At 39.3% G+C, this 288,358-nt stretch overlaps 3 protein-coding genes, 1 long non-coding RNA gene and 1 pseudogene across 9 annotated transcripts; 2 read left to right on the top strand and 3 right to left on the bottom strand.

Annotated features, from left to right (window-relative positions):
* Nucleotides 1–20,245: 20,245 nt before the first annotated feature.
* LOC117091013 lies at nt 20,246–47,925 on the bottom strand. Its single transcript, XR_004440209.1, has 4 exons — nt 47,676–47,925; nt 24,019–24,027; nt 22,724–22,732; nt 20,246–20,260 (listed from the first exon to the last, which is right to left on the bottom strand). It is a non-coding gene; the product is annotated as an uncharacterized LOC117091013 (long non-coding RNA).
* An 84-nt stretch (nt 47,926–48,009) lies between these two features.
* Nucleotides 48,010–49,624, bottom strand: LOC117089706 (tropomyosin alpha-3 chain-like). Its single transcript, XM_033221203.1, has one exon. It carries the CDS (start codon nt 49,541–49,543, stop codon nt 48,800–48,802), a length of 744 nt encoding a protein of 247 aa, XP_033077094.1. The 5' UTR covers nt 49,544–49,624; the 3' UTR covers nt 48,010–48,799.
* Nucleotides 49,625–84,371: 34,747 nt separating this feature from the next.
* On the top strand, nt 84,372–85,076 carry LOC117091012 (annotated as a pseudogene).
* Nucleotides 85,077–90,846: 5,770 nt separating this feature from the next.
* On the top strand, nt 90,847–181,181 carry ZDHHC17 (zinc finger DHHC-type palmitoyltransferase 17). Of its 4 annotated transcripts, none has more exons than XM_033221196.1 (17): nt 90,847–91,580; nt 124,197–124,300; nt 131,747–131,869; nt 135,811–135,888; nt 136,479–136,623; nt 141,905–141,969; nt 142,625–142,787; nt 148,873–148,998; nt 153,346–153,488; nt 155,005–155,105; nt 169,131–169,255; nt 170,065–170,127; nt 173,171–173,264; nt 174,070–174,153; nt 175,700–175,857; nt 176,863–176,957; nt 178,322–181,181. In XM_033221196.1, the coding sequence occupies exons 1-17, from the start codon at nt 91,488–91,490 to the stop codon at nt 178,458–178,460; spliced, it is 1,899 nt and encodes a 632-aa protein (XP_033077087.1). In that variant the 5' UTR covers nt 90,847–91,487; the 3' UTR covers nt 178,461–181,181. The 4 variants fall into 4 exon arrangements, with proteins under 4 accessions (XP_033077087.1, XP_033077086.1, XP_033077089.1 ...); XM_033221195.1 differs by having other exon boundaries at nt 91,334–91,580; nt 136,479–136,638; nt 178,322–181,176; XM_033221198.1 differs by lacking the exon at nt 174,070–174,153 and having other exon boundaries at nt 91,334–91,580; nt 136,479–136,638; nt 178,322–178,765.
* Nucleotides 181,182–185,796: 4,615 nt separating this feature from the next.
* Nucleotides 185,797–206,241, bottom strand: CSRP2 (cysteine and glycine rich protein 2). 3 transcript variants are annotated; one of them, XM_033221201.1, is made up of 6 exons: nt 206,139–206,241; nt 194,065–194,177; nt 190,725–190,893; nt 187,386–187,515; nt 186,649–186,742; nt 185,797–186,110 (listed from the first exon to the last, which is right to left on the bottom strand). In XM_033221201.1, the coding sequence occupies exons 2-6, from the start codon at nt 194,174–194,176 to the stop codon at nt 186,034–186,036; spliced, it is 582 nt and encodes a 193-aa protein (XP_033077092.1). In that variant the 5' UTR covers nt 194,177; nt 206,139–206,241; the 3' UTR covers nt 185,797–186,033. The 3 variants fall into 3 exon arrangements, with proteins under 3 accessions (XP_033077092.1, XP_033077093.1, XP_033077091.1); XM_033221202.1 differs by having other exon boundaries at nt 206,164–206,240; XM_033221200.1 differs by lacking the exon at nt 206,139–206,241 and adding an exon at nt 198,093–198,115.
* Between the last annotated feature and the right edge of the window lie 82,117 nt (nt 206,242–288,358).

Raw genomic sequence — 288,358 nt, 5'->3', positions numbered from 1 at the left:
GAAAAAGGTCCACTTGAATGAGCTTGGAGGTGAGTCCTCCCCCTGTTGAGCCTTCAGATGAGACTGCAGTCATGGCCAACACCTGGTCTGCAGCCTTGTGAGAGACTTCTAGCCAGAGGCACTACCTAAACTGGGCCTGGATTCCTGGCCTATAGAAACTGTGAGAGAATAAGTGTTGCTTTTAGCCTATAAGTTGAGGAGTAATTCATTATGCAGCAATAGGTAACTAATACAACCACAGGGCTAGAATATAGGGGGTAAAGATAGTGTGATAGGTGGTGGGCACAGAGTGGTAGACAGGGCCCAGATCATATACGGCCTTGGAGTTTATGGTAAGGATTTGGATTTTATTCCATTGAAGGATTTGGAATAGGGAAATCTGGTTAGCACCTTGTCTTCTTTAGACCACAGGTTTTCAACCCTGGCTGCATTTTAGAATCACTTAGCAAGCTTTTTAAAAATACCCATGCAAGGCCCCACCCTCAGAGATTCTGGCTTAGTTGGCCCTGAGAGAGGCTCCAGTGTTATTATCTTTTAAAAGCTCCCCAGGTAATTCTGAGGGACAGCTCCAGCTGAGAATGAGATGTGCTTTAGGGTAGCAAACCTATGTGGAAAACCAGAGAAGGTTGCTCAGAACAGAGGGAAACAGTCACATATTTTCAATACTGAATTATTATATTAAATTAAGCAGGCCTGGTATATCTAGGATGGCATGCTCTCCAGTGTTCAGTGCTGGAGAAATAGTCACAATTACTAACCCTTGGATTTTCCCTTTCTGCGATAACTGTCATCCATCCGTTCTTTTCACACAAGGTACAAGACTGTGGATTAGGCTTTAGTTTTAAAGATACCAACACAGGCATACAAATATAAGTCTTTGGCCTTCAACTCTTTCAACTCTTTTGATAAATTCCAACCAGTGGCAACATAGTCTTTTGTCCTACATTTCCCCACAAAAGGGGAACAAAATTAACTTTTTTTTGAGAGAGAGAGAGTGTCTTGCTGTGTTGCCCAAGCTGGAGTGCAGTGGCGTGATCTTGGCTCACTGCAACCTCCACCTACTGGACTAAAGCGATCCTTCTGCCTCAGCCCCCCGAGGAGCTGGGACCACAGATGCACACCACTATGCATGGCTAATTTTTTTGTATTTTTGGTAGAAATGAGGTTTTACCATGTTGTTCAGGGTAGTCTTGAACCCCTGAGCTCAAACAATTCGCCCCCCTCGGCCTCCTGAAGTGCTGGGATTACAGGTGTGAGTCGCTGTGCCTGGCCAGCTCTTTAGCCTACTTAGCTCTCTTCTAAAATGACCAGATCTAATAATCTATATTACGTTAATCTATAATCAATATATGCATACAAGCACAAATTAAAAGACATGCAAATGCTTCAAAGAATCTTGGTTTCTTGAAACTTCAAAATTACAAAATTAATTAATACTTACCCATAGTCAGAAGTGTAAGTATTAACATACCAAAACAGAACAAAACAAACATTTTCATGAAACAACAATTCGGACTTTTATGTGTATTATATTTGTAATTAGTTATCTTTTATATTTTTAGCTAAAGAAATGTGTCTGGGCCGGACTTGTTGTCTCACACCTGTAATCCCAGCACTTTGGGAGGTAGAGGCAAGAGAATCACTTGAGCTCAGGAGGTTGAGGCTGCAGTGAGGTGTGTTCATGCCACTGCACTCCAGCCTAGGTGATAGAGTGAGCAAGACCTTGTCTCAAAATAAAAAAAAAGAAAAAGAAATTCATCTGAATCTTAGATTTTGATCAACACACTAACATTCTTGACTGAAATATAATTTAAAATGTTAATGACATTTAATTCAGTTGAAATGTAAATGTAAACATCTTGATTTGTAAGGTTTAATATTAAAAACTTTGTAGCTTTTTGAGGTGGAGAAGAAGATAATTATGTTTGCTTCTCCTTCCCTGTCAGTTTGGGGCCTGACTGGAAAGGAGATTCACTTGGGAAAAGTGCTGACCATGGTCTTGGGACTGGAGGAGTGAGGGAGTAACCTTACGCTCATATTGAAAAGAAACAAAAATGGCATGTTCAAAAGCATTAAAGCCCAATCACTCATTCATTCACAAACATATTGAGTGCATTGTATGTCAGGTTCCCTTCTAGGTGCTAGGGATATCGCAGCTTGCAATTTACACAAGCTCCCTATTTATGAAATTTCTTCATAGTGGGAGGTGGGGAACTGTCAGATAATAAATGTCAGGTAGTAATAGGTGCTATTATTATAATAAAACAACTTGATGTGATTGGAAAATGGGACAGGATAGAGGATGCCACTTTTGTTCAGTTGAACAGTCTGTTAGATATCAAATTTACTTTAGAAGAAAACTGACCCACAGTGTTCCAAGTATTTTTTAATTGCCTATTTTTCTTATTTGGGAGATTTCACATAACAATCTGGATTTTTGTCTTCTCTTGAAAAATCAGATGATTATGCCAAACAGGCATTTCTGCATGACAACAGTGTTCTTTCAATAGGACATGTCGTCTCCTCTTCTTCATAATACCTCCTTTCCTAACAGAGCAGCTTCCCTCATTTACAAGATCTGCCTGGCTTCTGAATTCTGAAGAAATCTCAACTTCTGGGCTAGTGAAAGAACAAGGGCCAAGATAGAGTGTGCAATAGGATTCAAGGCATGCAGAAAGCCATGAGCCAAGGAACCGTGGGGAGCAGGCATAGATACCTGTGTAGACATCCGAGATCACGTTTTGCTTGGTACCAATATGGCAATATGGGCTTGTAATGGCATACAGAGTTGTTTCTATTTTGAGACAAGATCTCGCTTTGTCACCCAGGCTGGAGCTCATTGGCCAGAACACAGCTCACTGCAGCCACCACTTCTTGGGCTCCAGTGATTCTCCTGCCTCAGCCCCTCAGGTAACTGAGACTATGGGCACACACCACCATGCCTGGCTAATTTTTGTATTTTTTGTAGTGACAGGATTTTATCATGCTGCCCAGGCTGATCTCCAAGCCCTGAGCTCAAGCAGTCCACCAACTTGGCCTCCCAAAGTGCTGGATTACAGGCATGAGCCACCACGTCCAGCCCAGAGTCTAGTTTTTGAAAGTGTCCAGAGTGGACTAGAAACTTTAGTATGATGGAATAAAGCAAAGAACCAGTGGTCAGGGTCTGAGCTAAATAGCTATATACTTTTACATGGTCATATGTTTTTACATGACCATATGTTTTCCTAAAATTTGCAAAAGTAGGATATTTTCAGATTTCCCATCTATTAGACATTCTGCAATGTCAGATGGCATTGAAATGGCAACAGGCATTTTAAGAATCCAGCTGAGGAAAGCTGAGTTGGGAATATGCCACATTTACTGCAATTTGGAAAGCCATTTTGGAATGTTCCAGTACAACTAACCAGAAATTATCGACTGCTAGTTTGGAAACGTGTGAAGGGTGCATTCTTTTATGAACTTTAAATTTAGTTACTAAAGAATTGAGAAAAAGTTCTGATTAAAAACAGTAATGGAATATGAAACAAAAGACACACAGGAGAACAGTACAGTCCATGGAGATTATGCTGACATTGAGAGGCAAATGGCAGCATTTTTTTTTTCAGAGTATAACAAAAGCAGTAACTCAAAAAGAGGAAGAGACAAGGTTATTGGATTGTTTGATACTCCAACCTGTGAAGAAGAGTTGATCACATGGAAAACGATGTAAATTTCTCACTGATTTGACATATGTGTGGTTACTATGTATTGCCTTTTTGACTGCTTTTCGAAAAATGGATGAAGGCCCTTTAAATAATTTTTCCTTGCCAGCTGGCACTGACGCTTTGCGAATAGAGGGTGCTGGAGAGACATTGCAGGAGGAAACTGGTTTGCTTCCTGGTTGCGATGTGCTTGGGTAGGTTCCTGCAGCACACAAGATTTCAGCTTACGCCTTCTCCAGCATCAGACTCCTGTAGTGTATAAGGTTTCTCCAGCACGGGCGCCTGCAGTGCTTGCAGCTTCTCCAGGGCCCATTCTCTGCAGCGCATAGGAGCCTGCAGCTTCCCCCGGCAGCCCCTTAGGCAGTTGTGTGAGAGACCTCTCCATCATCAGCTTTCACAGGCACTCCATAGGGCAGTTTCCTGGCAAGTTCCACCCACTGAGCACCACGCCAGCCTCTCTGCCTATCAGCAAGTCAATGTCTGTTCTCAGTCCTGGTTCCTGTGGAGAAGGAGGTCTTGGTGGCTCTATCTTAGCCTTGGGGAGAGTAGCCGCTCCTATTATCTGTGATTTCTGTATTCTCTTGAGTTTGTTCTCTTTATTTCTTTTCATTAAACTTTATCTATTATCTATCAAATTACTGTGTGATTTTTCTCTCCCATTTGGATCCAGACTGTTACAGCATGAAATACCAATATCTATGAATATAACACAAATTTACTGTATATAAATACGAGAATATTGATGACAAACTGGTTAATGGCTGTCGTTAATTTAAAGAGTATTTTAAATTAGCCAAAGAAACACAAATACCCCCAAGAAGTTTACAGCTCATACATGAAAGAAACTTGATAGAGGTTTTTCCAAATTTGATCATTTTTAGGATTTGACAATCCTAAAAATTTATACAGCCTTACAAATAAGAATTATAAAACTAAAAGAAATTTTTCTAAACTATAATAAAAAACAAACTTTGGTTCACTATGCTGGAGGAAAGACCAAATTGCCTTTCAGTTCTCTTCAATTAGAAAATATTATGAAATTATCACATGAAGATGTGATAATTTGACTCTCATTAGAGTGCAGTCAAAAAAGGCAGAGAAGAATAACAGAGGTGTGTCAAGCAGTAGATTAATAATAGTATCATTATATTTTCTAGATTTTGTAATGTTTATGGTGTTTGTCAGCTTTTTAAAATGTGTAATGTGACTGGGTGTGTTACAGGAAAGCAGTCCCGATCCAGACCCCAAGCAAGAGAAGGTTCTTGGATCTCACGCAAGAAAGAATTCAGGGCAAATCCACAGTGCAAAGCAAAAGCAAGTTTATTAAGAGAGTAAAGTGGTCAAAGTACAGCTGCTCCATAGACAGAGTAGGGCATTCCCAAAAGAGGAGGAACGTGGCCACCCTTTGTACAATACTTGTTTATGTATAGGATTAAAAAAGGTCAGGGGGAGATGTGTTCTGCTACAAGGGTTTGTGATAAAGGGTTAATTTTCTTAATTACTGTATTTTGCAAGAATTGATATTATTATTATCTTTAAAGCAAAATTAAGAATGTATCTCTTCTCAAGCTACCAGGATATTGGGCACCTCCCAAGTCTGTTTAGTAAACATTATCAATTTGTTCCCTAATGGTAAACATTTAGAGGCTAGGAATACCCAACTTTCTGGGAATGTAGTCCAGCAAGTCCTAAGCTTCATTTTCCTAGCCCTCACTCAAGATGGAGTCGCTCTGGTTTGAACACCTCTGACAGGTGTGGTGGCTCACACCTGTAATCCCAGTACTTTGGGAGGCTGAGGTGGGAAGATCACTTGAATCCAGGCTAGGCAACATAGCAAGACCCCAGTCTCTACAAAAGAAAAAATGTTTAAATTAATTTGGCATGATGACATGCACCTGTAGTATCAGCGACTCGGGAGGCTGAGGTGGTAGAATCACGTGAGCCCGGGAATTCGAGACTGCTACAGTGAGCCATGATTACACCACTGCACTCCAGCCTAGGTTACAGAGCGAGGCTGTATCTCAAAAATAAATAAGTAAACAAATAATAAGATTTGCAATGTGTGGTGATTTCTTTTCTCATTATAAATAGACACTCCTTTGCATATCTAATATTTTATTAATAATTATGTATTCTTTTCCTTGAAGATCTGCCAGTTGTATAAGGTTGCCCTCAAATCTGGATCGGGCCCAGATTTGGATGGTGGCCAGCTAGCTCTCTGGCCCCCATCTTGTACTGAGTGGGTTAGTCTGGATCAGAGAATCTCCACCAGGCGACTCCCTCCCTAGAGAGGTGTTACTGATAAGGCAGCCTGTGCCTGTGGATGGCACGGAACAGGAGCAAAATATCAACTCCTGGTTCTGATGAATTCAGTTTCCAAATTCTAAGAACCCAGTGACATAGTCTCTGCAGAAATGACCTCACTCCATGTGCAGGAGGAAAAAAAAGTAACCCCCAACCCCCAGATGTTGGGGCAATTCAGCTTCTGCTGGTGTTAAACATAGAAAGGGCAGGGCTGTGCTGGCTCTGTGTGCCCGCTGATACCATTTTGGGATGACCGCCATTCCCCTACCCAGAGGTCTAAACATTTAAAAAGTCTCATCCTACACATTGTTCTGATGCCTGGAATTCAAGACATCAGAAGATGTCATCGTCAAAGAGACAAAGCCTTTCTTTCTTTTTCTGTTTCTTTTTTTATTTTTGAGACGGAGTCTCGCTCTGTCGCCCAGGCTGGAGTGCAGGGGCGCGATCTCCGCTCACTGCAACCTCCGCCTCCCGGGTTCACGCCATTCTCCTGCGTCAGTCTCCGGAGTAACTGGGACTACAGGCGCCTGCCACCACGCCAGGCTAATTTTTTGTATTTTTAATAGATACAGAGTTTCACCGTGTTAGTCAGAATGGTCTCGATCTCCTGACCTCGTGATCCTCCCGCCTCGGCCTCCCAAAGTGCTGGGATTACAGGTATGAGCCACTGAGCCCGGCTGACAAAGCCTTTGTTTCTGCAATAAAAAACAAAGCTGAAGATATAGATACCCTCAGGACATGTAATCCTGAAGTTCACTCCAAAATGACTGCAATTACCTCTTTTTCTTCACAGTTTTGTGTGAGGAAAGGAAAAGGAGGGAGTGATTGGAGAGCAATTTCAGAGAGGGGAGAGTTCCTTTTCCATGTAAAAAGGAGCAGTAAGGGGACAAACCGTTTCCACATTCAAGTTCTGCCTGAAGCCTGGTAGGACAAGCTGGCTAAAAAACAGGGGAACATTTTTAATAAGAAAAATATACATGAATGTATTCATAGCGGATAGAAATAGCCTTAAATATGTAAAGGAAGAAGGAAAACCATCAGGAAATACTTACTGCCAGCCCTCCAAGAAATATGAGATGGAAAATTACAATGAGCTTACCACAAAGCTGCTCCAACTGGAGGGCGTGACTTTTCTGAGTCCTTTTTCATATTTAACAGCATGTCTGGTAATGTTTCAGGGAATCTCATTACTCTTTATTCCTTGTTTCTCCTCATGGAGAGATACATTTGGCTGCATTTTCTTTTTTGGAAATGCACTGTTTTAGTTTTGCTTTAGTCATTTTTGAGGAAATACATATATTGTAACATTTGCCCCCTTTATATTTGACAAACATTTTTACATGGATGATAGATCTCTATGAGAAAATGTCTAATGCTGGGATAGCCATTAAATATCTTTCATTTCTATAATTATAGGAAGTCCAAGTTATGATATGTGTCTCTCCTGTTCCAACTGTCCTTTTTGGGAGGAAGTTGCACATACGTGATAAAGACAGAAGGTCAATACTTTCATAGTAAAGTTTGTCTGTGGGCATCATTTTACAACTAGAAAGCACTGTGGTGATCATCTACTTTAAGCTTAAGGAAATACAGGCCCACAAAAGTTAAAATATTTAATATTTGACCATTGGTACCAAAGATGAAACTAGAATTTAAATTATTTTTTCTTCACGCTGGAAAGTCTCATGCCATGAGTACTTCAACAGGGGGCCCTCTCAAGTAAAGTGGCCTATAGATATTGGCTGATTGCAGGAAGATCAGGAGGCTGAGTTTTTTGTCTTAGGTCACTGCAACATAGTCCAGAAAATAATATTGACTATCTGGTGTCACATTTTCTTTCTTTGTTTTCTTTCTTTCTTTATTTTTGTTGTTGTTGTTGTTGTAGCCGAGACAGCATCTTGCTCTGCCACCTAGGCTGGAGTGTAGTGGCGTGATCATGGCACACTACAGCCTCAACCACCTGGACTCAGGTGACCCTCCTACCTCAGCCTCCCAGGTAGCTGGGACTACAGGCATGCACTACCATGCCTGGCTAATTTTTTGTGTTTTTTGTAGAGACATGGTTTTGTCATGTTGCACAGGTTGGTCTCAGGCTCTTGGGTTCAAGCAATTCACCTGCCTCATCCTCCCAAAATGCTGGGATAACAGGCATGGGCTACCACATCTGGCCTTTTCTTCTTTTTAAAAACAATTTTTTTTTAACTTTTATTTTGATACAAGGGGAACATGTGCAGGTTTGTTATATGGGTATATTGCGTGATGGTGAGATTTGGAGTGTGGATCCCATTACCCAGATAGAGAGCATAGTACCCAATAGGTAGTTTTTTCAACCCCTTCCCTTCCTTCCTCTGTCCCCACCTAGTAGTTTGCAGTGTCTGCTGTTCCTTTCCTTGTGTGCATGTGTGCTCAGTGTTTAGCTCCCACTTATTAGTGAGAACATGTGGTATTTGGTTTTGTTTCTGTGTTCATCCACTAAAGATTATGGCCTCCAGCGGCATCCATGAAAAGAATGAAATTGTGTCCAGCTGCAAAGGACACAATTTCATTCTTTTTCTGGCTATGTAGTATTCCACGGTGTATATGTACCACAGTTTATTTATCCAATCCACTGTTGATGGGTACCTAAGTTGATTTCATGGTTTATTGTGAATAGTGCTGCAATGAACATACAAGTGCACATGTCTTTTTGGTGGAACAATTTGTTTTCTTTTGGGTATATACTTATTAATAGGATTACCGGGTTGAATGGTAGCTGTGTTTTAAGTCTTTTGTGAAATCTCCAAACTGCTTTCCTGATGTCACATTTTCTTCTATTACTAAGCGACCTAATGTGCCCAATTATTTTTGAGGTCTTCATTTTATCTTCAATGAACTCTTGAATGTCTTTTTTTTTTTTTTTTTTTTTAAAGTTCTATACCCTGGAATCTAGAAAGTGGGATTAGCATGGAAAACCATATTACAGGAACAGTAGAATTAGTGGGCTGAAAGCACACTTATATTAGAATGTCTCTGGATTGTAGTTTCTGTCTGTATTGCATCAGCAATGATGATGTTTTGATTAACTTGGGAAAGGTTGAGTTTTTCAAAGTTCTTTCTCAGGAGCATGATTTGGTCAGCTACAGTCAGTAGTTGTGAGTGATGCTCAAAGGTCTTCTTCTCCATATACTCTCTAGGCCCAGGTGGGTAGATGTACAGTTTGTGGCCTACACAAGGGCACCAGGCCTGGCAGGATGGAAGTGGAGGCTGAGGTAGAGCCCACGCTCTGGTCCTCAAGCTCTATACCCTGAAAGGGGTTACAACAGCTAAAAGAAAGGGACACCAAAGCCTCTCCACAGTCCTGCATTTGACTTCACTTCAGTACCAGCATGACTTGTGTAGACTCTTGTGTAGGATTAACTCGTTTAAGAAGTAGACCACCACAGTGAAGAAAAAGACATCAAGGGAACTAAGAAACATATTGAATCACAGTATGTACGCCCTAGCAAACATAACTCCCTCCAAATGCCTCTTTGTATATTTATTCTTTATTGGTTCAAATCAGACATCAAAGAGTTCATTTAGGGCAGTGACCACATTCACATAATGAGAGTGGAAAAATATTTCAGTCAAAAATCAGGTCTTGATTGTGGAAATCATACAGGAGTGAAATATTATGAATGTAGTGAATATTGGAAGACTTTCAATTCTAAGTTTACATGACACCAGAGAATTCGTGCTGGAAAGAAGAGAGAAGGAATTCTCTAGATGTGGTAAGTCCTTCGGTTGCTGGTCAAATACCTTTCATCACCAGAGAGCTCATACCCAGTTAAATATGTGGTGCAATCAATGTAGAAATATGAGGATTTAATCGAATGGAAGATCCCCATTTGATTCAAGATCCTTAGTAGATTTTTAACCTATTAAGAATAAATTCCATGTTTTTCTAATTCCATTTTGATTTTACTCGGCAAAATGTCACTCAACAAGGGTTATTAGTTGAAGTGTTGAAGACATATGAGAGGCCTCCTGCCACTCAGAGATTTCTGTTTTTCCTAAATGTCTGTTGCCCAAGGCACAGTCCCTTGCCTTTTTTATGTTGTTTTCTATGCCAAGAAATCTTTCTCCATCTCTTCAACTTAACACTCTAAAATGTCAGTTTCTTTGTCCAGCTGTCTTTGACTTTTCTAAGATGAGTTAGTCACCGCCTCCAGCCCTACCTTCATACGTCATTCATAAATGCACTACAATTCCTGGCGTTATAATGGTTTGTTTATGGCTTGCTATGCCAGTGGATTGTGAATTTTCATTGTTGTTTTAGTTGTTGGTTGAATGAGTATCTTGGCAGCGCTAAGAGAAAATGCTTTTATGTAGTTTGATGTTCTCAGAAACATCTGTAGCCAGAAGTAAAAAACAGAAGAGAGTTTAAATCAGTATTTTTTAAAATTTTGCTCATATTATAATAAAAAGCACTACTGAGAAAGAATTAGACATGGTCCTTTTCCCTAAAAGTAGTAAAAACATGCTGGGTGTGGTGGTTCACACCTGTAATCCCAGCGACAGGAGAGGCTGAGGTAGGAGGATCGCTTGAACCCAGGAGTCGGAGGCTGCAGGGAACCAGGACTGCATCACTGCTCTCCAGCCTAGGTAACACAACAAAACCCCCATTCTAAAACTATAAAAGTAGTAACAACAGTCTAGTAGGGGAGATAAGGCATGTAAATAAACGACCACCGGGTGAGGCAGAAAAAGTGTACTGAGTGTGTAACGCCAAAGGTTCTTGCCTTAGCCGTGCCAAAGAATTGGTGTGGCGGCTGCCCATGGAGAGTGATGGAGACATGGACCGAGAGAGAAAAAGCTGTAGGCTTTATTGAGCAGAGTGACAGTACAAAGCTTCCACAGCATGGAAGGGGTCCCGAGCGGGTAGCCAGAGTTAGTTTATGCAGTTGCCTTTTAAATTCTTTAAGGCGGGAAAAATGTGCAGAGAGAAGATGTTAGCAGGGCGAGAAACAAAGGCACTAAATTATTTTGTGTGTCTTAGATTTTGAGGAAAACCAGAATTGTAACTTAGGTTTTATCTACTTTATGACCTTGCAGCGGCATGGCAAAGGAGACAGGATTTTACGGACCTTACAAAATATGTTTACAAGGAATTGGAATTGGGAGCACAGATAAGGTCCACTGGTCACAGAAAAACGGGCATTAACTTTCATTTTATTAGTTTCAGGGGAGGGGGAAGGGAGACAGGGAGAAAGGACACAGGGAAGCTTACAGCAAAATTTTCGCTGTTTATAGCTTTCTTGGGGTAGAAAACACATGCACAAATCTTGGTGTTAGGAATATTTTAAGCATATATTTTCAATATTATTCATCCAGGACCGAAGCAAGTCCTGATGCAGGAAATGAGTGAGTTTCACAACTTTCTGATCCTCTACTCAACCCAGGAAGCCCGGCTGGCCTCTCCTCTCAGTCCTCCCTCTAGACAGGACACCCCAACTGCTGTTGGGAACCGGGCATCGGCCGGTCTGGCTACTTTTTGCTGGTTAGGGGCGAAGAAGGGGCCCTGCAGCTGTGGTGTCCTCCAGAGGGAAACTTTTTAGGCCAGTTGAGGGACCAGCGTGTTGATCCAGGTGTCCTCGATAGCAGCCATGAGTTGAGCTTATTTGAGGTTCCATTTGTAAGACCATCTGTAGCTTGATGGCCTCAATCCTGGAGGAAACAAATTTGACAAGGAGGTTAAAAATGCAAGGCCCAAAGGTGAATAATAGTAGGATGGCTGTCACAGGGCCTAGAAAGGGGAGGAGCCAAGTATCCGTTGGTTAAACATATTCCAGGGTCCTGAGTGTTCAAGCTCTTTTTTCTTACTTTTTATCCTTTTTTTTTTTTTTGACCTTTTTAGTAATGATTTCTGACTGGTTAGCGAAATAGCAACGTTCTTTTCCTAAGAAGAGGCCGGTGCTTCCTCTTTCAGCTGTTGATAGGTTTAGGGCTCTTCAGTTTTGAAGGACTATTGCAGCTACAGAAGTAAGCTGGTTTTGTTGGGTCACTAGGAGTCAGAATGCCGGGGAATGCAGAAGAAGGCATCTTTGAGGTCTAGAACAGAACCATTCTGCTTTCTCTGGTATTTGAGAGAGCAGTGTATAGGGGTTGGGTACAGCAGGATATGAAGGAATTATTGCCTTATTGACGATTCTGAGGTCTTGCGCTAGTCTCCACTGACCATTTGGTTTGACTGCTGTATTTTCTTACTAAACCTTGAGCTTTTAAATGTCTAACAATATCCCGTAATCCTTGTGAGCTTTAGGCCTTAAGGGATATTGCCTTTGATAAGGAAAAGTGGTGGGGTCTTTTAGCCTGATTTGAACTGGATGGGCATTCTTTGCATTTCCAAATTGTCATTCCAAGGCCTAGACTTTAGAGTTGATTCCTTTTTCAAGTTGGGGAAAACAAATGGGTAATTTCTTCCCTATATTCATGTAGATAATAGCCCCAGCTTTGGCTAATATGTCCCTCCCTAATAAGGGTGTGGGACTTCTGGGCATAACAAGAAAGGCATGCGAAAAGAGCAAATTCTCCCAATTGCAGCGGAGGAGGTGGGAGAAATACCTGGTTACAGGCTTTCCTAAGATTCCTCAGATAGTAACGGACTTTGAGGACAGTTGTTCGAGGCAGGAGATTAAAATTGAGAAGTTCATGCCAGTGTCCAGGAGGAAGTCCACTTTCTGGCCCTTAATGGTCAAACTTACCTGGGACTCTGTAAGGGTGATGTATGAGCTGGCACTTGCCCCGGGCACCCTCAGGCCTGTTGCTGAATCATCTGATTGGGTGTTTCTGGCCCGGAGGGCCTTTGTTCTCTGGGCAGTGCGCCTTCCAGTGATTGCCTTGGCATACTGGACATGGGCGAGGGGGCGGTTTGTTTCTGGTTGGACAATTTTTCTTTAAGTGTCCTTGCAAACCGCACTGATAACAAGCCCTACTAGGCAATTGGCCTGCTCCTCTCTTAGTTCCCTCTGAGCCACCAAGGTTTGCCTGTCTGAAGGCCATGGTTAAGGCTACAGCCCTTTTTTTATCTCGCTTTTCCCTTTCGGCCTGTTCCTCTTGGTCCCTGTTACAGAACACCAAGGTTGCCAGATTTAATAATGTTTCCAAGTTTTGTTCTGGGTCTAAGGCAGACTTCTGGAGTTTTCTCCTAATGTCAGCCACTAATTGGGGGATAAATTTATCCTTTAAAATGAGTTGGCCTTCTACGGAATCTGGACTTAGGGAGGTGTGCTTTCTTAGGGCCTCCCTTAGCCTTTCTAGAAAAGCGGAGGGGTTTTCCCCTTTTCGCTGTGTAATTGTGTATAGCACTGAGTAGTTCATAGGCTTTTTCTAGTCTTCCTCAACCCTTCGAAAATGCAAGTTAGCAAATGCCTGCGGCTCCAGTCTCCATGATCTGAGTCAGTATCCCAGTGAGGGTCTACAGTGGGGACTGCCTGTTGCTCTGTGGGGAATTTTTCCCTCTCCTCCAGGGCCATTCGATCATTTACCTGGCTAAGGTACCACAGATCCCCAAACTGCCGAGCTGCTGCTAAAGCTACTTCTTTTTCAGTAGGACTTAAGGTCTGATCAAGAAGTAACATGATATCTCTCCATGTTAGATTAAAGGACTGCTCCAATGCTTGCAGGACATCTATATAGTTATCAGGATCTTCCGAGAATTTCCCTAAATCTGCCTTTATTTGTTTTAAATCTGAGAGTGAGAAGGGGGCACGCACATGAATGGGCCCAAATTCTCCTCCTACTGCTTATAAGGGACATAGTTTGGGTGCCTCGCTCGCGGAGCTTATGTTCTCTTTCCAGTGTGCCTTTAACACTTCGGTGGGGCTGGATGGAGGAGAGTCAGTTGCGGAGGAGAGTGGGGCAGAGGGAAGAGGCCCTGAGTATGGAGGCAACTGTGGGCCTCTGTCATTTGGGCAAAGCTTGCAGGCTTGGCACAGGGCAGTATTGTCATGAAGATCAAAGAAAGTCTGTACATAAAGGACTTTACTCCATTTACCTTTCCGTTTACAGAAAATGTCTAGTTGTAGAAGGGTGTTATAATTAATACTTTCCTCAGAGGGCCAAGTTTCTCCATTTTATAAGGAATATTGTGGTCAGGCAGTGGTACAGAAGAAAATCAGCTGCTTTTTTTTTTTTTTTTTTAAGGTTTCAGGGTCGCATTTGTTCCAATTATTCAGGATACATCTTAGGGGAGTGTCCGGTTTTGAAGGTGTGGTGCCCATCTGGAATTTTAAACACAGGGATGCCCGCACCCCTGGTTAGTCCTGGGACTTGTCTTCCCTTAGGACGTCCCCCAAGGGTCAGGTCCAATTGTGCTCAAAGCTCATGGCCACTTTTCCTGAGCCCTCCATCTACCGGATTTAACCATGCTTACCGGCAGGATGGAAACTTCCCTTGCCCCTGCCATGCGCCGATTGACCACTAAATGGGGCACAAGAACTGTTGGATTTATTGTGGTCCTTTTGCCACCCATTCTACCTGTTCCAGGGTGGCAAGGCCTGGGTCAGGGGCACCACTGATGCTTGCATGCCAAGGCCCAATGTACGTGGGCCTGGCCATAAAACTGTCCTTTAAGGAGAAATCTCTGAATTAGCGATAGGAGGCTTAGTAAGCTTAAAGGGAGTGGTGGATGTCCTCTAGGCCAGGGCCAAGAGAACAGCTGCTGTACTCTAGCCTTCTGTCCCCACATCAAAGGAGTAAGCTCCTCTCTCAAGGTGGTACCAGTATCCTGTGTGTGTCCCAACTGACTATATTTTGTTTCATTCAGTACCAATTATCAAATGGTTGAAATAACAATTCAACGGCTCTAAGAACTGTACCCATGCACCGTAGATTGTACTTGAGAGACCCCAAGGAAGGGGAAAGTCTATTTGGGGAGCAATGGAGGAAATGCCCTAAGGCTTCTATATCCACATGAAAATTACAAACCTGTCTTTAAATTGTCCTGATGGGGGGGCCCATACACTATGGTGGGGAAACTGGCCCTTTAAAATAGCCATCAAATGGCGACACCTGCCTAAACCCTGAAGGGCACTATGAACAGGGATCTTCTGGGCACCACCCCAAGAACTTAAGACTTTTAAATAGGGAATTTTGATCCTGACTAGTGGGAATAACCGTGCTTGCAAGATGAAAGAAGTCTCGGGGGCGGACATTGGGACCCAGGAGGCAGGGGTCAGAAGATGTGGCTGTCTCACGCTCAGTGACCCTTGCAGGGGGAGCCTCTGGCGGGGCCATAGTCTCAACCAGGAAATCTGGGAAACTTGAACACTTGCTGAGCACTCCTGGGTGTACTTTGGGACCACCACGGAAAGTGAGTTAGAACTGAGTCGAGGCTAACCAACGCCCCCAACCCTGAAGGGTCAAGGGTTGTTAGAGAGCCCTTTTCCAGACAGCCTGACACCCGTCCGTGTCTTTAGTCTGGTGGCCACACTAATCGCCTTCAAGTGGCCGACAGGTACCCAGTTTTTAGCCTCCTAATTCTAAGGAAGGACAGGACAGAATAGCAAGCGAAAGAGGTCCTATTGTACTCACCGCGTGACGATCTAGATGCCTTTCCTGGATCTCCTGGCTGGCTCGCCAAAATGTAATGCCAAAGGTTCTTGCCTTAGCCATGCCAAAGAATTGGTGTGGCAGCTGCCCCTGGTGAGTGATGGAAACACAGACCAAGAGAAAAAAAGCTGTAAGTTTTATTGAGCAGAGCGACAGTACAAAGCTTCCACAGCGTGGAAGGGGTCCCGAGCAGGTAGCCAGAGTTAGATTATTCAGTTGCCTTTTAAACTCTTTAAGGCAGGAAATATGTGCAGAGGGAAGATGTCATCAGAGCAAGAAACAAAGGCAGTAAATTATTTTGTGACATGTCTTAGATTTTGAGGAAATCCGGAATTGTAACTTAAGTTTTCTCTACTTTATGACCTTGCAGTGGCATAGCAAAAGAGACAGGATTTTACAGGACTTTACAAAGTATATTCATAAGGAACTGGGATTGGGAGCATAAGGTCCACTGGTCACAGAAAAATGGGCATTTAACATTCCTTTTATTAGTTTCAGGGGAGGGGGAAGGGAAACAGGGAGAAGGACACAGGGAAGCTTACAGCAAAATTTTCGCTGTTTATAGCTTTCTTGGGGTAGAAAACACATGCACAAATCTTGGTGTTAGGAATATTTTAAGCATATATTTTCAATATTATTCATCCAGGACTGAAGCAAGTCCTGATGCAGGAAATGAGTGAGTTTCACAGCTTTCCGAGCCCCTACTCGACCCAGGAAGCCCAGCTGGCCCCTCCTCTCAAGTGTGTCAAGAGAAATACAAGTGAAGTGCTATGGAAAAGCAGAAGGGAAGACCTTACTTCCTGCTTTGAGTTGGGAGTAGGGGGGTCAAAGAGAAGATAATGGCTTTTTGTCAGTATCTGGCAGCCTGGTTGGATGATGGTGTTCTGGTTCTCATTCCTGGAGGCCCAGCTTACAGCTTGCTCTTGCAACCCTTTCAATAATTTTATAAGCACTCAGATTCTCTGAATCAGGTCTTTGTTAAATTACATAATGATAGTATTTTATGGCTCCTGTGACTGACCCTTACCTGATACACTTCCTCACATTCAGAATCAATCTAAAGTCCTTACCAAGGTCTACCGGAACCATCTAGCCTTAGCCACTCTCTTACTGTCTCTTTCACTGACTCTGCTTAAGCTACATGTCATTTTTGCATTTTTGTTCTTCCCTGAACACACTAAGTTTGCCTCTACTTAGGGCTTTGGGACCTGCTGTTCTTATCCTTGTGGATATATGGCATGATTCATTCACTTTTTTTTCATGTCTCTGCTCAAATATCACTTCTTCATGGAGATCTTCTCTGACTACCTATCTAGAATATCACTGCCTGTCAGCTTGTCTCTTTACCTTCCTTTTTTTTTTTTCTCATTATATCTATTATCTATCATAATTTATATTTGGTTAAAGCCTGTCTGCCCCCATTGAACAATAAGCTTTTTGCTAATTGCTCTATTCGCAGAGGGTCAAACAATTCTTGGCATACAATAGGTGTCTCATAAATATTCTTTGAATGAATTCCCATTTTACAGAAGAGGAGACGTGAGGCAAAGAATGATTAAGTGACTTATCCAGGTTTACCCGGTGAGTGGCAGAGCTGGAGTCTGAACCCAGGTGGTCTGACATGGGAGTGTTTGTTCTTCCGCAGTACACCGCATTGCTTCCGCAGCATAGCCAGCCTTCCTTCAAGCCCCTGTGTACCCCATCTGAAGAAAAACTGGTACTGCTGTTAGAAAAAGAAAAGAAAGAAAAAATGCTTAAGCATTTGCCTGTCTAAGAGAGGGATGTCCTGAACCACAATTACAACCGCCTGCCTGTGGGACAGCAGACCCCTGTGGTGGAGACAGGTGGCAGAACAACAACACCTGCCTGTGAGATCCTGCAAGTGACTCCACCCACTCAGCCTGATTCTAAAACCATTCGTCCCCCTGCTTCCCAACCTCCAAATAGACGCAATGCTCTCAAAATTACGTCCTCTCTACTTTACGCCTGGATATTATCAAGACAGTCGGGGGATTTGTAAGTCCCACAGGGGCTAGTTTTTACTCTTGTCCCATTATCCTCATTCTTTTTTTCCTTTTTCCCCCTTCTTTCTGTTTTTTTTTTAAATTTCTTTTCTGTTCTCTCCTTACAGTTTAACAAATGAATCCATTCAATGATAATTTTACACATTTAAACATATTAACTGAAACACAGAAATAACAAAAAGTGTTAACTTGCTAATAGTTCCGCTTTAGGCCACCAGAGAGGAAGGCTGATGGCTTTGCGTCACTGGGCCCTTTTGTCACCGGACTAGGGTTAGGGTCTCTGTCATTTTCTCTCATGCAATGCTATGGTATAGCTCCCTATGAGTCTCCATGGTGTAGTGAAATGAGCAAAGCTCTGCTTTAAGACAAGTCTGGGCTCACGTGCTGGCCTACCTCTTATTGGGGTGTCCTTTGCCAACTTTCTTACCTCTCTCAGCCTCTGATCAAAGCTCACTGCATCCTCAACCTTCTGGGGACAAGCGAGCCTCCTGCCTCAGCCTCCCAAAGTGCTAGGACTACGGGCATGTGCGACTATGCCTGACCTCAGCCTGTTTTCTTATCTGTAAAATTGGAACAATAACAACAAAAATTCTTCTTTGTAGAGTTTTGTGAGAATTAGAGATAATGGATGTAAAAAATCTGGCACCAGTAATGAAACACAGTAAAACTACAAAAGGAAAGCAAGTTTTTCCTCTTTTTGCCCTACATTGAAACATAACAACATTAAATGATTATTCTGACTGTATGTGGAATTAATTTGCACAATTCATTTTCTGAACATATATCCTACCTATTAGAGATTGAACTACTTTTTTTTTTTTTAATCCTGGACAGAGTCTCATTCTGTCACCCAGGCTAGAGTGTAGTGGTGCGATCTCGGCTCACTGCAACCTCTGCTTTCCAGGTTCAAGAGATTCTGCTGCCTCAGCCTCTTGAGTAGCTGGGATTACAGGCATGTGTCACCGCACCTGGCTAATTTTTGTATTTTCAGTAGAGACGGGGTTTCACCATGTTGGTCATGTTGGTCTCGAACTCCTGACCTCGTGATCCTCCCGCCTCGGCCTCCCAAAGGGCTAGGATTACAGGCATGAGCCACCACGCCTGGCCTGAACTACTTTAAAAAATCTTTGTTCAAGTAACTGTTGCAAGATATTTTCATTTAAATGTGATTTAAATTAACACTCTATTTTGTTCTGTATCTGAGTTTTCTAAAAGCTAAGACTTTCATAAAGATAAAATAGATCTTTTGTCTGAATTTAAATTTAATCACATAATACTGTGCTATTATAGTCCATTTATATTTAGACTAATATGCTTCACTATTGTCTTCTCCAATACGGAAGGCAAATTGTATAAGGAACTATCCTATTCTAATTATATGACTTCAGTGTCTTCTATAACAATTTTTAATGTTAACACTCGGTACTTTCTAGGGTGCAGGGAAACGGGTGCTCTTAAACATTCTAATGGAAGTTAAATTGAAGCAGTCTTCTTGAGAGCTACTTGGCTTAGAGAATTCTTTAAAAGTTCACACCCTTGATTCCAATAATTCCACTTATAGGAATCTGTTCTAAGAAAATAAGGTGTCCATAAGCTATTTTTGAATAAGGATGTTCACCAAAGCATCACTTTAAAATAGAGAAAAATAGTAAACCTCCTGAATGCTCAACAATAGAAGGATGATTAAGATACATTATTAGCTGATTAAAAATCATTTTGCACTTAATGGCACTGGAATATTTTGGGATATGATTATAACTTTAAAAAGCAGAAAAATATAAAATAATATGTATAACAATATAAGCATATAATACATTTAAAGTAGTATGAAAATAACTATATATGCTGCAATCCCAATTTTGTGAAGGAAACTCTATATTTATAGATGCCTAGAAAAAAGAATGAAAGGTCAGGCATGGTGACTCACACCTGTAATCTCAGCACTTTGGGAGGCGGAGGTGGGCAAATTGCTTGAGCCCAGTAGTTTGAGACCAGCCTGGGTTACATGGCAAAACCCTGTCTCTACAAAAAATGCTAAAGTTAACCGGGAGTGGTGGCACATGCCTATAGTCCCAGCTACTCGAGAGGCTGAGGTGGGTGGATCACCAGGAAATCAAGGCTGCAGTAAGCCAAGATTTCTTCACTGCACTCCAGCCAGGCCATCGGGTGAGACCCTATCTCAAAAAAAAAAAAAACAAAAAAGACAAGATATATAGGAAAATGTTAATGGTGTTGAGGGCAGTAGGAATTTTATTTTCTTCTCTGCAATTTTCTGTATTTTGTACATTTACTGTGATGAAAATATGTTATTTTGATAACCAAGAAAATCATTATAAAACAAGAAAAGTAAATTTAAGGGATTTAATTTCACCCTTAACTGTAGACTTCAAAGTACCAATCAGCAGGTTGGAGCACCCCACAAGCAAATGGTAAGCTATGTGTAAGTCCCGCACTCACTGTAGGTGCTTCCAGTCACATCTTTATGGTGCCTAACCCTAACTAGTTCTTGATGTTACCAAGTGTGAGGCAAGATGAGAAAGGCAGGAGTGCCCGTGGAGTGAGTGCCGGCCTCTTCCAGGTTCGGTGCCCAAGAACTATCCCTAACCATGCACACTCAGCTGAATGGTCTACTTTCAAATTTTCACTCACTCTTTCCTTACACTTTTCACTTCCCTGGGAGGCACTAGTGTCAGGCAACTGTACTAGGCACTGGAAATATGCATATATATGTTTTGCCTTCCTGTACTTCTGGCAGGAAAAAGAGAAGGAACAATAAACCAACATGCCAGCTGCCACAAACAGCTGCAAGGGCACAGACACCTTAGCCCAGACTGGTTACCAGGACAGGCTTCTTGGAGGAGTTGATGTGTATTCCATATTTACTCCAAATGCACGCATATCTGTGACCCCTGTGGTGCCACAACTTAGCTTCAAAATTCTTTTACTTGTCCAGTCAATTCCATCTCCCATTCTGCTCAGGGAGTTCCAAACCTCCCCCACTTTCCTCACCTAGCTCACAACCTCCTCCCCTCAGCAGCCAAATCCACCCTTCCAGAAAACTTGCAGTCTTCTTTTTTGTTTGCCAATCAGAGTGACATAATTGCCATTTTTCCATTTTTCCCTTCACTACCAGGAAACTCAGTGTCAAAATTAGAGTTCAATTGCTATTTTTATCCCAGATTCTCTGGAATAAAATCTCTCCTAAAAGATTTGTAATTTTTTTTTTTTTTTTTTTTTTTTTTGAGACGGAGTCTCGCTCTGTCGTCCAGGCTGGAGTGCAGTGGCCGGATCTCAGCTCACTGCAAGCTCCGCCCCCCGGTTTACGCCGTTCTCCGGCCTCAGCCTCCGGAGTAGCTGGGACTACAGGCGCCGGCCACCTCGCCCGGCTCGTTTTTTGTATTTTTTAGTAGAGACGGGGTTTCACCGTGTTAGCCAGGATGGTCTCGATCTCCTGACCTCGTGATCCGCCCGTCTCGGCCTCCCAAAGTGCTGGGATTACAGGCTTGAGCCACCGCGCCCGGTCAAAAGATTTGTAATTTTTAACAATGATAACACAATTTCATTATCAAGACTGGGGCCATCATATATCAACTACTTCAACGCTTTCCCAACCCTACTTGTCTATTTCTGTACCTTCTTTCCTTCCTTCCTATCCTCCAGTCTCAGAGAAATTAACTCACTTATTTATTTATTTATTTATTTTTGATATAGAATCTTGCTCTGTTCCCCAGGATGGAGGGCAGTGGTGTGATCTTGGCTCACTGCAATCTCCCATTCCTAGGTTCAAGGGATTCTCCTGCCTCAGCTTCCTGAGTAACTGGGATTACAGGTGCCTGCCACCATGCCTGGCTAGTTTTCGTTTTTTTTTTTTTTTTTTTTTTTTTTTTAGCAGAGAGGGGGTTTCACCATGTTGGCCAGGCTGGTCTTGAACTCCTGACCTCAAGTAATCCACCTGCCTTGGCCTCCCAAAGTTCTGGGATTACAGGTGTGAGTCACCATGCCTGGCCAGAATTAACTCAAATTTATAAGTACCGCAGGTGACCTCCAGTGGAATTTCTTGGCTTGACTTCCTTGCCTATCTATAACCTTGCTATTTGTATAATTATTGTCTATAAACATGTGAATAACTCTGTCTAGTGGGTAGACAACCATTCTCTTCCCCACCCTAACCTTTCCCATGGAAAAAGTCAGTTTTGCAGTTGTTTATTAAATTCCTTTCAACATTCCTTTACAATATATAAATTTATAGTTCTCTGACTTCAAATCCATTGCACCATCTTTGCAATTTCCTCACTAAATAATATAAAATAATAATCTTTAACATGTTTTCTCTTTGTTTCTATGAGAGTTATGATTTTCCTTTTTAAAAAATTATTCTTGGCCATGTGCAGTGGCTCATGCCTCTAATCCCAGCACTTTGGGAGGCTGAGGCAGGTGGATCACCTGAGGTCAAGAGTTCGAGACCAACCTGGCCAACATGGCGAAACCCCATCTTTACTAAAGAATACAAAAATTATCTGGGCGTGGTGGCGGGCGCCTGTGATTCCAGCTACTCAGGAGGCTGAGGCATGAGAATTATATGAACCCAGGAGGCGGAGGTTGCAGTGAGCCAAGATCGTGCCACTGGAATCCAGCCTGGCCGACAGAGTGAGATTTCATCTCAAAAAAATAAATAAATAAATAAATACAAAATAAAAAATTATTCTGACACTTAGATAAGCCTTTGGAAGATGAAGTCTATATTTTCTAGTTCCACTTTCTCACTTTCTATTTCAATTTTTAGTTACCCACTGAAATCTATCTGTGCAGCCCACTCCCCGCAAACAAACCTCAATAGTGTACTGAAACCATTCTGGAAAGGGTCAAAAATAGCAAACACTCCTCCGTTTTATCTTTCTGTCATTTGCTGCATTTGATACTATAAAATCTGAGTAATATACCAGCAGGAAAGACGAAGACTATCTCTCATGGCCTCATTTGTGCAACCAAAATTATTCCAGCCACAGATGTTTCTGACCTGTTCCTGTTTCAGTGTTTTATGTGAATTCTTTCTTTTTGTTTTTTTCCTAAATCCTGGGGGAGGAAGCTGAAATTAAACAGTGCAGATGTCTGTGTAATCACAACCGTCTCTCTCTTTCTAACGTTATACAAGTGCCTCACCCTGATAGGGAGGACTTCCCAGTTATGCAGCTGAACAACTTGAAGCTTTATATTTTCTAAAAATAATACGGCCTTTTCCGATAAAATCTTGCAACATTGCCCTTTATTAAAAACAAACAAACAAAATACTTCCTTTAGGTTTTTGTTTGTTTGTTTGTTTGTTTGTTTTTAGACAGAGTCTTGCCCTGCCACCCAGGCTGGAGTACCATGGCCTGATCTCGGCTTACTGCAACCTCCGTCTCCTGGGTTTGAATGATTCTTTTACCTCAGCCTCCCGACTAGCTGGGATTACAGGTGTGCACCACCATGCGTGGCTAATTTTTGTATTTTTAGTAGAGACGGGGTTTCACCACGTTGGCCAGGCTGGTCTTGAACTCTTGACCTCAGGTGATCCGACTGCCTCATCCTCCCAAAGTCTCAAATCTCTTCCCTATCTGTACGCACTCTGAGAGGATTTTATCTCATCTCAAGGCTTTAAATCTGGGCCCTATACTGAAGACTCCTAAATGCATATTCCAGCTCAGACCACTGTTTGAACTCCAGATTTGCATGTCTGATTACTACTCAATATCTCCTTAGACATCTAAAAGCCACCTCAAACTCAACATGTCTAAAATTGAGCTCCTGATCTTCTCCCACTGCCTCCTAAACCTCATTCCTTCCACAGATTTACCCATCTCAGCAAAAGGCAGCTTCCTTCATCTTTCTGGTTGCTTAGGTCAAACCTCGAGTCATCCTTCCTCCCCACCCACCCCTTCTCGTACTCATCATGTCCCATCCCTCACCAAATCCTGTTGGTACTACTTCAAAATGTGTCCAGACTCCACTATTCTCACCGCTGCTACTACTACCACTCTGTTTCAAGCTGCCATTTTCTCTTGCTTGGATTGTGGCATCTTACGTGGTTTCTTTACTTTTTACCCTTAGCCTGAACTATGTATTCTTAACATAGCAGCCAGAACAATTTTTACAGAACACAAGTCAGATTGTGTCACTCTTTTGCTCAAACCCCTCCAATGACTGCCCACCTCTTGCGGAGTTAAAGCCGGAGTCCCCAGAATGGATTTAAGGTGCTACAGAATCTGCCTTTATTTTCTGACGGGAATCTGGACCTTATCTCCTACTTCTACTTCTTTACCACTCGAGATCAGGGGCTCAATTTTGGACACGTTGAGTTTGATGTGCCTTTCAGATTTCCAAGGGCCTCCTTGCTCTTTCTTTAAGACACTGAGCATGCTCTCACCTGGAGGTTTTTGTACTCCTGATCTCTCTACATGAAAGGCCATTTGCCTGGGTATCTGCAGGACTTGCTTTCTTCCCTTCTTTCAGGCTTTTGTTCAAATATCAATTTCTCAGTGAAACCTGCCCTCACTACCTTGTATAAAATCACAACTATCCCCCAGCCCTACACTCTGGCCCTCACTATCCGATTCTCTGCTGCTCATTTCTCCATAGCACTTGTCATTGCCTAACATTCTATGCATTTTACTTTTGTTTTTTGCCTTTCTCCACCGAGAAGGCTATCTAAGCTGCAAAGTTGACCATATTCCTCCTCATTGAAAGGCAGCACAGTGTCATGTTCATGATCCCAGGTTATGGAGTCTGACTGCCTGGGTCTGAGCCCTGGTTCTATCACTTAAACTTTCTCTGCCTTTTAATCTATAAATATAAAATAAGAATAAATAAAATGAAGATAATAAAAATCTTTCTCGTAGCCTTGAAGTGAAGACTAAATATCACAGGGCTTTTGAAGTGCTTAAAACAGTGCCTGACACATAGAACGTGCTCAGTAACTGTTACCTATTGTTATATGTACTGGGTACTGGGGCTTCTGTTCAAGACTACCTCATCAAGCTTGTTCCTCTATCCCAACTGCTGAGAATATCAGCATTCCACCCTGGGAACTGCCCTTAGCATCAAATAACCACTTCGGAGAACAACTTTGCCTAAGCTCCAGTCCCTCTCAGGTAATGGCCAATAGTAAATGACTGGCTCATGCCAAGATACTAATACAAAGGTCCTGTCCCATTGCCTCAATTTGGGACAACTCTAAGGGTCATCTCACATCTCCTTTTGGAATGAGCTGAGGCTTCAGAGACAACTGCATTACAGGTCAGCTCCTCCTTCTGCCCAATCTTGCCTTCCTTACAGATGTATCTCACAAGAACACTCCTCAGTAAACTTGCTGCACACCCCTTCCTGTCTCAGAGTCTGTTTCCAGGGAGCCCAATCTGAGGCACTGTATGAATCTCTTAATGATCCTTGTAGGATAATCATCTCAATCTTTAGGATAGTATATGAGATTTTCATGAGTTGATCCCATTCTCTCCCTCTCTACCTTCAACTCTCACAATTCCCCATCTTGCACTTTTTCTGTAAGGCCCCCTCCATGGTGTTCACTGCTTTGATCAAGCATGTTACACACTTTACTTATAATGTTATAATGTACTTACAATTTCTTCCTGGCCAATTCTTCCTCATTCTTGCAGACTCAGCCCCTGCCTTCCAGAAAGCCTAAATCCAGGCTTAATTCAGTCTGAAATTCCCTCCTGTATACTCTTATAGCACTTCGTTTATATTTTTTAATCAAACCACTTACTATATTAAACGAAAATTATACAGAATATTATTAATATTGGTTCGATAGTTATTATAAGGAGGTCTACTAATTTAGCATATGAAGAATTACTTATAGTTTTACTGTAGTGTTGGGGAGAGGAAGGAAGAAGGGTAAGGATCAAATTTGTTTATCAGCTACAAGTCTTTTTTTTCTTAATTAAAATTAAGTCTTGTACTGGTCTTAACCACAGGAATGTTTTGGCTCTTAGTATTACCAAACACTGTTCCCAAAGCAAAATAAAGTAGTTTCTAATGAGTGGGGCCAGGGGGGTGTCAGTTGATGAGATTTGGACCCCTGGTTTTGTGACAAGAATAAGGTGAGGACAATGTATGAGGAGTCTTGATCATTGGTTTGGGCAAAAATGGGATGAATACTTACTGTTGGCGTGCTATCTTCTTCCTCTTCTGATAATGCTCTAGAAAAAGAAAAAAAAAAAAAACCGCCTCATCTCTGTGTCCTGTTCAGAAGATATGGTGAAGATCAAAGAAAGGGAGCCTAATATAAGATCTTTTGCCAGCCCATCCATCCTAACAAAGAATGTACAAATGGTCCATTGCTGCCTTGGTTCCAGGGGATGGAGGATAGGGCAGGAATTTGGTAGTGCTTCCTTCTCTTTTCCTTTTTTATTCTTTTTTATTTTTCATTCTTTCTACATGTCTGGTATTAATTTGGTAATTTGGGTACATAAGGGGGGATTGGCTTGAAGAGCTTCCCCCACCCTAATGCTCTGGCTCAAGGCAATGCAGAACATTCTAGCAAAAATGTGGCCTACTCTGCTTTTTGCTGCAAATGGCAAAGTATAGCTAACAGCAAGTTCCGATTTTATACATTTATAATCCAGGCACTGAGAGGCTGACTTAAATCTCATGGTCCCTAGTCCACTGGCCCATGGGCCAGGTGCTCCCCTGTGGTCCAGTCAAGTATGGCTAGAGCATTGAGTCATGGAGTATTTACGGGGCAGCTCCCACTGTCATAACATGGAAGTCAGAAGAGACAATTTCTGAAATCAAGGGACAAGGAACAGAGAATGTATTGTTACAATTGTTCTTGCAGAAATTGTTTGAGATTTTTCCACAGTGTTTACCAGATACAAGTTAAAATGGGAAGATGTACACATATCGGCCCTGTGTATTTCTGCTTTCTCAAAGAGACTCCGTATTTTGAATATTCAAAGAGACTGTCACTTCTTGCATATTTTATTTACATGGCAAATCTTGCCCTCTGAGAAGGAATACATGACTTGGTGAGTTAGTGGGGTGGGGGATTGTTTTTGTTTCATTTCTCTATGTTTAGATTAGGAGAAAGCTTCACCTACATCAGGAACGCATGCTTTGGCATGGTCTTTCTGCTGATTAATGAACTTTCATTATCTGAATTTTTGGTAAATGTAAATTATAAGTTACTAATGTCTTTATGAATACATCCAATTAATGCCTAAGCCAGCCTGACAAGTAGTACAGAAGCATCACAACCATAAATAAAACCAAAACTTAAAACAGCCAGGTTGCTGCTCTCCTGCCAGGAAGTTCCTAGAAAATAAAATAGAATAATTTATTTCATCTTGCTCAACATGAGCTGGTGTATTCTTCCCTAAAGAGTGCCAGACTGGGAGTTGTAAGTGTTTATAATCTAAGTAGCTGCTAACCAGCTGTGACAGTAGACCAGTCACACCAGTCACAATTGCTCTGGCTTCAGTTTTCCCGTGTGGGAAATCAACTGATTCGAGTAGATGTTTAAGGGTCCGCCCAGCTTCAGAAATCTCATTCCACTAATTGTGAACTTCAGAGACGCCATTTGCAGAGAATAGTTATTTGCAGGATGAACATCTATTGTAAAGGCAGAAGAAAAAGTAGTAAAGAATATTTAACTCTCCAAAATACAACCAGGCAAGCTTAACAAGGCAAAATTCAGTTTCTTAGAAGTCACTGCAGTCAGGGAGAAGAGCATCTCGACAGAATCAAGGAAGAGGAATCAGAGAATTGTATAGGATTTAGGGGATCTAGGCTCAAGGGTCTTACTGGAGGTATTTCAAAATGGGGAATACTCATGCCTATAATCCCAGCACTTTGGGAGGCCAAGGTGGGAGGACCTTTTGAAGCCAGGAGTTCAAGACCAGCCTGGGCAATGAAATGAGACCCTGTCTCTACTTCCCCTCACAAAACTTGTTGTTAACTAGCTGGGTGCACTGGCCTATGCCTATAAACCCAGCTACTTAGGAGGCTGAGGTGGGAGGATTGCTTGAGCCCAGAAGTTTGAGGCTGCAGTGAGTTATGATTGCATCACTGCATTCCAGCCTCAGTGACAGAGTGAGGTCCCATCTCTAAAAACATAAAAATAAAATAATAGTAAACAACAAAGTGGGGAACAGATTGGGATTGGGCAAGTTTGTGAAATAATAGTTCAGGGTTGGTAGGCATAGTGAGGTGAGACTTTTGACATGACTCTTGATATATAAACCATGATTTGATAAGGGAGCTTTATCCAGGTAAGCCAACTTCTCTCCGATGATCTGATTTGCAGGGATTTCCTGAAGAAAACAGTGAAGTTATTTATTGGTTTATGGTCTTACCTCCTCTGGACAAATTTTCTTGGAACAAATAACTAAGTCATGTTGACACAGGTGGTCTCAGTTCTTAGGCCTTACAGTTATATCATATTGATGTGGGTGGCTGCAGTTCTCATGAATTTTGAGTTAATACAGAAGAAAATAGCCTGTAGCAGAGAAGTGTTTGATGAAAGTGACACTTCTGGCCTATCTTGAGTTCCAGACTCAAATATTCTATACTTTCTACTTGATATCTCTTCTTGGATGTATTATGTATTTATCAGATTACAAATGGAACAAATAACAAATTCTAAAGAGAACTCCCCCAATATTCTCCATCTCAGTAAACAGTACCACCATCCACCCAGCTATTTAAGTCAAAAACCTAGGAGCGGCTCTTTCCTCATACCCCCACATGCCATAACAAGTCTTACTGGTTGGACCTCCAAAATATATGCCCAACTCAACCACTTAACATGTTCAATGTTAAAACCCTAGTTCAAGCCATCATTATCTCTTGTCCAGGCCATTATATTATGATATTACGATTTTCCACACTGCTCTTTATTTTTCTAGAATATACATGTTTATTTCCATACCAGGGCTCTTGTGTTTGTCTGCCCTGTCTCTGCCCTGTCTAGGTCACTGTTCCTCTAGATCTTCCTGCGGCTCCTCCTCATTGTTAAAAATGCGTCATTGAAATCCTTTATTGAATCATCCTGACAAAAGTTGGCATCTCTCCCCTGTCACTTTATCCCATTGCCACATTTTAGATATTTTAGAGTAGTTAGCAATTTCTGAAGCTCTATTATTCTTAATTTTGCCTCTTTGTTTCATGTTCGTCTCTGCTCAGCACATATAAACTTCATAAGGGGACAGACCTCACCTGCTATATAAGAGATGCTGTATCCCCACTGCCTTGAACAGAAGGTGGCACATAGTAGATTCTCGGGCAATAATTGAATGAATAGATGGATGAAAGTGTGGGTGAGTATATGAATTATTTTAAAAGTGATAACCAAAGATGCTAAGTATATAATCTCTCCATCCTCATTAATGGCTTAACTTGCTTATCTCATCATTTAAATTATATTAAATGCCACCTCTCATCCGGTGAATCCCAATGTTAAGTAATGAGATTCTTTTCATGATGAAATTGAGTGCTACCAAATTCATAATGTGTATTTTTACGGAACTACTCAAAGAGGCAGGAAAAGGAGAATGGTTAGTGATGAGAGATTCAGGGAACATCTGAAAGTTTAACTATAATGAGTGGTTTAGGGCTAAGACCAAAATCACTAGGAAAGTTTGCCTTAAAATTTAAAAACCTCTCTGATTTAATAGTATTTATTTGCTTATTTATACAGACATTAAATGTTAAAATAACTTTCTAGGGGTTCACATGTACATTTGAAATACCATTTTTAAAATCTCAGAAGGCAAATTGAATTTTAGTAGTTAAAATAAAATATACTAAGTTTTATATGCACTCTACTCATGCAACTTAAAGAGAGTTGGCTTTCATTTGCCGAGGGGCTCCCCCAGGCAGTACTCTGGGATGTAGCCCTTGGCTGTGGTCTAATGTCATAGAGTTTCATAAATCAAGAAAGCATAGTGCCACGAATCTCAGAGAGCTGATGGAGAATTTGGGAAGTCTGTCAATTTCATATAAGCTTCAATAGATTGAGAGTATATTTTTCACACTATAGAACTAGGCCAGAAAATTCTTAACAAATATTTATTGAGCACCTAGCATCTTCCAGACACTGAACTGGCAATGATAACATTAGTAATTTGTTTTTTTTTTTCCTTGCGCTTTGGGTTTGTATTGCTAAGTGATCATACATTTGGGGACCTAAATAGGGTCTAAATCATCTAGGGCTTCATGTCTCAATGTCTGAAGTTTGAAATCGGTTCTGAGAGCAGTAAGAAGCTGTTGAAGGATTTAAGCAGCAGAGTAGCAGAGTGGCATGGTTTGATTTTCATTTTACAAAGCATAGTTGCTCTGTTGGAATTTTAGAGTGTGAAATTCCACCAACGTGGGAGGTTGGTAGTGGAGGTTAGAGGCAAAGAAATTGATAAACCATTTAGAAGACTATTGTCATAAACCAAGCCAAGAGATGACGGTGGCTGGAATTAAGAGAGTTACAATAGAGAGAGTGATACACCCATGGAAATACTAAGATTGAGAATTTATAGAACTCAGTGAATGATTTCATTTTGTTATTATTAATATTTTAGAGACAGAATCTCACTCTGTTGCCCAAGCTGGCCTTAAACTTCTGGGTACAGGTGATCCTCCTGCCTCAGCCTCCCAGGTAGCTAGGACTGCATCCTGACTTCCAGCAAATTATTTGATAAAAGGGGGTACATAGCCAGGGAAAAGAAAGAGTCAAGATTGAAAGCTGGTTTGGCAGAGAAAAGATAAAAGTTCACCAAAAGGATTTTGCCTTTTATGTATTATTTTTGAAGCTTTAGATGCTGTAGTTTTTGGAGGTAACTTTTTTTTTTTTTGAGATGGAGTTTTACTCTTGTCACCCAAGCTGGAGTGCAGTAGTACGATCTCAGCTCACTGCAAGCTCCGCCTCCCAGGTTCAAGTGATTCTCCTGCCTCAGCCTCCTCAGTAGCTAGGATTACAGGGATGCACCACCACGCCTGGCTAATTTTGTATTTTTTATAGAAACGGAGTTTCACCATGGTGGCCAGGCTGGTCTCGAACTCCTGACCTAGGGTGATCTGCCCGCCTCGGCCTCCCAAAGTGCTGGGATTACAGGTGTGAGCCACTGGGCCCCTCCTGGAGGTAACATTTATTGCAAACAAACATTTAAAAGAAATTGTTACTGTATTAATTTCTTCCAAAAGTATTTACTGCTGTAAATTATGTTTGTGGTTAGAAATCAGCAAATAGTAAGAAGGGAACTACTGTTTATTACAAATTTCCTTATTGTTCCACTTTTTAACATTTGTAAGTGAGTTAATTAATGTAGTTAACAAAAAGACTGGTAGAAATACCCACACTTCACATGTGAACACTAAGCAAACTCTGTGTGTTTGGCAGATGTATAGTTCCCAAGTTTTACAAGGATGCTCTGCATGTGAACTCAGTGGTAGTGGTGATAAGAACACCCACATTGGTTTTATACAGACAAACTAAATTATCCATATTAGAAATGTTCTAACCATAAACTTTTCTAATTGTTATGTTCTAAAAAGGCACCCTTCAATTACACAAATAATTGCATTCAGCCAATTCTTTCAAACGTCATCTATACAGCAATTTAAATAGTCTCTGAAATTAAAAAAAAATTATGACTCTTCTTTTATAAAAAGCAAATAAGGGAAACAGACTTTTCTATTTTATCCATAGGTATAAAAGAGTGATCATTATTACTGGGTTAAATATTTCTCAGTGGAACACCAAGACATGATTACTCAAAATAAACCCGTGGTTGCATGTACTTACATTTGGAGCAGAGTTTTTACAGTTTATGAATTATTTCAATTGGTATTTTATAATGCAATTACTTTATAAGCCTTTGTTCATTAAAAAGATTTTCTAAGTAAATATTCAGATATTTATGTAATTTGTGTATAGGCAATACATTAGGGTAGTCATGAAGTGAAGCTCACAAACTTAGAAATATGATTGTCAGATAGTTATAAATGTATGAAATGTATAAGAAATTGATGCACTTATACATATGTAAAATAAGCTTTAAAAGTCTGTCTTATTGCCTGAGGAAGCCATGGCTATGGTCTAATTGATTACGTTAATATTTTCAAAAGATAGGAATTAATAAACATACAAAAACATGACAATAAAGATGAGCCTTATCCCCAATATTTAGTTTGTCTCAGTCTGTGGACGTGGGAACCTGACAAAGACAGTCCTGTTGGGCAGCTCCGGAATTTCCTGTCGGAGGGACTTATGGGGAGACAATCTCTGCACCAGGAGGATCTAGAAGCCTGTCTTGAAACTGCATTTGCAAATAAGCACACTGTTCTTATTTCAATCTTGCTGTTGTTTGGGTTACTTTAGGGGTGCTGAAGGAGATTTGGAAGAGGCTTATGGGCTTTCAGGCCATCTTTTGGTGCTACCATTGGCTAACCCGCTATTGTATGACAGAGCTGCAGCTCTTAGGTCTTAGGATATCCTGGGAGCACTGGGATTTAGAGGAATGTGTCTTTCCGAGATCTTTTTGGATAATTTTAAAAAAGGAAAAAAAGAACTTTCCTTGGTTTACCATACCTGCTATAACATTTATTGGCATGGCACTTTCCTAAAATTATCCTATCAATCTGTATTTTAGTTTGTTCATCTGCAAATGGGTATAACTATAACCTGATGAAAGGTTTAATTTTGAGGATCAAGACTGAATGTCTAAAAATGTCTAGTACATGGCAAGCAATAAGTAAATGATAGCTATTATTATACCTCAATAGATCAAACACTTAAGTCGTTTTGTCAATCAATAAATATTTCTTGAATACTTTATTAGTTTTCTATTACTGCTTTAACAAATCACCACAAACTTACTACCTTAAAACAGCATAAATTTCTTATAGTTCTGGAAGTCAGAAATCCACAATGAGTCTCGCTGGGAAAAAATTAAGATGTCAACAGGGCTGCATTCCTTCTGGAAGTTCTATCTGGTTCCTTGCTTTTCCAGCCTACAAATACTATACTTGATTTGTAATCTCCAGTCAGCAATCTCATATTTGGACCTCTGCTTCTGCTATCAGTCTTCTCTGATTCTGACACTTCTGCTTCCATCTTATCTTTGTGATTACATTGGGCCTACTGGATAATCCCAGAGGATCTCCTCATCTCAAGATCCTTCACTTAATCATGCCTGCAAACTCCCTTTTGCCATGTGAGATAATATACTTATAGATGCTCATGGTTCTTCAGAGAAACAGAGCCAATAGAATATATATGGGAGTATGGGAGTGTTAGACGGGGAGAAAAGAGAAGAAAGAGAAACTATAAGGAATTGGCTGATGTGATTATGAAGGCTGGCAAGTCCAAAATCTGCAGCGTGTGAGCAAGCACGTTCTGGACCCAGGAGAGCCAATGGTGTAGTTTCAGTCCAAAGGCCAGGAGGCAGAGAATCAGGAAAGCCAGTGGTACCAATGACATCCAAAGCAGTCTGCTGAAAAATTCCCTCTTGGTTAGAGAAGCCAGTCTTTTTATTTTTATTCGGGCCTTCAACTGATTGGATGAGGCCCACTAACATTATGGAGGCAAGCCTGCTTTACTGCATGTTCAATGATTTAAATGTTAATCTCATCCAGAAACACCCTCCAATTTGACACAAATAACTAACCATCACAACAGGTTTCAAGGATTAAGATGTAGCCATCTTTGGGAAGGGCTTATTATTCTTTCGACCACAAATACCTGTCCTTCGATATCTATATATTGAGCCCTGTGCTCACCACTAAGACTACAAATACAAGGTTGCTCAGTTTCAGCTTCTAAAGAACTCCCATTTAGTGAAGAGGACTTTTAAATGATAACTGCAGTACGACAGAGTAGGTGTAATGAGAGTTATGCACAGTATGCCATGGTAATATAGAAGAGAGGCAAGTAACTCAGCTAAGGCTGGGAGGTGCAGGTGTGGAGGGAGGGAGTAATAAAGAAAGCTTTCTAGAGGGGGACGATGCTTAAGCTGAATTTTCAAGGACATGTGGGAGTTAACAAAAGGGAAAAGCACTGAAGGCAGAGGAGACAAGGAGCACAGAGGAATAACTACTTCTCTAGGTCTGATTCCTCACCTCGCAGCTTTCTTATTATAATTTAACTTCCTGTCTTAGTCTGTTTTGCGTTGTTATAACAGAAGACCATAGACTGGGTAGCTTGTGAAGGAAAGAAATTTATTTCTCATAGTTCTGGAAGCTGGGAAGTCCAGTATTAAGGTGCCAGGATCTGACAAAGGCCTTTGCATCACCACAAGGTGGAAGGTGAGAGAGTGAGAGAGGGAAAGAGTGAGGCAGAGAAAGAGAGGCGGGGGGGGGGGGGGGTGGGGGAGACAGAGAGAGAGAGCAAGAGCTCGAACTTGCAGCCTCTAAGCCCTTTCATAATTGACATTAATCTGTTCATAGGGATGGTGTCCTCATGACCTAAACTCTTCCCATTAGGCCCCACCTACCAATACTGTTGCATTGGAGATTAAGTTTCCAACCCAGGCTTTTTGGAGGAGCACATTCAAATCATAGCACTTCCCATGAAAATTTTTAATGAGGAAAGAATATGTTGGCCAAAGAACTCAGGTGCCCAACTTGTTTGGTAATATTTCTCAGTGTAAATGAATAAATTGACATTCAGATGTATATACTGGTCTGTGTGGCGTGGTAGGCATTATTGGTTTCAGACCAAGCATCATCTTAACCTTATTCCTTGCTAACAGAATCCAATTTCATTCAAAGATTTGGTAACAATGTACTCAGTGAAAGTTGACCCCTCTATTAGCCCCAGGGGACAAATTGTGAGTGTTATAATTCAATGGATATATTCATCTCTTTTGTTGTGACTGGGTTGGGGAGGTGGGTAAAACAGTTGTAGTCACTGAGACAAAAGAGAAAACGGAAGTCGGCCGGGGAGCTTCTGGAAAATATTTTCCTCCTGATAAAAAGAGAGATATATGAGGAGAAGCTCTCTGACCTTCTTTCTTGCTTGCTTTTTGACTTTGTTTTTTAAGGATGTGATGTCTGGAGCTGAGGCAGCTATTTTGTTAGCATGAAGGGAAACATGCCATTCATGAGAGCAGAAAAATGAAAAGAGGCTGGGGCCTGAGTGATGTCTTTGAGCAGGACCAAAGGTGCCAGAGAAAACTCAGTGTGGAGTGCCCTCAGAGATTCTCTGCAAAATAATCAAGATTTTCCATTATCTTGATTAATCTCTTTTACATTATTTATGTGAAGACAGTCTCTCTCTGTTGATCTTGTCACAGTATAGCATGCCAGGTTCCAGAAGGATGACAGGACAAGAAAGTCTATTCTGAGAAAACATGGATTTATTTTAACAATTTCTAAACTTTATCTACAAGCTAGTAAACTTTGGACTTAGCAATTAAGGAAAATTACCTCCTTTAACGCACTATACTCATCTTCCTTCAAAGTTTTGGAAGTTTCTTGCTCTAATTAAGTTCTAAGAAAAGTTATGGCCAGGAGTAGTGACTCATGACTGTAATCCCAGGATTTTGGGAGGCCAAGGCAGGCGGATCACCTGAGGTCAGGAGTTCGAGACCAGCCTGGACAACATGGTGAAACCCCATCTCTACTAAAAATACAAAAATTAGCCAGGCATGGTGACACACACCTGTAGTCCCAGATATTCAGGAGGCTGAGGCAGGAGAATCGCTTGAACCTGGGAGACAGAGGTTGCAGTGAGCCAAAATCTTATCACTGCTCTCCAGCCTGGGTGACAGAATGAGACTCCATCTCAACACAAACAAAAAACAAACAAACAAAAGTTTTACTTGCAGTATTTTAGCATCGTAGTCCCATTGTACCTGAGAGTTCAACTGTGCACAAAATTGTCTTTAAAGACATGCAAAGGTTTTTAAATTTAGAAACAATGGAGTTTAGTTTTCCTTTAAATTTTGGTTCATACTTATACGTATGAAATTATATCCTCCCTGAGATTATCTAAAAGTAAGTTTCAGGTTTATACACACATACTAAAATCATGAATTTTACTGTTTAGAGTATCACATTAACAAGTAGTTAAGAATTAGTTGGCAAATAAAGAACTAGAGAATATGTCTAAAATGAGTATTCCTTTTTTCTTTTTGTTCTGGCCCTTCTCTGTGAGAATAAAATGAGCATTCCATTTAGCATCATCCTCCCTTTTTAAACTATTTTTTATTACTATCAAAGTATGGTAAATGTTCTGCACCATTATTGTGTATCCTTGCATTATATATTGATTTATGGCATATTTAAGTAGCAATTATTCTCACTGTCGTGAAGTGCTTGTGCTCTGCTCATTCAACATGCAAAAATTTTAAATTACAGTACATTAAGATGTCAATGATAAAAGGGAACATTCTAAAAATAAAGTGATTTTTAAGCATATTATAAAATGACTAACTCTTTACCAGTGAGCACATACTCTACATTCCCTTAAATGCTTCTTAGAATCCCTTGTGAAACAAAGGACAAAGCGGCATACTAACTATTTTATGGTTGTGGGATCAAGAAATTGCATCTTCTGACTTTTTAGCACTGGTTATCATAGAATGAGACTTACTTTTCAGGCAAGGGTGAGCCTTGTCATAGCCAAAGGTAAACTAATGTACATTTTGTTGATCTTCTTGATGACCTTTCCTTTCTATTTTTAGCTAAAGCAGCACATTGATTCAATATCTTTAGGCAAGACTCATGGTGATTCTCTGTTCTCATGAATGAAGGAAATGTTAAAAAAAAATACTACTTCTATGTGTCAATAAAATTAAGTTGCCTCTTCTTTGCTTCCACCGTAGTCTTGAAAAATTTCTTTGAAGTGCCTATGTATAAACCAGGAATTTCACTATCATTTTTGGAGTCTTCTGAAGGCTAATGAATTTGGTAACACACTCCCTTTTCTGTATGGCTTCTGAAAATATTGTTCGGCTATATGTGGTGGCTCACATCTGTAATCCCAGCAATTTGGCAGGCCAAGGCAAGAGGATTGCTTGAGGCCAAGGGTTCAAGACCAACCTGGGCAACATAGTGAGACCCTGCCTCTACAAAAATAAATTTGAAAAATAAATTTTTCGATTTGAAAAACAAAAATATAGTTTAAAGCAAGTCTGATCCCTGCAGAGTCCAGCTTTCTGAATTGCTTTACTCAGAGAAGAGCTTTGTTCATTTATTCTTTCAACAAATATTCACTGAGTAATTGTGATGAGATGAATTTTAGCAATACATCAGTGATCAAGACAAAACTGATTCCCTATTCTTCTGAGTTTGAGCCTGGAGGAAAGAGGATGAGGATGAGGCAGGGTGTAAGGGAAAGAAAATAGCATTAACTGAAAGGCCACCCTGTGCTAGCTACTGCATTGTCTGGGTATGATCCCATTTAAACCTCACAGAAACCCTGTGGGGGAGATATTTTTATAATTATCCACATTTTACAGATAAGAAGCTGGGATTTAGAGAAACATGCAACTTGTTCAAGACTGCAGAGTTTCAAAGTGGCAGAGCCAAAATTCAACTCCGGTTTGCCTGAATCCAAACTGTATCTGTTTAAACACTACACCGAAATGTCTCTCAGTTCTCCCATTGTGAAAACAACTGGTAAAAGAAAGGCGGCTTTATTTTGCTTACTTGAAAATAAGATGTTTTCCTTATAGTTGAGTTTAAGCACTTTTTCTACACTCGTGGCAGTACCATCGAATGTCTTGGGACATAAATGCTACCTTTTCTCATGCATAGCAGGTGGATTGTCATCTTCAACTAAGCCAACCAGAGAGGCCTCTTGAAGCAAGATGGCCAAATACAGCCCTCCAGTGTTTCTCGCCCCCTACCCCCAACAGGAAAAGCAAATTGAACAACTATTCACACAAGAAACCACCTTCATAAGTACCAAAAATCAAATGCATGATCGTGGTTCCTGGTTTTAATATCTTATCAAGGAAAGAGGCACTGAAGAGGGTAGGAAAGCCAGTCTTGAATTGCCAACACCACTACTCCCTCATCCCTCAGGACTGCCACTCAGCAAAGAGAGATAGTCTGTGTGCTTAGGGGGAGGGAGAGGAGAGTAAGTGTGGTACTTTTCATTGGAACTCAGTGCTGCCTATCACAGCAGAAAGCAACACAGGGCAGAATTCAGCTGGTGCTCTGGAGGGAGCATTTAGAGCAGCCCTAGCCAGAGGAAATCATCCATCCCAGCAGTCAGAACTTGCTAGCCCCACCACTGCCTGGTAAAGTGCTCTAGGGTCTTCAATAAACTTGAAAGGCAGTCTAAGCCATCAGGACTGCAATTCTTGAGCAAGTCCTGGTGCTGTGCCGGGCTTGAAGCCAGTGGACTTGAGGTGCATGCCACCTAGTGAGACATGAGCGGGGGCAGCCAAGGGAGTGCTTGCATCACTCCCCATCCCCCAATTCCAGGAAGCACAGCTCTCAGCTCTGGCAGACACTCCTTCTGCTTGAGGAAAAGGGAGAAGAGAGTAAAGAGGACTTTGTCTTGCAACTTGGATACCAGCTCAGCCACAGTAAAATAAAGCACCAAGAAGAGTCCCAAAGCCCTCATTCCAGGCCTTAGCTCCTGGACAACATGTTCAGACACACCCTGGGCCAGAAGGGAACCTGCTGCTCTGAAAGGAAAGATCCGGTCCTGGCAGAGTTCATCACCTGCTGAATAAAGAGCCCTTGGGCCTGAAATAAACAGCAGTAGCCAGGCAATGGTTGCCACAAGCCTCAGCCAAGACCCAGTCCCATGCTGGCTTCTGGTATGACCCACTGCAGTCCCAGTGGTGATGCCACAGTGCTTGTGGCACTTCACCCCTAACTCCAGGTGGCTCAACACACATAGAGAGATTCCATTTGTTCGGGGGAAGGCAAGAAAAGAGAACGAAAGACTCTGACTGGTAATCCAGGGACTTTTCCCAGATATTACCCAGGACCACCAAAGCGGTATCCCTACGAGTCTGAAGAATCACAGTGTTACTGCGTTTGGTTGCCCCCTAATGCACACATGGCTGCAGTGGCCAAAGACTTAGATCACAGCACTCAATTCCCTTTGAATACTTGGAAAGCTTTCTCAAGAAGGATGGGTGCAAACAAGTCCAGACTGTGAAGATTAGTATAAATATCTAAGTCTCCAATGTCCAAACAGTGATGAACATCCACAAGCATCAAGAGTGTTCAAGGAAACACGACCTCACCAAACAAACTAAGTAAGGCATCAGTGACCGATTCTGGAATGACAGAGGTATGTGACCTTTCAGACGAAGAATTCAAAATAGCTGTTTTGAGTAAGTGCAACGAAATTCAAGATAACACAGAAGGAATTCAGAATCCTATCAGATAAATGTAACGAAAAGATTGAAATAATTTTTAAAAATGAAGCGAAATTTTGGAGCTGAAAAATTGAATTAACAAAGTGAAGAATGCATCAGTCTCTGAACAGCAGAATGGATCAAGCAGAAGAAAGAATTAGTGAGCTTGAAGACCGGTTATTTGAAAATACATAGGGAGAGAAGAAAAAAATAAAAAAGAATGAATTTGCCCTCAACAGGGCAAATCTAAGAGTTATTGGCCTTAAAGAGGAGGTAGAGAGAGAGACTGGGGTAGAAAATTTATTCAAAGAGATAACAGAGAACTTTCCAAACCTAGAGAAAGATATCAATATTCAAGTACAGGAAGGTTATAGAACACCAAACAGATTTAACCCAAATAAGACTAACAGAAGACATTTGATCATCAAACTCTCAAAGGTCAAGGAGAAAGAAAGGATACTAAAAGCATCTCACAAGAGAAAAGAAACAAATAACATATAAAGAAGCTTCAATGTATCTGGCAGCAGACTTCTCAGTGGAAATCTTGCAGGTGAGAAGAGAGTGGCATGACACATTTAAAGTGATGAAGAAAAAAATGTTATCCTAGAATAGTATATCTAGCGAACATATCCTTCAAACATGAAGGAGAACTAGACTTTCCCAGACAAACAAAAGCTGAGGAATTTCAGCAACACCACACCCGACCTACAAGAAATGCTAAAGGGAGTTCCTCATTCTGAAAGAAAAAGGTGTTAATGAGCAATAAGAAATCATGAAGGAACAAAACTCACTGGTACTAGTAAGTACACAAAATAACACAGAATATTAATAACACTGTAATCGTGGTGTATAAACTACTCATATCTTGAGTAGAAAGACTACAGGATGAACCTATAAAAATAATAACTACAACTTTTTGAGACATAGTGACATAATAAGATATAAATAGAAACAACAAAAATTTAAAAAGCAGAGAAGGATGAAGTTAAAGCGTAGAGCTTTTATTAGTTTTCTCTTCGCTTGTTAGTTTGTTTTTGCAATCAGAGTTAACTTGTCACCAGTGTAAAATAAAGGGTTATAAGATGTCATTTGCAAGCCTCATGGTAACCTCAAATAAAAAGACCTACAACAGGCCAACATGGAGTTGGCCTGTTTTCCTGCTGGAACCATGGAGGGTATCAAAGAGAAGAAGGTTCCTGGTGTGTTAGAATCCCCTCAAAAAAAAAAGTGAAGGAATTTTGCAGTGCTGAAGATAAAGCATCTGAGAAAGAAGTTTGCCCAAAAGATGCACTGAAAGGCAAGGAGGAAGCTCATCTATGAAAAAGCTAAGCACTATCACAAGGAATATAGGCAAATGTACAGAATTGAAATTTGAATTGCTAGGATGACAAAAAAAAAAATGCTAGCAATTTCTATTTCCTGCAGAGCCCAAACTGGCATTTGTCAGCAGGATTAGAGGTATCAATGGTGTGAGCCCAAAGGTCTGAAAAGCTTTGCAGCTTCTTCACCTTCTTCAGATTTTCAGTGGAAGCTTTGGTAAGCTCAACAAGGCTTCAATTAATATGCTGAGGATTGTAGGACCATATGTTACATGGGGGTACCCAAACCTGAAGTCAGTAAGTGAACAGTGAGGAAGTCAGTAGATGTCAGCAATCTACAAGTGTGGTTATGGCAAATTCAATAAGAAGTGAGCTGTCTTGATAGGTAACACTTTGATTGTTTGATATTTTGGTAACTATGGCATCAGCTGCATGGAAGATCTGATTCATGACATTGATACTATTGGAAAATGCTTGCAAGAAGCAAATAACTTTCTGTAGCCTTTCAAATCATACTCTCCATGAGCTGGAATTGAGAAGAAGACCACCCATTTTGTAGAAGGTGGAGATACTGGCCACAGAGAAGATCATATCAACAAGCTTATCAGAAAGATGAATTAAGGTGACTATCATGCTTATGTTTGTGATCTGATTAGTTAATAAATAGTGACTACTTTCAATTTGAAAAAAAAGACTACCACAGGTATACAAAAGATAAAAAGGAAGAAATTAAAACATGCCACCAGAGAAAACCACTTTCCAGGAAGGAAGGAAGGAAGGAAGGAAGGAAGGAAGGAGGAAGGAAGGAAGGAAGGAGGGAGGGAGGAGGGAGGGAGGGAGGAGGGAGGGAGGGAAGGAAGGAAGGAGGGAGGGAGAGAGGGATGGAGGGAGGGAGGAGGGAGGGAGGGAAGGAAGGAAGGAAGGAAGGAAGGAAGAAGGAGGGAGGAGGGAGGGAGGGAGGGAGGGAAGGAAGGAGGAAGGAGGAAGGAAGGAGGAAGGAAGAAGGAAGGAAGGAAGGAAGGAAGGAGGGAGGGAGGGAGGGAGGGAGGGAGGGAAGGAAGGAAGGAGGGAGGGAGGGAGGAGGGAGGGAAGGAAGGAAGGAAGGAAGGAAGGAAGGGACCAGAAAACAAATAACAAAATGTCAGGAGTAAGTCCTTTCTTATCAATAATAAAGTTGACTACAAATGGATTAAATTCTCTAATCAAAAGACATAGAGTGGCTAAATGGTTAAAAAAAAAGACCCAATGATCTGTTACCTATAAGAAACACACTTTACCTATTAAAATACACATAGACTGAAAATGAAGGAACAGAAAAAGATATTCCATGCCAGTGGAAACCAAAAAAAGAGCAGGAGTAGCTACACTTATATCAGACGAAATAGATTTCAAGACTAAAACTATAAGAAGAGACAAAAAGGCTGGGCGCGGTGGCTCACACTTGTAATCCCAGCACTTTGGGAGGCTGAGGCAGGCAGATCACAAGGTCGGGAGATTGAGACCATCCTGGCTAACACAGTGAAACCCCGTCTCTATTAAAAAACACAAAAAATTAGCCAGGCGTGGTGGCGGGTGCCTATAGTCCCAGCTAATCAGGAGGCTGTAGCAGAAGAATGGCGTGAACCCAGGAGGTGGAGCTTGCAGTGAGCCAAGATTGTGCCACTGCAGTCCAGCCTGGGCAATAGAGGGAGACCTGTCTCAAAAAAAAAAAAAGAAGAGACAAAGAAGGTCACTATATAATGATAAAGGGGTCAATTCAGCAAGAGAATATACCAATTGTAAATATATATGTACTCAACACGAGCATCCAGATATATAAAGGAAATATTATGAGAGCTACAGAGAGATATACATCCCAATACAATAATAGTTGGAGACTTCAACACCTTCCTTTCAGCATTGGGTAGATCATCTAGACAGAAAATCAATAAAGAAACATAGGACTTAATCAGCCCTATAGAACAAATGAACCTAATATATTTACAGAACATTTCATCCAATGGATAGAGAATATACATTCTTCTCCTCAGCACATGGACCATTTTATTTTATTTTGACACAGGGTCTTGCTCTGCTGCCCAAGCTGGAGTGCAATGGCACAATCATAGCTCACCGCAGCCTCGATCTCCCAGGTTCAAGCCATCTTCCCACCTCAGCGTCCCAAGCAGCTGGGGCTACAGGTACATGCCACCATGTCTGTTATTTTATTTTTGTAGACATAGCATCTCACTTTGTTGCCTGGGCTGGTCTCAAACTCCTGGGCTCAAGTGACCTCCTGCCCAAGCTTCCCAAAGTGCTGGAATTGTAGACGTGAGCCACCACGCCTGACTTGGACCATTCTTAAAGATAGATCATATGTTAGGCCAAAAAACAAGTCTTGAAACATTCAAAAAAACAAAAACAAAAAATCCCAGAGAGGCCTCTGATACACAGCTTGGATACTTAAATATATACAAGATATAAGATACAAGATGTGTGTGTGTGTGTTTGTATAATTATCTATAAAATGAAAAAATTGACAACATGTGAACTGGAGATTTCAGCAGATAAATGAAAACTAAAACAAACAAAAAAAATCAAATGAAATGCTAGAAATAAAAAATATGATATCAAATAATTCATTCCATGGGCTTAACAGCTGCCTTGACACAATAATATCAAGGATTACTGATAGGTCAAAGAAAGGATCACTGAACTTGAAGACATTTGGGTCAATAGATAACAGACATTACCAAATTAAAACACAAAGAGGAAAAAAAGATTAAAATGAAGACTATAATATCCAAGACCTTTGGAACAATATTGATGCTCTAAAACATGTAATTGGAGCCCAAGAAGGATAGATGAGGGAGTATAAGAATTTCCAATGATTTCTCAAAAATTTTGAAAGATATCAGCTTACATCAAGAAGCTTTACCAACCACAGGCAAGACAAACATAAAGAAAACACACATATGTATATTATAGTCAAACTATAACATCTTTAAAGTATAGAAAGAGGCTGGGTGTGGCAGCTTACACCTGTAATCCCAGCACTTTGGGAGGCCAAGGCGGGTGGATCACCTGAGGTCAGGAGTTCGAGACCAGCGTGCCCAACATGGTGAAAGCTCATCTCTACTGAAAATACAAAAATTAGCTGGGAGTGGTAGCACAGGCCTGTAGTCACAGCCACTTGGGAGGGTGGGGCAGGAGAAATGCTTGAACCTGGTAAGTGGAGGTTGCAGTGAGCCGAGATCTTGCCACTGCAGTCCAGCCTGGGTGACAGAGTGAGCCTCTGTCTCAAAAATAAATAAATAAATAAATAAATAAATAAAGTGCAGAAAGAAAAAAAAGGTCAACCTAGAATACACCAAAATATCTCTTTACAAAGTAAAATAAGGTCGGGCATGGTGGCTCACACCTGTAATCCCAGCATTTTGGGAGGCTGAGGAGGGTGGATCCCTTGAGGCCAGGAGTTGGAGACCAGCCTGGCAAACATGGTGAAACCCCATCTCTACTAAAATATGATAATTAGCTAGGCGTGATGGTGCACACCTGTGATCCCAGTTACTCAGGAGGTTGAGGCAGGAAAATCGCTTAAATTTGGGAGGCAATGGATGCAGTGAGCCAAGATTGCTCCACTGCACTCAAGCCTGGGCAACAGAGTGAGATCCTGTCTCCATAAATAAAATAAAATAAAATTAAATTAAATATAAAACAAAATAAAATAAAGACATTTTCAAATAAAAAGTAAGAGAATTTGTTAGCAATTGACTTCGACTACAAGCAATGCTAAAAGAAATTACTTGGTCTAAACGGAAATCATATCAGATAAAAACCAGACCATCCATTTATATTTCATATATGCTTATATATTCATGTAATATAGATAAATAGATAGATAGACAGACAGACATAGAGAGAGGGAGAGAGCACAAGAGAATGAAAGAGAGAGAGAGAGACTGACCGACAGACTTCTGGAATCTGCAAGAACTGGCAGAAAAATATTATAGAAAATCAGGTCCCATTTATAAGGGCAAGAAAAAAAAACACGAAGTAATTTACAGAATCCTCCTAAGAGTGGTATAAAGTCACTACAAATTCAATTTAGGTATCAGCAGGGGTCCCCCTACCCTGGAACACTGACTTTCAGATATGATTGGCTCAAATTCTCATTCCCAGGTCCTGAATTTTTGTTCTATTCTCTACGTGATTGTGTGTATTCCTTTATCTCAGCTTGACACAGGCTGGGTTATAACCCATGCTTTCTGTTCCCTTCTCCCTTCAGAAATTAACCTTGAATGAAAACACCGTACCAAGTAGCAGAAATTTTACTCATGATTTCAAATAACTGAAAATTAACTGTAGAACATTCTTGTCCTAAAAAGTCTCTTGTTCATCCCAGCAAGGTTCTCTCACCGGCCACTTCACCAATGTGCCACTCATCCTTCCACCATCCCACAAGCTTCTCTTTTGGCCTTACCATCTTTCTGATTATTTTTTCTCTTCTGTTCTCATTTAAGAGATAAAGTAAACTTTTCTGATGTTCTCATACAAGCAACTTAGCCTCCCTTCTCATTGCTTTGGCTCCTGTGAATAGTTTCATCTTCCTCTCAGAGTGGCTTCAGTGTATAACTCCAGAGGATTTGTTTACATTGTAGTCCATGTAAATGGTGCACCAAGAGTTGTGCAGTGCACAGACTGAACAACACTGTGTGGAGGCCCTACCTCTACCTTATTAAGGTGTTTTTCTGATCAAAGACTGTTTTGGTGCTAGCTATTATGCGAATAATCTCTCACTTATATTACATAAAAGATCTATAAAAACTTTTTGGGATATTGGAAAAGATTGAATGAGTGAAAAGTTGTAAAGCTATGCTGTACATTTGGACAGGAAGTCTAATATTATGAAGATGTCTGTTCTTTCCTAATTACTCCTGGATGTCATAAATTCTAATTAAGATATAAACAGGTTTTTCTATTTCTTTGGTTTATGACAACAATTTTATAATATATTTGAAAAAATGAATAGGAGAGATAGCAAAAATAAATCTTAAAAAAAGAGAACAAATATTAAACCCTATATGAGCACTAACACATCTGTTTGTCAGCTATATAGTTAGCTAATGAACCTGCTTCCTCTCTCTCTCTACCATATATATATCTACCTACCTGCCTACCTATCTACTTTTTATCTATTTTTGTGGACATCTGAAGCATTTTTTTTCTTTCCCTTCCTTCAGGAGAAGGGCATCATTGCCCCCACCATGCATCCCATGTGGTTTTTGTGGAGCTGCCAATCATAAGACTTCACTCCCTGGCCTAAGAGTGGACATGCTATATAGGCTGCCCACTCCAAAGTAAACCATCCTTTTGATCATAATGATTGGTCCAGGGATAAGTACATAACAAGTCACTCAGAAAATTTTCCCTGGAAATCTTCAAAATGAAGCTGAGAATATATACTCTCTTTTGGAGAAAATAACTGGGATGATATAAGCCCAAGCTGCTGGCAGATAGGTTTTCTATCAGTGGGGAAAGTCCATCTGTTATAGGAGAGAATGAAGTCAAGCAGAAGTAAGCAAAAATGAAAGGGCAAGAGAGAAAATCCTGGAGATATTGAATCCCAGCTTGAATTTCTGAAGCCCTAGAATCTTTTGGGTCTTTAAAGTTCTTTTCCCAATTCTTGAAGCTTCCCTAATACACTTTTAGTAATATAAACATAGATCTATAGATATGGATATAACTAAAGGGAAAATTCTGTCTCCCTTCTGCTCTCCTCCTGCTGTTTAATACTCAAAGCAAGAAAGGAAGAGATGCCATTCTGATTGACGAAGATCCCAGACATGTTTTAGGATCCTGATTTACTATTGGATGGTTTCACTCTCATCTAACGGTAGTGATTATGGTGGTCATGATAATAGTGGTGATAAGAGTATTGGTATTTGTTATAGTGGCAACAGCAGCAACTCTGCTCCTGAGTGTGCCAGAAGGTGCTTAGATATCCTGAAATTTCTTTAGATATTAAAGTTTCTGGGCTTGAAGTGGGGCTCGTGGCTCAGGAAAGAAGATGGTATAGAATTGGTAGGGAATAATATATTCCGAGCAGGCAAATGGCATGAATTATTTTATGCAAACTCTCCAAAGTTCTCCTCATCCAGGAAGAATGGAATTCCCTCTCCCTGGAGGAAACCTAGATGCACCCCATCTTGACTTTGAGCTATGTGACTTCTACAGTTATGTATTTCTTTGGGTTATCCTATGTTACAAGTATATAAGGCCCTGCAAGTGTACCATACATTGAGACAGCTCAAGATTCCCATTCTTATTCTTCCTGGCATGGTTTTCTGCTATTCCCTCTGATTCATGTCACCTGAATATTTTATCCTCCCCCTTCATTTAGGGAGTTTGCGCAAGTCTCTAAGGAGTCTTTCTTCTGTCACTCATCTATTGATCCATCCATTTAACCAGATCTGTATTTAATGAGAACCTACTATGTGACAATCACTATGATAATTGTATCCCAGGAGCTTTTAGCTTGGTAGGAAGACTGACATGGGAACAAACAACTGCTCTACCCAGTTATTTGCAGGGCCCTGATATGGTTGGTCCAGAGATCCCTCCTCAGTATCTCAGCATTTCCAGCATCTTCTTTCCTGTGTTCTGTATCCAATACCCTTTTAGGTATATAGTAGAGGACACTTAGTTTATTCTTCTAGTCATAGGCAAAATCTAGCAAGTAAAAGAAATAAAAATATTCTACCTCCAAATACATTTCTTGACTGGGCATGGTGGCTCACACCTGTAATCCCAGCACTTTGGGAGGCTGAGGCAGGTGGATCACTTGAGATCAGGAGTTCAAAACCAGCCTGGCCAGCATGGGGAAAGCAAGTCTGGAAGAAATATTTTTGTGAAAATACAAAAATTAGCTGGTGTCATGGTGCATGCCTGTAATTCCAGCTACTTGGGAGCATAAGGCAGGAAAATCACTTGAACCCAGGATGTGGCAGCTGCAGTGAGCCTAGATCATGCCACTGCACTCTAACCTGGGTGACAGAGTGAGACTCTGTCTCAAAAAAAAAAAAAAAAATATATATATATATATATACACACACACACTCTCTCTCTCTCATATATTATATATATACTTATATATACACATATATAATATATATAACATATAATATAAGTAATATTCTGTACCAATTATGGCTTTTTTTTTTTTTTGAGGGTTGGAGGGACTGGTTCTTTATTTCAAAAAGACACTTGTCAATATTCAGTATCAAAATAGTTGCACTATTGATTTCTCTTTCTCCCAGTTGGCCCCAGGGAGACCACATCAAAGTAGAGTAACATTTTAAGCCAATAAGCTGCAGGATGTACACCTAAACAGACCTCCTAGAAAGCTTGCCAGAAAATGGGGACTGGGTAGGGAAAGAAATTATAAAAGATCAACAAACTGCCAACCCACAGACTGCTGAGGCTGTCACAGCCGGATGGGGTGGCCAGGGTGCCACAAACCCAAAGAAGCAAAGTTTCAAGATAATATAACATTTAAAAAGTTTTGTACATAAGCTATTCAAGATTTCTCCAGCACTGACTGATACAAAGCACAATGAGATGGCACTTCTACAGACAGCAGCTTCAAACACAGAAAAGGGTAATGAGATGAGTTTCACATGGCTAAATCAGTGGCAAAAACACAATCTTCTTCCTTCCTTCCCTCCCTCCCTCCCTCCTCCCTCCCTCCCTCCCTCCTTTCTTTCTTTCTTTCTTTCTTTCTTTCTTTCTTTCTTTCTTCTTTCTTTCTTGGAGGCAGGAAAGCAATTAAGTGGTCATCTCAACATAAGGGGGACATGATCCATTCTGTTAAGCAGTTGGGAGGGGGTAGAGATGGTACAAAATTTTGGTCTCAGAAGTCTTACCATCTTAATTTGGTCACTTCTAATGAAAAAAATAAAAATAGAAATAACATTATCCAAAGATATCTTAAAGCTGAAAACTTGAACAGCACATTTTTTTGTTTTTGTTGTTTGGCCAACTCCTCCTGGAATCACCTTTCTAGTTTAGCTAGTACTTTTTACAGAGCATTGAGGTTTCCCATAGTGGAGTCTCCCTGGGCTCTGTTTGGCTCTCAGTAAGGCAGGCCTATACCTTTTCCTCTCCTCTGTGGAGAGGGGAATATGCACTAAGGTGAAAAGTCACCTTCCAAAAGTGAGAAAGGGATTCGATTGCTGCTTCAGGGCTGTGGAATTATTTTGAATGTTTTACAAATGTTTGCTACAAAGCAACAAAAAGGTAATTACAAAATGTGTACATCACAACATGCTTTTTAAAGACATTATGCATTGTGCTCACATTCCCTTAAATGTTGTTTCCGAAGGTGCTCAGCCTCTAGCCTAGCTGGAATGTCCAGGAAGAGGCAGAGACAGTTTGGTGAAAAAGACACAGGGAAGGAGGGGGCGGCGAAAGGAGAAAGCAGTCTTCCAGTTAAAGATCAGCCCTCAGTTAAAGGTTAGCTTTGGGCAAGCTGGCCTCAGGCGGAGTCTGGGTCAGAGGGAGGAGCAGCAGCAGGGTGGGACTGGGGCGTTCTACATCTCATTCAGGTCAAGCAGAGTCTGGTCCAGCATCCTTTGTGTACAGAGGTGCTCCTCTTTGGTGCATTTCAGTTTATCTTCCAAGTCATCAATTGTCTTTTCCAGCTTGGCTACTGATCTCTCAGCAAACTCAGCATGGGTCTCTGCCTCCTTGAGTTTATCAGTAAGAATCTTGATCTCTTCCTCATATTTGTCTTCTTTTTGAGAGTACTTTTCTTCAGCAGCACTCAGACACTTCAGATTCTGGTCCATCAGTCTAATCTGCTCATCCATCTCTTGGCAATGGGACTCTGCCAGCTCAGCTTGTTCCTCTGTGCGTTCCAAGTCTCCAATGATCACCAACTTACGAGCCACCTCTTCATACTTCCTATCTGCCTCTTCTGCAATGTGCTTAGCTTCTTTGAGTTGGATTTCCTGGAGTTCCATCTTTTCTTCATCTTTTAAGGCCCGGTTTTCAATAACCTTCATACATCTCTCACTCTCATCAACAGCTTTTTCCACTTCTTCCAGTTTTTGCAGGGCAGTGGCCAGGCGCTCCAGAGCACGGCCCAACTCCTCTTCAACCAGCTGGATCCTACGGTTCAAGGAGGCCACCTCAGCCTCAGCCTGTTCCCGGGCCCGCCTTTCTTCCTCAACTTCTTGTTGGAGGCGCTCAGCTCGCTCCTCTGCATCATCTGCCTGCTGCTGCAGAACCTGGATCTTGCGCTTCACCGCCTCGATGGTGGTGATCCCAGCCATGGTGCCCACCCGGCTTCTGCTCACGCTCCGGTTCCTGCCTCCTCCGCTGGCATTGCAGCCTCCTCTTACCCTTACTTCCCCCAATTATGGCTTCTATACCATCTTCTTTCCTGAGTCATGAGCTCCACTTCAACCTCAGAAGACTTTAATACCTAAAGAGACTTCAGGATGTCTAAGCATCTTCTGGCACATATATGTATATATATATATTTTTTTTTGACATATTTTGAGATGGCTATTCAGAGGGTCAACAAACAGAAGTAGTTAAGCTGCCTTCTGCAGGGCAGATTTGCATCTGTAGAGAATCTGCATTGATGCAGCCGGGCCTTCCCTTGTTCAGATCTAGGAAAGATTAATGGAGAGTCTGACATCTTTAAAAGTTTGGAAGAAATATTTAGCATCATTTACCCTCTCTGAGGGCTGTTACCTGTGAGGTTTCATCTATGTAGCAAGACCACCTTTGCTGGCCAAGCCTCTTCTTCTCTCCCTCCCATGACCTGTCTAGCCACCATAACCTGGTTTGTCACCATCGCCTGTTTTTGGTCATGCTGTGAGCCCCCGTTCTTTCTGTAACCTCAAGATGATATATAAGCTTCTGCACCCCATTGAGGATTGGCAATAATCACTCTATGTTTCTCCACCATTGTATGTTAATACATTTGTATGCCTTTTCTCCAATTAATCTGCCTTTTGTGAGTCAAGTTTTAGTGAAATTTCAGGAGGGTAAAGGGGAAGTTTTTCCTTGGCCCCTGTACAACTTATACTCCCCTTATTTCCCTGCTTCCCATACAGGGGAAGTACAGCTGCCCCCACTATAACACGCAATGTTTTCCTCTGTAGACACAGCATACAGAGTATCAAGACCCCTGTCCATTTACTCCAAATAACCCAGCTTTCTGTAGGGCAGAGATAGGAAGTGAGGAAAATTCCATAGCCCTGGCCCTGCAAAATCGCTTCTACTGTCCTTTCAAAGATGGCAATAGGAGAATATATGGACTTGGAGATAAGGTATAGAAGCAGCTTCACTGTTGGCTTTTAAAAATATATTTCTGGCCGGGTTCGGTGGCTCACGCCTGTAATCCCAGTACCGTGAGAGGCCAAGGCAGGTTTGTCACTTCAGCTGAGGAGTTCGAGACCAGGCTGGACAACATGGCAAAACTCCATCTCTACTAAAAATACAAAAAAAAGAAAAAAAAATAGCTGGGCATGGTGCCACATGCCTGTAGTCCCAGCTACTGGGGAGGCTGAGGTGGGAGGACAGCTTGAGCCCAGTAGGAGAGAGAGGTTTCAGCGAGCCAAGATTGTGCTACTAGTTGTACTTTCCCTGCATTGGAAGCAGGAAAATAAGGGGTGTATAAGTTGTATAGGGGCCAAGGAAAAACTTTCCCTTTACCCTCCTGAAATGTCACTAAAATCTGTCTGGGTGACAGAGTGAGTTCTTGTCTCAAGAAAAAAAAAAAAAACATATATACAAACACACACACACATATATATATAATCACATACAATGAACTTTATCTCATAATATAAAACTGAGTTTAGTAGTTCATTTACATTACTACTTGCATTATCTATATAGATTAAAAAGCTACCAACCTTTACATTTCACTCTTTTTCTTGAGACAGGATCTCATTCTATCACCCAGGGTGGAGTGTGGCGGTATGATCTCGGCTCACTACAGCCTCAACCTCCTGGGCTGAAGCAATCCTTCCACCTCAGCCTCCCGAGTGGCTGGGACTACAGGCGTGCACCTCCACACCCAACTCATTTACTTTTTTTTTTTTTTGAGATGGAGTCTTGCTCTGTTGCCCAGGCTGGAGTGCAGTGGCGCAATCTTGGCTCACTGCAAGCTCCGTCTCCCGGGTTCAGGTCATTCTCCTGCCTCAGCCTCCTAAGTAGCTGGAACTATAGGCGCCCGCCACCACGCCTGGCTAATTTTTTGTATTTTTAGTAGAGATGGGGTTTCACCACATTAGCCAGGATGATCTCGATTTCCTGATCTCGTGATCCGCCCGCCTTGGCCTCCCAAAGTGCTGGGATTACAGGCGTGAGCCACTGTGCCCGGCCTTAAAAATTCTTGTAGAGATGGGGTCTCCCTATGTAGCCCAGCTACCCTTGAACTCCTGGGCTCAAGCTAACCTCCCGCCTCAGCCTCCTAAAGTTCTGGGATTACAGGCATGAGCCACCATGCCTGGCCTAAATTTCACTTTTCTAGACTTTTATCTGTGCTACATTTGTACCTCAATTCATTGTCATCTTAAAATACCACCCACAGTGAATGTAAAGTTTAATTATCAGTTAATTTTACAGTAGAGTTTAATTGTATTTTAGATTGTTTTACAGATTGTGTAGTAATGCAAAATTGTGACTGAATTAAAAATATTTTTTTATAAAAGTAGTGTATGTTTGTATAAACAGAAATAGTTGAGAAAAAAAGAAATTGTCCTTTTTTTTTTTCTCCTCATTTAAATTCCACTGGCAGGAGTCACAACAATTTCATATGTATCATTACAGATGTTTCAGCATGTACAATATTTCCCCACAAATGGACTTATAGTACACACACACAATCATATAACTAGCATTCTCTACTTAACAATCTGTCAATGCCATGTAGATATTTCACAGTATGATACACTGTAATATATTTCATTGTCTCTGGACTACAGTTAAAATGATTTTAGATTTTCACTATTACAAATACTGCTACAATAAATAACTTTGTGATACATGTTGTTATATGCTTATGTGATGTATCTGTACGGTAAATTTCTAGATATGGAATCGCTGGGTCAAAGAGCAGATGTGTTTGAAATTTGGATAAATACTATGAAAATGCCACCCAAAAAGCTTGTGCCAACCTGTGCTCTTACCAGCAGCATGTGTCGGAGAGTGTCTGTTTTTAATCTTTGCCAATCTGGCAGTAAAACATGACATAACATTATTATTTTAATATGCATTTATTTAATAAAAAATGTGATCTAGCACCTTATCAGATATTTATTAACCATTTTTTTTCTCAACTGTATTCTTTTTGTGGCTGGATTTTTTTGTACTGCAGGTAATTTCCAAGAAAGAATATATATAATTTTGAATTTGACATTATAATGCCTGTATTTTTTTTTTTTTTTTTTTTGAGATGGAGTCTCACTGTGTCACCAGGCTGTAATGCAGTGGCACGATGTCAGCTCACTGCAACCTCTGCCTCCCAGGTTCAAGTGATTCTCCTGCCTCAGCCTCCCGAGTAGCTGGGATTACAGGCCCCTGTCGCAATGCCCAGCTAATTTTTATATTTTTAGTGGAGATGGGGTTCCACTATGTTGGCCAGGATGGTCTCAAACTCCTGACCTCAAGTGATCCACCCGCCCCAGCCTCCCAAAGTACTGTAATCCTGGGATTACAGGAGCATGCCACCACGCCTGGCTAAGTTTTGTATTTTTAGCAGAGATGGCGTTTCACCATGTTGGTCAGGCTGGTCTCAAACTCCTGACCTCATGATCCGCTTGTCTTGACCTCCCAAAGTACTGGGATTATAGGCGTGAGCCACCACACCTGGCCTTTTTTTTTTTTTTTTGAAACAGAGTCTCGCTCTGTCGCCCAGGCTGGAGTGCAGTGGATGGATCTCAGCTTACTGCAAGCTCCGCCTCCCGGGTTTACACCATTCTCCTGCCTCAGCCTCCCGAGCAGCTGGGACTACAGGCGCCTGCCACCTCGCCTAGCTAGTTTTTTGTATTTTTTAGTAGAGACGGGGTTTCACCTTGTTAGCCAGGATGGTCTCGATCTCCTGACCTCGTGATCCGCCCGTCTCGGCCTCCCAAAGTGCTGGGATTACAGGCTTGAGCCACCGCGCCCAGCCACCTGGCCTTTTTTTTTTTTTTTTGAGACAGTCTCGCTCTGTTGCTGAGGCTGGAGTGCAGTGGTGCGATCTCGGCTCACTGCAACCTCTGCCTCCCAGGTTCAAGCAATTCTCCCGCTTCAGCCTCCCGAGTAGCTGGGATTACAGGCCCCTGTCGCAATGCCCAGCTAATTTTTGTATTTTTAGTGGAGATGGGGTTCCACCATGTTGGCCAGGATGGTCTCAAACTCCTGACCTCAAGTGATCCACCCGCCCCAGCCTCCCAAAGTGCTGGGATTACAGGTGTGAGCCACTGCACTCAGCTAATGCCTGAAATTTTTAAAGACAGCAGTTAAATTTAGAACTAGATTGTTGCCAAGTTCAAAATATAATGAAATAGTGATTTTTGATACGAGAAAAGATATTCAGCTCGTCTGGGTCCCTATGGAGCCTCCCCTTTTCCACAATGCAAAGTGGCAGTCTGCTTGCATCTGCATTGTTACTCTTAAAACCCAGAACTAGAGTTTCAGAGATTGGTATCCTCTTTAAACTGACATTATCTTTCTTTCATTAATTTATTTTATTTTATTTTTCCATAAGTTATTAGGGTACAGGTGGTATTTGGTTACATGAGTAAGTTCTTTAGTGGTGATTTGTGAGATTATGGGGTACCCATCACCCAAGCAGTATACATTACACCATATTTGAGTCTTTTATCCCTAGTCTCCCTCCCACTCTTCCCCTCAAGCTCCCAAAGTCCATTGTATCATTCTTATGCCTTTGTATCCTCATAGCTTATGTCCCCCACATATCAGTGAGAACTTACAGTGTTTGGTTTTCCATTCCTGAGTTACATCACTTAGAATAATAGTCTCCAATCTCATCCAGGTCACTGAAAACGCTGTTAATTCATTCCTTTTTATGGCTGCATAGTATTCCATTGCATATATATACCACAGTTTTGTTTGTTTGTTTGTTTGTTTGTTTTGAGACTGAATCTCGCACTGTTGTCCGGGCTGGAGTGCAGTGTGCAGTGGTGTGATCTCAGCTCACAGCAACCTCCACCTCCCAGGTTCAAGAGATTCTCCTGCTTCAGCCTCCCAGGTGGCTGGGATTACAGGTGCACACCACCACCATGCCAGCTAATTTTTTTTCTTCTTTTTTTTTTTTTTGTATTTTTAGTGGAGACAGGATTTCACTATGTTGACCAGGCTGGTCTCGAACCCCTGACCTCGTGATCTGCCCGCCTCAGTCTCCCAAAGTTCTGGGATTATAGGTGTGAACCACCACACCTGGCCATACCACAGTTTCTTTATCCACTCATTGATTATTGGACATTTGGGTTGGTGCCATGATTTCACAATTGTGAATTGTGCTGCTATAAACATGTATGTGCAAGTATCTTTTTTGAATAATGACTTCTTTTCCTCTGGGTGGATTTCCAGTAGTGGGATTGCTGGATCAAATGGTAATTCTACTTTTAGTTCTTTAAGGAATGTCCACACTGTTTTCCATAGTGGTTGTACTAGTTTCCATTCCCCCCAGCAGCATAGAAGTGTTCCCTCTTCACCGCATCCACGCCAACATCTACTGTTTTTTTTGATTATGGCCATTCTTGCAGGAGTGAGGTGGTATCACATTGTGGTTTTGGTTTGCATTTTCCTGATCATTAGTGATGTTAAGCATTTTTTCATGTTTGTTGGCCATTTGTATGTCTTCTTTTGAGAACTGTCTATTCATGTCTTTAGCCCACTTTTTGATGGAACTTTTTTTCTTACTGATTTGAGTTCATTCTAGATTCTGGATATTATTCCTTTGGTCAGATGTACAGATTGTGAAAATTTTCTCCCACTCTGTGGGTCGTCTGTTTACTCTGCTGACTTCCTTTTGCCATACAAAAGCTCTTTAGTTTAATTAGGTCCCAGCTATTTATCTTTGTTTTTATTGCATTTGTTTTTGGGTTCTTGGTCATGAAATCCTTGCCTAAGCCAATGTCTAGAAGGGTTTTTACAATGTTATGTTCCAGAATTTTTATAGTTTCATGTCTTAGGTTTAAGTCCTTAATTCATCTTGAGTTGATTTCTGTATAAGGTGAGAGATGAAGATCCAGTTTCATTCTCCTACATGTGGCTAGCCAATTATCCCAGCACCATTTGTTGAAAAGGGAAAGGTCCCCACTTTATGTTATTGTTTATCAAAGATCATTTGGCTGTAAGTATTTGGGTTTATTTCTGGGTTCTCTATTCTGTTCCATTGGTCTACGAGCCTACTTTTATACCACTACTTCACTGTTTTGGTGACTATGGCCTTACAGTATGGTTTGAAATCAGGTAGTGTGATGCCTCCAGATTTGTTCTTTTTGCTTAGTCTCAATTTGGCTATACTAGCTCTCTTTTGGTGTCATATGAATTTTGGAATTGCTTTTTCTAATTCTGTGAAGAATGATGGTGGTATTCTGATGGGGATTGCATTGAATTTATAGATTGCTTTTGGCAGTATGATCATTTTCACAATATTGATTCTACCCGTCCATGAGCATGGGATGTGCTTCCATTTGTTTGTGTCATCTAGGATTTCTTTCAGCAGTGTTTTGTAGTTTTCGTGGTAGAGGTCTTTCAACTCCTTTGTTAGGTATATTCCTAAGTATTTTATTTTATTTTTGCAACTATTGTAAAAGGGGTTGCGTTCTTGATTTGATTCTCCGCTTGGTCACTGTTGGTGTATAGAAGAGCTACTGATTTGTGTACATTATCCAGAAACTTTGCTGAGTTCTTTTATCAGTTCTAGAAGCTTTCTAGAGGAGTCCTTAGGGTTTTCAAGGTAAACAATCATATAGTCAACAAACAGTGACAGTTTGACTTCCTCTTTACTGATTTGGATGCCCTTCGTTTCTTTCTCTTGTCTGATTGCTCTGGCTAGGACTTAAAGTACTATGTTGAAGAAGAGTGGTGAGAGTGGGTATCCTTATCTTGTTTCAGTTCTCAGCAGGAATATTTTCATCTTTTCCCTATTCAGTATTATGCTGGCTGTGATTTTGTCATAGATGGCTTTTATTACATTAAGGTATGTCCCTGATATGCTGATTTTGCTGAGGGTTTTAATCATAAAGGGATGCTGGATTTTGTCAAATGCTTTTTCTGCTCTATTGAGATGATCATGTGATTTTTATTTTTAATTCTGTTTGTGTGATATATCACATTTATTGACTTGCATATGTGAAACCATCCCTGCCTCCCTGGTATGAAACCCACTTGATCATGGTGAATTATCTTTCTGATATGTTGTTGGATTTAGTTAGCTAGCATTTTGTTAAGGATTTTAGCATCTATGTTCATCAAGGATATTGATCTATAGTTTTCTTTTTTGGCTATGTCCTTTCCTGATTTTCATATTAGTGTGGTGCTGACTTTATAGAATGAATTAGGGAGGGTTCCTTCTTTCTCTGTCTTGTGGAATAGTATCAAAAGGATTGGTGTCAATTCTCTGACTGTCTGGTAGAATTCTGCTGTGAATCCAACTGGTCCTGGACTTTTTTTTGTTGGTAATTTTTTAATTAGCATTTCAGTCTCACTGCTTGTTATTGGCCTGTTCAGGGTATCTAATTCTTCCTGATTTAAGCTAGGAGGGTTGTATTTTTCCAGGAATTTATCCATCTCTTCTAGGTTTTCTAGTTTATGTGTATAAAGATGTCCAGAGTAGCCTTGAATGATCTTTTGTATTTCAGTGCTGTCAGTTGTAATATCTCCTGTTTCATTTCTTAGTGAGGTTATTAGGATTTTTCTCTCTTCTTTTCTTGGTTAATCTTGCTAATGGTCTATTAATTTTATTTATCTTTTCAAAGAACCAATTTTTTGTTTCATTTCCCTTTTGTATTTTATTTGTTTCAATTTCATTTAGTTCTTCTCTGATCTTGGTTATTTCCTTTTTTTTTTTTTGCTGGGTTTAGGTTTGGTTTGTTCTGGTTTCTGTAGTTCCTTGAGATGTGACCCTAGATTGTTTGTGCTCTTTCAGACTTTTTGATGTAGGCATTTAGGCCTAAATTCTTTCTTCTCAGCACTACCTTTGCTGTATCCCAGAGGCTTTGATAAGTTGTGTCATTATTGTCATTCAGTTTGAATAATTTTTTAATTTCCATCTTAATTTCATTTTTGACCCAATGCTCATTCAGGAGTAGGTTATTTAATTCCCATGTATTTGCATGGTTTTTTTTTTTTTTGGAGTTTATTTCCAGTTTTATTCCTCTGTGGTCTGAGAGCATGCATGATATAATTTCAATTTTCTTAAATTTATTGAGGCTCATTTTATGGCTTATCATATGGTTTATCTTGGAGAAAGTTCCATGCACTGTTGAATAGAATGTGTATCCTGCTTAGGATTGTAATATTTTCCTGTTGGACAATATTTATATATTGTCCAATTTATATACCATCCATCTTTGTCTCCTTTAACCGCTGTTGCTTTTAAGTTTGTTTTGTCTGATATGAGAATAGCTACCTCTGCTTGCTTTTGATGTCCATTTGCATGAAATGTCTTTTCTCCACGCCTTTACTTTAAGTTTACATGAGTCTTTTAGGTGTTAGGTGAGTCTCCTGAAGGTAGCAGATAGTTGGTTGGTGAGTTCTTATCGATTCTGTGGTTCTGTATCTTTTAAGTGAGATTTAGGCCATTTACATTCAAGATTAGCATTGAAATGTGAGGTACCATTGCTTTCTTTTTTTTTTTTTCTTATTATACTTTGTTCAAGGGTACACGTGCATACCATGCAGGTTTGTTACATATGTATACATGTGTCATTTTGGGGTGCTGCACCCATTAACTCGTCATTTACATTAGGTATATCTCCTAATGCTATCCCTCCCTCTTACCCCCACCCCACAATAAGACCCAGTGTGTGATGTTCCCCTTCCTGTGTCCAGGTGATCTCATTGATCAGTTCCCACCTATGAGTGAGAACATACAGTATTTGGTTTTCTGTTCTTGCGCTAGTTTGCTGAGAATGATGGTTTCCAGCTACATCCATGTCCCTACAAAGGACACGAATTCATCCTTTTTTATGGCTGCATAGTATTCCATGGTGTATATGTGCCACATTTTCCTAATCCAGTCTGTTGCTGATGGATATTTCGGTTGATTCCAAGTCTTTGCTATTGTGAATAGTGCTGCAATAAACATACGTGTGCACGTATCTTCATAGCAGCATGATTTATAATCCTTTGGGCATATACCCAGTAACGGGATGGCTGGGTCAAATGGTATTTCTACTTCTAGATCCTTGAGGAATCACCACACTGTTTTCCACAATGGTTGAACTAGTTTATAGTCCCACCAACAATGTAAAAGCATTCCTATGTCTCCACATCCTCTCCAGCACCTGTTGTTTCCTGATTTTTTAATGATTGCCATTCTAACTGGTGTGAGGTGGTATCTCATTGTGGTTTTGATTTGCATTTCTCTGATGGCGAGTGATGATGAGCATTTTTTCATGTGTCTGTTGGCTGTACGAATGTCTTCTTTTGAGAAGTGTCTGTTCATATCCTTTGCCCACTTGTTGATGGGGTTTTTTTTTTTTTTTTTCCTTGTAAATTTGATTGAGTTCTTTATAGGTTCTGGATATTAGCCCTTTGTCAGATGGGTAGATTGCAAAAATTTTCTCCCATTCTGTAGGTTGCCTGTTCACTCTGATGGTAGTTTCTTTCGCTGTGCAGAAGCTCTTTAGTTTCATTAGATCCCATTTGTCAATTTTGGCTTTTGTTGCCATTGCTTTTGGTGTTTTAGACATGAAGTCCTTGCCCATTCCTATGTCCTGAATGGTATTGCCTAGGTTTTCTTCTAGGGTTTGTATGGTTTTAGGTCTAACATTTAAGTCTTTAATCCATCTTGAATTAATTTTCATATAAGGAGTAAGGAAGGGATCCAGTTTCAGCTTTCTACTTATGGCTAGCCAGTTTTCCCAGCACCATTTATTAAATAGGGAATCCTTTCCCCATTTCTTGTTTTTCTCAGGTTTGTCAAAGATCAGATGGCTGTAGATGTGTGGTATTATTTCTGAGGGCTCTGTTCTGTTCCATTGGTCTATATTTCTGTTTTGGTACCAGTACCATGCTGTTTTGGTTACTGTAGCCTTGTAGTATAGTTTGAAGTCAGGTAGCGTGATGCCCCCAGCTTTGTTCTTTTGACTTAGGATTGTCTTGGCAATGCGGGCTCTTTTTTGAACTTTAAAGCAGTTCTTTCCAATTCTGTGAAGAAAGTCATTGGTAGTTTAAGGGGGATGGCATTGACTCTATGAATTACCTTGGGCAGTATGGCCATTTTCACAATATTGATTCTTCCTAGCCATGAGCATGGTATGTTCTTCCATTTGTTTGTGTCCTCTTTTATTTCACTGAGCAGTGGTTTGTAGCTCTCCTTGAAGAAGTCCTTTACATCCCTTGTAAGCTGGATTCCTAGGTATTTTATTCTCTTTGAATCTATTGTGAATGGGAGTTCATTCATGATTTGGCTCTCTGTTACTGGTGTATAAGAATGTTTGTGATTTTTGCACATTGATTTTGTATCCTGAGATTTTGCTGAAGTTGCTTATCAGCTTAAGGAGATTTTGGTCTGAGACAGTGGGGTTTTTTAAATATACAATCATGTCATCTGCAAACAGGGACAAATTTGACTTCTTCTTCTCCTAACTGAATACCCTTGATTTCTTTCCCTTGCCTGATTGCCCTAGCCAAAACTTCCAACACTATGTTGAATAGGAGTGGTGAGAGAGGGCATCGCTGTCTTGTGCCAGTTTTCAAAGGGAATGCTTCCAGTCTTTGCCCATTCAGTATGATATTGGCTGTGGGTTTGTCAAAAATAGCTCTTATTATTTTGAGATATGTTCCATCAATACCGAATTTATTGAGAGTTTTTAGCATGAAGGGCTGTTGAATTTTGTCAAAGGCCTTTTCTGCGTCTATTGAGATAATCATGTGGTTTTTGTCTTTGGTTCTGTTTATATGCTGGATTACATTTATTGATTTGCACATGTTGAACCAGCCTTGCATCCCAGAGATGAAGCCCGCTTGATCATGGTGGATAAGCGTTTTGATGTGCTGCTGGATTCAGTTTGCCAGTATTTTATTGAGGATTTTTGCATTGATATTCATCAGGGATATTGGTATAAAATTCTCTTTTTTTGTTGTATCTCTGTCAGGCTTTGGTATCAGGATGATGTTGGCCTCATAAAATGAGTTAGGGAGGATTCTCTCTTTTTCTATTGATTGGAATAGTTTCAGAAGGAATGGTACCAACTCCTCCTTGTACCTCTGGTAGAATTCGGCTGTGAATCCATCTGGTCCTGGACTTGTTTTTGTTGTTAGGCTATTAATTATTGCTTCAATTTCAGAGCCTGCTATTGGTCTATTCAGGGATTCAACTTCTTCCTGGTTTAGTCTTGGGAGAGTGTAAGTGTTCAGGAAATTATCCATTTCTCCTAGGTTTTCTAGTTGATTTGCATAGAGGTGTTTATAGTATTCTCTGATGGTAGTTTGTATTTCTGTGGGGTCGGTGGTGATATCCCCTTTATCACTTTTTATTGCATCTATTTGATTCTTCTCTCTTTTCTTCTTTATTAGTCTTGCTAGCAGTCTATCAATTTTGTTGATCTTTTCAAAAAACCAGCTCCTGAATTCATTGATTTTTTTGGAGGATTTTTTGTGTCTCTATCTCCTTCAGTTCTGCTCTGATCTTAGTTATTTCTTGCCTTCTGCTAGCTTTTGAATGTGTTTGCTCTTGCTTCTCTAGTTCTTTTAATTGTGATGTTAGGGTGTCAATTTTAGATCTTTCCAGCTTTCTCTTGTGGGCATTTAGCGCTATAAATTTCCCTCTACACACTGCTTTAAATGTGTCCCAGAGATTCTGGTATGTTGTATCTTTGTTCTCATTGGTTTCAAAGAACATCTTTATTTCTGTGTTCATTTCATTATGTACCCAGTAGTCATTCAGGAGCAGGTTGTTCAGTTTCCGTGTAGTTGAGCAGTTTTGATTGAGTTTCTTAGTCCTGATTTCTAGTTTGATTGCACTGTGGTCTGAGAGACAGTTTGTTATAATTTCTGTTTTTGTACATTTGCTGAGGAGTGCTTTACTTCCAACTATGTGGTCAATTTTGGAATAAGTGCAATGTGGTGCTGAGAAGAATGTATATTCTGTTGATTTGGGGTGGAGAGTTCTATAGATGTCTATTAGGTCCACTTGGTGCAGAGTTGAGTTCAATTCCTGGATATCCTTGTTAACTTTCTGTCTCCTTGATAAGTCTAATGTTGACAATGGGGTGTTAAAGTCTCCCATTATTATTGTATGGGAGTCTAAGTCTCTTTGTAAGTCTCTGAGGACTTGCTTTATGAATCTGGGTGCTCCTGTATTGGGTGCATATATATTTAGGATAGTTAGCTCTTCCTGATGAATTGATTCCTTTACCATTATGTAATGGCCTTCTTTGTCTCTTTTGATCTTTGATGGTTTAAAGTCTGTTTTATCAGAGACTAGGATTGCAATCCTTGCTTTTTTTTGTTCTCCATTTGCTTGGTAGATCTTCCTCCATCCCTTTATTTTGAGCCTATGTGTGTCTCTGCATGTGAAATGGGTCTCCTGAATACAGCACACTGATGGGTCTTGACTCTTTATGCAATTTGCCAGTTTGTGTCTTTTAATTGGACCATTTAGTCCATTTACATTTAAGGTTAATATTGTTATGTGTGAACTTGATCCTGTCATTATGATATTAGCTGGTTATTTTGCTTGTTAGTTTATGCAGTTTCTTCCTAGCATCGATGGAGTTTACATTTTGACATGTTTTTGCAATGGTTGGTATCTGTTGTTCCTTTTTATGTTTAGTGCTTCCTTCAGGATCTGTTATAGGGCAGGCCTGGTGGTGACAAAATCTCTAAGCATTTGCTTGTTTGTGAAAGATTTTATTTCTCCTTCACTTATGAAACTTAGTTTGGCTGGATATGAAATTCTGGGTTTAAAATTCTTTTCTTTAAGAATGTTGAATATTGGCCCCCATTCTCTTCTCACTTGGAGAGTTTCTGCCGAGAGATTGGCTGTTAGTCTGATGGGCTTCCCTTTGTGGGTAACCCGACCTTTCTCTCTGGCTGCCCTTAACAATTTTTCCTTCATTTCAACTTTGGTGAATCTGACAATTATGTGTCTTGGAGTTGCTCTTCTCAAGGAATATCTTTGTGGCGTTCTCTGTATTTCCTGAATTTGAATGTTGGCCTGCCTTACTAGGTTGGGGAAGTTCTCCTGGATGATATCCTGCAGAATGTTTTCCAACTTGGTTCCATTTTCCCCGTCACTTCCAGGCACACCAATCAGACGTAGATTTGGTCTTTTCACATAATCCCATATTTCTTAGAGGCTTTGTTCATTTCTTTTTACTCTTTTTTCTCTACACTTCTCTTCTTGCTTCATTTCATTCATTTGATCTTCAATCACTGATACTCTTTCTTCCAGTTGAGGGAGTCGGTTACTGAAGCTTGTGCATTTGTCACGTAGTAGCCTGCCTACAGAGGCAGGCCGGCCTCCTTGAGCTGTGGTGGGCTCCACCCAATTCGAGCTTCATGGAGGCTTTTTTTACCTACTGAAGCCTCAGCAATGGTGGGTGCCCCTCCCCGAGCCTCGCTGCCGCCTTGCAGTTAGAACTCAGACTGCTGTGCTAGCAATGAGGGAGTCTCCGTGGGCGTGGGACCCTCTGGGCCAGGTGTGGGATATAACCTCCTGATGTGCCGTTTGCTAAGACCCTTGGTAAAGCCCAGTATTAGGGTGGGAGTTACCCGATTTTCCAGGTGTTATGTGTCTCAATTTCCTTTTGCTAGGAAAAGGCATTCCCTTCCCCCTTGAGCTTCCCAGGTGAGGTGATGCCTTGCCCTGCTTCAGCTCTCACTGGTCGGGCTGCACCCATGGACCAGCGCCAACTGTCTGACACGCCCCAGTGAGATGAACCTGGTACCTCAGTTGAAAATGCAGAAATCACCCATCTTCTGTGTCGCTCATGCTGGAAATTGGAGGCTGGAGCTGTTCCTATTCAGCCATCTTGGGTGTGCCCCTCGGTACCATTGGTTTGTGCTCTTTGCTGCCTATGTACTTTGGTTTTTGTTTTGTTTTGTTTTTGCTTTTTAACTTGTATTTTTGTTTTATAGGTCCCGTGTGATTTATGCTTTAAAGAAGTTATGTTTTGATGTGTTTCCAGGATTTGCTTCAAGATTTAGAGCTACTTTTAGCAGTTCTTGTAGTGGTGATTTGGTATGGCGAATTCTCTCAGCATTTGTTTGTGTGAAAATGGCTGTATCTTTTCTTCATATATGATGCTTAGTTTCACTGGATACAAAATTCTTGGCTGATATTTGTTTTGTTTGAGGAGGCTGAAGATAGGTCCCCAGTCCCTTCTAGCTTGTAGGGTTTCTGCTGAGAAATCTGCTGTTAATCTGATAGGTGTTCCTTCATAAGTTACCTGGTGCTTCTGTCTCACAGCTCTTGAGATTCTTTCCTTCTTCCTGACTTTGGATAAACTGATGACAATGTGCCTAGGTGAATATCTTTTTGTGATTAATTTCCCAGGTGTTCTTTGTGCTTCTTATATTTGGTTTTCTAGGTTTCTTGCAAGGCAAGGGAAGTTTTCCTTGATTATTTTCCCAAATATGTTTTTCAGTCTTTTAGAATTCTCTTCTTCTTCAGAAGAAGAATAATACACCAATTATTCTTAGGTTTGGTCGTTTAACGTAATCCCAGACTTTTGGAATGCTTTGCTCATATTTTCTTATTAGTTTTTCTTTGTCTTTGTTGGATTGGGTTAATTTGAAGACCTTGTCTTTGAGCTCTGAATTTTTTTCTTCTACTTGTTCAATTCTATTGCTGAGAGTTTCCAGGGAATTTTGCGTTTTTAAAAGCGTGTCCAAGGTTTCCTGAATTTTTTATTGTTTTTCCTTTAAGCTATCTATTTCCATGAATATTTCTCCCTTCCCTTCTTGTATCATGTTTTGGATTTCCTTGCATTGGGCTTTGCCTTTCTCTGGTCCCTCCCTGATTAGCTTAATAACTAACTTCCTGAATTCTTTTTCAGGTAAATCAGGGATTTCTTCTTGGTTTGGATCCATTGCTGGTGAAATAGTGTAATTTTTGTGGGGTGGTGAAGAGCCTTGTTTTGTCATATTATGAGGATTGTTTTTCTAGTTCCTTCTCATTTGGGTAGGCTCTGTCAGAGGGAAGGTCTAGGGCCGAAGACTGTTGTTCAAATATTTTTGTTCCACGGGGTGTTCCCTTGTTGTAGTTCTCTCCCCCTTTTCCTGTAGATGTGGCTTCCTGTGAGCCAAGCTGCAGTGATTGTTGTCTCTCTTCTAGGTCTACCCACCTAGTGAGTCTACCCAGCCACAGGCTGGTACTGGGGTTGTCTGCACAGAGTCCTGTGATGTGAACTGTCTATGGGTCTCTCAGCCATAGATACAGCACCTGTTCCAGTAGAGGAGGCGGAGGGTGCAATGGACTCTGTGAAAGTCCTTAGGTTTGGTGGTTTAATATTCTATTTTAGTGCTGACTGGCCTCCTGCCAGGTGGTGGTGTATTCCAGAAACCATCAGCTGCAGTAGTGTGGAGAGGGACCAGCGGTGGGCGGGGCCCTAGAACTCCCAAGATTATATGCCCTTTGTCTTCCACTACCAGGGTGGATAGGGAAGGACCATGAGGGTGGGGTTAGGTGTGTCTGAGCACAGCCTCTCCTTGGGCAGGTCTTGCTGCTGCCGCTATGGGGGATGGGGGTGATATTTCCAGGTCACTGGAGTTGTGTACCTAGGAGGATTATGGTTGCCTCTGCTGAGTCATGCAGATCGTCAGGAAAATGGGGGAACGTCGGCAGTCATAGGCTTCACCCAGCTCCCACATAAACTGAAGGGCTGGTCTCACTCCCATTGTGCCTGCCTCAACGACCCGGAGTCTGTTTCCAGGCAGAGGGCAAGACGGGCTTGAAAATTTGCCCGAGGCTATTTGCCTCCCAGCTGTGAAAGAAAAGGCCTCTAGTTCTTCCTCAGCCTGTGAAGTCTGCACACTGAATTCTCACCCTCCCCCTAGTTCTGGCCAGGAGGCTTCTCACCCTGTTTAAATTGTTACAAAGTTCAGCTAGAGTTTTCCTTCTCCCTGTGGAGTTTCACCCCTGCTCCTCTGGCCACCCTCCTGTTGGATCCCTGTGGTGCCAGGCAGGAATAGGTTGCCTGGGGACCCAGCAAGCTCCCAGGGCCTTTCTGCTGCTTCCTCTATGTCTGTATTTTGCTCAGCTCTCTAACTTGACTCTGCTCTAGGTAAAGTCGGAAACTTCTCTCAGAAATAGACCTTTAGCTTCTCCAGTTGGGGTGTGTGTTCAGAAGAGGAGGGTCTCCCTTTCCCACTTCTGCAGTTTTTTGTGGCACTCACAGTATTTGGGGTGTCTCCCGGGTCCTGCTGTTATGCCCAGACCGTTTGTTCCCTGAAGAAGACCACCAGAGTCCAGAGTCAAAGCCAAGCGGCAAGGATCTTTAATGCAAGTTCGAACTTGGTCCCTCCGTTCTACAACATACAAGAGGGCCTCGAATGATGCATGTGCCCGCTTTTTATAACCCGATGCATACAGGATATGTAAGGTTACAGAGGTACAAAGGAATTCTTTTGGTTGCAGCATCACAACTGGTAATTTGGTTAATACAATTAACAGTTTCTATTTGTTCCCGTGCATTTAGTAAAACTACAAACGGTTGTGACCTTATCAGGGGCTCTCTAGGTGGTGTTTCTGAGGATGTGTGGGGAGGGGGATGTATTTGCGTTGGGCTCAGGAAGTTGGGACAAAATAGAGGATTGTGTTTGTACTGGGCCCAGGACTAAGATATGTGGCAGACACTGGTAATTAGAGCAGGACAGAGACTTTCACAACGTTTGTCCTTACAATGTCTGGAGCCTATAGATAACCTTAATCGGTTAGGTCCGGGGTCGATCTTTAACTAGGCTCAGGGCGCCGCCCCGGCTGTTTGCCTGTGGACTTCATTTCTGCCTCTTAGTCTCTTCATTTGATCTCTTTCACTGCAGGAGTAGTCTGCTTCCTTCAGAGGGTCTGTAGGTCCTCTCAGGATTGCTGGTTTGTTCTTGCAGTTGATCTGCAGCTAAAATTCACAATGCAAGCCTCTGCATGCTATATAGTCCTGCCTCCCGTCCACCATGACGCCCTGAATCCCCTCACATCATCCTTCAAAAATGGTACAATAATATGGTTTCTTGTAGCTTTAAATCTCAAAAATATAAAAAACAGAGGATGGGTTCGCTCAATGCCAACAATATGGAAAGCATCTTTTCAGAGGTTATGTAAGAACATAAGAGGTAAGAAACAAAATGATTATGCCATGTGTAAAACTAGAAAGCTGGGATTGGCCCAGATCTCAGGGGCAGCTGTGAAAAAAAACAAAAGATGCTAGTCAAATGCAAAGAGAAAATCACTAGTTCTGGGGAGACTTTAAGTACAGGAATGTCACACAAAAATTAAGCAAAAGACCTATTTACCTTTGTTAAAATTCAAGGTAAATAGGTCTCCAACATGCAGAAGATCCTGAGTATAACAAACAAACTGTTAGTTTTTATATGCTTAGTGATGGTGGTGGTTTTGGTTGCAAGTGTGGGGGTCAAAGGAGTGCTCACCTTGGCCCTCTGAAGTTTTATTGAAAAACCAAATCACAAAAGACATTAATGGGAGAAAAGGCATACAAATTTATTTAGCATGTATATATGAGAGCCTTCAGACCCAAAGGCACAGGAGAAATTGTTCATTTTTATGCTTAAGTTCACCGGACTATGGACAGTCACACAGAAATACAAGTGGATAAGAAAGGTATGATCTAATGCTAACACCGAGTTGGGAAAACCCAACAAGGCCTGTCTGTCTAGATTCTTCTTGGCCTCACTGTGTTGTACTCCTTCCCTCCAGGTATAGGGCAGGACCCTCTCTGGAATGGGGGTCTTATGACCTACAGTTAAACAAGCAGGTCAGAGAATTTCTCTATGGCCAGTTTTTACTCAGAAAAGGAGAGGAGGAAGTTAGAATAATATTTTTAGGTTTTATGGCTAGCTTTAGGGGAAAAGGGTTCTGGTTTCTATGACTGCCTTGGGGAAGAGAAATTCTCACTTTTATGGTGAGCCTCAGGGAAGAATGAGACTGACAGACCAGAGGGGAGAAAAGGTCAGAGAAAAAACTTGGATTTCTGACGTCTTCATTTAGAGATGTTGCTGTTTGAGCCCCAATATAAGCTCAAGGTCTTACTCTAACTAGTTCTGGCTAAAAAGAATTCAACAGTTTACATAAAGGGAAGCTGAGAGATTAACAATTCTCAAGTATCAATGAGACCAATGCTGACTCTTCAGGGCTTTGTCTTACCTTCCAGCTCTCACATGCTTTTCTGAGTGTGGGCTTCCTTCTTAGGAAAGCTCTCCCTACCTGGTAGAAGAGAGGGCCACTGGCAATATGTATACGAATAAGACATAATCTGTATTCTTGTTTTCATTTAATAAAAATTAAGTCCATTTCCAGACAATTCTATCTCTATTTCCTTTACTTAAACAACTATTCCTATTCCTATTTCTTTTTCTTTTTTTTTTTTTTTTGCCTATTTTCATTCTCTTTCCACATGTGACCATTGTAGTAAATTCCAGAGTATACAGACTTTTTTACCTTTTCACTTTATGTGATTTTATTTGCACTCGCCCAATAATATAATCTTTGTATTTTTATATAGCTGCCCAATTGCCCATTGATTCAACCTACATTTTTAAAGCACAGTTTTTATTTGGAAATTCTGTGTTAGCTTATGGTGAAAGAGCTCAAATCCTGAACAGGGTATCCTGCATTATCATCACAGGAAAAGGAAGTGCTAGGTCACCTAGAAACCTGCCCTTGGTTTGCTTCAGAGCACTTCTCTGTTGACTTCTAGAACATTTACTGATAACCTACTCTATGACATTAGGTACTGTGCTAGGTGCGTGATAGATATATGGATAGATAGATTCATATATATGTATATACCCATATATATAAATAAATACATACATATCCATTTCTTTTGCCTAAAATTTAAAATTCACATCTTGACATAATTTCAGATATGTCAACCAAAAGCCCACCATGATGCCTGAACAGTAGAAAGAAGAGTTTTAATAGTGATACCAGTTTGCAGACTGAGAAAGGACAGTCTTTGGTGTATACCGAAGGTGCTCTCTTCAAAGAGTGAAAAGGCAGGTTGGTTTTATGCCTCACAGGATCTGTATTACACAATAGAGTCACACATGTTCAGCAGGTTTAGGGGAAAAGCTATACATATTTATGAGGGGAGTTGAGTCCCATACAATGGGCAAACATGTGTGCAACATATATCTCATGTTCACTTTGGGGAGGGGTTTTAGCATTAGAATTAGGTGTAATTGGCTCTTTACATCAAAAGGTAAACTACAGAACACAAAGACACTTTGTACGCAGTCTCTATAAACTGGCTGAAGCTGGCTTAAGGTCTGCAGTTGCTTATTAGGAAAGAATGTAAGGCAGATTCTCTGTCCAATCAGCATTGCAGTGGTCTGGGTAGCAAATCAGAGTTAGGAAAGGTCTGATAATTTTCCTGGTAGCTCCTATTATTAGGGAGTTTAGCAAGAGAGAAGGTTTTTTTTATTTTTTGAGACGGAGTCTCGCTCTGTTGCCCAGGCTGGAGTGCAGTGGCGTGATCTTGGCTCACTGCAAGCTCCGCCTCCCGGGTTCACACCATTCTCCTGCCTCAGCCTCCCCAGTAGCTGGGACTACAGGCGCCCGCCACCGCGCCTGGCTAATTTTTTGTATTTTTAGTAGAGACAGGGTTTCACTGTGGTCTCGATCGCCTGACTTGTGATCCGCCCGCCTCGGCCTCCCAAAGTGCTGGGATTACAGGCGTGAGCCACCGCGCCCGGCCAGGTTTTTTTTTTTTTTGTAGCCATAGGGATTTAGGAAGTTGCCATGCCAGCCAAGCTCTGAACCCTCAACCTGTAGGTAACTTTTGTTTCCTTAACCTTAGGGTCTATCTTAGTTGATAAAGGGGCATCTATTTTGGTCGGTCAGATCACAGATCTTTGTTGCTGTAACCATACCAAAAATGCCACATGTCCTTTACATTCTCAAATTCCTCAAACATCAACATTTTATTATCATTTTCTCTTTGAGCATTTCAGACATGATGTTCCATTATTTTTAAACACCTTGTCTTATATTTCCTAAAAACAAAGACATTCTTTTACATAACCATTGAATAATGATCAAAATTGGTAATTAACATTAATGCAAAAGTATTGTCTAATCTATAGATTATATACACATCCTTTTGCCAGTGGTCCCGAAATAATGTCTATTATAACAAAACAAAGTCTGGATTAGATGTTGTATTCAATTTTTATTTCACTTGGAACAATTCCCCAGTTTATCCATCATGATATTGACATTTTTTAAGAGTACAGACTATAAATTTTGTGCAATGTGCCTCGATGTGTGTTTATTAGATGTCTCCTCATGATTATGTTCAAGATATGCCTTTTGGTAGGAATATCAAAGAAGTGACATTGTCTTCTTCTCAATGCATCATTTCAGGAGGCACATAATGCCAATTTATTCCATGTCCCTTTTTGAAAAGTGCTTAGCATCTAGGATTGGCGACAGCCTCACAGAGCAATACCTGTGACGTAGTCCGATTAGTACAGTAAAAGAGGTGTACAAGTTTGTCCAGCATCTCTTATTCCTTCCTCATATTCTCTTGGCTCACCTTTTTGCTCCACACATTACTGCTGCTGCCAACTATGCTCTGACATCGTGTTGCCTCAAGTGCACGGAGCATCTCTTGCTTTTTGTGATGAGGCTCCTCTGCCACCACCACGTGGAATGCCTGCAGAAGCCCATCCAGCTATTTTGGCACATGCACAGACAGGAAGAGTGAAGGAGTGGACATTTCCTGGGGCAATCTTCTACCACTGAAGGGTAGAACCTGTGAATCAATAACCTCTTCTGTGTCAGACAATTCTGACAATTCTGAAGCCCACTCTCTGCAGTTTTTCAAAGGGCCCCCAGCAGGACCACGCTCCAGTTTCCCATAGTAGTGACCAGCTCAGTAACACACCATTTGGATTTGCTTTCTTCCCTTCCATTTACCATTTTCCCCCAGGTCCCCACTCCTGTACCCTGGAATCTCTTTCCAAAGTAAGCCCATTGTATGCAAGCCCTTCTCTCAGACTCTACCTTTTGGGGGAACCTAAGACATTTGATATAAGGAGTAGACCTAGAAAATAGACCTCTTGTCCCCAGGAAGGAATTCTGGAACTGAATTACTCACCAATCAGACTCCTCCACTGCTGGTGGAAAGAGTGTGCGGTGTGAACCCCTTACCTGAATCAGCATCACCAAGACTTTCACTGGTGGATGACTGGGATGAGGTATAGGTGGAAAGTCAAGCATTTGCTTATGGAATAGGGATGGTCTATGAACGATTTGAAGGCAATGGTAATCATAAGACGTGTGGATTGGCTCACTTTTGTTAAGGGCTCATTAAGATCGCCCGCCACCCCCTAACCTTTTGTAAGTGACAGGTTCAAGTTACCAACTTCCAAGGCAGGCCATGAAATACGGAAAGTCTCTAAGGTAGTATTTAAAGGGATGCTTGTCTTCTGTATCCCTAGAGCAAACTGCTGATTATGAGACCCAGGATTGACCTTTAAGGTAACATAGCTACAAAGGAAATGCACTCCCTGGACAAGTCTTCTATGCCAAAGGCAAGGTCCTGGTAGGGAAAGAATGGAATCCTGAGACCTGTAGTGGTAGGATTTAGGTGGACAAGCCTGAGAAATTTCCACTCCCAGATTCTTCTGAACTCCGTTTTGGAAAAAGTAGCTCCTTCTGCTTTGCTGGAGCAGAACAGCCTCTCCTCGTGTGGAGACCCTGCAAATACTTCAGATGAGGAACAGCGTATACCTAAACAAGGAATGGTAAACCTGGCTAATATTTACCTGAAGGAAAAGGGGATACAAGCATGGGAGTAGGTCTTGAAAGTGTTAGGCCAGGGAGGGGAGAATATAAAGGTGGACAGGAGAGAACATATTGACTCTGGAAAACACTTGGAGTTTCATGATATGGCAAGGACACATGGAACTGGACCTAATATACTGCTGGGATGGTTCCCTGAAGCCTGGACAGGATGAGGGCCTATAGCAAATGAGGGAGAGATTCTAGAAGTACCTTGACTGTCTAGAGAAAGGTGTCAGAAGGATCCAGGATGTTAGAATGTTAGAGTAAATTTGTAATATATGACCTGAGAACCCACCATGTGACCAAATATTCCTTCTAAGTGTTCAGAGGACATACCCATCTCCGGGGAAGTAAGAAATACACTGGTGAGGGTGCCATTGGCATCCGTGGGAAGTTCCGTGGTGGCCATCCACTGTAGTTGACAATAAGAGATGATATTATGGAACTGGACTCCCTAATATCAACTGGGTTGATAAGAATCCAAAATAGCAAAGGCCAGATGGTAGTGCTTGAGTGACAGAAGGAAACAGTATATAATTATAATAATGGGCTGCAAGTCCAGAGTGGCAACCAGAATGCCTTCACCCACAGGGCTTTGTGATAGTGACTAATAAGACCATAGTGTTTCTTGGGGCAAGTTAAATGAGCATCAACTAGCGTATTACTTGACCTGTACACATGAAAAGAAAACACCGACAGCTGGTGAGCAGAAGGCTGATGTCAGCTGTCTCATTGGAAAATTGCAGCCCCTCAGCCAGTTTACAGACTAAGGGACTTCTCAGAACCAGAGCTCATCACCTGAAAGGAAAGCGGAGTAAAGGCCCTGCAATAATAGCACAAAGTGTATTCACTACATATTTCCCCATTCATTCCACAAAAGGACACACATCCACGCTATGGTTTGCATGTTTGTCCCCTCCAAACCTCTTGTTGAAATTTGATCACCAATGTTGGAGATAGGGCCTATTTGGAAGATGTTTGGGTCATGTGGGTGGATCCTTCATGAATACATTAATGTCGTCCCTCAAGGATGAGTGAGTTACCACTCCATTAATTCCTACTAGAGCTGGGTTTTAAAAAGAGCCTGGCACATCTTCCCTCTTCCTTGCTTTCTCTCTCTCCATGTGATCTCTGAACATACAGGCTTCCCTTCCCTTCCCACCACGAGTTGAAGCTTCAGGCCCTCACCATATGCAGATGCTGGTACCATGTTTCTTGTACAGTCTGTAGAACTGTGAGCCAAGGCTGGGTGCGGTGGCTCAAGCCTGTAATCCCAGCACTTTGGGAGGCCGAGACGGGCGGATCACGAGGTCAGGAGATTGAGACCATCCTGGCTAACACGGTGAAACCCCGTCTCTACTAAAAATACAAAAACTAGCCAGGCGAGGTGGCGGGTGCCTGTAGTCCCAGCTACTCGGGAGGCTGAGGCAGGAGAATGGCGTAAACCCGGGAGGCGGAGCTTGCAGTGAGCTGAGATCCGGCCACTGCACTTCAGCCTGGGCGACAGAGCGAGACTCCGCCTCAAAAAAAAAAAAAAAAAAAAAGAACTGTGAGCCAAATAAATCTCTTTTCTTCATAAATTACCCAGCCCTCAGGTATTACTTTACAGCAACACAGACTAAGACAACCCATTTATGGAGAAACTATATGTATTCGTCTGTTGTTACACTGCTATAAAGAAATGCCTGAGACTGGGTAATTTATAAATGAAAGAGGTTTAATTGACTTGCACTTCTTCATGGCTGGGGAGGCCTCAAGAAACCTACAATCATGGAGGAAGGTGAAGGGGAAGCAGACACCTTCTTCACAAGGCAGCAGGAGGGAGACAGAGAACGCAGGAAAAACTACCATTTATAAAACCATCTGATCTCATGAGAATTCACTCACGATTATGAGAACATCACAGGGAAAACCACCCCCGTGAGCCAATCACCTCTGACATGATCCCTCCCTCGACACCTGGTGATTACAATCTGGATTACAATTCAAGATGAGATTTGGGTGGCGACACAGAGCCAAACCATATCACTGTATGTTGAAAAAAAAAGGGGAGGCTGGGCATGGTGATTCACACTTATAATTGCAGCACTTTAATAGACTGAGGCAGGAGGATTGCTTAAATCCAGCAGTTCGAGACCAGCCTGGACAACATGGCAAAAACACATCTTTACAAAAAATACAAAAATTAGTTGAGTCTGGTGGTGCATGCCTGTGGTCCCAGTTACTTGGGAGGCTAGAGGGGAGGATTGACTGACCTGGGTAGGTAGAGGTTGTGGTGGGTAAGCTGTGATCGTGCTGCTGCACTCCAGCCTGGGAGACAGTGAGACCCTGTCTCAAACAAAAAAAAAAAAAAAAAAAAAAGAAAAAAAATGGTAAAGAAAAGAAAAGTAAAGGGAACCATTCAGACATTTCGAGGCTGGTTGCATAATAGGTTCTGAGCTAATGTTAATACCAGGAAGCTAGAAACATGCTTCCAAGTGGAGTGGGCACAGAGAACAGATGGTCCGGGTTCATTTCACTATGGTCTAACAGAGTCACAGACACATTCTCTGCTTATATGCCTAGTTTCCCAATTGAACAATTGGAATGGTTATATTAACAACTGGAAGAACCCTCACCTTGGTTTCCTGACGTGTAGTGAGAGTTATTATGATAGGAACAACCAGGGTAAATCCCTGAAACTGCACACTCTCACTGGCTAAGACAGTGAATTAGAAGGAATACAACTTCCTGAGAGGAAATACAAAGATTAGTGTCACCTTCAAAGACTCAATGGATGTGGACATGTTGGTTCAATTTGCCTATTTAGCCTGTTTGGCCAGTGCAAAAACCAGATCCATCATAGGAAATAATGGTGGACTATTGTAAGCTTTATCTAAAAATAGCCCCAATCATAGGTGCTATGTGGGGGGTTGTATATTTACTAGAACGTGACAACAGTATTTGGTGCCTGACATGTGGTTATTGCTCTAGTGAATAGGTTTCTCTCAATCCCTGTGAACAAAAAGGAGCAAATTAAGTTACCTTTTGGCCGGGCGTGGTGGCTCACACCTGTAATCCCAGCACTTTGGGAGGCTGAGGCGGGCAGATCACAAGGTCTGGAGATTGAGACCACCCTGGCCAACACGATGAAACCTTGTGTCTACTACAAATACAAAAAATTAGGCGGGTGTGGTGGCGGGCGTCTGTAGTTCCAGCTCCTCGGGAAGCTGAGGTAGCAGAATGGTGTGAACGTGGGAGGCGGAGCTTACAGTGAGCCGAGATTGCGCCACTGCAGTCCAGCCTGGACGACAGAGCGAGACTCCATCTCAAAAAAAAAAAAAAAGAAGTTGTCTTTTATGCGGGAAGAAGAGCAGCACACGCTCACTGCTTGCTGCAGGACTATGTTAACTTTCTTGCTCTGCATCACAATATACATTGTCCATAGGTCACTGATCAGTTTGGCATTCTGCAGAATATTGTGCTATACTGATGACATCGTGCCAATGGACATGGCTAGTCAGTGAGTAGCAACGTGTTTTCATACCCAGTGGTATCATAAATGAGAAAATGCAACAGCCCTTATCCAATAATGCCAAAGAAACTAAAGGTACCAGCCCCTCCAGGATGAAGAGCTGGGCAATCCACTAGGCAAACAACCTAGGTCAAGTTGTGGTGGAAGAGAGAGAGGATGAGTATCAATTATGAAAACAATTACATCAGGAACTGTTGCTTGTTCCTCCAACACTTTTGTATAATATCTTCCATAGGTATTGCTGTCAGTTACCACCTTGACGGCTCTGTACCAGACTACATATGATGAAGATTCCTAGCAGATCTGAGAAATACACAATATGGGGTATATCAGACATATTTTGCCCATTTCATACCCATAGCTACCAGTTGAGCCAGGATGACATCTGATAGCTGCACTAGGTATCTTTTGCTTTCTACCCTGAGGCTTCTCTGCTGTGCAAACAGGGGAGTATGAGGGAGCAAACACTTCCTGGTGCAACTGCATATCAGCAGAGGATAAGATTATCCCTTCTTCTGTGTCTCAGCAAACAATTCTGAATTTTGGCTCCTCAGAAGCTCTCCAGCAGGCCCAAGTCCCCACTGCCTAAAAAGGTAACCAGCTAAATAATGCACCTCTGTATCGGTTTTCTTGTTGCGGTTTACTCCTGGTCTCCCACCCCCAACTCTTGTTCTCTGGTGTTACCTCTCAAAATAAATGAAAGAGAGAGCACCCTTGTTTAGGTTCTTTTTAGGCAACCCAAGCCAAGACAACAAAGTAAGATAGCCCCAAATGTGCTCCTATAAGGTTTTTCAAAGAAAGTAACACTTGAGTTAGGTCTTAAAGTTTCACCTAAGAAATTGTCCAGGTGGACAAGAAGAAAGGGTGTTCCAAGTAGAAATAATAGCATGGACAAAAGCAATGTAGCAGGAAAAGTCTTCATAAACTCAGGGAATTTCAAGTGTTTCACAATGGAAGGAGCGATAGAGTCATGTACTTGCGGTGGCAGGGGATGTTGGAAATGTAAACAAGAGTGAGCTACAGAAGATTTTATGTGGCATGCCAACTGGGGCTTCTTTTTGTAAACAACAAGGAAACGATTAAGTTAATCCCTTTACCAAACCTTCTGCCTAACCTGAAGCAATGTGAAAATGAGCTCACTTTCCAACATTGATGCATGAGTTGCTGTTACCTATGAACATTCATTTAAAGATGAAGCTGTTCTCAGAGAGCTGATTGAAATTTCTTGAGAAAATGTGTGGTAACATGAGACAGACATTGTTGACTACCTATCCAAATCCATTTCTTCTCCCCCTTTCCAGCCTTGCTAGGGAAAGCCCCAGTTTTGTTTGTGCTTACTGACTACATAGTCTTGTGTTTAAGGGAGTCTTGTGTTCAAGGGAGAGGCTCCTTGGCCTCAGGTGATCATCTAAGCCAGAGGTTGGCAAACTTTTCCTGTAAAGGACCAGAGAGTAAATATCTTAGGCTTTGTGGGCCATATGGCCTCTGTTCCAACTACTGAATTCTGCTGTTGTAGTGTAAAAACATTCTTTAAGAATACCTAAACTTTCTTCATAGATATCGAACTTTGAATTTCATGTAATTTTCTTACATCACAAAGTAGTCTTCCTTTTATTGTTTACCAGCCCTTTAAGAATGTAAAACTCATAGCTCACAGGCCATACAAAAACAGGCAATGGATCAGATTTTACCCGTAAGCCATCGTTTGCCAACCCTTCATGTAAGGTAATCAGGGTGGTTTCATTTCCTTTGACCAAAGATTGGTTTTAGCATGGACATGTAATTAAGTCCTGACGCATGTGATCTGCAGATGTTCCTTAGTTCAAAAAAGAGGCCCATGGGAAGGAACAGTCCTTTTATTGCCTGTGGATATGGCTGTGTGATGCATAATGCCCAGAGCTGCTGCAGCCATCCTGAGGACATGCGGTTTCTCACTGTTAGCTGAGAATAGCACAACAGAGGAAGGAATCTGACTGAATCTCCATGACATTACTGAGCTGTTGAATTAGCCTGCAGCATACTTGGATCTTTATGATATTATGAAACTGTTGAATTAAACCTGACTCTAAGCTTCTTTTTGTGAGAAATAATAAAGGCCTTTATTATGCAGGCCACTTTATTTAACAGTTACTTAAAGCCCAAAATATTCTGACTGAGATAAAAGGACCCAGGAGAATACTAGGTAAGCCATTAAATAGAATAAAATAGAAGTATAAGTGCTGCCATGGAAAGATACCTAAGATGGATGGGCGTGGTGGCTCATGTCTGTAATCCCAGCACTTTGGGAGGTAGAGGTGAAAGGATCACTTGAGTCCAGGAGTTTGAGACCAGGCTGGCCAACATGGCGAAACCCTGTCTCTACTAAAAATACACAAATTAGCTGGGCATGGTGGCGCACACCTGTAGTCCCAGCTACTCAGGAGGTCAAGGCTGCAGTAAGCCATGATTATGTTACTGCACACCAGCCTGAGCAACAGAGCAAGACTCTGTCATCAAAAAAATAAAAAAAAGAAAAGTCTATCTAAGACAAATTCTTAAGTGAAAAAAGCAAGGTGTGGAACAGTTCACAAAGTTAACATATCATGTTTTATGGATATATATGCATATATCTTAAGATTTTGGAAAAACTATGATTAATCATGATAAATTTTTGGAAGTGTTGGAATTAGTGGGGAGGAAAATAGTTTTATTTTAATTATCTGTCTTATCTTATTTTTTTAAAATGTTAATGTATGTGCAGTTATTGCTTCTGGAATTAAAAAACTGATTTAAAAAATCAAAGAAATGAAAAAAATGTTAACTTTCTAGATAGGCAGGTATTTTGAATAGGATTCTGTGGGAATATGACAATATGGCAACTCATTGCTGATGGCCTAAAAATAAAAAAAAGAAAAGTCTATCTAAGACAAATTCTTAAGTGAAAAAAGCAAGGTGCGGAACAGTTCACAAAGTTAACATATCATGTTTTATGGATATATATGCATATATCTTAAGATTTTGGAAAAACTATGATTAATCATGATAAATTTTTGGAAGTGTTGGAATTAGTGGGGAGGAAAATAGTTTTATTTTAATTATCTGTCTTATCTTATTTTTTTAAAATGTTAATGTATGTGCAGTTATTGCTTCTGGAATTAAAAAACTGATTTAAAAAATCAAAGAAATGAAAAAAATGTTAACTTTCTAGATAGGCAGGTATTTTGAATAGGATTCTGTGGGAATATGACAATATGGCAACTCATTGCTGATGGCCTAAAATGGAAAAAGGCCCTAAATTCAGATAAATGATTTCACTTTTATTAGTGAAATATCTTTAGCCATGCCATCTTCTCTCTGAGTGAAGCTTAGAAGGTTAAAACTTAGAATAGAAAAGTAAGGAATACCAGATACTGCAACTACAACAGTTTAGTTCCTCTTATCTCCCTGAGACACAGAATTTTTAATGGACTGCCTTTGGGTGTTAGTACCATGCCTCGTCTCATTTACCATGTGCATTAATGATTTAGAAGTCGGAGAAAGGGTTTTTACTGATGGAAGTGCTTTCTAAGGTTTCACCAGTAAGACTTCACCTGTCTGGGAATGATTTAGGTAAGGAAGACAAATAGCCTGTTAAGAGAATTGAGAAAAATAAAAGAAGACCTATAGTAGGAGGGATTCAGGATAAAAATCAGGAAGAAATTTCCGATCATAAAAACTGTCACAGAACAAAGCAGAGGTTAATTGCAGAGACTGTGGTCTTTCATTATGACAGTTTAAAGGAAATTATTATCTATCTAGGATGATATTATTACTTTTATTAGAATTATATAGATGAAAGAGACTTTGGGCCAGGTGCAGTCGCTCACGCCTATAATCTCAGCACTTTGGGAGGCAGTGGATCACCTGAGGTCAGGAGTTCAAGACCAGCCTGGCCAATGTGGTGAAACCCCCTCTCTACTAAAAATACAAAAAATAGCTGGACGTGGTTGCAGGTGTCTGTAATCCCAGCTACTAGGGAGGCTGAGGCAGGAGAATGGCTTGAACCTGGGAGGTGGAGGTTGCAGTGGGCCGAGATCGTGCCATTGCACTCAAAAAAACTAACAAAAGTTGAATTTGAGATTAATTTCAGAGACTAAAATGAGGAAAAATCAAGTAATGAATGAAGTAACCAATTATAGAAGGAATACACCTCAACAATGAGGGGCAGATGAATTAAGGGGACTCTCAGGTTCAGTGACTTGGAAATATTCTCTAGAGCACCTGATTCTAGCAGCATATCAAAAGCTAAGCAGTTGTGGAGGAAAACGCACATGTTTGGGGGATTTCTGAGATGTCCAAGGGGCTAACTACATCACAGACATTTTCTACCTTAATATCTGTTTAAAAAAAAATCAAGAAAATTTACCAATTCAAAAACCATCAAATGAAGGGGGCATACCCTTAAGTTAAAAAGTGAAACAAAAAACAGGCACACAAAGACATACTATGAAACAGAGCAGAAGAGAATGAATGGGTTACATCCTGACTCTGCCCTCTCATCCATTTACCCACTTCAAGCTATACTGATAAACATACCAAATTCTGAGATTCACATGAATATCCCCAAATTTGTAGATAAGCAAACTCAATGGGTCTTCGTACATGTTCCGTTTTCTCACTTTACATTGCTAGAAGTGGCTGAGAGAAAGGCAGATGAGATGGGGAAGGTGAACTATGGGACTGACTCTCATGAAAGTGAAGCCTCTAGGGATACTCATTAAGATGTGGAAACTGATGTCTGCCGATATTCCCCTATGCGAATAAGATATAATTCTCACCTAGATGGAGTGAACTCAGCAAAGAGAGCAGGATCCAGGTTTTCTAAGGCAGCCTGTGTCTTGCTTGTCTCAGTCAAACGTATTTGTTCTGCACCCTTTTTCTTGAGGTACATAAAAGTAAAGAGAAGATGAAATACTTTGTCCTCAAACAGAAACTAACAATGAAAACCAAAATGGGCTCAGATATGGAGGGAAGAAAGTTAAAAAAGTCCCCCACACAGTATCACAACCAATGAAATGGCTATCAGAGCTATTTAAGCCTGAGCAAGATGAAAATAAATAGCATGGCAACTATGTAAGCACAGATAACTTATGTAACTTTCCTCAGGTCATAGAATTAAGATGACAGCGCACGGAGGTAGTGTGTCTGGCCTGAGAAGTCTGGATAGAAAAATATTTTGACTTACTAAACTATCTCCTACATAAGATAAATCAGCTGAGCCAACTACAGTTAGAATTCCAACTCTAAGTTTGATTCCAAGGTGTAAATAAGCCAATGAGTGGAGCCCCTGGTTCCTGATGAAATAACCTTAGGACGTAAAACAGTCAGGATACATCCCTACAATGATGGACCAGGAGCCTGGGGAAAGGGTCAGGGACAGCTGGGCTGGGGAAGATTCTGAAAGTGGTCTGATAAAAGTCTAGGCCTACAATAGTTACTGTACATCTATACTGTACTAATGAAGTCCTGATAAAAAAAAGTTTACTTGTATTTATTTATTTTGAGATGGAGTCTCCCTCTGTTGCCCAGGCTGGGCGTGCTGGCACACAGTGGTGCCATCTCAGCTCACTGCAACCTCTGCCTCCTGGGTTCAAGGAATTCTTCTGCCTCAGCTTCAAGAGTAGATGGAACTACAGGTGTGTACCAGCACGCCCAGCTACTTTTTGTATTCTTAGTAGAGATGGGGTTTGACCATATTGGCCAGGCTGGTCTCGAACTCCTGACCTTGTGATCCACCCACCTCAGCCTCCCAAAGTGCTGGGATTACAGGCATGAGCCACCGTGCCTGGCCAAAATTTACTCTTAACATCCTCCTCAACAGGAGTCTTGGCAGGGGTCCAGCATCGCTGAGTCAAGGCACTCAACACCGTAACTGTCGCCCTTTTCGTTCCTAAGGTAAGTGTATTTGAACCATAAAAGTGTCCTGGCCTAGAATCAAGGGTCAGAGGAAAGTAAACATTAGGTAGGTGGGGCCAGTTCCTTCTTATTCATAACAGCCAAATCAGTGGCCTTTATTCGTTTAAAGACAAAATACAACGAATGCCCAGTTTGTACCCAATGTAGGTTTGGGTGAGTGATGTGTGGACATTAGTCCTGTAGTCCAGGGGTCATTCAGAAAAACATAAATGACCTTAAGGATATGTCAGCATAGAAGAGGCAAGCAGATAATAGGGAGAGGTGTCGAAAAGATGTGGAAGGTCATTGAGAGCATGTTTTGACTTTTTCACATTTTCCCCTAATTTATACACAAGGCTATAGCATAAAGCTTCTCTCAACTGCTTTAATTGCCTGATGGTAGCAATCTAAAAGGTCTATTTTTAATAAAAATTCATTTACTTCCTCTTACAGCTATGCATTAATTATAGCCAATTATAAGAATAGTTTCCTGACATTGTTGAATTGTCATAAAAAAGCTAGTAAATAGTGTATTTGACATTGGATCAGAGGGTTAATCTCAAAGCAACAAAAGTATGTCTTTCTGTCCAGTCATGACACATACTAGCATATATCAAATTCATGGCCTATTAGTTGTTGTCTACATATTTGATTTCAGGAATTGTTGATGCATCATTAGTTGTTTGCAAACCACCTAATGTGAGATCCACCTAATATGAACCCACATATTAGAGATCCCATGTAGTCATTATGTTAACTCACTGTAAAGGGTTAACTCACTTACCTCTTAGGCTTCCTACGAGGATTAAATAAAATAATGTACATGAAGCACATGACTAGCCAGGAGTTTGAGACCAGCTTGGACAATGTGGCAAAAACCCATCTCTACAAAAATACAAAAAAACTTAGCCAGACATGGCTGCACACACGTGTAATCCCAGCTACTTGGGAGGCTGAGGCACAAGAACAGTCGGAACCCTGGAGGTGGAGGTTACAGTGGGCCAATATCGTACCACTTCACTCCAGCCTGGGCAACAGAGCAAGAGTGTCTCAAAAAAAAGTGGATTTAACATTTTAAATGTTCTTAGATTTGAGCAACCTTTTTTGGATCATATATGCCTTTGAAACTCTAATGAAAGCTGCAGACTTTCTCCCTTGAAAAAATGTGCATACACATATAAGAAGGGCTTTCACTGATTGCTGTCTCAGTTGGGAGGAAGAGAGGGTCTTAAGCTTGTTCAGTCAAGCCTTTCTGATTTTCTCCTCTTACCTCCCCACATATGGGTGCTCAGGAGGTTCCTTTGGGCTTACAGGTGCCCTGGAAAATTGCAGACAGTGCGAGTCAAATGGCAAGGAGTAAAACCTAGTGGCACTGCTGCCATGACCACACCTTAAGTTCCTAAGGAGTAGTAAAATGATGGAGTGCTGCTGCAAAAGAGAAATTTGCTCTCAAATACAGAATGAGGCAAGGCTCTCGGTGTTGAGAGGTCTCTGATTCATGAGGCTCCTGAGGAATCTCACTTTTGCGGGGGAACCTTCTTTTCTTCTCTGAGTGCATTTGCCATTTCCTGGAAGCAGGACGCATTCTCAGACAAGTTCACATCCAGCAATCCATACTCTTGCTCTCTTCCTACTTTAAAATATATACATTGTTGCTTCAAATAGTCATTATTTCTTAACACAAAATCCCATTGTCTTCTATTTCATAAGGATATTGATGGCTCTTGAAGGCTGACCCCACGTTATTAGCACTGATTCTCTTCACAAATGGGAACCGCTCTCTTCAAATTTCCTGGACAGAAGAAATTTTCACACACCTCCTCCTCCTCCCCCAACAAAAATATCAACAAAATAGGTCACACGTTACTTTTAAGGAAGCAAAGTTTAGAAATAAACCAGTTCTACTAAGTCAGGTTAAACATTTTGATCTTGCTAGATTCCTGTACACGTATAACTTTGTAAATGATTTTGGAGGTTTCAGGTTTTACACACTATACTACGTTGTTATATAACAAATAATTTCAAAATTTACATCTTAGAAAAATACTTATTTTCACATAGTTTTAGTGTGTCAGGAGACCAGGTGCCGTTTAAGTGGGTGGTCCTCGCTCAGAGTCTCTCATAAGCTCGTGGTTGAGAGGTCAGGTGCAGTTGCAGCCGTCTAAAGGCTTGACTGGAGCTGGAGGATCCGCTTTTAAGGCAGCTCACTTTCATGCCTGACAAGTAGTGTTGGTTCTTGGCAGGAGGTCTCAGTTCATTGCCAGGCAGACCTCTCCACAGGGCTGCTTGAATGTCTTCATGATATGGCAGCTGGCTTCCCCAACAGCTACGGATCCAAGAGAGAACAAGGTAGAAACCATGATGCCTTTTATGCTCTGGACTCAAAAGTCACACACTATTTTCCCACAATATCTCATTGGTTCCACAGGTCAGCTCTACTCACGGTGGGAGGGTGCAAAGGCGTGCGTACCAGGAGACAAGAGTCACTGGGGGCCTTCTTGGAAGTTGACTACCACATATGCTAAATTCTACATATTCTCTTTAATTCTCTGGTCTTGCTTTATCTATATCACTCTAAAAAATATGAGTGCAAAAAAAACTGTCCTTACTTCACTTAAAATAGGATTGTAGAGTACTGTCAGATGTGACTTGTCAATATAGCAAACCCTGTGCCTCATTCCAGCTCTAAGTAGTCAGTATTTATTTAGTCCACAATTCAATGAAACACAGAAATTTGTGAAATGGCTTATAGGAAAATCTTATAATTAATTAACTCGGTTAGAATTCAAAGTATTATGATTATTTATTTAGTTGAGTCAAATAATGTGAGTGACAGTTTAAAACATATCTCTGTGTTGTGGTGCTTCCAACATTTACACAGAACAAATGTTTAATAAATAATTGTTAAATTTTAGAACCAATAAGTGAATACAGGGCTGGGCATGGCGGCTCACGCCTGTAATCCCAACACTTTGGGAGGCGGAGGTGGGCGGATCGCCTGAGGTCAGGAGCTCGAGACCAGCCTGGCCAACATGGCGAAACCCCGTCTCCAGCAAAAAAATACAAAAATTAGCTGGGCATGGTGACATGCGCCTGTAATCCCAGCTACTAGGGGAGGCTGAGGCAGGAGAATCGCTTGAACCCTGGAGGCGGAGGTTGCAGTGAGCCGAGATCGCGCCATTGTACTCCAGCCTGGGTAACAGGAACGAAACTCCATCTGGGGGAGTTTCCCGCTCTCCCGGCGCGGTCGCTGTCTCCGCTGCTGTGCGCCGCCTAGGTGTCTGAGCGATCCATGGGCAGCAGCAAGGGCCACGATGACAGATTACCGCGAGGAGCAGCACAGGAGTCCATCTACCCTGACTCCTTCATAGTATTATCAGAAAATCCACCCAGCTTCACCATTACTGTGACATCTGAGGCTGGAGAAAATGATGAAACTGTCCAGACTACCCTCAAGTTTACATACAGTGAAAAATACCCAGATGAAGTTCCCCTTTATGAAATATTCCCTCCGGAAAATCTAGAAGAGAATGATGTCTCAGACATTTTAAAATTACTAGCAGTACAGGCTGAAGAAAATCTTGGTATGGTGATGATCTTTACTCTAGTGACAGCTGTGCAAGAAACATTAAATGAAATAGTAGATCAGATAAAAACTAAAAGAGAAGAAGAAAAGAAAACAAGAAACAGAAGCAGAAAAGGCTGAAAAGCAATTATTCCATAGCATCCCAATTACAATAGAGAATTTCTTAAATCGGAAGGACGAGTTTGATAAAGAATTCTTGGAACTTAAAAAGAAAAGGATAAAAGAAGAACAAGCAAGAAAAAACAAATTAAGTGGGAAACAACTACTTGAACAGATCATAATCTTGACACATCTGATATCCAGTTCTTGGAGGATGCTGGAAACAATGTGGAGGTAGATAAGTCTTTGTTCCAAGAAATGGATGACTTTGAGCTGGAGGATGATGAGGATCATCCGGACTACAATCCTGCTGACCCAGAGAGTGACTCAGCTGACTAATGGACGTTCCCATCTGCAGAGAGGCTTAACTGCCACAGCATCTGTGGCTATGCTCAGAGGGTTTTGATTTTCCTTTCTTTTATTCTAAGAAAAATTATTTTCAGGAGAATATTCTTCTGATAGCTTTCATAATTGAACTAAACAAACTGACCTTAAAATTTCAACAACAACAACAAAAAAAATCAGGCCGGGCGCGGTGGCTCAAGCCTGTAATCCCAGCACTTTGGGAGGCCAAGGCGGGCGGATCACGAGGTCAGGAGATCGAGACCATCCTGGCTAACACGGTGAAACCCCGTCTCTACTAAAAAATACAAAAAAACTAGCCGGGCAAGGTGGCGGGCGCCTGTAGTCCCAGCTACTCCGGAGGCTGAGGCAGGAGAATGGTGTAAACCCGGGAGGCGGAGCTTGCAGTGAGCTGAGATCGTGCCACTGCACTCCAGCCTGGGTGGCAGAGTGAGACTCCGTCTCAAAAAAAAAAAAAAAAAAAAAAAAAAAAATCAGTTTTGTTTCTACATACTAACAATGAACTATTTGAAAAGAAAAATTAAGAAAACAATCCCATTTATAATAGCATCAAAAAGAATAAAATACTCAGGAATAAATTTAACCAAGGAGGCAAAAGGCTTGTATGCTGAAAACTACAAATAATTGATGAAAGAAATGAAAGAAAACACAAATGGGGCCGGGCGCGGTGGCTCAAGCCTGTAATCCCAGCACTTTGGGAGGCCGAGACGGGCGGATCACGAGGTCAGGAGATCGAGACCATCCTGGCTAATACGGTGAAACCCCGTCTCTACTAAAAAATACAAAAAAACTAGCCGGGCGACGAGGCGGGCGCCTGTAGTCCCAGCTACTCGGGAGGCTGAGACAGGAGAATGGCCTGAACCCGGGAGGCGGAGCTTGCAGTGAGCTGAGAGCCGGCCACTGCACTCCAGCCTGGGCGGCAGAGCAAGACTCCGTCTCAAAAAAAAAAAAAAAAAAAAAAAAAGAAAACACAAATGGAAAGACATTCTGTGTTCATGGATTGGAAGAATTAATATTTAAAAAGTGTCTATCCTACTGAAAGTGATCCATAGATTCAATGCCATCCTATTCAGTGGTGTTTTTTATAGAAATAGAAAAAAAATCTTGAAATTCATATGGGACCACAAAAGACCCTGAATAAACAAAACACTCTTGAGAAAGAACACAGAGGCATCACACTTCCTGATTTTAAAATACATCTCAAACCTATAGTAATTAAAACAGTATGGAACTGGCATAAAAGCAGACATACAGGCCAATGGAACAGAATAAAGATCTTCAAAATAAACCCACACATATACTGTCAACTGGTCTTTGACAAGGATGCTAAGAGTACACAAAGGGGAAAGGACATTTTATTCAACAAATGGTGCTGGGAAAAGTGGATATCCATGTGCAAAAAGGATGACATTGGACCCTTATCTTGCACCATACAAAAAAAATCAACTTGAAATAGATTATGACTGAAATTTAAAATATAGAACTGTAAAACTATAAAACACTTAGAAGAAAACATAGGTGAAAACTGCATGACGTTGGGCTTGGCAACAATTTCTTGGATACTACAGCAAAAGCACAAGCAACAGAAGCAAAATTAGACAAGCAGAATTAAATTGAACTAAAAAGCTTCTGCACAGCAAAATAAACAGTCAGCAAAGTGAGGAGGCAATCTACACAATGGGAGAAAATATTTGTAAATCATATATATGACAAGGGATTAATATCCAAACTATTCAATGAACTCCTACAACTCAAGAACAAAAACTCTCAGATAATCCAATTAAAAATGGGCAAAAGACTTAAGTAAAAATTTCTCCAAAGAAGAAATACAAATGACCAGGTATATGAAAAGATGCTCAACATCACTAATCATCAGGGAAATGCAAATCAAAACCACAGTGAGGTATCACTTCACACCTACTAGGATGACTATTATGAAAAAAATAAAAATAAAAAACATAACGGTTAGCAAGCATGTGGAAAAATTGGAACCCTTGTACACTGTAATGTAAAATGGTTCAGCAGCTATGGAAAATGGTATGATGGGTCCTCAAAAAATTAAAAATAGAACTACCATAGGATCCAGCAATTCACTTCTGTTTATATATTCAAAAGAATTGAAATTGGGATCTCAAAGACATAAAACATTCTCATGTTCATTGCAGCATTATCACAATAGCCAAGATATGGAAACAATCTAAATGCCCATTGATGGATGAATGGATAAAGTGTGGTATATACACACAATGGTATATTATCCAGCCTTTAAAAATAAGGAAATTCTGCCTTATGTGACAACATGGATGAACCCCGAGGACATTATGCTAAGTGAAATAAGCCACTCACTGAAGGCCAAAGGTGAGGTATTTAAAATAGTCAAACTGATAGAAACAGTAGAATGGTGGTTGCCAGGGGCAAGGGTAGGATATGGGGAGGTGCTGTTCAATGGGTATAAAGTTTCAGTTATACAAGACGAATAAGGTCCAGAAATCTGCTGCACACCATTGTGCCTATGGTTAACAATACTGTATTGTGCACTTAAAAATTTAAGAGAGATCGGCCTGGTGCGGTGGCTCACGCCTGTAATGCCAGCACTTTGGGAGGCCGAGGCGGGCAGATCATGAGGTCAGGAGATTGAGACCATCCTGGCTAACGGTGAAACCTCATCTCTACTAAAAATACAAAAAATTAGCCAGGCATGATGGCAGGCGCCTGTAGTCCCACCTACTCAGGAGGCTGAGGAGAATGGTGTGAACCTGGGAGGTGGAGCTGGCAGTGAGCCGAGATTGCACCACTGCACTCCAGCCTGGGTGACAGAGCAAGACTCCATCTCAAAAAAAAAAAAAAAAAAAAGAAAAAAATTTGAGAGATCTTGCATCAGATGTCCTCACCACAATAAAAAAAATTAAATGGACCAAGTAATAATCCATCGAGGACAATAACAACAGAAGAAACATGTGATAGAGGCAAGAGTAGTAAATGCGGATAATTCAGGAGGCTTCCAGATGATTCTGCTATCACCTAGTTTTATAACTTTAAGAGGGTTTCTTAAATTTCCCAGCATATTCCTTTTTGTGAAATGACTAAATCTGGATAATCTCTAATGCTGTCTTTAGCTCCAGTAGTGTGTGAAGTTATATATGAAACTATATTTATACAACAATGCCCCATGCTTTTCAATCTGTTTGCTTCTAAATCCATTTCACAATTATTCTCTAACAAGGTCTATTTTCCTCTTTGAATTTTATTCTATTTTAGCCATTATTCTGCATTCCTCCATAATTTTATGCCATTCTTTTGCCAATCTATCCAATCAGTGTACTTTCTTAGCTATCTTTATAGTCCCCTGAATATATTGTCTCAATTTGAGCTATAGATAAGAACTCTACAGTTATCAAGATGGACTCTGATTATATCTAAAAAGTTTGCTTCAAGATTCAACTTCAACATGTTTTCCTAAGCATGCCTGCTTCTGCTCTTGATTTCTTTCTTCAGTTCTTCATTGAATAACTATTTATTTCAGTGTTCCAGCAGTAAGCAAGACAGACATGGACCCTGGTTAAGTTGTTCCAACTTTTCAGCTGCTTTTAGTATTTTCTCTTTGTTTGAACTCTCAGGAGTAAAAATGTCCACAGAGCCAGGCAGGTAATGAAAACGGTTTGTAAAGCAGGCCATAGACCTGGTAGGGACTGAGCAAGAAAGTCGAGACGGCTTGTTTGCTAGATGAACTAGAACTCTAGATTTTAAAGTGAACTCTGATTTACTGATTTTTGCAAAGAAGGCTAAACATTTCTTTTATGAATACTCCACATCATATACCTGTACCAATATTCCTAATACATGGGTACCCATGAAACATTTTCTCCAGTTCTCCATGCCTAGTTTCTTTACACTCTCACTTCATTCAATGCTTTATTAATATTTATGCCACTTAACTTTTTCAGTCAGTGTCCTTTATTTACTCTAATCTTCTATTTCTAGTCAATGCAAGACATAAAGGTAAGGTGGGGCAAGATTAAAAATTGAGATTTTTGGCCGGGCACAGTGGCTCACGCCTGTAATCCCAGCACTTTGGGAGGCTGAGGTGGGTGGATCACGAGGTCAGGAGTTCGAGACCAGCTTGACCAACATGGTGAAACCCCCCTCTACTAAAAATACTAAAATTAGCAGGGCATGGTGGCGCGCCCATAATCCCAGTTACTCAGGAGGCTGAGGCAGGAAAATCGCTTGAACCCAGGAGGCGGAGGCTGCAGTGAGCTGAGATCGCACCACTGCACTCCAGCCTGGGCGACAGAGCAAGACTCTGTCTCAAAAAAAGAAAAAAAATTGAGATTTTTGACTGGGTGCGGTGGCTCACGCCTGTAGTCATAACACTTTGGGAGCCCAAGGCGGGTGGATCACCTGAGGTCGGCAGTTTGAGACCAGCTGACCAACGTGGAGAAACTACTAAAATTACAAAATGAGCCGGGCATGATGATGCATGCCTGTAATCCCAGCTACTTGGGACGCTGAGGCAGGAGAATCGCTTGAACCCGGGAGGTGGTGGTTGCAGTGGGCCAAGATTGCGCCATTGCACTCCAGCGTGGGCATGAGCGAAACTCGGTCTCAAAAAAAAAAAAAAAAATTGAAATTTTTGAGTGAAAATGACTTATGTCCATGTTAACATATGACTGAAAACAATTCGGTGCTCCAAAAGCCGACCCTGAGTCTATCTAGCTGTAAAAGATGACTCCTAGTTTGGGCCAGGACGAACAGAATAAAAATACGCTCGTACTGAAAAGAGAAAAAGTAGCTGTGCTGGGAGGACAGATACAGAAAAATCCAGCAGCAAAGTTAACTGAGAAACTTCTTTCTCCCACAGCCGTGCAGTAGTTATGACACGCCAAATCCACCCCTCTTTAAGTGACTGGTGCTCTCTTACTAGTGTTGCTACTTTATTACTGAAGGTACCTAATTACTAAATTGCTGTATCCTCAAGACAGCATCCAATCCCTCGTAAACCCCAGCTTTTCCTCATCCCGCCACAGAAACGGCGTCCCATGCAGAACTGTTTCCGGCTCTCCTTAGACACTCCTCAGACTCCTTTGGCGGGAAACTAATCTTACAAAGGAGGCTTCCTCCTCCCTTTTCCCGTGGCATTTCAAGCTCCCTTTGGAGTGCCCTCCCTCCTGATTTACAAATTAACCTGATGTTATCAGAGTACAGGCTTTTTCCCGGTGGTTTCTGGCCTAACAGGAGACAGATTAGTAAGTACCAGGATCAGTAATAGGTCAACTTTCATGATCTCTGCTAAATTCTGAGCTGTTTAGACTTAACAATTTTTAACAGCTAAAAAGAAAGACAAATGCCTTCCAAAATTGTCCCATCAGCCCATTTACAGGGAGCACCTCCCCGATAGCACCCTAAAATCCTTTAAAAAATGGCTTTAGTCATTTTATCTGCCTTGCATTTAAGCGAATTCAGTTTAAGTGGCTTCAGTTCTGAATTCCTGGATTATATCGAAATGTTGCAGATGGCGGTGTGTGGGCTTTTAGCTCGTAAATTTTTTGTGTGGTACTAATTCAAGACGATTGAGAGCAGGTTGGGATCATTTTTAAAAGGGTTCTAGGCAGGGTGTGGTGGCTCAAGCCTGTAATCCCAGCACTTTGCGAGGTCAAGGCGGGCGGATCGCTTGAGGTCAGGAGTTCGAGGCTAGCCTGGCCAACGTGGTGAAACACCGTCTCTACTGAAAATACAAAAATTAGCCGGGCGTGGTGGCGGGCGCCTGTAATCCCAGGTACTCGGGAGGCTGAGGCAGGAGAATCGCTTGAACCCGGGAGGCGGAGGTTGCAGTCAGCTGAGATCGCGCCATTGCACTCTGGCCTGGGGGACAAGAGCAAAACTCCATCTCAAAAAAAAAGGGGGGTTCTCTAGGAGGAAGCCCTGAGTTGTATCCATGTTTTTCCGGGCGTCCCCCGGAGGCACAGGTTGCGAGTGACCTTTTCAAGTGTGGAGGAAAGGGGAGCTGCTTTTGTCTTCAGGAGTGATGCAGGTCTCAACTCAAGCCTGACGGCCCCAAACCTCCCTGGAGTTAGCTGATGGCTCTGCCTGAGTTGCTGAAGAGGGGTCCCGGGGGTCCCGGAGCGGAAGTGGGAGCGCGTGGGGTGGGCCTCCTCGATTGCCTAGGGCTCCAGACTTGTGCTGCGTGAGGCTCCGGAGCTCTGTTCTCGCTCCTGAGCCGCTGCTAGGTTTCCCAAGCGACTGCCTCAACCGCCCGGCTGCCTCCCCCGGGCAGTCAGAGCTGCACATCTGCCTCTGGCCGAGACCCGCCCCCGAGCCGCGGCGCCCACGCCCAGAGCCCTCCGTCGTCCCCAGCGCAGTGCAGCAGAGCGCGCTCCAGTCCGGGGCCGGGCCGCGCTTTCGCGCACGCGCGGAGAAACCCGCGCCCTCCGAGGGGGGAGGGGACAGAGGGGGCGTCACGGGGGCAGGAGAAAGAGGAGGAGGCCCGCGTCGCCTCCGGCGGGGCTCGCGCTCGCCCCGCGCTCGCCCTCCGCCTTGCCCGAGCCCCGGGAGGGTGAAACGCTCTCTCCCGGCATGCAGCGGGAGGAGGGATTTAACACCAAGATGGCGGACGGCCCGGATGAGTACGATACCGAAGCGGGCTGTGTGCCCCTTCTCCACCCAGAGGTGAGGAATGGTGCTGAGTGCATTCCTTGCCCTGCGGCCCTCCAGCCTTTCTTCCCCGGCCTCGCCGAGGGCGGCGGCCGACGTGTGTGGGGTAGTGGGATGTGCCGAAGTTAGGAAGGGTGGAGAGGCGAATCCAGGCCCGAGCGCGGCTGCGAGCGGATAACGGGGGAGGAGATAGCGGGGCGGGCCCGACCGGGGCGGGCTCTGGGACGCAGTCCCTGGCTGTGCCTGGAGGACAGAGGTGGGGATGTTGATGGTTCTGCTATGTCGCCGCGCTGCGTTTGAGGGCAGAGGCGGAGGGGCCTGGTGCTGTGTTTGAACCTCAGCTTATCCCCTAGTCTTGCTCCAAGCCTCTTGGGGCCAGGTGGAAGCGCGTCTGGTTTTGATTTCTTTTTTCTTAGCCAGGGTGAATGATGGTATCTATTGCTTCCCTTTAGCCCACTGTGAGGGGACAGTTTCATGGTCATAGTGATGTCCTTCCAGGTAATGCCATGGGCAGCACCTCGGGCACCTTGTATCGGGCGTCCTTTTTTGAGCATTTGTTCTTAAGCGATTAAGAAGAGAGGTCAAAACTTTTGGGAATAGACCCACAGTCACATTAGCTTGTCAAAATACCGTTTTTCTAGGAGCTAGGGGTGAACAGTGCAACACGTTTCCCATCACAACATGAGTGTCCTCCCATGTAAGTAAACAGTGCCCCGCTCCACAGTCAGTCACAGTCTGTGCTTGTTTACCTCCGAGTTTGTAGCTGAGCTAGTGCTAGTTAAGGCTTGGAGGCAGTTCTTGATGCATTCTGACTTTTGATGATCCACAGTGATGTGGGTATGGGGCAGCGGCACAGTTTCCTGAAGAACTCGGCTAGTTTTCATGAGGTTGAAGGATGACAGTCGTGTTGTAGGATGAACAAACATGGAAGTCTCTACCTGGTTACTTTGCAGTGGAGTGATTCTGTTTTCTTCTGGATTTGGGTTTGTACCTTACCACTAGTTTTGTTAAGAAGTGAATAATGGCAACCATACATGTTAACACAACCACCCTCTCATTCGTCACTTTGGTTTATCAAAAGCACATGGGACAGTTCCTTCGGAATACATACCTGTGTCAGTCTCAGTAGAAAAGGCTACTCTGGGTTTCTGACAAACAGAACTGTACAGTAAGACTAAACATTTGTTTGACCAAAGTGGTAACATTTTCAGAACTGGCATTGTAGACATCTCTTTTGGTTCACTTAGGCCCTAACATATGTCAAGAAATAGACAAAGTAGTTTTCAGATGTTGCCTTGAAAATGTTGCTAAGTGATTTCTATTCATCTCTTCCTGTGAAAGTATTTCAAACATTTATATGTTTATCCAGTGTATGTTTTTGAGACGGGGTTTCTCCCTGTCCCCCAGGCAAGAGTGCACTGACAGGATGACAACTCACTGTAGCCTCTACCTCCAGGGCTCAAGTGATCCTCCCACCTCAGCCTCCCAAGTAGCTGTGACCACAGGCTCGCACCACCATGCCCGGCTGATTTTTTTATTATTTGTAGAGGAAGAGGTCTCCCTGTGTTGTCTAGGCTGGTCTTGAACTCTTGAACTCAAGTGGTCCTCTCACCTTAGCTATTTAAAGTGCTGGGATTATAGGTATGAACCACCATGCCTGGTCTATCTTATGTATTTTAGCATACTGTTCTTAATATACCTTTGCTTTGTAATATAGTACTGTTGTTCGCTACTTTAAGAATAATTTTAACTGGCAACAAATCCAGATTATTTGGTGTAGTAGAAGGCCAGTGTAGGCTTGAAATTTAGATATCAATCTTCAGGTTGCCATTCGATAGATAGGATATTACTAGAAAGTCAACCTCCTCATTGACAGTGCGAATTGGCATACATAATATATACCGTTCCTTTTTACCCAAGAAGCACGAGATCTGATTATTTTAATACTTTGTATGGACCTTAAGTGTGTACTACATGGCTGAGGTCTTTCTGCATTTTCTGTGGTTAGTGTGTGCACCTGGTGCAGACCTGGGGTAGTTCTGCTGCCCCCTAGCAGTGTGTTCTTGGGCCAGCTATTAATAAATCTCTGAGTTCTAGTTTCATCATTTATAATGGATAAAAATGGATAACTATTATAATGGATAATAGTTAATAAGCTATAGCGAGGATTAACTGAGAACATATTTTTGTTGTTAAAATAAGCAGTGTTTTCAGTCTCTCTTGGAAAGAAACCCATTCTCTGTCTTGGTAGGTAATGAAATAATAGTACTTTTAACCTCTTTTTGGAGAGAACATAGACTTTGCGTCAGACAGACTTGGATTCTAATTCTGGAAATTCAGTAACTAGGTAAGTGACCTGAGACAAGTGCTTAATTTCTTTAAGCTTCAGTTGTAATCAGAAAATGGAGATCCTGGGTGGGCATGGAGGCTCACACCTGTAGTCCCAGCACTTTGGGAAGCCGAGATGGGAGAATCACTTGAGCCCAGGAGTTCGAGACCATCCTGGGAAACATGGCAAAACTCTGTCACTACAGAAAATACAAAAATTAGCCGAGCATGGTGGTACTCACCTGTAGTCCCAGCTAATTGGAGGCTGAGGTGGGAGGATCGCTTGAGCCTGGAAGGTTGAGGCTGCAGTGAGCCGTGATCGAGCAGCTCTACTCCATCCTGGGTGACAGAGCAAGGTTCTGTCTCAAAAAAAAAAAAAGGAAAAGAAAAGAAAATGGAGATGCTGCCTAGTTTACTTGGCTGTAAGGGATTAGGTGAGGCTGTATATTGAGGGTCAAGAACTGGCACATTGTAGGTGCTCACTTAATGTTAACTTCTTTTTTCTCTACCAGAAGACAGAGGGAAGTGTTACACATTTATTTTGGTTTTGGTGACTGATTTAAAACTTATGTGGGTTTTAATTTAGTGGAATAGGATCTTGCAGGAACAAATTTCATTTCACTTTTTATCTTCAGATTTAACACTCTCACACAAAAACAGTTTTTCACCTATTTGTTAAGCAGATGAATTATTTGTAGGTAAAGAAATGAGCATTGCTTAAATCTCTTGTTAGTATGCAAACTGCCCACTGTTAAAACCTTTCTTAGAGGATTATACAATTAGATAAATGCCTTTTTAGAGGTATTTTAGGTAAGATCATCTTACTTTTTAATGAATTAAATCATCTACTCATTTAATTGGTCATTTAAACGTTTGTTTATCATGTTTGGGTAAGGCATTGTGCTGGAGTCTTTGTGAGACTTCAGGATATTTTTGGTATTCAGTGAGAGGCAGTATAGAATACTGGTTAAGAGCCAAAACTGGCCAGGCGTGGTGGCTCACACCTGTAATCCCAGGACTTAGGGAGGCCGAGTCTGGCGGATCACCTGAGGTTGGGAGTTCAAGACCAGCCTGACCAACATGGAGAAAGCCCGTCTCTATTAAAAATACAAAATTAGCCATGCGTGGTGGCATATGCCTGGAATCCCAGCTCCTTGGGAGGCTGAGGCAGGAGAATTGCTTGAACCCGGGAGGTGGAGATTGCAGTGAGCCGAGATGCACTCCAACCTGGGCAACAAGAGCGAAACTCTGTCTTAAAAAAAAAAAAGAGCCAAAGCTATGGTGACAAACTGAAAATGTTAACTTCTGCAGCTTATTGTTACCATGGTCAAAGTACATTTTTCTCATTTGTAAAGTTGGGTTAATAGTGCCACCTTTTACAGTTATTGTGAATATTAACTAGGATAATATTTATAAAGCAGTTACCATAGACCTAGGCACATAGGCTGCCAAGCAAATTGTACCTTCTAAAGGCCCTGGCATATGGTGAATACTGAAAGGGAAGCTGCTGTTACTTTGTTTTCTTTTGAAATAGGTGATTATTTGTTTTATCGAAATGAAAGAAATTAAAGGCTATTTGAATAAAGATGAACTGATTATCAAGGGATTAGGGTGCTAGTTGTAGCTCAGTGACCTTGAGCTAGTAGATACTTAACTAGTCTTAGTTTTGTTGCTTTTGAGGTAAAGTAGCTAGACAAGATGACCTCTAAGATTTCTTCAAACTCAAATGTTCTGGTTTTAAGTTGTGATTTTTCAAGATAATCAGCTTGAGCATTTGTCTACTAGGTATATAGCATTGTGTTAGGTTATATGGGTTAAAATAACATAAAAAGGATAGCATATGTTTTCCAAAAGGTAAATAACTAGTTGGGATGTTGTATACATGTGAAACAACGATTCAAATAAGTACTGAATTAAGTAATGTAGCTTGTAAGTGGTGTCAGATTCCTGTCATTTAGAATGGTTAGAAGAAAGGCTTCGGTAGAGGGATGGAGACCATATGTTGGTCTACTGGTCCAGCAGACTAGCTATGACCAGCTTCCATTTTACCTACTAGTACATCCTCAGTAAGTCATCTCAGCTCTTTCATAGAATGAGATCACAGTATCCCCTTCTGCCAGAATATCATAGGGGCTATTTCAGAACCATCTGACTCAGAGCTTTGAACTGGATTGCCTAGATTATCTAGGGCTTTCATCTCTTTCTTTCTTCCTTTTTTCTCGATTTCAAAACTTCTGCTATTGCCTTTTTTCTCATTTTCCTCTCTCTTTTTATGGTAACGTTTTTTATTTCACATTCATTTTATTTCTCATGATTTTTTGTTTGAATATTAAATCGAACTATTGCTATTATCTACTGTCCTCACAGATTTCATAAAATCTACTTTTTGAAGTTTTTTTTTTTTTTTTTTTGAGATGGAGTGGCGCTCTTGTTGCCCAGCTGAAGTGCAATGACGTGATCTCGGCTCGCTGCAACCTCCGCCTCCCGGGTTCAAGCGATTCTCCTGCATCAGCCTCCTGAGTATCTGGGATAACAGGCGCCCGCCACCATACCCGGCTAATTTTTTGTATTTTTAGTAGAGACAGGGTTTCACCATGTTGGCCAGGCTGGTCTGGAAGGCCTGACCTCAGGTGATCCACCCGCCTCGACCTTCCAAACTGCTGGGGTTACAGGCATCAGCCACCGCACCTGGCCATGAAGCTTTTCTTTAATAAAAATAATTTTACCTTTTTCTATTACTTTTTGCCCTATTATGTGTATATATTATGTGTATATATATGTATGTGTGTGTATATATATGTATATGTATTTGTACACATCTGCTTTCAGAAAGCAGATACAAAATTACTTTGAAAGTTATTTTTCTTCCGATAGGTTACCTGCAACTCTTTTCCTTCAAAGCACTTCTTTACGAAGTCACTAGGATTTGATGCCTTTTTAAAAAATTCAGCAAAAATGCTACAGTTTGTATAATAATCATCTAGATTTTAAAATAATGTATATTTTAAAATACTGTATATTAAGCATAGTAACTACTGTGCTTAGTATAGTAACCATTGTTAAGCATAGTAACCACTGAGCATTACTATTAAGCTTAGTAATCACTGAGTCAATGGATATAAAATTAAAATGTGATTAATTGATGAGACTTCATGGATTGTGCTCAAAGCCAAAGTTGAAAATTACTGACGTATAGAACCAAAAAATTGTTCTGGTTTTGAGAAATGCCATCCTGATTCGGCTTCTTTGTTTTATTTTTCTCATTATTTTTATTTAATTTGGGAGAATCTCAAAAGTATTTATTTATTAAGAGTGGACTGTGGAGTCGGTGGATATAAGAGTATATAGGTTAAAAGTGAGCAATGGTGTTAGGATTCAAATCTCAATTCTGGTCCTTACTAGCTTGTGATCCTGGGCACGTTATTGAACTCTGTGTCCCAATTTTCCAAACTAAAATGGGGATATAATAACACCTACTTTATGAGGCTGTTGTGAGGATTAAGTGAGATAATACGTGTAAAGTTCTGTGTTGGGCACTTAGTAAACACAACAAATGTTGGCTGTTAATATTGTAGTAAATGGTAGTATCTCAAATTGATAAACAATTGTAGTATGCATGTATTAGAGTGGCTAAAATAATTAGTATTGGTTGTCTCTGGGGATTGAGGAGAGGATGGGCAGAGGATTTCTTATTATAAGCCCTTTTACCCTATTTGATGTTTTTAAAGGTGTGTGCTTTGCTACAGGGAGTGTTTATTGGGAATCCAAATATGGTCCTGACCCTTTCCTAGGTCCCAAAGTAATAAGGTGTACAAAACAACACATTGGAAAGTAATGTAAGATTAACTGTAGACCTTCAGATACCTCAGGATAGATGAGGGAGAGTGTGTCTGTGTGTATTTTTTAAAATTAGAAGTGATTTGTGGTCCTCCTTTCCTCTAGAGAGGGTTGTAAAGGTATGTTAAGGTAGTCAGCATTGAACAGTTAAGGTGTCTTAAAATGCAGTGTGCTGGCCAGGCTCTGTGGCTCATGCCTGTAATTCTGGCACTTTGGGAGGCTGAGGCTGTCAGATTACCTGAGGTCGGGAGTTCGAGACCAGCCTGACCAACATGGAGAAACCCCGTCTCTACTAAAAATAAAAAATTAGCCGGGCGTGGGGGTGCATGCCTATAATCCCAGCTACTCGGGAGGCTGAGGCAGGAGAATCACTTAAACCTGGGAGGCAGAGGTTGCAGTGAGTTGAAATCGTGCCATCCAGCCTGGGCAACAAGAGCAAAACTCCATCTCAAAAAAAAAAAAAAAAGAAATGCAGTGTGCTTTTAACAGAACCCACAACAATTACATAATCCAAAAAGACGTTTCACTGTTAAGGTTATGTAAAATGCTCTTTCAGTGCATTATCTGATTATAGTATTATTTTATGAATATATTTTATTACAGATGGATAATTTAAGAGTAAAATCAAATATTTTAAATTTGAAATTTGAAAATAATGATTCAAGACAATATTATATTTGTAAAATCCATAAATAAAATTTGACCCAGTGGAATAATTTTACCTAGGATAAAATATCTTCTTTTAAAATTTTCTTTTTTTTTTTTTTTTTTGAGACGAAGTCTCGCTCTGTCGCCCAAGCTGGAGTGCAGTGGCCGGATCTCAGCTCACTGCAAGCTCCGCCTCCCGGGTTCCCGCCATTCTCCTGCCTCAGCCTCCCGAGTAGCTGGGACTACAGGCGCCCGCCACCTCGCCCGGCTAGTTTTTTGTACTTTTTGGTAGAGACGGGGTTTCACCGTGTTAGCCAGGATGGTCTCGATCTCCTGACCTTGTGATCCGCCCGTCTTGGCCTCCCAAAGTGCTGGGATTACAGGCTTGAGCCACTGCGCCCGGCCTAAAATTTTCTTAAAGTAGAGCCACAGGCAGCAAATTTGAAAGTACAGTGAAACTTCAGCCTTCTGTGAATGAGATACTATAAACGTAATATCCTGAGTTACAGAGAGTTAAACAGAATACTTTTTTGTTTTTGTTTCAATTCTTATTGCAAATTTGCCAAATTATTTTCTAGGGTTAATACATACTAAACATAATAGAATCTTTCTTTGATAAATCAGAACATTATAGTGTCTTAGGATCATCTTTCTGATTATCAGTGATATTGTTAAGGATATGAAGATGATAACATTAACTGTACCTAAGACATTTTTTGTGTATATATGTCAAATGGCTTGTGTTTTTATCAGTTGTTGTATTCTAGGAAAAATCAAGTGAAAAATTGCTTCTGATTGAGATATTAGTATACCCTACCCTTGTTTAGTTTTTAAGAATAACTTTTTAATTATGAATACTCATTAACTTATGAAGGATTTAATGAGATTTGAACAAAACTGATGAACAAAATTGGTTGTTTCCAAAACTATCCCTATTCTCATGAAAAAAAAAAAAAGTTCTTTGAGTTGAAGACAGAAGTTTCTTGTTGTGTAAGGATCCTCTTGTTGCAATGTCAGCAACCTTATTGAAACGTAGTTGGGCAAAAAAGGGAATTTACTGTCTCAGATAACCTAAACTCAGGATGCAGGGATGCAGTTGAAATCAAGGACAACTGGAACCTGAGCTGAGAATGCCACCAAAACTCTCTTATCTCTCCTCCCTGTCTCCCTTTCAGCTTTATTTTCTCCAAATGCAGAGCAGCTGCTGTCTTCCATGTAGCAAGGACATAGATGCCAGCAAATTATAAATGTGAGCCAGGAACTGTCCTAAAAATTTTGCATATATATTCATTCATTTAATCCTCACAGCTTTTTATACCTATTTTACAAATGAGGAAACAGAGGTATAGAAAGGTTAAGTAGTAATCCAGGTTGTATTGTGTGATAGAGATTCATAGAGTTGGATTTTCTAGGCACTAGCTAGCTGTGGTTACAAATGCTCTCATTTGTGTTTTGTTTTTAAATTTTTTGAACAGACTTAATTCTTTTTGTTTTGAGACAGAGTCTTGCTCTGTTGCCCGGGCTGGAGTGCAATGGCGCAATCTCGGGTCACCACAAGCTCTGCCTCCCGGGTTCAGGCCATTCTCCTGCCCCAGCCTCCTGCGTAGCTGGGACTACAGGTGCCCGCCACTGTGCCCCTCTAATTTTTTTTTTGTATTTTTTGTAGAGACAGGGTTTTACCGTGTTAGCCAGGATGGTCTCGGTCTCCTAACCTTGTGATCCTCCTGCCTTGGCCTCCCAAAGTGCTGGGGTTACAGGCATGAACCACTGCACCCGGCCGAACAGACTTAATTTTTTAAGAGCAGTTTTACGTTGGTAGCCAAATTGGGCAGAAAGTACAAAGAGTTCCCATATGCTCCCTGCCTGTACACATGCATAACCTCCCTCAGTATGGACATTCTACATCAGCGTGGTACACTTGTTGTGGGAGATGAACCTACATTGATGCATCGGTATCACCCAAAGGCCATAGTTTACATTAGAGCTCACTCTTCATGTTGTATATTCTATGGTTCTTAACACTTGTTTTTTTTTTTTTTTTTGAGATGGAGTCTAGCTTCGTCGCCAGGCTGGAGTGCAGTGACACAATCTCAGCTCACTGCAACCTCTGCCTCCCGAGTTTAAGCGATTCTCCTGCCTCAGCCTCCTGAGTAGCTGGGATTACCGGCACGCGCCACCACGCCCAGCTAATTTTTGTATTTTTTTTGTTTTTAAGTAGAGACGAGGTTTCACTATGTTACCCAGGATGGTCTTGATCTCCTGACCTCGTGATCCGCCTGTCTCGTGATCCGCCTGTCTCGGCCTCCCAAAGTGCTGGGATTACAGGCGTGCCACTGTGCCCAGCCTTAACACTTGTTTTTGTTTCTTTGGGAGGGGAATGGAGTTTTGCCCAGGCTGGAGTGCAATGGCGTGATTCTTGGCTCACTGCAACTTCTGCCTCCTAGGTTCAGTCAATTCTCCTGCCTCAGCCTCCTGAGTAGCTGGGACTACAGGCACGTGCCACCACACCCGGCTAATTTTTTGTATTTTTAGTAGAGATGGGATTTCACCATGTTGGCCAGGCTGGTCTCCAACTCCTGACCTCAGGTGATCTGCCAGCCTGGATGTCCCAAAGTGCTGGGCTTACAGGTGTGAGCCACTGCACCCGGCCAGTTCTTAACACTTTAAGAGTAATGTGTGTCTGCCATTATGTTGCCATATAGAATAGTTCCATGGCCTTAAAAATCTGTGTTCTGCCTATTCATATGTCCTTCCCACCTATCCCTGATTTTTTTTACTGTCTCCTTAGTTTTGTTTTTTTCCAGAATATCATATAGTTGCAGTCATGCAGTATATACCCTTTTGGATTGGCTTCTTTGACTTAGTAATATTCATTTAAAATTCCTCCATGTCTTTTCATGGCTTCATAGTTCGTTTCTTTTTAGTGCTGAATAATATTTCATATTCTGGATGTGTCAGATCCATTCACCCACCGAAGGATGTCTTAATTGCTTCCAAGTTTTGCTCATTTACTTTTCACAGTAGTTCTGCAAAGTGTATATGTTGAGCTGTTTACAGATTAGGAAACAGACTCAAGAGAGGTGAAGTAGTTTACTCAGGTTCACATCATTAGAAAGTTGTCATAGTTTATATTAGAACCTAAACTCTTACTCCCAAGCTCATAATCCTTATATGTACTTTGCCGTATACATGAATAGGTCAAAACACAATATATTTTTTACTATTTTTTACAATATAGTGGGAAAACTTTATTAGAATTAACTATCAGTTCTTGATTAAAGTAACTAGGGGAGGATTCATTTTTAGCAGTTGCTCTAAGGCCACTTCTTTTAGTAACCTTTTTGCTTTAAATAATAAAACTACATTTCCGTAAAAGTCCTTCTCTTTGAAATTTTTTTTATTCAGTCTATTGTTTTGCTTAGTATAAATTAATATGGTAAAATATACTTTTGGCTGAGTGGTGGCTCGTACCTGTAAATCCCAGCACTTTGGGAGGCGGAGGTAGGAGGATCGCTTGAGCCTAGCAATTCCAGACCAGCCTGGGAAACGGTGGGATCCCTGTCTCTACAAAAAATGAAAGAATTAGCTGGGTGTGGTGATGCATGCCTGTAGTCCCAGCTACTTAGGAGGCTGAGGCAGGAGGATTGCCTGAACCCAGGAGGTTGAGGCTGCAGTGAGCAGTGATCATGCCACTGCACTCCAGCCGGGATGACAGAGTGAGTCCCTGTCTCAAAAAAAGGGATATGTACACACACACAAACACACACACACACACACGTGCCCCCCAACAGCCTTTGACAGCAGGTGTCTCTTGTTGAAATAACCCTAGGTGTAAATAAGGATGGAGATGAGTAGTCTCAGTATTAAATCTATGGCAGAGCTGATGAGAGGACAGATAGTGCTGATTGAATTATAGGTGTCTCAAGTTTAAACATTTTTGAAGAGTCCTACTATCATTTGTATTATCTGTAAATCTCTTCTAAAGATTTGTTACTGGACCACATTCTCCTACTTGGTACAGCTGTTTTGGAATACATTTCAGGGAGAATAATGTACCTCAAATGCCTCATCCAGCAATTAGTAACTCTATGGTCTTGGGCAAATTACTTAATCTTCTGGGTACCTCAGTTTTATTATCTGGAAAATGGGGTTAATAACACCTACTTCTTAGGGTCCTTATGAGATTAAACGAGTTAATATACCTTTTGTAGATTTTAATTTGTATATGTTTTACATTTTAATATCTCTGAAATTGGGATTTGTGACTTATAGTTGATGGTGTCTGTTGCTTTAGCCAAATTGCAATAGTGACTGTCAGTGCCTGTGCATGTGGCATCTTTGTGGTTATTCCTTTTCTTTTTCTTTTTTGAGACAGAATCTTACTGTGGCTGGGATTGCAGGTGTGCACCACCATGCCTGATTAATTTTTTGTATTTTTAGTAGAGACAGGGTTTTGCCATGTTGACAAGGCTAGTCTTGAACTCCTGGGCTCAAGCAGTCCACCTGCCTTGGCCTCTCAAAGTGATGGGACCACCATGCCCGGCCTCTTTGTAGTTATTCCTGATAGCACAATTATACACCTGCTGCCCCCATTTCATTAGCAATCCATTTAAAGAGAATTTTAGAAAAGAGTTTGATTACTGATTGTTTTCTGAAAACTGTTGATAACTTCCAGAAGATGAAGAAAATCATTAAAACTTGTGGAATATGTGCCAGTGGCTTGGAGAAGGAAATCCCAGAGATATAATAGTGACATTCTTTTAAGAAATGCTGTATTTCAGTGTTCTTGGTGGCTCGTAAACAATATTGTGATGAAAAACACGGTATTAACAACTCTAAGTTGAACAGTGATTCCAAAGAGGCTAACCTTGAGCATGAACAAGTTTTAGCAATACAATAACTGATTTGTTTATCTCCTTTTGATATAGCCAAAAGAGTGATGTTTTAAAAATCCAAGTAAGTCTATAAAATATTTTTCAATTAGTGTAAATAATCCTTTAATTAGTAGAAGTAAAAATTTGAAGTGATAAAAAAGCATTCAGTTCAGTTGGCAGTATTTTCTTAGTGGTACATACAGTAATGGTGCATATTATAATCAATGTCATCTTTTGATTTTATGAAAGTCTGTCTCTAAAAATTAGAACAGTACCTGGCAGATGGAGTTAGCTATTGTTTTATAATCTTTACTTTCTTTCTGCAGTTCCAAGATTTTAAGAGAGCATGTACACTGCTGTTAATCCTGTTTTTAACCCTAGAATTTTACTTCCCTATGTTCTTTCACTGAAATTATAAATATTCATTAATCTTTATTTTTAATTCTGTAAATATAATCATGAATAAATTCTAGACAGTGTTTTCTTTGGAAATTTTGCTTTCTCTTTGACCACTCATAATATAAATAGCCAGAATCTTCCACCTGTTTGTGAGAGGTTAATTAGCATGATTTCAGAAATTCCCATTATTTAAACTTTTTTTCCTTATTTGTGTCCTTTTTCCATTGAATAATTGATGTAATCAAGTCCCAAAAAAGGGTACAGTTGGAAAAAAAAGTTCTTGACAAACTAGAATCTAGTCTTCTAGCATAGCAGACCATATATAAACTTAAACTTTCTGAACATTATTATCCTAACATCTGATTCATTCTATACTGTTGAATAATATATAGCTAATTTTAAAGGTATCAGAAATTTAAGTTTCAGCATGAGTTTTTTTTAGCCTTAAAGGTGACACATGATTATTGTAAAAAATTTAAGTAGTACAGAAGGATATATAGTTCAAGGTGAAAGTCCCACAGTTCCCTGTCCCAGCAAGCACAAACTTCTCTCACTCCTCACGGGTAAATATTACTTTTGAGTACACTCAGAATTTTCTATGCTTATACATTTAAATGTATATTTTACATACATGTTCATATATATTTCCTTGTTTTTAGTACCTAAATGTTATGTTATAATATCTGTATTTTTCTGAATACGGTTTGGACATAGCTCTATTTTAGCACATAACGATCTTCCCTGTTATTTGTAGTGTCTGGACCTGCATTGTTCAGTGGTGACCACCACTGACATGTGGCAGTTTAAATTTAATTAAAATGAATAAAATTTAAAATTCAATTTTTCAGTTATAAAGTCACATTTCAAGTGTTTATTAGCTATGTGTGGCTAGTGGCTGTTGTTTGAGGTAGCACAGAATTGTAGAACATGTCAATAATCTATATACAGAAAGTTCAGTTGGACAGCATTGTTCTGGATAGTTTTTAAAAAAACATGTATGTATTAAAAATTTTTTTACTGTATAACTTTTTATTGAGGCATATTTTATGATAAATTGTGCAATTTTAAATGCTCAAGTTGATAACTTTTCCTTAACTTTTAATTTTAAGATAATTGTTGATTCATATGCAGTTATAGGAAATAACACGGAGATATCTCATGTACCCTTTACCTTGGTTCTCCCAGTGGTAATACCTTGCAAAATTATAGGACACTGTAGTATAGGATAGGACAGGATAGGATAAGACATGATAGGAGAGTATATAATAGCACAACCAGGAAATTAACATTGGTACATTCAAGATACAGCACATTTCCTTCCCCATAAGGATTCTTCATATTGCCCTTTTATACCCATGTGGTCTTCCTTCTAGCCCCCAGCCTGTCCTTAACTCTTGGCAATCACTGACCTGTTCTCCATTTCCATTAGTTTGTAATTTTAAGAATGTTATATAAGTGGAATCATGTAGTATATACTTTTATGGGATTGGGTTTTCTCGTTCAGCATAATTCTCTGGAGAGTCATCAGGTTGTTGTATCAGTACCTCGTTCCTTTTTGTTACTGAATAGTATCCCACGGTATGGATGTACCATGATGTGTTAATCATTCACCCATTGAAGATTATCTGGGTTGTTTCCAGGTTTTGGTTATTAGAAAGTAAACTGCTTTAAACATTTGTGTACAAGTATTCACGTAAGCATAAATTTTCCTTCCTCTGGGAGTACAATTACTGGGTCATATGGTAGTTGTGTCTTAATGTTTGTAAGAAACTGACAAGCTGTTTTCCTGAGTAGCTGTACATTTTACATTCCAATCATCAGTATATGAGTGAGGGTGAGGGAGAGCTGCATCCTGACCAGCATTTGGTATTGTCACTTTGTTATGATTTTTATTGTTGTATTTACTTTCTAATTGGTCTTGGGGTCTCTATTTTGAAAGGGCCATAAGGCAAGTAGCCTCACTCTCTAGGAGAGCCCTCACAGGGATTGGGGAGATGAGTTAGGTTTGTGCATGTGTGTCAGATGAGACACATGAGGAAGTGAAACCAGAATGAAACGAGATTTGCTCATAGGGCCCAGAGAGGTTAAGCTTAAGGAAGGATGCCGGGAGCTTAGGTGGGGGGGAGAGAGAGAAAGAGTGAGAGGGAAAAGGGGCTATCGGTGGGACTGTGCCTTTTTTAAAGTACATGGGCATTATCCTGAAGGCTTTCTTGTGGGGGTTGTGGATTGGCTAGTTTAAAGCAAACACTCGTGAAGGGAGATCTTATTTACATGACTCTGGTGTTGATCATTAGGTTTTCATTGTGGTCAGCAGCTGTGGGGAATATTGAGTTTTTGGTCGGTGAGATGAACAAGTCTATATTGCAGACAATCACACAGGCAAGGGAAGGATTTTGTTTTGTTTTTTTTTTTTTTGAGACGGAGTCTTGCTCCCACCCAGGGTAGAATAGAGTGGTGCGATCTCTGCTCACTGCAACCTCTCTGCCTGCCGGGTGGGTTCAAGCGATTCTCCTACTCTCCTGCCTTAGCTTCCCAGGTAGCTGGGACTACAGGCATGCACTACCACACCCAGCTAATTTTTGTATTTTTTACTAGAGATGGGGTTTCACGATATGTTGGCAAGGCTGGTCTCAAACTCCTGACCTCAGGTGATCCGCCTGCTTCGGCCTCCCAGAGTGCTGGGATTACAGGCGAGAACCACTGCGCCTGACCGGGAAGTTTTAACTAGACCAAAGATAGTGGGCTATAGCTGGGTTTCAGATAACTTATGTTAGATCTAAAAAATGGATGCTGAGTCAGCAACCATAATAAAGAAATTTTTGACACTTTTTAATTTTAGCCGGGTCTTATAGGTAAGTGATAAGTCATTGTCATGTTAATTTGCATTTCCCTAATGGCAGATGATGTTAAATATCTTTTCATGTGCATATTTGCCATTTGTATATCTTGTTTATCGAAGTGTCTCTTCACGTCTGTATGACTTTGCCAGGGCTGCCATAACAGAATGCTAAAACTGTGTGACTTAAACAATGGAAAATTTTTTTCTCCACAGTTTTGGAGGCTAGAAGTCCAAGATCAAGTTTCTTCTGAAGTCTCTCTCCTTAGCTTGCAGATGGCTGCGTTCTCATACTCTCACATGATCTTTATGTATCCAAATTTTCTCCTTTTTAAAAAGACAGTAATCACATTGGATTAGGGCCCACCCAATGGCCTCATGTTAATTTAATCACCTCTTTAAAGGCCCTAGCTCCAAATACAGTCTCTTCTGAGGTACAGGGGTTAGAGCTTCAACATATGAGTTTTGGGGGTATACGTTTCAGCCGATAATAATGTCTTTTGCCTATTTCCTAGTTGATCATTTATTTTACTGTCAAGTTTTGAGAGCTGTTTATATATCTTAGGCACTAGTACTTTGTTGTGATTTGCAATTATTTTCTCCCAGTCTGTAGCTTGTCTTTTCAGCCTTTATATTAGTCTGTTCTCACGCTGCTAATAAAAACATACCCAAGACCAGGTAATTTATAAAGGAAGGAGGTTAAATTGATGCACAGTTACACATGGCTGGGGAGGCCTCACAATCATGGCAGAAGGCAAGGAGGAGCAAAGTCACGTCTTACATGGTGATAGGCAAGAAAGTGTGTGCAGGGGAACTCCCATTTATAAAACTATCAGGTCTTGTGAGATTACTCACTATCTCACTAGAATAGCATGAGAAAGACCCATCGCATGATTCAATTACCTCCTACCGGTTCTCTCCCATGACAGGTGGGAATTATGGGAACTACAATTCGAGATGAGATTTGGGTGGGGACACAGCCAAACCACATCAGCCTCATAACAGAGTCTTTCTCAGAGCGAAAGTTTTAATTTTGATGAAGTCTATTTGACCAATTTTTCTTTTTATGAGTTGTGCTTTTCATGTCAAGTCTGAGTTTTCTTTGCCTAGCCTGAGATCCCAAAGATTGTCTTCTGTTTTTTTAAGTTTATAATTTTGCTTTTAACATTCAAGTTCATGATTAATTTTGAGTTAATTTTTGTATAAAGTGTGAAAATTCTTTTTTCTTTTTTTTTGCTTATGGATATCCAGCTGCTCTAGTAACATTTCTTCCATTGAATTGCTTTTACATTGTTGTAAAAAAATCAGTTGAGCATATTTGTTGTTTTTATTTCTGGGTCTTCTGTTTCATTGATTTATGTATCCCTCAGCCAGTACTACACAGTCTTGATTACTATAGCTATATAATAGGTCTTGAAGTTTAGTAGTTTGCTGCTTCTCACTTTATTCATCTCTTTCAAAACAGTTTTAGCTATTTGTTTTCTTTTACTAACTATGTAAATTTTAGGTTAAACTTGTCTATTGTCTACTTGCTGGGATTCTAATATTAAATTTATATGTCAGTTGGAGAATTGACAGTTTTTACCATGTTAAAATTTCCAGTCTGTCATTATGGCATGCCTCCTTATTTATTTAGATGTTCTTTGACTTCTTTTATTGGTGTTTTGTAGTTTCCAGCATAAAAGATACTGTACATGTTTGGTTACACTAATTTCTGTCTCCTCATGCCCACTTAAGGATACCTCTCCAGCAGTTTTCTACACTTAACATCATTAGTTTTGGCTCTACCAGATCATTTCTGTTAGTGATAATTTCTCTCATCTTAGAAAACAAAAGCAAAATAAAAAACTTTATTTTTCTTTGATTCCATGTCACTTTTGGCTATTGGCCCAACTTCTTTGTAGTAAAATTCTTAAAAAGTTGTCTGTGCTTGCTGTTCCCAGTTCCTTTTCTCCCATCTTTTCTTAAGTCAGCTGCAGTCTAACATGCCCCACTTTCAAAGTAATGTGACCTCTGTATTGTTAAATCTAATGATTACTTGCAGTCTTCATTCTTCCTGACTTTTCAATAGCATTGATTTAGTTGATCTCTCTTTGATCAACTTCTTCACTTTTCTTCAGGGAAATATAAATCAAACAAGATAAAATTTGGTAGCCATTGGGCCTCCCCAAATTAAGAAGTCTGATAAATCCAAGTATAGTGAAAGAGAACTCACACATTGCTAGTGAGAGCATAAATTGTTACTACTACCTTGAAAGATAGTTGAAGATACTTGTAAGTTCTATTAATACTAATATGTACTTACCCTAGAGAAACTTTCACAGATGAGACCCGTATAAGATTGTTCATTGCAATATGGTTTGTAGTAGCAAAAAGTGTAAGTGATTTGTATTTTATTTATTTATTTGTTTGTTTGTTGACTTTTTAAAATTATACTTTAAGTTCTAGGGTACATGTGCACAACGTGCAGATTTTTTACATATGTATACATGTGCCATGTTGATGTGCTGCACCCATTAACTCATCATTTACATTAGGTATATCTCCTAATGCTATCCCTCCCCACTCCCTCCACGACTTGTATTTTAATAGGTGCTTTGTTTTGAATGTCTCCCCTAAAACTCATGTTGAAATTTAATTGCCATTGTGATAGTATTAAGAGGTGGGACTGCTGAGAGGTGATTAGGCTAAGAGGGCTCTGCCTTCATGAATGGATTAATGTCCTTATCAAGAGAGTGAGTTTGTTATTCGAGAGTGGGTTGTTCTAAAAGCGAGTTTAGTCCTCTTTTGTTTGCTCTCTCATGCTCTCTTGCCCTTGCACCTTCCACCATGGGATGATGCAGCAAGAAGGGCCTTGCCAGATGTGGGCCCCTTCACCTTGGACTACTCAGCCTTCAGAACTGTAAGAAATACTTTATTTTCTTTACAAATTACGCAGTCCGTAGTATTCTATTATAGCAACACAAAGTGGACTAAGACAGTAGGAGAATATATCTGGCTTATTCATGTAATGTAATACCATTTAGCAATTACATTGAATAAAGTAGAGCTACATGTATCAGCACAGATAAATCTCAAAAACGTAATGTTAACTGAAAAATTCTAGGTGTGATAGGGTAAGTACTGTATGATGTATTTGTATATAACTGAGTGTTAAGTGGGTCTTTTCTTGTGACCTTAGCATTTTTCCTGGAGCCTAAAGCTAAGGATAGTAACTGATAAAGGTTCCCTGCATTATAAAGAGATGGTGTTGAATTTGTTGGCAAGTGGCCATGATTTGTTCTGGAACTTTAGCACCTCCAGCCTATACAAGATAAAAAAAGAATTTAATGTGAGGAAGGATTCTTTGAAGAGATACCAGCTCAAAATGGAGTGCTGTAGTTTTTATATTATCTTCCCTGTGGGTGAAAAACAATTTCTCTGAGAGACTGGGGAACTTTTCAGGAAGGAAGATGGTCCTTTAGCTGGATGCCTGCTGAGTTGCAGAAAATAGTTAGGCCTCCCTCTCTGGAATGTTACCTGAGTAAAGTGTTAGAGAATTCTTGGGAAAAGTGTGATTTGGGTCTCCTGGAGTTATGGAAGACCCAGAGACTGCGGCCTGCTGCTGCATTCCTGGAGAAGAATAAATGTAACAGATATATAAAATAGCTTTGCTGTGGAGCAGCTGGAAGAGAGGGCTTTCGCTATGTGTCTGGTGATATTGAATCCAGAGCGTTTCCTTTGGGCCAGGCAAACAGTTTAGAGGCTGTTCAGTCTAGGGCCATCTTGAAAGAAACTTAACAAAGAAAGTTGCCTGCTCAGCAGACACAACCTCAGGTATGTGCCACTGGAGTAGGAGCTGAGGAAGAGTTTTAAGAATTGTGCTGGAGAGTGTCTCGTTTGTACCAGAGAATGTTACAGAGGGAAGTCTTGTCAGAGAAAGCCAGAACTGGACAGTGACTGAAGTGATAGACAACAGATTTTATTCAGGAACTTTGCAATAGTGGAAAAGATACCTCAGTATAGAACTGGACTAAATTCCAAATACAGCAAGGACAGGTGGGGATTTGTAGTCAACAAGAAGAATGAGGGGTGTTAGCAGATGGAAAATTACCAAGAGAAGACATCAAGGGCAGGGGATTCTTGCTAAAACAACTTAACAGGCCAAGGTCATCAGATACTGAGGGTGGGGAATTCTCTCTAATTGACTTAGCAGAATTCTTACAAAAATTGGGATATGCAGGCCCCCAAATGGCAAGGGCCAACATTGAGGCCTAGTTGAGAAGAGGACTCAGAGGAGCCTGACTAAAGTTTGGTCAAGTAGAAAGTTAGTCAGTCCCCACAGGGTGAATTTCACATCTCTCAAAATGTCCCACAAGAGAGACCCCAAGATTAGGCTTCTCCCATGATTGAGGGTATTTGATAGCTAAAAGAAAACTACAAAGCTCCAGCCATGTGTGTTAGTCTGTTGCCACACCGCTATAAAGAAATACCCGAGACTGGGTAATTTATAAAGGAAAGATATTTAATTGACTCACAGTGCCACATGGCTGGGGAGGCCTCAGGAAACTTGCAATCATAGTGGAAGGGGAAGCAGGCACGTCTTACGTGGTGGCAGGAAAGAGGAGTGGGGTACGTGAAGGAGGAACTGTCCAACGCTTATGAAACCATCAGATCTCATGAGAACTCATTATCATGAGAACAATATGGTGGAAACTGCCCCGATAATCCAGTCACCTCCCATCAGGTGCTTCCCTCAATAACTGGGGAATACAATTCAAGATGAGATTTGGATGGGGACACAGAGCCAAACCGTATCACCATGGAATACAGATTTTATCTCTTCTCACTTCTCCACTCTTATTTTCATCCTTTAGTAGGCACAATAATGGTTTCTCAAAGATATCAGGTCCTAATCTCTGGAACCTATAAATGTTTCCTTATCAGGAAAAAGAGTTTTTACAGAGATAATTAAGTATCTTAAGATGGAGGGATTATTTTGGTTAGCTGAGCCCTAAATGTAATCGCATATATCCATGTAAGAGGGAGGTGGAGGGAGATTTGAACATATACACAGAGGAGAAGGCAATGTAAAAACAGTGGAGAGAGATTTGAAAATGTTGGCCTTGATTATGCCAGTATGCAAGAGGGGTAGAAGAGGCAAGGAACAGATTCTCCCCTAGAGCCTCTGGAGGGAGCAGAATGTGTGGCCCTGCTGACATTTTGACTTTAGCCTAGTGATGATTTTGGACTTCTGATCTCCAGAACTGTAAGATAATGAATTTGTGTTGTTTTAAACCACTAGGTTTGTGGTAATTTATTAGAGCAACAATACTAAACTAGCACATATACCACCACACAATATATACAGGTTTCAAAAAGTTTATGGAAAATGTGTGTTATGAAAAAACTGTATGTGGATTTCAAATTTTTTTTGCACCAAAATAAACTTTTAACTAACTTGTTGTAACATGTCTAAACCAGATCTAGTTTGAGGCATTGAGAAGGATAAGACATCAGTTTGAAAAGAGCCCTTAGCAGAGCAACATGAATTCTACTAAAATCAAAACAAGAACAAACATCGAATTTATGGTGAAGCTCGGGCAGAAGATGGTGAAATCATTGATGCTTTGTGAAAGTTTATGGAGACAATGCCCCAAAGAAATCAGCAGTATATAAATGGATAACTTGTTTTAAGAAAGGATAAGACGATGTTGAAGATGAAGCCGGCGGCAGAAGACCATCGATGTCAATTTGTGAGGAAAAAATTCATCTTGTTCATGCCCTAATTGAACAGGGTGGAGGATTAACAGCAGAAGCAAGAACCAATACCAGAGACATGACATCTCAACTGGTTCAGCTTATACAATTCTAACTGAAGAAGCTGAGCCAACTTTCCACGAGATGGGTGCCAAAACCCTTGCGTACATACTGGCTGCAGACAAGAGCAGAGTTTTTAATCAAGATCCTGAAGCATTTATTTGAAGAATTGTGACAGGAGATGAACATGTCTTTACCAGTATGATCCTGAAGACAAAGCACAATCAAAGCAGTGGCTACCAGTGGTCTACTCAAAGCAAAAGCAAAAAGTCATGAGTAAAGGTTGTGGTAACAGAATTTTGGATGCTCAAGGCATTTTGCTTGTTTACTTTCTGGAGTGCCAAAGTATGACAACATCTGCTTATTATGAGAAGGCTAGCCAAAGCTTTAGCAGAGAAAATGCCTGGGAAAGCTTTACCAGAGAGTCCTTCTCTACTATGACAATGCTACTACTATTTTCTCTCATCAGAAAGGACAATTTTGGGAGTTTCAATGAGAAATCATTAGACATCCACCTTACAGTTCTGAATTAGCTCCTTCTAACTTCTTTTTGTTCCCTAATCTTAAAAAATCTTTAAAGGGCACCCATTTTTTTCAGGTAGTAATGTAGTAATGTGAAAAATATTGCATTGACATGGTTAAATTCTCAGGACCTTCAGTTTTTTAGGGGTGGACTGAATGTCTGATATCATTTACAAAAGTGTCTTGAACTTGATGGGGCTTTATTATGTTGAGAAGTGAAGTTTATATTTTTAATCTTTTGATTCCATTGTTTCTGCAGACTTTTTGAGGTCCCCTCATACGCCTCACCTTACGATGGGACCACATCCCCCTAAACTCATCATAAGTCAGAAATGCATTTAATATTCTGTTAAATCCATCATAAAGTTAAAAATTATAAGTTGAACCATTGTGAGTCCAGATACTTCTCTACTTATGATGGTGGTTATGTCCTGTTAAACCCATTGTAAACTTGAAAAAATTATTGTCCACCATCCTTAGTCCTCTGTAATAATTTATTTGCATAGCACAGGGGCACACAAAATAGGTCATTTAACTGCGTGGGACAAAGAAGGCTATGGTGACTCTTGAATTGTGAATTGAATTATAATTTTTAAAGGTTTGCCTGAGCCTGAGATGGAGTGTGTCTTTTAAGTAGAATAGCTAACATAAGCACAAAGATACTGAGGTTTTTAAAAGTACATGACTTCTTGGAATGACTGGTGTACGTAAATGTGTAGGTTGTATAGAAGGGAACAGTGGATACTAAAGCTGGAAAAAGCAAATTGGGACCACTTCATGAAGGATTTTGTATGATTACTGAAATGTACTCTCTTTACCCTATATGTATGATTTTAAGGATTTTAAGTAAGGGAGTGATAGGGACAGTAATATGGGTAGACCATTTGTGAGAATATTAATACAGAGGAAGGGACAGATTTGTTTTGAGAAAAGAAGGATTGTGACTTGGTGAATATTTGAAGCTGTGGGATAAAGAATCAAGGGGGAATGAGTTTTCTTTTTCTTTTTTCTTTTTTGAAGAGCTGGGGTCTTGCTCTGTTGCCCAGGAGTGCAGTGGTGTGATCACAGTTTACTGTAGGCTCAAGTGATCCTCCCATCACAGCCTCCTGAGTCGCTGGGATTACAGGTGCATGCCATTAAGCCCAGCTTATTTTTTTTATTGTTTAGTTATTTATTTTTGAGACAGAGTCTTGCTGTGTCATCCAGGCTGTGTTGCAGTGGCATGATCTTGGCTCACTACAGCCTCTTCTGGGTTGAAGTGAATCACCTGCCTCAGCCCACTGAGTAGCTGGGATTACAGGCATCTGCCACCACACCTGGCTAAATTTTTGTATTTTTAGTAGAGATGTGGTTTTACCATGTTGGTCACATTGGTCTCAAACTCCTAAACTGAAGCAATCCACCCACCACGGCCTCCCAAAGTGCTGGGATTACAGGTGTGAACCACTGTGCCCGGCCTTTTCAATTTTTATTTTTAGAGACAGAGTCTCACTATGTTCCTTAGACTGGTCTCAAACTCCTGGCTGCATGTGATCCTTCCTCATCAGCCTCATGAGTTGTGGGGATTATAAGTATGTACCACTGCACCCAGCTGAATGTTTCTAGCTTGGACGTTTTGATAGTTAGAAATGCCTTCTAGTAAATAGCACAGGAAAGGCAGAAGTATAAATTGTGGGAATGGTGGAAAGGAAAAAAAATCTTTAGATGATCTATTAAAATTGTATATCTAATTCTGTTACTTCCTTCCTCAAAACTCCCTGATTGATCTCGGTTGCCTGCTGAACTAGATGCCTAAATGTCTTTGTTTATTCTCAAAGATGGGGTTTTTGCACTTCTTCTAAGAGATAGTTTACACCACTATTTAGGATTTTCAGCTATGTTTCTTTGCCATTCAAATTACATTTTGGTAATTACATTTAAATAATTTACATGTGCACTTGAGGCAAACATTTAAAACACCAAAATAAAACAATTTAAATTAAAATACTTAGAAGGTACTTTTTCCTTGGAATTTTCCAGAGTCATTTTATGTCTGCCCTAGTTTTCTGGGACCTAGTGGAAATGTGGCCACGACTTGAGTGTGGGCTGCTGATAAGAACAGTTGGCCTGTGGTGGAGAAGGGAGGTCAAGGGGAAGAGTGAAGGTCACTTTCATAATATTATCAACTAGAAGATAACATAAAAATAATACTAGTCATAATCTTTACAGGATGAAATTGAGAATCTCAAATGAAATATTAAATTGGCCGTATTCTATAATGTAAGAGCCTGTTGGCATTTTTATGCCCAATCAAGTGGGCATTTTAATCCATATACAGTGTTATGCATTCCCTGGAATATATTTGAATAAGGATGATTGAACAACTTTATAATGAAGAAACACTAAATACATTGAGTATTAAAAATGGAGGAAAAATAATATGGAAATAAGGAAATATTCTCATTTTACTTTTCCAATATTGCATTTGATGTTTTTGCCAATGCCATCGGCCATGGAGTGAAAATACACACATACACTCTCTCTCTCTCTTGCATGTGCAGGAGAGTTGATAGTACTTGTATTCTTACAATATTCAAAGATATCTAAAATCAGAGATGATAGTTTAACATCGTGGCTGCATATAAGATAAATCTGTGAACATTAGTGGTAAAACCGTATACTAGTTATAACCAGCTTCAAAATACAATGAAAATGATTTATATAGATCCATTTCCCAAATTTATATAGATTCATTTATCCATTTAGTTGTTTATCAAACTAAACAACTCTCAGAATCATGTTAGTCTGGATAAGCTATGTTTTGCTGCAGTAACAACCTTAAATTTCAGTGGCTTAGCTGAGCGTGGTGGTGTGCACCTGTAGTACCAACTACTCAGGAGGTTGAGACAGGAGGATTGCTTGAGCCCAGGAGTTTGAGGCTGTAGTGGGTGATGATCACGTCTGTGCATAGCCACCATACTCTAGCCTGGGCAACATGGTGAGACCCTGTCCCTTAAAAAAATGTTAGTAGTTTATGCTACACATACATTGTGGGTTGGATAGTAGCTATTCTATCCAGTGATTATCTCTACTCTCGAGAAGATTGCCAATCTCCTTGGCAGTTGGAAAGAAAGACTGGGGAATTGCATATTGACTCTTAAACTTGTTCTCTGAAAGCAATAGATCCTTTTTATTCATATTTCATTGGTTAAGATCACATGGTCAATCACTTGGGCACACTTATCTTTCAGAAGGCCAAGGGTGTACAGTTCAACCTTGTGCCTGAGAAGAGAAATGAAAATATTTCATGAATAGCACTAATAATTGTAGCAGTATTGAAATATAAAAATGAAAACCAAAAAAGCACAAAGAAAAGATTAATACATGTGGCTATAAAGGGTATAATCTGAATTATATTGAAAGCATAAATGAACAGTTCTAAACATGGAACAGACGTCTTTAGATCAGTATGAAAAATATTAATATTTAATCATATATATGTATAAAAGTCTAATTCAAATATATTAAGCAAATTTCAGGAGTCAAGTACAATAAAATGACCAAAAGATATGAACAGGTAATTCCCAAAAGATGAAATAGGATAGGAAAATATATTTAAAGTTGCATTTGCAAGTCTTTTTTTTTTTTTTTTTGAGACCAAGTTTTGCTCTTGTTGTCCAGGCTAGAGTGCAGTGGCACAATCTCTGCTCACCGCAACCTCCGCCTCCTGGGTTCAAGTGATTCTCCTGCCTCAGCCTCCTGAGTAGCTGGGATTACAGACATGAGCCACTACGCTTAGCTAATTTTGTATTTTTAGTAGAGATGGGATTTCTCCATGTTGGTCAGGCTGATCTCAAGCCCCTGACCTGAGGTGATCTGCCCGCCTTGGCCTCCCGAAGTGCTGGGAATACAGGCATGAGCCACTGCGCCCAGCAAGTCTTTCTTACTCTATTTAAGTAGTAGAGAATTTAAAAATAACACCCAGTACTAGTGAGTTTATGGAGAAATAGTTAATCAGGTATTGCTGTTCAGATTATAATTCTTTTGCAAAACAGTTTAGATACCATGTTAAGAACCATAAAAATATTCATACCCTTTAAGAATCCGTCTCTAGGAGTTTACCCCAGTTAAAATGAAGAAATATTAAATGAGTTAAAGTATTTTTCAGTAGTGAGGAAAAATTCATCCACTTATTCTTTCATTTAAGGAGACCAGTATTATTTGTGCTAGGCTCTGTCCTAAGCACTGGGCATACACAAATGATTAAGATAGGATTCCCACCCTGTCATAGCTTAAAGTTTAATGGTGAAGAGAATGTTAGGGGAAGACAGAGAAGAGGAATGCCTAAAATACACAATCTCAGCTCAGTTAGGACATGTAAGAATAACCTAAAAATGTTCAGCAATTGGGAAATGTTTCAGAACATTTTGATACATTGGTATATGCAGTGGTATATATTGGTATATGCAGAGTGACTAACGGTTCAAAGCAGTACTTATAAAAACTATGTGTAATGGCATAAAGAAACATAAAAGGGAAGAATATTAAGGGTGTGAGTACTATGATTACAGACTATGTAAAAATACATAAACATTTGGGGAAATAAAGATTGTAAAGGAGTGTTGAAAGAAATCTGAAACAAATAAGGTTAGATTAAAAACAATAGTTCCCCCTTAAAACACGTAACTTCAGTCTAGTAATGAGAAAAAAAAAAATCAAAGAAATCCAGTTGAGGGCCGTTCTACAAAATACCTGACTAGTTATTCTCAAAACCGTCAAGGTCATCAAAAACAAGAAAAGTCTGAAAGGCGTCACAGCCAAGAGTAACCTAGGGAACCATGAGAACTACGTGTAAGGTGGTATCCTGGATGGGATCCTGGAACAAAAAGGACATTAGACAAAAACTAATGAACTCTGCTCAAAGTATGGACTTAGTTAATAATGTATCAATATTGTGTGTATATATATAGTGTATCAATATTAGTTCTTTAAAGGTAATGTATCATACTGTTAGCTGTTGATAATAGGGGAACAGCGTGGGGAATATGAGAACTACTCTCGACATTGTTTTTGTAAATCTAGAACTCTTATACAAAATGAAGCTTATTTGTAAAGAGATAGTAAGAGGAGAGAAGCGTATGCATATAGGCATGTGCTTAAATGTTCATCAGGCTGGGTGCCGTGGAGCACACCTGTAATCCCATTGGGAGACCGAGGTGGATGGATCACTTGAGGTCAGGAGTTTGAGACCAGCCTGGCCAACATGGTGAAACCCCGTCTCTACTAAAAATACAAAAATTTAGCTGAGCTTGGTGACACTCATCTGTAGTCCCAGCTACTCTGGAGACTGAGGCAGGAGAATCAGTTGAACCCAGGAGATGGAGGTTGCAGCGAGCCAAGATAATACCACTGCACTTCAGCCTGGGTGACAGAGCAGGACTCTGTCTATCTCTAAATAAATGAATAAATAAATATCCGTCAAATGTCTGTGGAAAGACATTACAATATACTGCATACAATACAATACATACATTGTTACACATACATGTATAGATATGGATTAATGTTAAAAGGAAATGAAGTGAAAACCATTATTTAAGGAAGCTAAGGTTGATGAATATTTTCCCAAATGTTTTCCTAAATCAGTTTTGTTCAGTCTTTCGTGAAAGACAGTTTATCACAAAGATGAACCTTACGTTCTCACCCGTACATGAAAGCTAAAGAAGTTAATCTCAGAGAGTAGAATAGTGGTTACTAGAGGCAGGAAAGAGGAGGAGGAGGATAAAGGTTGGTTAATGGATATAAAAGTACAGCTAGTTAGGAGGAATAAGTCCTAGTGTTCTGTAGTGCTACAGAGTGACTAATTAACAATTTATTGTATATTTTCAAATATAGAAGCACAGATTTTGAATGTTTCCAACACAAATGATCAATTTTGAGGTGATGGATATGCTGATTATCCTGTTTTGGTCATTGTACATTGTATACATGTTTTGAAATATAACACTGTATCCCATAAATACGTATAATTATTATGTGTCAATTAAAAGTAATAAAAGCCGAGAAAACATGGTGTTTCAGATAGGTTGTAAGAGTCTGTCTTGAGTATAGTGCCATCTGCTGGCACTGTTAACTAATTACATTTATTTAGAAGAGTTATTTTTGATTTTGTAGGGGAAACTGGTTTTTCTTGCCATTTGTTGTTCACCTGGTTCTGTATTTTTATGCTTATGCCCTCTTTTTATTATAAACAATAAGCATTCCTTTAAAAATCCTTCTGATATTCCTATAATTTAGAAGAAATCGCTACCTTAGATTTTCCTTTGTTGCCAATTCCCCCCCCCCCCCCCCCCAATTTCTATGGCTGTAGCAAAATGCCTTTATTTTGCAAATGTAATTTGGGGTGAAATAATTTTCTTAAAAGGAGCTTTATATGTATGCTTTTTGTTTGTTTGTTTATTTTTTGAGAAGGAGTCTCGCTCTGTCGCCCAGGCTGGAGTGCAGTGCAGTGGCGCGATCTCGGCTGACTGCAAGCTCCGCCTCCCGGGTTCACGCCATTCCTCCTGTCTTAGCCTCCAGAGTAGCTGGGACTACAGGCATGAGCCACCACCCCTGGCTAATTTTTTGTATTTTTAGTAGAGACGGAGTTTCACCATGTTAGCCAGGATGGTCTCAATCTCTTGACCTCGTGATCCACCCGCCTCGGCCTCCCAGAGTGCTGGGAGTACAGGCGTGAGCCACCGCGCCCGACAAAGCCTCGAGATCGAATCTCGTCATGTTGATTTCTCTTAGCCGCAGTGTTTTATCACAGCTCAACTTATCCCAGTTCTTCCCATTCCTGTCTACCATTCCTGTCTACTGTCTTCTACCTATAGTAGCAGATTTTGGAGGTAATTTCTCTTCTTTCAGTTTTCTTCAAAGCCATGGCTATTAAAACAAACAAAAAAACCTTATGACTGTCAACTAGATAATGTTAAGAATCTTCCAAGTGGCTATAATTTTTTAAAATATATGAAATCATTGTATGTTCCCCTTAGAAAGAACTTGGAGAGTGTCTAATCTAGAAGTTTCAGAACTTTTTTTTTAGAAAGCAGCTAAACCTTTAATTGAAGAAATCTTGTATAAAGCTGCATGTGCTGGGTCGTACATAAGCAAACCCAAACCCAATTCAATGAAAACAGTGACATGAAACTTATGTCTATCTAGAGACGTTATCAGTTGGAAACCGCCAACTAACCTCTAACTTAGGACCTTCTACTGGGTCATGATCCAGTAAAGCAAATGCATAGCTAGTATGGCTAATCAAGTAATTGCTTTGCTTCCAGGTTCAGCCTGTAGAAACCCTGTGCTCATGCTCTGAAGCTGTGCTCTCTGAACCTCTTCTGGTTATTAGTGTTGTCAGATTGATGAGTTGTCCTATGCTCCGATAAACTATGCTAAATTTAATTCGCTTAAAGTTTTTAATACCCAGTATCTAAAAACAAATAACGAAGTGCTTTGTTTAAGATGGGAATGAGGCTGAGTGCAGTGGCTCACGCCTGTAATCCCAGCACTTTGGGAGGCCAAAGTGGCGGATCACTTGAGGCCAGGAGTTTCAGACCAGCCTGGCCAACATGGTGAAACCCTGTCTCTACTAAAAATACAAAAATTAGCCAAGCGTGGTGGTGTGCGCCTGTAGTCCCAGCTAATCAGGAGGCTGAGGCAGGAGAATCGATTGTACCTGGGAGGCAGAGGTTGCAGTGAGCTGAGATCATGCGACTGCACTCCAGCCTGGGTGACAGAGTGAGGCTCTGCCTCTAAAGAAGGGAATGAATGTGTGGAGTTTGAAATCTCTGAGCTCTTCCACTCTTACCTTGAGGCACCTCAGAGGAACTGTTTGCTTATTTTATTCATCCCTTTTTACAAAGGAGAGATCTGTACCCTATAGCAGTTAATTGACTTGCTAGGTAGTCCCTAGGTAGGGGAGTGGCAGACTTTCAGTTCATTAGCCTCTCAGTCAAGGATTTTTTTTTCTGTTATACGAAGCTGCTTCTAATGGAATTACTGTATTCTTAAAAGTTACAATGACCCACATACATATTTTAAAATTAATCTTGCTTTTCTTGGTAGAGATAGCAATTAAACTGCTTCTTGGTTTCCATTAACATTGAGGAAAAAGGACAGGATTTTAAAGAATTGAATTAACTAAATATTTGTATGTTGAAAATATATTTAATATATAAAAGCAAATTTTTAACTTAAAATTATTGTCTACATTTGTTAGATATGCTTATTTATATGAACAAGTTAAAAATATGTTTTTAAATTAGAACTGTTACTCCTAGGCCTATTGATAGTTGTGGTTATCTTGATAGAGTGTTGTCATTTGTCACATTGACAAGGTACTAGTCCCAGAGATAAACCAGTATCCAGTCTGTTTAAAAGTGAGAAACAAAGTTCTTTATTACAAAATTTGGTAATAAAGCAGGTTGGAGATTTTCTTATACACCTTTTCTTTGGTGAGTATAGCTCTGCCGCTCTAGAATTATTCGAGATATGTTTAATTAAAGGCATCTTTTAAAAAATCAGATACCTTTTACTAAAGAAGTAAAAACAACCTTATAGGTGGCACAAAACAGATACTGATATTGGTTAATTTTAATATGTTACTGGAAAAAAGTCTAATTTCCAGTAACATTTGTAAGCTCACATTTGGCAATGTCAGTGAAACAAACTGAGAATACAATTTAATCATTATGTACAGTAAGTGAGGTCTCTGGGCATGAAAATAAAATTAAAGTTACTTGAAAACTTTATGATAGTAATCCTCAGAAAGATACTTATTTTTATTCTATTAATATTATTTGTATGTAAAAGCAATGTATTTGTCCATAGTAAAAAAGAATAGCATTTTGCCGTAGCACATTTTCAAATTCAGAGTTGTTTCAAGTTATGTTATTACCTTTTGGATATTATGTTGTCCTCATCTGTGTTTTTACTTATTATTGGAAGGCTCTTGCTTACAATATTTGACTTACTTTTCTTCCCTACTTTGTATTTCCATTCTGGATTGGAAGTCCTTCAGGATGACAGGCTGTATTTTGTATACATGCACAGTGATGCTCTGAGCCATAGTGGAGCCTAGTGCAAAAGGAACAGTTAATGATTCTGATGCTGTCTCTGTTTTAAAATGTTGATGTTTGGTTCATGGGTGTGTGTGTGTGTGTGTGTGTGTGTTGCATTGGTTTTGTTTTAAAAATATTCCATTAAAATGTTGTTGTTTTTGTTGTTGATCTTGATTACTGAGTTTTTTGACACTCTCTTTAACGTTGCACATGTCTTACCCTATCCTGGGTGGGGTCCCGGTGTTCATTGTAGAGAGCTTTATGTATAATAGGCTCTCAATACATGTTTTGTTGGGTATATTATTCCATTCTCCCTGAAAGCTGTGATCAAGTTTTTATTCTTTTTCAAGTATCTTACAGCCGTATAGATGTCAAAGTTGAAGGTTAAAAAAACTGTTTTCCCTGTGGTTGGAGAGAATAGAATCAGAAAAGAAAATTTAGACATAAGAAAGTGTTACTGGCTTAGAAGTATTTTTCTTTACCCCACTGAATATAGAGCATAGACAGATTGAAAACTGGAATTCTGTGGAGAAATTAAATAGAAAAGATTTAAAGAAATTAAATGGATAAGTCTTATGTATTGGCTTGCTTTGTTAGTTATTCAGAACATTGTATGTACTCAAAATACTAAGCCTACTTAAGCTATTCTATTTTAATGGAGTTTGAGAACAACCTCTTAAAAAATCATTTAGTGAACTATCTGCAGTATATTGTGAATCTTGGCTTAAGAATTATGTATATTTTCTTTCTTCTACTAATGTGGATATATAATTATTCCTGAGGTATTTTAACATTGGCTATAGCATTTTCATAAGGAACTAAGCATTTACTTGTTGAAAGATTATATGCTAAGCAGAATTTGTTTGTGTGAAACTTTTAAATTCCTTTTCATTGAAAATATTCAGATTGATAGTCTTCTAAATTTATGGTTCATACGAATGAGTTTTAGAACTTCCCACACTATTTGAATGGCTAGAGTAAGCTAAATAGCTTTTTCCTCTAGTAAAATACTCTTAACTTTGTATGATTAAGTATCAGTGGAAGGTGATTTATCAGAGGCAAAAGAGCATATAGTGTTCTAAGGATTTCTTTCCAAATATTTTATGATTTTTCGTTTTATTTATATTTACACATATGTTTGTGAAAAATATCAGAAACACAGCAGTTTCAACAGATGTTATTGGAGCTGAACAAACTCAGTTTTTCTGTTTTTATATAAAAGAAACAATTGTATTTTAGTGCTGCGTTGTATTGGGGAAATTGACTATATATAGCAAATTTTGTATTTTTGATAGAAAATTGTAGCATGTAAGCTATGAATGGATGTAATATTCTTTGAAACTGTCATTTAAATTTTTATGTAAATTAAATCTTATATGTATAGATTTTTATATAAAACCTTTTTAAAAGGATATTGACATTTTTAGGCCTATTCAAGCAGATCTACCTTTTATCAGCACTGCTCCATTCCTTAATCATTTAATGGTAGCTGGGAGCATGAAAGAGTTTTAGGAAAGGTGATATCTGAGAATAATAGAAAAACAATATCCATAGGTTCCTTCCTTTAGGACCTTAGAGTTTATTTGAGGAATAGGGGAGTGCATGTGATGAAGGTTTTAAAAGTAGAGTGTAAGAGCTGTGGGTCTTATTAGAATAATAGAAAAGTTGTTCAGAGAGAATGAGTTGATTTGATGATGAGGTAAGAGAGTTCTATGGAGCTGAAGATTAACCTCAGTTGCTAAGTTGTTACTTGTTTCTAATCTTACAGATTTTTTTAGCTTGAGAGTGTATAAAATGGGTAGATCTCTTTGAACAAGCTTTTTCCCCAAAGAGTGTAGACTTGGCCACACACACACACGGTGGCTCACGCCTGTAATCCCAGCACTTTGGGAGGCTGAGGCGGGCGGATCACAAGATCAGGAGATCCACACCATCCTGGCTAACATGGTGAAACCCTGTCTCAACTAAAAATACAAAAAATTAGCCGGGTGTGGTGGCACATGCCTGTAGTCTCAACTACTCAGGAGGCTGAGGCAGGAGAATCGCTTGAACCCAGGAGGCGGAGGTTATAGTGAACTGAGATTGCATTACTGCACTCCAGCCTGGGCGACAGAGTGAGACTCCATCTCAAAAAATAAAAAAAAAAAAAAATAAATAAAAGAGTATAGACTTTAGAATAAGGTAAACTTAATTATTTCAGTAATTAGCATTTCTCAAACAACAAAAAGCACTACTATAATATATATAAATATTTTCTGTACCTCTTTTTTCAATTCTTGCCTGTGTGTGATTTTCTTTTTAACAGGAAATCAAACCCCAAAGCCATTATAACCATGGATATGGTGAACCTCTTGGACGGAAAACTCATATTGATGATTACAGCACATGGGACATAGTCAAGGCTACACAGTAAGGTTTTTGTTGTAGTTGTTTTCTTTGGCATGTATATTTCAAGTGAAATATGAATCTGAATAATAGTCATATTACCTTGGGAAAAACATCCGTATATCTCAATTAAAAAATTAGTTTATGGGCTGGGTGTGGTGGCTCACACCTGTAATCTCAGCACTCTGGGAGGACAAGGAGGGTGGATCACCTGAGGTCAGGAGTTTGAGACCAGCCTGACCAACATGGTGAAACCCCGTCTCTACTAAAAATATAAAAATTAGCCGGGCATGGTGGTGGATGCCTGTAATCCCAGCTACTTGGGAGGCGGAGGCAGGAGAATCGCTTGAACCCATGAGGCGGAGGTTGCAGTGAGCCGAGATTGTGCCACTGCATTCCAGCCTAGGCAACAAGAGTGAAACTCTGTCTCACGCACACAAAAAAAAAGAAAAGAAAATTTAGTTTATTTCCCATTGGTTAATTGAATGTGTCTGTTTGCTTTTGGTACTTGCTGATCTTTCCAGAAGTATATTATTAGGCCCTAAGAATATTAAGGTTAGTTATGGTGAATTGGAAAATTTTGTTAGAATTAAAGCACTTTAAATGGAAAACATTAGTGTGCACCCAATATTCTGCCCCCCCGCAACCAGGTACACAGATTAGAAATAAGACGTAGTTAATGTCATACTTACTTATTTATTTAACCCGTGCTAAGGGAAATATCACAGAGTTTTCTGAAATATCGTCAAAATACCGTATTATCAGTCTTTGAGGAAGGGAAAGGAAAAGGATAAATCTGACTTTTTATAATGCAAATTATATGGAAGTTGAAATAACAACAGTTATTTTCATCTGCAAAGAGGAGAAACTAGTTCATAGGTTCTTGAGCTTTAAGAATTGTCTGAAATTGGACAGATGTGGAAGTTCATGCCTGTAATCCTAACACTTTGGGAGGCCAATGTGGGAAGATCACTTGAGATCAGGAGTTTGAGACCAGCTTGGGCAACAGAATGAGACCCTGTCTCTACAAAAAAAAAAAAAAAAAGTAGGGCATTGTATTAGTCTGTTCTCTCACTCCTATAAAGAAATACTGAGTCTCTCACTCCTATAAAGAAATACTGAGACTGGATAATTTATGAAGAAAAGAGGTTTAATTGGCTCATGGCTCTGCAGGCTGTACAGGAAGCATAGCGGCTTCTGCTTCTGAGGAGTCTTCAGGAAACTTTACAATCATGGCAGGAGGTGAAGGGGAAGCGGGTACATCTTACATGGCTGGAGCAGGAGGAAGAGAGAGTGGGGAGGAGGTATTGCACATTTCCAAACAGCCAGATCTCATGAGAACTCTCACAAGAACAGTACCAAAGGGATGGTGCCAAACCATCCATGAAGGATCCATCCCTGTGATCCAGTCACCTCTCACCAGGCCCTATCTCCAACATTGGGGATTACAGTTGAACATAAGATTTGGGTGGGGACATAGATCCAAACCATGTCAGGCGTGATGGCATACTTCTGTGGTCCCAGCTACTCAGAAGGCTGAGGTGGGAGGACTGCTTGTGCCTGAGAGTTTGAGGCTGCAGTGAAATATGGTCATGCCAATACACTCCAGTCTGGGCAAAAGAGTGAGACCCCCCATCTCAAACAAAACAAAACAAAACAAGCAAAAAAAGAATTGTCTGAAGTTCGTTGCATTCCACAGAATTATTAGTCATATTTCCTTAGGGTGTGTATTTTTCTTGGTCTTTCTGATCATCTGCAATATTTCTTCAAGAAGAAATCTTAAAGTGGGATCTGTTATATCAGTAGGTCAACTAAGAAAGACAATATTTTTTATTCATATTGTGAAATTATGAAATAACTATTTCCTAATATAAAGACTTGGTGTGCTTTTGGTTTCTTAATATTCATTATGTATAGTGCTGGAAACCTTAACACTACTCAGTGCAAACCAAATCTCAGAATAATGTGACCTTTATTAGAACTTGCTAAGAAGATGTGAATTACTTAACATTCTTACCTGGGCTCCGGGAGGAGCTTCAGACTTCCCTGAATGCCTTGGAATTATATACAGAATTTTGTGTGTTAGAGCATGTTTCTGGGTAGAGTCCGTGACTTTCATTACATTTTTAAAGAGGTCTGTGATCCCCAAAAAGATTAAAAATGATTGATCTGAACAATTTGATTCTAAGGTGATCTCATCCTTTGCATGGGTTTTGAGTGCAACAACATAGAGAAATCCAATGACAGCTGTAAAGATTGTGTTTCTGTTTTCTTTTGTAAGTTTGTTTGTTTTTAGGTTTAAATAGACTATCTTATCTAAATACAGGTTGAGTATCCCTTATTCGAAGTGCTTGGTACCAGAAGTGTTTTGGATTTTGGATTTTTTAGGATTTTGGAATATTTGCACATACACAATGAGAAATCTTTGGGGTGGGACTCAAGTCTAAACTTGTTTATTTATTTTTCATATACACATAGCCTGAAGGTGCTTTTATAGAATGTTTTTTATGTTTTATGCACCTGTCACATGAGGTCATCTGTGGTATCATGTGCTCAAAAAGTTAAGGATTTTGGAATATTTCATGTTTTGGATTTTTGAATTAGAGATGCCCAACCTGTGGGTTTTTATTAGAATGACACATGTAATCTTGTTTTCTCTACACAGAAAGCAACAACAAAAACTAGACAAAACCCCAAAATTTGTGTCTTTAGAATGTAGTTTATTTTGTTCGTAGTCTTCCCTTTTCTACTTGATATTTGCTTAGAAATTGTTAATTATTTACAGTGGGAGGAAGAGGCACAGTACTACATTTTGATACATAAGTTCAATTCACTTTTAAAAATATGTGAGTCCAGGCCGGGCACAGTTTCCTTAAGTTCTGTGTTTCCTGACTTATATCTGCTTGTTGCATCCATTATTGAGAGTTGGGGTATTAAAGCCTGTAGCTCTTGCTGTAGAACTATCTGTTTCTCTCTTCAGTTCTGTCAATTTTTGCTTCAAATATTTTAATGATGTTATAAGTTAAATGTTCAATGCTTTTAATTTATAATTGTATATCTTCTTGCTGAATTGAACCTTTTATTGATATGTAATGTTTTTCTTTGTCTTTTGTAACCATTCTTGATTTAAAGTTTATTTTCTGATATTAGTGTAGCCACTCTTGCTCTCCTCTGGTTACTATTTGCATGGAATTTCTTTTTTCATACTTTCATTTCCAACTCATTTGCCTTTGGATCTAAAGTGTGTCTGTTGTAGATAGCATGTAGTTGGGTCTTTTTTACCCATCTATTCTGCCAACTGTCTTTGGGTTGGAGAGTTTAATCCATTTACATTTAAAGTAATTACTAATAAAGAGGGACTTCTGTCATTTTGCCATTTGTTTTCTTTCTTTTTTTTTTTTTTTTTGAGACAGAGTCTTGCTTTGTCGCCCAGGCTGGCTTGCCGTGGTGCAATCTCGGCTCACTGCAATCTCTACCTTCCGAGTTCAAGCAATTCTCCTGCCTCAGCCTCCTAAGTAGCTGGAATTACAGGCATGCACCACCACGCCCAGCTAATTTTTGTATTTTTAGTAGAGACGGGGTTTCACCATGTTGGTCAGGCTGGTCTCAAACTCCTGACCTTGTGATCCGCCTGCCTCGGCCTCCCAAAGGGCTGGGATTACAGGCACCAACCTCTGCGCCTGGCCTCCATTTGTTTTCTATATGCCATATAGTTTTTTTTCCTTCTCATTTCCTACATTACTGAATGTTTTGTGTTTAGTTCAATTTTTGTAGTGAAATGTTTAAGTTTCTTTCTCATTCCTTTCGTGTATATCCTGTAGTTACTTTTCTTTGCAGATAACTATGGATATTACACTTAACATCCTAAAGTTATAACACTCATATGATTTATATTATTGAATTTATACAGATTAATTCCAATAACCTAATAAACTGTGCTCCTTTACAGCCTCATCTATAGGCTTTTTAGTTGTTGATGTCACAGAACTACATATGTATACGTTGTATTTCGAAAGACATAAAGTAATAATTATTTTAAATGCATTGGTGTCTATAATTATATAGAAACAATATGTAGACACACAGACCAAAATTACAATAATACTAGTGTTTAATAGTTTTTAAATTAATGTATTAGTCTCTTAAATCATGTAGAAAACAAAAAAGTAGAGTTACAAATTATTGTTACGTCTTGCTAGGTTTTATAATTGCCGATGTATTGACTTTTATTGAGATCTTTATTTTTTCGTATGACTTAGAGTTACTGTCTTAGTGTCCCTTAATTTCACCCGGCAGGTCTCCTTTGATCATTTCTTGCAGGGCAGGTCCAGTAGTAACAGATTCTCTCAGTCATTATTTGGGAATGTCTTAATTTCTCCCCCACTTTTGAAGGACAGTTTTGCTGAATACAGAATTTTTGATTGGCATTGATTTTCTTTTAGCACTTTGGATATGTCAGCCTGTTACCTTCTGGCCTCCAAAGTTTCTGATGAGAAATCTGCTTATAATCTTATTGAGGATCCTTGTATGTGACCAGTTGCTTCTCTCTTGTTCCTTTCAAGATTCTCTCTTTGTCTTTGTCTTTCAAAAGTTTGATTATAATATGTCTCAGTGTGAGTGTCTTGGAGTTCCTTTTACGTTGACTTCATTGATGTTTATATTCAAATTTAGGAAGTTTCCAGCTATTATTTTTTTCAAGTATTCTCTCTGTCTCTTTCTCTCTCTCTCTCTTTTTCTGGAACTTTCACAATGTGTGTGTTGTTCTACTTGATGGTGTCCCACAGGTCCCTTAGACTGTCTTCACTTTCCTTTTGTCTTTTTTCTTTCTGCTCCTCACACTTGATAGTAATTGCTATTGCTCTGTCTTCATGTTTGCTGACTCTTTCTTCTGTCTTTGAAGACATTTCTGTCTTTGAATCCATATAATGACTTCAGTTATTGTACATTTTAGTTCTAGACTTTTTTCTGGTTTCTTTTTAGGTATTTTATCTTTTTATGAATACAGGTTCTACCAGCTTACATTGATTTGACTTTTCAGCTATACAGTGGTGCAAAAGTGGTACACATTCAGTAGAAATCATGCATCAAGTATGATGCATACAGCCATTCTTTTTTTTTTTTTTCCACTTTCAGTGCGGTATTCAATAAATTACATGAGGCCAGGCACGGTAGCTCACACCTGTAATCCCAGCTCTTGGGGAAGGCTGAGGTGGGCAGATCGGTTGAGCCCAAGAGTTCAAGACCAGCCTGAGCAACATAGTGAAACTGCATCTCTACTAAAAATACAAAAAAAGAGCCGAGCGTGGTGGCGCACACCTGTGGTCCCAGCTACTTGGGAGGCTAAAGTGGGAGGATTGCTTGAGCCCTGGGGGTGGAGATTACAGGGAGCTATGATTGCGCCGCTGCACTCCAGCCTCAGTGACAGAGTGAGACCCTGTCTCAATAAAAAAATTACATGAGATATTTATTATAAAACAGGCTTTGTCTTAGATGATTTTGTTCAGAGTGTCATTGTCCTTTCCCACATTGTGGAGGTCAGATCCCAGAGCTATCCCCTCGTTCTTTATAGGGAGTATGAACCACTCGTCTTGCCTCTCTAGGGAAGGGGCAGAGTTCAGTAAGCCTGTGGGAGAATTCTCAACTTATACCCACATCATAAACGCCACTGGTGAGGCAATGGTAATTACTCAGCTCTCCATATAGCCTGGGCTGATGTCTGGTGATATGGTGGGAAAAGGAACCTCTGTAACTTGTTACCTTCCAGTTGGACCGGGACTTGTACTTTAATCCAATTGGCCATTCCCTTCACCCTGGCATTCCATAAGATACCCAAAAATACAGATGGCCACCAAAACCGGAGAGATATGACAAATTCTTTTAATCCCACTATATATATGTTGACTTGATAGGAGTCCCTAGGGGTTGCATAATGAATTTAAGGCCCGAAACCAAATAGCTGCTGGGTTTGAATCAGCACTCTTCTGGTGGTCAACTATAGGTAAGAATGTGAATTGCATTAACTCCATCTATTATAATCAATAGATTTGTCAATTATACTTGGGATGCCCTCAAAGGGGTGACTAGCTAGTTAGATACCACCAGCCGAATGGCCTGGAAAAACCGGCTTGCATTAATCATGATACTAGCAGAAAAAAGGGTGTATGTGTGATGCTGGATGGGAAATGTACTTTTATTCCCAACAATAATGCCCCAGATAGGATCATCACAAAAGCTTTACAAGGTTTAACATCTCTAGCCAACGAGCTGGCAGAGAATGCTGGAATTGATGACCCATTTACAGGTTGGCTAGAAGATTGGTGTGGAAAATGGAAAGGCAGTCCTTACATCTCTCTCAATTGTGGCAGAAGTCTTAGCAGCAGTGGGATGTTGTGTTATCCTTTGTGTGAGGGGACTAGCATAGAGAGTAATTGAAACAGCTATTAATAAACAAATTACCAGCAAAATAACCTGCTACTATTAAAAACCAAATTAGACTCTCTCTCCTATGAGGAAGATAGTAAATGACTTCTAGAGTGATTCAAGGACCAGAAGAGTTCAAATGAAAATTAAACCAAAAGAATTACGTAGAAAAGAGAAGGGAATTTGTGAGAAAACATTTTAAATGGTCCATTTTCAAGGCATGATAAATCTAAGCACTGGCTGCCAGCCTGCAAATGTAACAAATTACATGGCTCATGCACCTAGTAGGTCACAATAAGTTAACAGAATGTAGAGGAGGGGTCAGCCCATAAAAGGGAAGAAAGCTTCATTATTGTGAAATCAAAACTTAAGCATGGAAAAGGACGGGGTAAGGGGGATAATAGAACTTAGGCAACATCTGGGAGGATTGTAACCCCATAGTACTCGACCAGTGAGGAACTAGGGGAGGGACTTGTGTGCTAGGAGATAAATTGCCTGCTGTAGCTGCCCTGGGTGTGCCTGCCAGACACCTGTTACTGTAAGACTGCTGTTAAGTCTCACTTTCGCCATTCTTCGTGCCTCTTAGTCCATTCTTTGGGTTTGGACGATTGCGCGTGTTTCTCACACTGGGGCTTGTATAACGTCCTTTCTTCTTGATATTCTTCTGAATCATTTATATGCATCTTATTACTGATTTTTATATATTTAATATTTTTTAATTTGTGTGTATTTTTTACACTCTACCTTAAGAGTTTGGTGGGATAAATGGTAATAAAATTAAAAAAAAGCTACCGATTGAAATTTTATTTCTGGTGTACTTTTTTCTTCCGTATAGTGAGATTTTACAGTCTTATAAGTGAGACATTTTAGAACTGTAAAATGGATTAGTAAAAGCTTTTGGAATATTGACATTTTAAAAGTTATATTCTATGTTGAGAAATACATTTTAATTCCTAGTATCAAAATGAGGAATTATTTTTGTCTCAAAATGTTATTTTTAGCTTTACATTTCTTGTTAAATAATAATGCCGTATTTTCTTTCTTTTCTAGATATGGAATATATGAACGCTGTCGAGAATTGGTGGAAGCAGGTTATGATGTGCGGCAACCGGACAAAGAAAATGTTACACTCCTCCATTGGGCTGCCATCAATAACAGAATAGACTTAGTCAAGTATGTATTTTCTCTATTTTTAATTATTAAAACTTAACTTTTTATGGTTATAAAATTAATGGAAGTAATTGTTATAAAAACTAATACTTTCTAAAATTCATGGCTTTTAGAATATAGATTCTGTGTACCTTGTTTTTCTGAAAAAGAAAAATTGCTTTTAACTTATATTGAATGTTTATATTAGCCAAGTACTGTACTGAGTACTTTTCCATATGTGTTTTCTTTAGTTCTTAATTCTTAATATAACCCCATATAAAATATAACAATTGTTACTGCCCTACTGCTGGCGAAACTGAAGCACAGACAGTTTAAGTATACTACCCAGTGACCCAAGCTAATAAAGATTGGAGTCAGGACCTGAACTCAGGCAGTCCTAACTTGGTGTTCACATTCCGAATGTGGATTCTGTGGAGAAAACAGCAAAAGGAAAGAAAGTTGAAATGATAATAGGTAATAATAATCTGATTTAACTGTTCACACCAGCATAAGTGATGAATACTTGCATAGCAAGTGTAAAATGATTTTTATCCATTACTGTTAATGTTTGTTTAGTATTAATAAGAAGTAGTTAGATCTAAGAGTCAAGATGATAGGAAATCTTAGCAAATCTTGTTTAGTAGTCTTTTGACTCTATGGACACAATATATTTACAGAAAGACATGAATTTTTGTTGTTGTTGTTGAGATGGGTGCTTACTCTCACTCAGGTTGGAGTGTAGTGGTACAATCTTGGCACACTGCAACCTCACCTCCCATGCCCAAGCGATCCTCCCGCTTCATACTCCCGAGTAGCTTGGACCACAGGCGAATACCACCACGCCCAAGTCATATATATATATGTATATATATGTATATATATATGTATATATGTATATATATGTGTATATATATATGTATATATGTATATATATATATGTATATTATATATGTATATATGTATATATGTATATATATATATATATATATATGTATATATATATACGTATATATGTGTGTATATATATATATATGTATATATATGTGTATATATATATATATATATTTTTTTTTTTTTTTTGAAATGGGGTTTTGTTCTTGCTGCCCAGGCTGGAGTGCAATGGCTCGATCTTGGCTCACCGCAACCTCTGCATCCCAGGTTCAAGCAATTCTCCTGCCTCAGCCTCCCGAGTAGTTGGGATTATAGGCATGTGCCAATAGTAAATGATTTCTAGAGTGATTCAAGGACCAGAGGGTTGAAATGAAAGTGAAATATAGGCATGCACCTGTATAAATATAGGCATGTGCCACCACGCCCAGCTAATTTTTTTTTGTATTTTTAGTAGAGACAAGGTTTCTCCATGTTCGTCAGGCTGGTCTCGAACTCCTACCCTCAGGTGATCCACCCGCCAAAAGTGCTGGGATTACAGGCGTGAGCCACTGTGCCTGGCCCTAATTTTTTGTATTTTTGGTAGAGATGGGGTTTCGCCATGTTGCCCAGGCTGGTCTCAAACTCCTGAGCACAGGCAGTTCAACTACCCTGGCCTCCCAAAATGCTGGAATTACAGGCATGAGTTTCCGTGCCCAGATAACACAAATCTAAAATGAACTAAATGAACTACTTGAGATGTTCAGTTAAGTGCAACACACAGAGTGTAGAGACAAATAGGATATTAATGCCAGGTAAAAGAATTCACCCTGAATTGCTACATTTTCAGTGCAATGTCTTGCTGTTCTCTAATTTACTTCCTGAGTGTCAAACTTTGATGGTAAAGGTGCACTAAACATATGTCTTGGCAAAGGCAGAATGGTTGCATGTTAAAATCAACATGGGACTGACACTAAAGTCAGAAATTGCCATCATATAATGAAGTTTAGGGACACAAGAATGAATCTGGACTCAAAGAGTTTGAATTTTAACTATAATTCTAAACTTGAGTAGCAACATCTTAAGATTTAACATTAAGGTGTACAAAGCGCTCGAGCACTGTCAGCTGCGTGATTGCTTCCATGTCAGTAAAACACTTACTTGTGATGCTGAGCAGCTGCTGACTTTCAGTGGGAATATATGCTAGAAAACACAATTTTTCTGTGGCGTATTTATTGACTTTCAACCGTTGTTTCTGTTTACGGCCCAGGTAGTTACTGCTTTCTTTGGAGGTAACAGTTGTGTCTGATTCTTTTGCCTGTCCGGTTTTTGTAATATTCTGGCTTGCTTTTCATCAGTGTCCCCTCTAGAGATGTTTGAGGTTTAAGCTATTTGGGTTTTATCTCTCAAATATTTGTTGGTATCAGTTGTTCATTGATGGTCCCTTCTGAAAACCTAGGATCATTAGTACCGGTCAGAACATTGTTTGATAAAACCTTCTTAATATATTGAGCAAAGAGGCTCAAGATTAAAATTAAGAGTTGTGCAATCTCAGAAGTTTGTAGTTTTGAGCTAGTGTCTTGTAGCTACAAGAAATAACGTGATAAAAATATAATACTGAGAAGTTTACAATGAAAAGTAATAGAAATTATTCGTTTTTTAGGGTGCAGAAAAGTTCCCTCTTCTTGTCAAAAAAAAAGTTGTGCTTTGGAATCAGTTTGGAAATTGCTTATTGACGTAGACCTAGTGATGATTTAAATTCTGCCATGTACCAGTAAAAATGAATCTCAGGAACAGTTGACTATAGAGAAGGGGATGAAATTGCTTTAGAAAAATTCCAGTTATTATTTTTAATAAAATATCATTTCCTATGAGAGTGGTTATTTTGGCTGAGCTTTACTTCTCTTTGGGTTCTAGCCTACCCATTCTCAAAGAACATTTTCAGCATTGTATAATGTACCAAGTACCTTAAAAATGGATTCAGGAATAATTAAATGTTTGCATTATTAATAGTTTAATATTCTGGAAATACTTTGTTAGGTTACTTTGAACCATTTTGCATGATAGAGTGGAATTGGGCCCTTCATTGCATAATGCTTTAAAAGCACCAATTAAACAAATACTTGTTTGCAACCACAAATTTCTGAATTAAACACATGAATAATGTGTTTAATAAGCATGAATAATCACAGGTTAAAAGCTATGTGCATTAAGAGTAAATGCATTACTGATCTAGAGCAATAATCACTTAGAACAGTTTAAGAGTATACATATATCAAGTATTTGATATCATATGCCTTAGATCATTTATATTCAGAATTTATTGCATTGATTATTCCCAAAGAAAGGATTGTAATGAACAGCTAGATCTTGTTCACTTCAGAAGTTATCAAGATGTTATGACAGCAGGGTGCGGCTGCTCGCTCCTGTAATCCCAGCACTTTGGGAGTCCAAAGTAGGAGGATTGTTAGAGTCCAGGAGTTTGAGACCTGCCTGGGCAACATAATGAGATGCTATCTTTCTCTCTCTCTCAAAAAAAAGATATTATGCTGTTAATATTAAGCTTACTAATCTAATAATAAAGTTGCTATTTCTTTTTCAAGCAACATGGCTTTAAAGGCACAAGAAATAAGGCAGAGTAAAGAACCTTTATGTTATACGTATATTGTTTGATTTAATCTACAGTAATCTTAAGGGAAGTTAGGCTTAAAAAGCTGAGCTACCCAAGGTAGACCATGTCTTGCCTATTCTGCAACTAGTCTAATTTCAATTTTCTATATGCTACTATTCAAATCTTTGTAGTTCTTTGAGTACCTTCTTTTTTATGTGATTTTTTTGGGCATTTTTATTCTTTTTTTTTTTTTTTATAACTTAAAAGTTATTTTTCTTTTCTTTATTCTGGAACAAAATAAAATGATGTATTTGACATAAAATTCTGCTAAATATGTTTTTTACACAACCACAAAAGATTATTTATTTTCAAAGATTCAAACTAGCATGAGATCTGAAATGGAAAACATGTATTTACTTATTTTTCACATAATTTCTTAAAATTGAAAATGAAAGTTATTTAAATTATTATAAATTTTGTCTTATAGATACTATATTTCGAAAGGTGCTATTGTGGATCAACTTGGAGGAGACCTGAATTCAACTCCATTGCACTGGGCCACAAGGTTTAAATTTGCTTCTGGATTTTTTCCTTTGGTTCCTTTATTAGTATATAAATGAACAACTTTAAAAAAATGATACACTAAGATGAATAGGAGCGCTTATTATGCCATTAGTTAATATCATTTATATGCTAATGTTTTACTGTGAAATATTACCTGTAAAGAAGCAAAAGTTTATTGTCCAAAGTTTCCCTGGCCATGCTGATATTAATTCAGTTAGTTATAGGATCGGGTTAAACTTTGGCTTTCTAAATGTAATAGTTTTGCAGCATATATATATTTACAATGAAAGAATTAGCTCATTTCTTGGAATGATTGAGATACTATTAGAATGAACATAATAGAAAATAGTAATTATTTACTATATATTAAATAAGTAATGAGTACCTCCATACATTTCCAGACTGTTAATCTAGTTAAGACTTTTAAGAACCGTAAAATCCTAAATGTGTTTTGACATGTATCTATTTTAAAATAACTTTTCAAAATACATATGTAATCTTTCCACCATATCTTATTTTAAAAAGCTCTTTCCAGAGGATCCTGTTTTAAATAACTTTATATATCTAAGTATTTATTCATTTATATTTTAGACAAGGCCATCTATCCATGGTTGTGCAACTAATGAAATATGGTGCAGATCCTTCATTGATTGATGGAGAAGGATGTAGCTGTATTCATCTGGCTGCTCAGTTTGGACATACCTCAATTGTTGCTTATCTCATAGCAAAAGGACAGGTAAAAAAAATCTCGGTATGGATTTTAATCAGATGTTCTTCATAGTTTAAATGCCTAATATTATTGGTGTTGCCTATGTAACAACCTGTTGATATTTAAATAGCACTTTCTGATGAATGAAGAACATAAATATAGTTAGTTTGATATGGAGATATTTAATGTACCTAACATAAAAGTCAGCACGAAAATCATGAACCAGATAATGATTAAGTTGGGTTTTTTATTTCCAAGAGTGATGGAGATAAAGCTCAGAAATTAAGAGAGAAAATATAAGTATCTATTTTTTCATTATGTATTTTGAATGTATCATCTGAATTCATCTAAACTTTTTTGAACTTATTTATTGGTTATTTTCTATATTAAATATCTTTTGAGACGGATACATTTTTAAAAATCAGTTTCTGTTGTATAAGATAATGCTGCTTCTTATCAGAAAAACATCATATTTTAAGTGGTTGTTCCTGATTTTTCTTGAATGTGCAGTGACCATAATCACATTAAATATTACCAGTTTGTATAATCATGTTTTTGTAATAAATGTATTTTGTTAAAAGTAATGTCACTCAGTTTTTCTTTCATGTGTTTTTTCTGGTTATATTTGAACATTAGTTTTATAAGTAAGGATCTCATCATAAGAATTACTAAGATAGATGTATTTAATTTGTTGCTATCAACATGTATTTATTGTTAATTTAAAATTATATGCGGATTTAGAATTTGAATACTATTTCTTTTAATGAAGGCTTACAGTATTTGTTGTTGGCAGTCTCAAGCAGTGGCAGTTGTGTTGTGCATTATAGTTTAGGAAAAGAGGCATAGACTGATTAAGTTAATTGCTGGAAGGGGAGGGGAGTTATTGCCTATTGCTGTGTTAAAAAAACTACCCCCAAAATCTAATGGCTTAAGAACAATACCAACCAATTAATACGTCTCGCAATTTTGTGGGCTTGACTGGATGGTTTTTCTCCTTGGCTGGTGAAATGACTGGTGGGTAGAGTTGTCTGGGGACTTAACTGAGCTGGAAGATTGGCTCACATATCTTGTGACTTGATAGGAATGGCTACAAACTGCTTAACTGGGAGGCTGGGGCAGCAAGACCTCTTTCTTTCTCTATGTAGTGTCAGAACTTCTACTTTTCAATACCAGTCCATGTAGTCTTTCCAGCAGAGAAACTAGACTTCTTACATATTGGCTTAGAGCTCCCAAAAGAACAAAAGTAGAAGCTGTTTTGCCTTTTTAAGTCTTAGGTCATGAACTGACACGGCAACGGTTTTTCTTCATTCTGTCACTTAAAGTGAGTTAACAGGGCCATAATCAACGGTGGGAAGGGACCACACAAGGGTGTGAATACCAAGAGGCCAGGTTTATGAGGGGCCATCTCTGGAGAGCAACTGCTATGGAGGTTATTCTTGTTATTCTGCAGTTTTTTCTAGAACAAAGGTCGAAGCAGTAAATGGTGCTACAGCACATCACAGGGTCTTTAGTGGCCTTCCATATTGCAGAATAAATCTACAATACACGTTCACTTTTTTTCTTTCAGTTTTTAACTGGGAAAGAGAGGTAGTAGACATTTTTGAGTCTTCATGGTCTTTTTTTTAATCTTAGAGTTTGGATGATTTCATTAATCTTTGTAACCTCTAATATAGTAGATAGGCTATAAAATTTTCAGAGGGCAGGATTTCTACCTGTCACAGTGCTTTTGGTACAAAAAAATGCATGATAGTGATGATGATGATGATGATAAATGTCTGAGAAATAGTTTTGTTTTCATGAGTAAATTTTTTTTATGCACACAAAGATAATACATGTTTATTATGAAATATTCAAGCATAATAGAATATGACTTAGAAAATGAAATCTCACCTCTCCCCTTGGCCATCTCTCTGAGGTTACTTCCTTCAATCATGTAGTGTATATTTTCTGAGATTTAACTCCATGTACAGATTAAACATCTGTAATCTGAAAATCCAGAATGTTTCGAACTCCAAAACGTTTTGAGTGCCAACATGATGCCACAAGTGGAAAATTCCACCCCTGACACCTTTGTTTTCTGATAGTTCATTGTACACACACCGTTTCATGTACAAAATTATTTAAAATATTGAATAAAATTGCCTTCAGGCTGTGTGTATAAGGTGTATATGAAAGATGAATGAATTTCACATTTAGACTTTTGTCCCATTCTCAATATTTTAACATAAAAATGCAAATATTTCAACATATGAAAAAAAACACATATTCAAACACTTCTGGTACCAAGCATTTTAGATAAAGGATACTCAACATGTATACACCAATATATTGTAAAAGACACTCTTCCAATGTGCATTGCATCATACTGTAAGGGCCCAAAGTTTTTCTCTGTGCTAGAGCACTGTGCAGTTTAGCCCCTGGATACCTCTTGAGCTCCACTTCTGCTATCTCCTTGTCATCACTGTACTTTAACTGCACTAGTTTTTTTGCTACTTTTTCAGCAACTCTGACTTGATGTTGTCTGAGGGCCTTTTGCTTGCTGTTTCTTCTGCTGGTATATTCTTTCCTCAGATAAGTCACACAGTTTCTCTCTCTCTCCAGTCAGATGGTTGCTCAAATTTTATTAGTTCTGATTACGTAGTTCCTAATTATAAGCAGTAATAAAATTAGCATATTTTAATTTCTTCTTCCATTTCTCTTTTACCAACTTTAGTCAATAATATTGTTTTTCTTAATGTTAACTATGTTCTGATACATTTTTACTACATTTCTATTACTTGATTTTTCAGCTTTAGATAATTTTCTTTGATTCATGGCTACTATAGATGAGGCTCTCAGCATATTTTCATTTCAACCTTTTTCCATTTTCCCATTTTTTTGTTAATTATATCAATTTTACATTGTTAGGGTATATAACATTTTCATTCAGTTTTGTCATTCTATTCTTCACAATTGTTTTGTTTTAGTTATATTGTTAAATATATTTAGTGCTCACTACCAATTCTTTTGGATGATTTTCAGGAGAAAAAGGGGAATGCTAAGTTATGGAGCCCTGTTGATCATGGAATTCCCATAAGCTTTTGATCTGGGCTTGTTAATTCTTCCTAATAGAGAATACCCATACGTCCAGGCTGAACTTGGAAAAGAAGTACCAAGTTTTAAATCCCGACCCAAAGAGAGAAAAGGTTGAATTTCATTTTTCTTTTAGTACTCTAGAGATGTGCCATGATTTTACATTTTTTAATTTATTGATATTTTTAATACTATCAGTTTTTAAAAAGGATATGAAAAGACAACTAAGAAGAAGAAGAAACTTAAACAAGAATTCACATGCTTGCTTTAATTAGACCTGAAATTTGGTTGAGCTTTCTTCAAACTACGGAAATTAGGAGTAAAAGAAGTCACAATAGTTACTTCTCATATAAGAAATAAGGAAGTTTGTTGTTTCTTCAGAAAACTTTTTTTTTTAAGTCACAGGATTATTTTAAAAAATGAACTTGCGTATTGGAAATGTTGAGTGAGGTTGCAGAAGATATTCCTGACAACACTATTAAAGTAAATCCAGAAATGGATTTGTAATGGATAAGGCATAACATTCTGTTACAGTATGCATGGTGAGTGACTAAAGCTAATGACATCCAAGGAAGTGCTTTACTTATCTGATGTAGTGGTTCTCAGATTTTTTTCTTCAATATGCTTGGATAATGTTCACATTTGAGACATATTCCCATCGCTAACAGTGGCTCACAGAGAACTGCTGCATAGAGATAGTGTTTTACATTGTGCTTACTGTAACTGTCTCCTCTCTCCACTGATTGGTAAATTAGGTAATACAACTTGAACTAGAACTGCTTGCTTAATGTAATTCAGGAATGGGAGATGGGGTAGGGAAGAAGAAGAAACTTAATATTTATTGAATATCCATTATATTCTTGGCTGTTGACTAGATGCTTTGCACACATTATTTAATCTTCACAGAAGTCTTATGAAGTTATTTGTATTTCACATTTTTTAATGAGGAAGCTAAGACTAAGAATTAAAGTAATTTAGCCTACAATCTCATAGCATGTGATAGAGCTAGGAATTCAAAACCATGTCTTACTCTAAAGCCAAGCCTAGAAAAGTAGATAAGCATGTTTTTTCCTTTAATAAATGGTTTTTGATCATCTACTCTGCTAGACACTGAGAATATAAAGATTGATTTGAGATGATTTTTATTTTCAAAGTACTCCAGGTTAATGAGACAGATGTTTCAGGCATAGAGGATAATCAGTTCAGAATGGAGTGGGTTAGGAAAGGTAGTTTCAGAGCACTGAAACTGATAAGAGTCCCTGATACATCAGAAAGTCTTGCACAAGGAGAATTAGATAACTAGGAAAGAGTTTTGGTTTAATAGGGGGAAGTTTTAGTTATAATTTGCTAAAAACTAAGCAAGAGTGGGGAAAAGATGGTGCCAGGGAAAGCAAAAAATTGAGTAGAAGAGGAAAAATAGTGATTTATTACATGGTTTGACTGGGAATAGTATTTATGCATATTTATAATAATACATATCAAGTATTAAATGTTTATATTAACCAGAATTACAATAGATCTCTTGAGAGGAAAGGATAGGAAAGGCGAGTTTTTGTGATGTAGCAGAGAGGAAAGAGAAAAATTCACATTTTTTATACTAAGGAGTTTCAAAATAATGCCTGAAACTGAAAAATCAAGAAGTAGCAATTCAGACATCTTATTTCAAGATGTGGAGGTAAATACCAAAATAATGAGCCGAAAAATGGTGAAAATGGTGGGAAGGCGGGGGATTGCTTTAGTGTGTTGCTTTTCCCCACAAACTGCAGAATCATTTAACTCTAAAACTGTACATGTGTAACAATAAAAACTTACTATAAAAAAGTATATTAAAATGTCAGTTCTTTTTATTTTTTGTTTTGAAATGCCTAGGAATAAATAGTTTTGTCATTCTCTCTTATGGATTAGTGTAAACAAGTTTTTCAGAAACTTCAATCACTTAACCTGTCTTTTGTGGTTGAAAGGTCAGAAGAGGTTAAGAATTTTAAATGAGAAACATTGAAAGTCTGATTAAAATATCTTAAAAGGGAATACTGTAAAAGCATGATATATGTTAACTAGAGTATATAGTGACAAGAGTTTTATTTTAAAGTTAAGAAAGAGAACGTTTCATACATTATCCTTGATTGAGTAGTATTATATTTGCTTCTCCTGTTATATATAGATTAGATTTTTCCAAGCAGATTTGGTTATGAACTTATAATTTAACTGTCTGACTTTTTTCTTTTTACTTTATCAGGATGTAGATATGATGGATCAGAATGGAATGACGCCTTTAATGTGGGCAGCATATAGAACACATAGGTATGTAATGACTATAAAAAACTTATTCAGGCCATTTCAACATAATACAATGTGAAGTAAGAGAGAGGAAAAAGCAGTTAGTACTATACTCACTAATATTTACAATTTTTATTATGACTATAGTATACATAAATTACCATTTTGGATGTTTTGGTGTCTCTGCTGTCTCTCCCTCAGTGATTAGAGCTTCCTTAATCCATTTCTCTTTTAACAATTTCTAAGAAAGGAAGTTCTCTTTTTTTAAAAAGTGATTAATTTTTTCATGTGATTTACATATTGACAAATTTACTGTATTAATTAATAAGTTGTCTGAGATTACTTTTGGAAGACTCCAAATTTAAATTTAAAAAAATGTTATTCTTTAATTGTATACGTATTAATGGCATCCATTTCTAAGTCAAAAATAGAAAATGTCAGGACAAGTTGCTTATTCCCTGAAACTATTAATACATTACTTTATATGGTGTTGTACATACTTAATACTTCATATTAGAATATTGTCATTATTGATTGTAAAGTTGTTGAGTAGGTTAAAATAGAAGTGTTCCAAAATGGAATGCTACTGTAAGCATAATCAGTTTAGTATTTGTAATGATTTCTATAATTGAAATTAGGGTTGTTGTTGTTGTTTGTTTGTTTTTTTTTTCCTTTTCAGTGTGGATCCAACTAGATTGCTTTTAACATTCAATGTTTCAGTTAACCTTGGTGACAAGTATCACAAAAACACTGCTCTGCATTGGGCAGTACTAGCAGGGAATACCACAGTCATTAGCCTTCTTCTGGAAGCTGGAGCTAATGTTGATGCCCAGAATATCAAGGTAAAAAATATTCTATATTGATAATACTGTGTGAAATGTGGCTACTAATATATGAATTCGGTAATAAAACAAGTTTTTCATAGACTATCAGAGTTGAAAGAAACTTCTTCAGTAAAAGTTTATAGTTAAACCACATTATGCATAATACATTTTAGTAATTCTTTGACTTGGTTATTTTATTGTCTTATTTTTTAAAAGGTCAAGAGATTTAAATTTGATAAATGCCTTTATGGTGTTTATAGGAGGACCCCCACCCCACCATGGTGGACTAATCCAGGAAAAGTTACAATATTATTTAAGAGCCAAGCACAATTAACATTTACTCTCGAAACATTTAGAAATCAGTAAACATTTTATTAATACATGCAATAAGATTCTATTGCTAGTCTCAAATTTTGGTTATTTCTTTTCCTTTTTAAAGCTTCAGGATCCACCATGTCTTTCAGCAATGAACTTGTTCTGTAAAATTACTTTAAACATCATCTTTTAATAATGTGCATTCATAAGTAACTGTACCCATTGACAAATGTTCTTTAATTTTGACTATAATTTATAGTATTTTCTGAGTTATGTTTCTTAAATTTCTAAGGGATTTGTGCTAATTAAATATGAAGGGGGTTCAAGACACATACTAATCTGAAATGGCCAATCAAAAAGTAGGTTATCTCCTGCTGGATCAGGGTATCTGTTTATGTTCCAATGAATAGTTTGTTCTTCCTTGATTCAGTTACTGACTAGTTTTATAGAGCATAATTTATTAAGCTTATCAATTTTTAGAAATAGTCTAATTACAAACATTTACTTAAAAGTAAATTAATATTGGAAACTGTAAGATATTGATAAAATCATGTATTTTTTTTTCTTTCCTTTTAAAAAAATTTCAAGTCTTCTTGTCCCTAACAAAAGTGATCAGAATAGTTTCGTATCTGCCACTAAACATAGGGAAAGAAGAAAGTCAGCATATCATAGTGCCTGATATTCAGTGGGCACTCTAGGTATTTATTGACTCAGTAAATGAAGATTTATGTAGTCTTGAGTTTTACCGAAGGTAATTTTCATGACTGCTAGGATACCTCTCTGCTACTTCAGAAATTATAGAGAAAGAAATGTTTGCTTTTTAAATGTTTTTAAACAGGATGCTCTTAAAAGTTTATAACACTGGAATGAGTAAATTAGCTGATCCCAGGTCTGAAGGTTAAGAAAAGAGAAGTTTGACTAAACATGATCAATATACCTATAAGAAAATTATGTGAGATTACCTCATGTTTTATTATCTTAATTAGAGTGTTACTACTTTTTTTCTCGTTGCTACCAGACAGCCATTCCTAAGGTGATCATGTGCGAGGAATACATTTAAAGATACTTAGTATTATTGAAAAAACAGGATTAATTTTAGTTTGGCAAATAGTAAGACTCTGTAGACCTTCTGTCAATAGCCATATCAGTGTACAGAAATTACAGTAATACCAAAGAATTATGACAGTAAAATGACTACACAGTTCTGGAGTTTGAAACTAGTATTGTATATTTTTAGAGCTTTTAAAAGTATATTTTCTGTTCATATAAAATTAGGTTAAATTCAGTCAACAGTCATTGGGATTTGAGGAATGGTTTTTAAATTCAGTGTCTTTTCAAGTAAATAATGAAGACTTGTACTTCTCATTAGCCATTGCATAAACTTTTAAATTACTCTTAGTAAAATGAATACAGCAAATTTCAACAGAAAGTTAATGGTAAGAGGAGAGATATTTAAAATTATTTAAATGATTTTGAACTTTGTATTTTTAATGTTTTATAGGTTCAGGCACAAGAGTTATTTGGTACCAAGAAACAATGAAATAGAATGTAGCTTCCTTCATTATTGTAGTTCATGTGAATACTTTCCAGAGTCTAGAGTGTCTGTAATTGAGCTAATTATTATACCTTAAAGCTTTTATTTAAATTCAATTTTTTTTCTAGTTATGTTTTTTTATTAATGTTTAAACTTTATCTGTCACATGTAATCAAGGTTGGCTGTTGACAAAAATTTTTTTTCATGTAATTCCCTGGTAGCTTCTGGAGTGATGGTACTTCTAAAGAAAATAAATGGAATTTATTGTATTTGCTCAGGGAACATTTATACTTTCAGGAGAAAAATTACCTATATCTACACTGGTGACAAAGTAGATTTTTGTTTTAAAAGCACTTTGTATATAATTAAAAAGATGAAATGAGTATCAAATGCCTTTTTTTAAAATGGGGATCTGCCTCAGAGGCATTCCCAACATACTTAAGTCATCACCTTCTAATAGAAACCATGTATTTATTCATTTAACAAATTCTTGTTCAATGGTGGGTGGTGGGGAGTCACATTGTTCAAGACAGATAAGGTCCCTATTCTTTCAGAACATACATTCTGTTGAGGAAACAGCCAATAAGTGAATAATAATAAAAGGCACATGTGATAGAGTGACTGGGATGGAAGGACCACATCTGGTGAGAGTGATTTGGGAATGCCTCTGAGGAGATGACATTTGCTTTCAGAATTATGTAATGAGAAGGGATCAGTTATACAGAGATACATGGGAAAAAACTTCCCATGTAGAGGAACATGCAAGTGCGAGGTCTTAAACAGGAGTGAGATTGCCATGTTTGAGGTGCAGAAATAAGGACAGTGTGGCCAGAGTACAGTGAGCAAGGTGGTGAAGTCACTTGGAGAAAGGCAGGTGCTATCTCATGCAGTGTAATGATAAGGAGCTTTAATTGTATTCTCAATCATGGGAAACAGTTGAAAGGATTTATGTAGGCTGATTATATGATCTGCTTTTTGTTTTAAATATTTTTTAAACATTACTTTGGTTGATGTATGGAGAATGCATTGAAGAGTTAAGCAAATGGAAAAGATGGAGATCAGTTAGACTGGTGCAATAAATCAGACAAGTGATAACGTTAGCTTAGCCTAGGATCAGAGGAGTAGAGGTAGAGAGAAATGACTGCATTTGGAGAAGATATTTTAAAGTAGAAATAAGAAGTTAGATTAGGTATAGGGATAAAAGAAGCCATCATTGATGACTCAGGTTTTATTTTGGGTAACCGAGCATCTTGTGATATCACATGTTGAGATTGTGAAGACTGAAGGAGAAGTACTTTTTGTGGTGAAGGTGATAGGAATTGGTTCTGTTTGGTAATATTTAATTTGAAGTGGTGTCTTTTCGCTGTGTTAACTATTAAGCTAATTAAGTAAACTTAAATTGCTGCCAGTTTTGAAAAGGAAACATTTATTTAAGAAAATACCTAGAATATTTGTCCAGGAATTTAACCAAATTTATTTATACCTATATATTTTTCCATTTTTAAGTCTTAAGAAAGAATCTTGTTGATAATAACGGATTATAACAAGAAGATGCAGCCTGCAAATCTGGTTATGGCTTTAATAGCTATAAAAAGTTATATTTTTCAAAGAATATGAAAAATTACACTTTGTGTTATAATTCCATAAGATCCCCCTTCTCTAAAATACCTATTTTCTATATATAAGTTTCTTAGAAATCTTTCTTTATATTAACTAGAGATTTACCTTTACATATTAGTTGCTCAGTTCTTTTCATGTATAAACAAATGTTCCTTTATCAAAATAAGATAGAACTTGCTTTAAAGACAATTTATACTAAATGATAGGTAACTTTAAAATTGCTGTTTTCATCTTTAGAAGGATCAGGAATAGCTGTATACCCTAGGTTTTTTTTATCTGGAGTCCCCCCAGTGGACTTTGGTTGGGGAAGGTGTGAGTCCGTGGACCACAGAAATTATTGAAAAACAGTTACGTGTATCAGCATTCTTCTGGGAAGAAGAACGGTGGCTGTCATCAGAAAAGACTCAAAATACTTTAAGAACCAAGCCCATAGATAATAGCTACATGAAATAAATTTAAATCTCTTCTTGTAAAGCAACAACAGGGGAAACAAGTGATTTGGAATACTGAGAATAGGAAACAAAACACAATTATGGCCTTACCCAGTAATCCCTTTTGTGGTAGTATCTCATTTGTGATTAAAAAAATAATAATCCTTAGCATATGTTTTTGGTTACACTGATAAATTTAGATGAATTGAGTTTGGGAGGAACAGTTAATCTCTGAGTGCTGCCCCAGCAGTTATAATCTTTTCTTTCTAAACTTATCAAAGAACATAGTTTTTAGCTTGTACAGAATGGAAAATTACTGAGCTCTGTTCGTTGACGTATTGAAAGACCTCTTTTATAGTTTCTTGAAATGAGGTAAGAAACTGTTTTTAGAAAACAGTTTTGTATTACCTCTTAAATACCTGACCTAGATGGTCTCCAAGGAAATTTTTTTTTAAATTTTGACAATGAAATTCAACCTTACATAGGTGAAATGTTGAGTGATCTTACCCTCAACCATAATGTTTATCTGACCAAAACTTTTGAATACTTTCTTTTATTAACAGTCTATAGTTACTCCATGTAAATTATAGACTATACATAGTCTATAATTACTCCATGTAAATTCTTGCTGTTGTTGCTATTGTTAGTATTATTTATTATTTTGGCTGAGACATGGAGTGATCAAATAAATACAGACTTAACTCAGAACCCTGGTTTCAATATACTTCCTTAAATGAATTGAGTGTTTATTTTACCAGCTGAATAAAATAACTATACAAAAATAGTTAGATGACTAGAGGAGTAGTTGAAAGATATTTTAAAGCTCCCTCAATCTTTTTGTCTAGGCAATCCTTAGGTGTCACATGGCCCTCTAGTGGAAGGGATGCTCAGCTGGACCGAGGCAACTGCAGGATATTCCCGGGGAGTTGTTACCCAAGGGATTGCTTTTATTCAGGTAATCTTTATAGTTTGGATTAATTAGTTGGTTCTGACAACTTAGGTGATGGGATTTTGGAATAGGTAAGGCTATATTTTAAAGTAAATATCCCTATTTGTGGAAGACTCCTAGATTAGCCCATTTCTTACTAAATACCATTGATCTTTATGTTAAAGGATTGATTGGGCTTTTTGTTGTTACTGTTGTTTTGTAATAGTTGTTGCTGTTGGTGGCAGTGGTGTGTTTTATTTTGTTGTTTATTTTTTAATATTAAAAAAAGAAACCCTATACTTGATAAATAATCATTCCTCATAAATAAGGCACCCCAAGGCTCTTTATGGCTTTATTCTTTTTGACTTTGTTTTTGGAAATAAAATTTCAGTGTTTTTTACTTTTTAAAAGTAGTTTTGAATATTCATCTTTACATTCTTGAAACTTTGGTAAGCATTTAAAGTTTCACTTTTCTATTGGAAGAAGTGGATAAATAGTGGAAGACATTAAATAGAATGGAAATGTAGGTGTCTGACTGATTTGCAAAAGGAGAAATAAGATTTTAAATTTTAAATTAGTTAAGGCAAAAAGAAGCATAGACCTACAATTGGGAATGCTTATTTGTTTCTTACTTTGATACATTTTATTCCTATCAGGTAAATTCCCTGGCATTCTTTTTCTTAGGATTAAAGGGGGATACAAATTCATAACTTGAATTTGTTATTTTTAAAAATCATTTCTCATTTACTTTGGAATCTTCTGGATGGGTGAATGAATATAAATCAAGAATGCCAGTATAATAGTGATAGAAGTAGAGACTGACTTTTCCTTTTCTTTCCTATTCTCTTCTGAAGACTCAGCATTGTTGAAATAAAACAGAGATTTCTGGCAACTTGATATTATAGCAAGGTGTTTTGTAGCAATAACTATTACTAATGAAATTTTTAAAGAATATGAAATACTGATAAACTTAGTGATAGCCTCTGATCCAGCAGATACTAAAATACCTACTTTTTGATTTGCTCTCTAATATGTCAAAATGCAGGCAAAAATAAAATCTACAGAATATGATGAGAAAATACATTTTGTGATTATTCTTTGGGAAAGCATAATAAGAAATATATAATGATGCAGGTGTTTTTAGTAATTATTTTACACAATGTCAAAACAATGTTAATAGGGCAGTAAATTAATTTTTATAGAAGTTCTTTAGAGGTAACTAAGATAGGCTGCTTTTAAATTTTTAATAGGAATTTTTTCTATTTATATTATCAGGGCGAATCAGCACTTGATTTGGCAAAACAGAGAAAAAATGTGTGGATGATCAACCACTTACAAGAGGCAAGGCAAGCAAAAGGATATGACAATCCGTCCTTCCTTAGAAAGCTGAAAGCTGATAAGGTAAACTCATAACTGAAGATTTTGTTTTTTCTTTCTTTTTTTTTTTTGGAAATGGAGTTTTGCTCTTGTCACCCAGGCTGGAGTGCAGTGGCGAGATTTTGGCTCACTGCAGCCTCTGCCTCCCGGTTTAAAGTGATTCTCGTGCCTCAGCCTCCTGAGTAGCTGGGGTTATAGGTGCCCATCACCATGCCCAGCTAATTTTTGTATTTTTTTAGTAGAGATGGGGTTTTACTATGTTGGCCATGGTGACTTCAGGTGACTTTACCTTACTTCAGGTGATCCACCCACCTCGGCCTCCCAAAGTGCTGGGAATACAGGTGTGAGCCTCCGTGCCTGGCTGAAAATTTTCAACATATAATTTTTTAAGTAGGATTCATAGGCACACTTACTTAGCATGAGTATTTACAGCCTTTAATTTTGGCATTACCCTATGTAATTTTAAAAATATTATTATACTCGGAATAAATGAAAGTAAATAACAAAGTTTCCAAGGGCTCTTACCTACCTGGTTGGTGACCTTTTGGGGCTAATAATTAAGAAGGATTGGTATGTATGAAATTATTTAAATCTCCATCGGCTACTCGTGTAAATTTTGGTTCATTATTTCAACTGGGCTTTTGTAAAGTAATAGATAAAAATAAAGGTTTTTCTAGTGAATGCTTGTTTGTTAGTATGATAATAAATTGTGAAATAGCTTAGTTCTAATACATCTTTTTAAACTACTCATAACTCCAGCTCTAACTTGAGCTTTGCATTCTTTTGTGATATGTTGTATACTTTTTTTTCAGAGAGAGAGAAATTATAAGCTCATTTTAGATCATCTATATGCCTTCAGTTTTAAATTGTATGACTGTTGGCTCTGTTGCCTAATTACAATAATATGATACTAGAACTTAGAATATTTCCCCCCATAGAGGGGGTCTAGGTTCTGCACAATCTTATTTCCCACAAAAAAGATGTTAACTGTCTTAGAGTTTCTTTATGTACCTAAATATCTGTCAAGATGTCTGCTAACTTGTCAGTAATCACAACTTGAGTGGCATTAAGTCTTGAGTACCATCTTTTGTATATCGTGCTTAGGCTGTTCTACTGGCAATGTTGATTATTTAAAGTTAATATTGATCTATCTGTTACCAAGGCAAAAAGACAAATTTGGGATAAACAGAAGCACACTTGAAAGCATTGCCTCCTTTATTTATGGGAGTTTGGACTCCGTTAATCAGTTGAGAAGTCCCCTGGTCCGTTACTTAGAAGAATTAGATTCATAGTTTATAAACTTGGCTGTTTTCAGCCCTATGGCTGAGAATAATGAACAATTTTTGCATGTCATGTTAACTCTTCTATTTAATTATTAGATATGATACAGAAAATGATTTATTTTGTGTTGCTCAGTTTTCTAGGATTTAGAGCTGTTTTGCTCAACAGAGTGAAAAATGGCTGTCTTATTTTAGGCTAGTAATAAAAATATCTTGTGTTACTTTGGAAAATCCCAAAATATTGGTGCTTTTGTTTTGTTGAATGTGAATATTCTGAAGTTTTATTTTACATGTGTGTGTGTATATATATATATATATAGTCATAAATGACTTACAAATATTAGACGTTGCATTAATATGTAAAGTTAGCATTAGTAAATGATACATCAGGTTTATGTGTTTGGATATGATTTTTTAAAAAAGAACTTCTTTAGAAGTTTAGTACAATTTTAACATTGGTGTACCATTGTGGTCAGTTCAGAAATGGAGTTTTTTTCCTGCTTTTTTTCATTAGTAGCTTTAAATATATTAAAGTTTTTATAAAGGTTACTTTTAAAAACCTATGATGATTGGGAGAGTAATCTTTAAAGGTTGAAGGTAACCATCATATATATAAAATTACGATGATTAGGGGACCTGTGAGATTAAGCATCTGTAATTATGTAGACTGTTCTTTCTTTTTCCATGTCACATTGGAAAAGTTTCAGTCCTTAACATGTTTTGATTTGCTAGCCTATGAAGTGTGTTTTATATTTAAAACTAAAAAAGAAAATAGTGACACCTAGGACTCAATAGTGTTTTATTTTAAAAAGTCATTCCCTTAAGAAAAATAAAAATGTCATTCCAAAAGGGGGGGAAATATTTTTGGATAGTGCTAGTAGACAGATAAGGAGGGAATCTTTAGCCAGGTGTGGTGGTACGCCTGTAGTCCCAGCTACTAGGGAGGCTGAGGCAGGAGGATTGGTTGAGCCCGGAAGGTTGAGTCTGCAGTGAACCAAAATCATGCCACTGCACTCCAGCCTGGGTGACCGAGTGAGACCTTCTCTCCAAAAAAAAGAAAGGGGGACAGTCTTTTTAGAAAACGATTTTAAAATATCTTAGATTTTTTTAAGTAAAAGGATGTTAAACAGGCATATTTATGGTTAAATAAGTCTCCTTAGTAAGTTGGAGGGACATCTTTAAATTAGTATTTAGAGGGGGTTTGGGAGTAGGAGGGAAGTTGGCTATAAAAGGGCAATATGAGGAATCCTTTTAGTAGTGGAAATATTCTGTATCTGGACTGTATCAAGGTTAGTTTCCTGGTTGTGATATGCTACTGTTACCATTGTTGTGATATGCTACTGTGATATGCTAGATGTTACCACTGTGGAACAAAGGATGTTTAGGATCTATCTGTGTTACTTATTACAACTGCGTGTGAATCTATAATTATTCCAAAATAAGAAGTTTAATTTAAAAAGGGGCTTCTGAATCTAGGTGGTGTATATACTTGACTATGTGATTCTTTCAAATTTACTATATAGTTGAAAATTTTCCTTTTAAAATATAGGAGAAAAGAGATTTCTCACATAGCAGCGCATCACCATTATATTTTTATAGTACCATTTTATGTGCCCATACACTCTCTCTCTTCTGAGTAGTAAATCTTCTCTAATGTCTTGATACAAAGTTCATACTTACTAGAAAAAAAATTGGATTAGTTATTTTGCTACAGCATAAAATTAAAGCCTGAAATTGATGTTTAATTATTACTCTAAGTTAAAATTACACATTTAGTTCAGAAAATGAATTACAGTGGCCAAATTGGGGAAGACATGGTCATTTATATGAAAAAAAAAAAATCCCACTTATTTCAGTGGAAGCTGATAGTATGAAAGGGGTGCTAAAAATGTGTAATGTAACCTTAGCTTTTAGAAAGATAAGTATTCAGTAAGGAAAGCAGTGTTTATACTCTGCTTTGTTAGACCACAGCTGTTTTTTTTTTTTTTTTTTCTTTTTCTTTTTGTGTGACATAGTTTCATTTTGTTGCCCAGGCTGAAGGGCAGTGAGTGGCCTGATCATGGCTCATGGCAGCCTTGACCCTTGACTTCCCTGGGCTCAGGTAATCCTCCCACCTCAGGCTCCCAAGTAGCTGGGACTATAGTACAGGTGCGTGCCGCCATGCTCAGCTAATTTTTGTATTTTTTGTAGAGACATGTTTTTGCCATGTTGCCTAGGCTGCCCTACAACTCCTGGGCTCAAGCGATTCTCTCGTCTAGGCCTCCCAAAGTGTTGGGATTAAAGGCATGAGCCACCGTGCCCTGCCTTGAATATCTTACATAGCTTTGTGACCTAAGGTAACTGAACAGAGACTTGATAACTGGCTATAAGTTTGTGGGGGCTCTTTCATGGAAGAGGCAGTAGACTTACTTTGGTTGCCGTAAAGATAAAATTGTGATAGATGTTACGAAGAGTTATATAGGTTTTATACTTATATGTATGGACTTTCTCACAACCAGACCAGTACAGAAATGAAATGGAAGTACCTCTGGAGTGTTGAGCACTCTGCCTTGATCTTTGTTCAGAGACATATCTCTTCATTCAGTGGACACTAGGAGCCTATGGATTGTTTGCTTTTATTCTTTATCTCATTTTAAGATTTTAATATACTGTTTATCATTTGAAATGTCTACTCCAGGCAAGCATCTTCATGTTTCCTTATGTGATAAAATTCTTATACTTTCAGTCATTCTAGTTGTCCTTGTCTCTCTGGTTATCAGTGCACCTGTTAAAAAGGGGTGGTATTTTTCATGAACTATTTGCTAGCCAGTGTATGTGTTAAGCAGTTAGTATCATCTTCTGTATTTGACTATATAGAACCCACTCCTATAACTTCTATTCTTATTTTCCACAATTTTAGCAAAGTTATTTAAAATTGTTTGATGCCTGTCTCCAGAAGACAGACACCAGCACCTTGAATAGTACTGATACATAGTGTGCAAATTTGAATGAATGAATTTCACCTGTTGCATGCCTTCACAAAGGTAACAATGATTCAGATAGAGATTACTTGAAACATGCAAAAACTTTCTAATTTTTTGTTTCTATACAGGAATTTCGGCAGAAAGTAATGTTAGGAACTCCTTTCCTAGTTATTTGGCTGGTTGGGTTTATAGCAGACCTAAATATTGATTCTTGGCTCATTAAAGGGCTAATGTATGGTGGTGTTTGGGCTACAGTACAGTTTCTTTCAAAGTAAGTGTATTGTTTTTAACTATATTTTAAACTATACGTGAAATAATGTAATTTGTACTCGTATAAAATTAATGTTTTGTATGTTGTACGTTTGATCTTAATTTAAAGAATTTAGACATCTATATGTGAAATCTGACATTTCTTTAACATTGTTATGTTAATTAAAATGATTCAAAGGCACTTTAATGATAAAAGTCTAGCATATAATTTTTAACACTAAAGCATAGTTTGAGAAATATTTGAAATATTTCAGTAAAAGTAAATTTCAGTCTGTTGAACTCTAAATATATATATTGTTAATTTATAGATAATTATAGTGCTTGAGCTCACCTTTCTGTAGGAATTATATTTTCCTGTAGAAATTAAGGCATAAGCAATAAACAAGGAAGAGGCTTTATTTCTAGTAGCAAGGTAAAGTCTAAGCATAATTATGAAGTAGGCTCAGTTTTTAAGATTATTTTCTCCCTCTTTTTTCTTTAAACATCATGATCATTCGGTTTTCTTTTCTTAGGTCTCATTGCTCTAAAGTTACCTTTCCAACAAACCTAGGAAGGTGTCTGTGATCTAGTATTTGCCATCTAATTTCCAATCCTTTAGTATCTCATTTTCACTTGCATTTCAGAAAAGAATTCTGAAAATAATTCACACAGAGATGATAATGACTAGTATTATAATATGCTGAGTGGCTTAAATGTAGTTAATTTCTTTTTAGTATTTCTAGGTGCTCCAAGAGGTATAAATAGGAAGTCACTAAGACTTCCTGCCTATATGGATAGTTGATTCTGTTTATGTTTAATAAAATGTATTAATGTTTATTTTTCCCCAATTTTAAGTATTAAAAACACAACCCTTCAGTTTCACTAAGCTAGCCAGTTCATTCTACTTGAAAAGATGTGCTCCAGGCCGGGCGCGGTGGCTCAAGCCTGTAATCCCAGCACTTTGGGAGGCCGAGACGGGCGGATCACGAGGTCAGGAGATCGAGACCATCCTGACTAATACGGTGAAACCCCGTCTCTACTAAAAAATACAAAAAAAAAAACTAGCCGGGCGAGGTGGCGGGCACCTGTAGTCCCAGCTACTCGGGAGGCTGAGGCAGGAGAATGGCATAAACCCGGGAGGCGGAGCTTGCAGTGAGCTGAGATCCGGCCACTGCACTCCAGCCCGGGCGATAGAGCGAGACTCCGTCTCAAAAAAAAAAAAAAAAAAAAAAAAAAAAAAAAAAAAAAAGAAAAGATGTGCTCCAACTTTTGCTGGAGTGCACTAAAATTCTGAAATTGAAAAGTATATGGAATATAATTTAAATTTGGGGGAATTAAAAGGAACTTCAGAATCTTGCTGAGTCCTTCAGCTGTGAACTGATTTTTATTGATGACTATGAAAAATTAAGCATCCTGAACTCTGGATTCTGGTGAAACCAATGCTTACTGTACAAAATGTGTGTCATTTTCATTTAAATAAATATTCATTTTTACAATGAAATATAGAGCTCATATTTTATAAAACTTGTGTTTTACAGATCCTTTTTCGATCATTCAATGCATAGTGCATTGCCCCTTGGGATATATTTGGCAACCAAATTCTGGATGTATGTGACGTGGTTCTTCTGGTTTTGGAATGATATCCTTTGGTTATAAAGATCATACCTAAAACAAATTTTGTTATTTGAACAAATGTTTAATAATTTGACATTAGGACTGAACTCATTCATAATGCATTAAAATAGTGTTCCTAGAAAAATAAGTAAACTAATATAATGTTTTTAAATATTTAATAGGTTGCTTTTGAAAGCTGTCCTTAATAACAGCATATAAATAATAGTAGCTATCACGTATTGAGTGTTTAAAAGACATTTTTTGACTACTCATTTAATCCACATTTCATAAATTAGTATTGCTATCCCCTTTTCCCCCTTTTTTGCTGTATTTTTTATTTTTATAGATTCAGGGGTTACATGTGAAGGTTTGTTTTATGGATGTATTGTGTAATGGAGAAAAGAACAAGCATCCTCATTTTAAAGAATGGGTAAAGGACACAAACACAAACAGACATTTCTCCAAGGACATACAAGTGGCCCAACGTGAAAAAATGTTAGACATCACCAATCATCAGAGAAATGCAAATTAAAACTACAGTCTCACACCCGTCAGAATAGCTATGTTTAAAAGGTCAGAAAGCAACAAGATGTTGAGGATGCGGAGAAAAAGGAATGCTGTTGGTGGGAATGTAAATGAGTACAACCCCTATGGAAAACAGTATGGTTATTTCTCAAAGAACTAAAGATAGAACTACTAGCTGGGCACTGCGGCTCACGCCTGTAATTTCAGCATTTTGGGAGGTCGAGGTGAGTGGATCATGAGGTCAGGAATTCAAAACAAGACCAGCCAATGTGGTGAAACCCCATCTCTACTAAAGATACAAAAATTAGCCAGACGTGGTGAAACGTGCGCCTGTAGTCCCAGCTACTCGGGAGGCTGAAGCAGTACAATTGCTTGAACCCGAGAGGTGGAGGTTGCAGTGAGCTGAGATGCACCACTGCACTCCAGCCTGGTGACAGAGCGAGACTCTGTCTCAAAAAAAAAAAAAAAAAAAAAAAACTGCCATTCGACTCAGCCATCTCCATTTTATAGTTGAGCAAAAGTTAGGCGTAAGGAGTCTTAGTCTCTGATCAAGTTGGGACTGAAACTTGTATTTTTCTAACTAAACATTTTAAGCCTTTCTACCAAATGGTGATTTTTATGTTTTGGTATCAAACTATTTTCTCTAAATATTTTTTTAATACCACTACTTACTTTGTTGTGGTAAATAAGAGTTAATCTTCTCTCGTCTCTTTTGCCTTCATGAAAAGGTGATTCATGAAAAGGTGATTCATCTCTTTTGCCTTCATGAAAAGCATGTATTTTCACACATTTGCTAACTTCAGCAAATTATCAGTGTAGTATACTCCCCTATTTTAAAAAAATTTAAATATTTTTAACCTGTTGCCCAGGTTGGAGTGCAGTGGCACAATCATGGCTCACTGCAGCTTGAACTCTGGGACTCCAGCAATCCTGCCTCAGCTTCCCAAGTAGCTAGGACTATAGGCATGCACCACCACGACTGGCTAATATATATGCTTTTTAAAACTAATATAATTAAAATTGTAAGTGTGCCTGTGTGCCAATAAAGAAAGCAAGCCAATGCCAATTTGTGATATTTTTACATAGAAAAAGTTAAGTCAGCAAGATAGACCGATTCATTGTAATAAAGGAACATGTTTCATAAATGTTGATTAAATATTTTTCAAAACATTACAAAAGTATATGATTTAAATGGTATGCAGTTTTTGGTGACTTGTAACTGTTCTAAACAACTTTAGTTATTAATATCTGGTTTTGTTTCACAGCCTTGCATAACATAATGTTGTATTATTTTTATTAAGTAGCCTTGTGTTTTAGTTGAAACACAAAATGTGCTTATTTTATTTTTGAGACCTAAGGCACAGAATTGTAACTACACTTTTTTTTTTTTTTTTTTTTTTTTTTTGAGACGGAGTCTCACTGTGTCGCCCAGGCTGGAGTGCAGTGGCGCGATCTCGGCTCACTGCAAGCTCTGCCTCCCGGGTTCCAGCCATTCTCCCGCCTCAGCCTCCGAGTAGCTGGGACTACAGGCGCCCGCCACCGCGCCCGGCTAGTTTTTTGTATTTTTAGTAGAGACGGGGTTTCACCGTGTTAGCCAGGAGGGTCTCGATCTCCTGACCTCGTGATCCGCCCGCCTTGGCCTCCCAAAGTGCTGGGATTACAGGCTTGAGCCACCGCGCCCGGCCAACTACACTTTTAATTCTTATATTTTTACTGCATTATGTAATTACTTTCAGAAAGTGTAGTACTTTTAAATATTTTCTTAGTTTAAGTATCTATTGAAATTCTTTTTTTTTTTTTTTTTTTTGAGACGGAGTCTGGCTCTGCCGCCCAGGCTGGAGTGCAGTGGCCAGCTCTCAGCTCACTGCAAGCTCCGCCTCCCGGGTTCACGCCATTCTCCTGTCTCAGCCTCCCGAGTAGCTGGGACTACAGGCGCCCGCCTCGTCGCCCGGCTAGTTTTTTTTTTGTATTTTTTAGTAGAGACGGGGTTTCACCGTATTAGCCAGGATGGTCTCGATCTCCTGACCTCGTGATCCGCCCGTCTCGGCCTCCCAAAGTGCTGGGATTACAGGCTTGAGCCACCGCGCCCGGCCTGAAATTCTTCCATATGGCAGTTTTCACTAGCAAATTCTGGCTTTGTATTATACTTTGACTTAAAAATTGTTCCTCAAGGATTTATTAAGCATTAGAATTGCCATATTGGAACACTTAGTATGAGTAAAACAGATCTGTTGGTTTTCATTACCTCATCTATTTTAAACTTACAAAAAGCGTTGACCTCTGAAATGACTTTTGTATTCCAGACATATTTTCTAACTTTGTGTTTCCTAAATTGGACATTAAAGTTGATGTTCAAGGAAAAAACTCAGAATCAGATCTCAAAATAATGTTACACTGTTTCTGTACTCATGTGTAAGTGGCAAGAAGCAAGAAAATCAGTAACTTAGCAAATAATGAAAAATTAATGCTAGAGAGCATTATATAGTAAAATTTCAATTTTTTCCTTTATTCAAAGTTAATATAAAATAGCTAAAGCTAGGGAAATAGTATAAAATAGCTAAAACTGGGAATTGAAAATAAGAGAGGCAAATTTTGAAGGGAAGACCAGAACAATCAAGTCTATTTAAGCTTACCCTATTTGAATACTTCTGCCTTTAAAATAGATTGATATAGATTTCATTTTGTAAATACACTGAATAAGTTGCATGCAAATTTTTCAAATAAAAATTGCAGTATGAGAATACCAAGTTTTATTCTTACATGTCTGTAAAGGGGAGATGATAGTAGCACTGTGTCTAAGTTCTTGAGAAAATAAACACCTGAAGACATACCTGACATGTAAAAAGTGTTAAATAAATGCATGTTATTTCTGATGACTTGTAAAATCTAAGTTTATATCCAAATTAATTTTAAATATGGATTCACAATTCCTTTTTTTGTTTTTGTTTTTGGTCCGTTTGTTTTTGTGTTTTTTTTTGTTTGTTTTTTTTTTTTTTGAGATAGTGTCTCGCACTGTCGCCCAGGCTAGAGTGCAATGGCATGATCTTGGCTCACTGCAACCTCTGCCTCCTGGGTTCATATGATTCTCCTGCCTGAGCCTCCCGAGTAGCTGGGATTATATAGGTGCACACCACCATACCTGGTTAATTTCTTATATTTTTAGTAGGGATGGGGTTTCACTATGTTGGCCAGACTGGTCTCGAACTTCTGACCTCGTGATCCGCCCACCTTGGTCTTCTGAAGTGCTGGGATTACAGGCGTGAGCCACTGTGCCCGGCATGTGGTTTTTTTGAGACATGGTCTCACTCTGTCACTCCCAGACTGGAGTGCAGTGAAACAATCACGGCTCACTGCAGCCTCAACCTCCCAGGCTCAGGTGATCCTCCCACCTCGGCCTCCCGAGTAGCTAGGACTACAGGCATAAACCACCATGCCTCGCTAATTTTCATACTTTTGTAGAGGCTGAGTTTTGCCATGTTGCCCAGGCTAGTCTCAAACTCCTGGGCTCAAGTGGTTCTCTTGCCTCAGCTTCCCAAATTGCTGGGATTACAAGTGTGAGCCCATGCCTAGCTCACAGTTTATTTGAACATTTGTGTGTGCATACATGATACCCATGGAATATGCGATGAAAGCACAAATTAAATCCCAGTTATGCAAAGGAAAATGTTATACTTGATGTTATAAAAGAGCTGTATCGCTAGGCCCTCTATGATTTTGGAACTATGTTTTTCTCCCAGTTTTATACTTCTAAAGCAAATAAGAGAAGCTTAAGAAACCTCTAGGAAGGAAACAAAAGAGCACAGAGTAGGTTATAATGGAGGCACAAAGGATATTAGACAGGAAATAGCCACAAGGCTCATAATATATGGTGCTGATTCATGTACCGTAAGATAAAATAGCAGTTGTCCAGGATTGCTTCTGATGACCTCAGGCTCCTTTCTGTTGCTTTTAACACTTTCCTTGTGCAACTCATGGCTACATATGTAATTCAAACTGATTTAGACTAGTTTTGAAAAATAGAATGATAGTTGTTTTTCATTATTCACAGTAGTTCTGTGAAGTTGCTGCAAGCCCTGAATTAGAAAATACTCAACCATTGTTCCTAAGGAAATAACAGAGTTAGATTCCTATGTGGCTGTGGTCACAACGGTATTGATCATCAGTTGATCACTACATAACCTTGTTTATATGTGTTTCTGTTTTTAAAAACTTTAATATGTATTGTTGATTCGTTAATATTGAACTTATGGCCAACAGCACTACAGCTCATTCCTGAATGAAGCTTATCTCACATATATTTTTTCTGTAAAGCACATCACAGCCTCCTTGTGCTTAAGAGCATGATAGCACTTCAGCACCATGCTTGAAGGCCCTTTTAAACAGCAAGATCAACACAGAAGCACAAAAATATGGCCCTAAATAGACCGTGTAAAGGACACTTGTTTATAGTATGAGAACTAAAACAAGAAGACAGAATGTTGCTTTGCTCAGCCTCAGATGAGAGTGTACGCATTGGGTGACTCAAATTTTTCACTGTTGTTCATGCCTTGTTGAATTCATGGCACTGAAAAAGTGCCATGAATATTGATTTTGGTGTTACAGATCAGTTTTATCAAGGAGGTGTGAGGATCAACTATATAAACTTTATTTTGGTTTCCTATGTAATATGATACCCAGCTTATTAAGTTACTTAAGTGTTTTTACGGTGATAATGAATTTTACATTGATGTAGGCTATTTGTTCTAGTAAGTTCTTACTGTTCCATTCTTTGAATAATTATTTCCCCATAAAACACCTTATGTTTATTTGGTGCTTTTTGGTTTGTAGTTTTTCAGATACATTATTTTACTTGGTTTTCTGAATAATTGAGATTAAAAAAAAAACTATACAAATCTTAATACTGTTTTCTAACTGATGGAAAGACTGAGGCTCTGAGAAGTTGTTATGTCTTGCTCAAAGTCACATAGGTGGGAAATTGTTAAGAGTTTGATGTCAGACTCAGCTCTCTGTCCTGATTCAGTGTGTTTTCAAATGTCCTTATATTACACTCTGAATATAATTTTAAGTTCATAAACCTTCCTGGAAAACAGTTTGGCAGCCTCTAGAGTGATCTTTAATAATACTCTTTAATTGGATTGGGTGCGGTGGCTTACGCCTGTAATCCCAGCACTTTGGGAGGCCAAGGCGGGCGGATCACAAGGTCAGGAATTATTGAGACCATCCTGGCTAATATGGTGAAACCTCGTCTCTACTAAAAATATAAAAATTTAGCTGGGCGTGGTGGCGGGCGCCTGTAGTCCCAGCTACTGGGGAGGCTGAGGCTGAAGAATGGCGTGAACCCGGGAGGCGGAGCTTGCAGTGAGCTGAGTTTGCGCCACTGCACTCCAGCCTGGGTGACAGAGCGAGACTCCATCTCAAATAAATTATAAATAAAAATGTCCTTTAATCTCTTAATCATATGTCAGTAAATAATCAGATGTAAGATCAAAGATTTATTTACAAGGATGTTTCTCTTTGTATTATTTATAGTAGGGGAAAACATGAAAACAACCTGAATAGCCAACCTAAATAGGGGAGAGTTTTATCAGTTACGCTGCCTATGGAATGGTATTACATAACCACTAAAATACTTTCCTGCCTTAATTATTAAGATATAGTAAGTGAAAAAATACTAACTTACATTTACAGAATGAAGCTTAAAATGCACAAAAGAAAAGAGCTGGAAGTGAATATGTATCATTTTAGCAGTAGTTATCTCTAGGAATTGTACTCGAGTGATTTTATTTGGTTTCTTGCATTTTTACTTATTTTTAAAAAATTTTTCTCTGACTATGCTTCTTATAACTAAACAACTCTAAAATTCACTGACATAGCCAGTATAGTCAGCTGCTTATTGTGTTGACAACACTTGAAATATTGACAAAAGGTTATTAGAAATTTTATGTCTGGAAATAAGTAATTTTTCAATGTGGCTTTAAGTTCATTGAGATTTAAACTCAAGAAAGATATGAACAGTATGCAGAATCTGGGATGATTACATATATTAAAAAATAAAAAATGTGCAGAATTAATTATCTCCTATGTATTTCCTCTTAAGCATTTTTTTCTGTTGGTTACTTGTTAGATTTCTCTGTTTTCTGTGTATGTCTCCCAGTTTCCTTTTAATACCCTCTAAGCTTTTTAATGTCTATCTTCAGGTATCCAGTCACCACTTTTCATGAATTCTAACAATATTGCTATAAATATTTTTGTATATCTTTTTTTCCCACAAAAGTTTCTCTGAGATTATTAAAGATACTCTGTAATTTACATTCTCAATCATGTGCATTTGACTACTGTAAATGAAGATGGATGTGAGGGGAGGGATCAGTATCTTCCCCCCCCATTAGAGAGATCCTTGTTCAGCACACCTTTTCTTCACTCAGTTGCAGTCTCAACCTTGATATTCATCACATTTTCCTAGGTACTCTGGTTTATTGATCTATCTGCCCATGTTAACATTGTATAATCTCATTACTGTAGTTTTGCTCTTAAATTGTGTCTGAGCAGGGCAATTTTTCCAAGTTTGTTATTTCTCAGGAATATCTTAGCTCTTTTGCTAAGGAAGAGCCTTTTGCTCTTCCATTTAGATTTTTTTCGAATAAGCTCTTTGAGTTCCGCGAAAAGCCTTATGCCTTTAAAAAATTTTTTTTGACAGTCTTGCTCTGTTGCCCAGGCTGGAGTGCATTGGCGTGATCTCAACTTACTGCAACCTCCACCTCCTGGGTTCAAGCAGTTCTCCCACTTCAGCCTCCCAAGTAGTTGGAATTACAGGCATACACCACCATGCCTGGCTAATTTTTGTATTTTTAGTAAAAAAGGGGTTTCACCATGTTGGCCAAGCTGGTCTTGAACTCCTGAACTCAAGTGATCCACCTGCTGTGGCCTCCCAAAGTGCTGGGATTACAGGCATGAGCTACCATGTCCAGCCAGCCTTACACCATTTTGATTGAGATTCTATTTGAGCTGTAGATTAATTTAGAGAAAGTAACTACTTTTGATACTTAAACCTTTTATGTTTTTTAATGAAGTCATATAATTTCTTATGTAGAAGTTTATATCTCTTGTTAGATTTATTTTTAAAAGAATTTAAATTTTTTAAATTATGAATTTTTTATTTTTAATTAAAATTTCTATTTGTGTCTGGTTTATAGAAATGTAGCTGTTTAGTTATTGCCAACAACCTTGCTAAAGCCTTTTATTATTTCTAATAATGGGGTAGTTTGGATATATGTCATGGGATAATCATTATGTATAGAGACTGAATTTTTTCTTTCTACTCTTTATGGCATTTAATTCCTTTAGTGATCTTATTATATTAGCTAGGATCTCAGTACACCGTGGAATAGACACAGAATGAGTATCCTCATTTTGTTCCTGACTTTAAAGGGTATCATCTTTAAAAGATGGACTTTAAAGGGCTAGTATTTTACCATTGAGTGTGATTTTATAAAGTGTTTACTTGAATTTTATAAATAACCTTCTCCCTCTACACGCCCCCCTTTTTTTCCTTTTTTTTTTTTCCTTTTTGTGAATTGTGTATTTTTTTCTTTTATGTTTTTAATATTAAATAATATATTAATAGATTTTTCTAATGTTGAACCACTTATGCATGCCTGGAGTAAACAAACATGGGCATAATGTCTTATTTTTCTATACGTTGCTGGATTAAATTTGTTACTAGTTTTGCATGTACATTTGTGAATGAAATTGTTTTATAATTTTTTTGTATTTGTTTTGATATCAACATGATAGTCTCAAAATGGGTGGAGAATTGTTCTTGTTTTATGTTATTTGAAAGGGTTTGGGTTAAACTGAAATTATTAACTACATGTTTATTAGACTTTCTAAAATCATTTTAGCTGGAATTTGCTTTAAGAATTTTGTAACATATATTTGACTGAATTGTATATTTATATATTTTAGTGATTTGTCCATTTGTTTTCAGATGTGCCACATTCTCTCTGTTTTTTAAAACTCAACTGCTGTACGCCCTCTCTCATTCCTAGTATTAATTAGAGATATTTTTTAGTTACTCTATTTTATTGGATTTTTTAAAGAAACAGCTTTAGGTTTTATTAATCCTTTCTATTTTCACTTTCAGTATGTTTTATTTCCTGTTGTCTGCTTGTTTAGTTTTTTCTTCAGCTTATTAATTGTTTAGTTTTCATTGATATTTTCTATTAGAAACATTTAAGTTTAGAAAGTAACATTTTATATACTACCTCAGCTGCATTCCATACAGAAGATTAAGCCTCTTAATTAGGTTTCTCAAGTCACTATATCATTACCAAATTTTTATCTATTTGCAGCGTCATTTATTGAGAGACCTATGGTAAAATTTTCTACTGTGTTGCTGTATTTAGGAGTTTCTCTTTGCGGTTCAGTCAGTTTTTTGCTTTACATGTTTTGGAGTTTCGTTATTAAGTAAGTATAAGTTTAGAATTCTTTCTAATGAGTTGAACCTTTTATCAAATATATAGTGACCCGTGGTAAGAAGCATTGGCAATGACTATTTTAATTAGTATTGCTTTAAATAATTTATGGCCTTGAATTTTTAAAATGTCTCTTGCAAATAACATGTAGGAATAAGCAAATCCTGAAGAGTGGACACTGAATTTCTGAACCAGTTTACCTCTAGATTTGTGTTTGTTTATCATCTCTGGTCTCCATGGGGTTTTCTTATTAGCAGCTCAGCAACACATTCAAAATGATTTAGTTTTTATTTGTTTTTTTGAGACAGAGTTTCACTCTGTTGCCCAGGCTGGAGTGCAGTGGCGTGATCTTGGCTCAGGGCAACTGCTGCCTCCCAGGTTCAGGTGGCTCTTGTGCTTCAGACTTCCAAGTAGCTAGGATTACAGGCATGCGCCACCACGCCTGGCTAATTTTTGTTTTTATAGTAGAGACGGGGTTTACAAAAACTAAAAAAATTAGCCAGGTGTGGTGGTGCTTGCCTGTAGTCTCAGCTACTCAGGAGGCTGAGGCAGTAGGACCTTTTCAGGAGTTCGAGACTGCAGTAAGCTCTCATTATGCCACTGCACTCTGGCCTGGGTAACAGAGTGAGACCTTGTCTCTATTAAAAAACTTTTTACTGAAGAACACATTTGTTACCATTGAGATTAAAAAACAACTGGTATGTTTCAGAGGATGTTAATCATTGTCCCTCAGATTTTCTTAATATACAGTATGTCTTTTCAGGATGCAGTATTTAAAATGGAGGTTATATTTGTATATTCTATATGTAATTTATAAAAATGAAGGTTTTCTTTCCTTTTATCTGAAATTTTCTCTTAGGATCTCTGAATTCTTTTCTATTTGATGTATTTACTACTACTGGGATAAAACTATCCATGTGTTCAATTATGTTTGTCATCTGTGTTCATACTTTTGTCTCTAATCTTTATTGTTATCATTATTATTATTTTTTGAGACTGAGGTCTCACTATGTTGGCCAGGCTGGTCTTGAAGTGCTGGGCTTAAGTGATCTTCTGGGTTCAGCCTCCTGAGTAGCTGGAATTATAGGTGCATGCCACCATGTCCAGTTTTTGTCTCTAATTATTGTTTTGAGTTTTCTTTTTTCCCCCCATTTACTGATTGTCAGTCTTTTTATCCTCCTTGTGTTCATCTTTATAAATTTTTAGTTCATATATTGTGTAATGGTTTCGTTTGATCTCTGTTTTTTTTTTTTTCTAGAATCACCCTTTTCATCTGGTTCTAATTGTTTTATGATCTTATGTTTAAGCTTTTATAGGATTTATATTTTAATTTAATTATGAAGCATCTTTGGTTAATTTGCCTTTGTCCTTAATTTGTGTTTGTCCAAATTTGCTGCTGCTTTCCATACTGGGTTATTTGCTTTGTGAATACTGTGCACATTTTTTCTGATTTATTATTTTTGTTTTGTTTTCAAGTACTCTAGCATAGTTGTTATGCCATTTCTTTTCATCTTTCATCTTGCTCGTGATTGACCTGGGGAAATATATTCAGACTTTTATGTTTTCTCTGATAATATTGTAGAGCAATCTTTGAAGTTTTTCCTGACTCGTTTGGTACAAGGATATTTAAAGAGAGCTCAGTTGTAAATTTTTGCTCGGAAACTTGTGTTTAGCTGTCTTAAGATCTTGCTGAAAGTTTTTCCTGAGGTTTTATTCTGTGCAGCCTTAGAGATAGAATGATGTTGGAATTATCCCCCACCAGCCATCCCCTCAATTTTGTTAAGTCACCTTATTAATGACAAGCCTTGGTTTTTCTTGATACTTAGTGGAAGCCATGCAGTAGTATTCAGGGACTTATGTTCCTGAAGGGGTTTTCCTGACTTGTTCAAATTATCTACTCACCATTTCAATTATTTTTCTCCAGTTGAGTAGGACTGAGGAGTGGAGTATGTATTAGTCAGTTCAAGCTGCCGTAATGATATACCAAAGACTGGGTGGTTTAACAACAGAAATTTGTTTTCTCACAGTTCTGGAGGCTGGTAGTTTGAGATCAGGGTGCCAGCATGTTTGGGTTCTGATGCGGGTGGTCTTCCTATCTTGCAGATGATGACTTTCTTGCTGTGTTCTCACATGGTGAGGAGAAAGAGTAAGAAATCTCTCATTCTACCTTATATAAGGAAAGCCACAATCCTATTGGATTAGGCTCTCACCCTTATGACTTAATTTAAGCTTAATTGCTTCCTAAAGACCACATCTCCAGATGCAGTCAGATTGCAGGTGTTAGGGATTCAACATATGCATTGTGAGGAAACACAATTTAGTCCATAGCAAAGGGCCAGGGTGAAATAGATGAGAATTCTCATCTACAGTTTTTTATCCTACTAGTACAGTAGAGCAGGGTTAGGAGCTACCTCAGGCAGCCTGCCTTACCAGAATCATCACCTTTTTGTGGCCTTCAGTTTTGAACTTATGATACAATGTGGTCTGTCCTCTTTCCGAAGTTGTTGCCATTATTTTGAGAGGCTCTTGGTTTGTTTGATGTACTGTTTTAAATTCATTTTGCTGAGTATTATGGTAAATAAGTTTAGTGTATGAATTTCTATTTTTGAAAGCCTAGTTAGATAAATTTGTTTAAAAATAAAATGAGAGCTGCATTTCATAGCAGACATCAAGAAAACATCCAACTAGATAAAATAATTAAATGTACAAAATGATTCTATAAACATTTAAGTGAAAGCATTGATGGTAAATACTTTAATTGGAGGGCTGTTTAAACATAAAAGCAAAAATATAAATTAAAATAATAAACTAGCACGTATTTGTCTCTTAAATTGGCAGCATTTTTTGATTACTGCCAATGCAAATGTACTAATCAGTCATATGTTGTTAGTGGAGTTATAAATTGGTATATCTTGCTGGAAAATAGTATAAAAGTGTCTATATATTTATATCTCAAGCCTTAAAAATGCTCATACCTAAATATATTGTTTTCATAATATGTATTGGCATAGAAAATTGTGTTGAGCACTTTGGCGAGGCCGAATAGCATAGGTCATACGAGTCTGAGGTTTAATACTTGCTCTACCTCCAACTCACGGTAATCTTGGACAATGCAGCTTCTGCTTCAGTGTATCATCTGTAAAGGGATAATAGCAGGATTTATCATAGGGTTCTTGTACTGCTTAAATGGCACATAGTTGGTGATTAATATGTTATTTTGTTAATAATTAGATACATTATGATACCAGTCATAATTAAAAATGCAGAATACCAAAATTTAAAGAAGTTTAATTCTGGGTTATAGAGTTCTTGTTTCTGTCTTTCTGCTTTTTTTAGTGCTTTCTCATTTTCTCTAATAATAAAATTAATACTGAAAACAGCCATATATTTGTAGAGTGTGCCTATTTCTGTTAATTTTTTTTTCCCCCTCGAGACTGAGTTTCACTCTGTTGCCCAGGCTGTGCAGTGGCATGATCTTGGCTCACTGCAACCTCTGCCTCCCAGGTTCAAGCACTTCTCCTGCCTCAGCCCCCTCAGTAGCTGGGATTACAGGCGTGCACCACCATGCCTGGCTAATTTTTGTATTTTTAGTAGAGACAGGGTTTTGCCATGTTGGCCAGGCTAGTCTTGAACTCCTGACCTCAGGTGATCCACCTCAGCCTCCCAAAGTGCTGGGATTACAGGTGTGAGCCACCATGCCCAGCCTGTTTCAGTTAAATTTTTAAAATTAGCTTATCTAATCTATTGCTAAAGCTAAATTCAGTCTACTATTTGAAGATACCTAATTTCTTTATCATTAAAGAGCAAGGAAAGACATTTTTAAAGTTCATTCAGTATTGAATTCCTTAATATACCTTTCAAATGTGTAGTCATATATTGAACTGACCCCCTGCCAATTTAATCCAGGTCCTGAGAGTGTGACCTATGTATTTACATGTTATGTTAGCACCTTTTCAAAACTTGTGATAAATAAAAGTGCTGCCCCTGAGTAATGTCAGGCCTCAGCATTCTACACACTTTATTCTCCAGAATAAACAGCTGAAAATTTGACTTCTTATTTACTCTCCGCTGGCTATATCGGTATATTTTGTGGAATAAGATTGGAAAAAGTTGGGGGAAAAGAGAGGACTGGAGAAAAAAGGAAAAGATAAATCACTTTTGAATATGCCAGTTGATAATAACTAATCTTTTCTTTCGTCTTTTGTTTCTCCTGTGTGTCAAGTGGCTATTGAGTGTTTTGGTATTTTCCAAACAAATGTAGAATGATTTCATTCAAGAAGCTGTTCCTTTTCTATCTGTGCTTCATGAGAAATGTAAACAGTGGGTACACATGATAATGTCAAAAAATCTTATGAAATTCTTATATGATACTTGTATCTGCATAAAATCTTACAAATGGTATTTGAGTGTACCTGGTGTTTTGTGTCTCAGAAATGTATTGCTGTAGCAACATTGCTTTATTTTTATAGTGTTATTTAAATTGTTTTTTGATAATTTACTTACATTTATAAATGCCTAATGTATTTTTTTGTTTTTATGAGATAGAAAAAATGTGAACATATAAACGGTTGCATATAAACTATTTCTGTTTTAAGCAAGCTTATATTTTTTCTGAAATTAATTTCAGTGTGTTCAAAAAAAGGCAAAAGTGAGAATTTTTTTTTTACTTTCCTATAGTTAAAAGCAATCTTTTAAATATACGAGTATGATATCTGTAGTATTTGGTAGATGCATAAAGATTGCAATGCATATACATAAAGTATATGTTAATAACTTTGAACATGAGAAATGCCTTCATTTTTGTCAAAAAATTAGTCATTTAAAATTTTCATTGAATTTTTAATACATTCACTAACTTAAAGTGTCAGATAAGTCTACATGATTTAAAATTTATAAAGAAGTCACATTATTTTTATATGTAGTTATAAAGATAATGCAAAACAGCTTGAATTTTTTTTGACTGGTGTTTTGTAAACTTTTATAGATTATAAGTTTATATATAATAGTAATTCATTTATCATTGCTTCTTTAAATTCCTTAACCTTAGACACATCTCAACTTTTTATTTATCCATCTTCCATTCCTTGCCAATAGTGTTGCACTTTTCTACAATTTTGGAAAATCTTGGAAATCAGATCCAGGGATTATTAAAGCAACAGAAGAGCAAAAGAAAAAGGTAGCAAAATACCAACCAAGTCACTTGTGTTTAACTGCCAAATTATTAGTATTTATAGCAGACATTAGAGTACAGAGGAAGTAACTATCTTTTAGAATATAAAGAAATTTTAAGCTAAATTGAGATTATGTATCTTTTATTTGGTGCTCATCCTTGGTGCTGTTGTGATGCCTGTCCATAACACTTCCATGACATTTTATAATTTCATGTTTCTCTCCCTTACAAGACTGCTGTGATTGCTTTGAGGGGTGAATACGGTGTCTTAAACATCCCTGTAAATCTCCAGGAAATAATCTGCATTCAGTAGATGTTTGCTGAATGACCATGTCAACTAGAACGTTAATAAATTGGTTGATAGTGCAGATACACTGTCCCAATAGCTAAAATATTTATATATACCATCCAGGGCATCCCTTTCTTATAATGCAGGTTATTAGGAAGCCAATTATAATCTAACAGTGTTGTATATTTAGAGAACTGGACTAGAAGCATTTTAGATTATTTTAAAAGCTGTTTTATTTAGTCTGTAAAAAATTTTTTTTGATGAGTTATTCCAGTCCACAATAGACAAAGACAATGGCAGATTCTTTTGCTCTAATCCCCTTTTTTCTGGGCAGCATAGAGATTGCTACCCTGTATTCTTACAGCAATGAAATAGCAGTAAATAAACAAAAGATTTTCTTTCTCTTTTTGAACTGAAAACATCAGTAAATTAAAGATGAAAATCATGTTTATTGATTCATAGTGATGGCAAAAGAGTTGATGAGCATTGTTCAGTTTTGAGTTAAATATTTTTTTTTAATTCACAGACAATAGTTGAACTTGCAGAGACAGGAAGTCTGGACCTCAGTATATTCTGCAGTACCTGTTTGGTAGTATTTTCTTCTTTGTTCTTCCCTTCCTTCTCTTCCTCCTGACAGTGGCATAGCATAGCGGGTATGGGGTGTGGGGAAAAGGAAGAATTTCTTTCACTGAACACATTCCCTACCCCTTGGCATAAGAGGAAATATCGTTAAAGGATGTCTCCTTCCCAAGGCGCTTATTCACTGATGGTAGGCCTTGATTGCACTTTTGATTCAGAGGTGCCATTTATTTGTATTCATTCTCTTTCTCTTTTCTCGCTTAAAATGTTACTCAATAAATTAAAAACTAAGAAAGTATTTCAGATCAAAGGTTTATAATGATTCCCTAATAGATTGCTTTCTTTACTACATTTTAAGAAAATTTATACTTCTATTTAAAAGCCACATGGGAATATCCATTAGATAACTGTTAAGACAACATGGCCTCTAAACAAGTTCAATTGAGTAGGTGATTTTTTTTTTTTTATTTTTTTTTGTATCAGAATGTTTATGTAACTTTGAACACTGTTTTATCATAGATTTTTAAAGTGGTCATCCTCACCCAGGTCATAGGTAAAGGTATATGTGAAATTACTAGTATTTATTAATAGAGTCAGGTATAGTACTATTGGATTGTTTATTATTATAGATATCCATTTTCTGTAGGATAATATTTTTTTTTTTTTTGAGACGGAGTCTCACTCTATCACCCAGGCTGGAGTGCAGTGGCGTGATCTTGGCTCACTGCAACCTCTGCCTCCCGGGTTCAAGTGATTATCTTGCCTTAGCCTCCTGAGTAGCTGGGATTACAGGCACGTGCCACCATGCCCGGCTAATTTTTGTATTTTTAGAAGAGATGGGGGTTTCACCACATTGGTCAGGCTGGTCTTGAACTCCTGACCTTGTAATCCGCCTGCCTCGGCCTCCCAAAGTGTTGGGATTACAGGCGTGAGCCATTCGGTAGGATAATACTCTTATGTTTTAATTATTTTTTGCTTAGTTTTTATAATTAGTATTTTGTGAAAAATATATATACTGCCACAGTGCTTAAATTATGTTTTTCTACATGGAAATTGAAATATTCCAAAGTCATACATAAAACTAACTGCCCTTTTACACTTATACACTGCAAGTGAGCTCATGTCTTAACATCTGATTAATAATAAAGTCATTGACTTCATTTAGGATTATGGAATGAATTTTTGAAACAGTTCTAATTCTGCAAATTCTTTATTACACTTAATATTCTTTGACCAGTTATGATTTTGAATATTCAAAATATATACAGCTTCACGTTTGGTAGCAACTTTAGGATACCAACTAGATTCTTTTGTATATTCAGACATTCTGAAAACAGTTTTTGTTTCTATGTTTTATAATGGGTAACTTATAAGATTGATACTCTTTTTCTTAATATTTAGAATGTTTTAATACACTGTTTTTCTGTGGAAATACACTGTTCCACAAAGTATGCAGTGCTGATGTACTTGCCATGTGGCAAACAAATTATATAGTCACTCAGTACAGATAGCAGTGTCATTGTCAAATACACATTTGATGGCAAGAATAAGACTAATTTTGTCATCATAGCATAAATGTTTTATTATGTATTATAAGCCACATACTTCTTGTTGTAAAGAACATTTCCTATTATAAAATCTTGCAAATCAGCAGAGGTAGTTGTCATTATATGGGTATGCTTCACTTTGGTAAGTAGAAAGGTCCCTAAGGCTTGTAGATCAGAGCTTTCTTAAAAATGAATTACTTTGGTGATTGCACTCCTGCACTCCAGCCTGGGCCACAGAATGAGACCCTGTCTCAAAGAAAGAAAAAAAAAAAAAAAGGATTACTTTGTAAGTGATCCCAGGAACCTTGAGACCAAGTCACGCCTTAGCCAATTAGTCTGTTTTTCAGATTTTTGACTAGTGTTGCCGCTGAGGGTTGGAAGTGGGGATAGAAGTTGTTTGAATATCCTGCTGCCTTCTAAGTAGATTTAGTCTCACAAGTGTGGTGAAGAGTAACTTACCCTTTTCTTTATTCCAGAGATAATTTTAGTAGATGTAAGAACTGTTTGTTCACTGTGCCTTTTCCTTTGTACCTCAAAATAGTGTGTAACCTTATGCAAACTAATGGAGAAATGGCAGTGCTTTTGTTGAAACACTGAAGTGTATTTATAAATTTTTTTCTGGCAAGAGTTAATAACTCCAGCTCTTTTATCATATATCTGGCATTAGGACTGCCAACCCTTTGAAGATCACCAATGAGTTTTTGTATTCACTTGGCCAATTTAGAGTAATGTAGGTTTTAAAAACCATTTCAAAATGCTTGAAAAACAAAACATCATAAGCATAAATTCTTTATTGCCGATCAATAGCTGAATAATGAATTTTATGTTTTTTTTTTTTTTTTTTGCAAGAAATGGTGACTTCTTAAGCATATTCTGCATTCTTAGATATGGTCATACATTTCAGCAGGAGAAATGCTATACCTTAATCTGAGATCTCAGAAGGCACTTTACTGAAGAGAAGTAGATGTGTACATGTTGGTTTTTGCTGGATTTGTTAATTTGGGAAAGACAAATATTTTATTGATGATTTTCAATTTTAAGAGCTTTTTAAATTCACTTTTAGCCTGACCTTCCTAGTAAGGAATAATTTTATTTTATTGAAAAACAACCAATATCATAACCATTAATCATAGTGGGACATCATTTAGAAGACTGGAGATTGATGTGTTTTTATTACTCAGAAATTTGAGGGATGTGAATTAAACATAGCATCATTCATTACATCAAATTGGTGTGTAATTCTTAGTTTTTGTAAATTGACGGTTCAGTTCCATTCTTGAGAGCATATTTTTTAGAGTAGCCTCATTCTTTTATTCTTTGTTTTTGTAGTTGAAATTTTATTAAACAAAACAATAGTGATTTTTGGTTTTATTCATTTGGAAACCTTGATATAATCTTGTTTGAAATATATAGTTTTTTTTATAATTATATTTTGAGAAAATAAATATTCAGCTTTTCTCTCTTAGTACAATGCCTTTCATAATCCTTTAACATGCCTATTAACAGATACGGAAACCAGTGAGGTCCAAACATTGTGGTGTATGCAACCGCTGTATAGCAAAATTTGATCATCATTGCCCATGGGTGGGTAACTGTGTAGGTAAGTTATATTAGTAATTTCTTATATATCATTCATTTAAGTTACTTTAGGTAATGAATAAAGTATAATACTAAAGTAGGCAGTAGAAAGTTTATTACTCTACCCTTCATTTCCCCAATTATCTTCTGGTTGACAACACAGCAACTCAGTTGAGAGAGGGAGGGAAAAAATTACAAAATCAGTGCCTGATATCTTTTCTCTGTCAGTTCTATCTGGTGCCTACTCTTGATAAGGAGACAAAAATTTTTCTTTTCTAGTTAAACTAGAGAGATGAAGGTAGTAATATTTGAAATGATACTATGTGCAGAGGCAAAGAGGAATGACAGATAAGAACTGTACACACCTCACTGTTTAAGAATGGTGTAGTCTAAGGAGATAAACTACATGGTTTGAGAGATGCCCCAGAGATTTTATGAGGTGACAGAAAAGAAACATTACAAAGATTGTGTACCTCTGTTGAGGAGAAACCTTTGAAAAATTGGATTGTAATGTTTATAAAAGAAAAGATAAAATAGGGCTATTTTAAACCTCACAAAGAATAGGATTAGAGGTCAGAATTGTGATTTTTTTAGTTCTTTGGGACTTGAACACCATTGTCATCATTATATCTTTGTGTGTAGTTGTAAGCATTCTTACTTTAAGATTTTTATTAAAACATTTTTCCAGAAAACTACTTTATAAAATAATGAATGTATGTGTGATTATCATCACAATTATAGCACACCTTTCATGGCATACCCCTCAAAGGTGCATTACCCATTGTTTTTTCTTAGCTGAAAAACCTTGCTTCTGTGTCGTTCTTCAGGTGCAGGCAACCATAGATATTTTATAGGCTACCTATTCTTCTTGCTTTTTATGATCTGCTGGATGATTTATGGTTGTATTTCTTGTGAGTACAATTTGTTTTTTGTCTTTTTAAAACAAATTTCTACATACTCAGATTATACTTACCATACTAACAAATTACTATAATGACAAAAGTTGTTTAAATAAAATTATGGTTTGGATACCTTATGAAGCACAAAAGGGAAAAAAGATACAGCTCTATCAATTATGTCCAATACACAGTATAAGCAAACAGTTAGCAATTAATCACCTTTTAATACCTGTGTCCTCTGGAAAGCATATGGTTTAATAGGCTTTGAGAAGCTTCTGGGTAAAATGCATCAACATTTTCCACGTCATGTGCTTGCTTTACTATAGTAGCTTATAGATTAAGTGATTGTCCTAGTTCTCTTTCTTAACAAGCAGTTGGGAAAATATATTTAAAATTAAATTTGCAGAGAACTTGAAATATTTTGAAAAGTAGGTATAATTATTGCCTATTAGAGAATATTAGTAAATATCAAAAGTTACCTTTTTAATAAGAAGTTGTTATTCCATTGTGGGCTTCATACCTTAAAGGAAATAATAGATTTTCATTGCATTGAGAATGCAGTCTGGAAAGAGGATCCATCACTTACGATGCCTCAGGGCTTAGTGTTGCTTAGCATAATGATGTATTAGATCCTGGTTTAAATACAAGTCTTGAAAGGATGATTTTCTAGTCTTTCTGCCCCACAGATATTAAAAATAATCAGTGTTACTGCCCTCATGAACCAAAGGAGGTTACCACCTCAGTTAAAGATTAATAGGAAGATTTGGTCAAAGAACTTGACCTAATTTCTGGCCCAGCACACCTTAGAGAACACTTTCTTGTCAACAACAGCAGTACTTTATAGCAGCTCTCAAAGAGCAGGAGGTCTTGTATTAGAAAAAGCCTACCTTGACCAGGCGTGGTGGCTCATTGCCTATAATCCCAACACTTTGGGAGACCGAGGCAGGTGGGCCAGTTGAGGCCAGGAGTTTGAGACCAGCTTGGGCAACATAGGGAGAGAGACCCCGTCTCTACAAGAAATACAAACATTAGCCGGGTGTGATAGTGCATGCCTGTAATCCCAGCTACTCAGGTGGCTGAGGTGGGAGGATTGCTTGGGCCCAGGAGGTCGAGGTTGCAGTGAGCCTTGATTGAGCCACTGCCCTCCAGCCTGGGTGACAGAGTGAGACCTTGTCTCAAAAAAAAACGCCCATGTCACCATCCTGTTAATGTTATATGCCCTCCTTCAAAAAAATCTCTTTCATATATCCTCTTATCTTTTTGTAAAGAAAATGTTTAAGTATTGTGTGATGCAACACCAATCAAATAAAATTGTTTATTCTGAAGATACAGTGATTTTTTTTTTAAAGATTGGCTGCTGCATTTCCATATCTGTCTTTATGTTTTTTCGCTGAGATATAATAGGGTTATTTAAGACTGTAAAAACATTTGCTATTGAATGTCATCAGTTAAATCTAGATCGTTTGACTATGTTTTCTAAATGGTGCCAGCACAAATGCCTGTATGAGGTGCTTGGATAATGATTGAGTAAATACAAGTACTTCTGTTCTGGCTTTAGACTGGGGACTCCACTGTGAGACCACTTATACCAAGGATGGATTTTGGACGTATATTACCCAGATTGCCACGTGTTCACCTTGGATGTTTTGGATGTTCCTGAACAGTGTTTTCCACTTCATGTGGGTGGCTGTATTACTCATGTGTCAGATGTACCAGGTATATGCAAAGGCATTCTTTTTAGTGCACTAATTGAAAACTTTTCCATCCTTGCATAAAAATAATAATATTCTCTTCCTAACGACTCTTGCTCTTCAAGGATTAATTTTATTTTTCAATTTAGTTTTCCTTTCTACTTCACTCTTTTGCCCCTTCCTCTTCTCATATTGTGAACTTTTCAATTTTAGTTCTTACCTCAACAGAAATTTTAATCTGTTATTCCTGACTTAAATACATCCAGTGGAATATGTGAGCTTAGATTGATGATGACATTAATTTTGTGTTTTTAATGATATTTTTACTCACAAATACTAATATTTATTCAAAAGCCTTTTTTTTAAAAAAAGGAAATTTTAAAAGCTCATTATTAGGCTGATATGGAGGTTGTCTGTGCATGAATAGTGTCTGTCCATGCACAGTGTCCAGTAACCTATCTTTAAATATTTTTCACATTTAACTGGCTACTTTTCACAGTCAAATGATACCATGTAAACTAGCTTTGATGATTTTCTGATGGAAAACCGAAAACACACTTCATTGTTTTTATCTTTATCCTAGTTGTCTTCAAATTAATTTTTTTTACATTAAGTATTTAGAAAGAATAATGGTTTGCAGCCTGGCACGGTGGCTTACACCTGTAATCCCAGCACTTTGGGAAGCCGAGGTGGGCGGATCACTTGAGCCCAGGAGTTTGAGATCAGCCTGGGCAACATGGTGAAACCCTATCTCTATTAAAAAAAAAAAAAAAAAAAAAAAAAAAAAAAAAAGGAAAATTAGCCGGACATGGTGCGGGTGCCTGTAATCCCAGCTACTGGTGGGGTGGGGGTTGGGGGCAGGGTGGTGGGGGTGGGATCACTTGAGCCCACCCAGGAGGCGTAGGTTGCAGTGAGCTCAGAATTCGCCATTGCACTTCAGCCTGGGTGACAGGGAAAGGCCCTGTGTCAAAAAAAAAAAAAAAGAAAAAAAAGAATAATGAATAATGGTTTGCTTTTTCTTTCCTCTTAGATATCATGTTTAGGTATTACTACAAATGAAAGAATGAATGCCAGAAGATATAAGCACTTTAAAGTCACAACAACGTCTATTGAAAGCCCATTCAAGTATGTACATATTTATAAATTTAGTATTTTCCCTGGTCATAAAAATTTTCTTACTAACCAGACTCTTAGTGATATGTAAAATAGCTTTTAAGCCTTTTTAAGATTTCTGTAGAAATAGCATCAGTTCACCATAACACCAAAACAGAATTCATCACATTAACTATATATAATAAAGTTGTGATATCTCCTTATATATTTTTTTCTTTTTAATTTTAAATTTGTATTCAGTCTGGTGCTTAGAAATAGTAGGGTCCTAAGTATACAAAATATTTAAAACTTTGAGTTTTACTGAAGTTATTACCAACTCTTTAGCTTTTGTGGTGCTGTTGATTATGGCATACTTCTGGAAAGCAAGCAGACCTTTAAATAAAAACAGAGTTGGGTAGTTTTGAGAATTCTCCCATAGGTACAAAAATTATATAAGGCATAAAACTGTCTGCTTTTCTTTTCTTTTTTTTCTTTTTAGACAGAGTCTTGCTCTGTCACCGGGGCTGGAATGCAGTGGCGCCATCTCGGCTCACTGCAACCTCCACCTCCTGGGTTTAAGCAATTCTCTGCCTCAGCCTCCTGAGTGGCTGGGATTACAGGAGTGCACCACGCCCAGCTAGTTTTTGTGTTTTTAGTAGAGATGGGGTTTCATCATCTTGGCCAGGTTGGTCCTGAACTCCTGACCTCGTGATCCACCTGCCTCAGCCTCCCAAAGTGCTGGGATTACCAACATGAGCCACCAGTGCACACCTGGCCAAAACTGACTGCTTTTCTAAAGGTGTTACTCGAGTACTAACATTTCATGAACTTATCCTTGGCATTTCTTTTTTAAGTTGTTATCCTTAAGTTCACTGCCAAATTCATGCTATTTATAGTTATTTTGTCTTTTTTTTTTTTTTTTTTATGTTGTAGAAGTAGTTTGTCTCCTGCCAAAGAGCCACTACTTAAAGGTTTTTATCAAAAATTGCATTTGGAGCCAGGCATGTTAGGGGATGCCTGTAGTCCTGGCTCCTTGGGAGGCTGAGGTGAGAGGATTGCTTGAGCCCAGAGTTCGAGGCCAGGCCGGGCAACATAGTAAGACCTCATCTCTAAAAATAAAAATAAAAATGCATGTAACACAGGAAATATATGCACATTTGAATAAGTTTAAAATATAATTGTGTCTTTAAATTAGCAAAAGAAAAAATCGTTGGCAGAGCAGTAGAGAAACATGAAGGCATATATATTTTATAGAGTTATAAATTGGTTCCTTCTTGCAAGTAACTTGAGTTTTTAAGTTTAGAAAAAAATCTATTTAACACGAAAATTATATTGAATTCATGTATTAAATCATTTGTACTGACTGGTGTGTTTTCTTTTTGGGGTGCCATTTTTAGCCATGGATGTGTAAGGAATATTATAGACTTCTTTGAATTTCGATGCTGTGGCCTCTTTCGTCCTGTTATCGTGGACTGGACCAGGCAGTATACAATAGAATATGACCAAATATCGGGATCTGGGTACCAGCTGGTGTAGCAACATCTTTATCCTATGAAGCATATTGCTGAGTGGTGCCTGAAAATTGTGTCTGTCCGTGTCTCTCTCACACTCGAATCCACATCCTTTGAACAAGAGCATGCTATGTGTAGGGCTAACGGTGAATTTTACAGTCTTTTTTTCAACACTTTTATTAACAAAAGTAAACATGGACAGAACACACTGCCATTTCTGGGAAGAGTAAAGATGATAAAAAATAATTTTAATGGTTCTTAATGTGGAAATTCACAGCATACTCAACTTTTGGGTTTTGTTCTCACAGTATTTTTCACAAAAAAGGTAAACTTATTCTGTTGACAGACATGGTGTACCGATCAGAAATGTTCAGTTTTAACTAAAACTAAATTTTTGTTATTTGGCTAAATGTTATGATGCAGTCTAGTAGGAGTATTGCATCTAATTCCAGGAGCATTATTTTAAGTTGATTGACTAGTATTATGTACATTTTAGAATGTACACATAAATACTGTGATGAATATCATGTGATTGGGATCTACTGTGATGTTGTCTTCAAAGGCAGGAGAAAATAATGTTGACAATAAAATGTGCTAACAATGTTTTGTTCTTATCAGCTGTTGCAATGCTGATATATTTCTAGTTCAGTGAAATAATTTGTAGTAACCTTGCTCTGAGGTTTTACGGTCTGATAATGAAACACTTGCATGAGTATAGTAAGTCATGTTATTTTGTTCAAATTTAAAAGCCCTACTAAGTGCATGATACACCACATAGAATGTATACTAGCAGATACTATCCAGTGGAGCATAAATTAGAATTTAATTTGATGTTCAAAAACAGTTCCATTTTTAACGGTTAACGTGGTATTTTCAAGAAAAGGCAGAATAATGCAAAATTCTCAGTAATAGTGATACATGGATATACTTCTTTTTAAAACCTCAGCTACAAAATAATTGTAGACAAAATAATGGCATTTAACTAAAGATGGAGCATGATCTGTGTACATAGCACATGTGAATAAAAGAAAAGCTGACGGTATATTCTGGTTTTAATAAAATGACCTATCAGAAAGTAGAATTTCATCCCCAAGAGTATTTCACTTACCTAATATTGAGTAAGTTCTGAAACAGTTTTAGAAAAGATTTTCTTTTTGTTAAATATGATGCACTGATCAGTTTTTGTCACAGCATTTTCATACCCTCATGGTGGACTACTAGTCATTGCTTCCATAAATATTGTTTACAGGGTGAGATTTGGTTTAGTCATCTTAAGTGCTGTAGCAAACTGTGGTTCGAGCAACCTGTGGGAAATCTGTGAGAGGGAATGGGGTGGGAAAGGGTGGGGGAATGGTGGTCAGACTGATAACAGATCCTAGACCAGTGTAAAGAATGTGTATCTGTATATAAATAATTTATCAAATAGTTTTCTCTTTGTGTCTGTATGTGTTAGTGTTTTTAAAGCTGCTCATTTCATTTTATCCAACCAAAAAGAAAAGGGAGATAACTAATGAGCTTCTAGTGATGTTCAAAATTGCTGTTAATAGGCATTATACCCTGCAAGTTCACTGCATGTCTGATGCTTGGTAAAACTAGTCTTCCCCGTAAAATGCAGATTCCAGGTATGAAAGCAATCTAGTGCTATACCTGCCCCTTGCCTTAGTAAGAGGAGCAGTGAAATGTATATAGTTGATGTTCAGTATTTCCAAGTACCATTTTTATATAGTAGCTTATTTGACCATAAGTCACACATCAAAAAAAGATTACCTTTAGTGTATGTGTTTTAATATTAGAAAATTGGCATATGTACTTTATTTTTGAAAAGGGAAGAGATGGGTGTGGGGTGGCAATAGCATTGTGCCATTTTGTCATAGAATGTAAAAATTGGTTAACTTTACAAATGTCAGCTAGTTTTGACTACTAATTGGGGGAAATTTTAGATAATTTTTAAATTCAAAGTTATTTATAAAATGCTAGAATTTGTTTTAATTTTTTTGTATTTTGAGCCACTTCACATGAAGACTCAGTTGCATTTTTATCGAATACATTTTTATCAACAGTTAAAGACTATGGTGGTTTTTTCAGAGTTTGGCTAAGAATGTTGTTACCATCTTCTTTGTTTGTGGTACAATATTCTTTTCAGTGCAAAAGAGATGTCATTCAGTGAAACAGACAAAAAAAACCCCTCTAGATGTGTAATTACATGGAAAATACTAGCAATGTGAATGCTTTTGTAGTAACCATCTTGTAGTACCTGTGAAATCTATAACTCAGAAATGGTCAGATGGTCAGGAGCCAGCTATGCAGCAGTATACCATCTGTTTAATTTTGTAGGTCCTGTGTGTGGAACCAACTATCAACCCAGTTCTAAAGTTGTGTATGATGGTGAACCTTTGGGAATAGTTCTTACCAACTTAATTGGATACTTTTAGCAAATAGCAACTTAATTCTCAGCACTGAATATGAATTACTTCTTTGGATTTTTTTTCATTCATATTTTTATTGTTTCCTGGAATTTATTTGATATTAATGGGCGTAAAACAGCATCACTGTACTTAAGCTATGGATGTTTTTATTTTATATTTTCTTTATTTATAACTGTGCCAAGTATTATTTTGCTACTTACCGTGTTATTCTGTGGAAAGAAAAACCTGTAAAGTGTTTAATAAATTAGCCCTCCTTACATAAATTAAGTGTCAAAATTTTGTAAAATATTAATCAGAATAAATACTGACTCTTAAGTGTGTGCTTGTTTATGATTTCACTCAATTTGCTTCAGGAAATTGATGAAATGTGATAGTGGTACCTATGATATGAAAAGATTATACATTAATATCCTGGTTAACTAGGAGTCAAGTGGCATAAGAACTTGGAAACGTAAAAGATAGTAGTCTAAAAAAAATTCCAATCCTGTGTGTATGCATGTGTGTGTGTAATTTTTTTAAAATAAAGAATAATTTTTTAAGAATTTTGAATTCCATGGAGTTAATTAGGATCCTCAGGGACTGTATGAATCTCCAAGTTTTAAATAAGTCTAAATATACTATACTAAAGAAAATATTGCAAAATGCACTATATAAAGAAGAATATTGCAAAATGAAACGTACCAAACGTTGATCTCAGTTACTTGAGAAGGTATGCATGGCAGAGAGAACTTCTCTATTTGGGACTTTAAAACGCAAAAATTATTAAGGAACCATTTCCTGTTGTTCCAGTGGTTGTTAATGGTTTGAGAACCCAGTGGTATTAAACAGGAATATTTTCAAGTTGAACTAATATATCCATAATTTTCTGAGATTGAAAAAAATTCCCCACGAGCTGTCTGGAGTTCAAGGAACAATATCTTGAACAACTGTATAAAGTAAAGCAAGCCACTAGTTTTCATTCCACCCAAGTGTTTTCCTCCTCATTGTCCACTTTTTATCTCTCCTAGTCCTTGCTAGATTGATAGATCATACCTGATATGGATGTCTGAGTCTAGGAGTTTTTAGACATAATTGGAAACAAGTGGTATATACCAGGACAGAAAATCTTAACGTCTTGTTAGAAAGTAAAGTGTTTATCAGAGTTTTCTATTAAATGTATTTATGTGACAAAATAGAAAAAGCAATAATTCCAAGTAGATTGAGCATTCAGAATGTTCCTTGGTCTGTGTCAGCTAAGTCAGAAACTCAAGGAAACCAGACATGCCTCTTAGAAAACGCTTTTGCCTTTGAATTGGATATGAATGTTTTACTCAGATCAATTTTGCTAAAACTGTTACTCATTTACTAGGACTGACAAATATTTTTGATAGATGGCAATGTTTTTAGATTGTATCCATTCAAAGCATCAGAAAGTCTCATTGTTGCTGCTGCTTGGATCTGTAGGTATAGAGTTTTCATCAAAATTTGGAAATTTTTCAGTTACTCTTTCTTCAATTATTTTTCCTCCCCTCCTTTCAGGAAACTCTAATTTCATATATGTTAGGCCACTTGAGATTGTCTTCCAACTCACTGATGGATCCTCTATTGGCTTTTACTATTCTTTTTCTCAGTGTTTGTTTTAGATAGTTTCTGTCTTTAAGTTACTTTTTTTTTTTTTTTTTTGCAATGTGTAGTCAATATCATTCAGTTTCTTTTCATGTCACATTTTGTTTTCACCTACAATGTTTGATTTGGACCTTTTAAGATACCTTTAATGTCTTAACCTTTTGAAAACATGTAGTTCTAATAACTTTTCATATCCTTACCTGCTAATGTTTACATTTGTCAGTTCTGAGTTGGTTTTGATATTTTTTGCCCTCATTCTTGCTCTTGCATGCCTGGTAATTTTTGATTGGATGTCAAACACTGAATTGGGTGCGTGATATTTTTGTGTTTCTATAAACTCTTGAGCTTTATTCAGGATACAGTTAAGTTACTTGGAAAATCTGATCCTTTGAGGTCTTGCTTTTAAGATGTTAGGCAAGACCAAAGCATTGCTCTTACTGAGGTAAGAGCCTTCTCTGTACTCTATCCCAAATCCCAGGGAGTCATGTTTCCCAGTCTTGTTAGTGGAACAGGCACTGTTCCCATTCCATGTGAGCACCAGACACTGTTTGCTCCACACCTTTTGGATGGCTCTTTCCCTGGCCTTAGGTAGTCACCTAACATGCATGTTCTATCAGAATTCAGCTGAAGACTTGCACGGTGGGGTGGTGTTCTGTATAATCCTAAAGTTTGCTCTCTCTAATCCTCTCCAGTCCTGCAAACTCTAGCCACCTGGGTCTCCCTGGACTCTTAGCTCTGTCTTAACTTAGGGTGGCTTCTACCTCCACCTGTGTTCTTCTTGTACTTCAGCCTGGAAACTCAAAGCAGTAAGCTTTGGTAGTTGCTAGGACTGATCTCATTTTTTCCCCCCATGAATGGCCTTTGTTGCCTATAATGTGCAGTGTCTTGAACATTTTTTCATGTAATTTGTCTTGTTTACAGTGAGAAGATAAATCTGGTCCCTGTTACTACATTTTGGCTTTAAGTGGAAGTCTGAATTAAAATTTAAAAATTTTTTCTAATACAAACTATTGATAGAGACAACTGTCATAAGCAAAAGCTCTTTGGAGTCCTCAGTAATGTAAGAATATTAAGGGGTCCTGAGATCAAACTGTTTGGAAACCACAGGTTCAGAATATTTCCCAAGATGTTAATGGTTCCATGGACAACTAATTCAGTGTAAGGCGCTCTTCAAATTAAAAGACTTCGACCATAGGCTCTCAAGGCCTTCAGTAGCTAATGTGCAGTGTCAGCCTACAGATCTGTCTCATTTCTGTAACACTCCCTAAACTTACTTGATCGACAAGACTTTTTTGGCACTAGAGTTGCCAGCAGTCCTCCATAAATATACCAAACCAACATAAGGGGTAGTTTTTAAAATATGCATTTTGTGACATGCAGCACTTTAATATTGCATTCGGATTACTTTGGGGCTACTGACTTACATCCAAATGACCAAGTGATTCCTCCCAAAACAGTCTGGCCCAAAGCCAAATTCCTTTTTCCACTCCTGGAACCACTGGAAACTAATCTCAACAGTGGAGTAGCTATTTTGCTATGGCTCCCAATTTAATCAAGAATGATTTAAAATATGAATGGATATCTTATTTTACCAGACAGAAATCTCAAATTACCAGTCACCTGGAAACTTCATTTACATTGTTTTTCCTCTTGAATATCTACTAGCAACTCCAGTGGAGTTTGGGAAACATGGTAGGAATGCTAACACCCAAAATTTGGTGATCTAAAACATTTTTGTTTGTAGATTAGCAATTTGGTCAGGGCTTAACAGAGACTAAAATAATTGGAAGGCTGCTTCACTCACATGCCTGGTGGTTGACATGACTGTTGAATGAGATCTCAGCTGAAGCTATGGCAGTAATATGCCTACATGTGGTTTCCCCATGTAGTCAGGGCTTCCTCAGAACATGGCTGAATTCCAAGAGTAAGCATCCTAAGAGGAAGAGGCAGGAAAAGCTGTATTGTCTTTTCTAACCTAGCCTTATCCAAAATACTAAGAATGAGTCACTAAGGTGGGCCTTTATTCAAAGAGAGGGCAATTAGACTATCATTTGATGGGAAGGTCAAATAATTTGTGGACATGTTCTACCACGTACAGAATCAGAAGTTAATAACTCTTCTCCTTCAGCCTCTTTTATTGCCAGTTAACTATTTCCCAGCCTGCTTAACTACCTCTCCTGCCCCACCGTGATGGAACTGGTATGCCTCATAAAACACCTGAAGTTGTTCAAGGCTATGATGTGAAATAAGCACCCAGTACACCGTCCACCAACTTCCTCCCACTTTGTTTCTGCTTATTTTTTTTTTTTTGATGTCATACATACCATATCACCCTTAGCTTTTCAAAAAAGCAACATTTTGGCCGCGCATGCCCGTAATCCCAGCACTTTGGAAAGCTGAGGTGGGCAGATCACTTGAGGCCAAGAGTTCAAGACCAGCCTGGACGACATGATGAAACCCCATCTCTACTAAAAAAATAAAAATTAGCTGGGTGTAGTGGCATGCCTGTAGTTCCTGCTGCTCAGGAGACTGAGGCACAAGAATCGCTGGAACCCAGGAAGTGGAGGTTGCAGTGAGCTGAGATCATACCACTGCACTCCAACCTGGGCAAGAGAGCGAGACTCACACAGTATAGTATGTTAAAATGAACCTTGGAAAAGATTAAGATGTGTTCACGGCTGGTTCCATTTTACTAACACACTAACACACAGTACAGATACACATTACACCTATTACACACCTTGCTCCTGGGGGTGAGGGAGTTGGATTGAATCTCTAGTAAAGAACTAAACTTTCTGGGGGAATAATGAAACCATACCTTATAAAGTCTAATGCTCCTCTTCTACCGAAGCCAGCTGAATGTGCCCAGACAATGCAACATTCTTTGCTACTTATACAGAATCAGAATGTGTGAAACACCCCCGTTTCCAGGATTTAGTAGGTCACCATCTATTAGATCACAGTGGAGAGTCTTTAAAAAGGATCATACTAAGTCTCAGATTCTATAGTTGCCCGCAGGTTGTACTGAATTTTAGGTATAGATTAATCAAAAGAACTTAAGAGTACAGTGGGGAGGAAAAGGAGGAGATGCTGCACTGCTGAACACCAGCTTTGAGGAGCTGAAATGGCGATGCCTGTTGCCTAGCAACCTTTACTCTTAAGGCGCACTTGCCTGCTTGAGACAGAGATCCTTTTCAACAGTTGTAATGCAAACATTAATGAGTCAACTGGGTAATGGGGTAACAAAGGTAGGGACCCAAATGATTTTCCACTAACTGAAATCAGAACCTCTCCTCCAAAAGATTAATTAAAAGACAATGAACACCCAAATCAAGCTGAAGTTTTATTTAAAATGTAAAAGAAATGTTCCCCCAAGATGCTGGTGAATAAAGCAAAAGGATACGATACAGTGCTCTCTTCCTACAAGTTAGCCAGCCTATCCAAGTACAGGGCAATATACAGTACTTAATGCTGGTAGAATTTCACAGTAGTTTAGTGTTAAAGATTATCTGTGCCTAGGTTATGAAGAGATTCTCAGTGTGTGATGTTTAGTTCAGGGTTTACACCTTACTGGGCATGAACAAGAGCCCCTGCTCCTTGGCCATAGCCAAATCCCTTGGGCCCAAAGTTCTTTGCATAGCATCCTATAAAGGAAAAGGGAGGAAGGATAGTTAGTGCAAGTCCATTAAGCTTTGCTAACACTGCTGAAGACCCACTCAATAAACCCCCATAAATTAAACAAACTGCTGTGTAAAAGGGCTCAACTTATTTACGATGTTAAATAGGTCATGTACTAAATATATTGAAGCTATAAAGACAAGTCCACACATTCTGGCTCCATAGTGTTCAGCGTGGTCTTGCTAAGTTGCAAGCATGAGTCAGGCCAGGTAAGGTATGTATTTGTCTATTTTCTTCCATATACTTACTTACGCTTTGCTCAAGAGATGAAGGCAAAAGATGGCTATTTGTAGTGTTTTTATCGAGGGTGAGTTTTAGATGATCAGGAACTTAAGATTTTTATCTGTGGTTCTCTGTCATCTATAAGCATCTTGGGATATTTTATTTTCAAATAGTGGCACCCCTTTCTTTTTCTTTTTTTTTTTAAAAAGACCAGTGACATTTCATTAAATAAGAACCATATGGGATATTCATATGGACAGCAGTAACTGAAATTAATTTTACCTTTACAATAGATTTCACCTTCTTTTTCAGTCAGAGTTGTTGATTCAAGACTCTTCCCACACTTTGCACACCGGAAACAGTTTTTGTGCCAGGGCTGGAAGAGATGAATGTGTCAGCATGTTTGAGAGGTCTGTTTCCTACAGTTCAATGAGATGTGTGGCAAGAAGTGGCTCAGCATGATCACCCCAAAGCAAACTCCTGACTTCTGTGGTTCAGCTCCAATGAGAAGGCTGAAACCAGACCTCAGTATCTGCCCTCCTGATCACCCACAGAAAGGCTGTTTCCCTAAGAGCAGCCTCAGTCCTAAGCACAAGCCCAGTCTGCTCCTTTAAAGAGACCATCTTCTATCTGGCCAAGAACAGTGCAGCTCAAAGAGGTTAGCTGGTAACTTTTCCAAATTCATACACTGAATTCACATCAGGTGTCCTGACTTGGATTCCTGCTTTTTTCACTATATTGAATAACCTGGAGATTCCCTTAGAGTCTGGCCTTTTAAAGTTTAACCTTCAGGAGTGCCCCCTATGAAAACAATTTCTTTTAAACATAAAAGTGACTTGTCAAATAAGGGAATCACTTCAAAAAAGTTAGTAATTCTGATGGAAATGCATTTAAAGAAAAGTTTCATATAGGACACTGATTTATAAGACATAACCCAAGCAAGAAATGTGGAAGGGTTAGGGGGAGAAAAGGAGCAGAGAGGATTCATTTGCTGTTATTAATTCGAAATAGCACTTTACCTTTCCAGCTCCAATTATCTTCTCGGCAGCATATACAGAATCCCCGCATCTGGAACACTTCTCGGCACCTCCATATTTCTGAGCAAATTTAGAAGTGTTTGGATTTGTTGTAGGCCTGTGAGGCTGAACACTTGTGGAAAGAGGGGAAAAAAAGTAGGCAAGAGTTTCCACAGGGCCCTTTTGAGTACACAAGGCAGGAACAATGGAACTCTGGGACTTAACCACTATATTGCCTCAAAGCTGGAGGCCTTCGCAGCCCAGGACAGGGGAGGGAATAAAGAAGAAATGACTCAAGTGCCAGCCAGAGTTACTGCTTGAACCTATCTATGGGCTCATTTATTATTACAAAAACCAGACAGGGACCCAAACTTAAAGATCTGTCCCTCTGAGTCTAAACGGAATTCATTTAATCCTCAGTGTTGGCCTCTCAACTAAGCAGTTATATTATGGTTTATTAAAACTTACCAGAGCATATATTTTTACTTCAAAATATCACTGGAATCATAGCTAACTTTTTACTTCACAAGAGTTGGAAAAATCACTGTTAAGCAGTTTAAAAATTCCACAAATAGGTAAGTTGACTTTGGTCTATAACTAAGAAAGTTAAGCATGTTTTATAGATTACTTAGTCTCCCCGTATATCTTGAATAGAGGAAAATGTGAACAGCCAACTTTCTTCATGGAAAAATATTTTGGAAATTTTTATTATTACTATGCGATTTATCTTTCATTGTTCTCTGATAAGGGTGGTAGGTAGTTCTGTCACTATTTACAGATCACTGAGTAAACCATATTTCTTGCTATCAGTAGGAACTATTTCCATGCAGTAAGGTGTATCTAGTATGTGCAGAATACCTTCGGGCTTTGAGAAGACTTTTTTTTTTTTTGAGACGGAGTCTCGCTCTTGCCCAGGCTGGAGTGCAGTGGCGTGATCTCGGTTCACTGCAAGCTCCACCTCGCAGGTTCATGCCATTCTCCTGCCTCAGCCTCCCAAGTAGCTGGGACTACAGGCGTCCGCCATCATGCCTAGCTAATTTTTTTGTATTTTTTGGTGGAGGCGGGGTTTCATCATGTTAGCCAGGATGGGAGAAGACTTTTTTTTTTTTAAGCCCTTTTAGAACCTTATAAATTAGCTGAGCAGATAAGATGACAGCACTCCACAACTGTTAATTTTTCCTACTGGAAAAACAATGTCTTCCTAGCACTTTGGGGGGCCAATGTAGAAAGATAACTTGAACTCAGGAGTTTGAGGTCAGCCTGGGCAACATAGCAAGGCCCTGTCTATATTGAATAAAAAAAAAAAAATAATAATAATAAATAAAGGAGGGTTCACTGGTCTTTGTGCTTTAAATTTTAAAAGGTTTTCTTTTTTTTTTTTTTTTTTTTTTTTTGAAGCGGAGTCTCGCTCTGTCGCCCGGACTGGAGTGCAGTGGCCGGATCTCAGCTCACTGCAAGCTCCGCCTCCCGGGTTTACGCCATTCTCCTGCCTCAGCCTCCCGAGTAGCTGGGACTACAGGCGCCCGCCACCTCGCCCGGCTAGTTTTTGTATTTTTAGTAGAGACGGGGTTTCACTGTGTTAGCCAGGATGGTCTCGATCTCCTGACCTCGTGATCCGCCCGTCTCGGCCTCCCAAAGTGCTGGGATTACAGGCTTGAGCCACCGCGCCCGGCCAAAGGTTTTCAATAAAACCTTTAGAACACAAAATTAGATGTAACAAGACGGAAAAGGAGAGCAGAGCAAGTAAAACAAATTTTAATAAAGATAAAAAGCTAAGCTGGGCATCATGGCCCAGAAACTCTGAGGGTAGAAGAAGCTCAAAGAACACAGAGGTGAGCCTCAATGTAGTACATACTGCAGTTTGAAGAGAACAGATTTTGGAACCAAATGGACATTGGTTCAAATCCTGGCTCTCTCACTTATTTATGTGACCTGACTCTTAGTGTCATCTATAAAATGGACAAAGTATCTATACCTCAGAGTTACTCTGAGGATTATACAGAATGAAGATAAATGTTCAACAGACAACAGTGACTCAATACATGGTAATCATTATTTTAGCCAAGCCAAGCACCATGTTTCATTCAGGTCATAAGGTTTGGAGTTAGACTAGGTTAAGTTCCAGGCTCTACAATTAACTAACAGCGTGACTTTGGGCAAAGTTTTTACTTAATTTTTCTTGTCTTCATTTCTTCTGAAGAAAGAGAGGATGCCCTCTGCTGTAGGACTGTTGTGAGGATTACACGAGTTAACATATGCTAATGCTGCACAGTGACTGGCACGGTTTATGGTCTTGTCCAAGGGCCATTTTGTTGGACTATTACACCAATTTTGGACTTTTCAATATAAAATGGATGTGAAAATGTTAAGGTCAAAAAGTAGAATCAATGGGTTAAAAATACGAATTAAGAGGAAATTCCAGATTGGGCACAGTGGCTCATCCCTGTAATCCCAGAACTTCGGGAGGCCGAGGTAAGTGGATCACTTGAGGCCAGGAGTTCGAGACGAGCCTGGCCAATATGGTGAAACCCCACCTCTACAAAAAATACAAAAATTAGTCAGGCGTGGTGGTGCACGCCTGTAATCCCAGCTACTCAGGAGGCTGAGACAAGAGAATCACTTGAACCTGGGACGCAGAGGTTGCAGTGAGCTGAGACTGCACCAGTGCACTCCAGCTTGGGTGACAGAGTGAGACTCTGTCACACACACAAAAAAGTGTGTGTGTGGGGGGGAATTCTAAACAAGGAAGTTATTTAACCTGAATATGAAATACTAAGTGAACTTTAACAAATTTAGCACCTTGATATGTTAGCACCAAAGCCTTTAAAGTTTAATACTACTCTCTTAAATAATCAAAAACAAGAAAGAATTTCCATTTTTAAGTTAGAGAAAAATGATTTCTTGATGAAAAATGTTTACATAGAAGGAGGGACTGACGAATTAGCATTGACTGCTTACACTGCACATGAGAAACGCCTCTCATGATTCACACAGCACATTTCTCTACCATTTAATTTGATGACATCCGGTCTCCAAGGTGCTGCGAAATAGAAGTAAATATAAATCACTTGCTTTTGAGAACAGGACTCCTTGATACAGCTTGGAATGCTATAAAGCCAGGAACAGAAATCACTGGAATTATTAATAAGAACTTTGTTAGGTCCAAAACTGTCAATATTTTGAACTTAAAAGAATAGTCACTAGTTTACATTAGAAAATCAGAGTCCCATTTTATTTACTTAGTTTCAACTAAAAATCTGGAGATTCCCAGGTTCCTGTTCAGCAAGCGGCACTAACTGTCGCAACTCATTTCTGAAGGTAACCAACAGTCTCCCAACTCACCTCTCTGGCTTGATGCCCAGCCTCTCGCCACGGTCCATGTTAAGCGTGCCAGCGCCCTGGCCGTAACCGTAGCCTTTTGGCCCATATTTCTTTCCGTAGCAGGATTTGCAGTAGATCTCTTCATCGTGAATTGCCACTGTTGTGCTATCTAAATTTTTCCTGCAAACCACTGCAGGAGAAAAAGTTAGACTTTACACATGTTCCAAAGACGCCTTTTTCCTTAGAACAATGGTGGCATACATATGGCCTACAAATGGTAAAGGCTGAGGCTCCCTCACATTCCTGGTTTATCCTGTGGCTTCCCAAAAGCCATGAGACAGCATCTGGACTGGCCAGCTACATCTGAGGATTATTTACATTCCTCCACAGATAGGACAGTTGCTTCAGAAATGTATCAGAATATAACATCCAGAAGCCTCAAGCTTTATTTACTTTTAGTTTGTTTCATTTATTTTGTATTCCCTTTCCTATGGTGCCGATCAAACTTTTACTATGATTTCCCTTTCTGGGAGATGATATTAAGGGAGCAAAGTTTCAGAGGTGGCTATAAATTACTTAAACAAAAGGAATAAAACACCACCTTGCTCCCAACCTTCAACACTCTTAATCTTTTCAGCCTTGTCTTACCAAGTACTGTTAAATCACAACCTAACAAAGAACAGAAGGGTAGCTCAGTGCCTTGAGGGACTTGCCTCTGTATCCTTTCCTCCCCAGTAGGAACCCCCTGGGATAAAAATAGTTTTAAATCCTGAATTCTAGTTTTCATCACTAGTCTAGACTGGCAAGAAGTATCACCCTTTCCTCTCCCCAGCAGCTTCTCCAGCAGTGATGAGCCTGTCTGAAAATCGTCAAGTGCTTTAAAGTCTGCATTTGTTTTCCCTTCTGTCCCAAAGGAGAATGCATTCTTTTTTGATGGATCTCTTGCCACAGGACATTTCCACGCGTCCCACTTCATAAAACTGCCAAATGTCATCATGTTTCATCCAGACATTATTTCACTTTCTAAAACTTCAATTAAGCTTGACAAAAAAGTAAATTGTGAGGAAACTCACTGGTAGCACAATCTGGCAGCTGGAAATCAAAGATCAGAATTTCTCCCCCTTACTTAAAAGACAATCGTATGATGATGCAGAGTAGAATGATCGTTACCAGAGGCTCGGAAGGGTACGGTGTTGGGAGGGAAGTGGGGAGAGTTAATGGGTATACAAATATAGTTAAATAGAATGAATAAGATTTAGTATCTGATAGCACAACAGGATGATTACAGTCAACAATCATTCATTGTACATTTAAAAATAAGAGTATAACTGGAATGTTGGTAACAAGAAAATAATGCTTGAGGTGACAGATACCTCATTTAAGATGATGTGATTAACATACATTGTATGCCTGTAGCAAAATACCTCATGTACCCCATAAATATATATACCTACTATGTACCCATAAAAGTTAAAAGTAAGAAAAATAAAAGGGGGGGCTTGAATAAAAGGAAGGAGAATAAGGCCAGGCGAGTGGCTGACGCCTGTAATCCCAGCACTTTGGGAGGCTGAGGCAGGCGGATCACGAGGTCAGGAGATCGAGACCATCCTGGCTAAGACAGTGAAACCCCGTCTCTACTAAAAAGACAAAACATTAGCAAGGCGTGGTGGTGGGTGCCAGTAGTCCCAGCTACTTGGCAGGCTGAGGCAGGAGAATGGCATGAACCCGGGAGGCGGAGCTTGCAGTGAGCCAAGATCGCGCCACTGCACTCCAGCCTGGGTGACAGAGCGAGATTCCACTTAAAAAAAAAAAACTAAAAACAACAAAAAAAGGAGGACAAAAGGAAGGACAGCAAAGAGGAAGGGAGGGAAGGAGGACTAGCTGGCTGGTTTAAAATAGAGTTAAATTCTGAAGGTTCTATTATCTTAAAGTCTTCTATGGCAGAATGAAATGACATCTACTCTGGAATCTAACTGTTGAGGCTCAAATGCTGAAATACAAAATACTAAAGATAACTATATCTTAAACCATACTTAAGCTAACACCATGCACTGCTGAAGGACAACTACCCTTAACAGACAGAATAAATGTAAATAAATGTAAAAACTGTTTTGAAAAACCTGCATGAACCAAAACAAGTGTAGGTATATGAAAATGTTACTATATAACCACCCCTTTCTTCCCCAGTCCTCATTCCTGTTCTCTGCAGTAAAATTCTCATAGGTCTGCAAACTACTCTGAATTATTTCCTTAAAAGGCTTTAGTCAGCAGAGACAAATATTAGAAAGGATTGGTAGAAATGACCAGTAAAGAACTTGACATTTAGTAAAACAAATGTCAACAGCATACACATATGTGTTGTTTTATTATGGTGTAGACGTTGTGGCTGAACCTAGACACATGAAACTGAGAGCAATTTCTAAAGTATTTGCATTCTGTTTCCATACTTTCTTGGTTACAAGCCTGCTGAAAAATAGATTCCTTTTTTAAAAAAGTAACTTCTAAAAGAAATGATTAAACCAAGTCTTCTGAGGAACAGTAGCATAATTATTATGGAGGCATACACAGGAAACATTCCTATGTAGTATTCTTATTTTTTTGTAACTGCAACTTTCTGTTGTCTGCTTCTGGTTGTCTGCAAAGCAGTTATGCTATTAAAGAGGTCCAGATACCTTGAATGCTGGCTCCAATGAGGTACAAGGACAATTCAAATTTGAGAAAAGAAGTCTTTTCCTGATGATTATTTCTCAACATAATCAATTTTTAACCTATGGTTTTCTGTAGGAATTTTCCCTGTACAATACTATTGATAAGGCAAACATCTGTCTGTATGGGTGGGTTTATCTGATATAATCACTCACTGAAGAAAATTCTGTCATTAAATCAGAAGATGATTAATGATGTGCTTTCTTAAGCTGCTACTCTACAGTTTTAAAACTGAAGACTTTGTTGTCATTAAAGGGAACCTGAGAAAGAGAAAGGTGGGCTGGACGATGAGCAATTCATTTACTCAAAAATGGGAGCTAAGCGCTTGCAATGTGCCAGAAACAGTGCTAGGTGCCAGACCGCATAAGCGACACGCAGCTCTCAGTGAGGTGGTGGAGACAGATGTGTTAACAAAGTAAAGGCCAAAACAGAGGCCAAAAGCTATGGGGACACAAAGGGAGGCTGTGTGTCTTGGGCCACCCCTCCTGTCTTCGCTGCTAGCCTCGGCATTTACAACATCTAAGACGACTGGTAAAAACCATTTGTGCTTTCTAAATGATCTTTGTTTGCAAAACCACAATTTTTCCTTAAATAGGCATATTGAAGCTTTGTACATACAGATTCCGTCAGAGGTGGAGCACGGGGAGCTACTTACTGCAGAGAAAGCAGCAGCGGTGGAAGCTCCTGCCATCACACTGCACCTCTTCTGCGTGGTACACGGTCCTCCCGCAGGCCCCACACTTGTTTCCACCTCCCCAGACAGGCATTCTGAAGGAATAAAGGCTTCATTAGAATGTCCCTGTGCTGGTCGTAAGGCTCCCTAGAGGGCTGTTTAAGCCCGGGGACAGCTGCAGATTTTTGTTTCTTTATGAACCTCTCTAACCACATCTTTCAAAGACCTGAGTTCCTCCAAAATAACCTCGTCTCCTCTCCCAAATCACAACTCTTACATTAGGAAACTGGCTTTGTCCTGCACAAGATTTTTTTTTTTCCTGCCAGACAAAGGACCTGCATTCAATACAACAGTACAGGTCACCAGGAACAAAACAAACTATGCCATTAGACTCCACAGGAGTTAAGAAAGAAGCGTGGGGAGGGGAAAGGCAAGCTTTGTCCCCCTCCCTAACATGCCCATTTTTAATAAACATTTTTTTAAAACTCAGCTGAAGATCTTACCCTTGGGTGGAGGTCTTAATTACATGTTTATAATGCATTGTGACAACACTAAATTCTTAACATTTAACACATATAAGCTATGACACGCTTTCTAGGGAAGAAAGTGTGTTGCCCTGCAAGAACAAGTTTTACATTTGTTTGCTGAAATTACATGATTGTAGCGTAAATAGCTGTGTCTGTGACTCATACAACTACATGCACGGAGCCTTTGCTGTAACCACAACAAACGCCCATCCAGATGGCTCTGGCTTAAGTTTCTATGCTTCACTAACCCCAAGGCCCACTAGTCCAGCCAACAGTTGGGTTTTCCTCTTTGACAAGTCAGTCAGGCCATACAGAATGTGCCACAAGTTCCCTTCTACCAATTGAACTGTTTGCTGAGCATGCAGGAATAGCCTCTGAACAGTATGGCCTGCTGTAAAGGGCAAGCTGGAAGTACAGATCCTAGGCTGTCTTATTGTCATGTAGGGCCAACATTTTCTCATCTGCCTTCTCAACAAATTGGTCTGCCTCGACCACTTTAAAATGCCTGGTTCTGGCCAGGCATGGTGGCTCATGCCTGTAATCCCAACATTTTGGGAGGCCAAGGTGGGTGGATCACCAGAGGTCAGGAATTTAAGACCAGCCTAACCAACACAGTGAAACCATGTCTTTACTAAATTTAAAAAAAAAACGAAAAACATTAGCCAGGTGTGGTGGCGGATGACTGCAATCCCAGCTACTTGGGAGGCTGAGGCGGGAGAATTGCTCGAACCAGGAAGTGGAGGTTGCATTGAGCCAAGATTGCACCACTGCACTCCAGCCTGGGTGATAGAGTGAGACTGACAAAAAAAAAAAAAGCCTGGTTCTGAATGACCAGCTTCCTCAGATGCCTTAACCAATATAGAAAGTCATCCTGCTAAGAAGGCATGTTATGTCTGCCCTGCCCTGAGTGGTATCTAAAAACACAAGCGATTAATTCCCCTTTCCCCGTCATCCTTTTCGGGCTTCCTTCTGTAGAGTGACATTTGCAGCCCTTGCCTGTTAAGTCTCCTTAGACAGGTTGCTTGCCTCTCTAGGAAACAGGTGGCTAATAAGGCCGAGGCCTCTTACTAACCTAAACCTGGCTAGAAAGAGAAGGGAAACAGAGTGCTGCTAAGTAGAAAAGACTAAATTTAGAGTCTCCAATCCTTAAAATCAAAAGGGATGTGGGGAATTCTCATCCTACCCCATTAAGGTGATCCAGAACCTGACAATTTCCTGAACACAAAGATGAGGCCTTTCCAAAAGAAAGATTAATGGAGCCGATCACTGCGGTGGGAAACTTTCCAGCACTCAGTATTCTCTTGCCTCTCTTCTGGTGATACCTTCCCTAGACTGTCTTCTGGAAAAGCAGCCATCTCTTTCTTAGACCGTGTGGTTTAGAGAAGTGCTTATTAAAATGTGGTCTCCTGGTGATGGATGGGCCACTCTTCTTGTTACTAATTTGAGACAAAATTCAGGTAAGCATTTAGAAACTTTTATGCCACAAGAACTAAGAGAAGATCAGTGAACTCATCTTGTTGAACAGAGTCATCAGTCTGTCTTGGAAATTAAAAATGACAGTCCTTTACTGATATGGTTTGGCTGTGTCCCCACCCAAATCTCATCTGGAATTACAGCTCCCATAATTCCCATGTGTTGTGGGAGGGACCTGGTGGGAGGTAACTGAATCCTGGGGGCGGGTCTTTTGTGTGCTGGTCTCATGATAGTGAATAAGTCTCACAAGATCTGATGGTTTTATAAAGGGCAGTTCCCCTGCACGCACTCTCTTGCCTGCTGCCATGTGAGATGTGACTTTGATCCTCATTCACCTTCTGCCATAATTGTGAGGCCTCCCCAACCATGTGGAACTGTGAGTCAATTAAACTACTTTCCTTTATAAATTACCCAGTCTCAGGTATGTCTTTATTAGCAGCGTGACAACAGACTAACACATTTACCATAGATGGTTTGAAAAGCACTGGTTTTAGATGGTATCGATTCTACCCCATCTTCGTCTGTTTCGTGTTGCTATAACAGGATACCAGAGACCAGGTAATTTATAAAGAATAGACTGAGAATATAAAGATTTGAAGGCTGGGAAGTCCAAGATCAAGGTACGGCAGGTTTAGTGTCTGCTAAGGGCCCCATCTGTGCTGCAAAATGGTGCCTCCAATGTAGCATCCTCTGGAGGTCAGGAACACTGTACCTTACATGGCAGAAGAACAGAAGAGGGTGAACCCGCTCCCACCAGACCTTTTTATGGTGGTACTAATCCTTTCAAGAGAGTGGATCCCTCAGGACCTAAACATCTCCCATTAGGCCCAACTCCCAACGTTGTAGAATTGGGAATTGTTTTAACATGATTCTCAGAGGGGACAAAAACACTCCAACCATAGCAATCCCCAACCCCAGGGCTGGGCATGTGACTCAGTCACGGCCAATCAACTGTGCCTTATCTTATCCTGCATGCCTCAGTTATGAGCCAGTAAATTCCCTTCTTAAGTCATTTGGAATTGGAGCTCCTGTTCCTTAAAACAACACACACACACCACACATACACACAGACACACACACACGCCCCTGACTGCTATGGCTTGTTACCACTAAACTGTAAGTCTGAATTTGCAAAAAGCCAACTTCTCTTAACCAGACAGGAACAAAGTCATTCCAAGGGTCCACAAATGTTACCAGGCTTACCATGAAGGCATCCACATAGGATCAGTATCTTGCAACAATAGGACATGTTTACAAGCTTTCCTTTTGTAGTTGCATAAATCTTTTATTCTCCTCCCTGGAGACAGGCACTCCATTGTTTAAATCCAGACTGAAACATAAGCCTGGCTGTAAAACTTAAGACATAAAGCCTTGGCTCCAACAGCCTGCACTGACCTGTGTTTGTAGTACAGTTAGTGACACTGACTTTGCCCCTTGCCTCCAAAGTTACCTGTATTCTGAATGCTCATAGATGCAACAGCCATCTGCTGGAAGTTCCCTCATGATTCCTGCAGAACCAAAGGCCAGAATCCAGGCCTATAGGCAATGACACTACAATTACTTATATTGGATCCCAAGTATCAACTGGTTCTTAACATACTTCGTTGTTGTCAAGGCATTTCTATTATTGAAGCATTTCTCATATTAGAAAGTGAACTGTTAATACCAACTTGGTATTTTTCATTTCACACATATTTACTTTGGAGCAATCACCAGTAAGAAGCCAGATTGCTATCACGACTGAGGTTAGACTATACTGTCTTTGAATAACACTTAAAAATACATTAAAAGGAAAACAATTAATAACCTTGTTATTAAACGCAACTAATAACCTCTTCCATACCATTGAAGAACAGCCTGGATTTTTAAGACAGAAGGAATATCTTCCCTTTCTTTATGTAATTCAGGGTTTCTTTAAACTAACTTACTCTAAGTTAACCGCACCAGCCAAACGTGAATGTGTCAGCTTTTCAGGAAATACTTACCCAAGTTCCACAGCATTCAACTTACTGTGCAATAAGTTTCTGGTCCCTTGAGGGTGCAGACCACATCTCTGTATTCTCCACACCATCTACCAGAGTATGTGCATATATCAAAACATTACAGTTCTATCCAGTTTAAGGACTTTCCTAAGGATTTCTAAATAACCTTTTCTGTGACAGAGGGAAATGATGTAACATAAAGAGCATCCTCAGAAAGTTTCAGTTGGATTTACATTTTTTTTTAAGATGGATAGGGAGCCAGGCGTGGTGGCTCATGCCTGTAATCCCAACGCTTTGGAAGGCTGAGGCAGGAGGACTGCTTGAGCCCAGGAGCTCAAGACCAGTCTGGGTAACATAGGGAGACCCTATATTACCTATATTTAAAACAAATTTAAAAAGAAATTAGCCAGGCGTGGTGGCACACATCCCTGGTCCCAGCTTCTTGGGAGGCTGAAGGGGGAGGATTGCTTATGCCAGGCATGTCAAGACTACAGTGAGCTATGATCGCACCACTGCACTCCAGCCTGGGCAACAGAGCAAGATGACCCTACCTCAAAAAAAAAAAACCAAAAAAAAAAACCAAAAAAAAACAGTGGATGGGGATAGTTGAATATTCCTTATATTGTTCTCTACTTTGTATGCCTGAAATATTTCACAATGGAAGGGATGAGGGAGAGTAAGTAGATTGACTGGTTTAAGCACACCTGAGTTAACGCCACCGTTATCACAGCTGCGCAACCTCGGGCTTCATTTCCTCAAGCTAAAAATGGGGACAGGTGGCTCTCTCCACCCACAGAAATATTGTGAAGGCAAGATAAGGTAAGCAAATGCCTTGGCAGGAACCCAGTAGCTGTCAGCTTGAAGACAAAGGGGACATCTCACTCTATCCGGCCTGCTATCAGTACTCTAGTAGGAAAACCCACCAACCAGCACCTAGAACATAGCTGCAGAGCAACAAACAAGGTAAGGAAAAAACTGAGCTGATTGGTCACTATAAACCTTCCTTTTTGGGGACATTAAAATGCACTCCAAAGTAAAGCAACAGTTCTACATATGGTGGTGACTGTCTAAGAAACAAAGTTCAAATTTACACTTTTAGCTTGAACCTCTAATGGGCATTTCCTGAATTTGGCTGGAAGAAGTGTGATGATCTTCCATTTCTGTCACTCTTGGCATTACTGTGCATTAAAAAAAAAAAAAAAAAAAGTAAGTCTTCATTTTTCTTACAAGCCTTTGGCCGCACTACTCCACTACAGCTGTCATTAATCACAGCAAACTGGATTTGCACTAAGCAAATCTGGGCTGCATGCCTTTCCCAAATCCTATGCATTCATTTACAGAATGGTAAGAACAAAAATACAATCCCACTTTACATCTGATAAAATAGGGCAAATTCTGTTTCTCAGTCTTGTTCCTTGTTTTTCAGTGTCTGAAAGAGTTCCACACTATGACTGATCCACTGTATTAGATGTTACAATGTGATTTATATCTGAACACCTAAGTGCAATTTCTCCTTGCTGCCTCTCCTTAGCCTAAGATACCACCCAAAATTCATAAGACTCAACCATGGGGAAAAACTGATATAGTCTAAGTCTGAGTCGTCTTATGGTACAGTTAGTTACCTCATTCTCTAGATAACTGTGGTAGGAGTTATTAAGAAATTACTTTAGGCAGATAGAGAGGAAAAGGGGTCCTTGGGAAGCTTTCCTTTTTTAAAGCATCTCTGGAAAAGTTTCTTGTAAAGCCCTGGCTCCTAGAGCCAGACCGGCAACCTTTGATATGCAAATGCAGGCCATGTGAGTCATGCAAATGCCCTACCTGTGTCTGGTCACATGGCAGCCCCTACATATCTTCACGTGTGTGCAACATCATGGCGCCCTGTATTTGCATATTAAAAAGCTAGGGTGTGAGGGCCAGCTTTTTCTTGGACTACGTGAATGATATGCCTGGTCAAACCAATCCCCTAAGCCCTATGTAAATCAGACATCGTCTCCTCCAGCCTCTGCAAATATACCTGGCTGGTATCCCTGGTAGGTGGGAACCTCCTCTTTGGGCTTTGGAGCTGCCCTCCCTCTGTCTCTGTACTGGGGAGCTTCTTCTTTCTGTCTTCTCCCTTCTTGCTTATTAAACTCTCCGCTCCTTAAAACCACTCCATGTGTGTCTGTGTCGTTTTATCTAAACTGGCGGGAGGACCAAGAACCCTTGTGTTCCTGCACTCATGAGAGCCGTATCATAACTGAGAGCTGACTACCTGGGCCATTCTCATACCATTAGTGCTGCATTTACTGTCTGTCTTTAGAATGGGAATGACTTGAATCTATGAAATTCAAATCTATATGTCACCATTTAAAGTTTAAGTTATCTGCTCTGAAACTAAAAGTTTGGATTGAATCAGTCTATATTGTATATTTACCCAGATTCTAAATGCCTCCAGAAGCTTTGACATTTTATTACTACATGTAGGGCCTTGTTATTACACTAGAACCTGACTGTAATCCAATCTCCCCTAAAGGAGAATTTATTATAAAATACAGTCTCATCTTGAGCCACATCCAGGGGGAGTTACATATTAAAGAATGTAAGTTAGTAGCACTGTCCCTGGTTACAATGACTTTTTAGCAAGGCCAGGATTTGACAGCTATAGTTAATCGGAAATTAAGCTTTCAGTTGATGCCTGTTCTACAAATTTTTTCTTCTGTTACCCCAACTACCCACTTAGTCTACTTTTCTTATGGAAGTGAATACCACTGAACCAAGGATGAACTCTTCATGTCTTAGTGATCAGCTCCATACTCCATTTGGCTCCTCCTACTGAAGCCAAATCCTCAACCTGGCCTTTAAGTCAGTTTAGCATAAGGGCAAAGTAAGAACACGTTTGGAGTCCAGGAAGTGTCATTTCTCTCATCCGTAAACTTAGGGCAACAGTACCTTTTTTAGAGAGTTAAGAACAGTACCATCTTTACAGAGTTATAGATGAGATAATGCTTGCATAGTCGGGACTCAAATGATAGTATCAATATTTAGCAATGTTCTAACCTTTGTTATCAATACTCATCTTGCCCTACCATCTCACATATCTATTCCTTCCTTATCCCCCAAACCCTCCCCATCAAGGCAACTGTCTTACCTCCTTTCCATCCAGCTAACTTCATTTCTGTGTCTCAAGTGATTTTTCCAGGGTAGAGGCAGCTTATAAGCACTGTAAAATGCTTTACTGTTTATGAAGCTCTCATATAAATGTATTAATTCAACAATATTTCATAAGCCATGTACTGGGCTAGGGGCTGAGGATAAATGGGTCATAAGGAAAGGCCCGTTTTGCACAGAGTTCTACTTTGGTGGTAAAAACATGTGGACAAATAATAGCAATACAATAAATGACACAGACGCATGCAAAAAGGGCTTCTGCACCGTTTACTTTCACAGGCAGATCCACTGATAGTGGATTCCTGAAACTACGTTGAGAAAGATTCTGAAATTCAGTCCAGGTTCTACAATCAAGAGAACTGCGATTAATTATTTTTGCCATGGAAACCGCAATACACATGCCACCTTTCAGACATGCCAGATATAAAAGAAACAGTGCGGAGCTTAGAATCAGATAGACACAAGCTGGTTGAAAAAGCCAGTTATCAGCTCTGTGATCTTGGCAAAATTTCCTTAACCTCTGAGCCTTAACTTCCTCAGAGGTAACTTGGAAATGGATGAGAACTATCTTATAGGTGGTTGTAAAGATTTAATGAGATAAAGTTTGTAAAGTACCTGGCAAAGAGCCTGTACTCCACAAATGGGCGGGCTTCCTTTTCCTTTAGGAATACTTGGGGCCTGAATATACCAAGTTCAGTCAGTTAGGTCAAGGGTCCCAACCCCCAGGCCACAGACCCATAGCTGTGTTTTGTGTTCAGGCTACTTGCTACTTGTCTGTGGTCTGCTAGGAACCAGGCTGCACAGCAGGAGGTGAGTGGAGGGTTACTGCCTGAGCTCTGCTTCCTGTCAGATCGGTGGAAGCATTAGATTATCATAGGAGAGGGAATGCTATTGTGAATTGTGCAGGTGAGGTATCTAGGTTGCCCACTCCTTATGAGAATCTAATGCCTGATGATCTGAGGTGGAACAGTTTCATCTCAAAACCATCCCCCCACCATCCATGAAAAAATCATCCTCCACAAAACTGGTCCCTGGTGCCAAAATGATGGGGACTGATGAGTTGGGTGACTTGCTGAGGTCACAGATCTCCAAAGAAACAAATCAGGCTCATGTTTTGATTGCAGAACCACAAGCTTTCCTCAAAAGTACCATATCTGACAGGTACAGAACATTAAGGGTTGAGACTATTTAAATGACCTGAGAATTCTCAATCCTTGAGTTACCAAATTACACACCTTCCTCTCCACTCAACTAGCAGTAAGTGATCTCTGCGCACCACTCTCACACCCAAACTGCTACTTTCAACCAAAAAGCTATTACCCCTCTCTGCTAACCTAAATCTAACTCCACTGAAGGAAAACTCTCTTCTAATCTAGCGAACACTCCTGTGTGTACCTCAGCCTCACCACTCTTACTACTTTTGAATTCTGCTACCACTCATGTCTTCAATTTAGAGTGCAGCAAAATTCGACACAGATTTGAATCACTATCTGCCAAATCCCATATTGTAATTAAAATGCAACTATGCTATAAGCTCAGTAACCCTGATCCCCAGCATCTGTGATAGCAATTCACAATCTGTGCAAAACTACAAGTTATTTAATTATTCAAACAATATTTGCATGATTTTTTCATGGAATCAGACCTAGATATATATGCTGAGACTATTGTTTATTTGCCCAGTGATCACAGGTTGTTCATTTGATCTGCTAGTTTTCTCATTTTAAAAATGGAGAAAATGCTTATTTATATAAGGCAGTTTCGAGATTAAACAATATATGCAAAACACCTAGAATAGTGTCTACCACATGACAGGTAATAATAATTACAAATACTTCTATAAAGTTTAATATATGTTTTACGTATATTTATATTACCTCATTTAATCCTCATAACAACTAAAGTAAGCACTACCACTATTCCCATTTTATGAGTGGGGAAACTGAGGCATCAAGCTATTAAATGACTCATAACTATGAAACCAAAGTAAAATGACCAATTCAACTTAAAAATGAATACCAATAAAATTCCAGTTCCAAAGTATTTCACTGATGTTTTGCTAAACTAAACCACTGGTAGCAATACGGATATAGTACTGACCTTCATGGCTATGGCATAGGTTCTTCTTTAAGCTGAGTAGTTCCTATACTGCTGTGTGCTGGATGAGGATTCGTTTCTCTGTGCTTATTTTCTTTTGGAAGTACTGTGAAACCACCATGAAGCCCTCTTTCCTATAGTGAACTGGGAAGTCATTTGGCCCTAATGAATTACATGGTGTCTGTTCTTATTAGTCAAAGACAATTAATAGTACTGTTGGCACAATGAGGTTGTAAACAAAAAAGCAAGGAACCTGATATCCTTTCCAGATCATTCACAGTATACTTCTATTAGTTCTTCCTCTGTGACTTACAACAATAAAATTTTTAACAAACAGAAACTGTGCCTGTGGTAAAAAGGAATTTGAGGAGGAAAAAATATATAAAAAAGAAATTGTGCCCAGCTTCTCCACCATCCAGACTGAGAAACATTCCCTTAAGTCAGGATTCTTAACCCAGAGTCCACAATTCCTTTTAATTCTGGGGGTTGGGCAACTTGGTACCATATACTTTATGTTATGACATTTTGAGAAGGGGTCTGGAGGCCTCACAGGAGTGCCATGATATAAAAACAGTTAGAAACCCCACCTAGGTAATCAAAGACCCAGAGGTGTCTGGGAATCCCCACCCAACAGAACCCAAGGGATGCCATGCCGGCAGTCAGGGTAAGGTGCCTTGAGGAAACCTGTGAAAATCTGCATAAAGAAAGCTGGCCTCCAGGCAATGTCTAGGAAACACTATTCAGGTGTGAGCCAACTCTCTCCTGAAGCAGACTTTCACTGATAGCCTTTTCCCACACACATTCAACCAAGTGCACAACTTTGTCTAGTTACAAGGAACCACTCCCAGGCTGGGCTGAGCTTTGTACAAGTATCAACAGGCCTCATGACAACCCTGCAAGGCATGTGCCACCACACCCATTTTATATGATGAAGTATTGAGGCCAAAAAGTAAAGTTAATTTGCCCAAGGGCATCAAACCAATGGGTACTGGAGTTGAGGTGTGAATTTGGTCCTGCCTGGCTTCGTTCCTGCCCCTTTCAGCCATGCCTCCTCTCCCATAGTGGGCTCCCTTTTGGGGTTCATTTGATTCACCTCACTTTTGACAAAGAAGAAAAATTAGAGACCCAGATCATTATTGCAATTTAGTGTCAGAGTTGCCTCTGGACTCAAGCTTCTAAAACTCCTGATTTTGCAATTTCATCAGGGCAGGCCTCCAGCAAGAACTGCTTTCAACACAGTACTTAGCATATACCAGTATCAATCAATATTTGTTAAATACATTTGGAGAAATGCATTAAAAATATATGATACAAACTTTAGATCCAATCTGCAAATATCTATTGTATGAATCAAATTATATTTTTGTTCCCTATAATCACAACCTTATTCTTTCCTTCCTTCTTTCATTCAATTGTCCAAGGCACCCAAGAAAGCACTGTGAGTTTCAAAGACTCATGTGACGCAGGTCTGGTCTTAAAGGTAACACAGCACCAAAAGAGCAAAGAAAACTACAATGCAGAGGAGAAAGGACCCAGAGAAATACTGACAAAGTATCAGTGACAATGGACGAGAGCGATGACCCCAGGAGTATTGGGGGAGACCATTTAGCACTTCACAACATCCTTTGTAGGTTGGCATGCAGTTCTGAAATTACGTTAGATTCTCTCTTTCTAAATCTATCACCCAACTCTTTCTTGAAAAACGGGAGTCAAAGTACAGCTAACTTTGTGGCTGTCCTATTTGAATTCTGGCATTTTATAAGTAGAGTTTTAAAACAGGTTAATTGGAAAAGTCAAGAACTAAATACGACGATTTTCACTGCCCGGGTTAAAAAATTACTAACCGCCCCCGCCAGAAAAAAAAAAAAAAAAAAAAAAATCTGTATCGAAAAGCATTTATAAAGGGAAAATGTGCTTGGTTTGCAGACTGCAAATAAAAGAAGTTAAACATTTTGGGTAGCCATTTAAATAAACATCGTTTAACAAATGTCCCGGTTTAGATGGGGGAAAGGGATCCGCCGGTTTAGAAAGCCCGCCCCCCGCCCCCAGGGGGTGCCTACGTGGAGCTCCTGAATCTGGCTCTGGAGAACCCAGAATGTGATTCTCAGGACCTGTCGCATAATTTCACAACCAAGCATTCTTGCATTCTTCTTTGTACCTGAATCGTAGAAAGTTCTGGAAAAAGCTAGGAGTGAGCGACTGACATTTCCCTGCTGTTCTTTCGACATAGAGTGGTTCGGTGCTTGGTGGGCAGGCACCACCAAACAATGGGGCCGCTAGGAGCCCGGTACGGCGGCAGGAGCAGTACCCTGGGCTCGCGGGGGATGTAGAAGCCCCATTCCACCCCTAGGGGACCGAACCCGGTAAGGTCGCCCTCGGTCTCACCACACTCCGGGCAGACGGGGCCCTGAGACTCAGACCCCCACCCCAGAGAGAACCTGCCGCTGGACGAGGGGACCCACGGCTGCCAAGAGGCGGATTAGCAGAAACGCGAAACTCACGACCCGCCTCTCCCCCAGAGAAACCAGCATGGAGAAACTAAAGGTCACGTAAGATTATTTACCTGCCCCGCGGGCCTGGATCCCAGCGCACGGCCTGGGCGGCCTCAGGGACAAGGGCAGGTGTGTTTGAGGGATAAGACAGAGAAAATCTGGGGCGCAGGGGTGAGGAGGCTGGCAGGGGCACAAATGCGGACCGGGATGGGGATGTCGGAGGAGACCGGGGTGCGCCGGCCGGGCGACAGCAGGACCCCAGGAGGCGGTGGAAACCCCCCGCAACTCCTGCCCTGGGGTTGGCAGCGCCGCGGAACCGCCCCACTGCCCCTACTCACTTGAGTCGGAGGCGGGAGCACGTACCGCAGGCGGAGCTAGCGAGGCTAAGCTGGAGGTACGGTCCACAGAGTCCCAGATCCGAGGCGAAGCGCGCGCCGGTGCCTTTTAAAGAGCGCCCGGTGGGCGTGGCCTGTGTCCGCCCCGCCTTCCTCCCGGCCCCGCCCCGCCCCGCCAGCCGTATTCCCGGAGCCGCTTGCCGGGCTGGGGCGTGTAGCGGGCTGGCTGCCCTCGGCCCGGCTCCGGGCTAGCCACCAGGAGACAAAAGGCAGGAGGCCCGCCTCTTCCTGCAGCTTCCCGCCCGCCCGGCATCTTCCCACGTCCCGGGACTGCTCCCTCCCAAAGGGACCCGGCAGTTCCAAAAGCCACTGGGACTTGGAGAGGGACTTCCTTCCCCTCCAGGGAGGCCCTGCGGCGGGACGGTCCCGCCGGGAAGTGGCCCTCGCCGCCCTGCGTCGGACCTCTCCACCGCGAGCGCCGATCCCCCTCTTCGCGGAGACAGACGGGGCGGGAGGCTCCAGCAGTAAAAAGTCAGCCAAACGGGGCTTTCCGCCACCTCCCCCCTTGTCCTTGTCAGTAGACTCAACGTGATTAACTTCCCTAGTTAACGCATATTCTCTCGTCCCATTTCCAGCTTCTGGGAATCCACAACTTTCTTATTCTTAAAGAGCAAAATTCCTCATCTAGACTAAATAAATGACGTTACGAAAACGCCCCATTCCCAAAGTGTTTCGCTCTTCCCCTCCACCAGGGCACAGCACGCGATGCTGAGGGGGAAGAAACCTAAACCCGGGCAGAAATCCCGGGCGCCACAGGGCCCTGCGTTTCTATGTGTTGATGTCAGAAAAGCAAAAGGGTACCGTGACATCCGAAGGGACCTAATGCCTAAGATACAGGATGATTTATTGTTTTAGATGAAAAGGAAAATAAACAATGCAATCTCTATCTGGTTCATATTCTAGGCCTCCTCATGACCTCTCCTGCCAGAAGCAATGATCCCAGAGAATTGATACTTGCGGAGTGGGGAGTTCAAAAAAGGCAGTCAACAAAACCCCCTCATGCCATAAATGCTTTTTCCTCCTCTGGTCCAGAGTTTCTCATCCTCCACACCATTGACCTCTTGGGCTGGATAATTCTTTATTGTAGGGGGCTGTCCTGTGCATTGTAGGAGGCTTCCACGCACTAGATGCCAGTTGCACCCTGCCCCCGACGTTGTGACAATCAAAAAGTCTCTGGACATTGCCAAATGCCCTCTTAGGGAGACAGCAGGGGGCACATATCCACAAAACAACGTACAGAACCGACTTATAAGATTATTATTGTTTTATTTTATATGCTGGGGCCAATCCAGGATAAACTCATTATAGCTGCCTTGTTCTCTGTCCATCAAGAACTGTCCAAAAACACATAGTGGTGATTGACATCTCCTGATACTGTGGCAGGAGTCTGGAAAGCATTCTTGCCTGCTGTGAGCTTTTCTAAATATGGACAATCCTTATTTCCATGATATCAGCTAGTGTAAGTGACTTAACTATGGGCCAACAGGAAAATTCAGTCCCTCAGATTCTACATTTGCTTTAGCTCAGCTGCTTACAGTATTTATTTTTTCTTGTGTAAGTTTGCCTAGTGCTTCTACTGAATGAAACTGTATCAGTGAGTCTCACTGCAGCACTGGATTTTAGCAAGCCACTGCCCTTTCTCTCCTACCCTGAATTCTTCTCAATGCCTCTTTGTGGAAGGGACTCCCAGACCCGAGCTGTTTCTGTCAAGCTCGTGCTGTCCCGAATATCCAGAGCCATATCTTACCATTTGAAATTGGGCTTGTTGGCCGGGTGTGGTGGCTCATGCCTGTAATCCCAGCTACTTGGAAGCTGAGGCAGGAGAATCACTTGAACCTGGGAGGTGGAGGTTTCAGTGAGCAGCAATCGTGCCAGTGCACTCCAGCCCGGGTGACACAGGGAGACTCCGTCTCAAAAAAACAAAGCAAAACAGAAGAAGAAATGGGACTTGTTTCTGATCTAAAAGTATTTCTGCTATCTGTCCCTGTATGTATTTGCCTCCGTATATTTCACAGTGAGTCTGCGGATGATATACAACATGTGATTTTGAACAAATCTGTATTTGTATTTATCAACATTTAAAAAATATTTATTTCTCTTTTCTTTAAACATCTATTTAAACTGTTGACTCTTTTAGTTGTGAACATGAAGAAATTATTTAAGAGTTTTTAGACAGAGTGGTGCAAAAGAAAGAGTATGGGCTTTGGAATCAAACACGCATGATTTCAACATACAGCTCTGCCACCTATCAATTTTGTAAGCTTGGGCTAAGTACTTGACCTCTGTGCATCTGTTTCTTTATCTGTAAAAAGATAATTCTACACACTTTGTAGTGCTGTTATGAGGATTAAATCGGATGATGTATGTAAAATGCCAAACATAGCACCTGGCACATGGTAAATACTGAATAATTGATGGTTGTTATGTTAAGCAAAGATATCTTGATGTCCTTATTGCCTCTCAAGAAAGAAATAGAAATTGTGCTTTACTAAGTACTCATGTTGCCTTCTTGAGGGCTTGATATTAAGAAGGTATGAAGTGTTTTCCAAAACAATTAAGAATCTTCAGTAGGAAGCATCTGCGCGCCTGCAGAAGGCTAGTGGGAGAATTGTGTTCTCATGGAGAAGGATGAACCCTTAAGTCCACATGGTCTTAGTCTGTTTGACCCCTTCGACTTTGTAATAGGCAGAATTGAAGGTTAAAGGTATCCAGCAGGCTGTTTCTTTTTCCACTCAAAATGTGTATTATATTTGTAACAACTCCATTCTCTGGAATTCATCAACCAATTTCAAATCAAAGCCCTCTCTCAAGGTCACTGACCTAAGGCAAGTTGAACCAAGGTTGTTGCCTTTTGTCATGACCTTCTACTTCAAACATAGATTTTTTAAATATTTTTATTATTTTTATTTCATGCCCCCCCTTTTTTTTTTAACAAAACTCTGAATCAGATGAATGTGAATTTAAACACAAAGCCTCTTTATTTTAGGGCAAGGCTTTCTTTCTAGAAGGCAAGAAGGCTATAGTGAAGAGGAATATTTTATTATAAAGATTTTAGTATGAAATAAAGGGAAAAAATTTGCACTTTGCTAATGTACACATTTAATAACACAAAAAGAAGCAGTTTTTCTATCTTATTTCTTAGCTAAGATTTAGCAGCAGTGGTGGGAATTAAAAATTACTCATACTTAACCCTAATATTCTGTGATGTATTATCTGACAGAGAAAAGAATAATATAAGTTATATATGCTTAAATGTTGGAAGGTAGATTAGAGTATCTTATTTTTGATATTTGTCATAGTTGCTTTTTTTAACTTGCCATAAACTCCTACTTTCTGATACTTGCTTCATTTCCTAACTCTCTTTCTGCAGTAGGTACTATTTTCATTCAGTGCTATTATCTTCTATTATGATGTTATTATGGTATTCTATCCATCTTATCTTAACCCCTTAATTCCTTTATTTCACTCTTCTCCCTCTTTTTCAGCTGGTAACATCACCTTCTTCTCCTTCATTCACATTCACAGCCACTCACCAACATTTCCTCAACCTTCCTCCACTTTGCCTCGAAGCTTCCACGTTTTCTCCTATGTTTGTACTTGCTGTCCCTGATCTTGGAGGAGCAAATAGTTCTCCCACACCCTACCAACAGTGTCCACTTTGCCTAGGCTTTTGATCCATGTCTTTGGCATTTTTTAGTTATACAGTCATGTGCCACTTAATGATGGGAACAGGTTCTAAGAAATGCATCCTGAGACAATTTCACCATTGTGCAAACATTGTACAGTATACTTACACAAACCTATACCATATAGCCTATGATATATAGCCTGTTGCTCATGGGCTGCAAACCTGTACAGCATGTGACTGTACTGAACACCACAGGCAATGGCAACACAATAGTATTTGTGTATCTAAATGTGTCTAAATATAGAAAAGGTACAGCAAAAAGACAGTATTGTAGTGTTACAGGACCACCCTCATATTTGTGATCTGTTGTTGATTGAAAATTGTTATGCAGCACGTGACTGTACTCCCTTGCTCTTCAATTTCTGTCTCTATTGCTTTCTTTCCTTTCAAATGACAAAAATTCTGTTCACCCTGTATTTTTAAAAGCTGACATAAATGTCCCTGAGTTGTGTAGTAGGTATTTGTGATTGCCTCTCTAGCATTTCTCTCCGTGTGGTTTCAGGCATGTGAGTTCACGGCCCTGGTTCAGGGTGGAGCACTGGATCCAGTCAAGGCATTCGAGGCCCCAGCTTGGGGACGGTAAGCGTGTGACCTAAGCCCATCCAATTAGAGTGAATCTCAGAACTCTGCTGGGGTGCGGAGTCAGAGCTAAGCTAGCCTATTCTGGAACATGCTGTGTGCATGGAGGAGGCCTTAGAGTGGTTGCAGTCATTTTTGCTAGCAACCTGGTCAAGGATGATTTGACACAGAGGAGGACAGAGAAAATAGAGCTCTGAACAAGTGTTCACCATGTTTACTTACCTGTAGGGCTTTTTCATTATGGGAACCAATGAGTTCCCATTGCTGTTTAATCCATTTTAAGGTGGATTTTCTGTTACTTGCAGTTAGGACTCCCAACAGATTGTGGTAGCTTAAAATCATGTCCATGGATTCTTTGTTACTCCTCCCTTCAACAGGTAGACTTTAATTCATGCCCTTACCCTTGGGTGTGGGCTAGATTTAGTGCCTTGCTTCCAGAAAATAGAATAAAGTGCATGATTTTGAGACTAAGTCAAAAAACACTTTGTGACAACTTTCTCCTCCTTCTTCCCCCACCCTTCTTATCCATTCTCCTCCATCTCCAATATCCTGCGAACGTGTGTGTGTGTGTGTGTGTGTGTGTCTTATCACTGCTATGGGGAAAGCCAGCTGCCATGTCAGGAGGACACTCAAGCAGTTAAGAACAGTGGCCTGTGGCCAACAGTCCCAGAGGAGCTGAAGCCTTCTGCCAACAAAAATATGAGTGAGCTTGGAAGGAGATATTACAGTACAATACTGTCAAGCTTTGAAATGGCTCCAACCCTGGCTGACACTTTGACTGCAGCCTCATGAGAGATCCTGAGACTCTCACTGTGGTTTATCAGAGAGTTCGTAATTGCCAAACCCCCAATTACCATTTTTCAGTCCTTACCCTACTTGACCTCTTGGTAATTGGGCAACATTGAGTAAACATATGATTGTGTGTACATGCACAGAATGAAATATTTTAGAAGGATGACACTTCTGAAATTTCTCACAAATGTTAACTTCTGCATCTAGCTACTGTTCTGATGAGAAATGGGAAGAAATTTTCAAAGCTACCACCACTAGAAAGCTTAGTTTCTCCCCTAAAAAACTGTAATGTGAGCAACAGAGGATGCATTAAACAATGTTTTTTATTATCTCACTTGTGATAAGATATACCATTTTACAAATATATGTATGTATTTACTTTCTAACTTTTACATGGATTCTAAAATTCTTGCTAAAGATTATACAAAAATAAATGTAGGCTGGGCACGGTGGCTCACACCTGTAATCCCAGCGCTTTGGGAGGCCGAGGCAGGTAGATGACATGAGGTCAGGAGTTTGAGAGCAGCCTGGCCAACATGATGAAACCCCATCTCTACTAAAAATACAAAAATTGGCCGGGCCTGGTGGTGTGCACCTGTAGTCCCAGCTATTCAAGAGGCTGAGGCGCGAGAATTGCTTGAACCAGAGAGGCAGAAGTTGCAGTGACCCGAGATCCTGCCACTGCACTCCAGTCTAGGTGACAGAGCAAGACTCCATCTCAAAATAAATGAATGAATGAATGAATGCTCATCCATCATTTATTCATCTATCCCTTTATTCAGGATTTAAAAATTAAGTGTATATTTTATCTTAAATGTAGTTAATGACGTTTCCGTATATATATCTTGACCATTGAGCAAGCTCCAGAGAAAACCTCATAAAATTTTCCACTTAAAACAGTGTGCGTGTGTGTGTGTATTTCTCTAGGAAATGATGTCAAGAACAAGATTCTGGAAACAATACATAATGCTATAATTGATTGGCAATTAATCATTTATGGCATATGCCTGCCAGGATTTTTGTGTAATCCTCACATATGGGATTAAAAATCATTCATAAAATAAACCTTTTCTTGTAAAAGAAAATACAAACTGTCACGTCTGTAGCTCTCACCTCATGAGAAAAGTGTTAAGCTATGGGAAGAAGGTTAATGCCTTTAAAAAAAAAACAAAACCTTGTATAAATCCTGTATTTACATGTTTTTAAGGAGTGCTGGCTTAGATTTTACTTTAAACAGTTTTTACTTACACTATTTCAAAAAGATTGTGGGAACCTAATTCCCATTCCTAATTCTTAAATGATGTTATATGTTTAAAGACTCAAGCTATTACTTTGGGAGGCTGAGGCGGGCAGGTCACTTGAGGCCAGAAGTTCTACACCAGCCTGGCCAGCATGGCGAAACCTTGTCTCTACTAAAAACACAAAAATTAGCCAGGTGTGGTGCTGCACGCCTGTAGTCCTAGCTACGTAGTCCCAGCTACTCAGGAGGCTGATGCATGAGAATTGTTTGAACCTGGAAGGCGGAGGTTGCAGTGAGCCAAGATTAAGCCGCTGCATTCCAGCCTGGGCAATGGAGTGAGACTCTGTCTCAAAAAAAACGAACAAACAAATAAACACGCAAGCTGCTGATTTATTTGTCCCTGTGTTCACTTCAATTGTAGGAGTTCAGAGTGCTAATGCAAAACGAAACTCCACTGACCTGCTAATGTCTGGGTATGAGCTCAAATATATATACTGTGGGTGTGGTGTGTGTGTATGTGCGCACACATATATACGTACAGACACGTACATCTATGTGTATGTACAAACATACACACACACGGACTTGCAAAATGATCTGTATCCTCTGTGAAAGGGTATTGGATTATCGTGGAGTGATCATCCATCCAAATTCAGCTGAAAAACCATAAATGAGAAAGGATCAAAGTACACGCTATTGGCTGTTCTTCAAGCCAACGTGTGTTTCAACCAAATAGCAATGACTATTGACTGAATGTTCCTTGTATGTCAAACATTGTAGGAATATTGTTTTCTTGTCTTTGTAAGGTGATTATCTTTCTTTCCATTTTACATGTGAGGGAAATGAAACGCATGGAAATTGAATAACTTGTCCAAGGCCACATAGCTAGTAAGTGGCAGAACTGGGATTCAAATCCAGTCTGGATCCAAACCTCACACTCTTTCCACTGAAGAATGTGGCCTTTTAGCAGTGATCCTTTCCTGTTATACTAGAAGAGTGAAGAAAGTACCTTTACTTAAAGACTCTAAAGACTGCTAGCCCCTTGGGAGCAAGTCTTTGGGCAAACCGAACATAAATCTTTCCAATCTGAGGGGGCCTCCACAGCATAGCTGACTGAGATGAAGTCTAAGACAAGTGAGAGTACCATGCAGAATCCAAGCCGGTCTTCAACCAGGGGAGCAGGGCTGGGGATGGGGCCTCTGCTGAGAGGAGGTAGGGTGTGGCATGAGGTGGATGCCAAGAGGACGCAAACACATTTAAAGGGCATCACATTGAGATGATCCTCTTGGGGCTAAAGCCTGCCAGACAATGGATGAGCATGTTACATTATGCTAACACAAAAATACCAAAGTCTAACTTAGAGCACAGCCAGGCTGCCAATTTGTCCCACCTCCTTTTTGGGACATAACATTGGTATAAATTCCTTATACAGAGTGGGAATGGGGAGACGTACTTGTGGTCTTGCCTCGGGTGAGCTATTTAACTTCTTTGAGCTTAATTTTCTTTTTTTTTTTTTTTTTTTTTTTTTTTTGAGACGGATTCTCGCTCTGTCGCCCAGGCTGGAGTGCTGTGGCCGGATCTCGCTCACTGCAAGCTCCGCCTCCCGGGTTCACGCCATTCTCCTGCCTCAGCCTCCCGAGCAGCTGGGACTACAGGCGCCCACCACCTCGCCCGGCTAGTTTTTTGTATTTTTTAGTAGAGACGGGTTTCACCGTGTTAGCCAGGATGGTCTCGATCTCCTGACCTCGTGATCCACCCGACTCGGCCTCCCAAAGTGCTGGGATTACAGGCTTGAGCCACCGCGCCCGGCCGAGCTTAATTTTCTTAAGTCTGGCTGATGACTCAGGTCCCATTCAGCTCTAGGATTCTATGATTCCACTAGTAGCAATGGTATGACATTACAGTCACATATTTTTTGACAAGGAAAGTGTTCACATGTATCCATCAGGGTTCTTAATGGAAGAAAACAGACAGTGCAAGAGGAGCAAGGAGACAAATGATGCTATAGAGTCAGGATCAGTGCCTGACCCCAGAGTGGCACAGCTGATGCCTATACTTGCCTCTTCACATCTATTATGATGTTAAGGGCCTGAGAGTAGACCTTCTACTTCAGCTACTAGATCTGCCATCCTTGACCATGCCAGTCCCTTGTGCTGCTCATTTGCCTTCCAAATCTGGCTCAGGATATCTTCCATTAGGGCTTGGTGGAAACTATGTTATGTGTGGAACTCAAGTTGCAAGAGAGTCTTAGAAATGTTTGCCTGTCTAGCCTTTGGAGTACAGGAAGCCATGTTTAAAGAGTGAGTGGGTGTTAAGTGACCCTGTGAGTAGTGTCTGCAACAGCATGTTACATCGCTGTGCAAACAGGCAGGGATCAGGTTGGGAGTGGTGGCTCACACCTGTAATCCCAGCACTTTGGGAGGCCAAGGTTGGGTGGATTACCTGAGGTCAGGAGTTCGAGACCAGCCTGGCCAACATGGTGAAACCCCATCTCTACTAAAAACACAAAAATAACCTGGGCATGATGGCATACACCTGTAATCCCAGGTGCTTGGGAGGCTGAGGCTGGAGAATCGCTTGAACCTGGGAGATGGTGATTGCAGTGAGCTGAGATTGCACCACTGTACTGCAGCCTGGGCAATAGAGCGAGACTCAGTATCAAAAAAGGATCATATGTATACCATGAGCCTATTTTTCTATCTATAAAAATATACTCTATAAAAAAGTCTGAAAAGTATACACTAAAATTTTAGGAGTGCTTTGATCAGGATTGTGTTTTTATCCTCTTTTTGGTTCTCTGTATTGACCAGCGTTTCTGCCATGAATGAGTATTACTTGTATAATTTCTTAAGAGTGATGCTTATTGGCCTTGATTTTACCTGACATAAAGGTAGTATCCCTGCCTTTTTGTGTCTTGCAGATGCCTGTCTTCAAGGTACAGACCACAGAATTAGACCTTGAAAATAACTTTAAAGGGCATATAAACCGTATTCCAATTCAGATCATGTTATCAAACTTCTAGACATTTGAATCAGTTTCTTCATGGAGACTCAGACAATATAATAATGTCAGGGGATTATCTGGAGAAGTCTTTTTTCTCCTTGGAGTCTTTTCACCTTCTCATCTCATGTCTCTCATTGCCCATATTAAAACAATGATAATTTTCTTATGAAGTCCACAGCGGCATTAGCCAGTTTTATTAATAAGCAAAGATAAATTTGAATTACAGATTATTTGCGTGAAGATCACACAATCTTATACACAGGAATAGTGAAACAGAATGAAAGATAAAGCTGGAAAAGGATGTGAGAGCTAGACCCTAGAGGTCTTTGAATACTATGTTAAGGGATACTGAAACAATTAAAATCTCGTCCACTCAGATTCCCTCAATGGGTGCTGATGTTTTTCAAATAGAAAATGCTAAAGTATATTCAACCTATTGCTTCACCTTGAAGTCTCATTTTGAACTTGGATAGTAGCATATGAAGTTTTGAAATCAATATATAATTCATAAAACTTGCCTTAAATCATTTGATTTATTTAATGCCACATAGAATGCTGTGAACTATTTATTTCAGTGTTGGATTTCTATAGTGTCTTTCTTCTAAAAATTCTCCATTTGATTAAACCTAGTCTTTTGCAAGCACCTGCTATGTGCAAGGTACATTGTTAGGCTTTGAGGAATACAGCAATCAAAGGTTTCTGTTCTCAAACTACAGTTTAGTTAGGATAGCCAAGACATTCACAAAACCCAGCAATACAGAGGACAATGTGGGACATAATATGGGAACAAAGGAGCTCAGATGGGGAAATGATCTTTATAGTAGGATGCAAGAGCAGGCAGTTTGGTTTGGGAGGTTTGGGAGGTTAGGCAGGCAGGGGGATGGGAAGAGTAAGAGAAGGTGGCCAATAGGGGGTGTGTTTTTGGCCAGTCACCACTGGGGCTGCCTGGAGTTTCATCCCCTGAGGAACCTGGGAAATAATATGGAGACAAACTTAGAGTTATTCTACCCAAGGAGCAAAGGGGCTGAGGTCTTTATTTACCAACTTCCATCAGTCTTGGATCAAGGGTTTTTCTGGAGGAAATTACTTGCCAGTACTTTTGGTCCGTCAAGCAAGTGAGCAGAGGGGTCTCTCCCAGGTGTGGAGGAAGCTCTCAGTCAAAGTGTTGAGGGTAAAGTTGGAGACATAAGGGTGGGACTTACCAGCATATGCTACAGACAGAGGTTGATTCTAAGGACAGAGGGATGTGGAAGTCTTGATAATTCAGGGAGGATGTGGTACTTCAACTGAGCCCTAAAGAGATATGGCATCAACAGATATTGGCAGGGAAAAGCCATTCCAAATACAGGGAGCAAAGACCCAGAGAAGCCAAATTCAGAATACTATCCATAACCGATAACAGTTGATATAGCACTATCTTGTCTGTTCCTCCCACCTAATATTATTTATTTCTATTTTCATTGCTGCCTAGTATTTCATGGTGTTAATGACTCTTAGCCACTCCACTATATTTAAACATGTGGGTTGTTTTCAAATTCATTATGAAAAATGTTCATTTAATCAAAAGATATGTATTCCACAAATATAAAGGTGAGCAAGATAGATTAAATACCTGCCCTTATGGAGCTGGCATTTTAGGTGGGAACACTAGTAAAACCTATGCATGGCAGATCAGTCAGGCTGCAGTAGTTCACAGTGGTTCACCCTTGGGAGAGGAGGCAGGTGAATCAGGGGACTGGCTGTGAGCTCCTCAAAGGCAGGGAATTGGCTTCTTTACACTGAAAACTTCTTTACACAGAAAACCTTTAACTATCACACCACCTGGCATACAGTAGATTCTGGGTAAAATCTGTTAATTATGGGAGAAAAATCCCTAAACAGGGTGTGAAAGGGTTAATAGGAGAACTCGAGTTTGGAGTCTTGTAAGAGAACCATTGTGATTCACAGCACTTTTTTCCTTTATAATTTTCTGTGTGTCCTAAGACATAAAATTTATGTGTCAGACATTTTCTTTTGTGAAGTCTTTAGCTCAGGAGAAAATGTTTCCTGTGGCTAAGCACACATTTTCCTTCCTTGTTAGCATCATAATATGTAAAGAAAGCTCTTCTTTAAATTCTAGAAGCAAACTATGCCACATGCACGTTTTCACCACCTGTGACTTCAGAGAAACACCTGCCAAGGCTTCTGGCTTTTCTCTTGAATTATGTATCAGTCAGCAGTTGCATATGTAATGTTTTATCTTGCTAAATTTTATCTCTTACTAAAACAGTTCATGAATCACTTCTTACGGTTTTCATATAGGCTACAGGATGACCATATTCACATTTCGATCCAATCCTCTGACAAATCTAGGAGGCTACCTTTAAAATTTACCCCCAAATGTCTATTTCATTGCTAAGACTTACTTTTTAAGATCTCTCCCCCACCTCCTCCTCTTCTTTTTCTTCTTATTTTAGTGTATTTCCCTCACTAGAACCAACAGCTAACATTTTTTTTTCAGGCTTATTTTCAGGAATTAAATAAATTTATATTACTATAAAAACTCCCGCATGATGAGCAGCAAACGAGGATGCCACGTTGGAGCGTGTGTTGTGGGCGGTGGGCGGGGCTCATTTTTCATCAGCACAGTGACTCACTCCCCAGGTGTGCCCCCTTGCTCCAGCAGAATCACAAATTACTACAGCAATGGAGCAACTGCTCATAAATAGCTAACGCTGAAAATAGCAAACTTGCAAATACTAAGGGTCTGCTTTAGTCTTTCCCAAACTGGCTTCAGAGGAGCATTAGAGTCCCTCGAATCGATAATATGCGTTTTGCAAAATAAAAGGTTCTGTTGTAAAATAAGTTCGAGAAACACTTCAAATTGTATCTTTCTCTTGGAAAGTTCATAAAGCACAACATTACAGCTTCTGAATCCTACTCAACTACACAAACCTTTGGGAAAGCACCTAGTATTACTAACAACACATAGAGTACTAATGTTCTACAGAATATCGTTTAGGGAAGATTTTTTTTTGAAACAGGGTCTTGCTTTGTCACCCAGGTTGGAGTGCAGCTGCATGATTACAGCTCAGTGCAGTCGCAACTTCCCGGGCTCAGGTGATTCTTCCACCTCAGCCTCCCGAGTAACTTGGTACCACAGGTGATTAAATTTTGTAGCAATGGGGTTTCGTCATGTTGCCTAGACTGGTCTCAAACTCCTGGGCTCAAGTAATCTTCCCACCTTGGCCTCCCAAAGTGCTGGGATTACAGGCATGAGCCACTGCACCCAGCCATTTGGGAAAGATTGATCCACATGATTTCTATGGAGCTGATTTCCTGTATTAACCAGATAAGAGGGTATGAACAGCTTTTTAGTTCCTGTTCTACGTGTCTGCCAATGGATTCAAACAACAATATGTAAGTACTTATGACTGTATTTCTATGACTAACAGGTTTTCTCTTGACTATGAATGTGGTTCACACTCTATGATTGATTAATAGATGAACATCATATGAGATATTGTTAGTTGACTAGTTTAACACAGTGGTTCTGAAAGTGTGGTCCTGTACCAGAAGCTTCTGAGTCACCTGAGAACTTGTTAGAAATTCAAGTTCTCAGCCTGGGCAACATAGCAAGACCCTGTCTATAGAAATAAAAAAAATCAGCCATACATGGTGGCAAGTGGCTGTAGTCCCAGTGAGATGGGAAGATTGCTTGAGCTCCTGAGTTTGAGGCTGCAGTAAGCTCTGATTGTGCCACTGCACTCGAGCCTGGGTGACAGAGACCAACCCTATCTCAAAAAATTGCAAATTCTTAGGCCCCACAAGCATTAATTAGAAACTCTAGGGAGATGGGCATGTAGCAATCTGCATGTTTTTTGTTTTTGCTTTTGAGACGGAGTCTTGCTCTGTAGCGCAGGCTGGAGTGCAGTGGCGCGATCTCGGCTCACTGCAAGCTCCGCCTCCCGGGTTCACGCCATTCTCCTGCCTCAGCCTCCCGAGTAGCTGGGACTACAGGCGCCCGCCACCTCGCCCGGCTAAGTTTTTTTGTATTTTCAGTAGAGACGGGGTTTCACTGTGTTAGCCAGGATGGTCTCAATCTCCTGACCTCGTGATTCGCCCGCCTTGGACTCCCAAAGTGCTGGGATTACAAGCGTGAGCCACCGCGCCCGGTCGCAATCTGCATTTTAACAATGCCCGCTGGTTAATTCTAATGCACGCTAAAGTTTGAGAACACCAGTGTAACACAGCCTAAGACGTCTGCTTTCTGCTTAAAAGGGGTAACAGGGACCAGATTTACCCTCCTACCTGAAATGAGTGGAAAGCTAAACAAAATATATGAAACAGTGAGTGGTTCTCAGGTATTGAACATGAGGCAGCACAGGACTGTCATCCCTGAGAAACAGTAAATAAGTGATTACTGTGAATCGGCCAACTTACTACCTGGGGAGAGTTTCCAGGGTGATGTCAGGGAGAGGGAAGCCAGGAAGTTCCTGGCCATCTCTGAGTTAAGGAGATGGATTAGGAGTCCAGGGAGACCAAGGTGGCTAGAATTTGCAGGGCAGAGTGCCAGGCAAGAGAGCCACAGAGAAATAAAAATCCAGAGAGCTGCAGAGGGTCCCCTTACGTTTTTAACCGAGTACTAATCAGGGCATGACTTTTAGGAAACTAGCTGAGGCTGGAGAAAGACCCACCCAAAATGGATCAGAGGAAATAATCTCTACAGCGCACACAGGGCTGGGGATAGTTGTAGTTCCCACTAGCCAGAGAGGATGAACCTTCTAGTTCACAGAACAAAGGTCGAGAACTCATCAGGTGGAATACGCAGAGGGTATTATTGCCTCAGTAGCGGAGCAAAGTTAAGGACTTCCCCTATCCTGAATAATAAAGCTTAACATTTTGAAAGAATCAGACTATCTCTAAATAACATAACTGCATCCCAGAACAAAGTTCAAGAATATTGATAGAAAAATGCATAATGACTGGTATCTAATAAAAATGTACCTGGCATACAAAGAAACAGGAAAATACAATCCATTATGAGGGGAAAAATTGATAAATAGAAACAGATCCAGAAATGATACAGTTAATAGAATAAGTAAACAAGGACATGAAAACTTATAGCTATATTCCACGGAAGTTCATATGATAAAGTAGAGAAATCCTTGTGTATGTTAAGCAGATACATGGGATTTATATTTTTTAAAGACCCAAATTGAACTTCTAGAGATAAAAATACAAGGTCTGGGCCAGATGCGGTGGCTCAAGCCTGTAATCCCAGCACTTTGGGAGGCCGAGACGGGCGGATCACGAGGTCAGGAGATCGAGACCATTGGCTACCACGGTGAAACCCCGTCTCTACTAAAAAAATACAAAAACCTAGCTGGGCGAGATGGCAGGCGCCTGTAGTCCCAGCTACTCTGGAGGCTGAGGCAGGAGAATGGCATGAACCCGGGAGGCGGAGCTTGCAGTGAGCTGAGATCCGGCCATTGCACTTCAGCCTGGGCGACAGAGCGAGACTCCGTCTCAAAAAAAAAAAAAAAAAATACAAGGTCTGAGATGAAAAATGCAATCTATGAAGATATGCAAAATAAAATATTAAATAACTTAAAGACATAGCAACACAAACTATTTGAAATGAAACAGGAAAAAAACATGGAAAAAAATGAATAGAGAATGAGCTGTGGGATAATTTTTTTTTTTTTTGAGATGGAGTTTTGCTCTTGTCGCTGAGGCTGGAGAGCAATGGCATGATCTTGGCTTATTGCAACCTCCACCTCCCGGGTTCAAGCCATTCTCCTGCCTCAGCCTCCCAAGTAGTTAGGATTACAGGCATGCACCACCATGCCCGGCTCATTTTTGTATTTTTAATAGAGACGGGGTTTCATCATGTCTGCCAGGCTGGTCTCAAACTCCTGACCTCAGGTGGTCTGCCCACCTCGGCCTCCCAAAGTGCTGGGATTACAGGCTTGTCTCGAATTCCTGACCTCAGGTGATCTGTACACCTCGACCTCCCTAAGTGCTGGGATTACAGGCCTGAGCCATTACACCCAGCAGCTGTGGGATAATTTTAAGTGACCTAATACATGTATTTAAAGTCCCTAAAAATGGAGAGCAGAAATGATATTTGAAGAAATAGTAACCAAAAAAGTTCCAAATTGCATGAAAACTATAAATCTACAAATCCAAGAAATTCAATAGACTCCAAGAACAACAAACATAAAAACTGCACCAAGAAACAGCATAATCATATTGCTTAACCCCTTTCCCATTTAGAAAAACAAAGTGCAGCTTGCTGCTGGCACTCATTTAATTTTACATAAACACACTCTTGAAGGCTGAAGCAAATCTCACTGATTTTCAGTGTGAAAATAAAATATGAAAACTGTTTATGAAGCTATTTCTAAACAGAACTAGTATCAGAATCATCCGAATCATCAAAATTGTCTATTTCAGAAAAATCGGATTCATCAAATGAATCTTTGACCAATGACTGTTCAAGAACAATGTTAACATCACACGTAGGAATGCTGCGTTTTCTAGGATTTGACATTTTCAGTGATTGAGAATTACTATATTTTGTAAAAGGGAGTATCATGACTAAAAACAGAATGCTATAAATAGAATGATGTCTTTTGTTTCCAAAGTTGATATACTAGAGTGATGCAAAAATAATAATAAAAGCGAGATTTGCATGGCAAAATTATCTTGGGTAAATGCTGCAGCTGCAAGCACTACCAGTGAGTATTCTCAGCAGAAATAGGAAAAGGTTAAAGTCAGTGATAATAAGAAAATCTTAAAAGCAGTCCGAGGGAAAATGCCACAGAGGAAAAAAACCAAAATGATAAGATTGACAGCAGAGTTCTTGTGGGAAACAATGCAAGCCATCAGACAGTGGAGCAATGTCTTTAAAGTGCTGAAAGAAAAAATTCTGTCAACTTAGAACTCAAAAACCAGGCTGGGTGTGGTGGCTCATGTCTGTAATCCCAGCACTTTGGGAGGCTGAGGCGGGTGGATCATGAGGTCAGGAGTTCGAGACCAGCCTGGCCAACATGGTGAAACCCTGTCTTTACTAAAAATACAAAAAGTAGCTGGGCATGGTGGCATGTGCCTGTAGTCCCAGCTACTTGGGAGGCTGAGGCAAGAGAATCATTGGAACCTGGGAGGTGGAGGTTGCAGTAAGCCAAGATTGTGCCACTTCACTCCAGCCCTGGGCAAGACAGTGAGACTCCCTCTCAAAGAAAAAAAAGAATTCAAAAACCAGTAAAAATATCTGTCAGTAATGAAGATAAACTAAAGTTTCTCTCAGACATATGAAAGCTGAAAAAAATCATCACAGTTGACTTGAACCAAAAGAAATATTATAAAGAAATCCTTCAGGCAAAAGCAAAATGATACTAAAAAGGAATCTGTATCTGCAAAAGGAGCAAGGAGGAGGCAGAGCAAGATAGCTGAATAAGCTTGCTGGTGATCATCCCCCTGCAGGAACACCACTGTGAACAACTATCCACACAAGAAAGCACCTTCATAGGTTGCAAAACATTCAACACATGCTATCTTGTGCCTTGAGTGAGTGATCACACTACCTGGTTTGAACATAATATCAAAGAAAGAGGTATTGGCTGGGTGCAGTGGTCCACACCTGTAATCCCAGCACTTTGGGAGGCCGAGGTGGGTGGATCACCTGAGGTCAGGAGTTCGAGGCCAGCCTGGCCAACATGGTGGAACCCCCATCTCTACTAAAAACACAAAAATTAGCTGGACGTGGCGGTGCATGCCTGTAATCCCAGCTACTTGGGAGGCTGAGACAGGAGAATCACTTGAACCCAGGAGACAGAGGCTGCAGTGAGCCAACTGCATTCCAGCCTGATAACAGAGTGACACTCTGTCTCCTCTATATTAAAATAAAATAAAGAGGCACTGAAGAGGGTGGGAAGGCCAACCTTTCACTACCTGTGTCACTCGTCCCCCAACTCTAGGCAGTGCAGCATGGAGAGAGAATCTGTGTGCTTAGGGGAGAGAGAGCAAACAGAGTGTGGCACTTGGCGTTGGAACTCAGTGCTCTCTATCACAACAGAACATAGCACACGGCAGAATTCTTTCAGTGCCCGCAGAGGGAGCATTAGACCAGCCCTGGACCAGTGGAGAATTCCTGTCCCAGTGGGAGGAACTCAAGTCTCAGCTGCCTTTACCGCTGGCTAACAAAAGAGGCCTGGGACCCAGAGTAAATGTGAGTGGCAGTCAGGCCACAAGGACTGCAGTCTTAGGGCAATCCCTGGTACTGCACTGGTCTGGGAGGCAGTAGACCTGGGGTACAATCCTGTGCAACACTAGCTGTGGTAACCAGGGGAGCGCCTGTGTTGCCCCTTCCCCAATTCCAGGCAGTGCAACTCTGGGAGAGATTCCTATCACTTGGGGCAAGGAGAGATGAGAGTACAGATAACTGTGTCTTGCAACTTAGGTACCAACTGAGCCACAGTAAAATAAAGAATCAACCACATTTCTGAAGCCCTGGATTCTGGGTCTTTGCTCCTGGCCAGTGTTTCTAGACCCACTCTGGGCCAGAAGGGAATCCACTGCCCTGATGGGATGGACCCAATCCTGGCAGAATTTATCACCTGCTGACTAAAGTCATCTTGGGCATTGAATAAACATCAGTGGCAGCCAGGCAGTAGTGGCTGCAGGCCTTGAGTGAGCCCCACTGCTGTGCTAGTCCACAATGCTTTAAGCGTGATCCTGCACAGTGCCAGCTATGGTGGCCATGGGGGTGTCCATGTCACTCCTCTCCCAGCTCCCGGCAGCCCAGCATGGGGAGAGACTCCTTCTGACTGGGAAAAAGAGAGGGAGGACAGCAAGAAACTGCCTGGTAACTTGGAGAATTTTCCTTTATCTCACCCAAATCCACCAAGGCAGTGTATCTAGGAGTCTGCAAGAGTTGCACACAGCGTTCCTGGGCTTAAGGTACTCCTAGTGTTGAAACAGCTGCAGTGACTGCAGGCTAAGGTCACAACACTCAGTTCCCTTCGAATTTCTGGAAAGCCCTCTCAAGGAGAATGAGTACAAGGAAGCCCAGACTATGAAGATTGGATTAAATACCTAACTCTTTAACGCTGAAACATCAACCAACACCTACAAGCACCAAGAATATCCATGAAAATATGACCTCATCAAACACAGTAAACAAGGCACAAATGAGCAGTCCTGGAGTGAGGGAGACACATGACCTTTCAGGCAGAGAATTCAAAATAGCTGTCATAGCTGGGCACGGTGGCTCACACCTGTAATCCCAGTACTTTGGGAGGCCAAGGTAGGCAAATCGCTAAGGTCAGGAGTTGAAGACCAGCCTGGCCAACGTGGCAAAAACCTTTCTCTACTAAAAATACAAAAATTAGCCAGGTGTGGTGGTGCTTGCCTGTAATTCCAGTCACTCGGGAGACTGAGGCATGAGAATCACTTGAACTCGGGAGGGGGAGATTGCAGTGAGCTGAGATCATACCACTGCACTTCAGGGTGGGTGATAGAGTGAATGAAACTCTGCCCAAAAAAAAAGCTGCCTTGTGCTAGCCCAGTGAACTTCGAGATAACACAGAGAAGGAATTCAGAATTCAATCAGAGAAATTTAACAGAGACTGAAATAATAAGGCAAAGTCAAGCAGAAATTCTGAAGCTAAAAAATTCAATTGATAAACTGAAAATGTACCAGTCTCTCAATAGTAGAATTGATCAAGTAGAAGAAAGAATTAGTGAGATGAAAAACAGGCTACATGAAAATATATGAGGAGAAAACAGAATAAAGCACACCTACAAGATCTAGAAAATAGCCTCAAAAGGGCAAATCTAAGGGCAAATCTAAAACCTCTCTACATCTAAAGAGGGTATACAGAGCTAGATCTGGGTAGAAAGTTTATTCAAAAGGAATGAAAAGCCATACACATAAAAAAGATAAATATAATATTTTTTAATTAAAATCTATTTAAAAGATAATCGACTTTTTAAATTTTTTATTTTATTTTATTTTATTTTTTTGGATATAGGGTCTTGCTGTGTAACCCAGACTGGAGTACAGTGGCATGATCACAGCTCATCACAGCCTCGAACTCCTGGGTTCAAGCAATCCTCTCATATCAGCCTCCCAAGTAGCTACGACTAGAGGCATGCACCACCACACCCAGCTAATTTTTGTACTTTTTGTAGAGACAGAGTCTCACTAACTAGCTCAGGCTGGACTCAAACTCCTGGACTCAAGCAATCTTCCTGCCCTGGCCTCCCAAAGTGTTGGGATTACAGGTATGAGCCACCATGCCCAACATGATTGACTGTTTAACAACAACAACAAGAAATTAATATATATAATGTATCGGAGAGTTTCTAATGTATATAAAAGTAAAATGCATGACAATAGTAGTACAAAGGCCTGGAAGTGGGAACAGGGAGTATATTGTTGTAAGGTTTTTATACTATATGTGAAGTGGTATATTATTACTTGAAGATTTATTGTATTAGGTTAAGTAAGTATACTATAAACCCTAAAGCAGCCCCTAAAACAAAACAAATAGTAATAGCTAACTATAAACCATCAAAGGAAATAATATAGAATCATAAAAATAATCCAAAAGAGGGCAGAAAATATGAAAAGGGAAACAAAGAACAGATGAGTCAAATAGAAAATAAACAGCAAGAAGGTAGATTTAAATGCAACCATACCAATAAACTCTTAGTCAGAGCTCTCAGGCAAATAAACAAGTTAACTTTGATCTCCTATCTGCATTACGTTTCTGTCAGAAAGTTGTACAGTGAAAGATTAGAAACTTGAACTAATCATGGTTATAACAGCAAAATGATCTTGGCAGGGATTCCTTTTCTGACTTAAGCAGATCACAGAATGGCGTCTAGCAAGTTCATCCAAGAGACACTGTGCTGAAGGCACTTTTCATTTCTTTCTTCGCAGAGCGCTTACATAACTCAGATTGCCATAGCGCAACAACAATCCAGGCACAGAGTGCTGGAAAGAGATTTCTACAGTAACAACTCCCTTTCTCACCAAGCAGAGGCATAGGAACAGTATTAAAGGGAATTTCCTTTGTCCTCATGAGACAAAAAACCTCTGGAGACCTTTTGGGTCAAACTCCAGTCGTTGGTATCTGCTCCTTTAGTCCTGCTTGAGGATTACCTGGGCCCACTCGCTACCTCATCTCATGCCACGCTACCTCACTCAAAACACACAGCTGCCTTCCTTCAGGATCAGGGACCTGTCTGATGGTGTCTTCTTCCTGGAATAGTTTCTCATCTGCCAATCTTGTTCATTTAGTTAATTCCTTTTCATCCTTTAGATCTTAATTCAAAAGTCTAGGCTGGGCGTGGTGGCTCATGCGTGTAATCCCAGCACTTTGGGAGGCCAAGGCAGGCAGATCACCTGAGGTCAGGAGTTCCAGACCATCCTGGTCAACATGGTGAAACCCTGCCTCTACTAAAAATACAAAACATTTAGCCAGGTGTGGTGGTGGGCGCCTGTAATCCCGGCTACTTGGGAGGCTGAGACAGGAGAATCGCATGAACCTGGGAGGCGGAGGTATCAGTGAGCCGAGATCGTGCCACTGCACTACAGCCTGGGCAACAAGAATGAAACTCTGTCTCAAAAAAATAAATAAAATAAAATAAAATAAAATAAAATCTGCCCCTGCTCCTCCCAGCCCACTCCCATTCCAGATTCTTATCACATTTTGAAATTATATACCATGGGATATAATTGCATGGTAGATGGAAGCAAAGACACTATAAGTGTATTTATCACCTCCTCAGATTAAAATAGTCTATTTATTATTTATTTTTTATTTTTTGCCATTGGGCCCTCCTGCCCCCATATTTTAAGGGAATTTCTGAACTTATTATGCAGGTTGGGGAAACTAGTGGAGGAAAGTCTTAAACAGTTAAGCCTAAAGGATCCACATGGATCTGGAAAGTACTAGGGATGAGGGAAAAGCTGACGCAGACAAAAGTTGTTGAGGCACAATAAATGAAAATGTCAGGGATGTGAGCTAAGGTTGGAGTTTTGGTAAAGGATGAATAATAAGGTATGCAAAGAGGCACTGGGACAATTAAGGGATGACAAAGACATTAAGACTGAGTGAAGAGGGACAAGGGAATATCAAGATGTGTGTCTGTAGGTTACAAATTGAATCCCCTTTGGCAGTCTTTTGAGAGGCACAATTAAAGTTAGAAACTGCTCTAGTGGATACAAAGTTTTAGTGGCTTTAAACAAAAAAAAATTATTCCTCATTTACACAAAATTATTAATGAGATTGCCTTTCTCACTCAGGGTCCTTGAGTTTACTCTCTAGAACATTGCTGATTATGGTAGAAAAAACCAAGAACCTGTTTGACCTTGTCCTATAAGTTACTTTAACCCATAACCATAGATGCATTGCTTGCTATATTTGTCTCCAGGAATAGGAAGGCACAAAGAAATTGGACCGCAGAGGAGTTGTGGAGCACAGTGGCTAGTTGCTTTCACTGCCAAAGTCCATTTCCTTTCCTTTTGTAAGGCATCCCAATTTCTTCTGGGGACTGAACCTCCGACTCTGCCAATTCACATACTTCTCCTGGAACTGGTTCCCCTCCAGCTCTAAGGAAGAGCATGTGACTTAGGCCTGGCCTATCAGAGTACCACATTCCCCTGGCCGGGATTAGTTCAGGAGCGTGCATGTGATCTACTTCAGACTAACGAGAGTCACACTAAGAATATTTGTTGGAAGGAGTGAAACACTGTTCTTTTATCACTGGATTTGAACATGAAGATGAAACCAAAATGCAGATGAGCAGGGCTGAAAGGAGAGGCACCAGGTCCTGGTGACACCGTTGGAGCCCCTACAACAATGGGTGCTGCAACCAGCGGTTGAGCCAATGAATACTCACCACCCCCCTTCTTTTTTGGCTTATGCGAATGTGAGTTGGGGTTTTAGCTGCTTAGAACGGAAAGAGTTCTAAACTCTATAGCATTCAACTTGTATCTGTGTTTCATATGATTAAGACCTAACTCCATGATTTGCCTTCATGAGGACAGGGATTATTCTTTTTGTTGTTGTTGTTCTCTACTGTATCCCTGGATAAACACATTGTCTTGTGGCTGGTTCCTTGCTGAACTTTATACTCTCTGCAGGCCAGAAAATTTTGTCTTACTAATCTTGAGTTCTAGACTAATGCACAAGACTTAAAATAAGAATGAAAAAATATAGGAAAAAAAAAAATCAAACCAGAGCAAGGAATTACAGTGCCCATTACGAAAAGGCCAATTAACTTGGTTTTTATACATTGATTTTCCAGATGTATATATTTAATGCCTATAAAGTAAAACCTTGTTTCTTATGATAGATTTAGAAAACTGGAAGTGAATCAGACATTTATAACTACTGTTATTTTCTTCTTCATTATTTTATATTATCAAAACAGATAATTTTTACGAGTAGACTTTTGTACTCCTTTGATCCAAGAAAGCCTAAGGCTATGTGTATAAGACTTAGAGTAATGGTTAACCTATCATTATACAGTTTATACATTTGCAGTATCTGAAGAAAAACAATTGAAACATTATGGTATTTACAATGTCAGAAGTTAAGACAGAAATTCAAGCTACATGTTATGTTTCTAGGTTATTTAGAATTCTAACTTATTAAAGACGTAAAAGTAAATATCAAGTAAAAGCCCTAAAATGCCCACAGGTAATTCTAATCCCCACTCACGGATCTATGCAAGCAATGAGTTTATTCTGAGACCAGGAAAAAAAACTTTTTCGTCATTTCCTTTTCCTGTTCAGGAAAAAGAAAAATGATTATACATAGTTTAATAAAGAAAGTAGAATTTTCTACTTTCTACTTTGGTGAATTCCCTCAACCATCTTTAGTAGTGGGGAGAGAAAGCTGTGATTTCAGGAAAATGTGGTTTGCCAGGCTACCTTTTTTCTGTCACGGCAGTGATGGTGAGCAGGCTCCTGATAGGAGGGAAAGCCTTCCTCTTTTCCAGCAAGACTAAATCAAAACCGTATCAAAACCCAAGAAACAAAGCCAAACAAAGAGGGAACAAAACAGGACTTCCCTTTGCTAGCTCCTGACGTAGTTCTGTCGTCTGTTCCACCTGTTTTTTCCCTCCTAAGTGAAGTGACCCAGTAAGTTTACCAAGTTGAGTATGTCATGCATAGGAATCTCAGATTTCTTAGGCTGATTTTATCAATTAATTAATGCATGATGTTGTTGGAAACTGTGGTACTCAGTTCCCATTACAATTAACTCTAGAGAATATAAACAATTTTAAAACAAGAAACAGTTTTAATAGACATGGTTAGAAACAAGTCGGAAGGAAACAACATTCGTTGACTTTGTGTTAACAAGGAGAAAGGATTAAACTCAGAAGGAAATTCTTTGTTTTTTATGCTAACTTCTAGAGCGATGATTTGAGAATTTGTACAACATAAAAGGAAGTGTTTCTTTGACAGCAGGACAAAAGAAATATGTGGCTTTTAGCTACCATCCAGCTTAACTCTTCCCTCTACAGGAAATAATTATAAACCTGTGGAGTAATTCTTTTTTTAAAAAAGAGACATGAACAAGTATTTACTCTGCAACACCAGAGTGCATTGTAGTCAGATTGTCAGAGGTGTTCAAACTAGAGTGACTCCATTTTAAATAGGTGCTGGGTAAAATGAGGCTTAGACCTGCTGAATTGTATTCCTAGGAGGTTAGGCATTCTTAGTCACAGGATGAGATAGGAGGTCTGCAGGACTGGTATCAAAGGATACAGATCATAAAGACCCTGCTGAGGCCGGGTGCAGTGGCTCACACCTGTAATCCCAGCACTTTGGGAGGCCAAGGTGGGTGGACCACTTGAGGTCAGGAGTTTGAGATCAGCCTGATCAACATGGTGGAACGCTGTCTCTAGTAAAAATACAAAAATTAGCCAGGCATGGTGGCACACACCTGTAATCCCAGCTACTTGGGAGACTGAGGTGCTAGAATCACTTGAACCTGGGAGACAGAGGTTCCAGTGAGCTAAGATCGTGTCATTGCACTCCAGCCCAGGCAACAAGAATGAAACTCTGTCTCAAAATAAAAACAACAAAAACCTGCTGATAAAACAGGACCCAGTACAGAAGCCGGCCAAAACCCACCAAAACCAAGTGACCTGTGGTCATCCTCACTGCTCATTATATGCTAATTACAATACATTAGCATGCTAGATGGCACTTCCATCAGTGCCATGACAGTTTACAAATGCCATGACAACTTCCAGACGTTACCCTATATAGTCTAAAAAGGCGAGGAACCCTCAGTTCTGGGAAACTCATGAATAATCCCTCAGCTCTGCTAAACTCATGAACTGTTTAACATATGATCAAGAAGTAACCATAAAAATAGCCAACCTGCAGTCCTCAGTGTTGCTCTGCCTATGGAGTAGCCATTCTTTTGTTTCTTTACTTTCTTAATGAATTCACTTGCACCTTACGCTGTGGACTCGCTCGAAATTCTTTCTTGCATGAGATCCACGAACCCTCTCGGGGTCTGGATCAAGACCTCTTTCTGGTAACAAGATCAATAGCACACTGAAGTTGTGGATATTCTGCTATAATATTAAATATATTATATAAAATCCTTCTTCATAATGGTGTTTACTATAATAATATTTTATTTGTAATATTAAAAATGTTACAAGATCAATCATTTTTACATTATTTTATATGTATCCTAGATAGCTAGTGATAGGGTTTGGCTATGTCCTCACCCAAATCTCATCTTGAATTCCCATGTGTTGTGGGGGGGACCCAGTGGGAGGTAATTGAATCATAGGGTCAGGGCTTTCCTGTGCTGTTCCTGTGATAGTGAATAAGTCTCATGAGATCTGATGGTTTTATAAAGGGGAGTTTCCTTGCATAAGCTCTCTTCTCTTGTCTGCCGCCATGGGTGACGTGCCTTTTGCCTTCTGCCATGATTGTGAGGCCTCCCCAGCCATGTGGAACTGAGCCCATTAAACCTCTTTCTTTTTGTGAATTGTCCAGTCTCAGGTATGTCTTTATCAGCAGCATGAAAACAGACTAATACAGCTAGTATAGTGTGTGTACTTGGTATTTGTTTGTACCAGATGTATCATAGATGTTCATTAACTGTTGAATAAAAGAAGGCTGATTTGTTTTAGCAAGCCTGTATTAACAGTTCCTCTAAATTTGTATGTGTTTTTTTTTTTTTTTTGGTAAGACTAAATGATAATTTAATGTGTTTATCTCTTCCCAACAATGTACCTAGAGGTCCCACAGATGTCTAGAACCCATTTGACAGCTTTTTTTTTTTTTTTTTTCTGAGACAGAGTCTCTCTCTGTTGCCCAGGCTGGAGTGCAGTGGCACAATCTCGGCTCACTGCAAGCTCCGCCTCCCGGGTTCACGCCATTCTCTTGCCTCATCCTCCTGAGTAGCTGAGACTACAGGCGCCCACCACCACGCCCGGCTAATTTTTGTATTCTTAGTAGAGACGGGGTTTCACTGCATTAGCCAGGATGGTCTCGATCTCCTGACCTTGTGATCCACCCACCTCAGCCTCCCAAAGTCCCGGGATTGCAGGCGTGAGCCACCGCACCCCGCACCTTATACTCTTGGAAACCTTGGATGCCAAAATTAGTTAATAATGCTTCCCATGCTTCATATATAGGAAAGATAGATTCTCTCTATGTCACTTTCCCAGGGTGAGTTTTCCAAATTGAAGAGAAAAAAGCCTGATTGAGCTTTTATCATCAACTGATAATTCTCCACATTAATCCATGGGATAAAGATTAGAATTAGAATACTTGGCTATTCAATTGTCAGTTCTTTTTTACTAAACAGAAACTTTGAGATGTGTTATTTTAGAGAGGCTTGATAGTGACAGAACTTTTCTTTTAAACTTTCAGTGGCCCTGAAATTTGCTACCTCTGACTTTAACGATACATATTAAAGGTCTAAGGAGATAGAGATATGTGACAGATTCCATTTCCCAAGGATGGTCACACACTATATCCCACCCCATACACTCTTACAGGGTGATGTTGATACTCCTCCTATCAAGGGGATAGGATTTATATTTATTTTCCTTGATCTAAGAGGCTTGTGACCATGATAGAAGTGTCCCTACATGACTTCTGGGGCTAAGTCAGAAAAGGTGATATAGCTTCTGTCTAGTGCTTTTGGACACTCAATCTCAAAACCCAACCACCATGTTGTGAGGAAGCTCAGCCACATAGCTGGATGTGGGTGTTCCAGACTGCTCCTTTGACTGAGATCCCAGATGATAGCCAGAATCAACATGACCTGTGGGTGAAGAAACCTTCAAGATGACTCTAGCACCAGAAATTGTCAAACTGCATGGGAAAAAAATCCAAGAGAGAATTACCCTGCTGAACCAAGTAAACCTCCAGAATTGTGAATTAGTAATAAAAATGATTGTTGTTGTAAGCCCCTAAGTTTAGGGTGATGCTTTATGCAGCAATAAATAACTGGTATTAAAGCAAACTAAATGTGGCTGGTGAAGGACCCCGTATTTCTTTTTCTTTTCCTTTTTTTTGAGACTGAGTTTCCCCCTTGTTGCTCAGGCTGGAGTGCAGTGGTGTGATCTCGGCTCACTGCAACCTCCGCCTCCCTGGTTCAAGCGATACCCCTGCCTCAGCCTCCTGAGTAGCTGGGATTACAGGTGTGCACCACCACACCCAGCTAATTTTTGTATATTTAGTATATATGGGTTTTCACCATGTTGGTCAGGCTGGTCTCGAATTCCTGACCTCAGGTGATCCACCCACTTTGGCCTCCCAAAGTGCTGGGATTATAGGCGTGAGCCACTGTGCCTGGCCAGGACTCCATACTTTTATATTTGAGTCCTCGTGGATGAACCGGCAACCTAACAAGACTGAAAACCTAGCTTAGGAGTATGCGTCTGTAACAATAGCTGAATCTTGCCAATTCCAGCAGCATACTTCAACCACGCATATGCTGCTGAGTGTTCAAACTGTGTTCAGATAAGGCAAATGCCAACCTGTAGCCAATCCAGCTGTTTCTGTACTTCACTTTTGATTTCTATACATTACTTTTTTTGTCTATAAATTTGTTCTGACCACGAGGCACCCCTGGAGTCTCTGTAAATCTGCTGTGATTCTGGGGGCTGCCTGATTCGTGAGTCGTTCATTACTCAAACTCCTTTAAATTTAATTCAGCTGAAGTTTTTCTTTTAACACTAGAATAAGATAGAACGAAGTTCTATTTAATTACTTGAGTAGGCTTTGTGGTCTAAAGAAATTCAGAGACAGTACTCTCAACTTTTTTGAGGGAAGATTTTCTTCTGATCACATAGCAACAAACTATGGAAAGGAAGTCAGGCTGGACTGTTAATTATGTAGCAGTCAGTACTCATCTCTCAGTTCAGTCGAGATTACTGGGAAAACCACAACAGCCTGGCAAAATTAGGGGGATACTTCCAAAACCTAGGACATAGAGAAAGCCAATTGCAAACTATAGATATGCAAAATATGGTATAATTTTTGGTTTTGAAAATGTTCCTGTTTGTACATAATTGAGCTCACCAAGGGTATAGAATTTTGTTTATTCTCTTTTATTCATATTGTATTCTCAAGGCCTAGGATAATGCCTGGCACAGGGCTCAATAAAATATGTCAAATGAATAAATGAATGTAAACACATTTGTCAGAATAAGCACCCAAATTTTTTTCTGGCAGATAGGATTATGTGTGAGGGGTTTTTTTTTTTCTATCTTCTTTGTTTTTTCTAATTTCTCTACTATGATCATAGATTACTTATATAGAATACTTGTAAAAGATCATAGAGTTTTATTTTAGAGTAAAAAAGCTTTAAAATACCTAAACATACACATTTATCCAAATCTATTTCTGAGCAAACTATCCTTTTAGGAAGAATAAAGGTGCGTAATAACAGATCTCAAGAGAAGGTTTGTGTTATATGGGCAGGGTCAGACATACATGAAGTTTTTTTGGCCAACAAATGACTTCTCTACAGGTGATCATTGAAACACAGATTTCTGTCAATGGTTGAAGCATTTCACTTATTTTATTTTCTTATTATAAGCTCTGTATTTAGCTCAGCTGGGATTCCTTTGATCTGCCAATTTAAAAAATCACATCCACGCCTGTAATCCCAGCACTTTGGGAGGCCGAGGCGGGCGGATCACGAAGTCAGGAGATCGAGACCATCCTGGTTAACACAGTGAAACCCCGTCTCTACTAAAAAAATGCAAAAAATTAGCCGGGCGCGGCGGCGGGCGCCTGTAGTCCCAGCTACTTGGGAGGCTGAAGCAGGAGAATGGAGCGAACCCGGGAGGCAGAGCTTGCAGTGAGCTGAGATCGTGCCACTGCACTCCAGACTGGGAGACTGAGCAAGACTCTGTCTCAAAAAAAAAAAAAAAAAAAAAAAATCACATCATCACCTTATTCCAAAAAACGCCCCTGAGAGAAAGCCTCTTGCCCCTACAATTGTTCAAATTTAGGATGGAAAATAGATATTAGTTTGCATGCCAATTTGATTAATTGTACTCACCGGTGATTCTTAGCATATTCTGTGGAAGATTCTGAGGTTACAGTTATACCTGGTGGATTTGCAATGTCTGCCATGAATTAAGCAGAGAGGAGAAGAGGCATGGTTGCCTTGAGAGTGCATGATTTAGTGAGTTACTATTATCTTAATTTGTTGTGTATTAGATGTTACTTCTTTATAAACTATTGATCCTATTTAGCTTCTCAGGGGTCCCCAAAGATGTCCACATCCTAATCCCTGGAATTGGGATAACAGTGAGTCTTCACTGACCTGAGAGATTAGATGATCACTGATATGTAATTGGCAGCCAAGTTTGACTTCTCTTTCCATTGTTGTTATTATGTAAATATGTCACATGGCAAAGGAGAATTAAGATGGAATAAGTTTGCCAATCAGCTAAGGTAGGGAGAGAAGGCTGAACTACCTACATGTTACCAGAAAAGGGATCTCATCTCAGACCACAAGAGTGAGTTCTTGGATCTCACATAGGAAAGAATTCAGAGTGAGTCTCAGAATATAGTAAAGTTAAAATAGTTTCTTAGAAACTACTCTATTACAGAGTAGGGCTTGCTGAGAAAGCAAGAGGAGGAATGTCCCTACCTGAGACATAAGGCTTGCTGACATGCGATATTAAGGCTAAGAATAGTGTACTTTATTACAAAGGGTTGTGTTCAGCTTATGACAGATTCTCTTGTTGACAGATTCAGCTTATTACTATTCTCTTGTGTAATTATTACTTTTAGCAAGAATATGAGGATATTATTATCTTTAGAGGGAAATCTATTTTTAAACTAAGAATGCCTTTTCCCATTAACTCGTTTCCTCAACCATAAACATCTTGTGATCAATAGTACCTAACTTCCTGGAAATGTAACCCAGCAGATCTTGTTTTATCTGGCTTTTATTCAAGATGGAATCACTCTGGTTAGGATGTCTCTGACATAGGTGGGCACATTGTAATCACAAGGGTCCTTAGAAGTGGAAGAGGGGCCAGGTACAGTGGCTCATGTCTATAATTTCAGTGCTCTGGGAGGCTGAGGCAGGGTGATCGCTTGAGACCAGGAGTTCAAGACCAGCCTGAGCAACATAAAGAGCTCTCCACCATTCTCCCATCCCTTGTTCCTCCCACCTCACCACTGCCCACCCAACCTGCCCCAGCCCCCAGGCTCTACAAACATTAAAAAAATTAGGCATGGTGGTACACTTGTGGTCCTAGCTACTTGAGAGGCTGAGGTGGGAGGATTCCTTGAGCCCAGGAGGACAAGGCTGCAGTGAGCTATAATCACGCTACTGCACTCAACCTGGGTGACACAGCAAGACCCTGTCTCAAAAATATCAATAAATAAAAATGAAAGTGGAAGAGGAGACACAAAAGAAGTCAGAGGGGCTCCTTTTGTGACAACAGGAAAGAGACCCAGAGAGTTGGTAGCATGAGGACGCTGCTTGACATTGCTAGCTCTGAAGACTCATGGAGGGAGCCGAGAGTTAAGGGAAGGAACCCTAGCAGCTGGAAAAAGCAAAGAAACAGATTCTCCTCTTGAGTTATCAGAAAGGGATATACCCTGTTGGCACCTTGGTCTCAGCCCAGTGGGATCCATGTCAGACTTCTAATGTACAGAACTATAAGATAATAAACTGGTATGTTTAAGCCACCAAGTTTCTGGTAATTTGTTAACAGCTGCAAGACAAAACTAATACACAAAATAGGGCTTATTCTACCTTCAAAAAGGAAAATGTGACTCCATAGTCCCCTCCCAACTGCTGATCCATTGGCTTTTCTGGATACTACTTTCAAATTCATTGCTTCTCATGAATGTAGGATCAAGTCTCTCAACCTAAATATTACTTTTAATGGTAAAAACCACAATGACTTTTGCACCAACCTAATATCTTGTAGTAAATTATATGAGAAGCAAGCAGCTTTTATTATTGCTGATAAATGGCCTTTTAATCTCCCTTCTTTCCGAATAATTCTTGTCTATCTAGTCAGACCACAAGTCATTAAGCAATTATAAGACAATATAAAATAAAGCATTTGAAATTCAAGCACTGTAGGCCAGGCATGGTGGCTCACACCTGTAATCCGAGCACTTTGGGGTTGCTGAGCACTGATTGCTTGAGCCCAGGGGGTGGAGGTTGCAGTGAGCTGAGCCTGGGGCACTGCACTTCCAGCCTGGGTGACAGAGCAAGACTCTGTCTCAAAAAAAAAAAAAAACAAAGAAAAAACAAACAAAAGAAAGGAGCACTGTAATGTAAAAAAGGAGAGAGGTTAATATTAGCTAGAATTATTAGCTATGGCTTTAAGGAAAAACTATAATCACTGAATATCAGATTTATAAAAAAATAGTTATTAAAATAATCGACTATCACTTCATAAGCATTATCTTATTTAATTGATAGAACAACCTTATAAAGTAGGAATTATTGTCTCTATTTTACACATGAAGATATCAAGTACTAGTCTAGGAATTAACTTGTTCAAGTAGGATTGTAGAAGTTCTTTGGATAGAGTTAGATAATATTTTTCTTTGGGGTAAAAATATTTGCTTTCTGATCTCCCATTCTCTCAAATCTGTAGTTTAATGACATGATATACTTTTTGGAACTTTGGGAATATGTAGATGGTTGCTTTAATCTCAGGAACTATGATTGCTTTTTAAGAGGCCATAGCCCTAATATTTAGTGATAACCAAAGCAACGTCTACAGCAATGCTTGTCAAATTATGTGGCATTTTAGAAACACCTGAAGAACTTTAAAGAGTCCCAATGTCTGGGCTACACTCCACACCAATTAAATGCAAATGTTTGAAGTGGATTTGGAACTCAGTGTGTTTTTTTGTTTGTTTTTTTAAGCTTCCAAGGAAATTCCAAGTTTGGGAACTCTTGATCTAGAACCATGGATTGCATTTTTGGTAGTTTTCTCCCCAGCATACATATTATAGTATGTAATATTCAGTTACATGAGATTACACTTTTTTTAACTACCCTATTTTTGAGGAGTCACCAGAACTTTGTTTCTCAAGATTAGAAGCTTAATGAAATTCAGGTTGTGTTCAACTAGAGATTCATTTTTAATGGGTTTTGGATTTCTGAGCCTGCTGGTGATATTTCCTAACATTTTTTCTTAATTTGTGTGTGTGTGTGTATATACATTTATATTTTATTTTTATATTTATACATATATATATATTTCCATTTGCAACCCTTCCAATGCCTTCACTCTCTGTACTTTCTCTATTTTTTTCTCTTGTGGATTTCATCTGACTGGAAGTACTTCTTCTATTTATATCACTAGTACATGTTTAAAGAATGTCTATCATTCTAGTCTATTACTATTAAGTTGGTCATATTATATTGACATTAAGACAAAAACTCAGAAGCAGGAAAACCTTTTAAACTGTACTGTAAATAAAGGAAATCCAAACAAAGACACTACCAGTCTTGTGATCTGAGTTCCTACAGAAGGGGTAGAAAACTCATATCCCAATGGGGCCAGTCAGGAAGTTTAAAGAAATGAAATGGATCAGTGTTTGAGAAAAGAACGAGAGGGAAAAAGATAGAGAAGGAAGCTAGAGAAAGAGGGAAGATAGAATAAACAATGTCTGTTGTTGCCAGATTTTCCAATTTTTAATGAAAGGCCAGTTAAGTGTCTATATATATTTTTAATGTCTGCCAAAAAATATTAAACCACTGTGTTATTCAAACAAAATATGTCTGTGCTTAGAAATCAATCCACTGGCCTCCCATATCCAATATTTTAAGCACAGACAGTAGTGCATCTAAAGGGGTGAGCATCCTCACATGACTCTCCTTGGACTCTAGCCTTAATTAGAATGATAGCAGATGATGCAATCCTAATTTTCTTTTTTTGAGATGGGGGTCTCACTATGTCACCCAGGCTGGACTAGAACTCTTGGGCTTAAGGGATCCTCTCATCTCAGCTTTCCAAGAAGCTGGGACTACAGAAACACATCACTGGACCCGGCTCTCTGATTTTGTTTTTAATTTGAAAGAAAAGCTCATTGGCTCCGTGACATCAGCAGTACATTAAGATTATTTAATGTGACTATTTATCATGCTTTGTTTATATTACAGCATGATTATATATATTTTCTGAAGCATAATTGTTTAATCTTATGACTAGGGACACTATTACAATACAACAATTCTGCATTAATTAGTATAATTGCCTGGAGTACTATTTTGTTTGTTCTGTGTAGCTAACATTTATTCTCTATTAACAGTATCAATCAGTAAAGAATTAGGGAATGAAGACTAATCCATGGCTATAAAAGCTGTCATGGAATTGTGACGACAGTGGCTTTTGAGATAGAACAGTTGTTGAGGGACAGGATTTAAGAGTGAACAGAAGGATGAGAGTCTAGGAAAACTGAGTTCATACCTGTTGGTGGGAAACTGGTGGAGTTATTTACTTAAAAGAGGCTTTAGTATGAATAGGGGAATTCAAGATTCCATTTTTATGAATACTTTTATGTCTTGCTTTATTCTAGTCATCATCTATTAAACTTAAAGAAGACATTCCTGTTTTCTTTGTTGTCTTATTGTTGACAAAATGTGTAGGACAAACTCACCGTTTCTCTAACATTCTTTCCCTACCGCGCTTCAGCTTTCATTTTCCTTTGTGCTAGATTACTAGAATTACAGTAATAGTATACATTGGCTGTAGTTGATTACTTCTGATATTCTTTTTGTGTTTTGAGACGGAGTCTCGCTCTGTCGCCCAGGCTGGAGTGCAGTGGTGCCATCTCAGTTCACTGCAAGCTCGGCCTCCCGGGGTCACGCCATTCTCCTGCCTCAGCCTCCGGAGTAGCTGGGACTACAGGCGCCCGCCACCTCGCCCAGCTAGTTTTTTGTATTTTTTAATAGAGACGGGGTTTCACCGTGTTAGCCAGGATGGTCTTGACCTCGTGATCCGCCCGCCTCGGCTTCCCAAAGTGTTGGGATTACAGGCGTGAGCCAGGGCGCCTGGCCAATTACTTCTGATATTCTAGAGTGTTAAGATGCGTTACCTGCAAGACCCTGTGGCTAGAAGCATAATCTTTTTTTTTTCTTTCTTTTTGCTTAGCCACTGACTATTGAGAAATGTGATTTCTCAATAAACTTATTGCCACTTTCCTTTCAGCTCTACCCTCTGGTCAGTTTCCTGAAGTTTGCTAACAGTAAGCTCTTTATTCCACAAAATAAAAGTAATACACAAAAAGGCCAGTTTATTTTAGCTCCTTGTGTAACTAAGGTGAAAAAGAAGTGATGATAATAATCCCTCATTTTCTAATATCATCACATTTGATAGCTGGCAGGGATTAAAAATACGGCTGGGTGAGCCTTTCTGTTTACAGTGTGGACAAGTGATCTGGCAAGGTCACACACTTGGGCAGTGGAGGGGCTGGGCCCTAACCCTCAAGTCTTGACCTGCACTTCATTGTAAAGCGCCTCCAGGTTTTCAAGTCATTTCCACATTTGGTCCTTCCATAGGCAGGGTGGGAATGACTACCTTATTTTAGAAATGATTAAACTGGGTTTCTAAGGGATAGAAATATATTCAAGGTCAAATCATTAGAGGCCAGAGTTCTTCATCATATTCAGAACCTCTCAAAGGTTGAGAATGCCCAAGCCAGTTCCATTTCTTAAGTCTCCCAATATCTTTAAAAATGAAGAAATGCCCAAGTGGGATCACATTTATTTGAAATGTTTACATTTAACAAGTCAACTCTTTTAACATGACTCCCAGCCTTCAAAGCAACTGTAAGTGTAAGTTCACCTGGACATGATGTCTAAAGTCTACCTTTCAGACTTTAGTGACTATGAGGGCCAGGCTAAATTGTCCTTGTGGATGAACCCCGACTTCCTGGAGGGGGATGTGATCCTTGGTGGGGGAAGGAAGGAGAGAGAAAGAAAAAGACAGATAAAGAGAAAAGCAGTGATACCATAGCACCTGCCAAAAATAAAACACTCAACACTTTGGGTTTCTTATATAGCTCCATAATTTCTATGCAGAAGAGGTAACCGTAGCTGCAATCTTTTACGTGGAGCTTCATTTGCATAGTTCTTTAAGATTAAGGATAATTTATCAAAAAATGAAGATGTGGTTGGGGGTAGTAATTGGCAGAGATTATTGGGCACAGATGAAGGGGTGGGGTACAATGAGAAATAGATATTTGGCGTTGGTTCCCAGTTCCTGGCATACAGTCCTAAAACCCTTGGAATCTCTGCAATGCTGAGAGTGACTTATGTTATGTTATGAGATGGCTGGTGGCTGCGGGCCCCTAAGTAGCTTCAAGATGGGGACTGGTTGCCAAAAAGACCAAGGTGTGATCTTGGGGAGGGGAGAGGGACTGGAGGTTGAGTTTAATCATCAATGGCCAGTGATTTAATCAATCATGCCTACATAATAAAAACTCTATAATAAACCTCAACAACAGGATTCAGATGGCTTCTGGGTTGGTGAACAAATCGAGGTGCTGGGATCCGGGAGAGGGCATGGAAGGTCCTCATCCCTTCCCTATACCTGAACGTATGCATCTCGTCCACTGGGCTGTTCCTGAGTTATACTCCATAATAAACCAGTATTAGTAAGTAAAACACTTTCCTGAGTCCTGTGAGCTGTTCTAGCAAGTTATTGAACGTGAGGAGGGGATTATGGGAACCCCTGATTTTATAGCCTATCAGAAGTGTCAATGGCTACCGGGACTTTTGACTGGTGTCTGAAATGAGGGCAGTCTTTTTTCTTTTTTTCTTTTTCTTTTTTTTTTGAGACGGAGTCTGTCACCCAGGCTGGAGTACGGTGGCTGCAACCTCCACCTCCCGGGTTCAAGCGATTCTTCTGCCTCAGCTTCCCAAGTAGCTGGGACTACGGGCACGCACCACTACGCCTAGCTAATTTTTTTAGTAGAGACGGGGTTTGGGGTTTCACTGTGTTAGCCAGGTTGATGTCGATCTCCTGACCTCTTGATCCACCCGCCTCGGCCTCCCAAAGTGCTGGGAGTACAGGCGTGAACCACCGCACCCGGCCATTGCTGGGTAGTTAGTGCCAGAATTGAATTGTATCCTAGAACACCCAGTTGATGTCTGGAGAGTTGGAGAATTTGCTGATACGGGAAAAATCCCCCACATATTTGGTATCAGAAGTGTTGTGAGTGAAAACAGTTGAGGGGGGTTGGGTGGGAAAGAGCATCTAAATGATCCTTGGCTCTCTCACCTGTTTTTAATTCAGTGCCATGTGAACCACCAGCTGACTGCTTTCAAAGGGAAAGGAATTAAATCTCAGCCCAGACATAGGATATTTTCCTTTTCCCCTTTATTTCTTCCTCCCTCCCAGTTTTCTCTCCTCTCTTCCTCCCTCCCTTCTTTCCTTCCAAATATATTTATCAAGCATTTATTATCTTCTAGGCCTTGGGCTATGGAGTTGAGCAGAACCCACAGGGCAATACTCATAGGGAGCTTAGAGTCTACTAGGGAAAAAGAGAACAAAGAAATGACATAATATGAGATAAGTAATCAATGATATAATGAAACCAAAAGTAGGATGGTGAAATAAAAAGTAATTGCTACACTAGAATAGGCAAATATTTTCTAGTTTCCTGGGATTCCTCACTTATCCTTTTTACTCTGATAAAGCATTGGGCAGAGATAGTAAAATTTTCATCAGGCACTCCAGGTAAAGCAGCAGCATGCCAGGATTGACATGTACATACACACAGGTATAAATATGCACACCTGAACATATAAACACAAATGCATGAGGCCATGTAACATGACTGATCAAGAACAGAACAAAATCAGGGCCGGGGCAGTGGCTCATACCTGTAATCCCAGCACTTTGTGAGGCCAAGGCGGGCAGATCACTTGAGGTCAGGAGTTCAAGGCCAGCCTGGCCAACACGGTGAAATCCTGTCTCTACTAAAAAATACAAAAATTAGTCAGGTGTGATGTGCACCTGTAATTCCAGGTGCTCATGAGGCTGAGGCATGAGAATCACTTGAACCCGGGAGGCAGAGGTTGCAGTGAGCTGAGATTGTGCCACTGCACTCCAGCCTGAATGACGAAGTGAGACTCTGCCTCAAAAACAACAACAAACAAAAACCAACAGAACAAAATCAGAACTTGCTCAGATAGTCTCTTGGAGGAAGTTCCTTTGGGAAGTTATGCCAGTATTATGCCATTACTAAAACAGCTTAAAAATTCTCTTTTGTGACTGCCTGTGATTAAGTACTCTATGACAGTTTCTTTTGAAGAATTTCCAATCCCAGCAAAATGTTTTTAAAGATGAGTTTAAATTTTGTCAGAAACCAAATATGTTTGGGGGCCATTTCTGGATAACATCTTTTTGGTTTACAAGCTAAGTGTGAAGCAAATCTAAAAATATTTTGAACTGGGGGTGTGAGAGAGACAAGCATAGTAGTTGGAATAAATGTGTCTATTTTGAAGATGTGGTTATCTTGAGGGAAGTAGCATTTTATCTGAATAAGTAAATTCAGATGTATTTGCTATAAATCTGTTTTGTCTATGCAAAGTAATGCTTCTTAATATTTGGCTAGACAAACCTAGATTTCTATAAAACAGAAGTTAGTTGCTTTAGCGATCACCAACGTATTACTCTTGTTTCATTTTTGCTTTATTTCTAGCAAAGCCCACTAACGGGATTCTGTCCTCTGTTTATTGACTGTGGCCTTAGATAAAGAATTCTTCAAATTCTCTCCTCTTTACCATCCCTGGCTCTTGCCACATCAAGCTGCAAAGCCTAGGAACATAGTGAAAACTGGTAGAACTGTCTCGCTGTACATAGATTCTCATAGTTTTCAAGGCATTTGCTGGTTTAGTTACTTTAAAGCCTCATGCAATAGTCAAGGTAGAAATTATTGTGCCATTTACAAATGATTAAACTGGTTCTCTGAAGATGTGGAACTATATACAAGGTTACACAACTGTAGCATGGAATCGCGTAGATTATTTCTATAGTCCCATATCAATTCTTTAGACTCTCTAGAAGGACACTTTGCTGAAGGAGAGAACTTGGAGAAAGCTCAAGTCTGGTTTTAAAATTTGGGATATTTTTATCATGTTTATCATTTGTTCAAATAACTTCAAGAGTTTTGTGTGTTTATGTTTTAGTGTTTACGAAATAATGCAGCTATTTTTAAATGGTTTGGTATTTATTTTGGACTGTAATCCAGATTCTGCTCGCTACTGCTGTTTTTCACTGGTCAGCTCTTTCTGTGTTGTTAGCTGTTTATCATGATTATGATCAGTTTAGGAGAGATTTGAGGACAACTCAGTAATTATTGGTGTCTTTGCTATTCATCGTTTGATAGATGGCTTTTAAAGAATATTTAAGCAGATAGAACTTGCTACTGATGAACACTCCACTAAGATTGCAGTCTTTCTTAAATCACAGGAAAACCTTTTTTTTTTTTTTTTGACATAAAACAGCTCTTCTAAGTGCTGGAATGTGTAATTTAAGGCTCTGACTACTACTTAGTTTTTCAGAGAATTTTCACATATGTTATCTCTACCAAGCCTTGTGAGTGGGAAGATAATGTAAATTCCTTCAGTTTTCAGATTAGGAAAAAGCAAGGCTAAATCTGCGTAGTGTTATGTGGACACTAGTGGTGGAACAAGAACCCTAACTAACTCCCAGTTTGCCTTTTGACCAGCCTTTCTACATCCAATGATTGTGGCCAACCAGCTGATGTTTTGGTATCTGAGAAAAATAACAGTTTGTATCCTCTCCTGCTGTGCCAAGCCACACTTACCAGCTCCTTTCTATCTTTGTCCACATTAAAAAAAAACAAAAAACAAAACCCTCAGTCTTAGATTTTATGTGCTCCTTTTGTTCATATATATATTTAAGGTATACAAGGTGATGTTTTGAAATACTTAACAGTGAAATGGTAACTGTCGTCAAGCAAATTAACATACCCATCACTTCACTTGGTTGCTTTTTTGTGTGTGGGGTAAGGGAACCTAAAACTACTCTCTTAGCAATTATCCTGAACATGATACAATATTATTAACTATAGTACTCATGTTGTACATTCAATCTCTAGACTTATTCATCCTACACTTGTAAGCTCTCTTTGATTTAAAACATTGGCTGCTCACTAACCAGAGTCCTCATTATCTGTAATACATATTCCTCCACTTGGTTTTTATTTTATTTAACTCTCTAGTATGCTATTTAGTCTGAATTTTAAAATTCTTCATGTATTCAACCCTAGTTTTGCCAATATAACAAGGTATGTATGGATAGGGACAGACACATTTTTCCACGTACAACTCAGCCACCTATTTTATTTTTTCCTCAAGGTTTCTTGACTTCGGCTTTGCAAGATCTGTATTAAAGGGACAGTTTTCCCCACCCTCTTTAAGTCATTCCTCTCCTGAAGTAAAGACCATCAGAAAGGACCATTGCCAGGTGCTGGTTTTCTCTTTTCTTTCTTTTCCTTCCTTCCTTCCTTCCTTCCTTCCTTCCTTCCTTCCTTCCTTTCTCTTTCTTTCTTTTCTTTTCTTTCTTTTCTTTCTTTCTTTTCTCTCTCTCTTTCTCTCTCTCTCTCTTTCCTTCTTTCTTCCCTCCCTCCCTCCCTTCCCTCCCTCCCTCCCTCCCTTCCCTCCCCTCCCTCCCTCCCTCCCTCCCTTCCTTCCTTCCTTCCTTCCTTCCTTCCTTCCTTCCTTCCTTCCTTCCTTCCTTCCTTCCTTCTTTCTGACATTGTCTTGCCCTATTGCCCAGGCTGGAGTGCAGTGGTGCAATCACTGCAAGCTCTGCCTCCTGGGTTCACCCCGTTCTTCTGCCTCAGCCTTCCGAGTAGCTGGGACTACAGGCACCCACCACCACGCCCGGCTAATTTTTTTGGAGTTTTAGTACAAACGGGGTTTGACCGTGTTAGCCAGGATGATCTTGATCTCCTGACCTCATAATCCGCCCGCCTCAGCCTCCCAGTGCTGGGTTCTTTTTACGTCTCACACTTTTTAAATGTTCTCCCTGTTGAAAGGATGTCCTTTTGTTTCAAACTGATGTCCAGATTCAAATGAAGTGCCTTAGTTCATTTTGTGCTACTACAACAGAATACCAGAGACTTGGTTATTTATTTATTTTTAATTTTAAATTTCTTCTTCTTCTTCTTTTTTTTTTAAATAAAGACAGGGTCTTGCTCTTTTGACTAGGCTGATCTTGAACTCCTGACCTGAAAAGATCCTCGTGCCTCAGCCCCCAAAGTGCTGGGATTACAAGTGTGAGCCCAGCTAAGGCTGAGTCATTTATAAAGAAAAACAAATCATTTGGCTCATTGTTTTGAAGATTGGGACATCCAAGATAGCAAGTCACCATCTGGTGAGGACCTTCTTACTGGGTCATCCCATGGTGGAAGGGGGATGGACAAAAGAGCATGTACCAGAGAATGAGCAACAGGGGCCAAACTTGTTTTTATAACAAACCCAATCTCTCTATAACAACCCACTTCTATGACATTAATTCATTAATGTCATTAATGTCTGCCTCCATGGCTCTGTCCTCATCACCTAATCATTCTTAAAGATCTCATCTCTCAACATTTTCACTGGAGATTAACTGTCCAAAACATGACACGTTCAAACCATGGCATGACATTTCAAATGACTGTTATCAGGGCCAGTTGTATAATTTGTGGGGTGCAGTGTATAAAAAATACGTGGGGGCCCTGCGCAGTGGCTCAGGCCTATAATCCCAGCACTTTGGGAGGCCAAGGAGGGCGGATTATGAGGTCAGGAGATGGAGACTATGGTGAAACCCCATCTCTACTAAAAATACAAAAAATTAGCGGGGCGCGGTGGCTGGTGCCTGTAGTCCCAGCTACTCAGAGGCTGAGGCAGGAGAATGGCGTGAACCCGGGAGGTGGAGCTTGCAGTGAGCCAAGATCACGCCACTGCACTCCAACCTGGGCGACAGAGCGAGACCCCATCTCAAAAAAAAAAAAAAAAAAAAGTGGGGCCCTTTGTTCAAAAAAGAGAAGAAAAGTGCCATTAAAGGTACTAAACTATAAAGCTTTCTTCTTTAAAAATATTTTACTATTTATAAAACATTAAAGGAGTAATAGTGACACATAAGTAACAACAAAAACTTATCAATTACAAAAAGGAGAATATTTTTGGTATTCTAATTTTATATAGTAATACGTTATTATTATAAAATCTAAATTGATCATAAGACTTTTCTGGCTTTTCTGCAAATTCATTTATTAGATCATCACAATTTGTACTTTTCCATCCATCTAATTGAAAGCAATTCTGGTCACTCTTGGCAAATGTAAGATGGCAAATAACTTTTGATAATTTGTAATTCTGATAAGATTTTTTCTATTGATGCTACTGTTATGGAGTTATTAAGACTTTTATTTGACTGTGATAACATTGGCATAAATTTCTGGTAAATTATTGTGATGCATATATTTTAGTATATCCAGGGCTGATACTTCTTGGGGAACAGTTTTTCTAAAAATAATTTAACTCTTCATACAAATCAATATTGTGTGTTTGAATATAATTCTGAATGTAAATGTATACAATGGCATTTAATTTTTTTCTCTGGTATTTTCTGTAACTTGCAGAGACCAATACAAGAAACTGATAGAGGCTTTATGTTATGTATATAATTGAAAATGCCCTTTTATGAATTCTATTGCTGTATCTTTAATTACAAGAACAAAATTAATTTAAAAACTGTTTTCCTTGTAATAATTGTTTCAGCCAAAGCTTCGTATGAAAATAGAAGTCTCTCTCATTGAATGTGTCCATTTTTAAGTGTAGTTTCCCTTTTTAAGCCTATAGACATTTACTTTGCAATATTGCAGCAGTTTTCAAAAGCAGAGATTCCAAACTGGTAATTCTAATCCCTGATATGCTCATTTCATGTCCATGTATATGGACTTTTATTTTGTAATGACTTACTGACAAAATTTACCACCTAAGTGCCAGCAATTATAGTCCCAGCGCTCTAAGCAGAGGGAGAGTTAATATTTGTGCAGATGTGGCAAGGACAGGCTCTGGGGACACATGGGCAAGTTGGCCTTCCTCTGCAGATCCTGGTGCTGCATTTATACAGAGCCCATTCTCTCTCCTGTATCTGCTGCCATTTCTCCTGCTCCACTACTTCTGCTGCTGCTGTCACTTGCTACTGTCGATCTTGGGCCAGGTCCCAGCTTGGTTGTCCTCACAAGCCCCCTGGACTTCCCAGAGGGACTGCCGTGCATGCCTGCTGCCCTCCCGGCTGGTGGTGGTGAGCCCTTTGTGCATAGCCTGTTGGACCACAACAGGTTGCATGCAAAGTGGTCCAGCATCTAGCCTCTAGTTATGCGCATATGCCACTGTCCCCTCAGCCTTCACTACGAAACACAAGTTCAAAGATAAAATAGTAAGAGTTTTAAGACACCAGGGCACAGAATTAAAACAAGTGCAGACCATGTGCAAACGCAGATTACACGCCCATGAAGCCAGTTCTGATCATTATGCCTTTCTGAGCAATTACTCCACCCTGAAATCAGAGATTACTGCAAGACAGTTAGAACCTGTCAGTCTCCATTGTTCTGCCTCGCTTTATGACACTGTCCAATATCAACCTCACCCATTCTCTTCTCCAGACTTGCTCCAACAAGGCTTATTGTCCTCACTCTTGCATACCACCTACCCTTCCTTACCTACTGTTAGTCCATTTGCGTTGCTATTAAAGGAGTGCCTGAGGCTGAGTAATTTGTAAGGAAAATAAGTTTATTTTAGCTCATGTTTCTGCAGGCTGCACAGGAAGCATGGTGATGGCATCTGCTTCTGGTGGGGGCCCCAGGAAACTTACAATCACAGCAGAAGATGAAGGGGAGCCAGCATGTGACATGGCCAGAGACAGAGCAAGAAAGAGAGGAAGGAAGTGCCAGGCTCTTTTAAACAGCCAGATCTCACACGAACTCATAGAGTGAGAACTTACTCATTACCACGAGGACAGCACCAAGTCATTCACAAGTGATCCATCCCCAACGACCAAACACCTCCCACTAGGCCCACCGCCAACACTGGTGACCACATTTCAACAGTGATTTGGAGGAGACAAAATATCCAAACCATGTCACCTACCAACACTGTGCCCCCTTTAACAGTTAGTCCTGTGTACTGCCTGCCTCCCTTGTCCCTTTCAGTAACATTTGTTTATTTCACTGTTTTTTTGTCTTTCATTCCTACCTCATTCCTGATGCCTGGGGTCAGTGTGCACATAAACTACCTGCATACCTGCCTTTGTCTCAGGCTCTGCTTCAGGAGAGCCTGGATCCCAATAGTTAGTATAATGCTTGGAGATGTGATTTTGGATGGGACTACTTTTACTCATGAGATGATTAACTAGGCCACTAACCATGCCTGTAGCTACATTTTCAGATGTCAGTATTTATTCATTAGCTCATTTAACGAACATTCATTGAGCATGTACTCTGCTGGGCACAATTAGTCGGAGACAAAAGACAAAAATCCTTGCTTTTGTGGTGCTCACATGATAAGTGTTTGGAGAAAAATAAAGCAGAGGAGGGAGTTTTTGATGTTAAACAGGATGTCGGGAATGGCCTTGCTGAGCAAAGACTTTGGATGGTGAAAGCCATGTGATGTAGCTTGAGAGAAGAAGGTTCTAATCAAAGGCAAGGACAACTGCAAAAGCCTTGAGGTATAGCATGCCTGACTGTGTCCTAGAAGCAGCAGGAAGGCCAGCCATGGCTGGAGGGCAGTGGTTGAGGGTAGAATTGAAGGAGATGAGGTTGAGAAGCAGGTCAAATGGAGCAGGACCTTTGAAGGCTTTTGTGCAACATTAACAGACTTTTTTTTTTTTTTCAAAAGCTTGGCATGGTCTGCTTTACAATCTAGATGCAACAGTCTTGCATTTGGAAAGCCATCTAAACAGGGTACCACAAACTCAACTAACTCTGATTTCCTTCTCTTGGCTTTCAGAAAAATGACAAGCAGAACCTTCAAAATGTTTTATTTGGTAAGATGCTCAAATTTTATTCTTGGCATTGGTATGACCATCTTTGATTTCTTGATTAAACAGTACATTTTGAAACATCCATTTATTTTTATTCAGCCACAAATGTAAATTACATATGCTATTGTCTTTATTCTAAAGAGACATTTTGTTTTCTGTATAAATACTTTACATAAATCACTGTCTACATTCTTTGAAGACCAGCTTATGATGCTGTATATATAATTATTCTCCTTGTTTGAAATGCAGTTTCCACTCACTTGAATTTGCATTTTGATTTTCTTTCCTTTGTTTTGCAATCAAATATTTTCTTGTTAGCCAAGTATGTAAGAGAAATCTAAACTGAATTGTTTTAGTTGAGAGGTATGACATGAATATAACATGAAATTTTATATGGAGTCAGTTATTCTTTGCCATAATTAAGTCAGGATGGCATAAAGTTAGTTTTCTGGGTCTTTAGTCAATAGTGTTTTTGTTCAAAAGTTTTGAAGATCATTTGAAATACTCACTGACTCATTCAAAGGAGTCATTTAGAGTCTTGGGAAAGATGCTGACAACAAGCAATAGACAAATATTTATTCATGTCCCAGGAGGCAAAATTTAACCTGTATCACTCACCCTTTTTTTCATGTATTCTTCCACCCACGCTCCCCTGTTTGCTTTTTTATGCTTCTGGCTCTTTCTTCTTTCTTTTAAACTTTGCTCCCTTCCTCCAAACCACCTACCCCTAAAAGTCCACCAAACTGCAGCTGACAGGGGGATGGGGTCCAGACTGCAGGCTTGACAAATTATTCCAGTTCCACTTGTTCTTCCATGAAAAGTCCTGTCTAAACACTAGTGACATGTTCCCCAGTGACCAGAGAACTTTCCCACAAGAACAAAATGTTCTCCTCGCTTGGCCAGATTTATGACCTGCGAAATCGGCAGCCCAAAATGCTTTAAAAAGGGCATAGTAGTAACTCATGCACTCGAACAGCTGAAAATTGATCCTACTCTTAGGCTCACTACTGTCAACTCTGTGAAGGCAGCAGCAGGGATCTTTGTTGTTTGCTTTAGTTCCCCAACCATAAATGAAATGCCTGGAACATACTCTCAATGAGTATTTCTTGAATAAGTGAAAAAAAACACACTTTATACAGAGTACTGTGCTGTTTTTAAGTCAAAAGACTCCGTTTATTAAAGACCTACCTGAAAATAGCCAAGTGATTGAGGAATTGGCTTTAGGAAATTCTTGAATCTGCTGGCAAATTGCTGTTAGAAACAACAAATCGGCACCAAATTTGCCCAAACCCAAATAGTACCTTATGGCAAATGGCCTGTTGAATTTAGGTAAAGTAGATAGTATTGAATCATTTCATGCAACAGACCAAATTTAGTTATGAGGGGGACATTTGGCAATTAGTTCATCTTGGTGAGCTCATAGGACAGGAACTGTTTAAAACAAAACATTTGACTGAAGTTGTGTTGAGATGCACACCTGTTATTTGTGCCCTAGAGCAGCCATTCACTATTCTTCTTTAACTGCACTGTGATTTTGGTTAATGTGCTACCAAATGTGTTAACTCCATTCCCTGCTTCAGCAGAGAAGTGATTCAAATTCAGCTAATCTGAACACCACATTCCCTTGGCCACAGTGACTGGTTTAGAGATTGGCTCATGAGCCGATGAGAGCCAACAACTTGCAATGGTACATCTACGGAGACACTGTGAAGGCAATCCTTTCCCTTTGGCTCCAGATTGTAGTTATGAAGATGTTGGCTTTAGCTGTGTTGCCTTTCAAAGGGACAGTGTGTTTGATAATAATGGAACTAACACGAAGGAGAGTAGACTTGGGAGACTGAGAGAAATAAGGTCGAATTTAAACTCTTCGTTAGTGTACACCTCATGCCATACCTATCTCTGCATTCTTCTGTAATAAATGCAATATTCGTTTAAGACAGTTTATGTGGTTGTTTTGTTTGTTTGTTTGTTTGTGTTTTTTTGAGACGGAGTCTCTGTTGCCTACACTGGAGTGCAGTGGTACAATCCCAGCTCACTGCAACCTCTGTCCCGGGTTCAAGTGATTCTCCTGCCTCAGCCTCTTGAGTAGCTGGGACTACAGGCACCTGCCACCACGCCCAGCTAATTTTTTGTATATTTAGTAGAGACAGGGTTTCACCATGTTAGCCAGGATTGTCTCGATCTCCTGATCTCGTGACCCACCTGCCTTGGCCTCCCAAAGTGCTGGGATTACAGGCGTGTGCCACCACGCCCAGCCTGTGCTGGGTTTTTTTATCCTTTATGACCAAAAGAGTTAAAACTAATGCATATGATTAAAAGAAAAAGTCTATGGATCCTTTTTAAAAATTCCTAATATGGCATATTTGTGCTGTTTTTTTTCTTGGTCTCCTGATCAAACTTGCCAAATTTTTTTGTTTGTTTCTGTTTTATTAGCTTCACAGAAATTACCTGCTTTTGGTTCTTGTGATCCTCTAGTGTTTTCTATTTCAATTATTTCTATTCTTATGTTTATTATTTTCTTTCTTGTACTTTCCTTGGCTGTACTCTTTTGTGTTTGTATCTTTTCTTTTTACTTTCTGTGTTAAAAGCATTAATTTCCAGTCACTTGTCTTTTCTAATCTATAAGAATGTAGACATCTTTCTAAATACTATTTTAGTTGCATACCTTAGGTTTTACCATAGTTTAATATTTTTGTGTTCAATTTTAAAATATTTTCCAATTGCCATTTTGATTTATTCTTTGATCCATAAACTCCTTAAAATTATATTTTAAAATTTCTAAATGTAGATATTTGAGGAAGTTATCTTTTAACTAATATATTCTATTTTTACTGAATTGTGAGTAGACAATATGGTTAAGTATTCTGATTTTTTGGCAGTTCTGAGATTTGCTTTATGACTTAGTATATGGTCAGGTTTTATAAATATTTATATGTTTGAAAATTTGTTAATGCTCAGGATTTATGTACACATATTTCCTTTAGCTCAAGCTTCATTATTACTTTGTTTAATTATTAATATTCTTACTACTTTGTGTTTGCTTTACAAATTAGTGAGAGAGGGATGTTAAAATCATACATTATAATTATGAATTTGAAATTTGCTTATAATATTGTCAATATTTTAACATATTTTAGCCACATAGGAACTATACGCTCAAGATTGCCATATCTTTAGATACATTATTTCTTTGTCGTTATATAATATTTTTATCTTAAAATCATATTTATATGACATTAATAGAGCTGCACCAGCTTTTTTCTGGTTAGTATGTACTTATATCTTTTCCAATCCCTTTTCTCTGAATTTTTCTATCTTTATGTTTATTTTCTTTCGTAAACAACATGTATCTTAAAACAATTTTTTAATTTTATTGATAGGATGATAATAGAATACCTAACTAAAAAGCTAAGAGAGGAGAAAAATGGGACAATAAAAGAGTAATCCAAAAGAAGAAGTGAATTGAGGAATAAAGGGACGAAGAACAAACAGGACAAATAGGAAACAAATCGTATGATGAGAGATCTGACAGCAATATCAATAATTTTAATAAATATAAATAGAATAAACATTCCAGGTAAAAGACAAAGATTGTCAGACTGAATAATAAAAAAAAAACCATATTCTCTGAATTCTTTATTTTTACTAAGTTAGATCACCAGAGAGCTCAGTTTGAACTGCCTTAATCTAGTCTATAAAATGCTTGCTTTGAGCTGTACTGTAATATTATATTGTCCATTTGTAGTGTTGGTTGATATGAAAAATGGCCAAATAAGGACTATTTCTGTGTTATCTGTAGACCTCTGATTAAAGACCTGACGTACTATGTGGTTCAGTGTCTCCTATGAGGTTTCATGCAATAACTCTCTCCTGGACTTAGAGATTGGGAAAGTTTGGCCTCCTGACAAACTGAAAGCTTTCTTTTATTAGAGTTGTATAAAGTGACATTTTCCTTTCCTGTCTTGTTCACAATAAGCCTAGGGGTAAAATTTGTGATTATTTTTAGTGATTATTCTTAGTCTGCTTTTGGTAGAACGATTTCTCCCTTGCAGTTAATCACCACAAATGGAGCACTAAGTCTGCTTGAAGACTAAAGAAACAAAGGACACAAAGATACAAAACAAAATTGCTAAAGACAGATGTATAAACAAATAATGATATTATAATAAGGTAAGTGCCATGACAGAGGTATATGCAAAGTGCTCTGGGGACACAGGCAGAAATGATTAATTTTACCTAGAGTGAGGGAATTGTGAAGTCTTAACAGAGGAGGTGGCATCTGAAGCAGGATTTAAGCAGAAATTAGATTCCACCAGATGGAAAAAACCAGACTACAGCAGTGTTGTCCAATAGAAATATAATGTGAGACACACAGGAATTTCATGTTGTCTAGTAACCATATCAAAATAGTAAAAAACATTCATGAAATAATTAATGACATTAATAAAATAATATATTTTAACTCTACATATCCACTCGATTATAATTTCAACAAGTGATCATTTTTCATAAACATTAATGAGATATTTGACAATAAACTTTTGGTACAACTACTGGAAATTCAGTGTTCATTTCACATGTACATCACATCTCAGTTTGTACCAGTCATGTTTCAAGCACTCAGTAGCCACATGTGCCTGGTAACCACCATACGGGACAGCACAGGACTAGAGCATTTTCAAAGACAGAAACAAAATAGCATGTCTGGGAAATCACAAGTGAACCCATGTGGTTAGAGTATGGGGGAGTGTGTGTGTGTGTGTGTGAGTGTGTATTTTGTGGATTGCATGGTAAATGGAGGAGAAAGGGACCAGAAAAGTAGATGGACCAGGAATACGAAAAATGTTTTGACTTTATTATGTTAAAACTATTGAAGGTTTTAGCAGAGGAATGCCATTTTCACATCTGTATTTTAAAATTCTAATTTGGGAAGCAGTGTGAAAATAGATTTAAGGAGGGCTGGAAATTAGAGCTAATTAAGGAATGTAAGTGACGATTCATTGAAGAGATGAGAACTTGGGTCTGTAGTTTTGAGAGGGTGAGGACATAATTTGAGAGATATTTTTCACTTAATAATAACAGGAGTTGGCAACCATTTGGATGTGAGACATGACAGAGTAAATGAAAACGACATTAGGTTTTGAGCATGGGTAATTGTGAGTGCCATTAAGTGAGAGGGAATTGAAAAATAAAGCCAAACTTTGAAACGGCAATAATTGGTTTGACCTGTTTTGTGGATATTGAGTTGAGGTTTGTAATAAGCATTTGAAAATACTGAGCAGTACCATGTTCAATAATAAAAGAAAACCTGTATTATAAAAATGGCCAAATAGATATCCACATTTAATGCAATGTTAATGATAATTTTAATTTTTTTGAACTGACTGGATTATTTCAAGTGGAAAAATAAACATGTTAAAATCTGCAAGAAAATATTGAAAGGGCAGAATATTGAGGTATTTGAACAACCAGATAGCAAACTGAATATGCGTTAAAATACATTCAAGCTGCCATAATCACATTTTATAAAATAGGAACAAGAAAGGACAGTGATCTAAAAACAAAAGGTACATGCAAATATGAGACTTAGAAGAGAATTTAGAGGAGTGTCTATTTGCAGAATTTAGGCAGAGTTATGAGAACCAACAGGGAGGTTGAAGCACTTTGGTGACTCAGGAAGGAAGGCATGGGGGAAGAAATATTCAAACCCCTTTCTCTTTTATGACAAACCCACAGCCAATATCATACTGAATGGGCAAACACTGGAAGCATTCCCCTTGAAAACTGGCACAAGATAGGGATGCCCTCTCTCTTCAACATAGGGTGTACGTTCTGGCCAGGGCAATCAGGCAAGAGAAAGAAATAAAGGTATTCAATTAGGAAAAGAGGAAGTCAAATTGTCCCTGTTTGCAGATGACATGATTGTATGTTTAGAAAACCCCATTGTCTCAGCCCAAAATTTCCTTAAGCTGATAAGCAACTTCAGCAAAGTCTCAGGATACAAAATCAGTGTGCAAAAGTCACTAGCATTCTTATACACCAATAACAGCAAACAGAGAGCCAAATCATGAGTGAACTCCCATTCACAATTGCTTCAAAGAGAATAAAATACCTAGGAATCCAACTTACAAGGGATGTGAAGAACCTCTTCAAGGAGAACTACAAACCACTGCTCAATGAAATAAAAGAGGACACAAACAAGTGGAAGAACATTCCATGCTCATGAATAGGAAGAATCAAGGTCATTTATAGATTCAATGCCATCCCCCTTAAGCTACCAATGACTTCCTTCACAGAATTGGAAAAAACTACTTTAAAGTTCATATGGAACAAAAAAGAGCCCACATTGCCAAGACAGTCCTAAGTCAAAAGAACAAAGCTGGAGGCATCATGCTACCTGACTTCAAACTAGCATTAGGAGATATATAAGGCTACAGTAACCAAAACAGCACGGTACTGGTACCAAAACAGAGATATAGACCAATGGAACAGAACAGAGCCCTCAGAAATAATACCACACGTCTACAACCATCTGATCTTTGACAAACCTGACAAAAACAAGAAATGGGGAAAGGATTCCCTGTTTAATAAATGGTGCTGGGAAAACTGGCTAGCCATAAGTAGAAAGCTGAAACTGGATCCCTTCCTTACACCTTATACAAAAATTAATTCAAGATGGATTAGAGACTTAAATGTTAGACCTAAAACCATAAAAAACCTTAGAAGAAAACCTAGGCAATACCATTCAGGACATAGGTGTGGGCAAGAACTTCATGTCTAAAACACCAAAAGCAATGGCAACAAAAGCCAAAATTGAGAAATGGGATCTAATTAAACTAAAGAGTTTCTGCACAGCAAAAGAAACTACCATCAGAGTGAACAGGCAACCTACAGAATGGGAGAAAATTTTTGCAATCTACTCATCTGACAAAGGGGTAATATCCAGAACCTACGAAGAACTCAAATTTACAAGGAAAAAACAATCCCATCAAAAAGTGGGCAAAGGATATGAACAAACACTTCTCAAAAGAAGACATTTATGCAGCCAACAGACACATGACAAAATGCTCATCATCACTCGCCATCAGAGAAATGCAAATCAAAACCACAATGAGATACCATCTCACACCAGCTAGAATGGCGATCATTAAAAAGTCAGGAAACAGCAGGTGCTGGAGAGGATGTGGAGAAGTAGGAACACTTTTACACTGTTGGTGGGACTGTAAACTAGTTCAAACATTGTGGAAGACAGTGTGGCGATTCCTCAAGGATCTAGACCTAGAAATGCCATTTGACCCAGTCATCCCATTACTGGGTATATACCCAAAGGATTATAAATCATGCTGCTATAAAGACACATGCACACGTATGTTTATTGCGGCACTATTCACAATAGCAAAGACTTGGAATCAACCCAAATGTCCATCTGTGACAGACTGGATTAAGAAAATGTGGCACATATACACCATGGAATACTATGCAGCCATAAAAAGGATGAGTTAATGTCCTTTGTAGGGACATGGATGCAGCTGGAAACCATCATTCTCAGCGAACTATCGCAAGAACAGAAAACCAAACACCGCATGTTCTCACTGATAGGTGGGAATTGAACAATGAGAACACTTTGACACAGGAAGGGGAACATCACACACTGGGGCCTGTTGTGGGGTGGGGAGAGAGGGGAGAGATAGCATTAGGAGATATACCTAATGTAAATGACGAGTTAATGGGTGCAGCACACCAACATGGCACATGTATACATATATAACAAACCTGCACATTGTGCACATGTACCCTAGAACTTAAAGTATAATAAAAAAGAAAAAAAAAAAACCCTTTCTCTTTCCAACCTCTGATCACCTACAGGCGCTTCCTGCTGGCCAAAGACAATTTTAAATCAGGAAACAAGGGGACCTGACTGTGGGATACAGGACTGGGCAGATAATGAATCTGAGAGAGCAAAGGAGCATTAATTACACATATGGAAAACTAACATATGATAGTTGGCGTTTCAATTCCCTGGGTAAAAAGGTTTCACAAAATGGCACTAGTTCTACATTTAAAAGAAAATGGTTGAATCATATACTTTAAAAATAAATTCTGGATGGATTAAAGATCTAAATGTTAAAAGTAGCATTTTAATAACTTCTGGTTGAAAAAGGACTTTTTAAGAGGGGAAACCATAAAGAAAGAGATGGAATTATTTACCTGCATTACCTTGCCTCAGATGTGGTATTGCTAAAACAAACAAACAAAAAATTTTTGAATGATAAAAATCATTATCAGCAATATAAAACAAAAAATAATCGGGAAAGTATTTAATACATATTATAAACAAGGAGTAATATTTCCTATATTTGAAAAGCTACAAAACTTAATAAGGAAGTTAACTCAATTTAAAACATGGGCAAAGGATATTAATAGTCATCTCATCGAAGGAATGTGAATGACCATAATACATAGGAAAAAAGTTTACCATGTTCAGTCTCACTTTTACCCAGGAAAATTTATTATTTATTTATTTATTTATTTATTTTGTGAGACGAAGTCTTGCTCTGTTGCCCAGGCTGGAGTGCACTGGCACAATCTCAGCTCACTGCAACCTCTGCCTCCTGGGTTAAAGCGATTCTTTAGGGATTGCAGGAGCCTACCACCACGCCTGGCTAATTTTTATGTTTTTGGTAGAGATGGGGTTTCACCATGTTGGCCAGGCTGGTCTTGAACTCCTGACCTCAAGTCATCCGCCTGCCTCGGCCTCCCAAAGTGCTGGGATTACAGGTGTGAGCTACTGCACCTGGCCAACCCAGGGAAATTTAAACCTCGACAGTGAGTACACTTTTCATCCATCAGACTGGCATATTTTTTTCTCACTATTTTTCTCTTATTGAAAAAAAAGACTACATTCACATGTTAAAAAAGCAAATCTACTAAAAGATATATAATAAAGCAACCCTCCCTCCAGGAGGGTTGAACTCCAGGGCAGGGCAGCTATGATGGAGAATTTTCTTGGTTATCTTCCCAGAAATAGCGTCTATATATCGAGTATAGAGTGAACAAATACACACACATGTGTGTATACATCCGCATAGGCCACATATATGTGTAGTATAGAGTGAACATATATGTGTGTGTATTAATAACAGGAACGTGTCATGCTCATTCTGGGCATGGTTTTTCATTTCCTATCAATCTACTTCATTATATTTTAGAGCTATATAGTATCCTATACCTGATATGCACCTTTAATCAGGCTTTAGGCTGTTTCTGAACTGTTGCTAGTATAAACAATATTATGAAGATTATCCTGTGTGTTTGGGTATACCTGTAAGACAATTCTGAGATATGTAATTGCTGAATCAAAGAATTTGTACAATTCAGATTTTATGGATGTTACCAAATTGCCTTCCAAAGTGGCCACACTAGTTTCACTCCCTGTAACCATAGGTGTTGAAGGATATGCATCAAACCATTAACACCAATTACCTTAGGGGTTGGGATGGGTAAGAAGCAGGTTTTAACTTTTTCTTTATACAACTCTGATTTGTTTTACTTTACCCATGAATTACTTTGTAATTATTACTATATTTTGAAAAAGTAAATAACAGTATGAAGTTCAATGGACATATATGAGAACAAGCCTCAAGTTAAGCTGACAGCTGGGTATAGAGAAAATAGCCCTATTTACATGCATTTTTTTGTTGTAAACCTTTTTTGGAAGTAGGAAGCCTACAAATGAATGTAAATATGAAACATAGGAATGCCTGGCTAAAATGGAAACCCTAGACTTATCTTGGCTTATACAAGCTCCTAGAGAGGTGAAAGCCCATGACCTCTTTACCTGCGGGACTTTTTTTTTTTGCACTCCACTAAAAGATTGAAAAATGTTAGTGCCTCTTTGCAAATGCACACATGAACTCCTCTTGAAAAAGGTAATTTATCTGGGCCATTAACATGAATGTGCCCCTGACCCTTTCTCATTCAGTGCAGGTTGTCCTTTAAAGATCTTTAAAAATGTTTACCTCTATTTTCAAAAAATTTCTGTTCTTTTGCATTCCCTACCGGCAGCTCCTTTTCAAGATGGTGCTGCAGACTTCTGGAGGGCTGAGGTCCTGAAAGGGTGCAGCAGAGAAGGAGGGCATCGTTTATCAAGGGTTCTGTGTGTATTCCTGTCTCTACAGGCAAGAAGTCTGTACTAGGGCCAACCAAGGAGGGCCCTACAACTGTGAATGAGGCCTGGGGCTTCAAGGAAAACAGGAAGTTCCTGTAAACTTCTTGGGAAGAAGAAAAAAGGAGTACCTGGGATTTTTGAGAGAAGATGGTAGGAACTAATGGGAAGACTGGATAGGGCTATGAGGAAGAGAATTAAAGATTGGGATGCTAAAGGATTTCAGAAAACAGCCACATAATGAGAATTTTAAAAAATATGTGAAAGTACTGAATAAATTATGAAACCCTCTAAAATCCACATGAATAAACATTTGCATTTTAGACTAATTTTTTTTTCTTAAGGAAAGTTTTTATATGTTTATCACTCTATTTGCATAAAAGAGCAAGGGGCGTGGGAAAGGAGGAGAGAGAGAGAAAGAGAAACAGAGAAAATACTTTTTTTTCTCTATAGGAAAAAAGCCAAACTCTTCTTAACTTGACACACAAGTCATTTCACAATATCCTGACTTTACTGAATGCCAACCATTGTCAAGCATAAAATATACTAAGGACGAAAATGTATATGAATTATTTTCTCCAAGAGCTCATTGTCTATCAGTGAGGATAGAATTAAAGCTAATGATTATGATATGTATGATAAGTATAACATTAGAAGCCACAATAATAGCTCCACAGAGGGTGATTCATTCTACCTGTGGTGTCAGGACAGATTCCTCGAGGTGGTGCCATTTAAGAGGGGTTTTGCAAGAGGACCAGGAGGCAGACAGGGAAGAGGCTGAGAGAGCATTTCAGGCACATGCAAAGGCAGGGCAGTGTACAACTGCTTGATGTCTGCCGGGAGCAATGGAATTATACATCCTTCTTGGAGTTTAGAGTGGAAAGGAGGAGTAGAAGGAGACCAGGTGAAAAGAATGGGTAGGCATTTGATTATGGGGGTCTTGTAGGACATACTTGGGAATTTAGGTTTTATATATAGGGGATGGGAAGCTTGCAGAGGGTTTTTGGTAAAGTTGAGACTTGCTCCTATTGTGTTCAGAAATATCACTTGGGCAGCAGTGTGGAGGAGGGATGGAATTGGTATGTGCTCTAATAGAGGCTTGTTGGCCCAGGTGAGGTTTAATGTAAGCTTATGAGGCAGTGACAGAGGGAATGGACATGAGATAACAAATTTAAGATATTTTTCAGAATAGGCAGAATCTTCAGGACTTGGTGATTGTTGGGATAGGAGAGTGGAGAAGTCTCCGGGGTTTCACGTGCCCTCTGCTGCCCGGTCTCTATATCTACCCTGTGCTATAACCAGGCCCAACAATTTATGATTCTACAAGCACCTCTTTTCTCCTCAGGCTTCCAACATTGCAGGTATTGCTTTATTTATCCACAAGACTCATTCCTTCTTCCCCTGGTAAATTCCCAACCATCCTTTGAGTTGCTCATCAATGGTCACCTCCTCTTTGAATTCTTCACTGCTGCATGCTGTGTCTACTCTCAATTTGTATTGATCACACATTATTATAATGATTTATGTAGCAAGGTCTCCAGCCTGAGAGTCAGGTCTTTATACTCTGGGAGTCAGCTATGTCTGATAATCTTATGGGGCAGGCAATTCTTCCAGAAATGTATTTGTATAAGGGGCTGAGGACCATTCTGGGAGAAAACTCAACTTGAGGGAAGAAAAGCCAAGAATAACAAGTATGTTCTATAAGAAAGCCTTAGTTGTTACCAAACAGGGCAATTTGAGGACCACCTTATGTCAGTGTGCCATTATTAAGCTCTTAGCCCTCAACTCCAGATTGATGCCTTTTGTACTTTTCTTTGTGATTCTGGGGCTGGGATTCTGCTCTGCTAATAGGAAGTACTAGAGGGAGACAGAGGGCAACAAGAGAGAGAAGAAACTTGCTCCATTCTGTTTGCTCTCTGTTCTGTGCCTAAATAATAGTGCTTCACCCAGGTATGCAGTTGGTTACCAGTCCTCCTCAGGTACCAGTGGCAGCTGGGTGGTACTTCAAAGGTCCAATCTCAGCTTTGCAGGTCTCCACTCCGGGCACTTGGGTTGGAAAAATACCAACCATTCTTCTTTGTTCCCCAGCCCTAGGGACAATGGATTCTTTCTGCAGTTACTTTCTTTGAATTATCTTGGTGCCCCTTTTGCTTTTTTGTCCTCCAATATATGCTTGATCAATTCCTATATTAAATTCTTTCTGTTAAAATAACGAATATGGCTTCTGTTTTTGGACTAGACCCCGACTGCTACACTTACACTCAGATCCATGGACCTATAGCTGAATCCTATGGGAAGAGGTTAAAGAGTGAAAGGTTTTCGGTTTTCTTTTTCCAAAAGTAGTACTGTTTTGCATTTCTCCTAGAGAGCATGTCACAAAAATTAAGAGTCTCTCTATTACCACAGAATTTTCCCAAGATTCTCTTGCATAAAGATTCTCCTGCGGGACTTAGCAGAATCACCAAGAGTTAATACAGGGTGTAGTGCAGTGGTAACCAGCTGAGAAGATCAGAGCTGGAGTAGAGGAACATTTGGCTCATGGCCAGAACTGGTAAAGTAAATGAATAAAGTAGGTTAAGTCAGTGAAACGAGACAGAATTAGGTTGTTGATAAACTGGATACCATGTACCTTATCTACAAAGGACAATGACCACACAGTTCCAGTCTATTACTGCCATGTAGGAATGTGGGGCCAGTACCTTCTACATTTTTAAGAAATCTCAAAATCTAAATTTTTAGGTGAAATTAGCTAGCAATGAAGTCTAATTAAAAAATATATAACTGAGCAGATTAAAGCCGGGCAAGTCAAACAATATTTTTTATCATTACAGATCATTGGCCACTATTTCTCAAATACGCAGGAGCAAGTAAAACTTATTCATGAAACTTGTAGACAGGAACATTGTTCCTGCTAGTGACACAGAGTTTATATTTATTTACATGTCTTCTTCATTTTTAGACTGTGAGCTCTCTAGAGGCAAAGATTTTATCTTATTTTAATAGCTCTAGCTCCTGACATAATGCCTGGCATATAGTACGTGTTCAACAAGTTTTAATGAATGGCTGAATGAATGAGTAAGTTAGTAATTAAGAAAGATAGATCCAGAATCTACAAAGAACTTAAACAAATTTATAAGAAAAAAACAACCCCATCGAAAAGTGGGCAAAGGATATGAACAAACACTTCTCAAAAGAAGACATTTATGCAGCCAACAGACACATGACAAAATGCTCATCATCACTGGTCATCAGAGAAATGCAAATCAAAACCACAACTAGATGCCATCTTACACCAGTCAGAATGGTGATCATTAAAAAGTCAGGAAACAACAGGTTGGAGAGGATGTGGAGAAATAGGAATGCTTTTACACTGTTGATGGGAGTATAAACTAGTTCAACCATTGTGGAAGACAATGTGGTAATTCCTCAAGGATCTAGAACTAGAAATACCATTTGACTCAGCAATCCCATTACTGGATATATACCCAAAGGATTATAAATCGTGCTACTATAAAGACACACACACACATATGTTTACTGCAGCACTATTCACAATAGCAAAAACTTGGAACCAACCCAAATGTCAATCAGTGATAGACTGGATTAAGAAAATGTGGCACATATACACCATGGAATACTATGCAGCCATAAAAAAGGATGAGTTCATGTCCTTTGCAGGGTCATGAATGAAGCTGGAAACCATCATTCTGAGCAAACTATCACAAGGCCAGAAAACCAAACACCGCATGTTCTCACTCATAGGTGGAAACTGAACAATGAGAAAGAACACTTGGATACAGGGCAGGAGAACATCACACACTGGGGCCTGTTGTGGGGTGAGGGTCTGGGGGAGGGATAGCATTAGGAGAAATACCTAATGTAAATGACAAGTTAATGGGTGCAGCACACCAACATGGCACATGTATACCTATGTAACAAACCTGCACGTTGTGCACATGTACCCTAGAACTTATAATAAAAAAAGAAAGTATGTTGTGTAAAACACGGCTTGAAAATTAGACTTGTGTCCTAAGTCCTATCTTTGCCATTAGTTGCGTGACTGAGAAATGAACTTACCTAAAATTAATGTTCTAATCAGTAAAATGGAGATATTGGCTGGGAGCGGTGGTTCACGCCTGTAATCCAGCACTTTGGGAGGCCGAGGTGGGTAGATCATGAGGTTAGGAGTTCAAGACCAGCCTGGCCAACATGGTGAAAACCCATCTCGACTAAAAATACAAAAATTAGCTGGGCATGGTAGTGTGTGCCTTTAAACCCAGCTACTCAGGAGGCTGAGGCAGGAGAATTGCTTGAACTGGGACCCAGGAGGTGGAGGTTGCAGTGAGCTGAGATTACGCCACTGCACTCCAGCCTGGGCTACAGAGCGAGATTCCATCTCAAATAAAAAATGGAGATATTAATACCTACCTTCTAAGGTTTTCTGTTTTTATTATTTATTAAGAACCTTCATTCCAAGATTTTAAATTTTATTTATTCTCAATTTATTAAGATAATAAATGTGAAAGTGACTTTTGCAGGGGGATTAGCTAAGAATGGGAGCTGGGGAAGGGTTTATATTTTTTGTCCTTCTTCAGTAGTTTGCTCTATATCTGTAGGCGAACTGGTACCAAACCTCAGTCTAAAGTATTTCAGTTCAGGGATACTTCACCTGTACATGCTGACAGCAATAGGCAAGTATTGAAGAGAATTCTATTATTTTATCATTAACATTGAATGCATTTTTCTCAGAATGACTCTGCTGTGCTGAACATTCACCCGTCATTCAATGAGGAAAACCTTAAACATTGTCCACATTTGAGTGGCTCAGATCTTTTCAAGTATTTTTTTACAAGATTTATTTTTGATTAATTTTCCTTTTCTGAAATACCTAAGGTTATGATTTGAACAAATACTTTGAAATATACTGTTTGGATTTCTTCCCAGAAGTCGCTTACTTTCCCTATTTTCAAATTATTTGAAGTAATGAAGCTAGTGCTTTCATGTAGTGCCAGTATTTAATGCACTTGAGGTGTTTATGTGATGGGATGGGCTCTGGATACTACCAGACAGAAAGCGCCTCTTCACTATTAACTTCTTGTTGCCTCCATCCAAGACCTCCATAGCGCCTCTATTAAATATCATAGAGACCCTAAGGTCTCTCTCTCTTTCTCTCTTATTTCTCCCTTGTGCCTCTCCTTGGCTGTCACCCTTCAGCCAAATGTGAGTGTGGTCAGTCGACAAGAGAGCAAAGGCTACTTTACTTCATTGTGTGCAGATCCTGGGAAGACAAACTTCATAGTTAGACTGATCATAGGTGCACCTGTCTGTTATTCAATTAATTCGCTTTGACCTGACTTTGTATGCGTGTTAAGCTTTTTAAAAGATACCCTATGTTTTACTTCCAAGTCTTTTACTTTGCTTCTCTGCCACCCTCTACTTCTATCCTTGAATCCAAACTAGGATTCAAGAACTCTCATTTTCTTTTTTTTAATTTAATTTAATTTTATTTTAAGTTCTGGGATGCGTGTGCAGGACGTACATGTTTGTGACATAGGTAAATGTGCCGTGGTGGTTTGTTGCACCTATCAACTCATCACCTGAATGTTAATCCCCGCATGCATTAGCTGTTTGTCCTGATGCTCTCCCTCTCTGTGCCCCCTGACATGCCCCAATATGTGTTGTTCCCCTCCCTGTGTTCATGTGTTCTCACTAGAACTCTCACTTTTTTAACTTTCCTAGACACTAGGAAAGCAGACTGTTAATATCCTAGGCACCATCATTCTGTGGGATTTTCAGCTGGGAAGTGCAATTCTTGTAACCACTTGACATATAGTTAGTCTTCGTTCCTCAATTCTCTTGAACTGGAAATTTTTCCTAGTGAACTCTGCTTCTTGTGACTCAACATTTTATCCTTTTCTCTCAGCTGAGAAAATTAATTTATGGGTCTGGAGAACTTCTCTCCTGGTATGCAATCTTTTCCTAGATGGTCTTGTCTGGCTAATTAATGCCATAAGTTTACTGATTTCAGCCCAGCAAACATTTATGGTATATTGGTATAGCCAGGGTCTGTGCTAGGTACTGGGGCTACAGAGTTTATTCAAAGCTAGATTTTGTCATCAAACAGTTCGCAGACTCAATGGGGAGACAACCAGGAAAATGGATGTGAACAATCCACTGAAGTAGATGCTGCAGAAGGGATAATTCTCCTTGTCTGGAATAGAAGAAATGGAAGTTAAGAACTTTTCGGGAAAAAAAAAAAGATAGTTTAGTTTTGAAGGGTAGTATTACATAGTAGAAAGAAGAGAAGGAAGACAGGAAGGAAAGAAGGAAGAATAGTTTTTGAAGGATTTTTAGCAGGAGAATGATATAATTTGATTAGCCAGGTGTGGTGATGCACGCTTATAGTCCCAGCTACTCCAGAGGCTGAGATGGGAAAATTGCTTGACCCCAGGGAATTGAGGCTGCAGTGAGCCACGGTTGCACCACTGCACTCCAGCCTGGGTGACAGAGAAAGACCCTGTCTCGGAAAAAAAGATTAGGAATAAAAAGGGGCAGAGAGATCAAATCAATATGTGTAATTCAATATTCTAAATCATTTCTGAAAGATTCTCCCTGGGACCTGAAAGCTTAAGGGAATGAATAACTTGTCCCTTCCCAGGCCCACTCCCAAGGCGCAGGACCACTTGGCGCCAGCAGTGTGCTCAGCAAGATAGCAGAAGCAGGAAGAGAGCAGGCCAGAAGACAGGTACCCGCTTAAGACTAAGAGGCAGTCCGGGTACCATGTAGCAGTTACATCAGACTGAGACACTTCCTGTTTATAGAAGACTATAAAGCCCCTGCCCCATCCTCATTTGGTACTGACGCCACTTTAGGCCTCGGCCTGCATGCACCCAGGTACTCATTAAAAACAGCACGTTGCTCCACACGGCCTTGAGTTGTTTGCTGGCCTACTCTCAGGGTTCCAACCAATACAAGAACCTTGCAGTCTCTATAATCAGTTTTCTGATTATTGATGAGTCAACAAGGGTAACACAGTTATAGATGACCAGGGTACTGAAGTATATTCTTGGGTGGACTTCAGGTTTAGGAGCCTGGAGCCTAATGGCAATGCTTTATATCTCCAGGCAGCATTTTTCTGCTTTAGTCAAGTTTACTTTTAATGTTTTGACATAGCCAGGGAACATGCATTCTCCAACTTGCTGGAGGAGTAAAGTGAGTAGGAAGAAAGAGAGTACCCTTCCAAATTCCGATAGCATCAAGTTGATTCTCAAATTTATATAGAAATGCAGAGGGTCTAGAAAAGCCAATACAATTTGGAGTAATAAAAAGCAAAGTAGATGACTTATATGATCTAAATTTAAGTTTATAAAGCTACAGGAAGCAGGATAGTGATTATTGTCATAAAAATAAACATGTAGATCAATGGAATAGTAGAGAGCACAGAAAAAGAGCCACACATTATAGCTCATTCATTTTAAAAAAAAGTTTTATTTTAAGTTCTGGGATACATGTGCAGGATGTGCAGGTTTGTTACATAGGTAAACTTGTACCATGGTGGTTTGCTGCACCTATCAACCCACCACCTAGGCTTTAAGCCCAGCATACATTAGCTATTTATCCTGATGCTCTTCCTCCCCCAACAGGCCCCAGTGTGTGTTGTTCCCCTCCCTGTGTCCATGTGTTCTTATTGTTAAGCTCCTACTTGTAAGTGAGAACATGAGGTGTTTGGTTTTCTGTTCCTGTGTTAGTTTGCTGAGGATAATGGCTTCCAGCTCCATCCATGTCCCTGCAAAGGACATGATCGCATTTCTTTTTATGGCTGCATAGTATCTCATTCACTTTTGAGAAGGGGGTCAAGGCAATTCAATGGGGCAGAGGGTAGTCTTTTTAACAAATGGCGCTGAAGCAGCTGGTTATTCATATGGAATAAAATACATTTCAGCCCTTATATCACATCACATATTAGCTTGAAATTACCTTGAAATAGATCACAGAATTAAATTTACAAGCTAAATATATAAAACTTTCAGAAGAAAACATAGAAAATCTTAAGATGTTGAGATAAGGAAAGACTTATTAAATAGGACACATGAAGTACCAACCTGTGATAGTTAATTTTATGTGACCTCTTGGCTGGGCCACGGTGCTGATATTTGGTCAAAGATTATTCTGGATGTTTCTGTGAAGGTGTTTTTTGGAGAAGATTAACTTTTAAATTAATGAACTTTGATTTACCCTCCATAATGTGAGTGGGCCCAATTCAGTTAGTTAAAGGACCAAATAGAACAAAAGACTGACCTTTCCTGAGAAAGAGAGAATTCTGCCACCAGAGGTGCCCTTGAATTGCAACTCTGCCTTGAGTCTCCAGCCTGCTAGCCCACCCATAAGATTTGAGACTCATCAAGCCTCCACAGTCACGTGAACCAATTCTTTAAAATTCCTCTCTCTTTTTCTCTCTCTATCTCTCCAACCCCACCCCCCAAAACACACATCCAGTTGGTTCTATTTCTTTGGAGAACCCTAATAGGAATGAACGAAAGAAAAATGTGTACATTAAACTTCATCAAAATTAAAAACATTTGCTTATCAAGACTCCATAAAGAAAACGAAAGCTGTGCCACAGACTAGCAGAAATGATCTGGGGTGTGTGTGTGTGTGTGTGTGTGTGTGTATGTGTGTGTGTAGAAAAAAGGACTTGTAACTAGGCATGGTAGTTCATGCCTGTAATCCCAGCACTTTGGAAGGCCAAGGTGGGCAGATCACTTGAGCCCAGGAGTTCCAGACCAGCCTGGGCAACATGGTGAAACCCCGTCTCTACAAAAAAATACAAAACAAACAAACAAAAACCCTGACTGGGTGTGTTGGCACACTCCTGTAGTCCTGTCTACTCAGGAGACTTAGCTGGGAGGATCAGTGGAGCTCGGGAGGTGGAGCTGCAGTCAGCTGTGATTGGACCGCTGCGCTCTAGCCAGAGTGACAGTAATCCTGTCTCAAAAAAAGCAAAACAAAAAATAAAACAAAACTTGTATTCAGAATATATAAAGAATCTTAAAACTCCATAAAAAGAAGGCAACTGAACAGGCACTTTACAAAAGAAGATACATGAATGACCAATAAGTGCATAAAAAGTTGATTTGTACAGAAAGTGGGCATTTTAAAGGAAAGCGAGGGAGTAGCGAGTGGGGAATGGTGGGAGGTCGAGCAGAGCCAGGGAAGTAGAAATTTACAAAAAGCAAGATGAGAGTGGGGTAATTAACATGACTGGGCCATCTTAGTTTGTTAATTGGTTCTTATTCAGAGGAGAAACAAAGTTCTTCTATCTTTATGACAGTAGGTAGTGGTGTAAATTAGAACAAGGTGCCCACCTAAGTTAGACCCTTATCTTCCCACAGGAATTGGAAGCAAAAACCAAGAGTTTCAAACAGATGGCTCTCAGCTCCCTGAGAAAAACTGTTTTAGGTGGTAGATTTATATCTCAAAATTCAGAGAAAAGATTTAAAATTGCAAACTTTCTAAAGTAACTGCTATACAACATAGATATGTATTGAAACTTCAAATTGTACTCCATAAATATGTACAATTTTAATGTGTCAATTTAAAAAATTTTTAAAAATGAAATTACTGCTCCAAGGGACCTGTCTGCCAGGTTTTGGCTGAAACAAATACTAAACTTTCCTGGCAGCATTGAGCTTTCTCAGGCAGGCACTTCAAGGAAGGCTGAGGTCATTCTAGGGATGCAACCTTTAGCTGCTAGAAATAATGCTAGTGTTTGTTCAAGTCTCTTAGTGTGAGGCACTGGCCAGTCATTCATGCTGAGAGTCTGCAGTTTTTATAGGCCAAGCTTCAGGCCTTGTCAAGAAGAGGACTCAGAAGAACTCAACTAGAGGTTAGTCAAGGGGAGAGTCTTTGTCACTCATCATCAGGAAAATGCAAATTACCACTACAAATTAGCACTAAGGTGTCATTACACATGGAGAAGTGCTAAAAATGTGACAGTGACAAGTGTTAACATTTGAGGATTGCTGTAGGGAATGTAGTGGTACAAATACTTGGGAAAACAGTTTGGCAGTTTCTGCACAATTAAGCAAGAGTTACCATACTACTAAGAAATTTTGCTTGTGCATGTTTATTCAGGAAAACTGTCCATCAAAAAGTGAATGGATAAATGGACTTGGTATATCCATACAATGGAATGCTACTCAGCAGTTAAAAAAAGAAACTACAAATAAATGCCACAAATAGATGAATATCAAAATCATGCTGAGTAAAAGAAACCAGACAAAAAGTGCACAGACTACAATTTCATTTATATAAAATTCTATAAATTCAAACTAACCTATGATGGCAGAAAGCAGGTCAGTAGTTGTCTGGGGACAGAGGTGGAGGGAAAGATGAATTTCAAAGAAGCATGAAAAAACTTTCGGAGGTGATAAAAATGTTTATACCTTGATTGAGATAACAGCTTCCTGGGAAAACTCATCCAATCTTATACTTTATGTGCAATTGATTGCATGTAAGTATACTCCAATAAAGTATTAAAAATAAAATTTCAAATATTCATTAATACAAGCATTTATTTAACACCTTAATTTAAATTGAAGAAACAGGAAACCTATTTTGAAGTTTACCTTGGGTTTACTTTTTTTTTTTTTTTTTTTTTTGAGGTGGAGTCTTGCTCTGTCGCCCGGACTGGAGTGCAGTGGCCAGATCTCAGCTCACTGCAAGCTCCGCCTCCCGGGTTTACGCCATTCTCCTGCCTCAGCCTCCCGAGTAGCTGGGACTACAGGCGCCCGCCACCTCGCCCGGCTAGTTTTTTTTGTATTTTTAGTAGAGACGGGGTTTCACCGTGTTAGCCAGGATGGTCTCGATCTCCTGACCTCGTGATCCGCCCGTCTCGGCCTCCCAAAGTGCTGGGATTACAGGCTTGAGCCACCGCGCTTGGGTTTACTTTTAATTGTAGTATCTAGATCGGGGTTGCAAACTTTTTCTGTAAAAAGCCAGGTAGTACATATTTTTGGCAAGTCACATACAGTTTCTATAGCATATTTTTCTCTCTGTCTTTTTTTTTAACAACACAAAAAACGTGAAGATCATTTATAGCTTGTGGGCCATACAAAACAGGCTGCAGGCCAGATTTATTTAGGCCCACGTGGGTCAACTTGACCTTCATTTTTTAACAATCCATTTTATTTTATTATTGAATTTTCAAAATAGACTCACTTTCATGATCTTGTTTGATGAATGATAATACATTTGGAAGGCTGGGTGAGCAGATGGTTCTTCATCTTAGCACAAGCCAGAAACTGACTGCCAGGGAGCTTAAGTGGATTGCTACACAGTCAATTAGTGCCACAGAACTTTATCTGTAATATTCCATGTTTAGGAGGATCTAACAATTTGGGAAGGGAATTAAGAAAATATAACCAGAACCTGGCCTCGGTGTGCTTAAAATCGAATTGCCACCTCAGAACCTTATCATTCATATCATTAAATAATCTAAGCTTCCCTTCTTCTCTAGGAAATGCATTTTACTCATTAAAAGAATTTGTAGACATGCAAAATTTATAGCTGTTTCTTATATTACATCTTGATGGTATTTGAACTGTAGGAAACCTGCTTATAGCATTCCTTTGCAATAGCTATGTCACCAGAACAGTTTTATCAATATGAAATTCCATAGTACATGAATGGCATGTTTGGGGTTAACATTTATTATTTTTCTTCAGTAAAAGAAGAACACAATCATACAAAATAACTTCCCTTACAAAAATGTGGACACCATCTTTAATTCTTTAGATGATGGATCACCTTGATTTTGGTGATAACTTTGCAGGTGTGTGTATGTGTTCAAATTAAAATTGTGTACATGAAGTAAGTGGTTTTTGGATCTTCATTATAGCTCAATAAAATTGTTTTTTAAAGAAGAAATACAACTTTCCAAAATCACTTGCAAAGAGGGAGGTATATATTTACATAGTAGAGTTTTACTTAGTATAAAATATGAAGAAAATAATTAAACTTAACTAAATATTTCCATTTAATAATTCAAAAAATAATAAAATTAGTAATACAAAGTATTTTAAAATCTATATGTATAAACATACATATATGTTTTATATATCACATATATCTCAAATGTTTATATATTACATATGTCCCAAGGTAAAGAAACAAGTATCAAACTTTTTTTTCACCCAGAGAATTAAGAAAACAAAACAAAACCTCCTGAAAAAAAACCAATTCTTTACAATTAGTAAACAATGGAATCAAATCTCATCTTCTTAATTAGAAAATTGGAAAAGAATAGAAATGTTTGGGTAAAAGAGCGTTTTTCATCCTGGAAAATTTTATTTATGAATAATTAAGAAAATGTTTAGAAAGTTACATGAGAAACTACATACTCTCAATAAAATGAATTATTAGATGTCCTTACATGAAAACTCAGTGTAATTTTCTAAAGACTTCTTGTTGATTATCTCACTTAGATTAAAATATGAAAATCAAAATCACATGTTGGAAGAATGATGAGTTACATTATTATTATTAGTTTTTGCTGCTTTCTTGGTGCAATTTACTTGGGCATGTACATAAACCAGGGATAATTTATCTAGTTTATACAGAATAGTGATTTCCCATATGATTTTACCCAGTTTCTGCAGGAACTCATTTTGAACTAACTGCAGTAGTTAATAAATCATTAGAGAGAATTCACTTTGGGATAGGAGGAATGAATACTCAAGATTTCCAGACCCATTCCCTCAAAGCCCTGTCTATTTATCAAATGACTAACATTTCTAAAGGCAGCAATAGGCACCATATGTACTTTTGCAGGATATAGAAATTGTATTAAGCATTGTGCTTGGACGCATAATGATATCTTTTCAAATGAGTTTGCACTTCTCTCTGACTCACAGGGTAATTTGATGTAGAGATTGAGTTAAACAGTTGTGGACTTCTTTGAGGCCATTTAATTCTGAAGAATGCAAAATTAAGAAGATGACAAACACTGGCAAAATGTGAAAGAAATTTCTAAATTTCAGTGTTATTGGGAACAGACAGAAGGGAAAATGTATTGCAGGATATTTATTCGGGGAATGCATTGAATAATCTTGTATTCTTATAATCCTTCCTTTCAAAGCATACATTTTAGAGTTTCCTTGGGGAATCAGCCCTTCAAAATGCATTAATGGATCTATCCTATGCTACGGAAAATTAGTGTAGAGCAGGCCAGCTACTCCTTTCTTGGTAAGGGTTGATCTGAACTTCTCTCAGAATTTGGTTAGTCCTAGGAAAATTTGTAACAAAGACATTCTTGTGATAATTCTGGTATCTCTTGTGTGTTGAGCCACATACTATAGAGCTGCTAGCAGAATCATAGTCATAAATGTACAGATTGCATTGTATAAATGTGCACATGTATAAATGTGTCATCCTAGCATCTGGAAAACCACTGCAGATGTCAGCTGCCACCCTCAGTGCTCTGGACACTCTGAGACCCAGCTCTGGTTATTTTTGCCTCACTTTTGCTCCATGTGGGAGCTCCAGCTTCTGGTGGCAGCAAGCTAAGTTTCCAGCCTCGCAGTATGGCATGTTAGGTGGATGGTCTGTGCTGCTGAATTTTCTTCTTGAGGCAGAGGCTACCAAGGCTGCAGGGACAGTCATTAGCGCATAAGGAGGCTGTCCCTTCCTGCCAGCTGGTCTTATGTCACTGTGGCTTGGTGCCTCTGGAAAAGAGGTTTATTAGGCAGCCAATGTTACTAGTAATTTTTCAAGATATTCAGATAGCAAGATATCTTAACAGAGTACACACATACTTCTACATACCTCATATTCACACACACACACACACACACACACACACACGAGACAGATAAATCTTTCCCGTCAATCATAATGACAGAAACTTTATAGATGCTAAACAAATACTAGGTTATAAAGGCAGAGTTGATTATTCGCCATAGTTTTAATTAGGCAGGAGAAGAGAGAGTTGTTGAGTCAAGTTTTAATGCAAGCATTATGTCTACAAGTATAAAAAACAAAAACAACAAATACAAAAACCTTGAAAGAAATACCCTCAAGCTTGATTTCCAACTGAATAAATTGATAGCTAATTTTGGCAGATGCACTAATAATCCACAATTCTAAGTCAACATACAAATTTCTGTATCCCAATTTTTCTGGAAGAATCCTGCAGACAACTGAACCAAGGAGCCTTCAATGGGAAGCTTATAACCTTGTCATTCAGGATCATCAAACTGGTCAGAAGAGTGAACAGCACTAACATATTTATACTTTTGACTCAAATCTTATTTATTTGCAACTTAAAATATTGCCATTGTATTTCACATCCATCCATACGAATGTCAAGTCTTCTGAATTTTTCTAAAAAAGAATAATGCTTCATAAGAAAGAATAATGATATGAAACAAATTCTAAGATAGCCTTGACAAATACTGGAACAAATTTCCCTCCAGGACATACATACTTCCCAGTGCCTGACTAGAGGATTATTTTTTTTTAAATAACACAGAAAACAGCATAGCCATTGACAATAATGACAAATGTCTCTAAAGGCCGTGATGGGGTAAACATAAAATGGACTGTGTTTACCCACGTATTTCTGACACTAGATGTGTGGAGTTTTTTTCCTACTACCAACCAGGACTCCAACTCTCTGGATACTAACTAGATGTCCTACAACTCCATTCAATTTGGACCCTAGCTACCTGGGATTATGCAGATCCCACAGGTTAAGGGTTCAGTCCCAGAGGACTGCCCCCACTTCAGATGCCAATCTTAAGTCCTGGGTCTCCCATACTTCTGAGTCACAGGCTATAAATCAAAATTCTCCATGACACCCCCCTTCCCAGGTTCAATAATTTGCTACAACAGTGGCTCATAGAAGTCAGAAAAACAGTTTACTTACAATTATAAAGGATGCAACTCAGGAACACCCGAGTGGAAGACATGTATAGGGCAAGATATGGGGGTGGGGTGCAGAGCTTCCATGCCCTCTCTGGCGTACTACTTTCCAACCCAGAAGCTCCCTGCACCCCATCATTTAGGGGTACTTATGGAGGTTACTATTATGTAGGCAGGATTGGTTAAATCATTAAAAATTAATGTTTAACTCCGTCTCCAGCCCCTCTCTCCTCCCCTGGAGGTGGGGGAGCGGAGTTGATAGTTCCAATCCATCAATCACATGATTGATTCCTTTGGCAACAGCCTCCACCCCGAAGCTGTCTAGGGGCTCACCAAGAGTCACCTTGTTAGCATAAACTCAGGTATGATTGAAGGACACTTATTATGAATAGCAAATGATGCTCTTCTTACCCCCATCATTCAGGAAATGCCAAGGATTTTGGAAGCTGTGTGCCAGGAACCCTGGACAAAGATCTAATATACATCTCTCCTCTCCTCCCCCCTCTCCTCCCCCCTCCTCTCCTCCCCCCTCCTCTCCTCCCCCCTCCTCTCCTCCCCCCTCCTCTCCTCCCCCTTCCTCTCCTCCCCCCTCCCCTCCCCTCTCCTCTCCTCTCTCTCCCCCCCCCCTCCCTTCCTTCCTTCATTTTCTTCCCTTCTTTCCCTTCCTTCCTTTTCTTCCTTTTCTTTCTCTCCTTCCTTCCTTTCCTTTCCTTTTCTCTCTCCTTCCTTCCTTCCTTCCTTCCTTATTTCTTTTCTTTTCTTCTTGCTTTGTCATCTAAGCTGGAGTGCAGTGGTGCAATCTCCGCTCACTGCAACCTCTGCCTCCCAGGTTCAAGCAATCCTTTTATTTTAGCTTCTCGAGTAGCTGGGACCACCAGTGCGTGCCACCATGCCTGGCTAGTTTTTTATATTTTTGGTAGAGGCAGGGTCTCATCATGATGCCCAAGCTTGTCTCGAGCTCTTGAGCTCAAGCAATCTGACTGCCTTGGCCTCCCAAAGTGCTGGGATTATAGGCGTGAGCCACCGTGCCTGACCTACATTTCTTATTATGTACAATATCGCACATGTCATCCCCTGGAAACGTCAGGTTCAAAATTTCTGCCACCGCTTAAGATTAAAGCATGTGGAGGGTTCTCCAAGGTTTCCATCTTAATTTTCTTTTTAAGTCAGGTATACTTTACTCGTTCATCCAGTTCAATGTACAAGTGAAGTTTTCTATAGGGTGTGGGAGATTTAATATATAATCACACGTAGTTATACTAAGTTCCATTATGCTGAGTTCTAATTGCTTCCTATTGCACTAGTCATTGCAGTTTTTCCATTAAAAGTAATGGCAAAAACTGCAGTTAATTTTGCACCAAACTAATATTTACAATCACATCAGCTTGGCTCATGGGATCCTCCAGTATCTGCCTGGCATCCACCTTTCCAGCCTCAACTCCTGCTCAGCTTTCTTTCTGTTCATGGAAACTAAGCTTGTTCTCACCCTGGGCTTTTGTTCTTCCTCTTTACCCTGATCTTTATGTGGCGGGCTTCTTTTTCATCATTCCATTCTCAGCTCAAAAGTTACTGGCCATTATAACTGAAAAGGCCTTCCTGTCACCTTGTGTCAAATCACCCAGTTTTATTTCTTCATAGCATTTTTCATTTTCTAAAATTATTAATTAATTCATTAATTATTAAAAAACTTATTAATGTCCATCTCCAACTGTCCTTCCTGAACATCTTGAATAGAAGCCTCCTAATGGCAGGTACTTTTCTGTCTTGTCACTGTTTACCCCAGCGCTTAAGTCAGTGCCTGATGCGCAGAGAAAGTAGGATTGAGGGAGCAGAGACACTTCATTCAGGGAATGTGGATTGAGGGAGCGGAGACAATTCATTCTGGGAATGTGGCCAACTTGTAAAGCATCAAATGATCTTAGAGACACTTTCATCACCGTTTTCTCCGTCTATGCCTCCTTCCTATAGATCCTGGATCAGCTAGGGTAACACTGCCAGGTGTATCTTATTCTCAGTGGCTTGATATAAGGCAAGTCTGTTTCTTGCTCGTGTCATGGTACGATGTGATTTTCTGATGGCTGGGCTCCCGTGTGCTCATTTAGGGACCTAGATTCCTTTCAACTTGTGACTTCCGCTGAGTTTGGTGCCCTCTTCATTAAGTTAGCAGATGCGGAAGGAGACTATGGAGAAGACATGGGTATACTTTAACGATTTCATCCATGAAGTGGTGCCTGTCATCTCACTCGCATTCCGTTGGCCAACTTCAACCACACAGGCTGCTTGCAACTGCCATGGAAACTGGGGAAAGCACTCTAGCTGTGAGCCCAGGAGAAAAGGAAATGGGATTTGATGAACAGAGAATCATCCTCCAGGAAAGACTGCCCTCTTTCCCTCACTTGAGCTATGGCCCAAACTCGTCTTAAGAAATCAGAATTTTTCTTTGGGGGCCATTTCTGGTTGTAGACTCTGATTCAATTCACTGACTTTCCTCAGAAATGCTCCACCAGCCCCCTGAAATCCTATTTTCTTTCATTTTCTTTTAGCCAGTCAGTGTTCCTTGCTGCACTTACTAAATGTTAATTTTAGGGCCTCTGAGCCTCTGATATTGATTCCCTTAGTCTTGGTCCACTTCTCCTTATTGAAAGATTCATCTAATAGCTTGTGCCTTTGATCTGTATTTTCTCATCTCCCTGACTCATCATATCCATGTCTGCATTAGCTTTGCACAGTGCTATCTCTCCTCTAATCCTCGGCACCAGTTTGTCTGCATTCAGCTCTCTCTAGTCTCTTTGCAATATCTCCACTGGGGGATGTTCCATTAACTGCCACTCCCATTTTCCTTGGGAAGTCTAGACAATATAACTCTCTTTCACATTGAAGTGTCATCTTTATGACAATTTATCAGCACTCTTTTGGAAATTTCCCACAGCCATTCATCAGAGCCTACTTTCATTATAGCCACATAGTAAAATTATGAAAGGAAAAGAGCATGTGCCTGGGGATTAAATATATCTAGATTTAAATTCATATTCTCATTTATTAACTGAATCTTCCCATGGAGATGGCGGTAATACTTACTGCATAGGTTTATTGTAAGGATTAATTACAGTAACAGAGTGCTTGTTATTATAATTACAGCACTCTGGCAGATAGTAGTTTCTCAAAAAATATTGATGGGTAACCCCACTACTCTCACATATTATTCTTATTCATAAATGGGAGTTCTGGAATAGATAATACAATGTCTGGCAAAATGGAACGATGTTCTAATTTGACTTTATAATGGCAGGTAGCCTCTAAATGAGAATTTTGCTTTGCAGAAGTGGAGTGGACACTCAGGAATTTGTTCGTTAAGCTAGCATTCAGACAGTAGTAGACTAGAAGAAATCAGGGTCACCACATAGGGCTGCGTTCTGTATACTGCACAACTTTAAAGGGGTGCCATCCTTAGAGCTAGTAAGTGAATGACACCTCTGAGAGCTATTCAATGGACAGCCCTGGGGAAGCTGATTAGACTTGGTTGAAATAACTTCCTTGGTTTCCTTCATCACAGTTCAGAGAAATAAGGTTTCCCAGCTATATGCTTTACATGACTCAAGCTCCATTTAAATTGTTTTTGTTCAGGTTAAAAAAAAAAAATGACATATGATACTAACAGAGGATCAGAAAGTCACAATTTAAATGTTCAAATAATTATAAACATTATTTAACTAAATTTAATTATTTCTCAAACTTGGTAGATAGGCTGCATGTTAATACAAACTCACTGTCAAGAGAAAATGAAAATAAGAGCATTTTAGTTCTTGATAATTCTTAGATACTTGGTATTCTTTGAAAACAATGCATAGAATGATGATTGATATGCATTATCTGGTTCAACAAACAAAATGTATTTTTCTCCTCTTACTGCCCATTCTAACATACTCAAACCAAGGCTCCCCTGTAGATGTAATTTCCTAGACCTGCTTAGACAAGTACCAGAAGGGAACATGTTTCAGATTTACAGGTATTAGTGTGCTGTAAGTACCATGGAAAAAGGCAATGTGTTACTTGAAATTATAAATTCTCACCAGAATTACTGGTGTGCTTTTATATAGTTGCTGCCCTGATACCACACGGTTGTGAATGTTTTACAGATTTTTTATGTAGTCCAAAGAAAACACATTGCAACAATTCCCTCCTGCACTGTCAATTAGGTGAGCAGATGTGACTGCTAAGAGGCGGGCTCTTTGGGGAGCCATTGCTGGGTTACCGAAATGAAAATTGCACTGGTTGTTAGGGGTTCCCAGTCCAAACTCCCTAATTACATTTACCAAAGCAAATCATTTTAAAACAATGACTGCTGCTTTACTGGTAAAGATCTAGAAGATATTATCTAACAATCCATTAAGGATGAAGGCAAAATGATCAAATGTCAGTTACTATGATTTTTATACTTCTTTAAAGGTGTCAAAGTTCTTTAGAGGTGCTCCTATTTTAATTTTCTTAGTTCAGTGAAAATGAGCTTGCCCCCACTAAGGTTGACCTAGCTATTTGGCTCATCCTCTGACATTTTTATAGGCCCCATGTGTCTGACTCTTTCAGATTCAATTTAAGTGGAGAAGAAATAAAATAACTTGAAAATGGTCTTGTTAGCTTCATATTCTATCAAATTAATAAAAGGTCTTGTCCCTGTGTGCAGCCCTCCCACCGGCTGTCCCCACATTTTTATTAGAAATGAGAATTTCTTTGTCTGGCTTGGATTTGTGTGTGTACTGGCCAGGCCAAGCTCTCTTCATTTGCTAAATAGAAACTTAATGCACATAAAATTAATGACAAATCTGATTACGGTGATTTGCATAAATTAGAAGACTTTTTATTAATTTCTGAGGGCTTATCTCTACAAGAGAGGACATATAAATTTGGACGCTAATTAAGCCAAGATTACCTTTGTTAATGAATATAAGCATTCATCAAGCTTTCTAATGAAAAGAGGAGTGTACGCTGGTAGGGGAAGGCACTGTACTGTAGGCTCCAGCAGAAATAATAAAGTTGTGTTATGATATTTTATAACACCAAGGCGGCCCACTTGTATTAAGAATATTCTTGTTAGTTTGGAATTTTTTCACAACAAATAAAACAAAACAAAAAAATTGGTACACGTATTTCCTTTGAAGGAAGAGAAATTTGAAAGGAAAAGAATGTCTTCTGTTCCTGGTAAAAAATGAGAATGAATAATCTGTCTCAAGGATAAATTAATCTGCATTCTTAATTGGCTCCAGATTACAGTGATCTTGTTCTTCAAATGATCTTAATTTTAGGTACATGTTCTTCTCTGTTTCTTCTACGTTAATGGTTTCTCAACTATATTGGCTGTCTGCATTTTATTGATGCTAAAAAGAGATGTGGAAAACTGGGAGCAGGTCAAAAGCAAAGTTCCTCAAGAAACTTATGGAGTGTAAAAGACAAGGCAGGGTCAACCCTGAAAGGATTTTGAAAAAGGTAAAATGTTCTTCTAGGATTTAATCTCTTGTTTCTATTCTTTCCTTTTCTTCTTCTTCTTTTTTTTTTCTTTTGAGAAGGAGTTTTGCTCTGTTGCCCAGGCTGTAGTACAATGGCAGGATGTCAGCTCGCTGTAACCTCTGCCTCCCGGGTTCAAGTAATACTCCTGCCTCAGCCTCCCCAGTAGCCAGGATTACAAGCATGCAACACCATGCTCGGCTAATTTTTGTATTTTTAGTAGAGACGGAGTTTCACCATGTTGGCCAAACTCGTGACCTCAGGTGATCTGCCCGCCTTGGCCTCCCAAGTGCTGGGATTACAGGTGTGAGCCGCTGCGCCTGACCTTTCCTTTTATTCTTTAGCTTTTTTAACATGCCCGCACATTTAGTCTTCTTTCTATGTTTTTCTTTTACCATCTTCCTAAGGTGTCTCATACTTATCCTCTCTAAGTTCTCAGTGTGGGCTTACTTTAACTAGGAGTCATTCTATACTCTGAACCTGTCCCTGTCTTCTTCCATTCATCAAACCTACTTGTTCTATGGCCCAGGGTTTGCTCAGGACCTTGTTGGGTGGCAGGTTAAACGGATGAACAGAATCAGAGCAAATGTTCACGGCCAGAAGGAAGTTTGAATGAATTACTTCCCTGAAAGTAGAAGCAACATGTCACACTGTAAAGCACACAGGCTTAAGACTCACGTTCAATTCCTGCCTGTAACACTTGTAAGATATTGTGACTTTAGACAAGTCATTTAAGTTTTCCCCTTCCTTCCTTCCTCCCTCCCTCCCTTTTCCTCTTCCTTCCCCTCCTTCCCTCTTCCTTCCTTCTTTCTTTCTTTTCTTTTCTTTTTTTTGAGACAGGGTCTCACTGTGTCACACAAGCTGGAGTGCAGTGGTGAGATTTCAGCTCACTGCAATCTCTGCCTCCCTAGTCAAGTGATTCTCATGCCTCAGCTCAGTAGCTGAGTAGCTGAGACCACAGGCGCATGCCGCCACATCTGGCTAGAGATGGGGTTTAGCCATGTTGGCCAGGCTGGTCTCAACTCCTGGCCTCAAGTGATCCGCCCACCTTGGCCTCCCAAAGTGTTGGGATTACAGTTGTGAGCCACGACCCCCAGCCTCGTTTAAGTTTTTTAGGTTTCAGTTTCTACATCCATAAAATGGGGCTAATTGAGGGATTCAAATGAGACTAAATAATAGCCGATATTTGAGTGCTTGCTATATGCTAGGCGCTGTTCTAAAGGCTTTACATCTATTAATGCAGCATCGCACTGCCTACCTAGAACTATGAGCATTACTATGCCTATTTTATAGAGGAAAAAAAAAACAAAACCACAGAGAGGTGTTAGTTAATATAAGCCATCTTGTTTCTTGCCTGGATTATTGCAATAGATTCCCAACTGGTCTTTCTGTTTCTATCTTCTGTTTCTTCGATGTATTCTTAACACAACAGGCAGAATAATCCTGCTGAAACTTAAGTCAGATCTTGTCACTACTCTACTCAAAATCTTTCCACCTTATCCAGAGTAAAAGCCAAAATTCACCCTATGTTCTATAAGGCTGCCTCTCTGGCCTTTCCTTACCCCACTCTCTCCCTCACTTGCTCAGGTCAGTTACTGTGACCTTGGACACCACGTTTTGCCTTACTTAGGGTCATCACACTGGGCAGCTTTTGCCCTGGGTATGTCTCCCCCAATTATCTACATGATTCCTTCCTTTGAGTCTTTTTTTTTTTTTTTTTTTTCCTCAAAAGTCATCTTCTTAGTAAGCCTTTCCTGGTCACTATATGTAATTGTGCAAGTTCACACCTCCAATATTTTGGGTCCCCCTTCTGCTTTATATTTTTTCTCCTTAGCACCTGTTGCGGTCTAGTATGCTCGTGTCTACTTATTTGTTCATGGTCTACCTCTTCCACTGGCATATGAGATCCATGATACAAAGAAAGACTTTTGTTTGATTCATTGCTATGTTTCTAGTGCCTGGTGCATTATGGTCATAAGTATTTGCTGAATGGATGAATTACCTTGCCCCGTGTCATACAACCAGTAAGAGGTAAGGTTTGATCTCAGGCTCTCTGATTCCAGAGTCTTAACCATGGAGCTTTATTGCTTTGTAAACTGTAAAATATTAAGCAAATAACAATTATGTATTATTTAGGGAGATAGTGATGGTGCATGGGAAGATCACACATACCCCACTTGTCTAAGCTGAGAGTCTAGGATGATTTGACTCCCTACCTACTAGCAAAGAACTAATTGGGGATGTAGGACTCATGAAAAAGTAGACCATCATTTTCTTTCTTTTCTTTTTTGAGACAGGGTCTCACTCTGTCACCAAGGCTGGAGTACAGTGATACAATTATAGCTCACTTCAGCCTCAAACTCCTGGGCTCAAGGGATCCTCCCACCTCTGCCTCCCAAATAGCAAAAACTACAGGCATGTGCTACCATGCCTGACTAATTTATTACTTTTTGTAGAGACAGGGTCTTGCTATGTTGTCCAGGCAGGTCTCAAAGTCCTGGGCTCAAGCAATCCTCTTGCCTCGGCCTTCCAAATTATTGGGATTGCAGGCATTAGCAATTGTGCCTGGCATATAATTTTCTGTTATATCTGTAATATCAGGTCATATGTCGAATGGCATAGGTAAAATCTAGCCGGGGTAGATATGGCTTCAAGTCACAGACACTGTAAGAAAGTCTTACAGCAATTACTGTAGCTGCCACTCTCCACTGCAGCTAATATCCATTGTTCTTTTCTGCCTTCCCTTTCTCTCACTTTCCTTTCCAGCCAGTTTTTCCAGTTCTCCATCTGTTCCACAGCCTGAGGGTGGCACTCCTGGTCTTTGTCGTGCTGGTGTCATCCTAGTGAAGAGATGACTGACTGTTCTAGTCTGAACAAGATCAGCCCTCCCCAAATCCTTCCCAGCTCTGAAATTATACTTCTGAAATCTAAAGTACTTCTACATTAATAAATTGCTATGTTCACACTATTATGGGTTTCAGGCTCCAGACTCAGAGACTGAAAGCAAGAGAGAGAAAGAAAGCTGGAAGACCAGAAGTGGAACAGATTAAAGGCTATACATCCTTACCAGCCAGTTGTTAATTTCTCTCATCATTAGATGGTTGGCTCCACACAAGCCCTACTTGGCACCCCGAGACCTCCGCCCTGTATAAACGAAGCCATCCACCTGCCTTCTACCACTTACCCTCTTGGTCCCATTGCTTGCCTTATTGGTCCTTTTTGGGCTATTCAACAGTCTATAAACCACTAACTGCAACTATATTAAGTTTTAAGAATCAATTCTTAGGATTCCAGCAAAGAGTTTATTTATAACTGTTGCCAGTTTAGACATTGATAGGGAAAAAATGTTAGATATTTTTAGGAAATCCAGCTTAGACATTTTTAGGAAAAAATGTTTCAGGTATAGCAGCTTGCCAAAAAAAAAAAAAAAAAACCCCAAAATCATGGCATGTCTATGTGCTTTTTAAAAGATTGAACTCACTCAGTGTGTTTTAAACATCAAGTAAAACAGCAAAAGATCCGTTTTTGTCTTTCTTAGAGAATAGGAGGCCCCTTCCTTTGTGACCTTCTCCTTTTGCTTTTAGTCTTCCCTATATGATAACTTTTCTTCCAGCCACAGAAGACTGGCATCTTTGGCACCCTGGAAGCCATGCTCCATGTAAGAGTGATGTGAGTGTTATTTATTGGCCAGGGGGTGAAGTCCTACTGATCTTGGTGATGGTCCAAGATCATTCATGTTGGAGATTGTTCTAATATTACTTTTTTTCTGTTGCCTGTAGGCACATCGTGTGTGTGTGTGTGTGTGTGTATGTGTGTGTGTGAAAAAGAGAGAGAGAGAAATCTATTAGAAACTAATCTCAAAGAACAGAAGAGGAACACAATAAATTCTCACTCATTGGTGAGCATTGATCGGGGCAGGGAAAGATAAAGAATTAGAATAATCATGATGATGATAATAGTTAACAGTTCTGAAACTTACAACATGTCAGTCACCATAGCTAAGTATTTTTTATATTATCTCATTGAATTCTCATAGTCACTTATCTTACACATGAGAAAATTGAGACTCATATGTGAAGTACATTCCCTAAGGCCACCCAGCTAGTTAGTAGTGCAGCTACTTTTCCTCTAACAACCACCACAACAACAAAAAAATGGTGTGGTTCTTTTTTTTGGCCTTCCTTATACAGAGCAACAAACCTCCCTTTTAATTTCTGATTATTTATCTTACGAATTTCACGGAAATTCCTGTCTAAGGAATTTTTTTTTTTCTCTCAACCCTGTTTGAATCTGCCTTGTTCCCAGTTTGCTTCAGGGAACATAGTATAGTAGAAAGAGAAAGAATTTGTTTTTCCAGGCCACATAGCATGGTAGTCTAGTAAAACCTACAAAGTATTTTGGAAATACTTTGGCAAAGTGTGTTCAATTTCCATTGTGCAACTTTCCAAAGGTAAAAGCTGAGGCAAATATCTTAGCCTTTGAGCCTCAGATTCCCACTTAAAAAAAAAGATAATAGCTCTTTCATAGGGTTGTTATGATGATAAAATATGATAATGCATGTGTGACTTAAATATCTTGGCCTTCCTGAAGTTGCCTACAGTTTACTTTGTACAGCATTTCATTCAATAGAAACATACATCCACTTCTAAGAGTTCTTCAAAATGATACAAATCATTATTGAAGTGTCTAAAATAGAAAGGAAGGACCAATCCCGTTATTCAACATTTATCAAAGCTTCCTAAAAATTCTCTTCTCCCCCAAATCCTGCTTCACAAGGCTACCACAACCTCTTTCCCAGGGTATTGGCTCTTCTTCATTGCTTTCTCTCCCTAAGGTCCCTACTCCACTGCCATGTTGTCTAGTACTGCTGGATGATAGTTTTGTTGTCTGGTTGCTAAGGAGATATTGTCTCAGTTATTTCTAAAGTAGTTTTGCTGGGAGTGAATACATACAACAGCAAAAATATTGCCATTTTTTAATTCTCCTTCTTTACTCACATATCTCTTCTTTCGTTATTTCCTGGATGGAAATGATTTATTGGAAGCTAATAGCATTTTTTTTCCTTTTCTTTTTGTCTTGTATTTTATGACTATTTTGTCTAATTTTTCTTTTCTTTTTCTTTTTTTCTTTTTCTTTCATTTTTTTGAAGATGGAGTCTTGCTCTGTCACCCAGGCTGGAGTGCAATGGCACAATCTCAGCTCATGCAATCTCCACCTCCCGGGTTCAAGTGATTCTCCTGCTTCAGCCTCCCGAGTGGCTGGAACTACAGGCGCACACCATCATGCCAGGCTAATTTTTGTATTTTCAGTAGAGACAGGGTTTCACCATGTTGGCCAGGCTGGTCTTGAACTCCTGACCTCAAGTGATCCGCCTATCTCTGCCTCCCAAAGTGTTGGGATTATGGCGTGAACCACCTACCTGGCCTATTTTGTCTAATTTTTCAAATAGACTGTGAGTTCATTATTTCAGTTTGGGATGTGTTAGGCTGCAAGTAACAGAAAAATGGACTCACTGTGGCCTAAACAAATAGAGGTTGTTTTTCTTATATACAAAATGTCAAGATGAAAGAAATTAGCTGCTACCATTGGTTTGGCAGCTCATTCTCTGCAGAGCCAAAGTCTGCTCTGGCTAGGTTTTTCATTGCAGCCAGAAAGCTTTGCTAGAAACTTGAGCTGATTTTTTTCTTATGCCTCATCAACCTGGACTATGTTAAATGGCCATGTTGTGCTTCAGGGAAGCCTGGGGAGCTGAGGAAGCCCTGTAGGGGAAGTGGACAAGAGAGAAGGGAGTTGAGGTTAGGTCTTATGTCTGCCCCACTCCTTAAATACAGAATATGTACTTGTTAAGTCCTTCCTCACTGTGCCTAATGTACTTCTGGGACATAGAGTGTACTCAATCAATATCTGTTAAATTAATTAATTTATTAATAAGCAATGGATGGATGAATGAGTTTTCGGCAGCAAAGGGCGTATAAGGCCTCGATAGTAATCTTTAAAGTACTGTCTGGAAGTCAGAATGCAGTGCAGAGAATTTTCCCTGCCAGCATTATAAAAAAAAAATTCTATGACCCACACCTGAATATTTGGAAACTCTTCAAAAGGCTTAGGAAAGTTCAAAGGACTGCTTATGAACTTTTATAATAGTTGTATTAACTGTGGAATCAGGGAAAATATTTCTAAAAAAATCTGGAGAAGTCAGTGACCTAAAATAGATAAAATGGTGACTTTTTATTGTTTGTTCCATTAAAAAATTTATTTGTTTTTAACATAAAAGTTTTGAAGTCATAGAATCTATGGAAGGTTGGGAGAAGGTAAAGAAAAGATGAAAGTCTGAGTAGCAATGTTCGCATGAAGCCAATCCCACTTGGCTTTATTCAGGGATGTCCTTGAATCTTAAAACAATCTCTTCATGCATGGTCAAGACCCGCCTTGGAAAGTATGTATGAATGCACTTTTTGTGGACCAGCGTCATTCTTGCCTTAGTTTTATATCTTCATTGCTTTATCTTTGTTTTTTTTCCCTCATTTATTTCTAATTTATTTACTGAATTTTATGTATCTTTAGAAGCTGTCTTAAGTCCTTTATGAATAAGGCAGGATACAGATAACTAGTTAGTGATCAAGAATGGTGCTATTTTCTGTGCCCATTTCTGAAATCAAAAGCTGTAATGACTTGCATTTTAAAATAATTAAGCATATTCAGAAATAGTCACAGATTCTGAGACAGAACTGACATCAGAGATAATCCCAGAGTGTTAAAGATTGCACTTGAAAATGAATCTAGGCTTCTTTGAAGTGTGACACGTTGTAAATTCATGGGTGGTTTGTAATGTACTGCCAAGCTGTGAATTTGGGCACCTCATATGGTGTCCATATTTTTGACTGGCAAATCTGTTGTGTTCACAGTTGCCACCTCACCCTTCTCCAGCACTCACCCTAATATTCCTTAGTGATTACAAATTATGATTATTATGTCATTTGAATTTTTATCTTCAATTAGGTGTATAAGAAAATAAGAAGTTTTTGTAGGACTTGGTTTGGATCTATGAAACAAATGTGATATAAATGTTTCTTTTTCATTACTGCTTGTTAGACAAGAAATGAATCTTGCCAAAGCCTTATTTTAAAAAGAGCTAGTCTTGGGAGCAATTCTTCATTTAGTGTAAATTCTCAGTCTGCATTGTCAAGTGAGTAGTACTGAATACTTAACAGGTGGCTTAGCAATTGATGCGCAGAAGAAAAGAATTATTACAACACCTTAACTGTTTGCAGATATCCTGGGTAGGAATACATATGCTTCTTTTGTTCCATAGTGCAGTCTTTTGTTTTCATGTTTAGTAATTTTTTTTATTCTTAATGGACCTGTCTACAAATGAATCCAGCTGTTTTTTTATTATGACAAGGAGAATTTCAACTAGAGGGGGAAAAGTCTATCAATATAAGGAAGAGAATGAGAATTGACAGAAATTGAGTAAATTTTTAAATTTCTATTTAGTGAAACTAAGGGAATGTGATTGATAGTGAGCACAAAGGAAATGACATCAGGATTTAAGAATTATCTGTTTCATGGTAGAACTGCTCGTGAACCTACATTTAAATCTCTCTATTCTCAGGCATCGGTTTTCGAGTATCATAATTCTGTTGTTAAATGAGATTTACTGATGCACTTAGAAACATTACGAAGCTTTATTTTAGACTAGGTAGGTAAGCTGTTGTGTCTCCCCT

Source organism: Trachypithecus francoisi, unplaced genomic scaffold (genome assembly GCF_009764315.1).
Source record: "Trachypithecus francoisi isolate TF-2019V2 unplaced genomic scaffold, Tfra_2.0 Lachesis_group11, whole genome shotgun sequence".
In the NCBI taxonomy this organism is placed as follows: Eukaryota; Metazoa; Chordata; class Mammalia; order Primates; family Cercopithecidae; genus Trachypithecus; species Trachypithecus francoisi.
The sequence above is the reverse complement of the archived record's forward strand: the minus strand, read 5'-3'. Positions and strand labels throughout refer to the sequence as shown.

What these genes read in the sequence shown, in the direction of transcription:
- LOC117089706 (XM_033221203.1), bottom strand. Translation starts at nt 49,543, where the DNA reads ATGGCTGGGATCACCACCATCGAGGCGGTGAAGCGCAAGATCCAGGTT.
- ZDHHC17 (XM_033221195.1), top strand. Translation starts at nt 91,488, where the DNA reads ATGCAGCGGGAGGAGGGATTTAACACCAAGATGGCGGACGGCCCGGAT. An exon ending in AACAGAATAGACTTAGTCAA is followed by an intron (nt 131,870 to 135,810) that starts GTATGTATTTTC and finishes TTTGTCTTATAG; the next exon opens with ATACTATATTTCGAAAGGTG. An exon ending in TATTCTGCAGTACCTGTTTG is followed by an intron (nt 170,128 to 173,170) that starts GTAGTATTTTCT and finishes GCCTATTAACAG; the next exon opens with ATACGGAAACCAGTGAGGTC.
- CSRP2 (XM_033221201.1), bottom strand. Translation starts at nt 194,176, where the DNA reads ATGCCTGTCTGGGGAGGTGGAAACAAGTGTGGGGCCTGCGGGAGGACC. An exon ending in CCGCTGCTGCTTTCTCTGCA is followed by an intron (nt 190,894 to 194,064) that starts GTAAGTAGCTCC and finishes TTTCTCCTGCAG; the next exon opens with TGGTTTGCAGGAAAAATTTA. An exon ending in CTGGGCATCAAGCCAGAGAG is followed by an intron (nt 187,516 to 190,724) that starts GTGAGTTGGGAG and finishes TCTTTCCACAAG; the next exon opens with TGTTCAGCCTCACAGGCCTA.